Below are 288,358 nucleotides of genomic sequence, written 5' to 3' on the forward strand. Positions count from 1 at the left end.
GGTAAAACCACTGGCTTAGAGCACTAGGGATAAAAAGCCAAGCTCCTTGGAAAGGTAGAACTAGTCTTAGTTACTGGCAGCAGAGTTTCCTAATGGCAAACTGCCCAGGAAAGGGAAGGATGTCCAGAAAGGCTTCATCTGCAGCTGTGTTGGGGTGGGAGAAGGAACACTGGGAAGGAGGGTCAGGCTCTTTCCCAGGATCCGCCTCAGCCCTGAAGCACAGAACCTTTAGTAGAGCCACTCCACCAGTTTGGAGGGTCATGCCATCACTTGTCTGAATAAATCAGCTACATTCACAATCAAGCCAAGATACCAACTATGTACATATATACACACGCCTAACAAATATGCATGATGGGCTGTTTCTTACTTTGGCTATCGTCCTGAGAAGGTGTGAGAAAATATATATGTTAAAGCCTCAGAGGGATGGATGGGAGTCTATTCCCAGAGAGATAGAAGTATGACAAAACCTCAAAATAAGTTTTTGAACACATTTCTCTCCCTGCCTCCCAAATGAGCTCATTGTGGCAACATTAGGAATGTCTAACAGAAGTCACAGCAATAGCAACAGCTGTCGCAGAAGTGTCCACAGCCCAGGCTGCCTCCAGCCCTTCACAGAAATAGCAATCTTCACTCACTCCACCACCACCGCCGCCGCCGCCACCACCACCACCACACATGCACGGAGCCCCTTGTTATCTGTGGATGCTGCTCTCACAATTCCTCTTCCTGCCCTGATGATGTACACCATCCCAGCATTGGATGAAACTGGAGTCCTATCTGGGCTATCCCTGGTCCAAAGTCTATAGCTAAGAGCTCAGGGTTCCAAGGAAGGAGAAAGAGAAGGCAAACACCAGGAAATTGTTTCATTTATTTAGCAGCCTCTCTGGCTGTCTCACATTTCTTCAGTGATTTCAGAAAAGGAATTTTTTTTTTCTGGAGTTTTTCATTGCCTTTATTTTTCTCATTCTGAAAAGACATATGCTTTAATTGTATCATTAGAATCTTCTATTTTGTTAATTATGCAATCTTATTAATATTCATATAAAAGTCTTTATTATTTAGGAGAGGAATAGCTGGATCATAGTGTAGGTCTATGCTTAACTTTATGAATGACTGTTCTGGAAACACCAGTTAAGCCATGTTGATTATGTTGTTCAGATCTTCTATATCATCACTGTGATAGACAGAATTCTAAGATGGGCCTTATGATCCCCACTCCCTGATGTTACTCTCATGATTATATTGTGTTATATGGCAAAATAGGATTATATTATGTTATATGGCAAAATAGGATTTTGCAGATACAATTAAGATTACTAAGTTGACCTTAAGATAAGTAGATTGTCTGAGTAGACTTGCTACATTCGTATGAGCCCTTTAAAAGCAAATAGTTTTCTCTGACTAGTAGCTGAAGAAGTCAGAGGGACCCTGAGCGTGAGGAGGGTATAATGTACAGTTGCAGACTTTGATGAGGTGTTAAGGAATGCAGGTAGCTTCTAAGAGCTGAGAGCAGCCCTGGCTGACAACCAGCAAGGAACTGGGGACCTCAGTTCTATAACTGCAAGGAACTGCATTCTGCCAACAACCTGAATGACGTCGTAAGCAAATTCTTCCCTGGGACTACAGATAAAACCCCAGGCCAGCTGACACCTTGATTTTGGCCTCCAGAAACATTCAGCAGAGAACCCAGCTGAGACTGCCCAGACTTCTGACATTCAAAACTGTGTTGTTTTAAGCCACCAACTGTGTGATGATTTGTTAGTCAGCAATAGGAAACTAATAAATACACTTACTAACTTTTTGTTATATTTTTTCGTTTGTTATTCTCGCCACAATTGTAGATATGTATATTTAACTTTAGTTCTGTCAGTTTTTGCTTCATGTATTTTGATGATCTGTTACGTGGTTGTTGACTGAAATGAGGGCTGTTGAGACAGAAATTATTTTATTTATTTTATTTTTTATTTTTAATAGAGATGGGGTCTCACTGTGTCGTCCAGGCTGATCTCAAACCCATGGGCTCAAGCAATCTTCTTGCCCCAGCCTCCCGAAGTGCTGGGATTACAGGCATGGGCCACTGTACCTAGCCAGCAGAAATAATTTGATAAAGGTTTATTGGAAGCCAAATGTAAGGACTGACTTGGGAAAACACACCAACAAAGTTGCTCATGTTCTGGAGTCTGTTACAAATTGGAAGGCTTTTATAGAAAAGTTTAGGAGCAGGGAGGGGGACTCCTTATACCAAACTTGTCCTTTTTCATTGGAGGGTTCAATACAAAGGTTACAATCATTGAATACACATTACAACATACAGGTTAAAATGTCTACATGCAAGACCATCCTTAAAACTTCATGATTCAGCAATAAATCAGCATTCTTTTCAATGCCAGTAGGTTATGTATCAATCATTGCATCAATAATTTGAGGAACTCATGGTAAGATTTCTTTATTCAAGGACAGATTGTCACCATAAGACCTTCTCAAGGTGGGTTACTTTGAAAGACTGTTGGCCGAGCATGGTGGCTCACGCCTGTAATCCCAGCACTTTGGGAGGCTGAGGAGGGCAGATCATGAGGTCAGGAGTTCGAGACCAGCCTGGCCAACATGGTGAAACCCCGTCTCTACTAAGAATACAAAAATTAGCTGGGCGTGGTGGTGTGCACCTGTAGTCCCAGCTACTTGGGAGGCTGAGGCAGAAGAATCACTTGAACCCAGGAGGCGGAGGTTGCAGTGAGCTGATTGTGCCATTGCACTCCAGCCTGGGTGACAGGGGAAGATTCCATCTGAAAAAAAAAACAAAAAAAGAGACTCTTTTAAGTAAATTGTCAAAGGTGGCCTGAAGGTTATCAAGGTATGTATACATTTAAGATTTTTATGTCCTGTTGACTAATTGGTCCTTTTATTATTATAAAAATTACTTCTTTATCTTTGATAATACTCCTTGTTTGAAGTCTTTCTTATCTGATATTAATATAACCACACCAATTTTCTTATCCTTAGTGGGTTTTTTTTTGGTATTTCTTTTTCAAATCTTTTACTTTTGACACACTTGTGTCTTATATTTAAGATGAGTCTCTTGGTGAGGATCAAAGAACTACCTATTGGGTACCATGCGTATTATCTGGGTGACAAAATAATCTGCACACCAAACCCCTATGACATGCAATCTACTGATATTACAAACCTGCACATGCACCCTTGAACCTAAAATGAAAGTTGGAAAGAAAAGATAAAATTTAAAAAAGTCTATTGTAAGCAGAATATAGTTGAGCCTTGCCTTTTTATCTAATGTAGCCCAGGGGTGAGCAAACGTTTTCTGTGGCGGACCAGATAGTAAATATTTTTGGCTTTGTGGGTCAGAAGGACTCTGTCACAACTACTCATTCATTTATGTATTCCAACAAAATTTTATTTTCCAAAATAGATTGGATGTGTAATTTCTGGTTCAACATGTAAGAAGCTTAAGGGTCATCACCCTATCCTAACAATCAGTAAAAAGCCGAACAGGCTGGGCGCAGTGGCTCACGCCTGTAATCCCAGCACTTTGGGAGGCCGAGGTGGGTGGATCACGAGGTCAGGAGTTCGAGACCAGCCTGGGCAACATGGCAAAACCCCATCTCTACTAAAAATACAAAAATTAGCCTGGTGTGGTGGTAGGCACCTGTAATCCCAGCTACTTGGGAGGCTGAGGCAGGAGAAGCACTTGAACCTGGGAGGCAGAGGTTGCAGTGAGCCAAGATCGTGCCACTGCACTCCAGCATGGGCGATATGAGCAAGACTCCATCTCAAAAAAAAAAAAAAAAAAAAAGGTGAACAAACTGAAAACTGAAAATCAACAGCTCTTCTTGGATCTCTCAGAAATTTGAGGCCATAGGGCAAACCACTGCCACCAAAATGGAAGAGACAGACAGGCAGGTACAGAGGATCACAACTCATCAGAATAGAAACCCACAAGCAGAAAACTATGAGGGGCCTGTGCTGGGATAGGAAAACCTAAACTGCAGTGGATGAATTGCTAGAGACTCAGTGTGGACAAGTCTGAGAGTTAAAATCTCCAGGGTTGTCAGGTATTAGGGGGCCACTTACACTTTTATGAGTTTTACCTCCAGGAGCTGAACAATGTTCTCACAGTGAAACTCAAACATCCCCTTATGCTCTGGCCGGAGTGGGAGAAAAGTAGACATTTTGAAGTAAGCTAGACCACTCTATTCTTCTTAACAAGCCTGAGCCTAACCTGACCCGGGAGTTTTCTCAGACCTTGGGGGAGAGAGATATCCAACTCCAGCCACTAAGTCATCCTGTCCCACCTATGGGGTAAAATAAAATTAAATTTAAAAAGGCAAAAAACAAAGTTTGAGGTGAGAAGGCAAACATTAGCACCAGACTGAGATATGGCAAGGATGTTGAAATTTTCAGACTAGGAATTTAAAATAACTATGATTAATATGGTAATTTCACTAATGATCAAAGTAGACAGCATGAAAAAATAGATGACTAATATATAAACAGAGAGATCAAAATTCTAAGAAAGAATAAAAAGATATGCTATAGATCAAAAACACTGTTACATACATGAATAATGCCTTTGAGGGGGTTATTAGTAGACTGGACTTGGATGAGAAAAAAACCTGAGCTTCAGGATATATCAATAGAAACTTCTATAACTAAAAGACAAAGAGAAAAAGATTTAAAAAAAGAACAGGATATTCAAAAACTGTGAGACAATTATAAAAGGTGTAATGTATGCATAATGAACATACCAGAATAAGAATAAAGAGAGAATGGAATAGAAGAAATGCCTGAAGCAATAATAACTTGGAATATCCCCAAATTAATGTCAGACACCAAACCACAGATTCAGTATACTCAGAGAGTACAAAGCAGGAGAAGTGCCAAAATCTACACCTAGGTATTTCATACTTAATCTCCAGAAAATCAAAGATAAAGAAAAAATATTGAAACAAGCCAGGAGGATTAAAAAAGACCTTATTTATAGAAGGGCAAACATAAGAATTACATTTGACTTCACCTCAGAGGCCATGGAGGCAAGAAGAGAGTGAAGTGAAATATTTAATGTGTTGAGAGAAAAAAAAAACCCATCTGCCTAGAATTCTGTATTTTGTGAAACTGTCCTTCAAAAGTAAAGGAGAAATAAATACTTTCTCAGACAAACAAAAATTGAGGGAGTATTTTGATAACGGGGGCATGATAAAGAGGTCGATACTTTAAGAAGATGTAACAATGCTTACTATATATGCACCTACTAACACAGCATCAAATATGTGAGACAAAAACTGAAAGAACTGAAAGAGGACACAGATGAATTCACTGTTATAGTTGGAGACTTCCGCATCACTCTATCAGTAATAGATTCAGCAGGCAATCAGTCAGGACATAAGTTGAACTCAATAATACCATCAATCAACTGAATGTAATTGACATGTATAGAACACTTCATCCAAGAACAGAAGATACAGATTCTTTTCAAGCTCACATGGAACATTCACCAAGGTAGACCACATTCTGGACAATAAAACCCACCTTAACAAGTTTGAAAGAATAGAAATCATAAAATATGCGCTCTCAGATCACAATAAAATTAAGCTAGAATGGTATCTGCAAAATCTAAAAACGTGGAGATTAAACAAAACACTTCCAAATAAAGCACAGGTCAAAAAAGAGATCTCAAGATAAATTTTAAAATGCTTTGAACTAAATGAAAATGAAAATACAACATGTCAACATTTATGAAATGCAGTGAAAGCAATATTTAAAGGAAAATTTATAGTATAGAATGTGTATACTAAAAAAGAAGATCTAAAATCAGTAATCTGAGCTTAACTAGAAAAAGAAGAGCAAATTAAGTCCAAAGCAAGCAGAAGACATTATAGAAATTAGAAGAGAAATCAATGAAATTGAAAACAAGATATCAAGAGAAAAGACAGTGAACCCAAAGCTGATTCTTTGAAAAGATCGATTAAGTCAATAAGTCTCTAGCGAGAAACAAACAAACAAAAAAAAAAGAGAGACAGGATACAAATTACTAAAATCAGAAATGAAAGAAGGGACATCCTTTACAGATCCATGGACATTAAAAAAGAAAGAAAGAAAGAAATACTTTATTTCTAGGAATAACTAGAAATTTGACAATCTAGATAAAATGGACCAAAGTTTTTGATTATTTGTTTTGTTTTGTTTTGTTTTTTTAATACAAACAACAATGAGCTTTCAATGACCAAGTTTTTGAAAAACACAATCTGCCAAAACATACAAGAAGAAATCGACAATCTGAATAAGCCTGTATCTATTTAAGAAATGGAATCCATAATCAATATTCTTCCAAAATAGAAAGCACAAGGCTCAGATCAATTTGCTGGTGAATTCTACCAAAAATTAAAGGAAGAAATTATGCTAATTCTCCATAGTCTCTTTCAGAAGACAGAAGCAGACGAAATACTTCCTAACTCATTATTTGCAGCTAGCATTACCTTAATACCAAAACCAGACAAAGACTTTACAAGAAAAGTACAGACCAATATCTCTCATGAACATAAATGCAAAAATTCTCAGCAAAATATTAGGATATTGAAGCCAACAATGTAAGAAGAGAATTAAACACTACAACCAAATGGGATTTATTCCAGGTATGCAAGGCTGGCTCAACGTTTGGAAATCAGTAACATAATCCATCACATCAACTGGTTAAAGCACAAAAATCACATGATCATATTGATAGATACAGAAAGAGCATTTGACAAAATTCCAACACTCATTCATGATAAAAACACTTACCAAACTGTGATTAGAGGGGAACTTCCTCAACTTGATAAAGAACGTCTCCAAAAAACTATAGCTAATGTTATACCTACTGGTGAGCAACTAGGTTTTCAATTGAGATCAGAAACAAGAAAAGGATGTCTCCTCTCACCACTTCTTTTTAACATTGTACTGGAAGTAAAGCAATAAAAAAGAGCAAGAAATAAAAGGAGCACAGGGAAGGAGAAATAAAATTGTCTTTGCTCACAGATGATATAGCTGTCTTTGTAGAAAAATCCCAAAGAACCAACAGAAACCTCTTGGAACTAAGAAGTGATTACGGCAAGTATGTAGGATACAAGATTAATATACAACACTCAACCACTTTCCTATATATCAACAATGAACAATTGGAATTTGAAATCATAACACCATTTATGTTATCACACCCCAAGAAAGAAATACTTAGGTATAAATCCAATGAAATACATACAAGATCTATGTGAGGGAAACTACAACCTCTGAGGAAACAAATCAAAGAACAACTAAATAAATGGAGAGATATTTTAAGTTAATGGATAGGAAGATTCAGTACTGTCAAGATTTGCATTCTTTCCAACTTGATCTATAGATTTAATGCAATCCCAATAAAAATCCCAGCAATTTATTTTGTGGATATCGAGAAATTAATTCCAAAGTTTATATGGAGAAGCAAAAGATCCAGACTAGCTAACATAATACTTAAGGAGAAAAAAAAAATGGAAGGGCCCAGACTACCTGAACTCCAGACTTTCTTTCTTTTTTTTTTTTTTTGAGATGGAGTCTTGCCCTGTTGCCCAGGCTGGAGTGCAATGGTGCAATCTCGGCTCACTGCAGCCTCCACCCCACAAGTTCAAGTGATTCTCCTGCATCAGCCTCCCCAGTAACTGGGATTACAAGTGTGTGCAACCACACCCAGCTAAATTTTTTTGTATTTTTTTAAGCAGAGACAGGGTTTCGCCATGTTGGCCAGGCTGGGCTTGAACTCCTGACCTTAAGTGATCCGCCCGCCTCAGCCTCCCAAAGTGCTGGGATTATAGGCATGAGCCACCATGCCTGGCCTTCAGACTTCTTATAAAGCTACAATGATCAAGGCAGTGTGGTACTGACAAAAGAAGAGACAAATAGGTAAATGAAACAGAATAGAAACACTTTTCCTTTACTTGCCTGAAATTCCAAAGTATCTTTCCCTAAGTGCTTCTTCCAATTTTTGTATAAACTGATTAGTTCTACCTTGAATTATTTAAAGTCTCACTAGAATGCCTAAATGAAATGGAAACTGGGCTGTTGGCTGGCAGGTGGCAGCTGGTAGGTAAGGCAGTGCTTCAAATCATTATCCATCAGATAACATGCGAAGAACTGAGGCTTATGAAAGTGAATTACATGGACACGTATAGGCTGTATAAAAATTGTATCTACTCTAAAGTAGTTCTGATGCTAGTGGCCAAGTCTTCCTTGCTAGGTCATTAATGAAACCCATAACCAGGCATGGTAAACAACAATGCAACAACAACAGCAACAGCAAGACAAATAATCCAGACCCCATATTTTAGTTCTGGTCCCAGTTCTCTTCTGTTGCCTTGTTCTGCAATCTATATTGGCCTGTTTTCCAGGATAATCTTTTTCCTTGGGTCAATTCCCTTTTTCAAAAGTCGGTACTGTGGGATGATTAATTAATGACAAAGAATTCTGTCACTCTGCCATTGCTCAAAGTTAAATATTTAGCAACAATATTGACTACACCATTGGTTCTTCCTCTTTACACTTTACGTGCAACTGCATTACGTATTATCATGCTGTCCAATTCTGCATTGGCGTGTCCAATTTCCTCTGTTGGCATGGTTGGAGAGATTTGTCAAAGCCTCTTGATTTTTGTGGAAAAGACCATGTTTAAACTGAGTTATGCCTGAAAGCTTTTTTACTCAGGAAACTTATGATTTCTTCCTGGGTCATATTATTTCTTTTTCCCCTCCTGGATGAGCAGTTGGGGTCAAAACACTTAACATCTGTGTCATATATAGAGCAGCACAATGATAAATATATAGGCAACTAACCCAGGTGATCAGGAAGGACAGTCGGAAGTGGATTTATATGAAAAAGAAAAACGACATGCAGGCTGTCTGTACTAAGCCCCAAGAAATATGACCTAAAACACTAAAAAGAAGAGGATGCAACCGATCTAGAGTGAATATTATTGAACCTTCTTGTCCTCAGTTTCCTTACCTATGGAATGAAATAATAATTCCTGCATCACAGGCTGAGCGTGAAGATCAAATGAAATCACATGTACAATATACGTAACACTGGATGGCCCTTGGAAGATGCTTACAAAATATTTATTTCTTTTTTTTCCCTCCATCACATACTCACAATCTATAAATAAGCTTTTTTTAGCCATCATTATCAATCTTACTCTTTGTAAAATGAATGAATCTTCTGACGTTGCACAAATACTTGTCTTTTTTAAATTTTTATTTTTTAGAAATTGGGTCTTGCTATTTTGCCTAGGTTGGTCTTGAACTCCTTCTACCTCAGCTTCCTAAGTAGGTGGGACTGTGGGTGACTGCCATCACACCCAGCTCTGTACAGATATTTATAACTGATTTAGTAAGAATACAGCTTAATCTCTTGAGAACATATTATCCCCAAATAGAATAGAATGTGCAGAAATTTTAGTGATGAAATATGAAGGAGGAGTTTCTCTCACAAAAGGTCAGAATAATGATCAACAAAAGTAATCCTTTCTGAAACATCTCCTGTCTGACTAGAGGCTTTTGTGGCAAGGGAGAGCAAAGAAAGACATTATTAATTGTCGAATCACCATTTTTTCCCTAATAGGATTTAAGACAACATAAACATAAAATTTTCCATTGTTATTGAATGTTCCATTGTTATGTTTAATTCCAGTACACTTCTACTCTCACAACTATGTTCATTTCCTCTGAGGAAATTTTCTACCCTATCCTTGATGTCTTTCCAGTGCTTGAGACTCAAATTTCCATTTGCTTACAGGACACATCTGATCTTCAGAGGCCTTCCGATGAAACATGTGCCTAGTTGACCTAGGTGTTTCCTCTCGTCTCTCTTCTTCCCCTTTGTTCTCTTCCTCTGTTATGGGCACTACCAAGCACAAAGGTGCAGAAGCTGGACCTTCGGTTCCTCCTTCATCACTTCTTTCCCCTATGTCTGTTTTCAAATGGCTACCATGAATAGTGATTCTACTTTAAAATATCACTAATTTATAAATGGTTTCCATTATAAAGCTGATAGGGCCATGTCAGAATAATAAAAAATAGAAAAAGAAAATTAATTGCCTATAGTCTAACGACCATAAGATGACCATTCTTACAATTTCAACTTATTTCCTTCTAGTCTTTTTAAAAATTGTATTTCTGTTTGGTTTTCTTGTTTTAGTTTTCTTTCCTTTTTCATCTCTCTTCCCCCAACACCACCTCTTAGCTTTTTGAGCCTTTTCTTACTTTCTGGTACTATGAAATGCTTTGGGTTCATCTTGTATTTTGCCTGCTTCAGATTTTAGAATCAATCATGTTTCCAAAGTTACACTGGTTCCTTGTATTGAAGAATCTGGGCATTGGGTTTTCTTTTACACATGGCTGTAATCACAGTCTTGCATTGAAGTGGGAGTGAGGTTTCCATCTGGTTTCTAAGCTATGCTTATTGCTTGGGCTTAGTCATCTATGGGCACAACTGGCAGGGTGGTAGTGTAGGCAACCGGGAGTCTGCTAAGACCTAGGGAGCCTCCTGGGAAAGAACCCAAGCTAAGGAAAGGAATCAGGCAGACAAGTGTGGTCAAATACAATGTCCTCATCCCCTGAGCGAAAAGTGATTCTGACTAGGTGTGGCAGGTGACATTTGGATGATCTCTGACTTAACATTTCTGCCATTCTCTGTTGGGTTTGTGTCCTAGGGGGCAAAATGGCTGTCTGTGGGTAAACACTCAAAGTCATTTTCACTACATACTGTAAGATAATGGACTGTAAGATACATTGACTTTGCCGCTCATCACCCTTAACTGCGTGGAGCATGAAAAGTAGGGTAAGTTTTTCCAGCTTTGTCATAGACAGTCTCATGGTTTTGAGCACTTCTAAGATGCCCGTTCTCTGAGGCAGTAGGGGCCTGGGTATTCCACAGAGGAATGGGCTGTGAGAGGCTGCAGGGTTTGGTGGAGAGACAACTTAGGCAAGACTGCTGAGGAACTTGAGAAAGAAAGCTGTAAGATGCTACCTGGATCCTTGCTGGACCCCTTCAGAGACCCCTCTGAGGACCTTGAGAAATACTTGAGGAGACTTTGCAGAAGCCTGGAATCCTATGTCAGCAGATGTGGTAAGGGTACAATAAATTTGGGCTGTTAGTGGCACTGTGACACTATTTAGGACTCCTGTAAGTCCCCATTTGGAAAGCTCAACAATTTTCTAGCCTTTTTTTGTTCACTTAGCATTTTATTATAAGCTGTTTTCCATGTTGCAACATGGCCTTCAAAATTTTAAAACAAAAACCACAGCAATGATTGCACAGTGAAAATCAGTGATATTGCATAGTGAAAATTAGTCTCCTCCTACCTCTATCTCTCAGTTCTCCAATCCCCGCCAACTCTAGAGGTAACCACTGTTTGCGTGTGTGCGTGTGTGTGTGTGTTTTGAGACAAGGTCTGGCTCCAGGCTGGAGTGCAGTGGCTTAATCTCAGCTCACCGCAACGTCTGCCTCCTGGGCTCAAGCCATCCTCCCACCTCAGCCTACCGAGCAGCTGGGACTACAGGTGCCCTCCACCTCCCCCAGCCCGGCTCATTTTTGTATTTTTTTTTAGAGATGGGGTTTTGTCATGTTGTCTAGGCTGGTCTCGAACTTGTGAGCTCAAGGGATCCACCTATCTCAGCCTCTCAAAGTGTGGGGATTACAGGCATGAACCATCTTGCCTGACTTCGTGTGTGTTTTTAATAAAGAGTTTGTAATTTTAGAAAATTACCTAATGTTTATTGAATATGCCAGACAAGTTACAAAGGTTATCCCATATCCCATAACAGCTCTGTAAAGAAGAGTATTATATATCCCCATATTGCACATAAGGTAAATTATGTTCAGAGAGGTGAAATAACTTGCCTTAGTTTACCTGGCTAGTAAGTAATAGAATTATTACCTTGCTCTAAAATCTATACTATTTCCAACAGTATCTCCTTGTTGTCCATAATATTCTAATATTCTGTGCAGTGGAGATGGCATAATTTACTTAACTATTATGCACAGTTAATTATTTAACTATTCGCTTGTGGTTGGAAACTTTAGGTCAGCTTATTATTATTTGCTATTATAAACAAAAATGAGGTAGACAACTCTTATCATCTTATCGCAGTCCCCGCCTCCGCCTCCACGTTCTGACTGCTTTTATCCATTTGATCTTCATTAAAATAATTTGTGGCCAGGAGCGGTAGCTCATGCCTCTAATCCCAGCTATTTGGGAGGTTTAGGCAGGCAGATTGCTTGAGCTCAGGAGTTTGAGACCAGCCTGGGCAACAAAGTGAGATCCCAGCCCTATTTTCTGGTTTTTTTTTTTTTTTTTTTTTTTTTTTTTTTTTTGTGAGACAGAGTCTCACTCTGTTGCCCAGGCTGGAGTGCAATGGTGCGATCTCGGCTCACTGCAACCTCTGCCTCCCGGGTCCAAGCAATTCTCCTGCCTCAGCCTTCTGAGTAGCTGGGACAACAGGCGTGTGCCCCTATGCCTGGCTAATTTTTTGTATTTTTAGTAGAAATGGGATATCACCGTGTTAGCTAGGATGGTCTCAGTCTCCTGACCTTGTGATCCGCCTGCCTCGGCCTCCCAAAGTGCTGGGATTACAGGAGTGAAGCACCGTGCCCGGCCCCTATTATTTTTAAAATAATAAAAAAAAAAATTGTACTTTCTTGTCCCCATAACCTTCCTTACACATGCTCCCTTTGCTGGAGGAACTGACACACACACATATACACACACACGCACACGCTCAATCTTTCAAGATGCCACATCCCTAGGCAGATTGGTCACTTGCCCTTTCGTGACCCTTGGTGCAAGTTGGGGCCTCCTACAGGGTAGTAAGCACATTGACTCTAACTGTAAATCAGCCCCTCTCCCATGGATTTGTGGGCTCCCTCGGGGCAGAGGTGTAAACCTATTCATATAAGGGATTTGTTAAAAGTGCAGGTGTCCGGGTCTCCTAATGACCTACAGAATAGGATCTTCTGGCTTAGAACCTGGACGTGTGCATTTTTACCAAGCTACCCAGGTGAATTTTATGAAGTAAACATTGGAAGAACACTGCCCCAGTGTTCTGGTCAGTGATTGGATGCATGAGAGGGCACCTGGTGTTCCTAGAAAGAGGGGTCTCGTCAGCGTCTTAGTGGAGAAGGACAAGTGCACGCGAGACTGCAGAGGAGTATTTGCTGGTCTCTCTAGCTGAGTGAACTTTGACCTATTCTAGACAGCAGTAAAATGGCACCGATTATGGTGCAATGTTTGATCAAATTATTTTATTTATTTTTAATGGATAATTCATGTAATATGAAACAAAATGTAGAATATATTAAAAAAAATTATGCAGTGGAAATCAGTTTCCTCCCACCTCTAGCCCTCAGTCCTCCAATCCCCGCCAACTCTAGAGGTAGCCACGATTTTTGTGTGGGTTTTTAATAAAGACTTTGTAATTTTAGAAAGTGATCTACTTCAGCAGTCAGTTTCTGCAGGGTAGGAATCTTTTTGTTTTAAAAGAAAACAATTTTGAAGTAATTACAGATTCACAAAATTTGCAAGAATTGTACAGAGCAGTTCTGTACACCTCTTACACCCAGTTTTTCCCAATGACTATAACTATATTATATTTATATAACTGTATATATAACTATATAACTGAGCAGTGATTGGATGCATGAGAGGGCACCTAGTATTCCCAGAAAGAAGATATATAACTGCATATATAACTATAGTGCAATAGCAAAGAAGCTGATGACATTTCTATATTATATATGTAGTTATATAACTATAGTGCGATAGCAAAAGCAGAAAATTGACATTGATACTGTGTGTATATAGTTCTATGCTATTTTATCACATGTAGATATTACATGTAGACATGCAAACACTGTCACTCAAGATACTTTAGAACTATTTAATCACCATTGTATATACATAACTTAACACAGTCTACTGGTGTTGCCATCTTACCAGTCCACGTGAGATGAAGAAACATTACCTTATTTAAGTCCCTAATTTACCCTCCCCCATATATAGTATAATTGTCTTAAATATCTCTTCCATATATTTTCAGACCACAGCAGACAATGTTATGATTTTTGGTTGCCAAACACAATTTAGAAAACTCAAGAGGAAAAGGAAAGTCTTTTGTATTTACTCAGATTTTAACACTGTTCTTTTGTTTTTCTTGTTCCAAGATTCCTTCTTTCGTCATTTCTTTACTTAGAACAATTTCTGTAGTCATCCTTTTGAAGTAAGTCTGCTGGAAACAAATTCTATTAGTTTTCTTATCTGAAGATGTCTTGATTTCTTCTCCATTCCTGACGGGTATTTTTGTTGGATATAGGATTCAGGATTGACCATTCTTTTCTTCCAGCGCTTGAAAAGTTGTGCTACTTTCTTCAGGTCATCTTGATTTCTGATGAGAACTCTATCATTTGAATTGTTTTTCCCCTATAAGTGTCATTTTTCTCTTGCTACTTTTAAGAATTTTTATTTGTCTTTAGTTTTTAGAAGTTTGATTATAATGCATCTGGGCATCAGATGATCATGAATTTCTTTGAGTTTGTCCTATTTGGGGTTTGCTCAGCATTTTGAATCTGTAGGTTTGTGTCTTTTGCCAACCTTCGGAAATTTCTCTTTCTTTCTTTCTTTCTTTCTTCCCTTTCTTCCTTTCTTTCTGACTTTCGATCTTTTTGCCCAGGCTACAGTGCAGTGGTGGGATCTCGGCTCACTGCAACCTCTGCCTCCTGGGTTCAAGTGATTCTCCTGCCTCAGCCTCCCAAGTAGCTGGAATTACAGGTGTGCACCACCATGGCCAGCTAACTTTTTGTATTTTTAGTAGAGACGGGGTTTCACCGTGTTGGTCAGGCTGGTCTTGAACTCCTGACTTCAGGTGATCCACCTACCTCGGCCTCCCAAAGTGTTGGGATCACAGGTGTGAGCCACCGTGCCCAGCCAGCACTTATTTCTTTGCATTCTTATTTAGCCCCACATTTTGTCTTTTCCTTCTAAGGCTCCGATGACATGAATGTTAGATCTGTTGTAATCTCTCACCAGTCTTTGAGGTTTAATATTTTTTTTAGTCTACTTTCTGTTTTTCAGATTGAACATTTTCTATTGTTCTGTCTTCAAGTTCACCGATTCTTTTCTCTGTCCTTGTCATTCTACAGTTGAGGCTCACCCAGTGATTTTTAAATTTTTTTTATTGTGTTTTTCACTTATAAAATTTCCATTTGGTTCTTTTTTATGTCTTCAATTTCTTTCCTGAGGTTTCTATATCTTTGCTGAAACTTTTGATTTCCTTACTGTTTCTTCATTTGTTTCAAGCATGTTCATAATCACTCACTGAAGCAGTTACTATGGCTGCTTTTAAATCCTTGTCAGACAGTTCCAGCATCTGTGTCATCTTGGTGTTGGTATCTGCTTTAATTTTTTTTTTTTTGAGACAGGGTCTCACTCTGTTACCCAGGCTGGAGTGCAATGGCATGATCATGGCTTACTGCACCTTCAGCCTCCTGGGCTCAGGTGATCCTCCCACCTCAGCATCCTGGGTAGTTGGGGCCAGAGGCATGTGCCATCATGCCTGGCGATTTTTTTAAATTTTTTTAGAGATGGGGTTTTACCATGTTGCTCAGGCTGGTCTTGAACTCCTGGGCTCAAGTGATCTGCTTGCTTCAGCCTCCCAAAGTGCTGGGATTACAGATGTGAGCCACCATGCCATGCCAGTTTAAAAAAAAAGTTTATTTTTTAGTAGAAACAGGGTCTCACTATGTTGCCCAAGCTGGTCTCAAACTCCTGGGAATCAAGCCATCCTCCTCCTGCCTCAGCCTCCCAAAGTGCTGTGATTGCAGACATGAGCCACCATGCCCGGCTGGTGTTGGTGTCTGTTGATAGGTTCTTCCAAGTTGAGATTTTCCTGGTTGTTGATATGACAAGTGATTTTCTATTGCATCTTGGCCATTCTGAATATAACTTTATGAGACTCTGGATCCTTTGTAAATCTGTTTTAGCAGGGCTTTCATACACTGTTCTGGTGGGAAAGGGAGATTTCATCTCATCGCTGCCAGGTGGGAGAGGAAGCCCAGGTTCCATGCTTGGCCTCCACTGACACCTGGTGGGGAGGGCTGCCTCATTACTGATGGGTGAGGGAGGGAGTTCAGGTTCCCCACTAGCCCTCTGCTGACACCACACTGGCTGAAAAGGGGAGGGCCACTGTTCCTTTACTGATATCATGTGGGGACAATGACAAAAATGCCAGCTCCCCAAGAGACCTTCACTGACACACCCTGGAGGGGAAGGTGGGGGATGCAGGGGCACACCCTCACAGCTGGGGTGAGGTTGGAAGTCTAGGCTCCCCACGAGGCCTCTGTGGATGGGGTGGGCATGGCACTGCAAGGTTTTCAGTGGCATTTGGCTGGAGTAGGGCAGTTGTTGTCTAAACATTTTCTGTCTTGCTAGGCTTCCCATTTCCTGTTTTTTTTTGGTTAGAGAAAGCAGCTTTTTCTTGGGGCTTCTATTGTTTCTGCCCATTGGCATTTCCAAGTTGTTGACTGCTCCAGCATCCAGCAACTTGGAATCTATTTCCTAATATAGCTAGGATATCTGGAGATCTCTAGTCAGCCTGCCCTGTTCTCTCTACCTTTCAGAGTCTTCTTACGTTTGTTTTACATATCATGTGTACTTTTTACTTGCCCTGGTGGGAAGGAATAGAGAAGATAAATGTAGGTATTTCATCTTGTCCCAGAAGCAGAAGCGTCATGCGTTTTTGTTTGTTTGTTTGTTTTTTGTAGTTGTTGTTTTTGTTGTTGTTTGAGGTGGAGTTTTGTTCTTGTTGCCCAGGCTGGAGTGCAGTGGTGCAATCTCGACTCACTGCAACCTCCGTCTCCTGGGTTCAAGCGATTTTCCTGCCTCTGCCTCCCAAGTCGCTGGGATTACAGGTGCCTGCCACCATGCCCAGCTAATTTTGTTATTTTTAGTAGAGATGGCATTTCGCCATGTTGGCCAGGCTGGTCTTGAACTCCTGACTTCAGGTGATCCACCTGCCTCAGCCTCCCAAAGTGCTGGGATTACAGGCGTGAGCCACTGCGCCTGGCTGGATCATGGGTTTTTTATGTTTTGAGTCTAATTTGTAAGTGGGAGGCTGGGAGACATTTTCTATCCCTGCAAAACAGAAGAAGTGATTCCTTTTCATTTTGTTCATTTTCATCCTGTTTTTCCTAAAGCCACATTTCTTTCCTTTAATCCACATGTCCGCCTCAGCACATGTCACAATGTGCTGTGTTTGGGACCTAGTAAATAGTCCAAAGAGCCAGGCTGGGGTGGAAGCTGTGATTTTGACGGGATTGACAGTAGACTGAGAACTTTAAACTTTTAGCCTTGGGGAACAATTTTAAGTGTTTATTCTACAATGATGATCACTGGTGATTTGTCCAAAACATATTATAAGTGTGAGGTGTGGAGGCAAAGGAGTTACTGGAAGCTGGGGCAGGGCAGAAGCCCAGTGTATGAAGTTGTGCAGAGGACAAGCAAAGGACAGAGACCAGTGAATCGGGGTCATCCCCTGAGGCTCAACCCTGGGTGCCGCCTCCAGCTCATCTCCACCTTCTTCTAGGCAGTGAAGTCCTAGGAACTAGCAAGAAATTCTCTCCTTAAGTTTGTGGGACAAGCATTTGTTGCACACCTACTATGTCCAAAACCCTGTAGAGTTAGGTAAAAAGACGTCTTAGATCCTGGCTCTCCAAAAAAGCAAGGATCTAAGTGTACAGAGACTTCTTGCTTCGTGATTTCTTTTTCATCCTATTTATCCCCTTCTTATACCCACAGGACTGGACCTCACATGCCCTATCAGAGTCTCCCAGGTGGTTTTTCCAGGGAGAGAGAACATTAAACATCAAACAAACATATATAGAGAAAAGCCTCTCACCCAGGCAGCCTGAGCTAGCTGCAGGAGCAAGCATTCTTCTGACTTCTGAGACAGTACAAGGTGTGTCCAGGTGACTTACCCGTCGCTGGGCAGCTGCCATGCACACTCCTCACACCTGACGCTGCTCAGGGAGAAGCCAGGCAGCTATAATAGTGTTCTTGGCCAGAGAACATCTGGCCTAGCAGGCAGGGTGTCATCTATGAAGTTGGGCTTGGAGACAAAGCTGTTGGGGAAAACAGCCCCACACCACCCAGCAGGTACCTCGAGTCCGGCGGAGACAAAGGAGTTAGAAAGAGACAGAATAAGCGTTTAAAAGGCAGGTCCAGGGGACCAAAGCATCAGAGGCTTGCTCATGGCCCAGAGCTCTCGGGCTCCACCCAGTTTATTGGTTTACAAGCTCTTTGTTCTTAGGGCAGATGGGAAGGGGAGGGAGGGATGAGGAAAAGGATTAATCAGTGAGTCATTGGATAAGATGTGTAACAGTGGCGGTTTCTGTGAATTTCCTTGAGCAAAGGCGTGTGTCTAAACTACTTAAGATCTTTAACGACTGAAATGGGTGGGAGTGGGTTTCAGGAGGAGCCAAGATGTTTGATTATACTCCTCTGCTTCAAGGGAGTGTTATCTCCCTGAGCAACCTGTGGAAAGCAGCAGAGTGGTTATCCTCTCGGGGCATAAAGACAAAGAAGGCAATAAGGAGACTTTTCTCCTCAGAGGCTGCCTGTGGCTTCCCATGGGTGTCTCACACAGGGGAGACCAACTCAACTGGCACCTAGAACTCTCTTTCCCACAAAAGTTGGGCTGGTTCTGATCCTTAACCTGCTCCGGCAGTGACACACTCAGCCTCACAGGGAGTGGACGAGCTCCAGGAAGATGATGTTTTGGAGAAAACTCCCCAAAGCCCTCTGCATTGGGCTGACTCTGGCCATTGCTGTCAATCTCCTTCTGGTATTTTCTAGCAAGGGGACTTTACAAAACCTGTTTACCGGTGGTCTCCACAGGGAGCTTCCTTTACATCTGAATAAGCGCGACGGGGCAGTGATAAAGAGACTCTCCCACTTGGAGGTGGAATTGCAGGATCTGAGTGAGTTTACAGCGCTAACCTGGAAGGTGTGTGTGTGGGGGTGTGTGTGTGTGTTTGGGGCACTTAGGAAAAAATGGATGTGGAGGGAAAAATGGGTGAGAGGTCACATTTTCATCTCAGTCGCTCATTGAAGCATCTGACACTGAATTCTGTGTCTTCAAATGGGAGATGGGTATTGAGAATGAAGTGAGTAGAAGTGGAAATTAGAGCAAGCAGTATGGGGGAGGTGAGCATGTGTGTGTGTATGCGTGTGTGGGCTTGTGCACATGCATTATTGTTATATCTACATATATGCAGGCAACGAGAAGAATAAGAATCCCAAGGGCCTTAGGAATGTCTAGCATAGCCCTGTCCTTAGGCCTATGTGTGGTAGGACCTGTTCAAGAGAGGTGGCAACCTCTGGGGCAAAGGCCTCACTTCCGTTTTGCTGTGTGCTCCTATCATGAACTAATGAGGGCTTTGTTAGAGGACCTAAGATCGAATCCTGATGTGCCATTGTGGTTGTGTGACTTTGAGCAAGTGCTTCTCTCCCTCAGCCTCAGGTTCCTGGTCTGTAAATGGAGATGATGATAACAATAATGAAAGTTATCTACTTGACCTAATAGGGTTGTGAATAGATGCAGAAGGTGATCTATAAACTGCTCTGTGCCAAATTTTAACCTCCTCATTTAAACTTAAGGGTAAGATTTCAACAAATTCTGGGGTTTGTTTGTGATTCCGGCTCATGGAACTCTAATGCCTCTGAATTTTATGTGCCTGCACATCCAACTTCAGCAAGGGAAGCAGCAATTTCCCCCTGCTCCCCAGGTAACAGGGATCAAATGCTGGAACCCCATAGGGAGGTCTTTTATGTGTGGGCAGGGATGTGACTGCCCAGGTGTGTGCACATGGGGCTGGAGTCGGGGAAAGTGTCTTTTAAAATGAGAACTGAGCATTGTCAGGGTTCAGGGTGAGGCTGGGAGATGGGTGGAAGGAAAGGCAGGAAGAGAAAAAGGAAGGGAGAGAAGAAATCAGGGAAAGAGCGAGGAGAGTGAGAAGGGAGATGAGAGAGGAGAAAAGAGCTGGGACAGGAAAGGAGCAGAGAAGTGAGGGAGTCCAGAGAGAGAGAGTGAAAGAGTTTGTATGGAGACAAGAAGAAAAGAAGGGAAAGTGTGATGGGAGAGAAGGAGAGAATAAAAGGAGAGAGGAGGAGGCCTAAGGCACCCATAGCACCTTCTACGTCCTCCTTCATAAGACTCATCATATCTTATTATGGTACAGTTTTATGGAAAGTAAGTTTCATAAGTGCTGTTTCCATGAACGTCTCATTCACTACTCATTTCTATTCATACATTGAAATTCCATAGATGAATAAATGAGTGGGTGTGTCTAGGAAAGAAAGAGAAAAAGACAGGCAGACAGGGATGAAGGGAAGAGTGATACAGGGTAAGAGAGTGGATGAAACAGAGGGAAGATCATCAGCTCCACAAGCCCTGGCTTACCTGGGTGGGTCGGACATTGCCCATGCAAATATGCTTGGTGCAGCTTCACCAGGAGGATGCCTGTGTACCTAGGGTGGTGACCCCAGCACCACCCTCACTATTTGGCAGAGCACCCAGACCACACCAGGACTGTCTCACCCATCCCCAAGGCTCATCAGACTGGCTCAGCCTCCTCAAGCCGTAAAATGGCAGGAGTTCTACCCAAAGCCCTGCTATTCTTTCCATCAGCTAGGACAGAATGTGCCATGAGGAGCCAGCCAGAGCCATCTGGTTTACTCCTCTTTCCTTCTTTGCAAAGATCTTTCTTGTTATTCTTGGTGCTCCCACATTTTATTCGCTCTGAAATGTGATGTCAGAGACTCACTACCACCTGAGTTGAACCTCAGAAAGTCTTCTGGGCCCTGTTTCTAGATCACCAATGCTTTTGTTTTTTTTTCCACAGGGCTTCCTGTAACTAAAAGCCTGTTTAATTACCCTTCATCCTGTTTGCTCATTGCCTCCAGGATTCCAGGAAGATTTAAAAAAAATCAGAAGTCGGCCGGGCGCGGTGGCTCACGCCTGTAATCCTAGCACTTTGGAAGGCCGAGGCGGGCGGATCACAAGGTCAGGAGATCGAGACCATCCTGGCTAACACGGTGAAACCCCGTCTCTAGTAAAAATACAAAAAATTAGCTGGGCGTGGTGGCGGGCGCCTGTAGTCCCAGCTACTCGGGAAGCTGAGGCAGGAGAATGGCGTGAATCCAGGAGGTGGAGGTTGCAGTGAGCCGAGATCGCACCACTGCACTCCAGCCCGGGTGACAAAGCGAGACTCCGTCTCAAAAAAAAAAAAAAAAAAAAAAATTCAGAAGTCAATAAGGATACTTAGTTGAATCATGTAAGCTACCAAGAGCAAAAGGAAACAATAACAATTATATCCCTATTGAGGGAGGGATCAATGACTCTAAGCCAGTTTTTTGGAACCTCCCCCAGGGTTCATAAAAGCCCCACCAGGGGGATGTCAATGGATGTGTCTGTTTTGGGGCTTGGAAGATTTCGTATAAGTTATGGGGATAACCTAGTGACACTGTATTCATACTACCAGATTATGCATTTCCTCAAATTGACTTTAGGATGGCCAGGCCTAAACCAGCTCCCACTGACAGCTATGAGTGAAAGAGAAAATCAGATATCCCCCCAAGGAAGAACGCAGAGGAGCTCAGACGTAGGAAGAACGCAGCACCACCCTGTGGCTCCTGTATGCTTAGGACAGAAAAGTAGGAATAACCATAGTGTTCCATCTGGGACACTGTAAACAGTATGCTCTCACTTCTTTTTTCTACCTGAACAAATATGCATGGTGTTCACATGAGCCTCCTTCGAGAGACCTACCATTGACTTTTTGCCCAAGTTTTTTCGACTATCCTCTTTTTGTCTTAACCACTTCAAGAGGTGATTTTCTTTCTCCTTTTCCTTATTTTTGGGCCGGTCTTACATCACTTTACAAACATGTTCTCCTCCCAGTCACAGGACTCCCCTGCTTCCCTCTTGGGGGCTGTATATGGATCTGAAATCCAGCACATGTTCTGCTTGCCAAGTCACGTGCTGTGGCACGAGATGCATCTACCCGGAGAAAATTCACACGATGGGGCTGTCCCCTCACCAAGCTGGTGACCCTGAGTTGCAATCATCCAGAAAAAAAGGATGCCTTCTTCTAACTTGCAGAAAGATGCTGGACAGGCTACACGTGATCCTGTCAGTCTGGTTGAAGTTTAGTGTGGGCTTAAGGGAGGATTAGTAGGAACAAAGTGGATCCTATGTCAGAGTGCCTTGATCACCATGGTGGGATTTAGTGCTGAAGAATGTCGTAATCACTAAATACTAAAATGGTTACTTTTTCTCTCTTTTTGCTGAGTTCACAGATTGAGCTTGAGGGAGTTCAGGGTGCATATGCTAAGATACTCCAGCACAAATCTTACTGGGTGGAAAGGTGAGGTAAATAATAGATGACGTCATGGATCCTGGAGGGCGGCTTCTGCATAAAACATCCTCTGCCTGGGTCTATCACTATCTGTTCATTCTTTTGAGTTAAGGCAGTGTTTCCCGAATTAATGTGACAATTAGATTTATCTAGACCAATTGTTTAAAATATAGATTCTCAGGCTCTACCCCAGAACTGAGTCAGAATCTTCAGGGGAGGCCTGGGATTCTGTATTTTTAACAAGCTTTTGAAGACATTCTTATGATCACGCAAGTTGGAAATTGCAAGACTAGGACATCTCCAATTTTAAAGTTCCTCGTAAATCAAGCACATGAGAAGCAAGGGCATAGGTGGATGATGGTGAGTGGTTAGAGCAGATTTGTCTTTGTTAGGCATCAATGGTGTAGTAAGTGTTTCTTAAGTTTTACTGTAAAAAGAATTACTCCTTGGTTTTATTAAAAAGCAGGTTCTTGTAATTTCTCCTGTCTGTATTTCCACCCAACTCTCAGATCCTGATTTATGGGATTTGGAGATTAGCCTGAGTATCTACATTAAAAAAAGTCACAACTGATGATTCTGATGTAAGTGGTTCTCAGGCCTCATTCTGAAAAACACTAGCTTATTTTCCATCTATTTCTCAGATCATAGTCAGTTCTTCGAGGAGCTTTGAAGATGTGGGATGGAGGAGTTTTGATGGGGCTAAAGGGAGAGACGTATCTAGTACATACTTTGCTGGGACAGCCTTGCATGGCTGGACAAGTTCCCTGACATACTACATCCTCTGAGACAAGAGCTTATAAGTTTTAAGATGTAGTGGGTAAACCATTAGAGGAAATTAGAATGGAAAGAAATACCCAGGTAACTAAGGAGGGGCTGAAATGTTTTCTCTCCCACCCTGTCCTCTTCATTTGTAGAAGAAAGTATGAAATTGGCTCTGAGGCAACAAGAAAATGTGAACAACACACGGAAGAGGGCGAAAGATGAAGTACGCCCTGTTCTAAAGGCAATGGAAACCAAGGTGAATGAGGCAAAGAAGCACAAAACCCAAATGAAACTCTTCCCACACTCACAGCTTTTCAGGCAGTGGGGCGAGGATCTTTCTGAGGCCCAGCAGAAGGCGGCCCAGGACCTCTTCCGGAAGTTTGGTTACAACGCGTACCTCAGCAACCAGCTGCCTCTCAATCGCACCATCCCCGACACGCGAGACTACAGGTGGGATGAACCAGGCTTGGGCTTCTAGGTTCCTCAGTTTGATTTGAGGATGAGCTTTGGGAGCAGTGAAAATTGAAGGTTGGGGGAGGGGGGATTGGTGGGGAAGGGGTTCAGGCTGAGCAAATTTGTTGTTTTTAATTTATTTTATAATGACAGCTCAGAGAAGGTAACCAACTGATTCAAATATTTACGGACCCTTGGGAAAGAACAGAAATGTCAGAGGAGCAGAGGTCGTTTGCAACTCTGGTCCAGAAAACAGAGATATGGTGGGTCTAACTGATAATTTTACAGGTGAGGAAACTCAAGCTGAGAAGGGACTTGTGCAAGTCACGCCAAAGCCAGCAGGTCTACCTCCTTCCCTAGGACTTTGCTCAGATTCTCTACTTGGATTCCTCTTTGCTGGTAAATCTAATTTGAAGAGCAATCCCTCTCCCTCTCCTTCTGTTTCCCTTTCCTATTGTTTTTTTTTTTTCTCATTCTGTGTCTCCCACCCTCCTTCATAATACTTTTTTAGAAACAGCTTTGTTGAGATATAATTCACATACCATGCAATTTATTCATTTAAAGTGTACAATTTAATGTTTTTCAGTATATTCACGGAGTTATTTATCATTCCCACAATCAATTTTAAAGCATTTTCATCACTTTAAAAAGAAACGGCATTAGCAGGCCGTCCGCATTTTCCTACAACTTCCTCATCCATAGGCAACCACCGCTAATCTACTTTTTATCCTTATGGATTTGTCTGTTCCGGACCTTTTGTATTAATGGAATCATGTTATATGGGGTCTTTTGTGACTAACATTTTTCACTTATCACAGTGTTTTCAAGTATCATTCACATTATAACACATATCAATACTTCATTCCTTTTTATTGTCAAATAATATTTCATTGTCTGGATTATACCGCATTTCCTTTATCCATTCAGCAGGTGATGAACATTTGGATTGTTCCCACTTTTTGACCATTATGAATAATACTGCTATTATTCATAAGTATAAGTTTTCGTGTGAACAAATGTCTTCTTTTCTTGTAGGTGTACCCTATCGGTAGAATTGCTGGGCCATATGATAATTCTGTATTTAGCCTTTCAAAGAACTGCCAGGTGGTTTTCCAAAGTGACTCCATCATTTAACATTCCCTCAAGCAGTATATGAGAGTTCTGATTTTTCCACATACTCACTAACATTTGTTATTATTTTTCTTTTTAACTATAGCCATCCTAGTGGGTCTGAAGTGGTATCTCATTGTGATTTTGTTTTAAATTTCCCTGAGGCCTAATAATGTGGGACATCTTTTCATGTACTATTGGCCATATGTATGTCTTCTTTGGAGAAATGTCTATTTGGAGACATTCTTTTTTAAAAAAATTGGCTTATTTATCTTTTTATTATTGAGTTGCAAAGTACTTTATATATTCTAGATACAAATTCCTATCGGAAATATGACTTGTTAATGTTTTCTTTCATTGTGTAGATTGTCTGTTCACTTTCTTGATGGTCGTCTTTGAAACACAAGAGTTTTAAATCTTAATGATGTCCAATTTATCTATTTTCTCCTTGGTTGCTTGTACTTTTGGTGTTACATCTAAGAGACCATTGCTTGGTACAAGGTCGCAAAGGTTTACACCCATGTTTTCTTCTAAGAATTTTATAGTTTCCTTCGTAAATTTAGGTGTTTGGTCCATTTTAAATTAGTTTTTGTACATAATGTGACAAGGAGGGTCCAACTTCATTATTTTGTGTGTGGCTAGTCAGCTATCTTACTACCTTGGTTGAATAGACGACTCTTTCCACATCAGATTGTCCTGCCACCCTTCTTGAGATCAATTGGTGATAAATGTAAGGGTTTATTTCTGGATATCAATACTCTTTCGTTGCTGTACAGGCCTATCCTTATGCCAGGAACACATTGTCTTAACAATTGTAATTTTGTAGTACATTTTGAAATTGAAAATGTGAATCTTCCAACTTTCTTCTTCTTTCTCAAGACTGTTTTGTCTATTCTAGGACCTTGAATTTCCATATGAGTTTTAGGATTAGTTTGTCAATTTCTGCAAAGAAACCAGCAGGATTTTGACAGGGATTTCATTAACTCTGTAGATTTGCAGATCTGTAGATTTGTGGAGGACTTCATTTAAAAATTAGATCTTCCAATCCACGAATGTGAGAAATCTTTCCATTTTTTTAGGTCTTTAATTTCTTTCAACAATGTTTTGAGTTTTCACAGTTTAAGTTTTTTCACGTCTTTTGTTAAATTTATTCCTGGGTATTTGTCTTTTTGATGCTATTGGAAATGGAAATGTGACTGTTTTTAAAAATATTTTATTTTATTTAAATTGGCAAAATTGTCTGTCTTATCATGTGCCATATGATGTTTTGAAATGTATACACATCGTGGAATGGCTAATATATATCTAAATTAACATATGCATTACCTCACAGTTATGTTCAGTGAGAATACTTAACATCTAGTCTCTTAGCAATTTTCAAGAATACCACATATTGCTACTGACAATAGTCACCATGTCGTACAATACATCTCTTGAACTTATTGCTCCTATTTAACTGAAATTTGTATCCTTCAACCAACATCTCTCTAACCCCTCTTCGCCCAGCCCCCACCCTGGCTCCTGGTAACCACCTTTCATTCTACTCTCTTTCTGTGAGTTCAACTTTTTTAGATTCCACCTGTAAGTGAGATCATGTAGTATTTGTATTTCTGTTTCTTGCTTATTTTACTTAACATAATGTCCTCCACATTTATCCATGCTGTCACAAAAGACAGAATTTCCTTCTTTTTTGTGGCTGAATAGTATTCCATCTATTATGGAATAGTATTCCACTATTATGAATAATGCTCCAATGAAAATGGGAGTGCAGTCTCTCTTCAATATACTAATTCATTTCCTGTGGAGATATACCCAGTATAGGATTGCTAGATCATACAGTAGTTCCATTTTTAGTATTTGAGGAATCTCTATACTGTTTTCTTTATTGGGTATACTAATTTACATTCCCACTAACTGTGCAATGGTTCTATTTTTTCCACATTATCGTCAATACTTGTTATCTTTTATTTTTTGATAGTAGCCATTCTAACAGGGTGAGATGATAGTGCAATATGAGTTTAATTTGCATTTTCCCTGATGGTTAATGATATTGAACATTTTTTTCATAAAGCTCTTGGCCATTTATAGTCTTCTTTTGAGAAATGTTTGCTTAGGTCGTTTGCTGATTTTTATTTTTCTTGTTATTGAGTTGTTTCTGTTCCTTATATATTTTGGATATTAACTTCTTATTAAATATGTGGTTTGCAAATATTTTCTCTCATTCTGTAGGTTGTCTCTTCATTCTTTTGATTTTTTTCTTTGCTGTGTAGAAGCTTTTTAGTTTGATGTAATGCTATTTGTCTATTTTTGTTTTTGTTGCCTGTAGCTTTGGGGTCTTATCCAAAAAGTCATTGCCTAAACCAATGTCCTGGAAAATTTTCTCTATTTTCTTTATAGGAGTTTTACAGTTTCGGGTTTTATGTTTAAGTCTTTAATCTAGTTTCAGTTGATTTTGTATATGGTGTGAGATAGGGTTCAGTATTATTCTTTTTAAACGTGGGTATTCCATTTTCCCAACACCGTTTATTGAAGAGGCAGTCCTTTTTCCATTGCGTTTTCTTGACATCTTTGTTGAAAATCAGTTGCTTATAAATGTGTGGATTTATATCTATGTTCTATATTCTGTTCCACTACTCTATGTCTGTTTTTATGGCAGTATCATGCTGTTTTGATTACCATAGCTTAATATAGTATATTTTGAAGTCATGTAGTATAATGTCTCCAGCTTTCTTCTTTTGGCTAAAGATTGCTTTGGCTATTCAGGATAATTTATGGTTCCATTTAGAACTTTTAGAGTTGTTTTTTCTATCTGTAAAAAGTCTTTAGAATTTTGATAGGGATTGAATTCAATCTGTAGATCACTTTGGGAAGTATGAACATTTTAACAGTATTAATTCTTCCAACCCATGAACCTGAGATGATTAGATGATTTTTCTTTTTTTTTTTTTTTTTTTTTGAGACGGAGTCTCACTCTGTCGCCCAGGCCGGAGTGCAGTGGCGCGATCTCAGCTCACTGCAAGCTGGACTACAGGCGCCTGCCACCACGCCCGGCTAATTTTTTGTATTTTTAGTAGAGACGGGGTTTCACCGTTGTCTCGATCTCCTGACCTTGTGATCCGCCCGCCTCGGCCTCCCAAAGTGCTGGGATTACAAGCGTGAGCCACCGCCCCCAGCTTGAGATGATTTTTCATTTATTTGTGTTTCTTTAATTTCATTCACCAGTATTTTATAGTTTTCAATGTAGATCTCTTTCACCTCCTTGGTTAAATGTATTCATAAGTATTAAGTGTTTGTATAGCTATCATATATAGAATCGTTTGCTTGATTTCCTTTTTTGACAGTTTGCTGTTGGTGTATAGTAAGGCTACTGATTTTTGTATGTTGATTTTGCAGCTTTACTGAATTTGTTTATTAGTTTTAACCATTTTTAGTGGGTCCTTTAGGGCTTTATATATATAGATCATGTCATCTGCAAACAGGGGCAATCTACACTTCTTTTCCAATTTTGATGCCTTTTATTTCTTTCTCTTGCCCGATTGCTCTTGCTAGGACTTCTAATAGCATGTTGAATACGAATGTGAGAGTGAGCATTCTTGTCTTGTTCCTGACCTTAGAGGAAAAGCTCTCAATTTTTCCTCATTGAGTATGATGTTAGCTGTGGGTTTGTCATATGACCTTTATTGTGTTGAAGGTACAATTCCTCTGTACCTAATTAGTTGAGAGTTTTTATCATGAAAAAATGTTGAGTTTTTGTTAAGTGATTTTTCACATCTATTGAGATGATCATATGGTTTTTGTCCTTCATTCTGTTAATGTGGTTTATTACGTATACAGATTTGTGTATGTCGGACTATCTTTGCATCGCATCCCTGAAATAAATCTCACTTCATCATGGTAAGTAATCTTTTAAATGTGTATTCAGTTCAGTTTGCTAGTATTTTGTGTTTTGATGAGGATTTTTGCGTCAGCATTCATCAGGGATATTGGCCTGTAGTTTTCTCTCTTTTTTTTTTTTTTTTTTTTTTTTAGTCTTCTTCTCTGGTTTTGTTATCAGGGTAATATTGGGCTTATAAAATCAGTTTGAAAGTATTACCTACACTTCGATTTTTTGGAAGAGTTAGAGAAGGATTGGTATTATTAGTTCTTCTTTAAATGTTTGGTAGAATTCAGCAGTGAAGTCATCAGGTCCTGGGCTTGTCTTTTTTTTTTTTTTTGGAGACCGAGTCTCACACTGTCACCCAGGCTGGAGTGCAGTGGCACAGTCTTGGCTCACTGCAACCTTCACCCCTCAGGTTCAAGCGATTCTCGTGCCTCAGCCTGCTGAGTAGCTGGGCTTACAGGCACCTGCCACCACATCCAGCTAACTAATGTTTGTATTTTTAGTAGAGACAGGGTTTTACCATGTTGGCCAGGCTAATTTCGAACTCCTGACCTCAAGTGATCCACCCGTCTCAGCCTCCCAAAGTGTTGGAATTACAAGCATGAGCCACCACACAGCCCCTAGGCTTGTCTTTGATAGGAAATGTTTTATTGCTAATTCAATCTCCTTACTCATTATTGGTCTGTTCAGATTTTCTGTTTTTCATGATTTAATCTTGGTATGTTGTATGTGTCCATGATTTATCTATTTCTTATGGGTTGTACAATTTGTTGATGTATAATTGTTCATAAGCCTCTTATGACCCTTTATATTTCTGTTGTATCCGTTGTAATTTCTCCTTCTCATTTCTGATTTTACTTATTTGATTCTTCTTTTTTTCTTAGTCTAGATAAAGATTTGTCAATTTTGTTTGTCTTCTCAAAAAAGCAAGTCTTAGTTTTATGAATATTTTCTATTTTTTTTAGTCTCCATTGTATTTATTTTTGCTCTGATCTTTATTATTTACTCCTTCTACTAACTTTGAACTTAGTTTGTTCTTAGTTGTCTAGTTCCTTAAGGTCAAATTGTTTGTTCCATATATTTTTTTCTTTTTTTCATGTAGGCATTTATTCTGTAAGCTTGATTCTTAGAACTGCTTTTGCTGCATCCCATCAGTTTTGATAGGTTTCATTTTTATTTGTTCAATATTCTTTTAAATTTCCTTTTTATTTTCTTCATTGACCCACTGGTTGTTCAGGAGCATGTTATTTAATTTTTATATATTTGTAAATTATTCCAAATTCCTCCTGTTATTGATTTTTAGCTTTATACCATTGTGGTCAGAAAAGATACGTGATATGGTTTCAGTCTTCTTAAATTTGTTATGACTTGTTTTGTGGCCTAACATGTGATCTATCCTGGAGGATGTTCCTTGTGCACATGAGAAGAATGTGTATTCTGTTGTGGTTATTGGAATGCTCTGTGTGTTTGTTAGTCTATTTGGTCTAGAGTGTAGTTTAAGTCTGATGTTTCCTTATTGATTTTCTGCCTGGATAATATTCCCATTGCTGAAAGTAGGGTATTAAAGTTCCCTACTATTATTGTATATTTTAAATATATTAACATTTGCTTTTTATATATTAGGTGCTCCAATGTTGATTGTCTGTATATTTACAACGGTTGTATTCTCTTGCCAAATTAATCCCTGTATCATTATTAATGATATTCTTCGTCATGTTTTACAGTTTTTGGCGTAAAGTCTACTTTATCTAAATATGGCTATTCCTAATTGCTTTTGGTTTCCATTTACATGGAATATCATTTTCTAGTCCTTCACTTTCAATCTAGATGTGTCTTTAATGGTGATGTGAGTTTCTTATAAGCAGCATATAGTTGGGTCTTGTTTTCTTACCCATTTCGCCACTCTATGACTTTTGATTAAATAAAACCCACTTACATTCAAAGAAATTATTGATAGGTAAGGACTTTGTACTGCTATTTTGTTAATTGTTTTTCTGGTTTCTTTATTAGAACATTTGTTCCTTTCTTTCTTGCCATCATTCTTTGCGATTAAGTTGTTTTCTCTAGTGGCATGCTTTGATTCTTTACCTTTTATTTTTGTGTATCAATGATAAGTTTTTGCTTTGTGCTTACCATGAAGCTTACAAAAAGCATATTATTACAAAAAGTATATATAACAAACTATTTTAAGCTGATAGCAACTTAACTTTGATTGCAAAGAATCTCTACACTTTTACTCCACTCTCCCAATTTTTAATTTTTAATGTCATCATTTACATCTTACCAAATTATTAGAGCTATTGTTTTAATAGTTTTGTCTTTTAATCTTTATATTAAAGATGTAAGTAACTTATATACCATCATTACAATATTATTCTGAATTTGTGTATTTACTTGTATGAGCAAGTTTTATAGGTTCACATGTTTTCACATTACTAATCAAATGCCTTTTCTCTCAGCTTGAAGAACTCTCTTCAGCATTTGTTGTGAGACAAATCTGGTGGTAATTAACCCCCTTGGGTTTCATTTGTCTTTATCTATCCTTCATTGCTTAAGGATAGCTTTTCTGGGTACATGTAGTATTCTTGGTTGGCAGATGTGTTTTCCCCTTCATCACGTTTTGCTATTATTTATTTAAATAGGCTTTCTACCACTTTGTCTTTTTCTTCTCCTTTTTGAACTTTTATACTTCAAATATTTGCTCTTTTGATGCTATCCCATAAATTCAATGAGCTTTGTTTATTTTATACCTTTTATCATTATAACATTTTCTCCTTTAGTGCTAGTAACATTTTTGTCTTTATATCTATTTTGTTTGATATTAGCATAGCCAGTCTAGTTTTCTTACAGTTGCTGTTTACACAATGTATCATTTTCTATCCTTTTACTTTCAACCTATTTGTCTCTTTCAACCTAAAGTATGGTTCCTATAGACAGCATATAGTTGGATCTTTTAAAAAATGCAATCTGTCATTCTCTACCTTTTTTTTTTTTTTTTTTTGAGATGAAGTCTCACTCTGTTGCCCAGGCTGGAGTGCAGTGGTGCGATCTCAGCTCACTGCAAGCTCCGCTTCCTGGGTTCACGCCATTCTCCTGGCTCAGCCTCCCGAGTAGCTGGGACTACAGGCACCCACCACTGCGCCTGGCTAATTTTTTGTGTTTTTTAGTAGAGATGGGGTTTCACCGTGTTAGCCAGGATGGTTTCGATCTCCTGACCTCGTGATCCGCCCGCCTTGGCCTCCCAAAGTGCTGGGATTACAGGCATGAGCCACCGCGCCCAGCCTCTACCTTTTGATTGGATTGTTTAATTTGTTCACATTTAATGTTTTATTCATACAGTTGAATTTATTTCTGCTGTTCTATTTTTGTTTTTTAGTGTCTCATGCATTTTCCCTCTATCCATCTTTTACTTTTTCTTTTTTCCCATTAAGTGAATATTTTCTAATATAACTGTATAATTCTTTTAATGATTTTTCACTATATTTTTTGAACTTTTTTTAGTGGTTGTTTTAGGGCTTGTCACATACATTTTAACTTATCAGAATCTACTTAGAATTATAGTAACTTAATTTCAATGAGATATAAAAAGGTTATTAATATATTGCTCTACTTGCCCTTCCTCCTTTTTTACTGTTATTGTTACATGTTACATATATGTGTGGTAAAACTCCAGACTACATTATTATTATATAATTTTATGTCTATTAAAGAAAATGAGAAAAAGGAGAGGAAGTACTAATTATAGGCTTTATTATATTCACCTTCTTATTTTACATGTCTGATTCTGTACATTCGTTCCTGTGGATTCATTTTATTCTCTGGTGTCATTTCCTTAACACAGCTTTGTTCCCATTCACCGTTGTGTGCTGCTATTACCAAATATATTACATTATGATGTTATAGATTGAATTATACAATTATATAGAAATTGCTTTATGCAATTGCTTTTTACTTTTTAAATTAAGAGAGGAAAAGAGAAAGATATATATCTATACTGTCTTTTATAATTACATAATTACCTTTGCTGATATTTGTGTGTGTGTGTGTGTGTGTATGTGTGTATTTGAATTACTGTCTAAGGTCACTTGCTTTCAGCCTGAAGAGATTAGTATTTCTTGTAAGGTGGGTCTGCTAGCAACAAATAAATTATCTCAGCATTTGTTTATCTGTCAATGCCTTTATTTGAAAACTATAAGATAAAAAATGCTTGGTTGACAGTTTCATTTTTCTTCTGGCATTTTCAATATGCCATCTCATTGCTTTCTGACCTCTATTGTTTCTGATGAGATATCAACTGTTAATCTTATTGGCGTTCCCTTGTATGTGATAAGTCACTCTTTTTGTTTCTTTCAAGATTTTCTTTCTGTCTTTGGCTCTCAGCATTTGGATTACGTTGGGCCTGGGTGTGTATCTCTGCATTTGTTCTACTTGGAATTCATTGAGTTTCTTGGGTGTGCCTCAAAAATTTTTGAGAATGAATATATTTCTTTTGGGGATTATAAAGTGTATCATAGATTGCAGGCTCTTAGTACTAAGATCTTACAGCTGAATTGAGCAGACATCAAGTGAAAAAGAAACTGTGACCAGGAAATTACTTTCTCTTTATACTTTTAACCATCAGAACAAAATAATCCACATTCAAGATTCGACCTGTGATTCATGTAGTGCATGACAGTGGCTCAGTGTATGGTTTGATTGATGAATTGGTACTTTCCATCACATCACCCTAAAAATGATTCTCTGGCATCCCTGATTCTCTGAGTTAGAAGGAGGTAGGAGAGCCTTAAATGAAGAAGAGAAAACTACCTCTTTACCAAGGCCCATGTAGATTGCTTTACCTTGGATGTTTCGCCGTAAGGTATTTAGAGGAAACTTTAACCTAATTAGCTTGTGAAAGAAATGGTGAAACATTTCATCTTTCATGCCAACTCCAACTAACTGTTAGTGACTACCTGGAGTATTGTAGTGGGAAGACTTTTGAGTCTATATGGTCAAAGACATAAGTGCTATGATCTATTAGCAATGCCTGCCATTCACAAGGAAGTGGAAATGGTGGCAATTGTGTCAGTATTTGCCACTTGTGACCCGGGAAGCAAGTAGGACCTAATATATTTTCTCCAGGATCCACTGTATGATTTAGGTCTTGAGGCATGAGGATAATATGCAGGGATCAATTGGTAACCGAAGCTGCTTTGTTCTTAATTTTGGAGCATTTATGTTTAATTCCATAGAGATTAATTCATAAAACTGCTTCTTAAAAAGTTTTACTGTGGTGAAAACTCTGTATGAATCAAGTGCCCATGTATACCTTAATAATGTCTGAGTCACATCTGATACTTATAAACGAAGAGAGAACCTGTCTTCCCTGATGCCCATAAAAAGATCCATGTGGCTCAGACACATAAATTTCAGAGCTAAAGCATTCTGGAAACCTTTATGGTTGGAGTACTACAGATAGTTAACTCCATTGACTTTATTGAGAAATAAATCGTTTAGTGAATGAAAGCTGTCATGTAGAATCTTGAGTTTAGCATAGGCATTGTATGCTATTTAGTCCAGCTTCCTGCCAAGTGAGATGCCAAAGCAATTGTAGTTCCTAGGTTTCCTCAGCTTTGTGGATAGCTGTTTGATAACAGAAAGGTGCCAGCCCTGGCAGTTCTCGTGTTGTCATGTCCTCTCTCTACCTTTCGGAGACCAGAGAAAGGCTTCTCAGGAGAGTGTGCTATGTAATTGGAGAATGAGCCAGTCACTTAATTGAATTTGGATAGATATAAAATACCAACAAATGATTAAACAATTGAACACACAAAAAGGCACGGCTTCAATAATTAATCTCTAATAGGGAGCCCACCTGCTGTGAACAGGACCACCTACACAATTTGCAGAGCCCAGTGCAAAATGAAAATGAGGGACCTTCATTAAAAAATAATTAAGAATTTCAAGATGATAAAAGTAATGAATGAAATCAATAGGGGAGACCTACATGTGGGGTCCTGTGTGACTGTACAGGTTGCATACCATAAAGCTGGCCCTCCCAATGTAAAATATATTCTCACATTGGGATTTTCTAAGGGAAATTATGTGGCTGGCATAATTTGCCTTAGAAAATCCCAATGTAAGAATACATATTTTGCGATTGGTTAAAGCCTGTTTGCATGTATACAAATTAGTTTATGTGTTCCACACAGCAGTAGTTTCAGGCAAAATTGTGATATGAATAAAGTTTATCTTTCCAGCTGTAGCACATAGAACTTACCTTATCTGCTTATGCCATTGTTCTCTCCCATTGCTTGAGATGGTACACTGTGATTCTCTACTGGGAGGAGTGCTAGAGATCAGTTCCTCTAGATGTCATCCAACCAACAAATACTTTTTCAGTATCTTCTGCTGCACTGTTCAATATGATAGCTACTAGTCACATATGGCTACTGAAATGTAAATTAATTAAAATTATTTGCTTGAGGTGGTACACTGTGATTCTCTGCTGGGAGGAGTGGCTAGAGATCTGTTCCTCTAGATGTCATCCAACCAACAAATACTTCTTCAGTATCTTCTGCTGCACTGTTCAGTATGACAGCTACTAGTCACATATGGCTACTTAAATGTAAATTAATTAAAATTAAATTAAGCATTTAGGTTTTGGTTACATTAGCCATATTATAAGTGCTTGATAGGCACATGTGGCTAGTAGCTATTGTTATGTGTAGGATAGATATAAAACATTTCGTCATTGCAGAAAATTCTACTGGACAGTGCTGGTCTACACGTTCCAGGCCAGGTACTGGTGATGCAGGGAGGAGGGAGAGATTATTCTTTTGGAACCACGGGAGGCACATTTCCTACCTCTTTTGATTGATATACGGTGGATAAGAACATGTGGGTATGGATAAGAGAAGTGTTGTGAAAGCATTTAGAATGTAGCCAAGAATATGCAAAAGATGCACAGGAAACAGGGTAGAGGAAAGAAAATCTGAAGTCACTGATGTGATTATGTGGATTAGAGGAAAGAGAAGTTCAGCAGAATTTTAATCAGTCTTCAATTTAACATAATCACCTATTCTTACTCGAAATTAAATACAGATTTATTGTATAACCATCCCGTACCAGACATTAAACTGCCACTAGGCTTTAAAGAATTTAAAGTTCATCTCTGCCAGGCTCCTCTGCCTGTGCTTTAAATATTCATCATCCTCAGGCTTTAGTCCAAGGCTCCTTTCTACTGGTAGTTAAGGTGATTTTATCCACTTATGAATTCACCGCTTACATGGCAATGACTCCCAAATCCACAGGATTGTAATCCAGACTGTTCTTCTGAGGCTCCAGGGCCATATATGCAGTGACCTGCCAGGAAATTCCATGGTGTGACTCAGAGGCATCTCAGACTCCACATGGCCAAACCTAAGCTGATCCACTTCTTTTTCTCCCCTTATTGCTCCTAGCTCAGTGGATGTTGCCATTGTCCAAGTAATAATGACAACAAGAGCAAAAATAACCAGCAAAGTGGTAAGAATAGCAGATAACCTTTATGGAGCTTCTTTTATTCTGAGCACTTATGCACATTACCACATTTGAACCTCATAATAATACTATGATGTGAGGATTACTCCTTCTCCTACTATTACTACTAATACTACCGCTACTAACCACCACCACCCTCACCATCTTATAAATAAGGAAAGGAAGAGAAGCACAAAAAGATCATACAGATAGAAAGTGACAGCTGTGACTCGAGTGAACACAGGTCTTTCTGGAGACTCTGCTCCCACTCTTACTGTACCACCCTCTTACAGCATTGGTATCACTTGGGAGCCTGGAAGAAATTCAGGATTTCAGACCCCGCTCAGACCTACTGATGAGAGTTTGCACTTTAACAAGATCTCCAAGTGATTTGTGTGCGGGTATTGTTAGAATCTGAGAATTTTTTTGTGATCTAGTATTGCCCCTTCAACTTCTATCTGCCCGCCACATTTGAATAATGAATGAGATGAGGAAATCAGATTGAAAGCATCTTCCTTTTGCTCCTTTCTTTCTCCAGGGTTGGCCTTAGGTGAGGTCTTCACACCTTCCCACCTGTATTATGGCATCCACATGTGGCTGATTACCTTCTGTTGTCCTCATGGCAGCCAGAATGGTTTCTTTAAAATGTTAATTTGATCATACCAATCCTTTGCTTAAAATCCTTTAGTCCCTCTAGGATGAAGTCCAATCTTCCTAGCTTTGAATGTCCAGTCCCTCTGGTCTGTCCATCCTCATATCTCTTGGCACTACTACTAAGCAGGGCAGTTCTCCAAGGAGCGTGTGCTTTTTTGTGTCCCTGGCATTCACCTGCATTTTGGCTTTTGCCTAAAATTCCCTTGCAATTTCAGAGGCTGCAATTTAAATGCCTGCCAACATACATGTTGTGAGCATTTTGGGTGAGGGCGATGGTGAACGGGTGAACAGCGAGCTACACTGTGAGTAACTGCAGCAACCCTGGCTCTGGACAGAGCAGGGGCTATCTCCTGGAAAAGTGGTTGCAGTGAGATAAATATTTGCTTTGTCAGAGAGACAAGAAATCTGGATTTGTATGTTGGCAACTACTTGAAGTTTTTAAAAAATGTGTGGATTGAGGCTTCCTTCCAGAATGGCAAAGTGTTGAGTGCAACATTTTCTTTCCCTAGCAAAACAACTATTTGACTGGAGAAAATTATAATTATTTAAATTTTTTTACAAACTGTCCTAAGGAAATATGCAAATGGAAAAACATTCTTTCAAGAAAATCTACTAAATATCCTTCAGAACAGCAGGAGTCTGTGGCATTGGAGCCATGACTTGTTCCCCCCACCCACCGTCAGCACTGTCTTATGGAAACTTCTCAAGGTTATCTGCTCTGGTGGCTGTGGTCAAGAAGGGGGCTCCCTGTCGCTGCAGGTCCTAGCATACATAGGTCCTTGGTATCACCCCAGGAAGGGCAGGCCACCCACATTTCACGCCTTCTCCTTCCTCCGCTAGGAATGCAAAAGCTCTATACCTAGTGGAGGTGATTGAGAGAGACAATTGTGACTCCCTTCTTCTACTTTGCCTCTACTCATAGGGTGAAATTTCAACTCCAGGTGCATGAGTCCAAGAACACGGGGCTCCAGTTGCCCCTTCTCCAACTTGCTGTCAGAGTGGAAGTTCCATACCAGAATGCACAAGCTAGGAAGACCAGGAGCTCCAGGGGGCCACCTCCTTCCCCCCAGCCCACGTCTACCTGTAGAGCAGGGTGTCATTCTAGAAGTGGGCTTCTGTCTCCTCCTCCCGCTTCTGTGCAGTGGTGCACAAGTTCTGTTCAGGAGGAAAGACAGGATGAAAACCTCCCCAGCTGTATTTAAGGGACTGACCTCATTTAGAAGAGAGGGTAAAGAATTCCAGCTCAATGATGTTGTCTGAAACAATAGAGATCTTGGTGGAGAAAATTAAGGAGTATGCTCATAGCTCCATAATACTAGTAGCAACAAGCAAAATGGCAGAACAACCAGAAATTTAACAGGAAGAATCAGGGAAAAAGATTGCCAAGAAGAGCCCTCCTTGGATCACACTTATCTCTGGGTCGTCTAGAAGTTTGTGTGCCAGCCCCAGGCTGAACCTGCTCAGGAACAGCAAGAGTAGAATGAGGGGAAGACTGAAAATCATTTGCCAACCAGAACACAGATCCATCAGAAAACAGCTGAAGCCCCACCAGCACTAGGGGCTTAAGCCCAACCTCTGAACAAATACTGCTTGAACAATAAACTACTCTGACTCAGAGGCAACTACTAGGAAGCCAGGATTAAAAATAAAATCATGCACGTCCCTGGTAATCTGGAAGACTATGTGCATACCTAAGGCTGTGCTCTCTCAGGAGTTATCACAGAGAAAAAAATCCAAGCTACCGGTATGTGGGTCAAAATGTAAACTCCTTGAACTGTGATCGCAGCCCCCATATATCCAGGAATCTAATGCCACATATATCCAGGAATCTAATCAACCAAGGAGTTTTAACCCAATCTTTGATGAATAAGTGGCTTATGATGACCCAGAAGCAACCCCTAGATAGCCAGGCTAAAAGAGAAAAACAAGAAAAGAAAAAAAAAAATCAAGATCATGAGCATTAAAGGCTGAACACTGCAAGAGAAATAGATTTTGTAGACTTTGCAAATTAGTTTAACTAAGTTACCAATTGAATAAATAAACAACCGAGCAAATTGCAATGACATCTACTCCTCGGTTACATACAGAGTTACTAGATGCTTTGTCTAAAATGATAAGTTTTTAATAAGAAATTATGAGACATACAAAGATACAGGAAAGAGTAATAACTCGTGCACAAGAGAAAACAAAGCAACAGACTTTAGAAGGGGCCCAGATATTGGACTTATCTGATAATGACTTCAAAGACATCATTATAAATATATTCAAAGCACTAAAGTTAGCCATGTCTAAAGCATTAAAGGAAGGTTATAATGACAATGTCTCATCAAATAGAAACTATCAATAAAGACTTATACATTATAAAAAGGTGCCGTATGATCCTTCTAAAACTGAAAAGTACAATAATAAAAATGAAGAGTTTGACTTTCATTTTCTGGTCTTGGCTTTTAAGGAGCTTAGAAGTCCCCACTATATCTTAACAACAAGTAAAAAGCTGAAAAAATGGAAAAATAAACTCTTCTCAGCTCTTTTAGAGAAGTGACATGGCAGGGCAAACTGCTCCCCACAAAATTGGAGAGACAGACAGGTGGATACAGAGAATCACAACTTTACCGGAGCAGAAACCCTGGGAACCAGTGCTAGGATAGGAAAACCTGAATTGTAAATTGGTGAATTGTGGACAAGTCTGAGAATTAAACACTCCAGGGAGACCCAGTCATAGGGCTTCTACACCTGTGTACATTTTACCCCCAGGACCTCTACCAGATCCTCACAGTAAATATCAGAGAAAAATCTCCTCCTGCCTCTGGGAGGGAAAAGGGAAGAGGTGAAAAGGAATCATTTTGAATCACTTTGGCATATTTTGAAATTTGCCAGATTATTCTGTTTTTCTTAACAAGGTCCGCCCGAAAGAGAAACTATTTTACCAGAGCCTAACCTGCTGGAGTTTTATGATAGCCTAACTGCTGTGGTTTGAATGTTTGTCTTCTCTGAAACTCATGTTAAAATGTATTTGCCATTGCAACAGTATTGGGAGGTGGGACATTGAAGAGGTGTTTAGGTCATGAAGGCTCTGCTCTGGTGAATAGGCAAATGGCTCTTACCACATCATTATCATGAGAGGGGGTTTGTTATCATGGGACTGGGCTCTTGTTCTTTTCATCCTCTCTTTGTTCATTCTGCCATGTGATACCTTCTACCATGTTATAATGCAGCATGAAGCCCCTCACCAGAGGCCAGCACCTTGATGTTAGACTTACTAGCCTCCAGAACCAGGAGCCAATAAATTTCTGTTCATTATAAGTTACCCAGTCTCAGGTATACTGTTACAACTGCACAAAATGGACTAAGACACTAACCTACCTGGGAGAAGGGGAACATTCAACTCCAGCTTGCTTTAGCTTTCTACATGGTGGAATGAAAATACCCAACTTTAGCTCCCTCTATCCTTTTACATGGGGAAAAAATATACACTTAAATTTATGATCAACTGATTCTTGACAAGGGTGCCAAGACAATGCAATGGGAGAGAGAATAGTCTCTTCAACAAATGGGTGCTGAGACAAGTGGATATCTAGATGCAAAATAATAAAGTTGGATCCCTCATCACACCATACACGAATATTAACACAAAATGGTCATAGATGTAAATATAAGAGGTAAAACTATAAAACTCTTAGAAAAAAATGACAGCAAATCTTGGGAGATAGGGGTTGGCAAGAGTTTCTTAGGTATGACACCAAAAGCATAGGTGAAACAAGATTGAAAGTTGAACTTTATCAAAACTAACTTTGTTTTTCCTGAAATAATACCATCAAGAAAGTGCAAAGACTGCCCATGGAGTGGGAGAAAATATTTGCAAACCATATATCTGATAAGAAGTCTAGAATATATAAAGAATGCTTATAAAACTCAATAATAAAGAAATTAAAAATGGGCAAACATATAGAAAAAACTTTTGGAGCTGATAGATAACGTTTATTACCTTGATTATGATATTGTGGGTGCATGCATATGTGCAGTTTTTATATATCAATTAAACCCCAAAAAAGCTATAAAAAGGGTAAACCAGTGCCTACCATATGGTAAGTATTTAGTAAATATAGGCTAGTTTGCCACCTGTCTCTGGTGGTGAAGTACAGGGTGTGTTAAAGGTGACTGGGGTCTGAGAACATGGGAAAAGGGCTGTGGCAATGACAAAAAGAAGGCTGCCAGCAAGGAAACTAATCCGGGTGTAGAAGAGGAAGGGGAATTCCTTTTGAAGTATGTTGAATGTTCAAATGGAAACATCTAGCAAAGATTAATAAAAAAAGATTTTATCCCCATAACAGGAGAATTTTGGATAAATGAATATAAAATCTTGCTACTGTGATAAGCCACTAAGAGTTTTGCTTTCCAGTGAGTTTGAGGGGTCGAAGAATTGGTCGATATAACATCATACAGAGTGAAAGGAAAGATTGGATAGCAGTGTTTAAGTAATTTAAAAAAAATGTTATAAAAATGGTCTCTCATAGATGTCTTCGGAAGACATACCCTTCCCAACTCCCATCCCTCAGTGTCATTCTCATATTTGTGAATGAAGCTCTGTCCATTATACAACGGGCCATCACCAATATCATCAACCGGACACCCTCTCGATTGCTGAAGGAAATCATCTTGGTGGATGATTTCAGCTCAAATGGTGAGCAATGTGATCAAAGAATAATTGTAAAAATGACCACTTATCATCTGTGCTTGGCTGGAAAGAGGTTTTGGCTTAGAGTTTAGGACACCTTGGGTTTCTCATGTAGGGAAAATAAAAAGATCATTTGTTGAGGGTCTATTTGTGCTAGCCACATTTAATCTTCACAAAGTCAAGACAGAGGATAATTATCTCTACATGGATGAGGAAACTGAGACACAAAGAGATCACACAGTGTGCTTAAATTGGACTGCAAGCCAGTGGCAGAGGTAGGAGTTAGGCCAGGAGCGTGTACCTCCAAATCTACCTGTGCTTCTCTCTTTTTTTTTTTTTTTTTGAGATGGAGTCTTGGTCTGTCGCTCAGGCTGGAGTGCAGTGGTGGGATCTCGGCTCACTGCAAGCTCTGCCTACCGGGTCCACGTCATTCTCCTGCCTCAGCCTCCAGAGTAGCTGGGACTACAGGCACCCACCACCTCGCCCGGCTTCTTTTTTTGTATTTTTAGTAGAGACGGGGTTTCACCATGTTAACCAGGATGGTCTCGATCTCCTGACTTCGTGATCCGCCTGCCTCGGCCTCTGAAAGTGCTGAGATTACCGGCGTGAGCCACTGTGCCCGGCCACCTGTGCCCCTCTTACGTGCCATGAAGAAGCCTGGGGGGTGAAGCGGAGTCTAGAGAAGGACTCCAGATACCAGGAAGGGACTTAGAGTTGCTCCTTATGAGGAACAGACCACTCGCCGGGTCATTAAGCCTGGAGAAAAGAGAGATTTGGGTGCTGACTCTTCACAGTGGCAACAGCTCTTGCCCACAGGGTACCTGTGTCCCAAGTCTAGCCCACCCAAGGAAGAGATGTGGAAGATAACAGACTTGAGTCCTTACTTTCTGAGTTCATAATCCCGGCTTCTCCTTTGTAAGTGTTATGTCCTTGGGTAACTAAACGTCTTCATATTCTGATTTTCTTATACACAAAATATGGATGTTGATAATAATAACCATTTTATGAACTATAGTGAGAATTAAATGAGATCATAATGGCAGCTAACATTGCTTGTTCTAAGCACCTTACATGTGTTAACTTTTTTTTTTTGAGACGGAGTTTCGCTCTTGTCGCCCAGGCTGGAGTGCAGTGGCGGGATCTCAGCGCACTGCAACCTCCACCTCCCGGGTTCAAGCGATTCTTCTGCCTCAGCCTCTTGAGTACCTGGGATTATAGGAGTGTGCCACCACACCCAGCTAATTTTTGTATTTTTAGTAGAGATGGAGTTTCACCATGTTGGCTAAGCTGGCCTTGAACTCCTGACCTCAGATGGTTTTCCCGCCTCGGCCTCTCAAAGTGCTGGGATTACAGGCGTGAGCCACAGCGCCCAGTCATGTTAACTATTTTAATCATTACAACAACCCTATGAGGAAGGAATCACTTTTTGACGCATTGCGTAGATGTGCAAAACTAAGGCATAGACTGATCAAGGAACTTGTTCAACATCCTACAGCTGGTAAGTGACAGAATTGAGATTTGACCATAAACTTCAGAGTCCAGAGCCCTGGTTCTAACCACTGTGTTCTCTTTATAATACATGAATTATGTAAAGCATTTTGCACATGGTAGCCTCTCAGCAATTGTTGGCTCTTAGTTTTATTAATTTTGTGCAACAAATAAAAGAGAGTAGAATTAAGTTACAAAAACTTAGAGGTTTGGTCTAGCAGTAAGGAAGAATTTCTTGACTATAAGGGCTATGAAGTGGAAGCTCATTGGAGGCAGAATATGTTCCTTCTCTGAGGATCTTTAAGTACCAGATAGGTTATTGTACCTTCAACCTGTCTCTCAGGAGAGAGAGCAAACAAAATGACTGCTTAAACCTTCTTTTTTAGACTTCCACACAAAATACTTATATTCATCCTTTGCATACCTTCCTTTTTTTTTATTTCCAATGTAACTAAACAAAAAATAAGGTACAATTTTTAGAGCAAAATTCCACTGAAAACCAAAGAAACGAGACTGGTTTCATTCATTTCTGGGCATGGAGACTGGTACTGAGTTGCACACCTGGTTTTCCGAGCCAAAAATAGGAGCATGATTAGGAAGACCTCTGCCTTGGACTTCTGAAAACACTCTGGCTCTGCTCCCTGCCTGAGACAACCTCAGGCAAGTCCCCTCACCTCTTTGGGACTCAGGGTCTTCATGAGGCAAACACAAGAGTTGAGCTGGAATACTGTGAAAGATATCTTTTTCTGTGAAAAAAAAAAAGTCAATACTATACTCTGTGGCCTATATGCTATGTTCCATGGGTTGTAGATAAGACTTAATTCAGGATTTTTTCCTGTGGAACAATAAAATAAAAAAATACAAGGTTACAAACACAGGGTAGACACATAAAGAAAAACCAAAGCTTTCTTATTGTTCTAAGCTGCACTCCAATATAACACATTCCTCTCATTTAGGTCTGAAACCTACATTTGTTTTCCACAGAGATGATTTGTTTGGATGGTCACAGAAAAGGGGACTGTCAGCCAATCTTTGGTGTTACAGGGACAGGAATTAGAGAGTCTCTGTCATTAACCATGAAAACACCAGCCAAATTGAGCCTACACTGAGCATAACTCAAATACCTGTTTTATGTTAAACAGGAGGATAAATGGAAGTCTCTACCATGCCTAGCAAAAGAGAAACTCACTATCCATGTGAATCTGGGGGCAAGTGACTCAACCACTTCTCACCTCAGTTTCTGCATCTGTAACATCAGGAAATAATGGTGCCTACCTGATAGGATCACTTTTGGGATTAAATAATATGTGTAAAGGCCTCAGGAGAGAGCCTGTTCCCATTACATGCTAGCTAGTGTTCTGCTCCTTGCCTGTCTCAGTATTATTTGTAGTACTTTTGAAATGCCACAACCTGGTGCCAGAGGTTTGCCTCCTTTCTGTCTTTCCCTAGATGTTAAGCTTTATTCACATCACTCAAATATTATGAGCTTAAATGTTAAATGTCACTCAAATGTTAGATGAGGTGTAAGCTTTTTAAAAATTATATCAAGGTAGGTGGAATGCTGTATTTTCTCCCTAATTTTAGGAAAATTTCACAATCAACAACTACATGTTGAATTTCTACCCGTGTGCCAGGCACTGGACAGGAAAGAGGATATCAGAGAGTTCAAGTTTCCGTCTTAATTAATGAGGCAAGACACATCTGTGGAAAGATACCTCAATGTGTGAAGAATAATGTGACAAACCGAGTGAACTGTCAGTGAGCGAAAGAAAGCACGGTGTGGGGGTGGGGGGTGTGATGATCTAAGGAGGGTTCCTGATGGAGGCAGGCTTGGATTGGGACTTGAAGGCTTCATAGGATTTGAGACAGCAGAGAAAACGAGGGAAGACTGGGAAACTGGGTTGGGGTGGAGAACTAGGGAGTGCCGAAAGAATGGTGTGAACAAAAATGAGGAATCCAGAAGCACCCTGAGCTGACCAGCTTGGGATGACAGGTTTTGGGGAGGAGACCAGTAGGAGGGCAAAGCTGGGAAGGGAGCATAGGTTGTCTCAGAGAACCGGCTGAGGAGTCCTTAATTTTTGTGCTATATGATAGGCATTATTTTTCAGGAAGTGACTCAGAATCTATGGCTCATAAAAATTTGGAGTTGGAAGGGTCCTGACTATTTGGTACTTTTCTTGAATTTTTTTAATTTTTTTTTTTTTTCTAAAAAAGAGACAGAGTCTCACTCTGTTGCCCAGGCTGGTCTCAATCTCTTGGGCTTAAGCACTCCTCTGCCTCGGGCTCCCAAAGTGCTGGGATTACAGGCATGAGCCACCATGCCCACTATGGTACTTTTCTTTAAGTTGAGGAAACAGACATATCCAATGGGAAGTGATGCAGAATGATGTAGTGACTGAATTAGAATCTAGATATTCAGGTTCAATGGTACCTCCTGTGGATTACTGACTAAAAGTAGTGCCTGGGTAAGTGTACAGACTGGCAACTTTGGCTACCCCAGCTTACTCCCAGAGGAAGCAAACAGCCTTAGACGTACTGGCCCTGCTTAGCACCTTCAATAATTGAGACAATTACTCTTGAGGGCAGCAGATCTAAAATGGGGTAAATTTTACTGCCATAGTCACTTAGGTGTTGATTCCAGGTCTTGATCACTCTAGGTCTCACAAATATGCTCTTCTTTTGAGAGAGGAACCAGCAAGAATCTCGTTCCTTGGCTATGGGGAGAGAGGAGAGGGAGGGAGGACTTGATAAACCCAACCAGGTACTCACAGAGTTCTTGAGACACTGTGTTCTGGTGGCTAAACACAGCACAGGTTCACATCCAGGGCATCCCACTTACTAGATATGTGACTTGGAAAAGTTTTTAAAACTCTTTGTGCCTCAGTTTCTTTATCTGTAAAGTGGGGATATTGTAGTGCCTACCGCATGAGATACTTTCAGAATTAACTGAATTAATTTTATCAACGAGTAACTCAGAGTCATTTGGTTAGATATTTTGCATACTGCTCAGTGATTTGCATGGAGGTTGTTTACTTGCATGTGAGGAAGTCAGCAGTAGGCTGACTGAGGCCAAGAACAAAGCCATAGACAAGCTTTATTAAAAGAGAGGGAAGAAAACTACCTGTAAACAATCTGGGAATAGTGAATCTTGTTTGCATGATTTTTGGGCTAAATTTACTAGCTAGAAGCTGGCAAAGAGATTAATCTGTGCATTCTGTCCCAGTTGGTCCTTAAGTAGGTCAACTGGGAATATCTAAAACAAAATAATTTTAGTCATTTATGGATTCTCCAGTCTTGAGAGTTTAGCTCTGAAGATGTTCGAGGCCTTCCTGCAGTGTTTTCCATCAACCTGTGCACCTTAGGCTAGATCTGTCCTACTCATTCTCTCAAGAACTTCTCAATGTGAAAAAGCACTTATAACAGTGCCTGACACGTAGTAAGCAGTATTATCATTTTAAGATAGTTTAACTGTGAGGGAAAGGAAATTAGGAGTGATCACAGTACACCTCAGGTGCAAGGGAGAAGAGAGGCAGGTGTAGGGGAAATACTACTTATTTTCTAGCTGACTCTTAGAATTGCCTATTTTATGCTGGAGGTAGTCCAGCCACTAATATATGATAGTATAAAACTTTTGTATCACGTTGATTGTTGCACTCAGAATTTCTATAGGTGTGCCCTTGATTAACAGGAGAACTAAAGGTACACTTGGATGAGAAGATTAAGCTTTACAACCAGAAGTATCCAGGACTACTGAAAATAATACGGCATCCTGAGAGGAAAGGTCTTGCTGAAGCCCGCAACACTGGCTGGGAAGCTGCCACAGCAGACGTGGTCGCCATCTTGGATGCTCACATTGAAGTCAATGTTGGGTGGTAAGGCTCAAAGAGGCTAATTCTTCTGGAAAGGGCAGAGAGGAGATATTGTGCATGTACTGAACACAAGACAGGATACTGTGGACATAGGGAAAGTCAGCACCAGGTCTTAAATAAAGGGAATCTCCAAAAGAGCATGCTTTTATGCAGGGATTTTGCTTGGCTAAGAGAAGTAGCATGGTGGAGAGTATTGACAGTTGGATCATAACGCTGACTTTTCCAAATACTTTGTGAATTTGAGTAAGTCACTTCACTTAACTAGACATTGTGTCTTTACCTGTAAAGATGAGATTAGCCTTTGGTTATTTTAAAGATTTTTCCCCAGCCCTGAAATTACATAATAAAATAAAGAGAACTGTGTTCTTTAGAGAAAGTGAAGAATCAGCAGGAAAGAAGCATCATTTTGGAAACAGGGAGAACCAAGAGGTAACATAAATTCAAGGAGTAATATACATACTGATAATGCTGTTTCACAACGGCCTGGGGGTGTTACTTGGGTACTAATTTCAAGCCTGTTCTTGATGCGGGTTGGCTGCTAGCAACTTCAGCTATCCCGAAAGGTACAGAGATTCTCTGGACTCTGGAGAGTTCTACTCACAACCCAGTACAGCCTAAATGGAGGAGGTACTCAGTGTCAGGGCAAGGTGCTTGGAACAGCTTTATCTGCTCTCCCCTACTGCTTGTCCTCATATCCAAGCTGGACTTGCTGCACACTCTTCTTCTAGGGCAGAGCCAATCTTGGCTCGGATTCAGGAAGACCGCACTGTGATTGTGTCTCCTGTGTTTGACAACATTCGTTTTGACACCTTCAAACTGGATAAGTATGAACTGGCAGTTGATGGGTTTAACTGGGAACTCTGGTGCCGCTACGATGCACTGCCACAAGCCTGGATTGATGTGCATGATGTCACTGCCCCAGTGAAGTAAGTCCGAGGAGGTTCAGGGAACTTGAGTAGCATGTGGGAAGGCAGGAATGAACTGAATGGATTTTGTTTATCTTTGGTGGTAGTAATTGGGGTGATGTGGAAGGAGGGGAGGGGATGAGGTGAAGGACAAGGGATAGAGGGAAAAAAACCCAATAAGTTATCCCAGTTAAGAAATCACAGACACTTTGGGATATTTAGGGACTTTCAGGCAAAAATCAAGCAAAATATTTAAAATTTTGGAAAACATTTGGGCCATTTCAAGCTTTGGCAGGCTATGAAGTAAGGATACCTAGAAGAAAAAGATGTAATTTCAATATATTTTGAGAAGGGTTGTGATAACACAGTGGGCCAGGGAAAGCTACATGCACTTAGTCCTGCCTGAGAGTTTAGGGAAGGCCTTCATGATACGAACAGACTTAGGTAGAGTTCTGAAGCCCAAATAATCATTGAGCATCCCACCCCTCGCCTCCGCTCCTTATGGAGAGATTAGTGACTCTTGCTGTGTGCTCTGTAGGAGTCCTTCAATCATGGGCATCCTGGCTGCTAACAGGCACTTCCTGGGAGAGATCGGGTCTCTGGATGGCGGAATGCTCATCTATGGAGGAGAGAACGTGGAGCTTAGCCTAAGGGTGGGTACATTTCCATTCTCTTTATGGGACAAAGCAGAAAGGGGAATAATAGAAAGGTGGTAGGACCCTTGGAATCCTAGAACAAGGCTGAATGTCATTGGCTCAAAGGTGGATACATTCTCATGTTTCCAGGCAACTGGGCCAAGGACAGGGGGCAATAGGACTTCTGGAGTGGACACTCCTGGTATAGCCCATATAATCTGGGAGGTGGGGTGGGAAGGGGTCAAGTTGGGATTGAATAGATAGATGTCCCTATTTCACTTGAGGACTCGGCATTTTTCAAGCATCTCCTGGGATAAACCTAACCTTGGAGCAGACAATTCTCTAGAAGGCCAAAGACAGCAAAAACACGCGTGGGCAGCGTGACCAGGGAATGCAGACGTGTGGGCAGCCAGCCTGCTTCTGTACTCACAGCCAGAGCAGCTGACGTGATAGCCTGAGTTTGTGCTGAGTTATAGTCTAATCTAAGACAAATAGCCAGGTTTTTATCATTATATAATTGAAATCCTCAAACCCAGCCAGTCACGGTGGCTCACACCTGTAATCCCAGCACTTTGGGAGGCCGAGGCAGGCAGATTGCTTGAGCTCAGGAGTTCAAGGCCAGCCTGGGCAACATGGTGAAACCTCGTATCTATTAAAAAAGAAAGAAAAAGAAAAAATAAATCCTCAAACCAGTGCTAGTTCTGACCAACTTCTGTGTGTCTGGAAAAATACTGGCTTCACACTTCAGCAGTGATGCCTCTTATCTGCCCCTGACAGCTTCCCATGCTTGTTTAGGTTAAATGAACAACCTAAATTAAAAAAAAATTTAAATTTTAAATTTTCATGGGTACATTGTAGGTGTATATATTTAGGGCGTGCATGTGATGTTTTGATATAGGCGTGCAATGAATAATAATCACGTCATAGAGAATGGGGTATCCATCCCCTCAAGCATTTATCCTTTGTGTTACAAATAATCCAATTATATTCTTTTAGTTATTTTAAAATTCAAAATTAAATTATTGTTAACTATAGTCATCCTATTGTGCCATCAAATAGTAGGTCTTATTTGTCTTATTCATTATTTGTAACTATTATTTTTGTACCCATTAACCATCCCCATTTCCCCCAGCTACCCTTCCCAGCCTCTGATAACCATCCTTCTACTCTCTATGCCCATGAATTCAATTGTTTTGATTTTTAAATTTCACATCTAAGTGAGAAATACAGTGTTTGTCCTTCTGTGCCTGGCTTATTTCACTTAACATAATGATCTCCAGTTCCATCCATGTTGTTGCAAGTGACGGCCTCATTCTTTTTTTTATGGCTGAATAGTACTCTATTGCATACTACATTTTCTTTATCCATTCATCTGTTGATGGACACTTAGATTGCTTCCATATCTTGGCTGTTGTGAGCAGTGCTGCAACAAACAAAAGAGTGCAGATATCTCTTTGATTTACTGATTTCCTTTCTTTTGGGTGTATACCCAGCAGTGGGATTGCTGGATCATATGGTAGCTCTATTTTTTTTTTTTTTCTGAGGAACCTACAAACTGTTCTCCATAGTGGTTTTACTAATCTACATTGCCACCAACAGTGGATGAGGGTTCCCTTTTCTCCACATCCTCTCTAGCATTTTTATTGCCTGTCTTTTGGATATAAGCCATTTTAACTGGAGTAAGATGATATCTTACTGTAGTTTTGATTTGTATTTCTCTGATGATCAGTGATGTTGGGTATCTTTTCACATGCTTGTTTGCCATTTGTATGTCTTCTTTTGAGAAATGTCTATTCAAATCTTTTGCCCATTTTTGGATTGGGTTATTAAATTTTTACCTATAGAGTTGTTTAAGCTCCTTACATATTCTGATTATTAATCCCTAGTCAGATGGGTAGTTTGTAAATATTTTCTCCCATTTTGTGGGCTGTATTTTCACTTTGTTGATTGTATCTTTTGCTGTGCAGAAGCTTTTTAACTTGATGTTATTCCATTTGTCAATGTTTGCATTGGTTGCCTGTGCTTGTGGGGTACTGCTGAAGAAATCTTTGCCCAGACCAGTGTCCTAGAGATTTTCCCCATTTTTTTTCTTGTAGTAGTTTCATAATTTGAGGTCTTAGATTTAAGTCTTTAATCTATTTTCATTTTATTTTTGTATATGGTGAGAGATACAGACCTACTTTCATTCTTCTGCATATGGATATCAAGTTTTCCCAGAACCATTTATTGAAGAGACTGTCTTTTTCCCCACTGTATGTTCTTGGCACCTTTGTCAAAAATGAGCTCACTATAGATGTGTGGATTTGTTTCTGGGTCCTTTATTGTGGTTCATTGGTCTATGTGTCTGTTTTTATGCTAGTACCGTGCTGTTTTAATTACTATAGCTCTGTATTATAATTTGAAGTCAGGTAATGTGATTCCTCCAGTTTTGTTCTTTTTGCTAGGCATGGCTTTGGTTATTCTGGGTCTGTTGCAGTTCCACATAAATTTTAGAATTGTTTTTTCTATTTCTGTGAAGAATGGCATTTTGATAGGGATTGCATTGAATCCGTATATTGCTTTGGGCAGTATGGACATTTTAATAATATTGATTCTTCCAATCCATGAACATGGAATATCTTTCCATTTTTTGGTGTCCTCTTCAATGTTTTCCATCAGTGTTTTATAGTTTTCATTTTAGAGGTGTTTTTTACTTCTTCACTTAATTCCTAGGTATTTAATTTTATTTGTGGTGATTGTAAATGGAATTACTTTTAAAAATTTCTTTTCAAATTGTTCACTATTGACATAGAAATGCTACTGATTTTTGTATGTTGATTTTCCATCCTGCAACTTTACTCAATTTATCAGTTTTAATAGTTTTTTGGTGGAGTCTTTAGGTTTTCCCAATATAAGATTATGTCATCTGCAAACAAGGATAACTTGAACTTCATCCATTCCAATTTGGATGCCTGTATTTATTTCCCTTGTCTAATTGCTCTAGCTAGGACTTCCAGTAGTACACTGAACAACAGTGGTGAAAATGGGCACCTTTGTCATGTTCCAGATTTTAGAGGAAAGGCTTTCAGTTTTTCCCTGTTCAGTATGACATTAGCTGAGGGTCTGTTGTATATGGCTTTTATTATGTTAAGGTATGTCTCTTCTATACCTAGTTTTTTGAGGGGTTTTAAATGATGAGTAGATGTTGGATTTTATCAAATGCCTTTTCAGTGTCAATTGAAATGATGACATGGTTTTTGTCTTTCATCCTGTTAATATGGTGTTTCACATTGATTGATCTGTGTATGTTGAACAATCCTTGCATCCCAGGGATAAATCCCACTTGGTCATAATGAATGACCTTTCTAATGTATTGTCAAATTCAGTTTGCTAACATTTTGCTGAGGATTTTTGTGCCAATATTCATCAGAGATATTGGCCTGTAGTTTTCTTTCTTTTTTTTTTTTTTTTTAATGCGTCTTTGTCTTGTTTTGGTATCAGGGTAATACTGGCCTCATAGAATGAGTTTGGAAATGTTCCCTCCTCTATTTTTTGGAAAAATTTAAGTAGGATTGGTATTAGTTTTTCTTTAAATGTTCGGTAGAAATCAACAGTGAAACCAGTGAGTCCCAGGTTTTCCTTTACTGGGAGACTTTTTATTACAGCTTTGATCTCATTACTTGTTATTGTTCTGTTCATGTTTGGGATATTTTTCCTGGTTCAATCTTGAACCAGGTTCAATGTGTCTAGCAATTTGTCCATTTCTTCTAGATTTTCCAACTTATTGGCATACAGTTGCTTATAGGAGCCGTTAATCTTCCTTTAAATTTATGCGATATCAGTTGTAATGTCTTTTTCAATTCTTTTTATTTAGATATTCTCTCTTTTTTTCTTAGTCTGGATAAAGGTTTGTCAATTTTGTTTAACTTTTCAAAAAACCAACTTTTTGTTTCATTGATTTTTTGTATTTTTTATTTCAATTTCATTTATTTCTACTCTGATCTTTGTTATTTCTTTTTTATTTTTTAACTTTCGTTTTAAGTTTAAGGGTACTAGTGCAGGTTTGTTATATCAGTAAACTTGTGTCATGGCAGCCTATTGTACAGATTATTTAATCATCTAGGTATTAAGCCGAGTCTCCATTAATTATTTGTCCTGATCTTCTCCCTCCTCCCACCCCCCACCCTCCGAAAGGCCTCAGCGTGAGTTGTTCCCCTCTTTGTGTCCATGTGTTCTCATCATTTAACTTTCACTTAAAAGTGAGAACGTGTGGTATTTGGTTTTCTGTTCCTGTGTTAGTTTGCTAAGCATAATGGCCTCCAGCTCCGTCCACGTCCTTGTAAAGGACATGATGCATTTTTTATGGCTGCATAGTATTTCTTGGTGTATATGTGCCACATTTTCTCTATCCAGTCTATCATTGATGGGCATTTAGGTTGATTTCATGTCCTTGCTATTATGAATAGTTCTACAATGAACATACATGTGTATGATTTATAATCCTTTGGGTATATACCCAGTAAAGGGATTGCTGGGTTGAATGGTATCTCTGTCTTTATATCTTTGAGGAATCATCACACTGCGTTCTACAATGGCTGAACTAATTTACACTCCCGTCAACAGTGTACAAGCATTCCTTTTTTTTCACAACCTTGCCAGCATCTGTTATTTTTTTTCTTTTTAATAATAACTACCTGACTTCAAACTATACTACAGGGCTACCACAACCAAAGCATCATGGCACTAGTGCAAAAACAGACACATAGACCAATGGGACAGAATAGAGAACCCAGAAAAAAGACCACACACCTATACCTATCTGATCTTCAACAAACCTGACAAAAACAAGCAATGGGGAAAGGATTCCCTATTCAATAAATGGTGCTGGGATAACTGGCTAGCCATATGCAGAAGATTGAAACTGGACCTCTTCCTTACACCATATACAAAAATTAACTCAAGATGGATTAAAAACTTAAGTGTAAAACCCAAAACTATAAAAACCCTGGAAGACAACCTAGGCAGTACCATTCAGGACATAGGGACGGGCAAAGATTTCATGACAAAGATGCCAAAAGCAATAGCAACAAAAGGAAAAATTGACAAATGGGATCTATTAGTTATTTTCTATTACAATTTTGGGTTTGGTTTCCTCTTGCTTTTCTAGTTCTTTAAGATTCATCATTAGATTGTTTGTTTGAAGTTTTTACTCTTCTTGATGTAGGCAATTAGAGCTATAAACATCCCTCTTAGTACTGTTTTTGTTACATTCCATAGGTTTTGGTGTGTTGTGTTTCCATTATCATTTGTTTCAAGAAACTTTCCGATTTCCTTCTCAATTTCTTCATTGACTCACTGGTCATTCAGGAGCATATTGTTTAATTTCCATTTGTCTGTATAGTTTCCCAAATTTCTCTTGTTATTGATTTCTAGTTTTATTCCACTGTGGTCAGAGAAGATGCATGCTATTATTTTTATTTTTTGAATGTTTTAAGACTTGTTTTGTGACCTAACATATGGTCTGTCCTTGAGAATGATCTATGTGCTGAGGAGAAGAATGTGTATTCTGCAACCACTGGATGAAATGTCTGTAAATATCTATTAGGTACACTTCGTCTGTAGTACAGATTAAGTCTGATGTTTCTTTGTTGATTTTCTGTCTGGAAGATCTGTCCAGTGCTGAAAATAGGATGTTAAAGTCTTCAGCTATTATTGTATTGGGGCCTATCTCTCTATTTAGCTCTAATAATATTTGCTTTATATATCTGGATGCTCCAGTGTTGGGTGCATATATATTTAAAATTGTTATAGCCTCTTGCTAAATTGACCCCTTTATTATTATATAGTGACCTTCTTTGTCTTTTCTTATAGTTTTTGTCTTGAAATCTATTTTGCCTGATATAAATACAGCTACTCTGCTTTGTTTTGGTTTCCATTGGAATGGAATATCTTTTTCCATACCTTTATTTTCAGTTTATGTGTGTTTTTATAGGTGAAGTATGTTTCTTATAGGCAACAGATCAGTGGGTCTTGTTTTTTCATTCATTCAGCCACTCTATATCTTGATTGGAGCGTTAAGTCCATTTACATTCAGTGTTATTATTGATAAGAAAGGACTTCTGCTATTTTGTTATCTGTTTTCTGATTGTTTTGTGGTCTTTTCTTTCTTGTTTCTTTTTTTTCCTGTCTTCCTCTAGTGAAGGTGATTTTCTCTGTTGATATGATTTAGTTTCTTGCTTTTTATTTTTTTGTGTATCTGTTGTATGTTTTTTGGTTTGGGGTTTTCATGAGGCTTGCAATACTATCTTATCACCCATTATTTTAAGATGATGACAGCTTAACACTATTTGCATTAACAGACAACCAAACAATTGAAAAAAAAACTAATAAAAACTCTACACCTTGACTTTGTCCCCCTGCTTTTTAACTTTTTGTTGTTTCTATTTATATCTTACTGTACTATGTCTTGAAAAGGTTTTGTAGTTATTATTGTTGATTGATTCATTATTTAGACTTTCTATTTAGAATAAGAGTAGTTTATACACCACAGTTACAGTGTTATAATATTCTGTGTTTTTCTGTGTACTGACTATTACCAGTGAATTTTATCCCTATAGATGATTACTTATGGCTCATTAACATCCTTTTCTTTCTGATTGAAGTACTCCCTTTAGCATTTCTTGTGGGATAGGTCTGGTGTGGATGAAGTCTTTCAGCTTTTGTTTTTGTGGGAAAGTCTTTATTTCTCCTTCATGTCTGAAGGATATTTTCACGGTATATGTTGTTCTAGGGTAAAAGTTTTTTCCTTCAACACTTAAATATGTCATATCACTCTCTCCTGGCCTGTAAGGTTTCCACGGAAAAGTCTGCTGCCAGAAAATATAGGAGCTGCATTGTATGTTGTTCTCTTGCTGCTTTTAGAATACTTTCTTTATCCTTGATCCTTGGGAGTTTGATTATTCAATGCCTTGAGGTAGTTTTCTTTGGGTTAAATCTGCTTAGCATTCTGTAACATTCTTGTACTTGGACATTGATATCTTTCTCTAGGTTTGGGAAGTTCTGTGTTGTTATCCCTTTGAATAAACTTCCTACCCCTATCTCTTTCTCTACCTCCTCTTTCAGGCCTATAACTCTTACATTTGTCCTTTTGAGGCTATTTTCTAGATGCTGTAGGCGTGCTTCATTGTTTTGTATTCTTTTTTCTTTTGTCTCCTCTGACTATGTATTTTACAAATAGCCTGTCCTCAAGCTTACTGATTCTTCCTTCTGTTTGACCAATTCTGCTATTAAAAGACACTGATGCATTCTTCAGTATGCCAATTGCATTTATCAGCTCCAGAATTTCTGCTTGATTGTTTTTTATCATTTCCATCTCATTGTTAAATTTATCTGATAGAATTCTGAATTCCTTCTCTAATTATCTTGAACTTCTTTGAGTTTCCTCAAAACAGCTATTTTGAATTTTCCACCTGAAAGGTCCCTTGTCTCTGTTTCTCTAGGATTGGTCCCTTAGTTCATTTGGTGAGATCATGTTTTCCTGAATTATCTTGATACTTGTAGATGTTCTTCTGTGTCTGAGCATTGAAGAGTTAGTCTACTTATTCTAAGTAAAGACTACTTATTGTAGTCTTTACTGTCTAGGCTTGTTTGTACCCATCCTTCTTGGGAAGGCTTTCCAGATATTCAAAAAGACATGGGTGTTATGATCTAAGCTGTACCTGCTTTAGGGGGCACCCCAAGCCCAGTAATGCTGTGGTTCTTCCAGACTCATAGAAGTACCACCTTGATGGTCTTGGACAAGATCTGGGAGAATCCTGTGGATTACCAGGCAGAGACCCTTGTTCTCTTCCCTTACTTTCTCCCAAACAAATGGAATCTCTCTCTTTTTCTGTTCTGAGTTACCTAAAGCTGGGGGTGGAGTGACACAAGCAACCCCATGACCACCACCACTATGACTGCTCTGGGTCAGACCTGAAGCTAGCACAGAACTGGGTCTCACTCAAGGCCTGCCGTAACCACTCACTGTATGCTTCCTATGTTCCCTTGAGACCCTGGTGCTCTACAATCAGTAGGTAGCAAAGCCAGGACGCAGGACAGAAGCCTGTGTCCTTCCTTTCAGGGCCGTGTGTTCCTCCAGGTCCCAAGTGGATCCAGAGGTGCTGTCTGGCAGTCAGACACTAAAGTAAAATACCTTAAAAGTCTACCTTATGTTTTATTATATTGTGCCTGAGCGTGACTGAGCTGGCACTCAAACCACAAGACACACTCCTTCCCACTCTTCCCTCTTCTTTCCAAAGTTAGAGACCAGTGCCACCACAGACCCACAGGGAGTACTGCCAGACTACCACTCATGTTCCCTTAGGGCCCAAGGACTCTCAAGTTAGCGTATGATGAATGCTGCCTGGCTTAGAACTCACCCATCAAGGAAGTGGGCTCCCTTCTGGCCCAGAGCAGGTCCAGAAATGCCATCTAAGAGTCAAGTCCTGGAATCAGGGACCCTCAAGAGACTGGTGCTCTCCCCACCTGTGGCCGAGCTGGTACCTAAAGTCAGCAAGTCTCAGAGACTCACCCGAGGCCCTCAATGTAATATTGGGTATTGCTGCTAGTTGTTCAGGGTCCCAGGGCTCTTCACCAGCAGGTAATAAATGCTGCCAGGACTGGGTCTTTCCCTTCAAGGAAGTGAGCTCCCTTCTGGCCCAGGGTGTGTTTAGAAATGTCATCTGGGAGCTAGGGCCTGGACCAGGGACCACACAACTCTCACTGATTCCCTAGCCTGCTGTAGCTGAGCTGGTATCCAAGATGCAGTCAAAGTCCTCCTCACTTCTCCCTCCCCTCTCCTCAAGTGGAAGGAAGGGGTCTGTTATGGAGCTGCAAGTTGTGCATCCTGGGGTTAGGGACGGGTAATGCCAGTACTGCCTTAGTGGCCCCAGTTGATGTTCCAGTAGGTTGTGTGACCTGCCTCCCCACCCCCAATCCACTGTCTCTGGGCCCAGTTCAGCACTAGGATTCCCGTAATAGTTGCCTAGACTGCCTTTCAGGCTTACTTAGAGACTCAGAGCACTTTAACCTGGTGGCAAGGTTTGTGGGAACTCAAGGTCCTACTTCTGGGATCAGTGATTTCCCTCTGGCTGGGGCTGGTTTAAATGCTCCCTCTTTGGGTGGGCATCAGCTGAGTTTGGTTCAGTTTTCCTTTCTGCTCTAACAGGACAGCACTGAGTTCAGTGCCTCACAATTGCTGTGCTCTTCCTCCCCCAACACACAGAAATGCTGTCTACACCATGCTGCAGCCACTGGGGATGGGAGAAAGGTAGCATCAGTGATTCTCTACTGTCCTTTCTAGCTCTTCAGTGCCTCTTTCAGCAATATGAAGTTAAAATATGAGTACTGTGAGTGCTCACCTGATTTTTGGTTCTTATGAAGGTGCTTTGCTTGTGTAGATAGTTGTTAAATTTATATCCTTGTCAGGGGGATGATTGGTGGAGCCTTCTATTCCACCATCTTGCTCCACCATCTCTCCCAACCTGAATTTTTGTGCTCTATAAGGGAATTCAGGATGCAAACCAAGAAAAATAGAGAAATTACAAGTGCAGATTCAAAATATGTCAGCGTATTGGTTAACTCTTGCCAAAAAATGTCGCGCAATAAATCAACCCAAACTCAGTGCCTTAAAGCAGCAATAATCAATTCTCACAGATTTGCAGATCCAGCCAGCTTGGATGGAGTGGCTCTGTTCCACAAGTGTTCACCCTGGGGCTCAGGCAAATGTGGGATAGCAGCTACCTAGGACAGAAAGCTCTTCTTATGGTGTGTAAGAGGGCAAATGGGACCATGTGAAGTCTCGTAAGGCCTAGGTTTAGAAGTAGCAAACTATTTCAGAGTAAGTCACATGGCCAACCCTAAAATGGTGTGAAGAATTAGGGCCAATAAATTTCATGCATCAGAATCAATTTAGAAGTGGTTTTGTGGATAAAATATCATTTCCACAGTATCTCTTTTACCTTTTTGGTATAATCTACAGGGCCTCATTAGAAGGGGCTGGCCCGGGGGTTTGTGATTGTTCTTGGTAGTTCATCTTCTTTCGTCTTCCAGCCTAAGGCTGAACTCTTAAAAGAGGCAATGGAAAGAAGTCGAAATTACACAGGTGTTGGAGACAGACAGACTTAAGTCAAAATCCTGCTTTGCCTCTTAACAGTTTTTGTGCAACATATAAGCCCTCCAAGCCATACTTGCTGCATTAAGCACCAAGTATGGTGAGTGACACACGGTTTACACTCGATAAATGTTTAACGGTAAAAATGACAATAATAAGAATGTCAGGGTGGCATTGTAACAAACACTGACCATGAGTTGTAATGCTGTCTCTGCTAACTCACTGTGGACTAAGCTTTTATAAGATTACCGTTTTTCCCCCTCCAAGCCCTGAAATTCTGTGCTTGTGAGAAGGTGATCTCTGATCCACTGTGGTGTCTGGAGGAACAAAGTAATTTCCCATCTAGAGTTTATTTCATTCCACTCTCTTTAATTTCTTTCTAACTGAAACTGATGACCCCATAGCCATGTACTGTACCCAGTAAGGACCCACTCAGGACTCCACATTTAATGTTAACAAATGAATTTTGAGTCTCGTCTGGGTTGTACCTTAAGCCATAATCATTCTTTGGCAGAGAAAACTAACCTTTTTTGGATGGTGGTTGATATGGTTATAGGCTTTGTGTCCCCACTCAAATCTCATCCTAAATCTTAATCCCCATAATCCTCACGTGTCAAAGGAGAGACCAGGTGGAGGTCATTGGCTTATGTCGGGGGGGTTTCCCCCAGGTTGTTCTCCTGATAGTGAGTGAGTTTTCACAAGATCTGATGGTTTTATACGTGTTTGGTAGTTCCTCCTGCGTTCACTCTCCTTCCTGCCGCCTTGTGAAGAAGGTGCCTTGCTTCCCCTTTGCCTTCTGCCGTGATTGTAATTTTCCTGAGGCTTCCCTAGCCATGCTGAATTGCGAGTCAATGAAACCTCTTTCCTATAAGTTACCCAGTCTCAGGCAGTTCTCTATAGCAGTGTGAAAACAGACAAATACAGTGGTCTGATCAGTTTTCCCATTTGTGAAATGAAGAGAAGCATTTTGTTTAACGTACCTCATAAGAATGATGGTACAGTCACAATGTAATAATGAATTTGATATACTTTTATAAAGATATTAGAATGCTCATTCAGCTTCTCTGACAGAGGCTAAAATAACAGAAGCTTCAACATGATAGAAATTAATTTCTCTTTCCTATAACAGTTTGAACATAAGCAGTTCAGGATTGATATGGCAGCTCTAGGGTGATAGGGACCAAGACTTTTATTTGGTGGTCCTGCCACACTCAACACCATATTTATATTCTAGCCAGTAGGAAGAGAAAAGGGGGAAAGAGAGAGAGAAATCTCTTTCTTTTTAAGAGCACTACCTGAAAGTTGTGTATATTGTTTCTTTTCACATTCTGTTGGCCATTACCTAGTTACATGGCCACACCCGTGTGCAAAGGAGTCTGGGAAATATAGACTTTAGTTACTGGGTTATGTGCCCAGATGTTTCTTCTATCACTGTAGATGTAGAGCAGAATAGACACTGGGAGTACAGGTACTCTCTAACACAAAAAATATAAATGCAAAAATAATAAATTTATTTATGGTACTTAGCAAAGTCTTGAGGATGACCCTAGTTACACTCTGGCTGGGTTTTCCTACCTACCAGAGCTTTAGGTGAATTCCCCAATTCTTTAGCTTAAGACTCAAAGCCCTCATTATTTCTGAGTTCCTGATGCTTTGTTCTCTCCTTCTGCACCTAGGCTGAGTCTCTCTGTTTTCATTCTCCCAAACACACATAGAATACTGCCATTTCAGTTTCTACAAGACATTCTTTCTTTTAATATTTTGTGATTTTAAAAATGGATTTTGCTTAAAATATAGGGTCATCCTTTTCCTTTTTTTTGGATCAAGCAGTTCTGCCCATATCCAGCTTCTTGGTTTGTGTGTGACTATTTGCCTTTTAAATCTTCTAAGCACTTATTAGGATCTTTCTCCAGTAGCAGATATTGAACGTCAGAGCTGCCTGGAGTGCTTTATTCTGACATCTAGTGGCCATGACAGGGATGGTGCTCATCAATGTGTGTAAATGGAGATGATGGGTAGGAAAGGTTAAGAAGGGAGATGATGGATAGGAAAGAAAAAACAGCATTTGTTGAGCACCTTGTATATTTCACGCACTATGCCAGAACTGAACATGTAACTTCCTGGGTTCACAATGCAGCTCTGTCATTTACTAGCTGGTAAACATGGGCAGGTTACTTAAAGGGAGATACCTGTATGGTGAGGATTAAACTTATGGAAAGTATTAGGGCAGTATATGACACAAAGTAATATATTATTATTGGCAGAAGCTTAATGTCTGTGTGTGTATGTGTGTGTGTGTGTGTGTGTGTGTGTAAGAGAGAGAGAGAGATGATGGAAGGAGTTTGGCAAGTGGGAATAAATTTGGAGAGCAGAGTTTGGAAACTTTTGGGCAAAGCTAATTATGGGCATTACTTCATAAATGGCAATCTTTATTTTTCTTTTGAGACAGAGTCTCGCTCTGTTGCCCAGGCTGGAGTGCAGTGGCACAATCTAGGTTCATTGCAACCTCCACCTCCCAGGTTCAAGTGATTCTCCTGCCTCAGCCTCCTGAGTAGCTGGAATTACAGGTGCGCACGACCACACCCTGCTAATTTTTGTATTTTTAGTAGAGACAGCGTTTCACCATGTTGGCCAGGCTGGTCTCAAATTCCTGACCTCAAGTGATCTGCCTGCCTTGGCCTCCCAAATTGCTGAGATTACAGGCATGAACCACCACACCTGGCCTCAGCAATCTTGACTTTTAACTTGAATTTAAGATTTCTTATGATAACAGTTAATTTTTCTCCCCGAATTCATGTGAGTTGAAAACCTCCATCAGCTAGGAAAATTGGAGTAAGGTTATATTTGGATTTTTGAATGTTTGGCTAGAGAGAATAATAATATCTGAATGCAAGCTGGATGTAACCTCCACATGATTCTGGGGGCCAATGAGGAGAGCCAGAGAAGGATAATGAAAGAAAATGTGCACTTCAGGTTATCTCAGAGGCTGCCATAACTGATTCCTTATTATGTCACTTAATCCTGGTGACAACCCAAATAGTGGCTGTGCCCTTTTAGCAGATGAGTAAGTTGAGGGTCAACTTATTCCATCATTGCACACCTGGTAGCTACAGGCAGAACACTCTAGCTGCCAGGTGTGCAATGATGGAATAAGTTGACCCTTATGAGACTGACTACTGAGTTGGACACTCTTTTGGTAAGTTAACTGAACCAGTGGGGCCTAAGCTACACACTGTTATCTCAGGTGCTCCCATTGGCATGAGTGTGGTAGGTTGCTAGCCACTGCTGTGGGCTAATTACCTCCCAGAAACTGCAGCTCACTTAGGCAACTGTGAAGAGAAGACACAGGAGACATCACATTGATCCAATATGATTAAATAGTCCTATTAGCTACTGAGATGAACATCATATTTTCTAAGCTCAATATTAGAATGTGTGTTTTGACAAGTATGTTTTGTACCCATCAGGATGGTAAAAATGAATATTTGTAATTGGGTCATAAGCCATTTTGTCAAGTTACGCAAATTAGTTATCTATTGTTGTATAACAATGTTATCACCAGCTTAGTGTTTTAAAGCAAGATGCATTCATTATTTCACAGTTTCTGTGGGTCAGGGGTCCATGCACAGTCTAGCTGGGTCTTCTGTAAGGCTGCCATCAGGTGTCAGCCAGAGTTGGGTTCTCATCTGGGCTCCACTGGGGAAAGATCTCCTTTCAAGTTCACATTATTATTGGCAGCATTCAGTTCCTTAAAGTCTTCCAGGCTGAGGAAGCATTCAGTTTTATGCTGGGTATCAGTTGGAAGCCACTCTTAATGTCTTACCTTTTCATGTGTTAGCTGACAACATGGCAGCTTCCTTCTTCAAAGCCAACAAGAGAGAGCATCTCTTGGCAAAATGGACTCTACAATCTTATGCAGTGTATTCATGATCCATGTAATCAAACACATCCTGCTATCTTTGCCGTATTCTGTTGGTTAGAAGCAGGTCACAGGCCCACACTCAAGGGGAGGGGATCAGGCAAGGCTGTAGACACCAGGAGGAGGGATCATGGGGTCACTTTGGCGTCTGTCTGCCACATTGCCCTTTGTCTAGCATGCAGGCAGAGAAGGGGCATGAGGAACTTAGTGCAGTGAGAGTGGCTCAGGGCATGGAGCCTCTCAGGACATGGGCACTTTCCTTGGGGATAAGGGAGCAGAGGCAGCCCCTCCTTTGGTCCATGTAGGAGGACTTCCTGAAAGAAGTATGATTTCAGGAGTTGTTTGAATGACAGGAGAGAAGCAGTTTGGCAGACTTCTAAGGAAAGATGATTTAGATAAGAAGGTTAGGAGGCAATATAAAGATAGGAGTGGGAGGACTGAGCTTACATTCTTTAAAAACGGTTCTAAAATGTAGTATTCTTGTGTCAATAAGCTACGCAATTCATTGGCTGTGAAGCACAGGTGACTTTTTTGTCTTCTTCTGCAGGTGTGGCAGTGTGGAGGGAGGATCGAGATTTTGCCCTGCTCCCGGATTGCTCACCTAGAGAGACACCACAAGCCCTACGCCTTGGATCTGACCCCTGCCTTGAAGCGCAATGCTCTGCGAGTGGCCGAAATCTGGATGGATGAGCACAAACACATGGTCTACTTGGCCTGGAACATACCTCTCCAGGTGAGTCATGGAATTGAACAGCAGCACGAAAGAATGAGAGGAGGAGGTGGCAGTTGTGTAATGGGGAGGGATAAAGCAAAAGTGCCATCGCAGCCCTAAAGAATTAGGGTGAGGTCCTGATGGTGTGATAATAATGGCTCTTAACATTTATGTAACAGTACAGTACTGCATTCTGGACCCTTCTATATATTAACTTATTAGCCATCACAACATACGTAGGGGATAGGTTTTATTTTTATTATTCTAAATTTTACAGTTGAGGAAGCTGAGGCACAGAGAGTTGGAAGAAACTTGTTTAAGGTAATGCAGGGAGTAAGATTCAAACCAAGGAAATCTGGCTTCTAAGTTCCATGTTCTTCATCTCTCTTTTATAATGAGAGATATAAACAGCAGGTATGATGTGGGGTGGTGGGAGAAAGCACTGTAATCCTGTTGGATGCACAAAAATGAGGATAGCATTCTTTTTTAAGTTTTTTTTTTTTTTTTTTTTTTTGGTAGAGACAAAGTCTTGCTATTTTGCCCAGGCTGGTCTGGAACTCCTGGCCTCCCAAAGTGTTGAGTTTGAAAGTGTTAGCCCCTGTACCCAGCCAAGGATGGCCTTCTTAGCTAAGCCCACATCTTATACACTGGCTGCTTAAGGTCATGCTGTGCTGTCTCGTGTCCCTGAGCTCTGGCTCTGGGCTAGAGCATGTGGAGCTGTGCTGGCCCACAGGGAGGAGTCATCTCATTGACAAACTCATCCCTCCATCATAGTGAGTTCTAATGTAGCCCCCAGAAAGCCAGGGAGTCAGGATGGTGGGTAACTGTGGATGGACCTAGAAGAGAAAGTCTGGAAGGACTCCTAGGGTCAGGAGCCAGGTTAACACTGGGATCAGTAGGTCTGGAGACTGTAAAAATGTGCAGAAATTCCTGAGCCATCTTTATAATTTAGAGATACCAAAATGCTTCCTTTCATAATCCAAGCTGCCAATAACCTCTTACAGTTGGATCATTGTTTGAAGAGAGATGGATAAGAGTTGATTCTGATGTCCCAGTCTACCAAGGTATGATAGGAAAACAAGTACCCTCCAGGACATCCCTAACTTTTTTATTTCTACACAGTCATATTTTGACTGTCCCAAGCTGTACAAAGAGTTGTCTGTAAAATACTGAACCATCAAAGGATGATCTAAATTTTTACATGGGATGATCCGAAATGAGCCCCAAAGGAAAATTCTGGGAAGAAGGCAGATATACAAGTAGTTTCTGCTTTTTCTAATTTGCCTCTTTAGTATTATTTTACATTGATTCCCCACAAATATCACTTCTAAAAAAGTCTCTTTTAATCTCCAAATGTTGGTATTAGAGTCTTCCTTCCAAAAGCCTTTTCTGGCCATATCATGAGGAGTATCTTGGGTTTTATTGATGTAAATATCATCTCAAACAGGAGAAATCTGCGTAAGCTTATGAGGAGAAATAAACCTGAGCGGCCCCACTATGCAGGCCTTGAAAGAGCAGAATTTGAAAGAGCAGAATTTTCTAGGGTTTAAGGTTTTTCCACTTTCTCTGGAAATATAAAATATCAAGGTTACTTCACAGGCTATCAGAAAAATACTCAGTTCCATCATGCGTGGTCCATACCCACTGGTGGAGTGAAGGAGCTGTTAAAAGAAAAACTTCAGCCAAATTAAATTTAAAGGAGTTTAACTGAGCAATGAATGATTCGCAAATGGGGCAGCACCCAGAATCACAGCAGATTCAGAGATTCCAGCGCAGCCATGTGGTGGAAGAAGATTTATAGACCAAAAAAAGGGAAGTGACGTACAGTCATCGGAAGTGAGGTACAGAAACAGCTGGATTGGTTACAGCTCCGTGTTTGCTTTATTTGAACACAGTTTGAACACTGGGCAATGGATGAGTGGCTGCAATATGGTTGCCAGGATTGGCCAAGACCCAGCTATTGTTACAGGTGCATAGTCCTAAGTTAGGGTTTCAATCTTGTCTATCTATTAAGTTGGGTTGTAGTTCGTCCACAAGGACTCACATGTAGAAATATGGAGTCCTTCTCAGGCCATATTTAGTTCGCTTTAACAGAGCTTTCATGAATCAAAGCACAGAAACACTTGGCGTTTTATTTACAGGACTCTGGAATAGATTTTGGAGACATTTCTTCCAGAATGGCACTCCGGGAAAAACTGAAATGTAAAACTTTTGACTGGTACCTGAAAAATGTTTATCCACTCTTGAAGCCAATCCACACCATCGTGGGCTATGGAAGAGTATGTATTATGAAATTGCACTTTGGATTTTAAATGTTTGACTGTGAAAGACAGTGCAGCCTGAATCTTGTGATTGCCTGTCCTGCCCAAGACGCCCTTCCTACCTCTGCTTTTTCCTCAGCTCTTTGCCCTCAACCCTCTCAGTTTCCTTTTGCCCTTTGCTCCCCGATCCCCATCTCTTTTCCTTCTCTCTGCTTCTACTCCCCTTGAAAACTGTAGCTCTTGCCTGCAGCCCCCGCCCCCGTTTCTCCACCAGCTGCAGCGATTGGCCTTGCCCACCTGAACTCTGCAGAGGTGCCCCTCCCTGTGTGTGTGGTGATGGTCTGAGGTGATGGGTGTTTCCAGGATGTGGGCCGCACAGCAGCGCCTCCCTTCGGCATTGGTCTGTTTCCCAGTGCTTAGAAAATGCCTGCCAGGATCCCAGCCCTCTGCTCCTTGTGGCTGGTCGTTCCTGGTGTCCTCGGTGTGTTGGGGAAAATGTAGGCCCTGGGAAGGATGGGGCCTCATTCTCTGCCCTTTCTAACAGTGTTGCCGTGTGTTTTGTCCCTTCAGATGAAAAACCTATTGGATGAAAATGTCTGCTTGGATCAGGGACCCATTCCAGGCAACACCCCCATCATGTATTACTGCCATGAATTCAGTTCACAGGTATCTTCCACAATCCTCCTGGCCCTGCCTGGGCAAGTCTGTCGTGGCTCAGCCCCTGGTAACCTTTACTGGGTCTGGACTCCATGATACGTGATGGGGAGGCAGGAGCGGAGCATCCTGGGTAAGGGCGAAACCCAGACCTGCACTTGTAACTGAGCACGTCTTAGTTTCTTCAGAAAGCCATGGCAATGTAGTTCCATTTCAGTTACAGGGAGGATAGGTAGAAAGGCTATGCTCTGTCACATTCATTCTCCATGGTGATATTTGCATGGACAATCACCTCTGGTCCCTTCCTTTTCCCCTCCTCCCACTGCTCCCGCTATCTTCTCACTGCTACTGGAAAGCCTGGGAAAGTGGACAGGTGAAACCACCTGTGCATCTCCTATAGAGAAGGAAACAGAGCTAGAGAGGATAGAGGCTGAGCAGATGCTCCTCCAAGGGATGGAAGGGCCCTGGCACCATGTGGAAGGTGCAGTCAGGGGACTTTTTTTTTCTTTTTTTTTTTTTGTTTGAGACGGAGTCTCGATCTGTCGCCCAGGCTGGAGTGCAGTGGCGCGATCTCGGCTCACTGCAAGCTCCGCCTTCCGGGTTCACGGCATTCTCCTGCCTCAGCCTCCCTAGTAGCTGGGACTACAGGCACCTGCCACCATGCCTGGCTAATTTTTTGTATTTTTTTTTAGTAGAGACGGTTTCACCATGTTAGCCAGGATGGTCTCGATCTCCTGACCTCGTGATCCGCCCGCCTTGGCCTCCCAAAGTGCTGGGATTATAGGCAGGAGCCACCGCGCCTGGCCGGGACTTTTTTTTTTTTTTTTAAGAGACAATATTCACATCTATCTTCTTACTTTGCATGCTGCCCTCATAGCAACCTTTTGAGGCATGCTCAATAGATATCATTTCTACTTAGTTGAAAAAATGGAGACACATTAATAACCTACTTGTCCAAGCTCACTGAGCAAGATAGTGTTAGATCAGGAATTTGAAAGGTTTTCTGACAACAAACCCATAGCTGAGGGCTACAGTGACAGATTGTGGAGTTCAGTTTTGTTTTTTCTTCAAAGACAAGCTTCTTCATCCATGTAAGCTATGATTCTGTTGGAACCCTCGTAGGCCTGGCCTTCTCCCTGGATTCAAGGAGAGACTAAGGAGAAGGAAGCAGAGGTGGCTTCATGTTGTCCAGGAAGGTTCAGTGCTCCTGGTGTGACTGGGTGTCTAGGGGCCCCAAGATCATTCTTCCTGCTCTCCCTCGGGCTGGGGTCTCCTGCTGGCTGACAATGCCTATGGCGAGCCCTCTGCCCTTTTTTTTTTTTTTTTAGAATGTCTACTATCACCTAACTGGGGAGCTCTATGTGGGACAACTGATTGCAGAGGCCAGTGCTAGTGATCGCTGCCTGACAGACCCTGGCAAGGCGGAGAAGCCCACCTTAGAACCATGCTCCAAGGCAGCTAAGAATGGACTGCATATATATTGGGATTTTAAACCGGTGAGTTATGTGGGGTTTTTTTTGTTGGTTTTTTGTTTTTGTTTTTGTTTTTTGAGACTGAGTCTTGCTCTGTAGCCCAGGCTAGAGTGCAGTGGCTTCTCAGCTGACTGAGGCTACTGACAGAAAAGAGATTTGGGTTGGCTGTGAGATCTGGAAGGCAGGACATCCAGGGAAATTCTGCCAACCATTCTAACATACAGGCTGGGTCCATTTCTATGGCTACTATGTCAAGAACCACAAAAATTGCAAAGGGAGATGATCATGTAATTTCTGGTGTGTTACCTAATATTGCAGTCTCGGCTCACTGCAATCTCCGCCTCCCAGGTCCTGGTTCAAGCAATTCTCCTGCCTCAGCCTCCCGAGTAGCTGGGATTACAGGCATGTGCCATCATGCCCAGTTAATTTTTGTGTTGTTGGTAGAGACGGGATTTCACCATGTTGGTCAGGCTGGTCTTGAATTCCTGACTTCATGATCTGCCCAACTCAGCCTCCCAAAGCGCTGGGATTACAGGCGTGAGCCACTGCGCTCGGCAAGTTACATGTTTTTTAAAGGATAGGTATATGAAAGGTTCAGATTTGATTTGCTAATGTTTTAGGAGAATTACTTCTTGTGGCCCCATGTAGGGAAAAGATTGGAAACAGGGAACTGGGTATGAAACACTGAGTCTCTTGACTAAGGCAGGGGTGGTTAAGGAGAAGAAATATTGGAGTCTGTTGTAGCTGAACAGTTGAGAGTTTGGGCACAAGTCCTAGCTCAGTATAGCAATTTCCTTACCCTCTCTGAAGCTCAGTTTCCTCATTATAAAATGATGGAGATGATAATATCTTCTGTATGCGACTTTTGGGAGGATTCAATGAGGTAGTGTGTGTAAAGCATTTCACATGGTGCCTGGAGCAGAAGAGTGTTCAGTACGCATTAGCCATTGTGATCCATTTATTATTAATGATTATCAGAGGGTGTGGAATACTAGGCCAAAATCTGACAGAGGCTAATATAGAAGCTCTGCCTTTAACTTCAACATCAAATGACGAAGGACAGGGTGGAGGAATCTGGCAGAATTCATGTGACGACGACTTGAGGGTCTTGGCTGACAACAGTCTATGGGGAATTTATAATGGATGGGGTTACTCCAAACGCTTCTGCACTCTTGGACCAATTTGTTAGGAAGGGGCAGTGCCTCCTGGAGGGAGCTACTGCTCTGTCTGTGACTGTGTCTCTGAATGCGGTACTATGCTTGGTTCAGGTGCCACATGGACAATCTAGTTCAACAGTTTCTAACTTTTCAAAGTTTATGACCCCTTTGAGAATTCATTGATAGCTATGGAGTCTCTCTCCAGGAAAACATACATATGAACCTATGTGCAAGATTTGCTTCCAGTTTCAGAGGTTTTCTGCATCCTAGATTAAGCTTCCCTCAACTAGACAATATTGATTAGAAGGAGGAGGATAATGTCTTCTCAGTCTCTGATGTCTCACTTTAAGCTCCAATTCTATGGAACTACATGTAATTCAATGAAAATCCAGGTTCCTTCTGACCTTAGGCCTTTCTGCAGGTATTATTCCCTCCCCTCCTACTTCTTCACCAGGCCAACTACAAAGTGTTCCCCTGGACTTAGACATCATCTCACTTGGGAAGCTTTCCGTGACCCCAGAGGAGTCAGTTGGGTGGTTCCTCTAGGTGCTCTCAGGGGCACTTTTGTAGCCCTGGTCTCACCATCTCTTGCAATTGTCTGCTCACTTGCTTCTTTTTATCATTTGGCTGTGAGCTGGAGGGCAGGGCCTGGGGTTTGCTGTTTTTTCTCTAGCATCGGGCACAACCCCTAGAACATGGCAGGCACTCAACAAATGGTTGCAGAGAAAATGGAAGATTGGCAGGCCTGGAGATATTAACTTGAAAGGCTTGTTAGGCTTATGGATAGAGAAAAGTTGATGGCTGTCTTTGTGAGGAAGAGGGAGCAGATTTGTTTAATGTCGCAGGAGGGCAGAACTGAGACCCACAGATAAAGATTAAGGAGGCAGATTTTGACTTAATGTAGGAGCAAGGGGAGGACTTACTAAGGCCTTACAGCTTCAGGTTTCCTACAGAAGAATAGGCTGCTGAGCATAGTGGTGAGTTCTCCATCAATGGCAGTCACCAAGCACAGCATGTCTGAGCATCTGGCAAGCCTAGGGTGCTAAATATGAGTTATTGATGTCCTTAATCATACCTTTTTTGTTCGTGTGAAGAAAACTACAACAAGTTTACTTTGTTTTAAAAAATTAATATTCACTGTATTCAAGTTATAAATTAAAACATTTAATGAGATAGTGTGTGTAAAGCATTTAGCATGGTACTCGGTGCAAAGGAGTGTTCAAAGAATCATGGTTTTTCTTTAAGCTTTTAAGTTCGGCTTACAAATTTTATTATTTTATCTATAAGCCTAACAAGTTTTGACAATCCCCTTTAAAGAAGATTTTTTAATTTAATAAATTTAATTCCATTAAACATGATGAGCTGTATTTACAAATTTAATATGTTAAATTTCCTTTCTTAAGAACTTCAATTACCTGACTTTAAATTTTTCAATTCTTAAGTTCTCTTAAATGCTTCAGAAGTGTTTATAAAGTCAGTAAAATTTCACCATCGAGTCACCAGTTTAATTACTCAAATACACATTTTAAAATTACTATCACAAGATTAATCTGTAAGATGCCAATTTTCTTAGATACAAGCACTTAAAAATAGTAAATATACACAGAATCTTTGGCAAGTACTATGTATTTGATTCCCTTAATAGCTATAGTTTATCCTAAACCTCGTAAGAATTAAAGATACAATGTATTCTAAAGAAATAATATTTTTAGATAAAATTTTATTCTCATTTTTTCATATCTTTTTTTTTCTGTTTTTTCTTTTCATGATAACAGCCTACCGTTACTAAATAAATAATTATGCATTCCAAACATTTTCAAGGTTGCCTTGCCAAGAAAATTTTGGATGATCGCCTTCTCAGCTGACTGAGGCTACTGACAGAAAAGAGATTTGGGTTGGCTGTGAGATCTGGAAGGCAGAACAACCAGGGAAATTCTGCCAACCATTCTAACATACAGGCTGGGTCCATTTCTATGGCCACTATGTCAAGAACCACAGAAATTGCAAAGGGAGGTGATCATGTAATTTCTGGTGTGTTACCTAATATTAAGTTCGTGTTGAGTGGGTTCACTCCATCTAATCCTTTTCCATCCATCTTACCTCTTAGGTCTACAATTCTTTCGGATAGAAAAATGATACTTGATTGAATGTTGGGCTCTTCTGGTTCTCACTTTACTTTGTAGACACAACTTACAAATTAATTTACTAAAAAGTCACCAAAGAAATTTTCCAAAATTGAGAGGGAGATGAGACTAGATCATCCCTTCGTTTTCTTTGATTCCATGATTCTGTGCTTTGGGTGTACCAGAGGAGGCTATGACCCTTGTGACGCACAAGAGAGCCAGAGTTGGGGCGGGGACCCAGTTCAAGAAGAGAAGGGCTAGTCAGACACATGGACTTTGAGGAGCACAGCATTAAGATAGTGATGCCACTGAAATAAGGGGGCATTTGGAGAAGGTCATCCGTCTTCGGGGTGAAGCAACAGCTCACAATACAAAGAGGGTCTCTGTGAGGAGTAGTGAGGAATAGTGAGGAGGAGGAGAGCACTCGTGGTGAGGGGTTGGAAGTGTGGGGAAAGAGGAAGTGGGGACGGAGTGCTCCCACACACTGCTGGTGAGCATGGAGACTGGCACCGCTCCAGAAGCAACTTGCCCACGTGTAGGAAAACCAGACACTCCTCAGAACCCAAACTAACTACAATCCTTTTTAAGGCACTGATTCTTTTTTAGGACAATATCTTTACTTAAAGAATAGTACAGAACATAGGCCAGGATTAATGTAGAAAATATCTTAATACTTATCACAGTGAAACACAAGGAAAAATTAAATGTCCAACAGTAGGGTAGGTTTTGCTCATCTCTTGAACTGAATATTATATAGCCATTCAAATGATGTTCTGAAGAAATCTATTTCAAAAAGTTAATAAAATTGGAAAAGATGTATATAGAATGTTAAATTTATATAAAGAAGCAAGATGTAAAGACCACATATACAATGTTATCTTGTTATGAGTGCTTTTATATACTTTATATATAAAATATTTTAAAATATATTTTTTATAAATACACTTCTAGTCAATCATCCCCTTCCCTGAAAGCCATCAGCGATCCTGAGGATATGACCTCATGGATGATCTCAGAGGAGCTGCTGCATGCCCGCCTCACCTGCCAGCAGCCCATGTGCCCTGAGCCCTGACCATTTATTTTAAAGTATTTTATGTATTTTTAAAATATATTTTCCAAGTTAAAAAAGAAGCATCTATTACTTTTGTAAAAGTGAAAAAGAAAAACAAAAATCCTTTTAAAAACTCTGACAGGCAGCACCCCAAAATAAAAACCAAAATGGCCAGGCGCGGTGGCTCATGCCTATAACCCCAGCACTTTGGGAGGCCGAGGTGGGCAGACCACGAACTGAGGTCAGGAGTTTGAGACCAGCCTGGCCAACATGGTGAAATCCTGTCTCTACTAAAAATACAAAAATTAGCTGGTCGTGGTGGTGGGCGCCTGTAATCCCAACCACCTGGGAGGCTGAGGCAGGAGAATTACCTGAACCTGGGAGGCGGAGGTTGCAATGAGCCAAGATCATGCCACTGCACTCTATCCTGGGCAACAGAGCGAGACTCTTGTCTCAGAAGGAAAAAAAAAAGCAAAAACAAAACCAACAAACAACAACAAAAAAAACCCAAAACAAAAATGTGTTAAGATCCAGATGAACACAATTTGAAAGAAACTAGAGGATGTGTGGAACACTGTCAAAGCTCATGTCACGTGGAAGTTGAGTGGAAATAGAAAACAGACCACTGACTTTGTCTAAAAGGTCCCAGTAAATTATAATAACCAAGAGTTATTGAATACATTTTTGCACCATGCATTGGGTTAAACATTATCTCATTTAGTTCTTATAAAACGTAAGTCTCATAACAGAAGTATGCTCACTAGCTCTATCTCACCCATGAAGTAACTGGGGCACTGAGGAGTCCAATTATTTGCTGAGGGCTACACAGTGAAGTAAATGCCCAGCACTCAAACACGGAATCTTAAACACTGTGTGCTATTGCCTCGTTGCTTGGGAATTTGATTCTGAAAGGGAGAGAAAAACTGAATGTTTGTTGAAAGGGATAGTAGAGTTAAGATCTGGGTTTATTTTGTCCTTCTAATATTGTGACATTTGGACATGTTTAAAGGCAGTAGAAAAGGAATCTGCAAAGAGGGAGAAATAAAAGATGGATGTTAGGAGGGGTGTTTCTCTAGCGTCGAGGATGGCCGGGGCTCAGGGAACAGAGTGGGGCTGCTGGCGGGTGAGGCGGGCATGGGGCTGCTCCTTTGAGATCATCTGTGAGGCCGTGTCCTCAGGATTGCTGATGGCTTGCAGGGGACGGGAAGGTTGAATAGAAGTGTGGTGTTCTTGACATTTAGTTAAAGTGAGTGCCAGGTGGGGGCTGACAGACAAAGCATGCTGAGGAGGCCTGGAAGAGGAACCCTGAGGAGTAAGCCGAGCTCTGGGGCCAGCCTGCTGTGGGCAGGTTTTTGAGCCAGGCCTGCTCAGTTGGCAGACCCTGTCCACAAGCGCTCTGTGGTCTGGAAGCAAAGAGAGAGGAGTGGTGGCGGTGGTGGAGGAGAAGTTCTAGAATCTGAAGAGTTGCCCTGAATGGCCAATGCTGGCTGGGTGCCCAGAGGAGGAAAGGGTGGTTGGGGCTGGGGGGAGTCCAGCGACAGGCAAATTTTGGGGGAGCAAGGGCTGTTGGAGGCAGTTTTTGATTGGAAGAGATGAGAGGCAGGGAGGTGATGGTGAGAGAGGAAGCAGAAATTTGGAGATATTACAGCTGCAGTCAGTCCCACTTGGTGTTCAAGAACTTGGTGGCAGTTTGTCTGAAGGGGAACAGTGAGGTCAGGGTTTCTCACTAGCCATCAGGATGAATGTTATGCACCCTGAGGATGATAGCAGAGTGCAGGGCATAAAAAGGAAAGAGCCTGACCCAGGAAGTAATGTAGATCATGTGAGTCCTGCAAAGGGTGGAGAGGGACGTGGGAGAGAGAGTGCCGGGAGCAGAGGGCAGGGCCAGGAGCAGAGGGCAGGACCAGGAGAGATAGTAGTTTGGACAGATGGCAGGAGTGTCAGTTGCTGAGATATGAAGATAAGGGGGAAGAAGCTCAGGGAGGTTGTGGGAATCACATAGGATCAAAGAGAAGGATGGCCCTTCCTTTCTCTTCTCCTATTAGAATGGGGGAGTGGCAGAGATGAACTAAGATTTGTTGCATGTTTCATGTGACAGGCCCAAGATGGTCCATCAATATTAACCCTAATTTTAACCTCAATATTAACTCTAAACCCATTTTATAGATGAGACTGCCATTGAGACTTGGAGAGATTAGGTAATTTGCCCAAGCCCACACGGTTCGTATGTGGTAGAGCAAGGATTCAACCCTGACTTTGTAGCACTAAAGCCTATCATGTTCCCAGTTATAAACCTTGGCGAAGTCTCCTCAACAGGAGAGGCAGGAAGCTGCCTCAGAGGCTGAGATTCCTGAATGTAGCTCCTGCTCCAGGCCCACAACACAGTTTCCCTGAAGAGGGAGAGAAGCACAAGGTGAAGGTGACCCTGATGGGTCTCATGGGGTCAGGGGTGAGGACGTGGAGAGGAGGGCCAAGTTGAGAAGGCCCACGGTTCTCACAGATGCCTTCGTTCCATGGTAGTCAGTACTGACCCAACGCTTCCATCTCAGGAGAGGCTGAGGGCATCACACGAAGCCAGCACAACATTGGCTGGTTGGTCATGGGGCTGGTTGGTCAGTTGGCCATGGGGCTGGTAGAGGAAGCACGGGGTGATTTCATCCTACATTCTGCTTCCCTTTCTCCCCTGGATGACTTGTGGAGCATTGAGGGGTCCCTCAAGAATGTGGCTGAGCACAGCAGGGAGAGCAGGGCTAGAAGAGATGATGAATTACTGAGGCATTTCAGGCACCGTGGCTCTGTCTCTCTTCCCCTCCAGGGAGGAGCTGTCATAAACAGGGATACCAAGCGGTGTCTGGAGATGAAGAAGGATCTTTCGGGTAGCCACGTGCTTGTGCTCCAGACCTGTACCACGCAAGTGTGGGAAATCCAGCACACCGTCAGAGACTGGGGTCAAACCAACAGCCAGTGATCCTCAGACGGCACTGGATCTGGGTCATCAATTCCTGCAAGTGGAGTGGCTTCTACCCCTAACACTCCCAGCTTCTTTCTCAATGAGAAAGAAAGCATGTGTATGTCTGTTTATGGCGACTTCAGGTGGGGCCTATGCGTGTGCCGGGGTGTCTCTGTTGGAGAGAGGAGAGGAAACTCTGATGCCTCGTCCCCAGCTTCCCTGGGAAGGTCGTGATATATATCAAATGCCATTCTTGGAAACTCCTTGAAATAACCAGCATCTTTTGGCTGTTACGTGGGGAGAGAAGGAGGAGGATGGAAGTTTATCTTTGACTTCTGCCCACGATGTTTAGCCTTCCTTCCCGACAGCTACTGTCGCCATCTGCCCCACACCTCCTCCCCAGCTCATCTGCTTGGGGACTCCCCAGGCTGCCAGGGGCCATTCCACGTGAGACGCTGGGCCCTTCTCAGGCCGGCAGCGTGACAGCTCTTCAGGTAGCACTAATTCTCCCTCCTGCCTGGACTGTCCCGAGAGATGCAGAAAATAGATAAGTGACTTTTAAACATTCCTCCATTCAACCTCCCATGGCAGTTTTATTTGGATTATCAATCTCTCCCACACCAAAGAGATTCTGGAGGCTGAGGGGAGGAGAGAAGGCACCTCGACTCATCACAGCTGTCCAAGGGACAGTGTGTTGAGAAGGGTAAGAAAATCCAGGGCCATCGGAGCCTTTCTCTTAGTAGGTCATAACATTTAATGACTTAATTACCTATTCCCTCCTCCTACTCTTGCAAATTATGGAGAAGATGAGGCTTGAATCAGAGGGGCACTGCTTGTTGGAGGCAAAGAAGAGATTGCAGGCAAAATCTTAAAACCAGGGATTCTATGGCTGTCCACTGGATAAATATTTTCTGCTAGTTGGTGAGTTGGGAAGATACATCTCAGCCTGCCAATTTTTGGCAAGGTCTTGGAGGTTGGTGGGACGGGGCACGTGGTGGGAGAGTAGGTAGGATGGTTCTGTGTGTGTGGTGTGTTGTGGAATTACCCTTCAAGCACGTGCTCCCAAAACCCCTTCTTCAGAGGGCCGCTTTTCTCTCTTAGTCCCATGTCAGGGCTGCCTGGAAGTGATTTGGAGAATCATTAGGTTTTCTTTAGGCATTAGGCAAGCAGGACAGTGATAATTTGGTACAGGATTTAATCAGTTGAAACTTATAAAAATGAACTTTTAAAAGTGTACAGGTTATAAATAGACAGCTTGATTAAAATTTCACTATGAACGCTGCCATATCAAGAACTAAAACTACTGCAGATACGATTTTATTACGAAAAAATAAAGGGACAAGATGAATGTTAAGCAAATGCATAACTTCTAGCTTCTGCCTGGCAAATTGAAGGGAAAATGCAATTCATAGCAAAGTTTTGAAAAAGTATGTACCCAATAGAAAGTTGGATAAAAGACACAATACCCTTAAACATATGAAAAGATGTTTAACCTCATTCGTAGTTAGAGAAATGCAAATTAAAACTGTATTGAGATACTTTTCACTTAAATTGGTAAAAATTAAAAAGTAGGACAGCACATTCTTTTGGAAGGGCTGTGGGAAACAGGCAATCTTATACATAAGGCAAACTGGGGATATTTAGCAATATCTAAAGAAACTGTATGTACATTTTCTATTTGTGCCAGTAATTCCACCTCTAGAGATTTACCTTAAAAATAAGAAAATACTTACTCACAAAGTGACTCTTTGCAGTATTCATTGTAACTGAGAAATGTTGAAAAAAGAAAAGATGTGGCTGAACATCAGAGAATAATTGAATACCTCCATATAATGGAGTACTATGCAGCTATGATAAAGAACAAGGACTCTTTCTCTGAACTGATATGGGGTGATTTCCAGTACCTTTTGTTAAGTGGGAAAAGAAAAATAGTATCTATACTATATACCTTTTAGGTAAGAAATAAGGGGAAAATATACCTGCATCTGTTCATTTCTGCAAAGTAAAACATAAGAAGAATAAATAAGAAAATAATGAGATTGGTTACAATAGGTGGTGGTGGTTGGAAATAGGGCAGAAAAAATTGGGAATAGGAATGGGATAGAAGGGATGTAGGGAGAGTGACATTTCTCTAACTGTATATTTTCTATAGTTTTGACTTCTAGAACCGTGTTATGTTTCAAATGCTTAAAATATAAATATATAAAATCAATAAAGATAGAAACCCAAAATGGAGTATAAACAAAAATAAGTGAACCTAACTATATCTCCATATTGTAAATGAACACATACACACTCACTCATGCACACACACATTGATCACACCTAACATGCAGCATGCAGATCTTGTTTCTAAATATTTTCCAGTGAAAGGAATTACAAGCCTTTGGAGAAATAGCTAATTTTAGGGCTGGGGCTGGGATATCTTTCTATTTTAGAAAGTTATAAACTGCTCAAAAAATTATGGGGACCTGTCACAAACCACAATGGTCAGGTTGAAGGGGCTTCCACTGGCCAAATCTGGGACAATTTGAGTATTAAAATAAATAACGGTAATTTTAACTGAGTGATTGGCGTTAACATCATCAGTTGTCGGACAAACGGATATCATGGGCCTCCTGATATAATGCAAGAAGAACACAATATCACTTCTATGGTTTTCCTGCCAAAATACAGAACCTGAACCTATAATCTTGAGGAAACATCAATCAAACCCAAATTGAGGGAAGTTCTTCAAAAGAAATGGTCTGTATGCTTCAAAAATGTCAACTCATGGAAGACAAAGACTGAGGAAGTGTTCCAGATTCAAGGAGACTAATGAGATAACTAAATGTAATGTGTGATCCTGGATTAGATCCTAGACCTGAGGGCTTTTTCCCCCTTTGATTGTAAAGGACAGCAGTAGACAATAGGTGAAAGTTGAAGAAGGTTTGTTGATTAGATAATAGTATTGTATCCTGATTTTGATCATTGTACTCTGGCTATATAATAGAATGTTCTTTATTTTACAAAATAGTAACTGGATGGAGTTGAGGTGAAGGGACATTATCTCTGAGATTTTATATAGATAGATGATGGATGGATGAATGGATGGAGCAGTAGACAGATTCGATGGAGGAGTGGATGGATGGAGATTGATAGATAGATAGATAGATAGATAGACAGACAGATGGAACTGGGAATGATCAAGCAAATGTGGAAAAGTGAATCTGGATGAACAGTAAAAGGTTTGTTTACAAGAATTCTTCGTACTATGTTTGCAACTTTTCTGTACATCTGGAATTGTTTAAAAATAAAAAAAAAATTAAACAAACTCAATGCCTATCTAGATAGACACTAAAAATCTCTTCCCTTTTAACTGCAATGATAAGCAATAGCAGCTTAATTCAAGTTTGGTGTACTTTATTCTTTGAGGGAAATCTGTGATTCTCTCACACTTACAGTGAGGATACAAAAGGCCGCTTAGGCTCCCCAGCTTCCCAGAGGTCCTGAGCTTCCGCCAGCAGCTCTGTTCTCGAGGGTAGCCTGCTAGTTATGACAAAGAAAGTATTGGTTTGCTTCCTTGGCCCTAAAACCACCTATTCATTCCTTGTCCTAAGATGTACATGGAATTATGCGTATCTGGTCACTGTCTACTTCCAGCCTTCATTGGCAAGGACATGTGAAGGTTGTCTCAGCGGCTGTCTTCAGTCCACTCAGGAAGCTGTTCCCTTGGCAACCAAGTTAATTATTTATTGACCCTCTCTCTCTGATTTTTGGGAACATTGGAGCTCTACTATAAGTCAGTATTACCTTGTAAATAACAGTTAATATGACAAGTAAACTAGTCGATGACCCTGGAGTATGGAAGGTCACCAAAACTCCAACAGAGAAGTCTGTGTTTGATTCTAGGAGTTGGATATCTGGAACTGTGGACCCATCATTCATTCCCTTTCTTTGGCTCAGAAAGTGAAAATCCCTGGGGCATCTTGCAAATGGCCATTTTCTCCCCATCCCACATTACCTCTCAATTTCCAGATGGCCATACCCAATTTATCCCCTTATGGGAATAAGCCACGCTAGGGCAGCCTTGAAGAACCACAGTTTACTGTTACAAAATGCTCTTCTCTTGTTGACCTTAAAGTAACAGGCTTGTTCCTCTTGTCATTCCACCTATCCAAAAGTAAAATTACAAGGCAGCTTTGCTTGTTCTTCTCCCTACAACGCCAAACTTCAAACAGAAATCCCAGGAATGCAGCTTAGATCTGTCCCGCTCTTTATTGCAGCCTCTACTTCCCTAGGATTCTGGCACTTTTCCAAAGGGAGCAGGGCCTGGAGACTCAGGGGTCGCTGCCATCATGTGCCTGGTTGTTTCTCTTCTCCAGGCCCTAAGCGTCACCTACACGAGGCTTGAGCATCCCAATTCTCTCTTCAGAGGGAGCAACTTCCTCATCTGTGTAAGACCTAAAGGGTACAGAGCTGTGAGCCATGCCATAATGCATTGACATTCTAGAATTTTAAAGTTAATCTCTTACAGAGTTCCCTCATTTTACATGTAATACATTTTAACAATAGGAAATGTCCTTTTAGCTAATTTTCCAAATTTAAAGAAATATGTGAAGTCCTTTTATAAAGATTAAATGAAATAGAGTGGGGTCTGTAATGTCAGGTTGAGTTAATTATCACTAGGATTAAAGGATAAAATCGACTGCTCATGACTTAAAGTTATAATTTTAACAAACACAATTTTTTCCCACAAACATTTTATGTCTGAAGATTCCAAATCTACCATCTCGTTGGAACTATAAAAACCAAATCTGTCAATATCACCAGAAAGCTCTTTGGCTTCCGTAGCAAAAAACAAAACAAAACAAAACAAAACAAAAAAACTAGGAAGAAAATCAACTTTATATAACAAAATAAGAAGTAGGTATAGTTTTAACTTTAACTAATGAAACCAGATATGTCAACATTCCCTAATGTTAGTATTTTCCTTCTCTGTCTTACAAGTCACAAAGACTAAGTCAGGACTTGTCCTTTCAAAGTAAGTTGTCAACCTTCTTTCACTCTTTGAAGGTTCTTCATTAACTGCTGAGTGAGGCTGGTTGTTCTGCTTCCAGGGCATTTTCTAGCTGAGACTAAATTGATGAAAACGGGCTTGTGCTTTACTGTTGTCACAAGGACTTTGTCCTGGAGCCCCTGAGTCCCAGCTATTCCCCCCTCATCAAGCTCTCTACTCTGCTTTCCAGAGAGCCTGCTTGTGGGCCTTCCTGATGGGTCTGCAGCGGATCTTGACCAGGTTTTCCATATGGGAATCCTTTCCTAGCATTGCTCAGGAAATTCTGGTTTTTCCAAATCCCAAATTCATAGAAAAATCAGTTGAAAAATAGGAAAAACAGAAAAGAGCTTTATAATTCTCCTGTGAGAATTAAAGTTTTGCAAGTGACATAGAGCTGTTACTGGTTTGATGAAACCATTGGTGTCCAATGGAACGCAAGAGCAGAAAACAGACACAGTCCAAGACTAAGGTTGATATTTTCGAAAACCAGGACAGGAGTGCAAAGAAAAAAAAAAAGCAATCATGATCTAATCAGTTTAACATCCTTATATGTAGCAATAGCCATGTTATAAATGTATTTGTGATTTGTCTGCTTGTAATTTTGAGTAATTGTTGCAAATAAAATACATATTAGTATTTTTTATGCATGGTATATTTTATGCAAATATTCATACAAATCTTATGAAGGATATTTAAGAAATATCAAGTTTTGGAAGCAAAATATGTTCTTAAACTGGCAGTTTCAACCTGTGATTCTATCTATGCTGCTAGCCTTACTAGGGTACCTGAATGTTACATTATCTGAATATACACAATAATGTTTGCTGGAAAGTCCCAGAGTTTGAATATTTGCTACAGACCATAGTTTTTATAAATGTTATTGAACTTAATATTTCTTATTTATGAAATAACTTTTAGATATCTAAAACAATGAGTAAAGAGTATAATTAATTTTAGAAATACTTAAAGAGTAACTTATGATTTGGAAAATTCCTGAAAGTTTTGACTTTTTTACTCCTGAGCCCCAAAGATACTATCTGTTGGGAATTGTTGAAAATCCTACCCTAACATTTCTTAAACCTACCAGGCGGTCTCCTTCAATTTACTGCTCTGGGTTCACCATTAAACAATCAGACATGAATCTTCCAGGTATTTTTTAAATAAAAATATGGTGCTTTTAGGTATTTTAATAAAAAATGGAAAACATTTCTTAATAAACCAAGTGTTTCAAAATGCTTTTGAAACAATTAGTTTCCCCACAGCCTTTGTGACCTTCTCATGCCTGTGTGTGTATGTGCGGTGCTTGGCTGTGAGAGGCAGGGCTGGGTAGACAGCAGCCCAGGCGCAGTGTGTGTATGTGCGGTGCTTGGCTGTGAGAGGCAGGGCTGGGTAGACAGCAGCCCAGGCGCAGTGTGTGTATGTGCGGTGCTTGGCTGTGAGAGGCAGGGCTGGGTAGACAGCAGCCCAGGCGCAGTGTCTAGTGGGCCCTCACTGGGTCACAGTCACCACAGTGACAATCTCCAACAATCAGTCCAGTGACTTTATAATCTTCAAGAGCTTCTCTCCAGGGCAGGAGAGTTCTGTTAAAGATGGAGTTCACTCAAGATGGAGTGGAGCAACATGTACCTCCCAGCTTCCTCTGATCCCTGGGGAAAGGGGAAAATCTAAGAATGCAGATTGCAGCAACAATGACAACAAAAGGAATCCAAGAGTAGCTCCAACTCTAGCATCATAACCTGTGGAACCCCTTTCTTCCTGGAGCCCCCAACCCCAACCTTTATCATGGGGTCCCTTCCCTGTCCACTGGAACTCTTTGCCTAGAGTTTGGTCCCAGATACGGGATAGGTGCCATGTATCCTGTGGTGCAGATTTTGTCGGCACAAATGCTCTGTTGTGCTCTGCTTTTAAAACCTGGGGCTCTGTCAGTTTCATATGGGCTGCTCTTGTCCAGCTGGAGCCAGACACTAGGTCACACACAAAAGAGAGGGCTGGAACTCTGGTCCTGGGCAGACTGCTGTCCTGGGGACTGGCTACCTGCCTGGCCTTGTTTGCCTTCCTGGCCTAGAACGCTCACTCCTGAGTTCCCCAGCATGGCATAGGGAACAGTGGAGGTGGACTGAGGGGGCAGGAAAGCACTGGCTTGGGGCCACAGGGGTGGCAACTGCAAAGACAGTTCGGGGGATGAAGGACACTATGGGATGGATGTGGCTGGAGGTGCAGCTGCCACAGGGTCAGTGGACAGCAGGGCTTACGAGCGAGGAAAGGGATGGGGTAGGCGGGAGCCACACTTGCCTCCAGTAGCCGCTGCAGTGGGCTCAGGGGCCCTGGACAGCCATGGGAACCTCTGGCGATGGAAGGATCAGTGTAAACATGTCTGTAGCTAAGCCTGGGGATTGGCAGGGCAGCGGTGGCTGAGTGAGGCAGGAAAAGAGCCTGTGGCTGCTGCTACTCTCATTCTCCTCCCTGCAGCAGGGTTCCGGAGGCTCTCCTTGCCTCTGCTCACTCTCACAGGGGAGGGCTTTTGTGTGCAGGATGCACCTAACTCCTGCGGAGCCGGCCCTGGCTGCCCACTGATCTGTGGGCTGATCTGCTTGTGTGCATCTTTCTGTTCAGTCAGAGGGAAGCAACAGGGGGTCTTTACTCAGAAATACTTTGCCCAGGGGACCTTTATTCATGGACAGACAATTTTCCATATAGGGTTCTTCTTTGGAGCCTACCCCAGCTCTTAGGATCTTGAGAAGAGCTCTGTCAGGAGAGTCAGATTCCCACCTATGGGATTCCCCCTCTCTTCCTTGAACCCTTTGGGAACAGGGAGGATTCCTTACAACTCTGATAAGAAACACCCTAAAAATTACTGACGGCATCTCATCTACCTCACCCCTACTAGTCTGAACTCCCTGTAGCCAAGTTCTCTTAAAAAGAGAGGGAGAGGTGGTGGGGTGGAGGTAGGGGTGGGATTTGGTGATTGAGGCAAGGTCTAGAGCCGGGCAGAAGCACATCCGCTGATGCTGTCCAGTGCTGCCCTGCAAGTGACAGTCGGTGGCAAACACAGCAGATCCGTGGCCATCTGAGGTTTTCCAAACATCTTGTTTGTGCACAGAGGAGTTTGGAAAAATAACAGCAATTCAGGGCCACTTCCACCCAAAAGGCAAGGAAGGGAGGTTCTTCAGAGAGCAGCCAAAATGCCTGTGGCAGGGTGGCTGAGGTTGGGCAAATAGACCTGCTGGCCAGTTGCTCCCTGAAAGCAATGTGGTACAACAAACAGGTCCCTGTTCTGCAATCCAGCTCGCCTTTGGCCCTGGTGTGGAGTGGTCTGGCAAATCCAGGGACAGACAGACTTTACCTCAGACGTGCTTTGGGAAAGCACACCCAGCCGAGTTCTTGGCAGCATTCTGCCTGTCTCCACTCCATCCTTAGGGTCTCTTGGCTCCAGACAGGATCAAAGGTCCCCATGTCTCCTGGCCAGAGGCCTCAGAGAGAGACGTTTGTGGGTGTCTTTTCATTACGGACTCCTGGTTACTGGAATTTGAAAATCTGGCTGTGAACGCTGATTCCAGGCCAACTGTTGGCACTCATGTTATAAGAAGGACGAGCTTCTACCCCCCCACACCCCTTTTTAAGTCAAAGATGGAAAAACTCCATTTGGCAGTTCTTTTCCCTGAAATAGCAACAAGAAGAGAGACAAACATCCCAAGTTTAAAAAAAGAAAACTTTATAGAGAAACAGAGATTCTCTTATAACGTTATTCTAATCAGTAATACCTTTAACTCTGTCATCAGACCCCTGATATTTGTGTTTATAAATGAGCCTCTAGACTGGGTGTGCAAGTCAGTTCTAAAGCCACAGCTGGGATTTTTTTTTTTCAAGTGTGGTAAAAGACACATAGCCAGATAGAAAGTTTAATTAAACCCACAAGTCAGACAATACGAAAGACCAAGGTAAATACGCTCTCCACAGATGTGGCTTTGGAGACAGGAAAGAGGCATCTTTGCTTGCCTGGAGGCTAGGTGTTCTCCCTCCTGTCTGGAGGGGACCTTGTGGTGGTGTTTGTCCTTGGAAAGTAGGCGTCCTCACACAAGGAGCATCCTGTTTACTCTCTTTCAGACACGGAGTCACCTGCCTCCTACTACCAGGGTCAAAGAAAAGAGAAAAAAAAAGACGCTGTGAACTCCTTTCTGTTGTCTTTCGAGACTTTATAGCTGCAGGATGCCTGGCTTAAATATACCAAAGTTCTGCCGATTTAGTCGTGCTTCCTTTGAATTTTATGGGTTTCTTTCTTTTTTTCCCTTCTTCCCACCTACAGTCCTAATTTTCATTCTTTCTCATCTCACACTTGGCAGAATCAAGTTGAACGATACATAAAAGAAAGCAGGACCCCTGGGAATCAAGGATGGGGCTGGAAGGGGTGGCAGGAGATGTGGAGAAGGCTCCCATTGAGGGGGTTTAAGGAGGTGAGTGAAAAGTGGACACTGCCTGTTCGAGAGGCCTGAGCTGTTCCAGGGATGTGGCTATGAGCAAATAGAGATGTGGAACTGGGAGCAAAGGGAGCCCAAAATGAATTTGCCTGGATGGAATGAAAGAGCAAAGAAGACAGAGGGTGAATCCTGGGACAGAGACCCTGTGGGGCATACAGGTAAACACAGCAGCCAGTGGAAGTGTTTTCTATTCTGCCTTCTCCCTAAGGAGTGCGTAGAGAAATGAATGAATATTACTTGTTTTATTTCTCACTGTAAAAGTAACCCCACATTCATTGTATTGTAGAAATTTCCAAAACACATAAACACAAAATAAATAAGTAAAACCATGTGTAATCTTACTGTTTGGATGTAATAATACTAAATTTTGTTCACTTTCATATTTTGTATTTGAACCTATGTGTCTGAACATATTTATATATTTCATGAAATTAGGACCATCCTTTATATATGCAGTTATAGCTTTTTTTTTTCTTTTTTGAGAAGGAGTCTCGCTCTGTGGCCCAGGCTGGAGTGCAGTGGCGTGATCTCAGCTCATTGCAAGCTCTGCCTCCCAGGTTCACGCCATTCTCCTGCCTCAGCCTCCGGAATAGCTGGGACTACAGGCGCCAGCCACCACGCCCGGCTAATTTTTTGTATTTTTTTGGTAGAGACGGGGTTTCACCATGTTAGCCAGGATAGTCTTGATCTCCTGACCTCGTGATCTGCCCGCCTCAGCCTCCCAAAGTGCTGGGACCATAGGCGTGAGCGACCGCGCCCGGCCTTTTTTTTTTTTTTTTTGAGACAAGGTCTCAGTCTGCCACCCTGGGTGGAGTGCAGTGACACAATCGTAGCTCACTGGCTCACTGTAACCTCAAACTCCTGCCTCAGCCTCCTGAGTAGCTGGGACTGCAGACATGTGCCGCCACATTCAGCTAATTTTTTTATTTTTTTAATTTTTGTAGAGGCAGGGTCTTGCTGTGTTGCCCAGGCTGATCTCAAACTTCTGGCCTCAAGCAATTTTCCCACCCTGGCCTTCCAAAGTGCTGGGATTACAGGCATGACTCATGCCCAGTCTGATTTTTCAATTTAGTATTTTCTTTTTTAGAAATCCAGCGTTATTCACTAGTCCATATTTATGGATATAGACAAGTTACCTGCCGAAAGATAAAAGTTTCTAGTACGGAATTTAGAGGATAACTCTGCAGAGCAATGGTGTGGGTGAATATCTTTTAGGCCGGGTTCTGTGTGGAGCAGAGCTTGCCCTCAGCTTCTCAGCACAGCAGAGGGATCAGCTGATCTGATAAAGAAGGTAGATGGAAGCATAATATGCTTTGAAAGAAACAGAAAAACATACCTTTCAATCACTTTCATTAAAACATATCTTTCTTTGCTGGGCATGGTGGCTCACGCCTGTAGTCCCAGCACTTTGGGAGGCTGAAGCCAGTGGATTGCTTGAGCCCAGCAGTTCAAGACCAACCTGGGCAACATGATAAGACCCTGCCTTTAAAAAAATAAAAAATAAACATAACTTTATCTTAGATGATAAAGTAATAAATATTTATTGAAGAAAAATCACTACTAATCCCTTTTTCCTATGTTACTGGATGGAAAGTCTTGATTGTGAGTTTTTCAGGTTCTTGGTACATTGAGCAAAGAATTGAACAAAATGCACAAACAAAGCACCAAAAGAACGAAGCAATGAAAGAAGCAACAAAAGCACAGATTTATTGAAGTGAAAGTACACTCCACAGAGTGGGAGCAGTCTCAAGAAAGTGGCTCAAGAGCCCCGATTACAATGTTGTTTAGGGTTTTTATTAAGTTAAAGGATTTGGGTAACACCCCAGGTACCCTTAGAGGCTTCCAATTGGTTACACCCTATGAAAGATTGGCCCCTGACCAATCAGAGGCTGAAGTGGAGACTTCTGCCTTGATATCACAGGAGTGAGGATGTGGCCTGTATGTTGCCTAATCTTGCTTAGAACTGGCTGCACCTGCTGTTCTTTTGCTTATGCCTTAACCCTTGGTTACCCTAATTCCCTATTCTCCGGCCTCACCTGGTACCATGATGTGAAAATTCTCTTGTTATTTGATTTTCCCTCTCTGGATCTTACATTGATTTATTCAACAAATATTTATTTTTTAATTACCATGTATTAATCACTGTTCAGGAGAATTTTAAAAAATAGGTGAGATTATCCCCTGCCTCAAGAAATAGGCAGTACAATGGGAATCAGGTGGCCACACACACTAGCTATGACACCTGTAATGACTACTACCGTAGAGATTGCATCAAGGGCTGAGGATGTGCGGTTGTGTGAAGACTATGGCTTCAAAACAAAGGTAGTTTCCTCTCTCCGTGTGTTGATTCTTTCATCTGTGTAATGACATCTGTGTAATGACAAGAGTGACTTCTGGATTTAGCATGCTCTAAGTCTCATTCCCTTGTCTTCTGTAGATTTGTCACTGGGAAGCTCTTTTCCATATGTAGTGAGTTCTGGTTTCCTGGGACAGCCTGATCTGGAGCCCACACAGGATGGTTGCCTTCAGAGGCCCCTGTTGCTGTCACGTGGAAAGTGGCCTACTTCAGCATTTCCCTATGCTTGTGTTTGTCAAGAGACACACCTGCTCAGCCACCTGTTCAAGTTACAGTTCTTTCCTACATTTCCCTGCCTCCCTCTTTCAATGCTTTCTAATATCTTTTAGTTTCAGGTCATTACCTGCTGCACCCCTCTAGACTCCAGATTTCCTGGAAGGATAGACCTCAAGGTCAGGATTTGTTCTGATACAGCTCTGTATCCCTCCAGGCCCTAGCACAGCTGTCTGCACATAGATGTCCAATTAATGTGGATGAATGACTAGTGGTTTTCTCTTCTGAAACTTCTTGGCATGCAGGGCTGACATCTTTCTGGAAGGCCTAGGAGAGAATTTGTGTTGTTTTATTTTGTTTGCTCTTGCCTTTTCCTGCCTATAGAGGCTGCCTGCCTTTCTGTGCTTGCGGCCTTCTTCCATCTTTAAAGTCAGTAGTGGCTTGTCAAATCTTTCTTACATGTCATCATTCTGACACTGACTGTTTGGCCTCCCTTTTCCATCTTTTATGAATTACTGTGAGTACATTGCAGCCATCTGGATAATCCAGGGTCATCTCCCTGTCTTAAGATCAGCAGGTCAGCAACCTTAATTCCCTTTTTACATTTAACACAATCTAGTTCCAGGGAGTAATATATGGACATTTTTGGGAGAGCCTATTACCTATCACATTGCCAAGTAATTTTTCTTCAGGATTCTGTTTATTCAACCATCTAGCCACAAACCCATATAGCATTTATTGAGCTCCTACTGTGTTCCATGTGCTTTTGAAGTGCTGGGATATGAAGGATGCACAGTACCTAGTCCGGTAGGAGGCGAGAATGAACAATTGCAATGCGTTTGACCAGCAATATAATGTAGATGTGCAGAGGAGACCATGGGGTTACTGAGGAGGGGCATCAATTCCAGACCAGAGAATGGGATGGCACCTGACCTCATCTTTATGGAGGCTGGGACTGGGGATGGAGGGCTATGCAGAGGGAGCAGTATTTGCAAAGACCTGGATAGCATGGTGTGCTGTGGGACTTAAGATAGTTCAAATTGCTGCAGCATAATGTACTCTTTTCACACTCTACCTCTGCCCTCCTTAAGAAGGAGTTGAAACTCGATAGGTAAGAGTAGAAGATCATGATTAACCTTGTTTGCAAGTTAAGGAGGTGGATTTTATGCTATAGCCACTGGGAAATGACAAGGATTTCTAACAGAGGAGTGATGGTGGGCTAGTGTGCTGGCTGCGCATAATGGCTTTCCAAAGATTCTTTATTGCATTTTCATGACTTTCTTCCTGCCAGAAGAGATACTCAGTCTACCTTTTTCTAATGTGAACACACTATACCCATTTTTTACCCTTGCTGCCAATCTCCCTAAGCCTGTATTGCCCCTGTTGGCTAAGGCTGCTTTGAGGTCCTTCAGGGTGACTTTGCAGCATCTCTTCCCATATTATGTCCAGGATCTGGCCCTGATTACCTCCCTGCTTTAGGTCTCTTTTCCCCCAGGGCCATCTTCATTAAGGTACTAATTAGGACAGCCTCAATGAACTGCAAATGCATTTGTATAAAATGACTGCGTGTCTCAGCAGATTTTTTGCTTCCTTGAAAGCAATAGCAGAAGCAGTTATGAAACAGCTGTGGTATGGTGACAAAAGCAATGGTTTTAGCCAGAAAATCTGGCTGTGAATCCCAGCTCTGCCATTTAATAGCTATTTGACCTTAGGGGCAGTCATAGAAATTCTTTGAGTCTCAATTTCATAGTCTATAGAATGGGGGTTGTAATAGTCAGGGTACGCTGACTATTGCAACCAAAATTTTAAGAGTTTAACAAAATAAAAATGCATGTCTTGCTGATGTGACAATACAAGGTGAGTGCCCCTGGTCAGGTGGCTCTTCTGCATAGCTCTTCTCCAACTATGGCTCAGGGACTTGGGGTCCCTCCACCTGTGACTCTCTCAACCCCTCACCCGACACAGTCCCCAGAGCCCTCCTCATTTGGCCAAACAATGAGGAATGGAGACAGAATATTAAAGTTTGTGTAGTTTTATGGGCCAGCTCAAGAATGACCCACATCCCTTTTGCTCTCAATCCACTGTGCAGAACTCACTCACATGACTGCACCTAATTAATTGCAAGGGCAGCTGGGAAATGTAGTTCAGCTATGTGTCCAGGAAGAAAAGGAAATTGTTTACAGAAAAACTGGTCAGTCTGGCCAACTCTCCAACTATAAAAATAAAATTGTTTTTAGAATTAAATTAGATAAGTAGGTGCTAACTTAGAGCAGCACCTAGTATGCCATAAGTATTCCATGTGTTGTGTGTGTACGTGTGTGTGTGTTTGTGTGTGTGCGCCTTGCAAAGAGTGCCTCAGAGAACAACAAATGCTTCAGGGAGGAAATGGAAATTGTGGGTTGTGAGGGCAGTTCTCTTCAATGTTTTCTTTTAGAGTGTATCAGGAAAAAGTACTCAGTAAGAAATAGCCCATTAGTATCAGTAAAAAATACTTCAGAAGAAAATATAGTCCATTAGCCCTTGGCACCCTTTGAAAAAGCTCTGTCTGACAGATGCATCGCGGCCTCCCAGCTCTGCCGGTGGGTCCTCTGCCTTGCTTATCCTCCTCTGCTGCTGCTTTTCCTAATTGCTTCCCTCCTCCCTCTGCCATCCCCAACTTGTGCACACTAATTCCCCCTTGCATTGAGGATTATAATGGGAGTGGAATCAGGACTGATAAAAGGGGAAGAGGGGTGAATTAAATCAGACAAGATAATTTAGAGAAATAAGTAGGGCAAGATAGGTCCCCTAAAAGAGCATTAAGTAGAATTTGGCCTTAGAGAAAGGCCCAGACTAATTCACGTGCTTGTGCAACTGAGTATGCAAATCAATAGAACACAGAGTAGGGGGACTGCTAATGCCTATGTTTTATAATCACGTAAGTTTTTGCCTACCCCAAATGTTTGGGTCCTCAGGCTTCTCAATCTACTTGGCGTTCCCTGTCCCTCTCCATACCCCAGGTGATGAGATCATAAATAGGAATGGAGGAAATTCTGCCTCCCTTCCTGTATGTTCCAGGGATGATGATTTTATTTGAACAAGTATTTACTTTCCAAAGACATATTAAGGAGATTATTTCTTTTCCCTTTCACCAGTTCAATCCCTGCCTTGGAAAAAACAGCAGGAAGAAACTATTAACTGATGTGTGCTGCTTTTAGAGCCATCCCGGGGGACAGATCCATCTCCATTAAGCGCCCAGTTGTTGAGAGCTGCAATAGGCTTTGTAATGAACTCTGCGATTAGAAGGCTGGGGGCTGGTGGGGAGGGGGCTCCAATGGTGGCCTAGGAGGCAGGTCCTTCTCTGAAGATGTCCAAGAATGGTTTAGAGGAGAGCCGCTGCCACATGTGTGCAGGCTGAGGGGCAGGCTGCAGAGAGTGATGAATAGGGATCATTCGGAAGAAGGGACATGACAAGTTAAAGTAAAATAATGACTGCGGCTCACGACTCAGAGCTTTTTTCCAGCCACAGGCTAGTCTTGCTCTACTTGGGGGAGGGAAGGCTGCAGATTTTCTCTGATTCAGAAAGAGAATATAAAAACAAAAAGGGGCCTGGTCTAGGGGTGGGTGGGAGGGAGGGGAAGGGGAGGTTGGAGATTGGGGCCTGGTGCAGGAACTAGAGGAAAGTGGGAGGAGGAACAGGTTGAAGAAGGGAGGCATGCAGGTGAGTGCAGAAGACTCAGGACTCAGGACTCAGTACCTGGAGCTGCTTAGGGTCCCTGTTTCAGAAAGGAGGAGGATAAGGAACAGTGCAGAGTCATCTTCACCATTAGGGCAAAGAAGAACTCGGTAGATGTTTTTTTCTTTTAACTAGTTTTGCTTTTCCTTGTGTAAAATGGAACCTATTAAGGTGAATCTCCTTATGGGAGAGAGTTGTAATGTTTGGTTGTTAAAAACCTGGGCTTGAATTCCAACTCTGCCATTTGCTAGCTGCATGATTTTTTAGAAGTTCATTAGCTTCTCCGAACTTCGGAGATCAGTGAGAATTAGAAGAATAATGTATGTAAAACAGCACAGGATCCGGCACACAGCAATCATTTGTTAAAAGTTAACTGATGTTGTAAAAAAAATGCTTATTTCGACCAAGGAGATGACTAGAAATTTGGGAAGGCATTTCAGAGAATCTGGTAGGGTCATTGTCCTCATGCAAGCAAAAATCCGTTTGTTCACAGGAGTTGTCCTGACCTGGAGTCAGAAGACCTGGGTCCTAGGCATAATGCCACCTCTAACAAACTGTGGGACCTGCAAGTAGCCTGAGCAAGCCCTTCAGGACTCAGGCTCTCATTTGTAAGATAGGGAGAACACTGAGTGCTTGATTTGCCTCACAGGGGTCTCATGGGGATCTCTAAGGCAAACCTGAGAGCACCCTGTGGAAGTGAGACTCTAGGCAAACACTAAGGGCTTACTAAGAAGGGTGACTGTTCATTGAGCAGGATGGGTGGTCCCTGGAGGGCAGAGGCTAGAGTGGCTAGGGGGTGAGAAGCTCCAGAAAGAGAAGAGGAGAGAAGAGGAAACTGGGAGGGCACAGAGAGCTTGGAAGGCTCACATAGGAGGTGGGAGGACTGAGTGGACCTTTTGGTTGGTTGGAGGATCAGAGTTAGAACCAGAAAGAACCAAATGCCAGGACCAAGGGTGGCAGTAGGAGGCATTGGAGAGACTGGTTAGTCCTAGGATTTTTTTTTTTTTTTGAGATGGAGTCTCGCTCTGTTGCCCAGGCTGCAATGCAGTGGCATGATCTTGGCTCACTGCAACCTCCGCCTCCTGGGTTCAAGCAATTCTCCTGCCTCAGCCTCCCGAGTAGCTGGGACTACAGGCATGTGCCACCACACTTGGCTAATTTATTTGTATTTTTAGTAGAGATGGGGTTTCACCATGTTGACCAGGCTACTCTTGAACTCCTGACCTCAGGTGATCCGCCTGCCTCTGCCTCCCAAAGTGCTGGGATTATAGGCATGATCCGCCGCACCAGGCCTAGTCATAGGAATTTTAAGCTGCAGGGTTGAAGCCCAGAGGGATTGAAAGTGTAAAATAATGAGCTGGGCATGGTGGCTCACGCCTATAATAATCCGAGCATTTTGGGAGGCTGAGGTGGGAGAATCACTTGAGCCCAGAGTGCAAGACCAGCCTGGGCAACACAGCAAAACTCCGTCTCTACAAAAAAATGCAAAAATTAGCCAGATGTGTTGTGCACGCCTGTAGTCACAGCTACTCAGGAGGATTGCCTGAGCCTGGGAGGCTGAGGCTGCAGTGAGCTGAGATTGCACCACTGCACTTCAGCCTGGACAACAGATAGAGACCCTGTCTCAAAAAAATTAAAGAAAGAAAGAAAGAAAAGAAAAGAAAGCAAGGGTAAACTAATGATAATCATAATAAATAACATTTATCGAGTTAATTATTCCTCATTTATTCAACAAATATGCAGTGCCCCCATGTGCCAGTGTTTTAGGTGCTAATGATAGACACGTCAGTGAATAAAACAGAAAAGAATTTCTGTTCTCATGGAGCTTATGGCCTAAGCAGGAAAATATGTACATTAAAAAATAAATACATATGCTGGGGCAACTGGATAGCCACAGTTAGACCCCTACATCATACCATATATAAAAATAAACTCAAGCTAAACCAAGACCTAGGTGTAAAGGCTGAAACTATAAAACTCTTAAAAGAAACATAGGTATGACTGGGTGAGGTGGCTCATGCCTGTAATCCCAGCACTTTGGGAGGCTGAGGCAGGTGGATCACTTGAGGTCAGGAGTTCAACAGCAGCCTGGCCAACATGATGAAACCCCATCTCTACTGAAAAAATACAAAAATTAGCCAGGTGTAGTGGCACATGCCTGTAGTCCCAGCTACTTGGGAGGCTGAGGCAGGAGAATCGCTTGAATCTAGGAGGTGGAGATTGCAGTGAGATGAGATTGCGCCACTGCACTCCAGCATGGGCAACAGAGTGAGACTCCATCTCAAAAACAAAACAAAACAAACAAACAAACAAAAACAAACAAAAGAAACATAGGCATTAACTTTGGGAACTTGGGCTTGACAATGGCTTCTTATCTATGACACCAGAAAAAATGGAGAAATTAGACTTCATCAAATTAAAAACTTTTGTGCTTCAAATGACACTATCAAGAAAGTAAAAAGAACTCACAATTTTTCTGTAAACCCAAAATTGCTCTAAAACAATAAAGTCTATTAATTAAAAAAAACCCCACAAATGGGAGAAAATACAGCAAATCGTATACCTGATTAGGGACTCGTATCTAGAATATATAAATAACTCTTTAAAAATGAGCAAAGGATCTCAATAGACATTTTTCAAAAGAAGATATCCAAATGGCCAACAGACATATGAAAAAATGCTCAACATTCATTAATCATCAGGGAAATGCAAATCAAAACACAGTAGAATACCACTTCATACTCACTAGGATGGCTATGTAGTAATTTTTTTGAAAAGTAAAATAACAATTATTGGTGAGGATTTACAGAAATTAGAACCCTAATACATTGCTGGTGGGAATGTAAAACAGTTCTTCAGAAAGTTAAAGACAGGGTTACCATACGACCGAGAAATTCCACTCCTAGGTAGATACCCAAGAGATATAAGAACATGTCCACACAAAAACTTGTACGTGAATGCTCATAGCGACATTATTCATAAAGGCCAAATGGTAGAAACAATTCAACTTTCTATCAAGTGATGAATGGGTAAATAAAATGTGGTATATCCATACAATGGAATATTATTTGACAATGAAAAGGAATGAAATATTGATACATGCTATAGTAGGCACGACACTTGAAAATATCATAGTAAGTGAAAAAAAGCCAGTCACAAAAGACCGCATATGGTATGATTCCATTTATATGAAACATCCAGAATAAGCAAATCTATAGAGACAGAAACTAGTTATTGCTTAGGGCTGGTGGGAAATGGGGAGGGTGGCTTGGGGGAGCTTTTGGGGGTGAGGGCAAAAGGGATTTCTTTTGGAGGTGATGAAAGTGTTCTAAGACTGTGGTGATGGTTGCACAACTCTTCACATACATTGAAAAACATTGAACTTCATACTTTAAATGGGCAAATTGTATGGTATGTGAATTGCATCTCAATAAAGCTGTTAGCAAATAAATATACATTATAGCAGGGTGATAAGTGCTGTGAGGAAGAATAAAACAGCAGCAGAGGATAGGTGGGATATGCTATTTAGATAGAGTGATGAGGGAGGGCTTCTCCAAAGATATGACATTTGAGTGGAGACCAGAAAGAAGTGAGGGAGCAAGTGATGCAAGCATATTGGGGGAAGAGTGCTCCAGGCTGAAGACACAAGTCTAAAAGGGGTTGAAGCCACAGAGAGCTTTCCACGTCCAGGAACTCCCCAAAAGCCAGCATGACTGAAGCTGAAGAGGGGAGAGAAGTGTCAGCCAATGAGGACTCAGAGGGAGGTACTAGCCCAATTCCATGGGGCTGGTATGGACCCAGGCTGGGAGTTTAGACTTGATGCTTAGTGCAGTGAGGTGTCTTTGAGGCAGGCAAATGACACACGTGGATTTATGTGGTTTTTTTGTTTGTTCGTTTGTTTAAATCACTCTGCCTGTGTATGGAGAATTGTCTGCTGGGGGCGAAGTGAGTGGTATGCAGGTAAACCAGCTCTCTAGGTGGGGTAAAAAGCCTTGGGTTGTAATGCCTGCTAATTCCTGTGATGTAAATGCTCCCGCCATGGCCAATTTCAAATGACCAACAATTCGACAATGGACTCTTCAAAGCCCTGAAAATATAAGCAGTCAGCTCTTGTGAGCCATCATGAGTCAGCTGCAGCACGCTGCTGGCAGGAGACTAATCAAGAGACTTCCAGTGCGGCAGTAACGTGGTGAGAAAAAGTAATCAGATTTGGGGTATATTTTTAAAGCTTCCTCCTATTATGCATGAGGGTAAGTGATGTTCTTGCTTTATCCCACTTCATTCTCATACTAGTCCAGAGCCACCTTTTGCCTATAGAATACCTTCATGCAAATCAGAACAAAGCACCCCTTCCTCTGGGAGCAAAGAGCCTTGAACTGGGACACAATGGTATAGGGTATGCAGCGTGGGCCCCATTGCAGCCTCATGCTTACGAGCTGCCCTGTGCAGGGCACAGCCTGGCAGATCCTAAGGTGGCAACCCTGTAATAATGCTGGTGAGGATGCCACTGTAACTCCCTTTTTTAATGGATGAGAAATTGGAAGCCCATATTAGTTAACTAACTTGTCTATAGCGAAGGAGATATGATTTAAACCCAAGCTGCTCTATCTCAAAGTCTTTGATAGTTTTTCTTAAAACCCCTTTGAGATATTTCTGGTCAGTACCTCAGATGAACTCCAGTGGAGGCTCAGGTCCCAAAGTATATCTGCAAGCCTGAGCTGTCAGGTATGCCAGACTGCAAGGGCAAGAGGGTGGAAAGGAAGAGAAGGAACGGAGAGATGTAGAGTCAAAGATTTTTATACCTAGAGAGGCGGCAAGCCAAGATGAAGAGAAAGGAACAAAACACTTTTGAAGTACATGCTTAGTGAGAAATATTTCAAATATTTTCCTGTTAACTTGGAAAAAAATCAACTTCATTTTAAAATGAGGCTCAGAGAGGTTAAGGAGCATGCTCAGGGTAACGTGCTGATAGGTGGCATCTGGGGCAATAGCCTATGCTCTTTCCACATAATCTTCCAGCAGCTTGAGCTTTACTGATTGGCAAGGGAGCCCCACTCTTTTAGTGTCCACTCTTCCTCAGAAGATGATGGTTATGATTCTGGGAGCAATCCGGCCACTTCCTGAAATATTTCAGGAACTTGACATCAAGGTGGTTGTACGGGGGTCATTTTTTTCATTAATTCAACAAACATAGATCATCTATTATCTTCCTGGCACCCCAGTTAGGTAATGGGGCTGTTGTGATGAATATGACATTGTCTCTGACCTTATAAATTACTCAACATTCCTCTTTATGTTTCCTTTTACAATCTGGGGCTCAAGTCCCCTTTGTTCACTCCCAGTCTATCCATGGCTTGAAGGGAATCCAGGATGCTCACGTAGTTTGACCTTTCCCTAAGCAGCTGTGGGAAATGGAATCTGGACACACAGAAGGGGTTAAAAATGGCAACTTCCCTTTCCTGTGCCCAAAATGTGACTTTGCTCCTTCCTCTGCCTATCTCTGAGCTGACAAATTTGGGACTGCCAACTGCAGAATTTCTGGACAGCATTGGGTCAGCCCTCCACTTGCACTCACTTATCCATTCCTGGTCTCCCTGTTTCTGATCAGGGAGTAAGAACCTGTCTTGTGGGGATGTGGGGTACTTCCCTAGAGCAGGGCCCCTTCTTGGCTTTGGGAAGGACCAGAGGATTAGGCTGGAAGTTTTTTTCATGGAAATGGAATTCAAATTGGAACTTTATGTTGGATTCTCTGGGCTTCAGAGCACAGCTATAGCATGGCCTACATGCGCCACACCTGTCCTCCTGAAGGTCTGCTGACCCTTTGAGTTGACAAGCACATGCTTTCTCCCCCAAGGTAGAGGCTGCATGCACATCCTTTTCCTGTAAGAACGCCCATCAGGTGAGGAGATAGTGTAATACAATGCCCATGCACATCTGCATGAATATGTGTGTGTATATGCATGCTCATGTGTGTGTGTGCGCATGTATGTGTGTGTGCATTTGTGTGTGTGCATTTGTGAGTGTGTGTGTGTGTGTGTGTTTAAAGAAAAAGGAAGCCACAGAAAGTTAGTTCTGCATTCAGGAAAGCAGATGGATAGGATGAGCATTGGGCTGCTCTGAGCTCTCACATTGTATTCACTCCCTGGAAGGCTGCTCATTATTGCTGCTCAGCTGGGTTTGAATCTTCACTCCATAACTTATTATTTGAGTGACTTTCTGCAAGTTCTCGACTTCTCTGAGGGAACCAGTTATCTATTGCCGCATAACGAGATACCCAACACATAGTGGCTTAAAATAACAATTTATTATTATATTCACAAATCTGTGATTCAGGAATTAAGTCATAGTGGGAACGTTCTGTATCGCTTTATGATGTCTGAAGCCTCAGCTGGGATGGCTTGAATGGCTGAACACTGAAACAGCTGGGGGCTGTTTGGGGACTCTCTCTCTCTCTCTTTCTTCCCATATATATATGTACCTATATATCAGTTAGAGTTCAGCCTTGCATGGCTGAACGCTGAAACAGCTGGGGGCTGTTTGGGGACTCTCTCTCTCTCTCTCTCTCTCTCCCCATATATATATGTACCTCTATATCAGTTAGAGTTCTCTACAGGGACAGAAATAATAGGAAATATATATATATATATATATATATATATATATATATATATATATATGGGAGTTTATTAAGTAGTATTAACTCACATGATCACAAGGTCCCACAATAGGCTGTCTGCAAGCTGAGGAATAAGGAAGGCAGTCTGAGTCCCAAAGCTAAAGAACTTGGAGTCCAATATTCGAGGGCAGGAAGCACCCAGCATGGAAGAAAGATGTAGGCTGGGAGGCTAAGCCACTCTAGTCTTTTCACATTTTTTTTCTGCCTGCTTTATAGTCTAGCTGTGCTGGCAGCTGATTGGATGGTGCCCACCCAGATTGAGGGTGGGTCTGCCTTTCCTAGTCCACTGACTCAAATGTTAATCTCCTTTGGCAACATCCTCACACACACACCCAGGATCAATACTTTGCATCCTTCAGTCCAATCAAGTTGACACTTGGTATTAACCATCACAACGTGGAAGGGGTGATATGAATGTGTGTGTGTGTGTGTGTGTGTGTGTGTGTGTGTGTGTGTGTGTGTGTGTGTGTACCTATGACTAGATAGACAATCCTTGAGGGCAGATACCATGACTCTTTTGTTCCCCACTCTATACCCAGTGCCTAACACTGTACCTTGTACACAGAAGGTGCTGAATACATATTTATCAAATAAATGAACAGATTGTTCTCAAGTCTACCCTATGTATGGTCAAAAGAAAGAAGGCAATTATGACAAGAAAGAGTGAGGGTAGGAGAGGCAGTCCTCTCAAGGAGCCTTCTTTTTATTCTCTCCACATGCATAAATATTGCTCAAGTCATCTCTGAAATGGGTGGAGAATTCTGTGTATTTTGCAGTTAATAAAGCCTGAGGTGCTCAGGGCTCACAGATTCTTACCTGCATACTAGGATAATATAAAAGGCCTGCATGAATTGATACAGGCTTTTCTGATTAATGGGTTCTGGGAATAAATAGTAGATACAGAGTACTTTGAGATTTTTCGATGACAAATCAGTTGGAAATGTCCTCCACTGTAATTTTTACCTCTCCATATTTTGGCTGTTAGTATAAGATCCTTCAGCTTCTGCCATCCTTCATCTTATCCTCAGAAATGGCACTTCCCAATATAGAATGGTACAGGAATACTTTAGAATAGAGGGAAATGAAGGGAAATAGCACCGAAATGATGAGTGTGTTTGCGTCCTCCCTCTCTATGCCTCTGTGCTGTGTAGAACGCAGCTGGTAGCACTTTTCCTCCCCCGCGTCCCCTCTGAGAATCAGGCCCGGCTCAGCGGGGAGGGGTGCATAAAGCCCACTCCTGCCCAGAGGAAGAGCCTGGTTGTGATGTCTGCTGTTGCAGTATCAGGCCAGACAGGAATTAGGGGAAAACTGCTGTCATTAGGGAGTTTCTGCCACTGTTGTTCTTCGTAAAATGTGGTTCTTTCTACCAATCAGTAGGCAGATGCCCAGAGACCCTCAGAAATGGTATAAGCCTAGAATTTGCAGCACTCATCCAGGGTCTGAGGCTTATAGAACTAGGATTAAAACTTACATTGGACCTCAGTCCTCTGGTCTAAGCCCGTCTCTGTGCAAGAGGGGAAACTGAGGCCCAGGAAAACGAAGTGACACAGGTGAATCAGCAGCCCGGCCAGGCCCGCAAGTCAGGCTTTTGACTCCAATGTTAGTGTTCAAGGCTCCAGATGTGGACATTCCTTGTAAACTGTAAAACACCCAAAAAGGAAGATCATTATTCATGTTGTTACATTCCTGTGTCCCTTGGTCATTTGGATGGGAAATGTAAAAGAACAGGAAGTAGGAGTACATTTGAGAATCTCCCTTCTCTTCAGAACAGCCATCACCTCATCCTCTTCTCCCTGAAACCCCTCCCACCCCACCCTTCACAAAATGATCCTCCCCTTCCCTGGACTCTGGCTACTGCGCTGTTTCCTAAACCTGGGTTTGGCTGGAAACAACACCCAAATATCAGAGAGGAGGATGCATGGGAGAAGGTGGACTGTGAAGGGCTTGGGCCAGGCTTTCACTTATAAGAAGAAATGGATGAAATGGACATGCTCCAAAAAAGGGCAAGACAGGTCCCCTTCACTTGCTCACTTGCCTCACATTGCTCCTGGCCCCAATCCCCAAACGTCCCGGGAGGTCTATGCGGAGTCCTTGCTCTCAACCCATTGCAGCAGCATCACCCCTCTCTGTTATCAGGAGCCTGGCAGCCTCTGTAAATTGTGTCTGGGAGGAAATGAGATCCTCCTTACACAGGGCCATTTCCAGGCTTCCTGAAACACTGAGAGTGCTGGAGGAGGAGGGGATGAATATTTTATAAAAGGCCATAAAACATAATTTGTTCCTTTGAGTGAATTAGAGACTGTAGTTAAAAAAAGAGAGAAGTTACCATCAGTGGACCAGGAGTTTTGCATTATTTAGCCCCAGCTATTTCATTACATCTGTAAAGCAGGAGAACCAGAACATTAAAATCACACCCTTTGCTCCTCAGGAAGGGAAGCAGAATCTTAGAGGCCCAAATACATACAACATAGACTCACTAGGCAAGGAGCAGCGGCTCCCTGCCTGGAATGTGCTCACAGGGGTGACATGAATGTTTTGGAAGGAAACAGGCAACCAGCTTGTCCAGCTCACCACACTGCTCCCATCTAATTGCATCAAAGGGGGAAAGGTGAGCCAGTGGACCTAGCGGGGTCTTCTTTTTCTGTTAGGATCTTCCCTAACCTCCCCTTTCCTCCTTTCCTGAAGCAACTTCCTTTCCTTCTTCCAGACTGGAAGAGGAATTTGAGTCCAGAATAGAGAACAGCCTAAAAGTGGACATCAGACATCCCTGTTCCAGTCTCTGCATCCCACCAGCAATAGTGCCTTACAAGTAATGTCTTTGAGACCTTGCCTTCCCATCTTCTTTTGGGGACCTGTCCTATTCAACAGATATTTAGTCTTCTCTAATTTCTTCTCTTTTCCAACCATAGGCTTTTCCAAATTTCTGACTGTGGGAGAAAACTGAAAATCATTTTTTTTGTTGCAAAGCAATTTAACTTCCTTTGCCTTAAGGTCTCCATCATGAACCATATCCTAGTCTTGACCATTCTTAACCATAAAGTCCTTTAGTTTGTTTTCAGAACTAAAAATACCTTTTTACCCCATGGATTCCACATCTACCAAAATAAGCAATAGATATGAATTTTAAAACTACAATTTCGTTAACTGTGCCAAAGGCTTAAGATCAATCTCTTGGGGATCATATTCAAAGAACTTATGCTTCCTTCTAGTGGTAGAAGAGGCAGGAAAATATTTTCCCCATTTTTACAGAACATGCCCTGAAAGTCATGGCTTTTTTATTCTTCCATGGACTGGCATTTGGTATTCCTTCCCTTCGTGCCTGCTATTTGGGGCAATTCCTGCAATTGAACGTGGCTTTGTGTGTCTTGTCCAGCTCTCCTTCCATCAACCCACTCCTCCCCTCTACACACATACACATACACATTCTCTCTCTCTCTCTTTCTCCCTCTCTTTCTCTCTCTCTCTTTCTCTCCCCCCTCTCTCTCTCATGCACACATGCGCAGCTGCATAGAATTTGCTTTTATTCCATCAGTGCCTTGAGAGGGATGGTGTTGCAGCTGAAGAGAGATCCTTTTGGACCTGTGTCATTCCTTATATCACCTGCTTAGTAACAAGTGCTCTCTGCACATAAGCCACCTGGTCCTTTGCCTCTTCTTCTTGGTTGCTTGATCCTCCTTCTGTCCCTCATTGTTACTCATTAACTGACATTTATCGAGCACCTGCTTTGTGAAGGACATTGTGCTAGGCCAGGGGGAGAAGGCATAATAACAGGGTCTTTGTCCTCAGGATCCTTGGAGTCGATGAGAAACTTGTGATTCTCTCTGACCTGCCACTTTGTCCTTGGAGAATTTGCTATTTATAACCTTTTGGGGTAGAGTAATCCTGCTGAACAGGGAATTAAGAGATCTAGATTTCAGTCATTGTAGCCATTAAGACTATGGAAAAGTCATTTGCTCACCTTATGCTCTGATTCTGGCATCAGCAAAATCATGCGGTTTTTTGAGATGAGGTTCACCATCCCTCCTAGTGCTTGATTTCTATGATCTTATGTTCTTATGTTCTATAATACACAAGTGCCTCCGAATGTGAGGCTTGGTGAGAAATAGGGTTTTGTGGTTAAATACATCTGGGAAACATTGGGTTAAATAATTTTAAGAGATGTATCAGAGGCTTTACTATTCTAATGTCTATTGTGAGGCTCTCTGAGACAAAGTGTAAGATTCCTAAACTCCTTTAACTGGGGTGGGTGTTTATAAATATCGAATCAATTTTTTATCAAACTAATTTCTTTTTCTTCTGAGTTAAAGAATTTACATCTCTAGGTGGCTGGTTCTTTGATCGGGAGTGGAACCCAGATCGTGTCAGTTTGGAATCCTAACCACAAGGCTACAGGGTGGAGTGCCTTGTCTGTGTAAATATCTATTGACATGGTGAGAACTAGAATTGTGTAGAACACAGTTTGGGAATATGAAGAAAGAGAGCTCCCCACATGGGCTCTGGACTCAAGACTGAGCTCATTTTTTGAAGGGTCTTACTGTATCACCCAGGCTAGAGTATAGTGGCATGATCATAGCCCCACTGCAGCCTCCAACTCCTCGGTTCAAGTCATCCTCCTGCCTCAGTTTCCCAGGGTGGGACTACAGAAATGTGCCACCATGCCTGGATAACTTAAAACAAATTTTTTTTTTTTTTTTTTTTTTTTGTAGAATGGCTGCATTTGAAGCCTGCTCAGGTACCCACTGGCTCTGTGAGCTGGTAAATTAAACTTCCTGTCCTTCTGTTTTCTCATTTTTAAAAGGAGGCTAGGAAAAGCTTCTACCTCATACCTCTTAGCAAAGTGCTTGGAATGCAGCATGCATTCACAAAATGCTTATCATTAGCTATTACTATCTTTAGTCAATATTTATTGAAAAGTTAGTAAACAGAAGAAAGTTACAACATTTTATCATAAAGACTTAGCTACTGTCCATGACCCCATTGGAGATGCAGATAGGACACCAGAGTTAGACAACAGGTTGCTATCATTTCAGTGGTAGAGTTAGGTCAGAAAATGGACAAGGAAGAACAAAAATTCAGACCAGGTTTAGTATAAACAAAGTGAAGATCTCTATAGAAAGCTGTGGTAGGAGGAGAAGTAAGCAAGAGTAAGAATGAAAAAGTTGGCCAAAGTTAGGCTTTTGAAATTAATTTCATGATCCATGTTCAATTCTCTTCTTATAGGCATAGAAAATAGAATATTAATGATCTCTGTATTGTATTTATCTTCCAAGCAGGAATGCAAGTAGGCATATTGGTCAGGAGAGACAGGGTTATGCTGCAGTAACAAACAGCCCACAAAGCTTAGTGGGTTATAGCAAAGGACTATTTATTGCTCAGACTACATAGCCATCCCTGGCATTCCTAGGGTTCTGCTCTATGTCTTTCAATCTGGGTTGTAGGCTGATGGGCTTGCTACCTTCTCAAGTGCTATGGATCATTATGGCAGAGGAAGAGAGCATTGGCAATTAAGTGCTGCAGGCCAGATATGACACATGGCACAACTTATCAGCTAGAACTAGTCACATGACTCTCACCCAACCACATGAAAACCAAGAAAGACACAATCTTACCATGTACCCAGGAGGTGAACAGGCTGGAAATGTTTGTCAAATAGCAGCAATGACTACCATTACCTGCTGTTAGGGTCACAAAATGTTTGTCTCCCCCAGGCAAAATACACTTATTTACTACCTAAGGAAGACAGCCTAAAAGTCCTACCCAGTCCTGGTATCAAGCTGAAATGCTAGGGTGTCTTGTGGCGTGTAACAGGGCAGTTGTCACCTTAGGGAGCAGCATGTTCTAGTGTCCACATCAGTTGTGAATGTGGATCCTTTCCTTTCTGAGACTTAGGCTCCAAAAAGATAAGTAATCCTTTCTCTCCCACAAGACAAGAAACGATTCATTTGAAGTAGGATAACTGCAATCAATATTCCCTTTCAGAAAGGGGGAAGATTGGGGAAGCACAGCAGTCACTGGTCCATAACAACTCTGAAATCCTGTGAAACAGAATTTGACCCTCACTAAGCTGCCTGGGAGGAGATCCCAGCTCACTGTTCTCTGCCTATGGATTCTCCCTCTGGGGGGTCTTCTTTCTGTTGCCCTCCTTGCTCCTATCAGAGATGGGAATTGCAGATGATATTGAGCAGCTTTCTTGGCCAGCTTCTTGTCCATGATAATTTGGGGGCCCAACGGTACTTTACATTTTGAAAAGTCATGAATGGTTTCGTTAGGTCATGGTTCCTTTGGCAGGATGACTGTCTGAAAATCTTCTTAGGCTTTTTCCTATGTGTTTCAGGCAGATCTATGGACCGATAGCCAATAACCACACCTATGGTTACAGTTGTTATCCTATTCTAAATGAGCCATTGTATGTCGTGATATGGGATAGAGGCAGATAATTTGTCTTTTGGGTTTCTAAGTCTCCGAATTGCAGAAATCCATATTCAAAACTGACGTAGAGACTAGCACATGTCACTCCTTAATATAAAAACTACTACACACTGCTAGAGAACATCAAGCATTTCAGCTTGATACCAGGACTGGGTAGGACTTTGGGGTTATCTTCCTTAGGGAATAGGTAAGTGTATTTTGCCTGGGGGAGCCATGGTTCTTCTCAGCGTGAACCTAACAGCAATAATTTGGGTCTATACATTATTTGTGGAATGTTACAGCTTTAGTCTTGTTTTTTCTCTTGCTCTTACTTGAGCCAGTTTGCCCAGTTTGAATGATTTTTTGAAGCCATAACTTCAATTAAACTTTTGCCCTAAAATGACTTATTCCATTCAGAGGAACTGACAATGGACATGACTGCCCTGTGCTTGATTTGTTCCATGGCATGAGCGGAAGTACTCATCAGTCTTTCTTGTATAAAGGTCTTTTAAGTTTTGTTTACTTCTTTGGGGAATGAGAAGCAGCTATCTCTGTCTACACTGAAAATCCCCACATTTCTGGACTCTCTCCTGTCCATTTTATCTCTGCTCGCTAACTGGCCAAATCTTTTCTGAACTCATCAATATCTTGCACTACATTGTCAGATGCAGCCAACAGTGGCCACCATACAATATAACAAGCTGTTTTTCAACCATCTTCCTAGATATGCAGGATTTTAGGGATATAATCTGCTTTATAAGTTATCACAGGTGACAGTTCTCGGAATATTTTTCCATTTGTAATATGGATTGCCTGCAATGGCTTCCTGTAAAATTTCTTCAATACCTGCCATCCAGCCACAGAACAAATGTCACAAGTTTTTTTTAAATTTTTAAAATTTTATTTATTTATTTTTTTGAGACGGAGTCTCGCTCTGTCACCAGGCTGGAGTGCAGTGGCGCAATCTCAGCTCACTGCAACCTCCGCCTCCCAAGTTCAAGCAATTCTCCTGCCTCAGCCTCCCAAGTAGCTGGGACTACAAGTGCATACCACCACACCCAGCTAACTTTTGTATTTTTAGAAATGGGGTTTCACCATGTTGGTTGGGATGATCTCGATCTCTTGACCTTGTGATCTGCCCACCACAGCCTCCCAAAGTGCTGGGAGTACAGGTGTGAGCCACCACACCTGGCCATGTCACAGGTTTTAACTTTTTACTTTTGGCAGCTTCTTACTTCAGTTTGGATAGACTTGATTCTGCTATGGGAACAAACCAATCCCTGAATACCAGAGGATTAGAGCAATAAAGGTTTGTTTCTCACTCATGCTACTATTGCTTCAGCTGGGGGCCAAGCTTCCTGCCACCTCACCCTGTAAAGCAGCTCACTCTAACAGAGAAGCCACCATCTTGAACAAAGCTGGTCATTGTGGCTAGCATGCAGAAAGCTCTGGGGGCTTTCCCATGAGGAATTAAATATTTTGGTTCAGAAGTGACACATATCACTTCTGCTTATAACTCACTGTCCGGAACTACTTGCCTGGTACCACACAGCCACAAGTGAGTGAGACAGTAAAATTCTCCATGTTCCTGAAAAGTAGAAAGCTGGAGACATTTGGAAAACAGCATTAATAACTATCACAGGAGAAGAATTGGATGAAGATGCAGGCTGCAAACTTAGGATACTAACAAGCTCTCTTGGGATCCTCCCCGAAGGATAAGGAGTTCATTATAGATTTATTTCTTGGCATGGATAGTAATTTCCTGAGGCTGTTGATTGGTGTGGCACAGATGTCTAATGCATTTCTTTTCTAATATACAGCTTCACTCAAGTGGAAGCTGTTAGATTCTTCTCTACTGAATTATGGAACATCATCATCACCATCACTACTTTGTAATTGACATCATCATCCTCATTAAAAATTGGACTAAGCAGCTAATTATAAATAGTGCTTTTGTATAGCACATGTGTTTTCATTTGTCCCCCTGAATCCATCCACTTGACCACAGGGGAAGCCCACGAGGAGGGAAATGGCCACAGTGCATCCAGAGACTAAATCAATAGAAGGGAACTTCAGGTCAAAGCGTTGTGCTATCAAGTGTTGGCAGGGCACATCAATTAGTTTGTGGAACCAGTGGGTGCTACTGCAGGAAATTAACCCTCGAAGTTCAGGATATCTGACTTCTTTTTAATGTAACTCTCAGATGACCAAATTTTTGGTGTGTGTGTGTGTGTGTGTGTGTGTGTGTATGTGTGTGTGTAGAAGGAGGGGAACAAAAGGAAAATAGCAAAAATTGACTGCAAAGTATAGAATTACCCAGTCATCCATTTTTCTCCCTTTCTTCCCCAGGATTCAATGCTGTCTTCTCTCTCCAGCAGAAAAAGTAGGAGAAGGTTAAGAGAAGGAGTAAACATGACCCAGGCCCTGGGGAAAGGGGTGAACGAGGGAACCAGAAGAAGGGGGTTGGGCCAGGCAGAACGCTGTGTTTGGACAGAGGAGCTTCCACTTGGAACACCCTGAAGAACCGAAGCTCAAGGGCAGAGCCTTGCCCAGAGTGAGATGGTGAGAGGAGGGACACGGGCTCAGACTCATCATCCCTGCTTCTCGCTGGCTCTGAGTGGTTTGGATTCCACAGTGGAAAGCTCAAGAGTGGGGTGGGTCATTCTAGGGAGGGTGTGTCTGTGCTTGTGCACAAGTGTTGTGTTCTCTCAGTAAGAGGTAAGGGAGCTGACGACTCGCCACCCTGTCCTCACAGCAGGGGCCTGTGGGTGACAGGACCATGAGGAGAACCATTCTCAGAGGTTACACAGAGAAAGAGGAAAACTTCAGGGATCCTATTACCAGAGTGATGACAAATAAACACACACACACACACACACACACACACACACACAGCAAAATAAAAATGTAAAGAAGCCTGGAAGACAGATCATTTATGTCATTTATATACCTGGAATAGGTACATTTTAGAACCTAGGGCAGAGGTCAGAATATAAATGGTTATCACACGGTGCTTCACATTATCTGTGCTCATCTTGTGGGCACATACATCCATTCTTAGGTGGTTCTTCCCATGGATGCCCCCCACATACTCCTGACCTGTTGCAGATCATGTGTTCCACTGGAAGGCCAGTGTGGGCCCAGGAGGACGGGGCCCCTGGGGTCTAGTCTTGGTTGTTGGTTTCCCGGACCTCTCCATCTCTTGACTTTTCTTTGACCTCACTGACAACCCCTCAGCCTCCTTTGCTGGCTGCCCTTCCTCCTGACCTTGATGGGTAGATTGAAGACTGCTGTGAAGGACTTGGTCTTGGTCATTTCTCTTCATTGTCCATATTCTGTTTTTGCGGAAGACCTTAGTGCCATGAATTTATATATTTCTAGATGTTTTAAATTCATAAATCGTAAATTTCTTTTTCATATTCCAGACCTAAATAAATAACCGCCTCCTTGATATCTTCATTTGCATGTATAATTTCCCTCTCCAATTTAATACATCTAAAGGTGAGGTCTTGACGCATCCCAATTTGTTTAACCCCTTGTCTTCTCTTTCTCAGTAAAGGGCGACACCTACCTGCCTAGTTGCTTGAGCTTGGCATTGGCTGCTTATTTCTCATGTTCTATTGATGACCAATTCCTGCTGATTACATCATCTAAACATACCTCCTCAGTTCCCCTCACCTCCTCTCCACTCTATCTCTACTGACTCTACCTTTCTCTGGCCCAAGTCACCATCATCTTTTCCCCAGATGACTGCAATTTCCTGGTCTTTCTATTTCTTCTTCTACCTCTTCACAATTCATTCCCCTCACAGCCTCTAAGTAAATCACATCACGTCTCTCCTCTGCTTGAAAACCATCATTGGCTTCATACCGCCCTTAAGATAAAACCTGAACACCTCACCCTACAAGATGGTACCCTTGCTAATTCTTCAATCTTATCTTGCACCTCCCTTTCCCTTGCCCATTCTCCTCCCAACACACAGCCTTCTTTTTGATCTTGAACACCCATGACCTTTCTAGCTCAGGGCTTTTGCACTTGTCAGTCCAGAATGCTCTTCCCTACTTTTGGCACTGTGGCCCCATTCTCTTATTTATTTATTTTTGAGACAGAGTCTCAGTCTGTCACCTAGGCTGGAGTGCAGTGGTACAATCTTGGCTCACTGCAACCTCCACCTCCCAGGTTAAAGCGATTCTCCTGCCTCAACCTCCCAAGTAGCTGGGACTATAGGCACCTTCCACCATGCCCAGATAATTTTTGCATTTTTAGTAGAGACAGAGTTTTGCCATGTTGGTCAGGCTGGTCTTGAACTCCTAACCTCAGGTGATCCACCTGCCTCAGCCTCCCAAAGTGCTGGGATTACAGGTGTGAGCCACCGTGCCAGTCTCCATTCTCCTCTTTGGATTGTCAGTTGAAATACCACCTCTTCAGAGGGAACTTTTCCAGCTACCCTTGCAAAGTCGAGTCCCCAAGTTCATTTCTGACATAGCATCCCATTTATCCTCCTCAAGGCATTTACTGCAATATGGAATTATCTTCCTTATTGTCTACTGTTAAAATTTTCTGTCAAAATGTAATTTATTTATTACATGAAAATGTATGCTTATCAAAGCAGATATTTTGTATAGATCACTGCTAAATCCTCAGCACCTGGCACCATGCTGGCACTCAGTAGCTGCTCAATAAATACTTTTTAAATAAATGAATGATCGCTAGGACCATGGCAAACAACTGAATCTGGATACAACAACAAAAAATAACAACAAAATCTATGCTGGCATGAAATTGGTGCTTGGTGAATGCTGGGGAAAAATCACCTGCCATTGGAAGCCACTTGGCAGTGTCTATGGATGGAGCTGTGTCTTCCTTCACCTGGGAACTGGCACTTTTGAAGGTGTGATTGTACTCATCCTTAACATACGCTTGGGGGGAATGATCTAGGCATAGGGTTTTTCTTAAGCTAAGAAATGAGTCTATTTCACAAAAGAACTAAAAACAGAACTCTGATTCAGGAATTTGCCAATGGCTTGTCCTTCTCAGGGGAACCTCCCCGGGCACAGTGAAACCCCTCCTGGGGCACAACCTCATGCTTGATGTGAAGGTAATCACGGAACATCAGCTCCGCCTGTAGGGTGGCCAGCAGCCCAGCCAGGCTTAACCCGAGGGGTACTCAAATGGAGGTTCTTGACACCTTATCAGGGTGTGTACGCTTCTGCAGAATGAAGGGTCCTTCCCATGCTTTGCCAGGATTGGTTTTGAAGAATTACTGACCTAGTTGACAGTCTCGTGAATAAAAATGGCAATGATGAAAACAAACCTGCAAATGAATCATTCATTATAAATGTGAAAACAAAAAGAATCATGCGTTAGTCAATTTATGACTCAGAATATAATGACAGATAACTGGATGAGGGTAAAGTGACAGATAACTGGATGAGGGTAAAGAGTATCTTCTATGTTGTATTTGCCGTTGGTTTCTTTTTCTCTTCTTTCAAAAATTTTTTTAAACAGAGCACTTTTGTGTGGAGTCTAAATGGCTTAATTACATAGTCTGTAAGTGAGAAAACTCCGCTGGATGACTCCGTGTACTTGCTTTCTCTCCCTTCACTGAAACATGCAAGGCGAGAGAAGGGAGTGGAAATGAGACAGGAAAGCATGAGATGGGCAAGCTGGCTGCTTTCCTGTTGTGATGTGATTTGGAGAAAAAAGAACAAAAGCCCCTTACTCAAGCTGTAACTCCCAGCCAGTCAGCATCAAAGGCCCAAGAAGCTATTAATCACAAATTAATTAACCCCTTGCTTTAGAGAACTAAGGACCTTTCTGAGGCCCTACGTGCCTAGCTAGGCTTAACTTTCACCTCCTCGTGAACTTTTCCTTATTTTAGTACTAAAAATCATGCCCACAGGTGGAGATTTAAGATGCTAATGAGACATATGTTGTATGAAGCAGCATCTTAAGCCACCGTACATGCGCCAGAAAAACCTCACCTCTACATGCCCTGACTTCCCTTTACTGCAGTCCCCCACAAAGGGAACCCACACCTTGACTTTGGAGAGCAACCCACTTCCTTTCTTGGTGTTTGGTCCCTTATATCCATAAGCTTTCATAAAAATCTTTCTCTTTGCTACTGTATGCTGTGATCTCTTTTGATTTCCATCCTGGGGGATCAAAAAAGCCCACAGGGCGTTAGTGCCAGAAATCAGCTGTGCAAGCACAGAAAGGGAGCAGAGGCTGTTGCCTGGCTCAACTGGTAAGGAGCAGGATTGGAGAATGATCATGCAGTGAGTTCTAACACTAGCACCTTTCTTACCCACTCAACACCTGACCCCTTCCCGTCACATCCAGGAGCCTTGGTTCTCTCCTTCCTCCAACCCTCTGAGAGTGAATGCTGCTGAGAACCACTGTGGTTTTAAAATACTCCGTGCAATACAAAGAACTCTCAGATGCATCCTGTGGTTTGAGAGCACCTTTATATGTCATTCTCGTCATTAACCTCAATGAATGCATACTAATGATCTAATATGCACCAGAAGCTACACAAAAACACTTTGTAGTTGTTAGCCAATTCATTTTGGCTACAGCCAGCCAGAAAAGAGGAAACTGAGGCATAGAGAAACAAATGTCAACCGTACCTGGAAGTGTCAGTCTGGAAAGATCAGTTGAGTCTTCCTCTACCAGACCCCAACTTGTCTGGTCTCATGAAGAAAGACAGAAATGGATGGAAAACCATTCTTATCAAAGTTTGTTACAACAAACTTTGCCCTACTCAAATACTGCCAAAGGGGTCTTTGTTGTAACATGGCCTACAAGGAGAGGACATCTTTCTGGGAAAGCACCTAGAATGTGGCTGGCACATATTCAATGCCCAGTAAATGTAGCTATTATTTTTTCAATCAACACTCTTACATACCCCTTTTCCACTCACCCTCTTCTCCCTTTTTTTGGTCACCCAATAAGCAGAAATTCCAGATGCATCCTTCGGGGTGGCTGGGAGCAATTGATCCCCAGGGTGCAGTGTGCCCTGGGCTGAGGTATCTCGGAGGTGCTTCCATCTTCTGGGTCCTTCCTCACTGGGGCTGTTGCCTCAGGCTCTCAGGACTCCCCTGGAAATCTTCTGATGGGAAAGGCATTGATCGACTTGCCACCCTTTCTCTACCATCCCTTTGCAATTCTAGGAGAGTTGCAGCCTCGCCCTCCCAGGCTTGCAAAGGTAGACGGAGAATTATATTGGAATTTAAATTGGAAGCTCTCAAGGCATCTCAAAAATACTTTCTCTATTTTTTTTTTCCTGTAGATATTGGAGAGGTTGGCAAACGGGTCTTCTTAAAGACAGAAGAATGTATGATTTAATGTTTTCTTTAGATTTCTGTATGAGTGGATGCACAGTGCTCCGTATTGTGTGGTGGGGCGGGGTGTGTCTTCTTATTGATGAAATACACTGCGCAGGTCAACTCGGTAAATCAAAATGAGAAAAGCCGATTGCGGGGGTGGAGGGGGTGTGGTAATAGGGTGCCGGCGCTTGTGGAGGGGGGCGCGAATGTGAACGTGTGAAAGCGAGAGGCGTGCCAGGAGAGCGCGGGAAAGCTTACTGGTGAGGCAAGTGTGCGTCTATTTCCATGGCGCCCTGGCTCGCGGCAGCCCCTGGCTGGGCGAGGGGTGTGATGTGGGAGTGGGGTGGGAGGGGGCAGCAGGCGGGGCCTGCCACGTCACTTGGAGAGTGTGTGTTGGGAAGGAAGGGCAGAGCGGAGAGCCGAGCCGCTGCAGCTGCGGCGGCGGCAGCAGCGAAGCCTTGAGCCGTGGGGAGGTGGGTCCCCGCGCTCGGGCGCCGGGGCAGCCCAGGGCCCTCTGCGAGGCCTGCGGCGCGGCTCCTAGGGAGGAGGTGGCGGCCGTGGCGGCCGGAACCGCGACCTTGGCCGGACCCAGCCCCGCGGTGGACGCAGGGCGGAGGCCGAGCCCCGCCAGGAGTCTTTGCCGAGCCGGAGGGAGGCGCATCTGGCGCTTCGGTACCAGCGGCAGCCGGGGGTCCGGAGCGGCTGGAGGAGCGCAGTGGGAACTGGGAAGAGCTAGCCCGGCTGGAGGGCGGACCTCTGCGTCCGGGAGCCGGGTCTCAGGCACCGCTGGGGGCGAAGCCACGCGTCTTTTCGGGCAGCCAGTTTCACACGCGCCTGTGTGCGGTTCCGGGCATCCCAGTAAGCTCTAGCACCGGGGCGCGGGTAACGGGAAGCGCAGAACCAAATCCCTAGCGCCCAGTCACCTCTCCAGACCCCGCCTTGCAGGGACCAGGGCTTTAGGGCTCACGGACCCAACCGCCAGGTCAGACCGCGAACCGGGAGGAGCGCGAGCCCCACCCTAAAGAGGGCGCAGCCGGGAGCTGGGGAGCGGGTGCCGCGCTCCAGAGATTGTGTCGTGGGCGCCGTCCTAGTGGCGGGGAGCGCACCTCCGAGGGGGCATGAGATCGGAGAAATCCCTTACGCTGGCGGCGCCGGGGGAGGTCCGTGGGCCGGAGGGGGAGCAACAGGATGCGGGAGACTTCCCGGAGGCCGGCGGGGGCGGGGGCTGCTGTAGTAGCGAGCGGCTGGTGATCAATATCTCCGGGCTGCGCTTTGAGACACAATTGCGCACCCTGTCGCTGTTTCCGGACACGCTGCTCGGAGACCCTGGCCGGCGAGTCCGCTTCTTCGACCCCCTGAGGAACGAGTACTTCTTCGACCGCAACCGGCCCAGCTTCGACGCCATCCTCTACTACTACCAGTCTGGGGGCCGCCTGCGGAGGCCGGTCAACGTGCCCCTGGACATTTTCCTGGAGGAGATCCGCTTCTACCAGCTGGGGGACGAGGCCCTGGCGGCCTTCCGGGAGGACGAGGGCTGCCTGCCCGAAGGTGGCGAGGACGAGAAGCCGCTGCCCTCCCAGCCCTTCCAGCGCCAGGTGTGGCTGCTCTTCGAGTACCCAGAGAGCTCTGGGCCGGCCAGGGGCATCGCCATCGTCTCCGTGTTGGTCATTCTCATCTCCATAGTCATCTTTTGCCTGGAGACCTTACCCCAGTTCCGTGTAGATGGTCGAGGTGGAAACAATGGTGGTGTGAGTCGAGTCTCCCCAGTTTCCAGGGGGAGTCAGGAGGAAGAGGAGGATGAAGACGATTCCTACACATTTCATCATGGCATCACCCCTGGGGAAATGGGGACTGGCGGCTCGTCCTCACTCAGTACTCTTGGGGGCTCCTTCTTTACAGACCCCTTCTTTCTGGTGGAGACGCTGTGCATTGTCTGGTTCACTTTTGAGCTCCTGGTGCGCTTCTCCGCCTGCCCTAGCAAGCCGGCCTTCTTCCGGAACATCATGAACATCATTGACTTGGTGGCTATCTTCCCCTACTTCATCACCCTGGGCACTGAGCTGGTGCAGCAGCAGGAGCAGCAACCAGCCAGTGGAGGAGGCAGCCAGAATGGGCAGCAGGCCATGTCCCTGGCCATCCTCCGAGTCATCCGCCTGGTCCGGGTGTTCCGCATCTTCAAGCTCTCCCGCCACTCCAAGGGGCTGCAGATCCTGGGCAAGACCTTGCAGGCTTCCATGAGGGAGCTGGGGCTGCTCATCTTCTTCCTCTTCATCGGGGTCATCCTCTTCTCCAGTGCCGTCTACTTCGCAGAGGCTGACGATGACGATTCGCTTTTTCCCAGCATCCCGGATGCCTTCTGGTGGGCAGTGGTTACAATGACCACGGTAGGTTACGGGGACATGTACCCCATGACTGTGGGGGGCAAGATTGTGGGCTCGCTGTGTGCCATCGCCGGGGTCCTCACCATTGCCCTGCCTGTGCCTGTCATCGTCTCCAACTTCAACTACTTCTACCACCGGGAGACGGAGCAGGAGGAGCAAGGCCAGTATACCCACGTCACTTGTGGGCAGCCAGCACCGGACCTGAGGGCAACTGACAACGGACTTGGCAAGCCTGACTTCGCCGAGGCTAACCGGGAACGGAGACCCAGCTACCTTCCTACGCCACATCGGGCCTATGCAGAGAAAAGAATGCTCACGGAGGTCTGACCCATGCAGGCAGGGCCTGCAGGAGGGGAGCACTGAGCTAACAGTCTCTTAGGCTTCCTTCTCATTTCCACTACTCACTCTAGCTTCAGTTGACTTCTTGACTGTCTCCCCTACACCCACTACCTGGCATCCAGGACCAAATACCTGGACTATCAACCTTGTTGCTTAATCCCTGCAGCATTCAAGGTTAATCCATCTAAGTGACATTTTTAAATTCCAGCGGTGCCACCCAATCATGCCCAGCTTCTGTCATATGGATGAGATATACATTTATGTCTGACCTTCCCTCAAGACTGATTTTTCATGTCTGGGACTCATAATATCTCAAGGAACAGCAATGTCAACAGGATGGAAACCAGCCATATCTGAGTCTTCGCTCCCTCCTTAGTGTTCTTTGCTTTGGGTCATGTGTGTTTCCTAGCTTCAGGCCACTTGGTAACTGGAAGAAGCTGGAGGACAGAAGCAGTACTCAACTTGCTGTTATTCCAGTGCCCTGTAACACCCACTGGTCCTCCTGCAGATGACCCTTGGTAGAGTCTTTATTTGCACAGCCTCAAAATAGGTTATTCGTTTCTAAACTTGGATGGAATTAGAGAAAATACAATCAAACTTTACCACTTGGAGGACATGGGGGTTAGTCCAGGACCAAAGGGGCCAATGGATTTATCAAAGTGTGCCCCAGCACAAGAGGCACTGGTGTTTGGTCTACATTTAGTCCTCCCCACTCTGATGCCCTGACTCTCCAGCTTCCAGGAAGGTTCCTTCTCAGAGCCAAATACTCTTTGTGCAAGTGCCTTCCTGAGCAGAAGAACTGGAGAAAGGGAATCACAGAGCCAGGAGGAATGTCTGAGTAGAGTCAAGCAACTGGCTTGACCACAGTCTGAAGCAAGGTGCCACTTAAACAGATACCGTTTTCTCAAAGGGGCAGGGGAATCGTGTTGCAGATGGCAGCCTTTTCTCCTTCATTTTCCCCAAATTTTCTCTACCCTCTACCTTGCTTCCTGGGAATTTGATTTAGGATTGCTGTTGAAGGCTTCCTCGAGCAAACTCCAGCCTAAAGCCCTAGAGAGGTAAAAGCACACATTGGATGGCAGCATGGGTTTCTTCCCATTTTATGGGCATGAAATATGTGGTTTAGAATAAGGAACAAGCATTATTCCTTTGCCAACAGCCTCACTCTAAGAGGCTTTTTTGCTGAGTCAAGCAAACACTTGCCTGCTCTGCCCCCTTGGAGCTGCATTTGACCTGCTCTCACTGGTAAGGTGACGTGGTGGCATTCCCACTTGATCTAAGCCATTTTCTTCCATTGTGAGACCACTGCCGTCTATCCACCTGCCCACCTCCCCTCTTTTCTCTCTCAGTAACATTGCCATTTGTTTTTTGCCTTTGATAAACTGTGATGTACTGTTCTGAGATCTTTTGGGTGCAGTTCTGAAACTGAAAGGACTGTTAACATGTTTTTAATTTTGTATCTGTGCTTTCAGACTCTTTGATGATAATTTTTTTTTTTTTTAATTATTCTCTCGAAGAGCAACTTACAAGAGGACAGCCTTATGAGGGTTTGCTTGAGAGGCAGTGTGGCTTCTGTGACTGCCAGATCTAAATCTCGATCTTGCCATAACTTTACAGGGTAACTTGGGTCCACAGTCCCTCTTTGTGCCTCAGTTTACCCACCCATTAAATGGGAACATTACTGTCTTCCCCTCCCTACCTCATGGGGAATGTCTGGGAAGCTGGGGACATTGCTATGCAAATGTGTGAATCTTAGTCATGGATTTGATTTTTAGTTCTCCCCATACCCCCATAGGAAAGGCCTTCCCCCCGAGTTCCTGCTTTGGATCCAAAGCCTAAGAATAGGCCATTATGGACCATTGGCTCCCTAAATCCCTCCTTGGCCTCTTGGACTGAGCCCCTCAGCCTTTCTTCTTACCCTTCAGAAAGGAGGGTTCTCTTTAGATATGTTCAGGGGGATCCTTCCATGGCTGGAGGTCACCTTGTCTGGGAGCTTGGCTTCTCCAAACCTGAAACACAGTAGAAGATAGAGATGTTTATGATGCAAAAACCTGCTCTGAGGTCAGAAAGTGCTAGTTTTCCAAATCTCTCCCATTGCTGCTGGCTATTTGGTGAAAGAAGAGAAAAGCCCATTCCAGAGGCAGAAGGGAAGCTCCCAGCCGAGGGTAAAAGTTGAGACCTATATGCATGTATCTCTGTATATGTGTATGTAATCACCCTCATCACCATCCCTGAGAAAACATTTCATTTTCAAGTCAGAGCACGCCTGAAAGGGTTTGTGGAGAGCCCAGCTCACCAGGGACTCTGGTTGCCGTAGCAACCTTCCAGACTGTTCTCTCTATCTTCTGCTTTGGGCATCAGGGGAGACCAGGGGACTACATCTTCCCAGCTTCTCAAATGGGAGCACCTCCCACATCGTGGCTTAGGGGCTGGGAGTGCCAGGACACGGATGTGGGACTTTTGGAAAATGTGGAGGAAGCAGGGCCTCAAAGCTTCCTGTCTGGACTTTTCTTCCTAGTTTCCCCACCCAGTCATTGAAGCTGCCTCCTCTTACTCCTGATTCTTCAGAAATTTGAATGTTAAGCAACCAGTTAAACCAACGTCAGTATTAATTTTTTCAAGCTGTCGAGGGGAGCCCTTAGAGGGAACAACTTCTCCTTGGAGTGGCGGCCAGGCTGGGCCTCACCAGGTGTGATCATAGTCTTAGATACCATGGAGTTCCCGTCTCCGCAGAGGCAGGCTCTTCCCAGCTTCATGAGAGGTGGAGAATTGCAACTTCTTCCTCCCCGGGAACAGTCTATCTAGCTCCTGAGAGGAATCTCAAAGATCTTTCTTCTTAAGACATCGAAGAAAAACTGAGAGGCTGTAGCTCGACCTAGTTTCTGTGAAGAATTTTGTCAAGTGATCCCTCTCTGACCCTGAGCCTCTTTATTTGGATTTTGTGCCTTGAGCACCAAGAGAAATTGCACTCTGTGTTGCCTGGACAGCTGGGGTGGTGATTCACAGGAAGGGTCCAAGCCATCACTACACCTGACTCAAGCCGGAAAGAGCTCCCAGAGGACTTCCTGGAACTGCCAGCCTCAGCCTGAGATGCGGGATATTCGTCCCCAAGGAGCGAGGAGGGACAGCTCGCCGTCTTTGCAGGTGAGGTAGGTTCTACTGGAGGGGAATTTCTTTTTTGGCTCAGTCCTGCAGGCAAAATTAGAATGGAGTGGGGAGAGAGAGAAGGTGGGGAAGCGTGTGCATCTGGAGAGATGCAGAGTTTTCATTCCCCTTCCCTCAGGGGCTACCTCGCTTTTTCTGTGTTTTTCTCTTTGACTCCGTTGACTTCAGTTTCTTTTTTCTCTGTTTCTGTCCCCTTGATGCTGCTGGTCCCTTTAAAAAATTATCTCTTTTTCTGTGCATTTTTCCCTTTCCTTCTTTTCATTCTTACTGTTTCTGCCTTTTCTTCCCCTTTCTCCAGTTTTCTTCCTTTTGGTTTTCCCCGTCTGCTGTTTTACCATCTTCTTCCTTCTATGTGTGTCTTCCTGCCTGTCTTTCTCCCTCTCTCCACCTTTTCAGTGGCCAGGAGCACCTAGAGTGTTGACGTCGAGGTCGCACATTGAACTCTAGGACAGCTGTGCTTGCTAAAGTCTGTCTGCAGCAGGAGTATTCCACTTTTTCCTGACTTCTCACTCTGCCATTCTTTCCTACCATGCTCACCTCTGTGGGGGCAAGTCCTGAACCTACCAAGCAAGATGAGACTGCCATGGGCTCAGAAAAATGTCTCCCAGAAATTTCCTGAACCTGCAAGCATAAATGAGAGAAGGCAGGCTGGGAGGGAGAGAATGACCCTGAGAAGTCTCAGACAAATCCTCTGCTGAGTAGCCCTGGACCACCTCAGGGTCTCCAAGCTTAGGAGGCTGGCAGAGAGGTCAAAGACAGAGGAACAGTGGAAATGTCAAATAAACAGAAAAAAGAGGGCTTAGGAGGCAGGCATAAGGTTGGAGTTAGCCTGGAAAAAGCCTTAAATCGGGGATGGCCTTAGAACTGCCTTTAATTCACTTGAAGGTTTTGTTAGTATCTGGCTGTCTCTCTCGGGTACTGAAGGCAGAACAAAAGGAAAGGACATAAATCTCAGTGGTGCAAGGTGCAGGGAACACTCCTTGACAAGGAGGATTAAGATTCACTAGGCAGTCTGCAAGGAGAATTGATGGACTCCTTGCTAGAAGTCTTAGAGCATGGGCTGAGTCCCACCTGCAGCGGGACATTAGGACAACCTGAGGGGCCCCCAGGGGGTTGAAGGTTGTGCTATTACAATTGACCGCAGATAAGTTTTGGGGGGTAATACAAATGCTCTAAAGCAGGATTGTAGTAATAATCATACAACTCTAAAAATCGCACCCCAAAATCATTGAATTGTGAAGAAAAAAAAGAGAAAGAAAGCAACGAGTCTAATAATCTGGGAGTTTTCCATCTGGGCTGGGAGAACGGTTTGGTCCTATAAATCTAGAAGCTTAGCATGTCTAAAAATGGACCAGACAATATCTAGAATAGAATGACAGTTTTTTTCTTCTGCCACATGGGGACACTTTAGAGCTTATATGCAGTTGATCGTTGCTATTCATGCACAATACCACGAACTGGTGTGTGTGTGTGTGTGTGTGTGTGTGTGTGTGTGTGTCTGTGTGTGCTTTGTTTTGATATCAAATTGTTACGAGAGTTACATGCTTTTTTCTTTTTTTTTCCTCTAAAGATATGTCATGCCATTTTTTGGGTAAGTGCAGGGCATAATTAGCATGCATTGAACTATGATATATGTGTTGAACATTATTCTTTATATAGGACTATGGCCTTGAGCTTGCCCAGGGAACTTACACTTTGCTGGCAAAAAGAAAAAACCTCCAAGAAAAGTTCCTACAAACCAAAAACCCCACCAAATCCCTGCACCTGTAAACTCAGAATTCCTTAAGAGATTGCACAGGGCCCAAGGTTTTATTTATTTATCTACTATGGTTATTATTTTATTTTTGAATTTTTTGAAATTCTTTTTTTGTGGGTACATAAAGGTTTTATTTTCCCTGGCCCCTTCCCTACAGTCCCTCTACAGTCGTTATTGATGCTTAACAGCCCTATGACGAGGTCCCAGCCGTCTTTGGTGCTTCGGGTAAACAAAAGAAGTGGGCAGTAACGGCCTTCATTTGTCTTACTGAGCCTTGCGATGATTCTCTCCCAGACTCTGATCTCCTCTTGGCCTGCTTTGCCTTGTGCCCACCGGACCCTCCCTTGCCTCCCCTTGGTGCTTTCCTCAGATGCACCAGCCAGTCCTGTGGCTTGTCATTTCTCCTCTCCGCTGGCTGAGCCCTTGCTTGCAGCGGCATTTCTATCTGCCTGCAACTCAACATACATTCCAAGATAGATTCCCAGAGAGCGTGGTCCTTCCAGGACAATCTGGCTGGAGCTGCCATCCTGGCTCACATGGGTTTTGACTGTGTGTTATTGCCATGGGAAGGAAGTGGGGAGGAAAGTGTGCTCCAGTCCTACCTTGTCACAGTCACTTAGGGGAGGAAAAGAGTTCCATTTACTAGGTGGTAGGAATTCCTCTCTCCATCCCACTTCATATTTTGCCTCGGGTTGCACAGATAGCTCATGGCAGAACAAGGTCTGGAGCTTGGCAGTTGGCAGGGAGAGGGATCTTCCCAGACATAGGCCGCGGGGAAGAAAGACAGATGGGCTCTTAGCCTCTCATCTTGCCAGGTCTCCTGATGAACCACTTTTCTGAGCTGGGCTTGAGGTCTCTGTGGGGTAGGGGATGGTCATGTTTTTCACGTCCCTTTGTTCTGAACTTGAGAAAGTATTTCACCCTGCCTCTTGGTCTTCTTGGTCCTCATCCCCTGGCTTCACCTGGTACCCTAAAGGGGGAGTGGAAATCGATCAGCCACTGCCTTTGAAGGGTTATCAAAGCAGCTGCTGTGTTTGAAGGTGCACAGTAACAACAGGAGAGTGACTCCCTAGTTTTCAGAACAAAAGAGGAAAGGTTCCTACCCTACAGGAAGTATCATTCACACTGGTCTAACCTTGGCTATCACTTGACCTGTTTGGGGACTGGCCCTGATGAGATTTATTACAATTTTTTTTTTTTTAAATCCAACTCCAACCTCTTCATTGTTACTCTAAAGAGAATTCCTCATTCCTCGGTCACGAGCCACAGCAGATACACTTTACCTCCTCCTAGAAAACATTTTGGAATCTTAAGCAGCTTCTGCTGCAGGCTGCAAGGAGCGCAGACAGACCCTGGCTCTTTGGTGAGAGCAAAGCCGACATTTCAAAAGGAAATTGCAGCCACGCAGTCTGCTGGCGCTGCTATTTTTGACATGCTTGCTGTTCTCTCAGGGCTTGACAACCGCTGTCTCCAGGAGACAGACAAACCTGCTCTTGGCAGCAGAGACACTGCTTTGAAAAAGAACCTAGGAAGACAGTCCTGCAACTGGGAGGGGCGGGGAGGACTTGCCACTGGAAGCGTGGTACCTGGCTAGTGGGGCTGCAGATCTGAGGCTGCAGGATTTATCCTCACCCAGGGAATCCTGACCTTGCGTTGCATCCTTCCCAGTGGGAATAGTCCTAGCAAGAATAAGAATGGTGCCATTCATTTACAGAACATTTTCAAACACGTTCAGTGCTTTCAGACATCGTGCTGTTTAACAAAGGAGTGAAGAACATAGTTGCTGGAGCCAGATCGTCGCGGCTCAAATCCCTCCTTTGCTGGGTAACATTGAGCAAGTTATAAAACAGTTCTGTGGCCTCAGTTTCTTTTTCTGTCAAATGGAGGATAATAGTACCAATCTGATAGGGTTGTTTTGAGGATTAAATGGATTAATGTATGTACAGTGTTTAAATGTACAATGTCAGCTGTTATTATCATCCTTCAGCAATGAAATGAGGCAGGTAGGCTAGGCTTTGTTTTTTTCTTTGGCAGATAAGAAAACTGAAGCTCAGAGGAGTTGTGATGTATTTAAGGGCACACAGTAATGTGTGTTTCATCCTCTCCAGGGGAGTTGGAACAGAATGGAATGCAGTGAGGGTCTAACTGTTATTGGACAAGAAGAATGAAGCCATAGCTCCTAAATGTGTATATAGACTTCTGTTTACATGCCAGCTTGTCTCTGATGGAGCAGCAGCGGGTGTCCTGTGCTTTTGTTCCCTATGAGTCTCTGAAAGTGCGCACACACACACACACACACACACACATGCGTATACATACATACATATATACACACATAAATATATATACATACATACACATATATACACATACATACATACACAAATACACACACATACACATATATACACATATACACACACAAAACCACATATACACACACATATATATACACAAACATAAATATACACATGCACATGTATACACACGCACATGTATACACACATATATGCACACACAAACATATATACACACATGTAGGCACAGGCACATACATACATGCTTATACATATACCCATATATATACACACACACATATGGTGCTATATTTTCTATATGTGTGTAGCATATATACATGGAACATCTTTCTATGGAGCCCTTCCTCAGTACTGCCACTGATCTCCCTCTCCCATTTTAACATTCTCAGTTGTTGACACTCCACTCGAGTTTTCCTCACACAGCTGCTCATGCCTTCTTCCTTGGGACGAATGCAGGGTCTTAGAGTTAGCAGAAGGGACAGAACCCACAAGCCAGACCCTGGCTCAGAGTTTTCCCACACTGTTCCAGTGGCTTTCAAACTTCCACCGTCCTGGTCCTCATCCTCAGCATGCATTCTGTTCCCCAGTCACCTTCATGGACCCCTTTGCAGGTGGGGGTAGCCTTTAATCTCTTGTGGGTATGTTTCTGCTTTCCTGTCCTTCTTTGAGGTGGAGGAGACAGGAGGCCTTGTAGTTGGAAGAAGCCAGCTCCCCTGCCCTTGTGGGTCTCCATTGGCCTTCACTCCGCCTAAAGAGCATTTATGACAACTCTTGTTAGGGGTCTTGGCACGGGCCAGATTGCAGTCTTCACCCTCAGCTCGCTGCCATAGCCACTACAGCTTCTTACAAAGGTCCCATCCCAGGGCAAGGTGACGTGGCTGCCCTCATGTTTGAGGATTCTGAGCTTGCTGGCTTGCCTGCCATGGGAGTTGGAGAACTGGTCTGAATCACTGTTTATTAGCTGTACCTCATTTAACCTCACCAAGCTTCAGTTTCGTCATCTGCAAAATAAGGAAGCTAACATTACTTGCTTTACACAGTTGCTGTGAGATTCAGAAGAGGCAGCCAGTTAAAGAGTTTAGCAGGAAATAAACTCTTAGCAAAGTGTGGCTCTTCCCACTGCCAATCAGCAGAGAGACCCTTAGAGGCACCAAACACCCATCTGAGAGTGGGGCCGAAACTACCTGCACGTCAGAGAAAGGCAGGGTCCCTGCCGACTGCAGTTTTGTTCTCTGAAATAAACATTTAAATGAAATATGACATAAAAAATAGACTCAGGATAGCTAGCTATTTTTACCAGAAGGCTCTTTGCCTAGAGGATTCACAGCAGAATTTCTTTAAATAATTGCACTTACGGTGTGATTTAATATACAGAAATATAATCTGAATATATCTTGGAAGAATAGGATGGATATACTGGTAATATGTATATACTTTAACAAAGTTTGTTTCCAGCCAAACTAGAATGAGAATTCTCACTTAACCCTTCCCTCAAGCCCTGGAGCATTGCAGAGGGTGGTGCTGAGGGCCACAGATGGAGGGGGCAGTGAATGCCTCTTTATGAAGAAGGAGACTGATGCAGAAAAGTGAAGTGAAGAGAAGAGAAGTGAAATAATTTGCCCAAGATCACACAGGAAATTAGGGGCAGAACTGTGCCTGGGACCCAAATTTTCTAACTCCAACTCCAGCATATTTTCCCATGGGAAATGGAACTGTAAGGATTACCTAAACACACTAAACACACACACACACACACACACACACACACTTAAAAATAACTATTCATTTTCTACCCAACCAAACTCCTTAGCAGAGCTGCCCATAGAAAATGGAATTAAGTGATTTTAAATTTTATCTTTCCCTCCCCTGAGTTTCCAGGGCACAGAGGCAGTGAGCCTAGCTAGAGAAGCCCAGAACCAGATGACCAGCTTCTGGATTTTTAAGGAAGGACTAATGACTGAGGACTAGTGCAGGCCCAAGGTATTTAGCACTGGACAAAGAGAGGCTCATGTACAGGCTCTGGGCTTCTAATCTCACTGATTAAGGGATTCTTTAACCTCTTAAGGCTTTATTTTTTCTGTTAAATTTAGTGACTAGACAGAAGGAAACTGTCATAGATTGGAAATCAGGAAGTCAAGGGGTTATCTGAGTCTTCTGAATTTTATAGCGGAAGGAAGGGATGCAGAAGGTCAGCATCTTACCCAGGAGCGCTGACTTCTGATGCCTTGGGAGGCAGAAACCAGCTTCTAGACTCTTCCCTGCGCTTTGTTGCCCAGATAGAGAAAGAGAAGTTACTGTCAGTTACAGAGCTCTTTTACAAATCACAGGACCAGGGTCAGGAGGAAGAACGTGTCCAGAAGACCTGGTAGTTGAGCCATAAATCAGCCAGGCACTCCCCAGCTGCTTTAAGGCAATTTGGCATCGGTGGAAAGAGAAAAAAGGTCCGGTATGGTGGGGAAAATAGCTGTGTTCCCTGCAGAAGACTGCTTTCTGTGCTTCAGGGGAAGGATCGCGTTCACCCAGGAGAGCATACGTGTGCACACGCAGGTGCTCAGGCACACCCTCCCCAACCAGACCCTCTACTCACTTGGACATGTGTGTGTATGTGTGTGTGTTTTGTTTTTCTTTTTTCTGCATCTGCAGTCTCCTGGTTTATGGTTTTACATGCCTCCAGCAATTCCAAATTGCAATCACAGAGCACCTTCCCTAAAACTGGGCAGATTACCTTCTAAGAGGTCCTCAACTGTCACTTGTGGCTTGTGAGTCACATGGAACACAACACTAAGAAATACTGGAATATTTCACACACACACATCTGAAGTTTTGGTTTCTCTTAAAAGCAAAGGTCTGGGCTTCTTGATCCTGCACGTTTGCTTTCCACCCACCATCAGCAAAAGCTGAGGGACAGCGGCCCCCTGCAGAAGGACGTGGGTTCTCTTTGCCCAGTGCCCATCACTTCTTAGTCCCTGCCGCTGAGGCTGGGCCGTCTGTCATTTTTTTTTTTTTTTAGATGGAGTTTCGCTCTTGTTTCCCAGGCTGGAGTGCAGTGGCACGGTCTCAGCTCACTGCAACCTCCGCCTCGCAGGTTCAAGCGATTCTCCTGCCTTAGTCTCCTGAGTAGCTGGAATTAGTGCCCGCCACCAGGCCTGACTAATTTTTTGCATTTTTATTAGAGAGGGGGTTTTACCATGTTGGCCAGGCTGGTCTCAGACTCCTGACCTCAAGTGATCCGCCCGCCTTGGCCTCCCAAAGTGTTGGGATTACAGGTGTGAGCCACCGCGCCCGGCCCGTCTGTCAGTTTTAATTACGCCCCTAGCCATGTTTTTTCATAGGTGGGAGATATTTCTCTCTATGTACATTTCCACCAAAGTTTAGAAAAAGGAAAGATGGAAAGAGGGAAAACGATACCTGGCTTATGTCACCTGCTAACCCCTGGGGACACTGGTGCTTGCGGCCATACTCAGAGCCTTCCTGTGTGATTTCATCTAAGTGGCTCAGAATCAACTATCTGACTTCGAAGTAGCAGGTCAGATGGAGATGGGAGTATGTGTGTTTGCTGGAAAAAACAGAAATGAGAGCAGAAATGAAGGCTGCTTGCCGGGAGGAGCCGGTTCCAGCTACCCACGAGAGATGGAACTGTGAGGCTGCACAGAGAAGAAGGCACTGGAGAGTAACAAGAGCACGCCATGTTCTGTGTCCAGTTAAGCAGGCAGGGGCATGTGTGATGTAATTCAGAACTCCCAACCAAAATGACAAAAATGAGAAATCAGGCAAACTTCTGCGTTCAGAGATGTATCCAATTAGAGAACCGCCTCCCGTTTCTGTGATGTCAGACTGTGGAGCACTACTCCACTCCTGCTGGCTAGGACTGAGTGGGCGTCAGAGTGGGGATTCATGAGTGGCATCGTGCGGCTTTCCTGATAACGACTGGCCACCCAGCCATGGGCTATGCATCTGTCTGGTTGCTTCTGCGATGTCATGAGGCCCATGGCCATCCCCGGATTCGATCTTGCCTCTCCTGGGTTATTCCCATTTGGTTTCAGCTCTCAGGTGGAATCTTCTGTCTTTGAAGCCTATTGGCTGAAAGCTAAATGACCATAGATTTGGAACCATGTCCAACATTATTTCCTTGGGAGGGAGATAAGAAACGTTTTCCTTTTTTTAAGCTTTATATTTGCCCTTTCCAGGAGGGCAGGAAATGTTCAATCAGGTTGGGATTAAATAAAATCCATCATGAGCCTTACATTTGAATGCTTGTAGGCCTCACTTTTTCCAACAGATGCATTTCCAAAAAGTTGTTGTTGTTTTGTGTATGTATAATATAATTATTTTCCTCTCAGAGGCGCTTTTTAATAGAAGTGAGCAGTTTCATATTTAAAAAACTACATAATATAGTTAAAAGAGAGCATGTAGTCAGTAGAAAAATTAATTTACACTAGCTTATAGTGCACTTCATGCAATCATAATTCCTTCCTCCAGTGGAAGGAAGAGGAATGCTGTGGCATTGGAAATGATGGAAATGATGAGGATTGCTGATCAGACTTGAAAGGAAAAAAAAAGCTTTTTTTTCATTGTAGGAGCTAGGAGATATTTTTCAAAATGTATGTTCAAAAACGGGAACTCCGGCTGGGTGCAGTGGCTCATGTCTGTAATCCCAGCACTTTGAGAGGCCGAGGCGGGCGAATCACTTGACGTCAGGAGTTCGAGATGAGCCTGGCCAACATGGTGAAACTCCATCTCTACTAAAAATACAAAAATTAGCCTGGTGTGGTGGCGGATTTCTGTAATCTCGGCTACCCGGGAGGTAGAGGCATGCGAATTGCTTGAATCAGGGAGGTGGAGGTTGCAGTGAGCTGAGACTGCGCCACTGCACTCCTGCCTGGGCGACAGAGCAAGACTCTGTCTCAAAAAGATAAATAAATAAATAAAAAATAAAATAAAATGGGGAATTCCAAGAAAATCTATCATAATCTCTCTTTTTCTTACTGCATGCAGACTGTAAGTGCATGCAGACTGTAAGTGATGCATTTGCAGGTGGGCAGCACTGCCTTTCCCACACCTGTAGCTGTGTCAGGTGAGGCAGGACAGGAGACATGAGGACATGGTTCTGACCCTCTTGGTCTATCGGTGAACAATGTAGGCAGAGGGTGATATCTGTCCACCCTGAGGAAGTCAGCTCCCAGTGCTGTTCCCCACTGGTGTCTACCTGTGTGACCCAGGGAGAGTTCAGAACCTCACTGAGCCTTGGTTTTCTCCTCTTGACGTTAAAATGGGGCCATTAATAGACATCCCTCATGGTGGCCAGTGAATGGGTGGAATTAAAGCAGGTAATGCTAGCAGGCCTGGTATGTGGCGAGCATTCAGTAAAAGTTATTATTTCGTGGTCTGTTTCTTATTTGCCCACTTTGACAGAGTACTGAGGCATAAGCAAGGCCTCTTGTCCAAACGTTAGGTACAGTTAAAACCACTCAAAGCTCTCATAAATCAGTCTTTTGGGAAATATGTCCATCTATGTAATAGTTTCTCTTGTTTTGTAGATTTGGACTTTCTGATCAAATAGTGACCATGATTCAGCTATGAAATCATCAAACACTTGGTCATACCAGAGGCGACTCATGTAAAGGGGCTTACTACCTTCTTAGAGTGAAACTGTTTCCTTGCTAAAAAAGTCAGCAGCAGAGAATATCCAGGGATTTTGTTAAATTCCTAGAGAAAGAACATAAGCAGTGAGGTGACTTACCCATTGAGAATCCCTGAGATCAGCGAGAACTTCCAGAAAACTTGGGAATCCACAGAGTGGTTGAATGACTGAGTGTGGAAGGATCGCATGACTCAGCTATTCACTTGGCTGACCTGTGGGCTGCCGTATGCGGGAGAATGAGCGGGAAGAAATGCACAAGGGTGCAGGTAGGATGCTTCCTCCCCGATGCGTAAGGTCAACACTTTTCTTTGCAATTATAATACAAATCTGTGGAAAACAGACTCAACTTACAGAGGATGTATTGGCTTTACCTTCAACATTTCAGGGATGTATTTAATTTGCAAGCCAGTCAGCTGAACTCACTTAATATATCAATAGAGAATAAGGACAGATGACAGGGAATAATTGAGCAGGAAGAGAATTCTAAAAGTCATGGAATTAATTGCCTTGCTGTGTGTTAGAAAAATGTCTAGATTATTCCGGGCTTATTCTGAAAAATGCCCAGAGAAAGAGAATATAGACTCCTTCAAGCTACTTGTGTTTGAGCACCCTTTGTCAGGATGTTTTCCTCATTTCTCAGTTACACATCTCCTGCTACACTTTAAACTTCCTTCCTCCTGTTTTGTCTTCTGCTGAAATGGATACTCAAGTGACCTTATTACCTAGAATAACTCATGCCAGAATTCCTCAAATGTGATCTGCAGAACATCAATCCTACGCAACTTTCCATGAAGAAAGAATCCCCAGGCACTACGTTTCAGAAATGCTGCCTCTTGGAGATGCACAATGCATATGAACATAAAATTAAAGGCTCTGAGAAGTCCTGCAACAGTAAAGCTATTTCACTTCTTTAACCCAGTGTTTTTCAACTTCTTACATTTCTTTAAAATTTTTACCACAGAATCTCCATCCCCATTTTATAGCAATGTCTGCTCACATACCCCCAAAACTCATCCAACAAATACATTTTGAAAAACTCGAAGAGATCTGAAGCTTGTTGCAATGGATTTGAGTGCATGGACCCTCAGCTATGAAAGGTTTTTTCAGTTGGACCATTCTGTGGGTTCTTATGAACCTTCTTAAAGTTCTTCACACCCCTCTTGAGTTGTGCAGAAACAGAAATGGTGTTTTGATAAGGCTCTGAATAATGTGATAAAAGACATCCTCTTCCCTATAGTCCTTATAAGTCTTCTTAGATAGAAGTCTTTGAGAAAATAGCAGTAAGAGTTGGACTTATTCATTAGGTTTAGCGCTACCTTGCTAGGAAATGTCCACAGATCTGATGCACTCTGCCAGGCAAATGAGGTCGTCTGCATGGCTTTTGCCTTACAGTGTAACAGCCAATTCCTAGGCACGTTGTTAACCAAATCAAAAATTGTAACATGGATTTTTTTTACAATCACTTTTCTAACTAAAACCTTTTGATGAAAACATTCATGATAACCTTTACTAACTATCCTATTTATGAAATCTTACTCACAATCTGAGAAAGATGCAAATACCAGCAGTGAGTTGTATGTAACCAGGTTTTCTCAGTATTCTTTTCCATCTTCCTAAACACTGTTTTCAAGTGCGACATTTGTCCTTTCTCCCAAAGCATTTCTGGTGCTGACACACCACAGTTGGACCTGGTTCCTCTGGTGCTTGGATTTCAGTCCCCTGGAAAGCTGTTTTCTGCTAGGTGTTTTTTGTTTGTTTGTTTTGTTTTGTTTTGTTTTTTTGGTGCTGCTGAGGGCTCTTACCTCTGACCCTCCTCTGCTCATCCAGCAAGGCCTGAGGCTTGCTGTCTGCTCCTCACCAACTGGCCCAGGCTGAAATTCCTTCTTCCGTGGTGTCCCTTCTGTGCTCAGAGGCAAAAGCAGAAAGGATGTAGTTGCTCTTGTCCTGTTGTTGCCTTTGTACCAATTCCTTTTCTGTACATCTTGAGCCATGAGGAAAAGTTTCTGGTATTAAAGCCACTAAAAGTCAGAAGAAGTGGACTGTGGGGTGGATGAGGATTGCATCCAGTTCTGGGTCTGTCACTAACCTGCTGTGTGACCCTACGCATGTCACCTGCCTGGCCCTCAGCAAATGGTAGCCATTAGTATTGTTCTCCCACCAGAGTCTTCACTGTAAAGTGAGGTCATTGGATTCGACGACTGGGTTTCTGCTTGAAAATTCTGCAGATACCCAAGCGTATTAATCAGATGTGCAGCTGGCTTCCTGAAAACTTGACAGACTTTATTGCTTGGCTTTTGCCACTGGAGTGATGTTTGAAAAAGAGTGTTGGAGTTACTAGGTTTTCAACTTTATGTAGAATCACTGAATTTCAGAGCTCATATACTCCAGTCTATTATTTTACAAAGATCAGAACTTACATTTAAAAATATACTGAGCAGGTTGTAGCAAAGTTTTGAAAGAGATACAATAATTTTTGTCTACTGTCAAGCAATGATAAACGTCTTCCTTCTCCTTCCTTTCTGCTTCTATTCCTTCCTCCCTCCTTCCTTTCCTCCTCTCCTCCATCCTCCCTCTTGCTTTCCTTCCTTCCCTACCTCTTTTCCTCCTTCCTCCCCTCCATCCTCCCCTCTTTCCTCCTTCCTCCTTCTTTCCTTGCTTCCTTCTTTCCCTCCCTCCCTCCTTCCTTCCTTCCCTCCTTCCCTCCTTCCTTCTTTCCTTTCTCTCGCCCTTCCCTCCTCCTTCCCTCCCTCCTTTCTTTCTATTTTTCTTAGATGAAGTCTATCCTAGTTATTAAGTGATTCCAGATCCTTCTTTATTTCGGTGTTGCAAAATAAACATTCCTTGGTTTTGGCCGTTTCAAGCACCTTGGCATTATGATGGGAAAAATGCTGGGCAAGAAAAGACATTTCTATATTAAGGAGAAGCAGGGGAGTGCGGCCCAGCAGGGATGCGAACCAGTATTCCCTGGGTCTCAGACTCCACACTAGAGGAAGAAGTCTGTAGAAAGGACAAAGGAAAGCAAGGTTGGTGTTACTCTCTGGTATCCTTAGACAAAATAGAAGCTGGCTTTTTCCATTTCTGGGAGAGAGCAGTGAGCAGCCCCAAGGGCAGGCATTGGATTGTAGTGCCTGGGTCACCTCACTGTGCCACAGGGTGGCTCTGGGATAGAAAAGTCCCTGGAAAAGTGTCTAGCTCTGACCTCACAGCTCTGCCCTGGGAAGCTTCCGAGCTGGGGCCTAGCCCTGCACGGCTCCACCAAGGTCCTGCTGCTTTTTGACGTGTGTTCATCATTCTCATCCCTCTCAGCTTCCTTCCTACTCTTAGTGCAGCCTCATGAAGCCTCACAATTCCTGGACGGGGATAGGAAGCCCGTGTGGGCTCCTAATGTGCTGTTTGACCTTGAGCAAGTTGCTTCAATTGAACACTTTATTTTCAGACTCTAAAAGGAATATCTGCTCATCATAGAAAATTACCCCAATTTAGAAAACTATAAGGGAGAAAATAAAAATCCCATATCCCCACCACCAGAGACACTCAGTGATGGGACTTGGTTGTATTTTTTCCCCAGACTAACTTTGTCTTTGTCTGTATGTGTATCTCTATAGAGACACTCAGTGTTGGAACTCGGTTGTATTTTTCCCGCAGACTAACTTTGTCTATGTCTGTATGTGTATCTCTATAGAGACACTCAGTGTTGGAACTCGGTTGTATTTTTCCCCCAGACTAACTTTGTCTATGTCTGTATGTGTATCTCTGTAGAGACACTCAGTGTTGGAACTCGGTTGTATTTTTCCCCCAGACTAACTTTGTCTATGTCTGTATGTGTATCTCTGTAGAGACACTCAATGTTGGAACTCGGTTGTATTTTTCCCCCAGACTAACTTTCTCTATGTCTGTATGTGTATCTCTGTAGAGACACTCAGTGTTGGAACTCGGTTGTATTTTTCCCCCAGACTAACTTTGTCTATGTCTGTATGTGTATCTCTGTAGAGACACTCAGTGTTGGAACTCGGTTGTATTTTTCCCCCAGACTAACTTTGTCTATGTCTGTATGTGTATCTCTGTAGAGACACTCAGTGTTGGAACTCGGTTGTATTTTTCCCCCAGACTAACTTTGTCTATGTCTGTATGTGTATCTCTGTAGAGACACTCAGTGTTGGAACTCGGTTGTATTTTTCCCCCAGACTAACTTTGTCTGTGTCTGTATGTGTATCTCTGTAGAGACACTCAGTGTTGGAACTCGGTTGTATTTTTCCCCCAGACTAACTTTGTCTGTGTCTGTATGTGTATCTCTGTAGAGACACTCAGTGTTGGAACTCGGTTGTATTTTTCCCCCAGACTAACTTTGTCTATGTCTGTATGTGTATCTCTGTAGAGACACTCAGTGTTGGAACTCGGTTGTATTTTTCCCCCAGACTAACTTTGTCTATGTCTGTATGTGTATCTCTGTAGAGACACTCAGTGTTGGAACTCGGTTGTATTTTTCCCCCAGACTAACTTTGTCTATGTCTGTATGTGTATCTCTGTAGAGACACTCAGTGTTGGAACTCGTTGTATTTTTCCCCCAGACTAACTTTGTCTATGTCTGTATGTGTATCTCTGTAGAGACACTCAGTGTTGGAACTCGGTTGTATTTTTCCCCCAGACTAACTTTGTCTATGTCTGTATGTGTATCTCTGTAGAGACACTCAGTGTTGGAACTCGGTTGTATTTTTCCCCCAGACTAACTTTGTCTATGTCTGTATGTGTATCTCTGTAGAGACACTCAGTGTTGGAACTCGTTGTATTTTTCCCCCAGACTAACTTTGTCTATGTCTGTATGTGTATCTCTGTAGAGACACTCAGTGTTGGAACTCGGTTGTATTTTTCCCCCAGAGTAACTTTGTCTATGTCTGTATGTGTATCTCTGTAGAGACACTCAGTGTTGGAACTCGGTTGTATTTTTCCCCCAGACTAACTTTGTCTATGTCTGTATGTGTATCTCTGTAGAGACACTCAGTGTTGGAACTCGTTGTATTTTTCCCCCAGACTAACTTTGTCTATGTCTGTATGTGTATCTCTGTAGAGACACTCAGTGTTGGAACTCGGTTGTATTTTTCCCCCAGACTAACTTTGTCTATGTCTGTATGTGTATCTCTGTAGAGACACTCAGTGTTGGAACTCGGTTGTATTTTTCCCCCAGACTAACTTTGTCTATGTCTGTATGTGTATCTCTGTAGAGACACTCAGTGTTGGAACTCGTTGTATTTTTTCCCCAGACTAACTTTGTCTATGTCTGTATGTGTATCTCTGTAGAGACACTCAGTGTTGGAACTCGGTTGTATTTTTCCCCCAGACTAACTTTGTCTATGTCTGTATGTGTATCTCTGTAGAGACACTCAGTGTTGGAACTCGGTTGTATTTTTCCCCCAGACTAACTTTGTCTATGTCTGTATGTGTATCTCTGTAGAGACACTCAGTGTTGGAACTCGGTTGTATTTTTCCCCCAGACTAACTTTGTCTATGTCTGTATGTGTATCTCTGTAGAGACACTCAGTGTTGGAACTCGGTTGTATTTTTCCCCCAGACTAACTTTGTCTATGTCTGTATGTGTATCTCTGTAGAGACACTCAGTGTTGGAACTCGGTTGTATTTTTCCCCCAGACTAACTTTGTCTATGTCTGTATGTGTATCTCTGTAGAGACACTCAGTGTTGGAACTCGGTTGTATTTTTCCCCAGACTAACTTTGTCTATGTCTGTATGTGTATCTCTGTAGAGACACTCAGTGTTGGAACTCGGTTGTATTTTTCCCCCAGACTAACTTTGTCTATGTCTGTATGTGTATCTCTGTAGAGACACTCAGTGTTGGAACTCGGTTGTATTTTTCCCCCAGACTAACTTTGTCTATGTCTGTATGTGTATCTCTGTAGAGACACTCAGTGTTGGAACTCGGTTGTATTTTTCCCCCAGACTAACTTTGTCTATGTCTGTATGTGTATCTCTGTAGAGACACTCAGTGTTGGAACTCGGTTGTATTTTTCCCCCAGACTAACTTTGTCTATGTCTGTATGTGTATCTCTGTAGAGACACTCAGTGTTGGAACTCGTTGTATTTTTCCCCCAGACTAACTTTGTCTATGTCTGTATGTGTATCTCTGTAGAGACACTCAGTGTTGGAACTCGTTGTATTTTTCCCCCAGACTAACTTTGTCTATGTCTGTATGTGTATCTCTGTAGAGACACTCAGTGTTGGAACTCGTTGTATTTTTCCCCCAGACTAACTTTGTCTATGTCTGTATGTGTATCTCTGTAGAGACACTCAGTGTTGGAACTCGGTTGTATTTTTCCCCCAGACTAACTTTGTCTATGTCTGTATGTGTATCTCTGTAGAGACACTCAGTGTTGGAACTCGGTTGTATTTTTCCCCCAGACTAACTTTGTCTATGTCTGTATGTGTATCTCTGTAGAGACACTCAGTGTTGGAACTCGGTTGTATTTTTCCCCCAGACTAACTTTGTCTATGTCTGTATGTGTATCTCTGTAGAGACACTCAGTGTTGGAACTCGGTTGTATTTTTCCCCCAGACTAACTTTGTCTATGTCTGTATGTGTATCTCTGTAGAGACACTCAGTGTTGGAACTCGGTTGTATTTTCCCCCAGACTAACTTTGTCTATGTCTGTATGTGTATCTCTGTAGAGACACTCAGTGTTGGAACTCGGTTGTATTTTTCCCCCAGACTAACTTTGTCTATGTCTGTATGTGTATCTCTGTAGAGACACTCAGTGTTGGAACTCGGTTGTATTTTTCCCCCAGACTAACTTTGTCTATGTCTGTATGTGTATCTCTGTAGAGACACTCAGTGTTGGAACTCGGTTGTATTTTTCCCCCAGACTAACTTTGTCTATGTCTGTATGTGTATCTCTGTAGAGACACTCAGTGTTGGAACTCGTTGTATTTTTCCCCCAGACTAACTTTGTCTATGTCTGTATGTGTATCTCTGTAGAGACACTCAGTGTTGGAACTCGTTGTATTTTTCCCCCAGACTAACTTTGTCTATGTCTGTATGTGTATCTCTGTAGAGACACTCAGTGTTGGAACTCGTTGTATTTTTCCCCCAGACTAACTTTGTCTATGTCTGTATGTGTATCTCTGTAGAGACACTCAGTGTTGGAACTCGGTTGTATTTTTCCCCCAGACTAACTTTGTCTATGTCTGTATGTGTATCTCTGTAGAGACACTCAATGTTGGAACTCGGTTGTATTTTTCCCCCAGACTAACTTTGTCTATGTCTGTATGTGTATCTCTGTAGAGACACTCAGTGTTGGAACTCGGTTGTATTTTTCCTCCAGACTAACTTTGTCTATGTCTGTATGTGTATCTCTGTAGAGACACTCAGTGTTGGAACTCGGTTGTATTTTTCCCCCAGACTAACTTTGTCTATGTCTGTATGTGTATCTCTGTAGAGACACTCAGTGTTGGAACTCATTGTATTTTTCCCCCAGACTAACTTTGTCTATGTCTGTATGTGTATCTCTGTAGAGACACTCAGTGTTGGAACTCGGTTGTATTTTTCCCCCAGAGTAACTTTGTCTATGTCTGTATGTGTATCTCTGTAGAGACACTCAGTGTTGGAACTCGGTTGTATTTTTCCCCCAGACTAACTTTGTCTATGTCTGTATGTGTATCTCTGTAGAGACACTCAGTGTTGGAACTCGGTTGTATTTTTCCCCCAGACTAACTTTGTCTATGTCTGTATGTGTATCTCTGTAGAGACACTCAGTGTTGGAACTCGGTTGTATTTTTCCCCCAGACTAACTTTGTCTATGTCTGTATGTGTATCTCCATAGACACACTCAGTGTTGGAACTCAGTTGTATTTTTCCCCCAGACTAACTTTGTCTATGTCTGTATCTGTATCTCTATAGAGATCATTCAGCATTTCATTTGAAAAGCTTCCTATTATATCTCTAGTTTTCTCAGGCAATTACTACATAGCCGTCATAGAGATGCAGCATTCTTTTGGTAACCCACTTCCTATTGGACATTCAGGTTGCTTCTAATGAATGATGCTACAACGAACACTTGTAGTGTAGCTATTTGTTCACATTTATGACTCCTTTCTTGGCTGTACTCCTAAAAGAGTCAAGAGATGTGAACCAAGTGAGCAATTAATTTTCTAGGTATCACCTTTCTCACCTATGGTAAAGCAACAACAGAAACAACAATCACTGATAGCAGCGGACACTCACGTAGCATCTTGTGTGCCAGGCATGTCTCTGAGGTCTTATGTGTACCAACGCATTTAATCGTCCCAGTTGCCCCGTTATTATCTCCATTTCACAGAAGTAGCTTGCCCAGAGTCACACACAACCAATAAGTGGGGTGCTAGGATTTCAGCCTAGGCAGTCTGGCTCCAGAGTCGTGCTCTTATCTGCTAAGCTAGTATTGCCCCTGTGGGATGAAAGAGCTAAAATGAAGAATCCCTGGGGTCCTGTTACCTGGGAACATCGCTGATGTAGCATGGAATCCTGCAAATAATGCTAGAATGGAGTAATGCAGTTGCCTGATGAGAGTTCACCGGCTCCTGTCATCCTCTTCGTCCTCCCATTTGTGTGTTTGACGAGCTTGGGGTCTCTGTGTTTTTGAGTGCATGTGCGATATGCATGTGTTTGTATAGTTTTATGAATGGAACAGACTTAGCAGAGTGTGAAGCAAGAAAGCCTGAAAATCTATTGACACAACAATAAAGCACTCATAATTGATGCTGTTAGTTATAGATAACTCATCATTGTTTCCTTTTTATCTTAAGGTTCCCAGGCACTTTGGCTGGGAAATGTGTCATTTTGTAATTGGAGTTTCACTCCGGTGGAGCAGGAATAGGATGGGATTTGGCCATCTATTATAACCCCATCCCCCCAAAGCATGTCTGTACTTATCGTCTGAGGAGGGTGCTTCCCCTCCTTGAGCTGATTTGCCTGTGCTGTCCAGAAGCATTGCTGGATATGATTATCCAGTAGAAAAGGAGCTAATTGAAAACTTTTCACTGGCATAATGTGTCCACATTGCTCTTATTGCTTGCTAAATATAGAGGTTGCCAGGACCCCTTGAAATTTTGATTCAGAAGATCTGGGAGAAACCTGAGAATATGCTTTTTTAAAAAACGTGCTCTGAGTGATCATCTTCAGGGAGTTTGGGGAAGTCTTAGGTAGCAGGTCTCAACCTTCATAGGATATCAGCATCACCAGATTCTTTTGAAAAGAGTACCACTTCCTGTCCTTCTGCTGACTGCCTGCCCTAATTTGAATAACTGATCTAGGGTGGTTTCCAAGTGCAGGATTAAAAAAAAAAAATGTCTCTAGAAGTTCTTGTGTGCAGCCATAGTTGGGTACCCCCAGCCTAAGAAGTTCTGGTGATAATATCGCACCTATACATTTAATTGCACTTCACATTTTACAACTCTCTTTCACCATTGAACATCGTAACAATTCACTAAGGTCAGTAAAGCAGGCATTATTATATTGACCTTGGCCGAGAGAGGTTGATTGAATTGCCTAAGGCTGCACAGCTTCTCTCTCAGTCAGCAGCAGCTGTTCTCTACTTGGCTCATGGCCAGTCCTGCCAGTTCTTTTAGGAAGGGGCAGCCTCCACTCCCCTGAGACTCTCAGGATGAAGTCAGTTGCCTCTCCTAGTGCTGATGCTCGCGAGGCTCTTTCTGCCCCTTCTCAGCCACATCTTTTCTACTGCAGCCACTCTTCCTGCTCAGAGGGCCTCTCTCTGAAAGGTGCAGTTGCGTTTCCCTCCCATGCTCCATCCCACTTAACAGTTAGGTCATGGCACTGAGGGATGTACAGCTTGGAGCCTGGACAGTCCACATCCTCCACCGTGGTCTGAGGACAGAGACATGCTGTCCCCAAGCTCCAGCCCCTTCGATGCCATCTTGCAGAAAGCACCGTGCACGGTGCATGGCAGGAGCCGGGAAAGTCTCATCCCAAACACCGCTGCCCCCGGCTACAGCCTCACACCCCCATCCCAAATTCTCACATCCACCACCAAAGCTTCCTTCACCCCTGCATCCCACGCCGGATAACCTGAAAGCCCACCTGAGTCCTTCCTGGGAGACGGCTGTGTGGGGCTGGAGCCCCCTGCAGTGGTGAGTCCCACTCCGGACACCTGGCCAATGGGAGCTTAACAAGGTGGCCAGCGAAAGAGAACAAGGGGCAGATGGCAGCTGCCCCTTCCGCCATCCTCCACCCCGCAACCAACTGCGGGCTCAAAATCTCTCCCGATTCAAACCGAGGACTTTTGTTTCTCTTTACTGTTCCTCTTCTTGTCCAAACCTTTTCCTTCACACAGGCTGTATCTTGGAGAGACTCCCAGTGACTGCAGACTTCCTGTGTCAGAATCCTGCAGCCTCTGTCCCTGGGCTGCTTGGCTGGAGTGGGAGGCTGCGGGAGAAGGCGGGGTTTGCCTTGCAGGCAATGCAGGCAGTGGCGCTGCACCCAGGGAAGAGTTCCAAACGCTGATTCTCCCCATTCCCTTTACCTACCTACCTATTCAGCAGCCTTGCAACTGAGACGAAGCCACCGGCTAGCAGACTCTTGCAGGATATCGTTCACTTTCCTCTCTCTGGCCCTGCCCACCACGGGTTGTTGGTTTTGTGAGTTGGTGTGGGGGAGTCAGCAGGGTCCTCAGTGACTTCTGATCGTTCAGCACTGACTTTCAGGAAAGGTAAGCTCTCTGCCAACAAAGCTGGTCCCCACTGTGCCTCCTCCTCTTATACAACAACCTTAGGTGGCTTTCCTGCCAGGTGAGAGGATTTGCAAGGACTGCGGAGGAATATGGGACCGACGAGCTCTCCTTTCTCGAAACAGAGGGAGCCTTGGTGCAGATGCACAAAGTGGTCCTTGGTGCAGATGCACAAAGTGGTCCTTGAAGTTGCATGCGGCCCAGAGCGGCTGGCTTGGTGGATCTTTACTGTTCTGGCTGGACATTGTCAGGCAGCTACCAGAGGGTCCAAGAGTCCTTCACGATATCCCCTTATCACCCACAAGCAGCCAGCCAAGTTGGTACTGCTTGATCCCGTCCTGCTGACGGTGGATTGGACCAGGGTTGAGCCTGAGAGCCAGCCAGCATGAGCCTCTTTCCTAGAAACCATTAGTCAGGAAAAAAAGGTTCTGGTTCAGTCTGGGCTAGCCTCTCTATGGAAGAGATGGAAAACCTCCCGGCCATGGGAGCTAGAAGGGATCGGATCCATCCTCCAGCTCCTCTTTCTCTTTTTATAAATGCCAAAAAGAATTGGGGTCCTGAGTGATGACTTGATTGGCCCAAGGCCACATGGCTACTATGACTACTTTATAACAGAGCTGGATTTTGGAGTCCAATGTGTTAATTCACTTACTCCCTTGGCTAAGACACAAAGCTTCTGAAAATAATCTTTTATGAGAGCTTCCATTCAGCTCAGACTTTGAAGAAATGATAGTTGTTACGTACTATATACGGAGAGGGTGCAGGTCTCAGTATCAGACTGATCTGGGCTCAAACCCTGGCTCTCCTAGTCACTAGTGTTGAGATCTTGGGCACATTTCTCATACACCTTGTGTTCCTCCAGTATAAAATGGGGATCACTCTGGTCTCCTCGCAGAAACATGGCGAGGGTGTTCTATTGAGTAGAAGATATGCTTAGCAAATACTCATTGCTAAATCAAACAAGGCTTCCTAGTCAAAATGAGTAATAGCTCCCTCCTTCCTAGTGCTCTGATTCTGAAGCTGGTGTAGTTGTGGAATTATTTAGTGCCCTCATGTTTGTGGTTGGGACCAGAGAACAGGGGCCTTTCTTTGCTTTTCTTCAGACCCCAGGGGAATGCTCTGCACAGAGCCTGGGTGTCATCAGTCAGCCCACGACCATGCCTTGTAGGCTTGGGAAAACTCAGACAGAGAGGGAAATGTGAGACTCTGGCAATGTGAAAAACCAAGTACCTCTCTATTACTTTTTTTCTAGCCTTGTGAAGTTTGTTCAGCCTACAACCCAGCATTGATTAAAGGCCTGCTCTGTTACCCCACCCCAGTGGCAGTGCACCCACTGGGTAAGATAAAGTGAGGGGTGCAGGGACGCACAGGTAGAAGGAGATCCTTCAGGCCTGGTCACATCTGAGGTTATGGGGCGGTGGCCTGATACCCCTGAGACAATACGCTTTTTGATACTCTTTTGAGGGTGGCTGCAGAGGACATTGGCTTGTACCTCTGGCCTCTCTGTTCATTCTTCACCTCATAGAATGAACATTTGTGGGCCTGCATTGGGGCACTGTTTTGTCCTTGTTATGTGCTTCATGCCCTAAATCACCACATCTGAATTCAATTCCTAGTCACTCACCTGTCTCTAGAACAAATCCCTATGGAATATCCATCTTTCTAGACCCAGAGAGGGTCCTGCCTCTCTCAATCTTCCCTCTGTCCTCATTGCTCTAAATCCTAAATCTCCTTCAAAGACCACCTAGCTCATATCCAGCTTTCTTCATGAAGTCTATATGTGGACTGGACCATTCCTTTTGCACTCAGCAGAGGTTACCCTGTGTTGCTGTACATTTTTAGACTGTAAGAGTCCTTTCTAGACATACATGTACAACCAAACCCTCACCTCAAGGGGTCAACAACCTAGTTGAAAATATGTCTTAGGTACAATTGGGCTGCCATTTTCTTGAAGGCAGGGCCCTGTCTCATCGTTTTTATTCCTCAGAGCACAATATCAGGGAACTATAGGCTGCATATAACAGTGGCATTAAAAAAAAGAGAACATTTTTTATCTCATAAGAAATGGAGTCTTGAGGAAGGACAGCTTCAGGATTGGTAATGCATCAGTTAGCTATGGCTACGTAGCTAATCAATTCAAAACTGAAGAGTTTGGAACACCACTATTACTTTATAGCTCCCAATTCAAGCAAGTCAGCAATTTTGGCTGAGCTCAGCTAGGCAGCTCTTCTGGTCTCACCTGTGCTTCCTCATGCATCTGTGGTCACCTCTAGGTTGATCAGGTGGTGCTGCTGGGGGTTGTGTGTCTGTTGGTCAGGGAGTCTCAGTATCTTGCCCATGTTGCTCCCATGTCTCTAGCAGGGCAGCCTGGAGTATCCCTCTTGAGATGAGATTTGGAGTTGGTGCAGTCACTTCTGCTGCAATGCTGTTGACTAAAACTCAGTGATGGGGAAATGGACGCTGCCTCTTCATGGGAGGAGCTTCAAGGTCACATTGCCAAGGGCAGATGGAGCATTGGAAGCATTTTTTGTAGTGGGTCTGCCATAGCCAATGATGTTAGGGCTTGAAGAAGTTTGTTCTTAGGACTTGCTTGGCTTTTTGCCTCATGCTCACAGATGGCAGCAGCAGTTCCAAGCATCATGTCCTCACACAACAGTGTGTGAAGGCAGGAAGGGTTGAGCCTAAGGATGAGGAAAACTTCCCCAGCTGTCTCCTATGAGCCTTTCCTTAGGCTGTGGTTAGGGCGGGGCTGTCCTAACCAGAATAGACCAACGGCTAGGGTTACCATGATTAACTTAGAGTCATCCCCAGGCTGGGAGGGACTTGTCTTCTTCTTGTTCTGCTTCTCCTTCTTCATCTCCTTCTTCTTTAAATTATTTTTTTTTTTTTTTTTTTTTTTTAGACAAGGTCTTTCTCTGTCACCCAGGCTGGAGTGCAGTGGCATGATCATGACTCTCTGTAGCCTTGATGTCTCAGGTCCAAGTGATCCTCTCACCTCGGCCTCCTGAATGGCTGGGACTACAGGCACACCCACCATGTCTGGCTAATAAATTTTTATTTTTATTTTTTGTAGAGACAGGGTCTTGCTATGTTTCCCAGGTTGGTCTGAAACTTCTGGGCTCAAGTAATCTTCCCACTTTGGCCTCCCAAAGTGCTGAGATTACAGGCGTGAGCCACCATGCCCAGCCAGCCTGTCTTCTTTGAAATGTTGGCTTCCAGAAACCTGAACAAAATTGGGGTTCTGAGAGCACAAAGATGGTAGTGGGGGCTGTCAGCTGGTGAGATGGAGTTTTGCTCTTGTTGCCCAGGCTGGAACCAGTAGGGTGTGGAAGAAGAAATTTACGTGGTGCCTTGTACCCACTTTTTTTTTAAATAGACATTGATATTAAGCCTATATGTGTGAGGCACTAGAGAATTAAAGGGGAGCAAAACTTTAATCTTCTAAGAAGGTCACGTCTAGATGGCAGATACGAGTAAACAGCTGACTGTAGTACAATGGTGGTAAATGGTAGAATCGGGGGCTTGGGGATTTAGGGCAGACTTTCAGGGCTTATGTGAGGGCCCAGATCCTGCCCTGCTGTTCAGGCCTTATCACCAGTGGGTTCTGACAGTAAAGACCAATGCAGGCAGCAAGGTACCACTTTATTAGTATCCAAAGCAGGACCCAGCTACCTGCAATTCAGGGCTCTCCAGTAAAAGACTGAGTTGAAACCCACAACTGGGACTACAGGCCAAAGTGGGGTCTCTTACTCTCATCTACCTTGGAGTCAAAATCTGTGACAAGCTCTTTTAGAGGTGACTTTCAGGAGGGTGAGAGAACAAGACCCAAAAGTGGTTCTAAGCCCTCTTACCCAGCTGATTTCATGGAGTGAGAATCATACGGACAGAAAGAAAAGGCGCCTGGTCCCACCCAAGGGGCCAGGGACTGAAAAGCAAGCTGGTTATGAGGACTGACTTAAGGCACAATAACTCTGTTAACTAGTAAAATGTAGCCTAACCAATGTATTGGATTCAACTATTGGGATTAGGAATTTAGCATTCTTGGAGTCTATATAGGAGGGAAGCTAATACATGCAAAACGTAACTGAGTACTCCCATTTTTCTAAGAAACAGAGAATGATTTTTTTTTTTTTTTTTTTTTTTTTTTGAGATGGAGTCTTGCTCTGTCGCCCAGGCTGGAGTGCAGTTGGCTCACTGCAAGCTCTGCCTCCCGGGTTCATGCCATTCTCCTGCCTCAGCCTCCCAAGTAGCTGGGACTACAGACACCCACCACCACGCCCGGCTAATTTTTTGTATTTTTAGTAAAGATGGGGTTTCACCATGTTAGCCAGGATGGTCTTGATCTCCTGACCTCATGATCCATCTGCCTCAACCTCCCAAAGTGCTGGGATTACAGGCGTGAGCCACCACACCCGGCCAAGAATGATTTTTTTAAAATTATTTTTTTCTTTCCTTTTTTTTCTCCATTTCCCCCTGTTCCCACTTCCTACTTAGCCCTTTATAAATGTAATTCTAACCTTTACCTTCCCTTCAGCAGACACTCCCTACAGGGCAATTTCATCTAACTATGTGCTTAGAAGCTACAGAGTGGAACTCTCCCACCAGGAGACTTCCTCATGGGACAACAGTCAATCTCCAACCCAAGTTGCTTGTTATGAAACTGTCTCCCACCTGGAGAGTTTTGGCTACCTTTGACAACCTAGTTCTGCCCGCAAAGACATCAACTCAGCTGCCTGATAGATAAGGCACCGAAGCCAATATGTGTACCCCGACCTGCTGGCTTCCTTTCCTGCATGTCATTCATGCTAGGCCCCCTTTAAAAAGAACCTTCTTTCTGTTCCAAAAGCAAAGTGGTGCCCTTAAGGCAGGAAGCCTGTACTTCTTCCCCTAAGGTAGCTATGGAATAAAAAGTCACTTTTTTTTTTTTTTTGATGGAGTTTTGCTCTTGTTGCCCAGGCTGGAGTGCAATGGCACAACCTTGGCTCACTGCAACCTCCACCTCCTTGGTTCAAGTGATTCTCCTGCCTCAGCCTCACAAGTAGCTGGGATTACAGGTGCCTGCCACCATGCCTGGCTATTTTTTTTTGTATTTTTAGTAGAGACGGGGTTTCACCATGTTGGCCAGGCTGGTCATGATGAACTCTGACCTCGGGTGATCCACCTGCCTTGGCCTCCCAAAGTGCTGGGATTACAGGCACAAGCCAGCACGCCTGGCCAAAAGTCACTGTCTTTATACCAGACCTCACTCTTGTTAATTGGACTCTGCCAGCAGCGAGTAGATCAGGTGGACTCTGCAGTAAGTAATACTGGGAAGGCAGGTAACGGGTGGTCTGGGTAAGTGAGGAAGAACAACAAATTCTTCCTTGGCACTGGAGGGGGTCAGGGAAGGTTTCCCAGGGGAATTAACACTTCAGCAGGGCCTTGGAAGATGACTTGGAATTTTCATTGTTGAAAATAAAATTCTTAATAAAATAAATGGCTTGAACAAAAGCACGGGGCTCGAGAATGGGATGCTGTGTTCAAGGACCTAGGAGCTTGGGATATATGGGGTGAGAGAAAGGGTGCAGGAAAGGCTAGAAAAATAATAATAAAGACTCAAGATTGTGAAGAGTCATGAAGCTGCTTAGAAGTGGGATTCATTCTGAATGCCATGGGAGCAAGCAGGAGTTTTAGATCAAAGTGACATCCTCAGGTCACATTTAGGAATGATGCCTCTGGCTGAAGCAAGATGGGAGTGGGACAGACTAGCATTGAGGGCACCCAGTGGGAGTGTCTGATACAGCCAGTTGCAGGGAGACACGCCCCGGCGGCTCACCCAGGAGAAATACTTTATCATTGATATTGCTTATAATTGCTAACTGTGATATTGTGGAATATATATTTGATCTTCATCCTGTTTCCTGGCATAGGGATCTCCAAAGTGATGTCTTCTTGTATGTCAATGAGTTTACTGATGGCTGGCAGCCCCTGGATAGCTTCAGGACAGTGGCTGGTCACTGAAAAGACCAAGGCAGGATTATAGGGCTGGAACTTTCAATCCTGCCCCCCACAAGGGGTGAGGGGCTGAAGGTCAAGGCAATCATCAATGGCCAGTGGTTAAATCAATCATGCCTATGTAATGAAGCCTCCATAAAAACTCCAAAAAGGCCAGTTTCAAAGAGCTTCTGGATAGCTGAACACATTGAGGTTCCTAGAAGGTGGCACACCCTGAGAGGGCATAGAAGCTCTGTGCCTCTTATCCATACCTTGCCCTGTGCATCTCTTCATCACTATCCTTTGTAATAAACCCATAAATGGAAGTAAGTATTCTGAGTTCTGTGAGCCACTCTAGCAAATTAAGCAAACCCAAGGAGGGGGTCATGGCAACTCCAGTGTATAAAACCAGTCCCTCAGAAGCACAGGCAAAACAACGTGGGGCTGTGACTGGCACTGGAAGTTGGGGGCAGTCTTGTGGGGCTGAGCCCTCAACCTGTGGGATCTGATGCTGTCTCCAGGTAGACAGCATCAGAATGGAATTGGAGGACACTGGCTGGTATCTGCTGCAATTGTTTGCATGTTGATGGGGAGGAATCCCCAAAGATTTTATCACAGAAATCTGTGCTGATTGTGGTGTGAGAGCAGAGGAAGAAGTTTGTGTTTTTTTCTACTTACAGACACATATGGAAATAAAAAGCTATGAACTTTTGGCCAGTATTATTGTTTTAATATCCTCTGTGGACAATGCAACCCTTTATTGCCTGTGTGGGTAGACTGCTCTCCACGCACTCCTCGTTGCTCCACCTATGGGAGGCTTTTATGGAAACCCAAGCAGAAGAGGCTACAGTCACTTACTGAGCATTTGTTGGGAGTGCATGGATAGACTGCGTGAGTGCGGGCTCTGCAGCTCGGAGGTGGTTTGAAGAGAGCCTTTGTATTTGGGTGCTGCTGCGCTAGGCTGCAGAGACTGCTCTCCAAGTGTTCCACTCTGAGAGAGTAGAAAATTAAGCACACCCACTAAGAGGGTTTAAGGTGGGGTGGTTATCGTCATCTGACTGTCCTCAGCTGCAGGGTCTCATAAGTTCCACCTCCTGTGGCCATGGCCACAGTGGCATCCCCTTGACCCTCTCCCGGAGCCTAAGAACCCCTTCCTCAGACTGCTTGGAGGGGGTGGTAAGGAACAGTGTCTCTTTTGTTCTTGGGATGTCCTCCATAAAAATTTCAGAGCTGCCTGGGAATCAAGTTGAGTGGAGATGTTTGATGAATAGGTTTATTCAGAAACAAACCTAAAGCTTTGCCTGCAGCCTCTGTGGCTCCTGGCTTGTCTAGGAGCCCTGCTCCCTGACTTTGATACTGGGAGGTGGCACCTTACACACACTGGGGGCTACCAGTGAGTTTACAGGGTGATACTATTTGCAGAGCAGTGACTGAAGACAGCTGCTTTTCTTGACCTCTTATTGCTTTTCAAGTGTAGCCTAGTTGAAATGGGATATGATGGTCCAGTTTACTCAGTCGCCTCTGAAAAATGAGAAACTTTGTTATATCTATTTGCTGTTTACCTGCTACCTGATTTTGAACAGAGCATATAACCTATCTGCCATAACTAAATACCATACACTTGGAGGCTTCAATAACAGAGACTTATTTTTTAACTGCTGTGGTGGCTAGAAATCCGTCATCAAGATGTCAGCAAATTGGTTTCTGGTGAGGGCTCTCTTCCTGGCTTGCAGATGGCTGCCTTCTCGCTGAGGATGCACATGGCCTTTCGTCTGTGCACAGAGTGAGAAAGAGCTCCAGTGTCTCTCCCCTTTTTATGAGGTCACCAATCCCATGGGACTAGGGCCCCACCCTTATGACCTCATGTAACCTTAACTACTTCCTTAGAGGTCCATCCTCAAATACAGGCATCCTGAGGTGTAGGGCTTCAGCATGTGAGTTTTGGGGAAACACAAACATTGGTGCATAAGATATTCTCCTGCTCTGATTGCTTTCAAAGGCTCTCAGGAGTTCAGGCATAATATGCATAAAAAAGCAGGCAAACTCTGCTTATGCATAGAATAATAAAGTTTGTGCATTGAACTCAAAAACTTAAGGAAGACTTGGTTTAAAGATTTATAATCTTAATAAATTGAATGTAGTTGACCTGTAAACAACATGGGTTTAAACTGCATGAGTCACTTATGCATGGATTTTCTTCTGCTTCTGCCACCCCTGGAACAGCAAGACCAACCCTTCGTCTTCCTCCTTCTCCTCAGCCTACTTGGTGTGAAGACAATGAGGATGAAGACCTTTACGATGATACACTTCCACTTAATAACCAGTAACTATATTTTCTCTTCCTTATTATTTTCCTAACATTTTCTTTTCTCTAGCTTACTTTATTGTAAGAATATACTACATAATACATATAACATACAAAATATGTGTTAAATGACTTTTTATGTCATCAGCAAGGCTTCTGGTCGACAGTAGGTTATTAGTAGTTAAGTTTTGGGGGAGTCAAACGTTCTATGCAAATTTTCAACTGCTCAGGGGTCGGCACCCCTAATCCCAAGTTGTTCAAAGTCAACTGTATTTATTTATCAAAGCAATGTATTTTCTAAATAACTATTCAGGAAACAAAAGCCACCCTGTGGAAACATAAAAAGTGCCCATTGACATGTATGTATACATGTATAGAAAAAAGACTGGAAGTTATGTTAATAATAATAGTCATAGCTAGCAGTTACAGAACACTGTGCCTTATACCAACATTATCTTAAATCCTCCCATTGTGGAGTAGCTTCAATTATAATTCCCATTTATCAGAGGAGGCCACCAAGCAATTGGCTTAAGACCAAGTTTGTGTGACTCCAAAGGCAAAGTGCTTTTTTTTCTGGGTAGAAGGGACATTCACAATTTTTTGTTTCTTTTTTATGGTTTTCTGAAGTCAGTGAATTATTTATAATGACTGTGTACTTTTTCTTTTGGAAGAGAAAAAACTTCCATCATGAAAATTTATAATGGATGGCTATGGTAAGAGGCAAACAGGGAAAAGAAATCATAAGCTCTGTATGAAAGGGTTTATATCACTCCTGAATATTCTAGTTGGAGAAAGAAGCAGTTGATGTGGGCATAAAATGGTATTTTGTTTGCATTTCACTGATGATTATTATATATATATATATATATATATATATATATATATATATATAAAATGTATACATCCTTTTAAAGATAAAGTGACACTTGAGAGTGTCTGGTCTATTTTCCTGTAAGTAACAACCTCAATAAAAAGTGGGCAAAAGACCTGAACAGACACTTTTCCAAAGAAGGCATGCACGTGGTCAATAAGCACATGAAAAAAGCTCAATATCACTCATCATTAGAGAAATGCAAATCAAACCCACAATGAGATAACATCTCACACCAGCCAGAATGGCTATTACTAAAAAGCATAAACTGTAGCCCTAACTTGTTGCATGCCACTTCTTTACCTCCTGGGAATGAATGCACAGGGCTCTAGTGACAAATCTGAGGGAAGTAGAAAATTTTACCAAGCTCAAGGTTTTAAGGGATGACACGTTTCACATCAATCACAGAAATGGCAGAATGCTTGGGGAACATCTGTTGAGCCTAACTCCAATGAGACTGAGATGATCAGTGGTACACACTGGGTCAGCAAGAAGGATGGTTCAGATTCTGGTCCCAGAATTCCCTGCTGATGTGGCATAGCCCAAGCTCTGGGGAGTGGAGCTCATTTAGGGATGTGTCCCCCAATAGCTAGCTATTGCCGGAGACTGATTGGAGGCAGAGGATAGGGTGTTTTTAAAGTGCACACAAGGAAGATTCTCAATTGTATTATATTGTGAACACAAAAATTTAGGACTCCCCATGTTGATTGCAGCTTGTGTCTGAGGGGAGCTTACTTAAGGAAGACAACCTGATGGTCTTACTCCTTAGAAGGAACTTTAAAGAATATTTGGTTGATCATATAGTCCTGATAAGCAGGAAGAAAAAGAAAGGATGAATTTAAACTCATTTTATTCAGCAAAGGGTGACATTAATATTGGATTATCAGGCAGTACCTAATTGCACAAGGAGTATAAACAAGTGGTGCTCAACATTCGATGTTCAAATTTAGAATCCCCTAATGCTCTCATCTTATGCTGAATTTGGAATCGTGTGCGTTAGCTGACAGATGAGCATTCTTATGGTGGCCCCATCAGCCAGCCAGTATCACCATCTTTTCTGTATAATAATGCTGTATGTATAATAATTTGGCAATTTATTAAGATTATAAAATAAATAATAAAGATTTAATAAGATTGATTTAATCTTATTTTTGGCATTTTTTTGGTCCTTATTTTATAAAAGTGAGAAGAAAATAGAGACATCTACAGCACAAAGCATAGGTGTTAAAACTTAATGGACTTGAGGCAAGATGAAAATCATTAGATTTGCCCAAAGTGGTCTATCAGATGTTCAGTGGAATTCAGCCAGTTGAATATGTATTAAAGTGCAGAGGAAGGTAACATATTTAAAGATCATGTGTGAAGTGCTGGAAATGTACCATCGATGATTATGTCTAAAAGGCAAACTGTGAAGGAGGGTTTTGTACCATGTTAGCTTGCCGGCATAGAAACTCACAACACATGATCTTTTGCACGCTTTCTGTCAGTCAATTTCCATTTCCAGAAATTTAAATTTTATATCTAAAAATGGGGACTGGTAATATAGAGAGGAGAGAGGGAAACAGGGCATTCAAAGAAAAAACATGCGATCTCCAAGTTGTAGAATTTTAGGGTAGAGATGAGACAGATGAATAAAATGTTATTTAAACCAAAGCAATACATACTGGTTATTGCCATAGTAAAGAATAATGTTTCATACCAATTTTTCAGCATGTATGTATTGAGGTCCTCCTGTCTTCTAGGCACTGGGGATATAGTGATAAATGAAACAAAAGATTTCTTCCTTTTATGGAGCTTACGTGTGTGTGTGTGTGTGTGTGTGTGTGTGTGCTGATGAGGAGGAGGAGTGGAAGGAGATGTTAATCCATTAAGCCCAAATGTAAAATTGCAACTGTGCACATGTTACTAGGAACTGATACCCACAAAACTGCTATGAAAGTCCAAATTAGGGACATTTAACTCAATGACATTTTAGCTGATATTTGAATGACTAACAGGAGTTAAATAGTCAAAGGAGGTAGAAACCACATTCCAGGGAGAGGGGACAGTATATCCAAAGGCCCCATGATTAGAGAAACATGGTAAGTATGAGCACGGTGAGCTTGGAGCTAGCTCCACAGGTTGAGTTTTATCTTCAGCCTTGGAGCCACGGGATGAATGCCTTAGGTAGGTTTTAAGTGGTGGGGTGGTGAAATGGTTTGTTAGTTCTCACTCTGCTATAAAAAGCTACCTGAGACTTGGTAATTTATGAAGAAAAGAGGTTTAATAGACTCACAGTTCCACAGGCTATACAGGAAACATGACTGGAGAGGCTTCAGGAAACTTACAGTCATGGTGGAAGGGTGAATGAGAAGCAACCATGTCTTCATGTGGCGGCAGGAGAGAGAGAGAGCAAAAGGGGAAGTGTTACACACTTTCAAACAATCAGATCTCATGAGAACTCACTCACTATCATGAGAACAGCAAGGGGGAAATCCACCCCCATGATCCAATCACCTCCCACCAGGTCCCACCCCCAACATTGGGGATTACAATTCAACATGAGATTTGAGTGGGGACACAGCCTAACCATATCAGATGGGGTAATATGATTGGATTTGTGAGTGAAAGTATCAGTCTGGCCACAGTGTAATGGATTGGAGGGACTGGATGGATGCAGGTGGACCAATTATAAAACTTGTGTCCATGGCCAGGTGAAAGGTGGGACTAGGGCAATGGTGATGGAGATGGAAAGAGGTGAATGGGGTTGAGAGCTTTGAGAGGGTGAAAGCTTTGGTACTTGGGAATCAACTGGAGGTGGTGGGATAGACAGAAAGGGAGGAAGAGGATGACTTCTAGGCATTAATAATACAAAATAGTAGATAATTCAATAGTCACTTCATTTTGGTATTAGAATGAAATATGATTTGGGTGGAGGGCAAAACAATGATCATGTTTTTAAAAATTCTTTACTTTTTATTAAAATAATATATGCACACAGTTTGAAAAGCGAAACAATAGTTATATTAGGCCATTCTTGCATCGCTATAAGGAAATACCAGAGAGTGGATAATTTATAAGAAAAGAGGTTTAATTGGCTCACAGTTCTGTAGGTTGTACAGGAAGCATGGAGGCATCTGCTTCCGGGAAGGCTTTGGGGAGCTTTTACTCATGGTAGAAGTCAAAGTGGGAGCAGGCAGTTCACATGGCGAAACCAGAAGCAAGAGAGCGAGGTGGGCAGTGCCACATACTTTTAAACAACCAGATATCATGAGAACTCACTCGCTATCTCAAGGACAGCACCAAGGACATGGTGCTAAACCATTCATGAGAACTCCACCCCCATTACCCAGTCACCTCCCACCAGGACCTACCTCTAATATTGGAGATTACATTTGACATAAAGTTTGGGTGGAGACACAGATCCAAAACCATATCAATAGTATAAGGTTTCCAAGGAAAACCAGCTTGCCCATGTCTCTCTCTTGCCCATGTCTTCCTTACCATGAAGCCAATCCATAGGGGGACCACTTCATTTATCTTAAGTTCGTTTTCTGCGATTGACCTTTAATTTTTCCCAGTAAATGCAGATGTTGCTATTTCTTGATTTACTTTTTCTTTCTAAAGCACCTAGTATGTGCCAGTCACTCTGTTCTAACCATAGATGCATCAGCAAACAAATTATGGATACATGTAGCAAACAGAATTCCCTGTCCTCATGGTGCTTTAATTACAGTAGGGAGAATAAGCAAATATTTAAATAAAATATTACTATAATCATCTCATTATAATGAGGTGGTGCCCTTCATAGAGATTATAAATAATATGGAGAAAAGTAAACAACAGCAGAGGTAATGTAGGGAATGTCAGGGAAGAAGTACAGTGTTAAATAATGGAGTGGGAGAAGGGGATGACCTTACTGAGAAGATGGCATCTGAGTACAGAACCTGAAGGATGGGAGGACTGGACCCTGTGGATATTAGGGGAAGGGCATGCTCAGCAAAGGGAACAGCATGTGCAAAGGCCCTGAGGTGGGAGGACATGGGGTAACAGAACAGCAAAGGGGCCTTTACTGCTGGAGGAAAGTGAATGAGGAGGAGAGTAATTTGGGTGGGGTAAGCCAGGGTGACACAGATTGCATAGGGCCTTTGGGCTACCATAAGGACTGTGACTCTGCGTGATGGGCATTACCTCTTGCCTTTGTACATGAAGCCGTATGTCGTCTACCACTTTCTCTGCCTCCTCCATAATTTTTTGGTTAAATCAGTATTCAGTGTATCTGTCATTATTACTATCAAAGACTATTTTCTGCATTGCCAAGCAGTATGTTATAATGTTCATTTAATCTCTTATAAACATTTTGTTAATAATTGCCTCATTTTCTTCACCTGCTTAATTTTCAGTGTTCCTATTTATAATTCTTTCCAGATTTGCCAATGAAGTTGTAAAAAACCCTCTAAACATGGTTTTCCATGGGATCAGATGCATGAGGCTCTGGACCATTTGGTTCCTTTCCCCCTGGTGTCTTCCATTCCGGAGGCTTCCCTCCCCCACTGTCTTGCCTGCTTTCTCTCTGCCCTGTACGGCTGGTGTCCTGGGAATTCTTTTCCTTCCCTTCTACATTGGGTCTTCGTTTTCCTGGGCTATATGTTTCTTCTTTCTTGGTTTATTTCTTCTCTGGATGGGACAAACCCTACAGTAGGGTAAGAAAGGGTAAATGGAAAGTACAGCTTTGAGCTTTCATGCCTAAAAATGCCTTTATCCAGTTCTCAAACTTTATTAATTATTGGATGGATGTTAAATTCCAGAATGGGTATCATGGTTTCTTAGAATTTTGAAAGCATTGCTTTGCTGCTTCCTAACTTCCACCCTCGCTGCAATAAGTCAACGCTTTTCTGATTTCTTTGTACATGAACTTCTCTCCCTCTGCAGGTTGTTAAGCTTTTCTCTTTATGGATGCTTTGCAATCATGGTTATGTGCATTGTTGTGGATGTGTTGGACATGAGGCATAGGGTTCCTAGAAAAAACAGAAGATGCCTGTTAAATTTGAATTTTAGATAAACTAGGAGTAATTTGTGCAATGTTTGGGACATACTTGTACTAAAAGATTTAAATGTAAAATTTAAATGTACCTGGTGTCCTTTTTTGTTTGTTTTTGCTAAATCTGGCAACCTCAGAACTCAGGCTCTTCAGTCTAGAGACCCAGTTTGGGGCCATTTTCATGTGTCATTTCTTTTCTTTTCAATTAAAATATTAGTCTAAGGATAAAAAGGTAAAATATTTCAATAAGGCTTATAACAACAGTAACAATCCCCTGCCCTAGCCTTCCTCATCCCTATCTTGCATCCTTCAGAAACAATTTCTTGGAACTCTTTAGCTGTTTCTTCTACATTTGTCACTGGATTTCTCAGTACAGGTTGCAGATCCTTTATCTCACATTCCTGGACCAGACATGTTTCAAATTTTAGAGTTTTTTTTTTTTTTTTTTTGATTTTGGAATATTTGCATATACATAATGAGGTATCTTGGGGATGGTACCCAAGTCTAAACCAAAATTCATTTATGTTTCATATACATTTTGTACACATAGCCTGAAGGTAATTTTTAAATAACTCTGTGCATGAAACAAAGTTTGTGTACATCGAACCACCAGAAAGCAAAGGTGTCACTATTTCATGTTGTCACTCAGCAAGTTTCAGACTTTGGAGCATTTTGGATTTGGGATTTTGGGATTAGGGATGCTAGACCTGTAACATACTTACATTGCTTTTTAATTTTTATTTTTTAAGTCTTAGGAAAATTGACTTCCAACTATGGAAGATAAGGATTTAGCTTTCTTACACTACCCACCATTACTCTCCACAATATAGACACATACCCATCTCAACCCACTGTAATATAAATGACATATTTGTTAGTTCAGTGTTCATCCTACTTTATTAGATGGTGTCAATAGTATTCCTCCTCAAGCCACATCAAGTGTAGTGTTGTAATTCTGTTTCCTTTCTTGTACTACTTTTTGCTTTCTTCTGGAGTTACTGAACATCTTCTTTTTCCTTGTTTAGTTTTCTATATACCTATCACTGACACCCAAATGGAGAGTGGAGTTCAGTAAACTTCCCACCAGAAACGTAAATCTCCTGCTACATGCAAATGCACCAGGCTCTCTCTCACCTTCATCTTGACTTCCGGGACCACTCTGTCCCCCTGCTCCAGGATAGTCTAGGCCTGTTGCTTCACCACTGTCCTGGAACACCTCTTTTTTTTTTTTTTTTTTATTTGAGGCGGAGTCTCGCTCTGTCTCCCAGACTGGAGTGCCGTGGCGCGATCTCAGCTCACTGCAAGCTCTGCCTCCCGGGTTCACGTCGTTCTCCTGCCTCAGCCTCCCGAGTAGCTGGGACTACAGGTGCCCGCCACCACGCCCAGCTAATTTTTTTTTTTTTTTGTATTTTTAGTAGAGAGGGGGTTTCACCGTGTTAGCCAGGATGGTCTTGATCTCCTAACCTTGTGATCCACCTGCCTTGTCCTCTCAAAGTGCTGGGATTACAGACGTGAGCCACCGCGCCCAGCTGGAACACCTCTTTGCTATTGTCCAGAGATTTCCCTCTGCCTCTCTGCTGCAAGTAGTTGCTTTGATGAGGATAGCATTTGAGGTTGAAAACCACCCCTATTGTCTTCTAGTTTCTAATGAAGCTTTTGATAAAATCTGATATCCTAATTTTTAAATTTCATGATGCTATACCTTGATGTAGGTCTATTTTTATCCATTTTCTTGAGTGTTCATTGGGCACTCTGGGTCTGGAAATGCATGTTTTCAATTCTTGAACATTTAAAAAACGATTTCTTTAATAATGTTCTTTCATTCTTTTTGCCTGTTCTCTTTTTCTATAACTCTGGATCCCCTGGGCTGGTTCTCAAATTTCCTTATTTTTTCTCTATTCTTTTCCATTCTACTTTCTGGCAGAGTTCCTCAACTCTAGTTTCTGGCTCTCCTATTGAAGTTTTGATCTTGGCTGTCATATTTTTAATTTCCAAAGAATTATTTTCTTCTTCTTGGGTGGTTCCTTTTTTTTAATAGCAGCCTGTTCTTGTTTCATGGATAAAATAGTCCATCTTATTTATCTGAGGATTTTAAATATATCTGAAGTTTTTTTCTTGCTTCTGGAATTTTCTGTTTTCTCTGAGTTTCTGTCTTTGGTTTTGACCTTTCAGAGGCTTTCCTGAGATGTTTGTAATTTGATGATCTCTGTTCATTTGCATGAGTGAAGTACTAAGAAGCTTACTGGAATCTCTGTGTCTTTGGAGCTTGTGGAGTGGTGAGCTTACTGCAGAGTGATGAAGCTGGGATCAGGCTGTGTCACTGGGGGCCTCCAGTGTCTACAGGCCTTTTTGTCTTGGAATCCTTTGGTTTTTCCAGGAAAATATTCTCCAGCTGCCTGTTCGATATTACCTTGGGAGCAGAGCAGGGAAAATGGCCAGCTGTCTCACCGTTCAGCATGTGGATGTTCTCCTCAAACTTAACTCCTTGCTTTCAGTAGAGTTCCTCCAGAGCCTTATACGGTGCCAGCTTTCCTTGAGACCAGGCCTTTCTGGTCTAGTTTCTCCAGAATAAATTTTACATCTTTTGACAAGGTGGTGGGATGAGTAGGTGCTTGGCTTTGTGAGGTTGCAAAGGAGACCTGAAAAGGTGTGTCTACCTGCAACCAGTTTTTAGCTCTGCCCGTCAACCCTGCTTCTGTTGCAACTGACACCCTCAACTCCTGAGCCTTTATAGGTTCCTGGGGGTAAATCAGGTTGTATCTCATTGGCATCAGCAGGGACTCAGGCTTTAAATCTTGCCGCCTCCCAAGTAAAATGCTATTTCTCCAGGGGCTTTCCATCATCTGCAAATTGGCTTTTAATATTTTCATCCACTATTCTGATTTATTTGTCTGTGTAATTTACCTCCTCTCTCCTCTGTAAAATTTTCCTACACTGTTATTTTTGTAGGGTTTCAGGAGGGAGCAAAATAAAAAAAAAAAAATCCAACTTAAAAAAAATTTTTTTTGAGATGAAGTTTTGCTCTTGTTGCCCAGGCTGGAGTGCAATGGCTCGATCTCGGCTCACCGCAACCTCCGACTTCCGGGTTCAAACGATTCTCCTGCTTCGGCCTCCCGAGTAGCTGGGATTACAGGCATGCACCACCACGCCCGGCTAATTTTGTATTTTTAGTAGAGACGGGGTTTCTCCATGTTGGTCGAGCTGATCCCAACTTTTTAATCAGCCATTTTAAACTCTAGATCAGATGGACTTCCCCAGTAATGTTTTTTCTTTGGGCTCATATAAAAATTACAGTGCATTCAGGGGCTCACGCCTGTAATCCCAGCACTTTGGGAGGCGGAGGCGGGCAGATCACGAGGTCAGGAGATCGAGATTGAGACCATCCTGGCCAACACGGTGAAACCCCGTCTCTACTAAAAATACAAAAATTAGCCGGGCGTGGTGGCACGCGCCTGTAATCCCAGCTACTCGGGAGGCTGAGGCAGGAGAATCGTTTGAACCCGGGAGTCGGAGGTTGCAGTGAGCCAAGATCGCCACTGCATCTAGCCTGGCGACAGAACGAGACCCCGTCTCAAAAAATAAAAATAAAATAAAAATAAAAAAATAAAAAATAAAATAAAAAATTACGGTGCATTCCCTAAGAACATACTGTAGGTGGAGCCATAGAGCAGTCCAGGGAGAAAGCTTATGATGTTTAATTTACATTCACTGCAGGATAATTGAGTCTAATGACCCTTAGCGTTTGGAACTTGTGTTCAGGCACCTGACACAACTCCACATTTATGAACGCAGAAGTGCTTGTACAGTCTTTTCCTTAATCACATGTGTGTGGGAAGAGCAATGAGTTTTCTGTTCATTTCCCTTTGAAACAATCAAAGAAAACTTCGACCGTTTGCTAAGGTGTTACCTTTCACCTGATGGGCACTGGGATTTCACACAGAGATTTTTGCTCTTTTTTTTTTTTCACCACTTTGCAAGAGCTATTGCACCCTGACGAAGCCAGTAGGAAGCCCTGGGCAATGTCCTTGTGAGTCTGACGCCAGAGAGTCAGTGACAGTCACCAGGCAAACTGCTGTCGTGAACACCAGGCTTTACAGTTAAATTTGTGCTTGAGTAAGATTACAAGTTCCTCCATATTATGGACCTTTGGGCTTGCTCCCAAATGATTCAAATTACAAATATGAAGTCTTTTCCTTCTGCAGAAGCCTACTGCATGGGCACAATCATGATACCAACTGGAGTTTATGGAAACCTTATGTACCTTTTCCAAAGCAGTTTCACAAACACATTGTTGTTGTTGCTTCCGTTTCACGTGCAGAAACAGAAATGACAATGATTGCTGGTTTGTTTGGCTACGCTGGCTGGCCCTTGGAGTGCTTTGTAGTAGTCACAGAGACACATGCATTGTGTCAGGGATGACAAGCGAGGAGTTTAACTTTGCCCAGGCCACGGAGGCGGATGTTAAACACGGGACTTCGGGCAGCACATCTCACAGGCTTTGCAATACAGTGCGGGCCAGACGGTAAAGGCAGCAGAGAGATCAGTCATGCAGGGGACAGCCAAAGGGGCTCTTGGAGGTGGGGGGTTCAGCTGGGCCTAGAGGGACTGGACTCAGCATTGTGGGAAGGAGACTCGAGAACATTCCGGCAGGGTAGGGGCGGGGTAAGGAGGAGCCAGGTGGTGGCAGGAACTCTTTCAGGGAGAGAGGAACTCACCTGACGCTGGTGCAGGCTGAGGGTCCGAGAGGGGACCCTTCGACCATGTGGATGGTGGGAGGTGTTAGGGAGCAGCAAGAGCAGCTGGATAGATCAGATGAGACTGTGCTTTCTGGGGCCTGGAAGTCAGGCACATGGCTTGGACTTGACTCTAGAGGGACTCGGGGGCCATTAAAGGTGGAGTATTAATGACAGCAGCATTAAGGACAACACTGGCAGAAATGGCTTCAGGTTGCACAAGCTCACAGTCACTGATTAGTTGCTGGAGTTCATTGGGTGGCAGTGGGAGGTACAGTTTGAACAGACCAGAGCACCTAAGGATGGGGACCCGGTAGGAGACCACTAGACAAATGCCAGCGGGGTGAGGAAGGACACTGGTGTGTCCAGGTTTCTCAGGTCCATCCCTCATGCGACACAACCTCGTATCACTAACTACACGTCCTTTTGTTCTGGTTCCTCCCTGGCAGGAAAAATGCTGGCAGGTGGCGCAAGCAAGGACATCTACGCATAGAATTCTGACAGCAGCTGGACCCTCAGCTTCTTCAGAAGACGAGACCCCCTGCCTAGGTGATCTGGCCTGACACCCCTCTGGAGGCCTCCCACAAGCATGCTGCAACCAAGCCAGAAAGAGCTGAGACCAGACCTGCTGTCCCTAAAGATGGGCCCAGAATGTCGGGGTGAAGCTGTAGGAACAGGGTGAAAGCTGGTGGTGTGGGCAAAGAGACCAGCTATGGGGTGGTCAGGGGATTCCGGGAGGTGCATGGTTATGTTGCAGACCCACCCAGGACAAGGGTGGCTGTGGAAGAATGGCAAATAAACACATGGCAAAGTCTCAGAGGCTGTGCATTATGCCATGAGAAAACATCGACGGCCGAGTTAGGCAGACAAGCCAAGTGGTCTCCACAAGAGTAGGCGGGGATCCGAAATTCAGAGAACCTGCAGCTTTCTGGGCATCCTCACTACACAGGAGGATGTGATGGCCACACACAGATCACCAGGAAGAGGGCTTGATCACCCTCTGCCATTACCCGGCCCACAGATAGGGGACATTCTGCAAGAAAGTAAGATGTGTAACCCATGATCTAAGAGTTATCTGCCTCTGACAGACACATGACTGGGCAAATATCCAGGGCAGAGTTATTTTTTTACATGGACTTGCCAGAGGCCAGATGATGCTGTGTGCGGGGTCTCCCAGGTACAGTAAGGACGTTCTTTCTAGTCACCCACATTGTTTTTGCAACTGACAGCTGTTCTTTCTTGGCCTGTCCTCAGTGGAAGGGGATAACGTTACTTCTTAACAATCAAACAAGCCCTTGTACTCTTCTAGGATCTCTGGTGGGGGACATTCCCACTGCTAGTCATTCATTCACCTATATTTTCCTCTTCCTGATAAAATGAAGGATCAGGATGATTTTCTTGCATGGAATTTTCTTCCCTAATGAGGTGTTGCTGGGGCTCCAGGTTGCTTTAATGCCCACCCCCTCCCAGATTGTCCTGAGTGCTGGGGCTTTGTGACCGTGCTACAGAGGTCTGGACAGCAGGGACTGTAGCCTTCGCCATGTGTCTAGCAGAGCACCTGATACAGAATTGTCACTCATACAATGTGTGGTGAATGAATGAGTGAGGAAATAAATGAAGGAAGTATTGGATCTGGTTAATACATATGGTTAAAACACTTACATACAAATAATCAGGGGCCCACACATTGTTTACTACAAGTGAAGGTGGCTGTCAAACATCCCTGAAAGACACACACACACACACACACACACATATACACACTCCTTTTCTCTGCCAGCCTTCTCTAAATAAACCCAGTAACTCCACTAGATAAACTCTATCCAATTTCCTACTACCTAAACCCAACAATTCTGACATCTCCTGTGAGGGTCTGTTTCCCAAACCATGTCTAACATTGATTTGTTCATCATTCAGCAAGCGTTCATTGAGTGCCCACTATGTACTGAGCACTTTTCTAGGTGAATGAAATGAATAAAAGCAACAAGAGCCCATGCCCCTACGAAGGCTGGGTTCTGGTTGGGGAGAAAGGCACACAATACAATAAATAACTAAAATATGTTGTATGCTAGGTGAGTATAGGCAACAGAGGAAAATCAAGCAAGGGGGCTAGAGAATACAGCAGGAGTGTGTGTGTATGTGTGTGTGATCGCACGTGTGTGTGTGTGTGTGTGTGTTGGGTTGCGGGGTGGACAGCAGCTTAAAGCAGGGGAGACACAGAAAGTATGACTTACAAGGTAATGTTTACATAAAGAGCAGAATGAGGCCAAAGGGAGCCAGGTAGATGTGCGGTGCAAGGGAGGGTTAGAAACGTTCTCGGAGGAGGCGCAAGTGCGAAGGCCCAGAGGTGGGTGTGTGGCTGGCATGTTCCAGGAACAGCAAGGAGGACACTGTGGCATTTGGGGGGCAGTCAGCCAGCAGGAGAGCAGGAGGTGGGGCCAGGGACAGTTGAGTGGTGGAGAGTGGGGCCCATCAGCTGGGGCCTTGCAGGACTTTGCTTGTACTCTGAGTTGCAGGGGAAGCCATTTCTCCAGGGTTTTGAGCAGAGACGGGATATGACCGGACGTAAATTGTAACAGAATTACCAGTTAGGAGGCTGTTTGAATGGTCCAGCAGAGAGCTGAGGATGGTTTGGACGAGGCTGTCGCAATGAGACGCGGACAGATCCGGATCATTTTGCAGAGTGTGCCAACGGGAGGAACTGGATGTGGAGTGGGCGTGAGAGAAAGCCAAGGCCAGGAAGCCTCCAGGGTGGTGAACTTGAGTGACGGGTGGAAGAAGGGAAAGGCAGTTGAGCCAGCAACTGGGCCCTGGAGGCTGGACCCCTCTCCCTGGCTGCTGCTTGAGGCTGGTTGCCACCCCTCCCAGAAGCTCCCAGAGGCTGGCCTGCGGGGCCACCCTAGCCAGCGAAACAGGCTCAGATGCCGGCCGACCCTCCTCCATGTTTCACAGCAGGTCTAGCGGGGCCTGACTCCACGTCCCAGCCTCCACCTTTCTCTCGAGGAAGCCAGCGGGAGGAAGCACCGTCACTGCCCTCCCTGCCTGTGTTCCTGACTCCGTGTCGGGGCGGGAGGCATCTGAGCATCTGTGATTCATTCTTAGCCTCTCACCCTTCCTGCCCTTCATACACCCACCGCCCAATTTTATTCACTACCTTCTTCACATTCCCACTGTCCGCACTCACACTAGAGCAGGCCAGGGCTGCTTCTTGGCTGGCCATGTGACAAAGTACCCACAAGAAAGTAGCTAGAGAACCCTAAAGTGCCCTCAGGCCAGGGAAACGCCACCAAGTCTATGGCAACAGAGCTGTAGAGACAGACTATCTGGAAGGTGCTCCTTCCACCTAGCCACTCCTCGGAAAGTTGGGGATATGACTGGCACTGACTCCGGCTGGCAAGTGACATCTGCTGGAAGCAACTCCAAAATGGGAAGCAGGACACCAAATACTCTGGGGTAGAGGTGGTGGGGAAGGGAAAACTGGGTGTGTGGAGTGCCTCAGCAGAAGGACCTGAAACCATTCTGGAGAAAAGAGGAAAAACCAGTAGGAGGCTGAGAACACCTCCATCATAGCTCCTGAGGAGGGGCCAGGGTGATCTCGTCCAGAATGGACAGATAATGGAGGATGGCAACTCACCATGATGCGAGCAGGAGGGCTGATGGCCCAGGCCGCCCTCCAACTGTCCCTGCTCTCTGCTGTCTGCTTGTCTTTGGAATGTGTCTCTCCAGGGGTGACTCTTGTCTTTATTTTCAGGGTGAGGTAACAGAGAACCAATTTGCCAGGACACTCTTGGGTGCTGTAGGCTGATATTCGAAAGATTCTGCTTCCAGAGCTCAGTTGGGCTGGCTGATGACCACGGAGCTTCCTGGGCCGTTGAAAGGGAGACCTCGGGACTGTTCATTCCCTCGAGTACATGGCGGCCACAGCACGGGAGAGTGGAAAAGCTTTGGGCTGAAGCGTAGAGACCTGGGGGCCAGCCGCAGCCCTGCCACTACCTCACTGTGGGATTCACATCAGCACTCCACATCTTCATTCCCTAGTGAGCTCACCTGGGAAATGGGGAAATGGACCAGATCATCTCCAGTGTCTCTTCCCACTTAGTAATTCTGAGATGAGTAACTGTCACGAGAATAACCAAGGGTGAACCGATTTGTAAGTCCATGCTGGAAAATGGAAGCCCTCTCCTCTTCGCTAGGGAGATCCGTGTAAATTCCACACCTGTTAAGCATCCATACTCTGTGGCAGGAAGTTATAATAACCAGGTGACTCTGGCTCTTATTACAGTGATTCTGGGTCCAGGCAAGAGTGGCAGGTTTTGGGATGACCTGTGACATAGGGTTGCTGTGATGATTAAACGAGTTGCTGTAAGCATAGCACTTCCTGTGCCTGCCCGGCAGGAAGCATGCATAAGTGTTAACCATCATCATTATTATCATCACTGTTACGGGATGGGTCACATAGACTTTCTCTTTCTGCTAAGGAAGCCTGGAATTCCTCAGCTTCATTTTCATGGGGCTCCTAGGCCAAGCCAACAGCCCTGATTGAACCCTAGGCCTGCTTTGGCTTTGTGGGCTGCAGAGAAGGACCTATCTCTCTTAGCTCAATCTCAGAACACAAAGCCAACCTGGTGGCTGGGGCGAAGTGGGAGAGGTGAGGATAAGGTGAATCTGATGGTCATCGCGACAGCAAAGTGCAGTGATGTTCATGAAAGTGCGTGTAGCTGCCGGGCTCCCTTCAAGTGTAGAAGGCCGTGAACAGTTCTCCTAGCTGCCTCTTAGATGAACAATGAACCATGAACTCATTCAGTCATCTCTATGGAGTCCTCGTGTGTCAGAGCATTTTAGAGACGGGAGGTCAGCTGGTGGACCTGCACACCACACTCCCTAGCAAATGGAGGAAAGCAAGCTTCAGGGAAGGGAGAGTGGTTGGTTCACGGCGAGGCAGGGCTGAAAGAGGCTTCCAAGGTAGGGGAGCAGCACTCCGGGAGCTCTGGCTTCAAGCCTGCCTGTGGCTGACCGTGAGGCTACAGTCAGAGATGAAGAGTGATTGTCTTTGTGGCCAAGGCCTCCACGTGCTGGACATGATGAAACAAACAAACAAACAAACGACTTCCTCTAGAAGCTGTGTGTGTGACCTGAGGGCCATGCATGAGAATCTTTGAGCCGCACACATCAGCCCTGTAGCTTCCAGCAGAGCCCTTCCTGCCTCCCTTGAAGATTCAGAGCCACATTCGCATTCTGACGACTCTCCACTAGAGGGAGACATCACCACTTGTATTTACTATTTCTCCCTAGACCCTCAGTGCTGCCCTCAGGTAAGCCATGCTTGTTGGAAGAGCTCTCAGGGAAGGACCAACCCAGCCTGCGGTGTGAATCCACTCAGGGGCTGCCGGATTCTCTTCCCCTTTGACAGAGGCGCGGCCAGCCGTCCAGATGTGGCTGGATGACCAGTTAAGAGGCAATCACCTGCCCTTCTGCCCCACTCCGCGCGAGGTATTGGGTGCACAAGTAAACGTGGCTGCTCGGGGATTCCAAGTAGATGTAGGGGAGCCGAGGCCTCAAAGGCTCCCGATCTCCTGGCCTGTGAAAACAAGTGGGCATCTTAGGGAGTCCTTGCTTACGGGTGCCTGCAACTTCCAGGAAGAGGTCGTAGAGGAAGCAGCAGGAAGCAGCAGGAAGTGATCCTGGAAACTCCACGCAGAGGCTGGACGCCCTGGGAACTTTGGCTCAGTTTGCTCAGTGGAGGGAAATTATCTGTAGGGACCAGGATATAACACAGCAAAGGGATCAGGTGTCTTTTGGAAAAAATGATTTTCCAGGTCAAATTAAATACCACTTTGCTTACAGATTTTCTGGAATCTCACCAGGCTAAGAATCAGGCTGAATTATTTTGAACGCCTACCCGATCACTGGACCTGGAGTGAGGAGGGGAGACATGGAAAGGTGACCTCGTATGCAACCCTTTTTCCTCTGGTGTCAGTCTTCCACTCAGGGCCTTGGTTTCCCCCTCTGGCAAGCGAGAAGTTGATTTAGGTGATCTCCAAGTTTCCTCCTGCAACAGACAGTGGTATGTTCAGTTTTTCCTCCTGTGTTATGGGTCATTTGTCACCAACTTGCTACTTTCCGCAGTTTGAAGCATATTAAAAGTGGCCCCCATCTCCCACATAAGCAAGCATTTTAAAAAAAAATACCAGTTAAAATAAAATGAGATTGGCCTCTTAGAACCAGTCAACTCATCAAAATGATGCTGAGCCCTTCTGAGCTCAACAATGTTGACAGTAATTGATGCATTTCACAGCACTAGGCTGGAAAAGTGCAAGCGCAGGGCTAAGGCTTACATTTCCTGTGTCAACAGTCACTTGCCTGCTGTCTGGTTTCGTTTTTGGTCCTGCTTACTTTGTGCCGGCCGGTGCCAGCTCAGGGGGCTCTGTGAGACCACCTCCCCTGCTGGTGACAGAGTCCTCGCTGCTCTTAATTTCCAAGTACTGCTTCATCTCTTGGAGATGCTTCAGTGACTCCATTCCAAGGTGGGTTTAGATGACAAAGTGGATGACAATGGGAGGAGTAGGGGAATCTCCTTAGAGACAAACCTGGGAGAAGGCATTTCTCATTCCAATCAATACATAAATGTTATTGATTGGAATCATATTGGATACATATTGCTTGGAACAAGGAAGAAGTATCTTTCCATTTCTTTTTGTTTAGCTCTTTAATAGGAAAAGTCTCTGTCTTTTTTTTTTTTTTTTTTCAGTTTCCCTCTTGTCGCCCAGGCTGGAGTGCAATGGCGTGATCTTGGCTCACTGCAACCTCCGCCACCCGGGTTCAAGCGATTCTCCTGCCTCAGCCTCCTGAGTAGCTGGGATTACAGGCGTGCACCACCATGCCCAGCTAATTTTGTATTTTTAGTAGAGATGGGGTTTCTCCATGTTGGTCAGGCTGGTCTTGAACTCTCGACTTCAGGTGATCCGCCTGCCTCGGCCTCCCAAAGTGCTGGGATTACAGGTGTGAGCCACCGTGCCCAGCTGTTTCTGGTTATTAATAGGAACAAAATACCAGGGCATGCTTTGTCTAGGTCAGTCCTCATTCTTCATTGTGGATCAGAATCAGCTGGAGAACTTGTCAAAATGCAGATTTCTGGGCTCTGAACCCCCGAGTTATGGACTCAGTAGGCCTCAGAGGCCTGAGAATTTGCATTTCTATCAAGCTCCCAGGTGATGCTGATGCATAGGTCAAGGACCACACTTTGAGAAGCACCGGCCTGGAACACAGTGTTACCAGGTCTTGGTCTCCATCCAATGCAGTAAACACTATGCGATAACAACCTGGGGGCTTTTGAGCTTATAGGAACAGTCAATGCAATAGAAGCACGCGCTGCTATGTCTCCAAGGAAACAGGGACAGTCTCTTCTCCCGCTGTTAGTTAATGAGAGTGTGGTTGTAACTAAACTACTGGCTAATTACCATGATCGTGGGAAGCGTCCCAGGTCGGCGCTATGAGCTTCTGCCACTAGGGGGAACCAGGGCTATTTCTCTGCAGGCTCCAGGGTGTGAGAAGAGGAAAAGTACTGAAGAGAGCGAGCAAAGCCTTTCAGAAAATACTGCAACACTGCGTGCCCGAGGCCCCCGCACATCGCTGCAATCTTGATGTGCACAGACACCGTCGAGAACCAAGGCTTGGCAGGGAGGGGGGGATGGTTGATTTTCTACGTCGTTTGGTTTTCCTCCCTTTCCTTAAAGTACATCCACATTAAGCCCTTTATGCCACGGGTGACCTGTGGTATGAGAAGAAACACAGGTCGCTATCCTGGCTTTGCAGATAGAGTAAGCTCAGGAGAGAGGGAAAGGAGCTGGGCAAGATGCCAGCAAGGGAGGGCTGGGCTGGTGGGACCCAGATGTTCCCTGCCCAGGAGCATCGTGGAGAGAAGGGGAGGCAGGCCTGGGGTTTGGACTGGCCAGCTTGCAGGTGGCTGTCAACACTGGATGTTGTGACACAGGTCAGGATGAGATCCTTTGGGGTGGGGAAGGCAGAGGAATTCCTAAGGGAGAAAAAGACAGGAAAGCAGGTTTTGAGGCTAAGAAGACAAAATGACTGAGAGGGTATTTTACCTGCCTTGAACTTGCAAACAAGTATGGGTCATGACCTCTTGTGAGTGCTGCCGCAAGCCCTGCCAGCTGCTGTCTTCTGGGGACACACATATTCTGACCGCCACAGAGGGCAGCATAGCAGCCACAGTGCCTGCTGAGCAGGAACATGCCGCCTAACCGGTCCCTCGCGTCCCTGCCTCTTTCTCTCTCATTAAGCCCCCTTTCCCAGAACCACAGCTTTGGAAACAGCTTAATCTCTAACAAGTGATCCGGCAGGGACTTGCATTTCAGTCCCTAAAAACCACTTTGTTCCCTTTCTTGGCATGACAGTGGCCTTCTAATGGTTTTGGAGATAAGATATGAGCCCAGGTGATGTTGGGACGTGCAGAATCCATGGTGGGCTGCATAGGTATTAATTCGAGGAATAAATTTCCACAACGTGTGTGTTTGTGGGCATGAGGGTGTACACCTCAGTGGCAAATTATGATAACAAAACATTAGCTATAAACATTCAGTTTGAGGACTTGGTATATAGTTCCGTCCCCAATGATCTCATTAGCTTACTAACATTCAATTGTCCCTGTGACCAACACATGCAACTCACTGTTCAGAGGGAGCCCCCACCACAGCTAAACAGAGGGAGCAGGAGTCTTCCTTCTCAAGCTGCAGCCTGACTTTTCTCTAGCTTACTGTGATAGTTTTTTGGCATGAGCAAAATAAGCAGACCCTGCCTCTCATAATTGAAAAGTGTGTGTGTGTGTGTGTGTTTGTGTGTATGTATGCATCCTTTTCATATTCCTTAAAACATTTTTAGCAGGTAAAATCATGTCTCTATGCTATTCTTTCACTGCCAGCCACAGAAAGGATCTTACACAAAGAAGTCCATGGGGTTCCCCTTCTCCTGCACTCAAGTCCTGGATAGGAATTCTGACTTTCTGAGTGACAGTTTCCAAAAGGGTTCCTTTTCACCTTTGTTGAGTGCAGAAGCAGTGGCTCTTCAAGAGAGAGCATCTCCCTCACCCCTTAGTCATTCCGAGCTGTTTGGCTCACAGGTACTTTCAGCATCAGATCTGGTCCTGACTCCAGCTTCCACTGAGTACACATCTTTAGGGTTTCTGCAGGGCAGTGCACCCATGCCTGGGAGGCCTCTCCATCCCTGGATCCCTGTGGCCACTCCTCAAGGTTCCTATTGCCAACCCAGGGATCTGCTACTCCATGCTGCTATCTTGAGCACTGCCTGGCTGCTTGGACCAGGCAGGGTCCAATTACCACGAGTCAGGGAATGGAGAGAGGCGTTTGCTGCAGATTGAGATTCTGATCCTTCCTCTGTCCTTGAAGGACCCCCTCCTCCCCTATCTCCCTCACAGCCTTCTCCAGTGCTGGAGCTGACCCGGAACATCAGAGACAGGAAAGTCACTGCTCCAGTTGAATTTTGCTGCAGTTTCTTTTTTTCTCCCCTAGATGCTGAGAGCTATTTTTAGACAGGGACTTTTTTTTTTTTTTTTTTTTTTTTTTTGCAGGGGATCCACAGTCTATTTTTAAAGGACTTACGGAGGCCACATCATTCAGTGTTTCTCACAGGGACTTCAGAGAGAGTTAGGTGGGACAGGCCAGGGCAGTGGGGGTGGTGGCACCTTCCTGAGGATGAGAGGGTATCAGGAGAGCCCTGGGGAAGGTTGGGAGAAGCATGGTGCCCAGGCAGGGCAGAGTGGGCTGCTTTCTCATGCTGGAGAGCATACGAGGGACTCACCATGCTCCTCCCTCCAGTCACCCAGGCCTTCAGGGCCAGAGCCGCCTGACTATCTTCCCATCCCAGCGGCCACAATGACATTGCCCTCCAACGTGGCAGTGGGTTTAATTGACTGTACTTTCCTTCCTTTTTCCTGAACTTCTATGTTCAGATTTCTTCCGCATCTCCTCTTTGCATGGCACTCCCTTGTCTCTGCAAACTGAGCTGTGGAAAGTTTTGGATCATGCCTTGGGCCTGAAGCCAGCCCCAAGAGGGCAAAGCTGAAGTCCTGGGTGAAGACGGGACCTCGTGTGTCGCAAGATGGGGACCAGGGTGGATAGGCTCCTGCTGCAACAGGGAGGATACAACCAGACGCTGATCTTGTCCTGGGCTCCCCAGGAGGGAAAGAAGAAGGAGGAAAAGGAGGAATCAGAGGAGAGCCGCTCAGAGTGACTTGGGCAGAGGCAGTAACAGGCTGCAGTGTCCTCAGAGACTCCCCTAGACCCGCTCGTGCTTCCACTCCTGAGTCCAGCCCTCAGTGTGTAACTCCAAGGTCTGTGGATTTGGGGTCTGGATTCACAAGACTAGGATGGAGTAGTTAGGGAGAAGGGCCTGGGTGGAAAATTCCAGACAGAGTTGGTGAAAATGCTTCCAAACAGAGCTAAAGAGCTTTCCTCTCAGTGAATAGACAGAGGGCTGTCCTCGCAGAAGTCCCGTGGCCACCGCATTGCGTGAGCCTCTCCCGCTTCTCCTTGCTGTCTCCTTGCAGAACTCAGGCCGCAGGGCCAGGGCCTGGAACTGCTCTGAAAATAACTGGGGATTCCTGGTGCTCTCTGAATCCTCCTGCCAATCTTCAGTTGTACCAAGAAGTGAGAAGGAAGGAGGCAGTGAGTGAGGAAGTCTAATTCCAGCTCGTTAGCCAACACCTGCACTGCCCTTCAGAGAAGGGCAGGCTGGGAATGCTGTCGTGTGGCCCCCCTTGGGGTGCCGGCGCCCCTGGGTAAGGCTGCCTGCCTTGGGTGGGAGCTGAGACACAGCCCGGGCACCTTCTGCACCGTGGATGGGCCAGGACAGCCTGGCCTCCCTGGCTCTGTCGGCAGGCGAGGAAGGGGTGAGAGCGCAGTGTGCTCCTAGAAAGATTCTTATGCTCCCCACATCAAAGCCTCCCAGCATCATCTTCCTGAGAGCCTCAGGCAAAGCTGCAGGACCCTCTTTCCCTGTTCACATCAATCTTCGCAACAATCCCAGGATGCCAGCTCTGTCCTCATTCTGAACTCTCCAGAGGCCCCTAACTTTATCAATGGTCACTGGATCAGTGAGGCCCTTCCTGACTACTCTATTTAAAATGGTCACTCCCCTCGCTAGCACCCACCCCCCACACCCTCCTTACCTAAGCTGCGATTTCTCCCACCTGCCATAGATCTCCCCACCTGTGGTTTATTATCTGTCTCCTGACAGGATCTCCACAAAGACGGGGTTTTGTCTATTTTCTTTATGGCTAAATCCCTCAGTGCCAACAAACATGAAGCACCAAATATATATTTGCTGAATGAATTAAGAAAAAGAGCAAAATGTGCCATGGCATAAGCATTCCCGGGGAAACTTTCTCTCTGACCTTCTCTCACTCCAGCCCAGCAGAGAATTTAGGGAAAAGAGTGACCTCTCACCCCTTCCGCAGCAGATTCGTTCAAGCCCTAGAATAATCAGCAGTTCAGAACCTCAGCATATCAAAGCAGGAAGGGGCCAAAGAGATAATCAGATTTAAGCCCCACATTTTTGTGGAAGAGAGAACTAAAGCCCAGAGAGGTGAAGAAACTTTTCCAGAGTCACACAGCCAATTGGTGGCAGCAAGTGGAACCCAAGTTCCCTGCTCCCAGGCTAGGATTCCTTCAATAAGCTCAAGTGGCCACAAACCCCTCTGCTTAGAAATGTGGAATTAGCCAGGTATGGTGGTGTGCACATGCAGTCTCAGCTGTTTGGGAGGCTGAGGCAGGAGGATCACTTGAGCCCAGGAGTTTGAGGCTGCAGTCAGCTATGATCATGCCACTGCACTCCAGCCTGGACAACAGAACAAGACCCTGTCTCAAAAACAAAACAAAACAAAAAACAAAACAAAACAAAACAAGAACAGAAAACAATCAAACAAAAAGCCCAGAAATGAGGGAAAGCATTACATTCCCTCCCAGGCCAAGGAAGCCAAGGACCTCTTGACAAGCAGGATAGGATTGTCCTCGAACTCTTTACAGCCTCTCAGTTCATTCCCTTTCCCTACGCAGCACCAAGCAGGAGTCAGGCTCAGGTCCACGGGGCTGGCAATCTGAGTGACGTGCCATATCCCTCTGTTTTCCACTCATGTGGCACCATTGCTCCTAGACGGAGAGTGCGTTCAGTCTCCAGAATTAGTTCATTCTCGGGGATATCAGTGCCTCATACGAATCACCTGCTGTGTTAGATTCTCCCCACTGGGGCTTCAGATATGTGCAGATGAGTCTGAATTTATGTTGAACCCAGTTTTACATCTCAAGCTGATGTTTTGAGATGAGTCAGATTGGGGAGGGAGCTGGCAAGCTAGGGAGTTCAAACACCATGTGGACCCATGAAGGGTGTTAAAGGTTGCAATAGAACTGCATTAGAATGTGGATAGCATTTTCCAATTTTCACATCACGTTTGTTTACACTGGGTCATCCTCTCCCTTTTAAGTGTCTATGATGATCCACCAGCTCTCCAGGGCGCTTCTGCTGCCTTGACAAGCTCTGGAGTGGATTGGCCCTGGAATGGGATGGCTTAGACCTGAGCTTCCAGGTCTGAAGGTTTGCAGCTTCCAGGAGGAGGTGGTTTCAGAAAAGAACTAGGGCTGAGCTAATAGTAACCTGTGCAGGGTGGAAAAGCCCTGGATTAAGTCTCATCAGTAGAAAATTCCTTTTGTCTCTTTATGTCTCAAATGCAAGTGTCTTACTTGGCTACTAGTTTATTTATCTGATCGTAGTGTGGGGGACTTGCAAAGTCAGAGCTGTTAACTGGGCTCTAGAAGCCTTCAAAACCTGTCTTTACCAGTGTTGGAGGATGAGGGTGGATGGCACTGAATTATTTCCTGAGACTTTTCTGGTCTGAAGAAATTTCCAAAAAGGGCTGAAGAATTCAGAAAGATGCGTGGGCAGATGCTTACTTACAGCCCAAGACATTTATGTGGATAATAATGATGATGATGATCTGAGGTTGATAATAATAAAGATACGATGATGAAACTAATATCAGCAAATGTTTTTTATATGCTAACTCTGTACTGGGCATTGGGCTGGGTCCTTGACATGCAATAACTCATTTAATCCTTACAGTAACTCCAGGAGGTAGGTTCTTCTAGTATTTCCATTTCACAGATAAGAAAACTGAGGTTCAGAGAAGTTAAGTAGCTTGCCTGAGGTCACATAGCAGGTAAGTGCTGAAGCTGAGCCTCATATGCAGGAAGTCTGCTTCCAGAGCCCCAGGGATGAAGCGATACCTTCTACCATGTTTTTAGTTTCTGGTTACCCCTCATGCATTCCGGATCTGTAACCCAGGTAATGGCCTCAACTCTCCCGGAAGAAAAAGTTAACGTGCTCTTACCCAATAAAGGGGACACAAATAGTGTGCAGGCAATAATTAGAGTTGCCTAGATAGCATACATGGAAAACAGCCACAAGAGGAGATGGTGCAAAAAAGAGTGGAAGGAAAGAAACTAGAGAGGTGGGTTGGCTGAGGAAATGAAGGAGGTTGGGGTTTAACTGCATTCTGGGGGCATTAGGGAGCCATGAGAGGTTTTGGAGCAGGGAAATGATGAGATCAAGCTTGTGTTTTGGGAAAGTTAACTTCAGTGACTAAGATCTGGAAGGTGTGATTTTATGATTCTATCTGTATTCCTTCATGTCATAGCAGCAGGGAGGCCCTCTCTTCCACGCACTTCTGAGGCTGTGCAGCCTGTGAGATGGAAAGCAATGGAGCATCCTCCCATTTTATAGAGAAGGAAGTTGAGACTCGCTTATGGGTTCCGTGCCATTCTGGCTTCCTAGAGCACTTGGAGATAAGGAAATACACCTGTGCAAGCAGTGGTGTGTTGGTGAATGCTTAGCAACTGACCCTCTAGTGGAAAAAAGCCCTGACTAGAAGCATTGGCAAATTCCTCTGGTAAATACTCTCACTGAGGCTAATTTCAAGCTACAATATGATGTCCACTGGGTTGCAGAACTCCTGAAAATTTAACAATGAGTTCTAGCAAATCAGCATGAGCTGGCTCCAATGCCTCTGCGTGCAGTCTAGTGGCATCACCGGGCGTGTATTCATGCAGACCTGGAGGGAGCTTGCAGACAGCTGATGAGAAAGGCAAGGTAACTTGCCCAGGCCAGAACTGACTTGGAGATGCAGGAATTGAATGAGGGGTAGGAACCGGCATCTTCGTGTTTATGCAGGCTCTGTTTAGGAAGGCAAAATTTGATCTTTGCCTGGTCCGCCTTCAGAAGAGAAGGGACAGCAACATTTTTCCTCTGGCTCCTAAGAAATATGTGTCAGCCACAACCTCCCACCCGAACTAGAAAAACAATGTCATGGAATATTTTTAATAGTGAGTACAAATCCCATACAGTGATGGATGAAGTGTGAAGATTCAAGTCCAGAGTGTCTGCTAGAAGATTACAAATCATTTTTCAGTTTGCATCTTGCTTCTATTCGTTGGCTCATTCACTCAGCCATTTATTCAATCATTCAACTGACATAAATTGGGAGCCCCGACATGGAGATGATTAGCAACAGAAGAGAAGGACCGCCAGTCAGGTACTGATGAGAGAGGAAGGCCAGTTGGTGGAGGGAGAGTGTCAGAGATCAGAGGTCAGAGGCAGGAGCAGACAGTTGATGATGAGTCTTCACATGCAAGAAAAAAGTTACAAAGTCAGCAGTAACCGGAGTTTCAAGAACCAACAGGTGAGAAGCTCAGGACCACCTAGCAGGTGGCTGGGGAGTACTGAGCACCAGTGAGGAGAGAACGTTGCTCTAAGCAGACTTGTTCCAGTCACTGGGCACTTACACCCTTAAAAAAATAAAATACATTTATTTATTTTTTTCGAGACAGGATCTCACTCTGTCACCCAGGCTGGAGTGCAGTGGGGTACCATCTCGGCTCAGTGCAGCCTTTGTTTCCCAGGCTCCAGTGATCCTCCCACCTCAGCCTCCTAAGTAGCCTGCAATCCCAGCACTTTGGAAGGCCAAAGTGGTTGGATCACTTGAGGTCAGTTGTGTACCACCACAGCTGGCTAATTTTTGTATTTTTGGTAGAGACAGGGTTTCACCATGTTGGCCAGTCTGGTCTCGAACTCCTGAGCTCAAGAGATCCACCAGTATCGGCCTCCCAAAGTGCTGGGATTACAGGTATGAGCCACTGTGCCCAGCCTACACACTTTTTATTGGTACAAGAGATAGCATCAGGTAGGGGATTGCACAAAGGTGGAACAGGTAAAAGGAAAGGAATGAACACTTGTAGAGAGACCCTGGCATCCACAGGCACTGTATGAGACTTGTTTTTTCAAGTCTTATCAGCAAAGGGAGACTTTTGTGAGCTAGGTGGTATATTATTTACTTGAGAAAACTGATGCTCAGAAAGTTTAAGTGACTTGCCTATGGTCACACAGCTAGTAAGTGGCAGAACCAAGGGGAATGAAATAAGCAGCAGAATACACATTCAGCCAAATTGGCAGCTGAGCCAGTTAGGTGTCTCCCCGCACATGAGGGCTCTTTGGCTATTGGTGGGCTGGAGTGACCAGGGGCAGACAGGGTTGGAAGAAGGACAGTGGTATTTTCATTCTCTCCAGGCCACTAGGAGCAAGGTGTTCACTGTCCCGTCCATGTGTCCTCCCTGGAGGAAAGGATCTGAGTGTTTACACAAGGGCACATTTCTGGTACGCTGAGGAGGGCCAAACTGTAAACAGAGATCATGCCCCCAGCTCGGCAGATGCCTGAGAGTGAGGCGCTTGCTGACATGCTGATGGAGAACAGGGACTTCTTGTTTACCCGGCTCACCATCTGGAGTCGTGAAGCAATGTCCAAGGAAGTGGCTGTAACTAAAAGCTCAGAGCTACTTCCCTGGCTCCCTCCGTGCTTGCGCTACTGCCTGTCCAGGTGCAGTGTGGCTGGTAAGGGAGGGAGGGCAGGGGCTCAGAACAGGGGCAGTGTGGGGACACTGCCATGGGGTCTAGGCAGGGTGGATGGTAACTGCGAATGTCTGGAGGTGAGCAGTTGAGCACATTCTCTCCGAGGACTTTTATGAGTGAATGGACTTCTTTCAGAAGGGAAATTTAGATCAAACAAGTGGGAGCATTTTCTCATTAAAGAGTTGGAAAACAGAACAATGTGTTAAGCAGACCATTCAGTGAAGTGCTTTTCTTAAAAAATTTTTATTTTAGGTTGGCGGGTACATGTGCATGTGTGTTACATGGATATATCACTTAATGATGAGGTTTGGGCTTCTAGTATGTATACCCTTCACCCAAATAGCGAACGTTGTACCTAGTAGGTAATTTTTCAACCTTCACCCCCATCCCAACCTCCCCATTTTGATAGTCCCCAGTGTCTCTTATTTCCATCTTAATTTCCATATGTACCCAATTGTTTAGCTTCCACTTATAAGTAAGGACATGAAGTATTTGATTTTCTGTTTCTGAGTTATTTCCCTTAGGATAATGGCCTCTAGCTACATCTATGTTGTTGCAAAGGATATGATTGTATTCTTTTTATGGCTGCATAGTATTCCACAGTGTATATCTTTATCTAATCCACCATCGATGGACATTTAGGTGGATTCCATGACTTTGGTATTGTGAATAGTGCTGAGATAAACATACAAGTGCAGATGTCTTTTTGATAAAATGTGTCTTTTTTATTTCTTTTCCTTTGGGATTGCTGTGTCAAATGGGTTTCTATTTTTGGTTCTTTGAGAAATCTCCATACTGTTTTCCATAGGGTTTGAACTAATCTACATTCCCATCAACAGTGTATAAGTTCCTGGTTTGCTTTTGGGATTGGTGGAGAGAGACGGCTGGGAGCAGCGCCTCTGCATGGTTGGGAGGAGTAACTGATGAGGGTGACTCTCTCCCAGCCTAGACCATGCTGTTTGGGAGACATCAACTCATTCCACTTGAAAGAGCTGAGGAAACTTGGGGAGGGTTTGAATCGTTGCATCCTTTGTGGGGACGTGGGTGTGAAAGTAGGTCACTCGTTCTCTTGCCCTATACCATTCCTGCCCTTTAAAGAGCACAGTGATCTGGAGAATCCAGAATTGTGAGCAATCCTCAGATTGTTTCTGTTTGGCATTAGGATGCCCTCCTTAGTTGCTTTGGTTCAGGCTAATTTGAAAAATTGCTTTCATTTTGTATTGGTCAGGATGGAGTTGCACCAAATGATCCCAAAATCTCAATGGCTTCACTTGATAAATTGTACTTCTCACTCACATCACAGCTGTACGTGAGTTGGTAAAAGAAGGAGGGCATGGGGGAGGCTGTGTTCTAGTAGTCATTCAGAGATCCAGGCCCTACCATTCCCCAGCCCTATGGTTCTCCACTGCTTGTTGCTGGGAGGTGGGGGAGGGAGAAAGAGAGTAGGATTTCTCAGAAGATTTTTAGGGACTAGTTCTAGAAGTGACATAAATTATTCATGACTATATTCCACTGACCAGAATCAGTTATATGGCCCCATCTACAGCAAGAAAGATTAGAAATGAAGTGCCCAGGAGGAAAAGAACCCTGGGTTTGGTGAACTTATAGCAGTGTCTCTGGCCCAAATGTCCTGAGGTTTCTGGGATTACAATGCATATTAGTATTAGGGGAATGGGTTGTAAGGTCCTCTATGATTTCCCTCACAGACACAGGCTGAAATAAGCACTGTGTGGATAAGTCATAGCTGTTTTAAAAGGGCCATGGTGCATTCTCCTGGGGAAGCAGGACTCTCCACTCTGCGTTGTGGAGACACCTGGTACTGGTGTCAGCTCTGTCTTTGTTATTGGGAAAAGGTGGTGAATCTGGGACCTCATATGAATTGAGCCTTTGCAGGGTAGCCCCACTGTGGTTCATTTATAGTTCATTCATCTGAATGACTCAGGCATCAGATCTGGAGACTTTTAGGACCTGAGCTGAAGAACTTTAAGAGGTTTTGCTGGCTTCCTGGGACCATTGCATTGGATTGTATTTGTAAGATAATAGGTCTAAGATCCCTGTAGACTCTAGGTTCCAATCCCCTCATACAGGGGTGTCCTCATACAGGACAGGATGTCCTCATACAGGACATCCAGGCCTATCCAACATGGATTTTCTAGCATTTCTACCTAACTCTACGTAGGGAAGCTCATAGATGTGAAGGAAAAATCCGTTTGAATATCTGCAACTGATGGATGGGACGATCACTGTCTTGGTTCACCAGGACAGCCCTGGTTTATGCTTATTGTCCAGGCATAATGATTTACAGTGCCTGCTTTTGCTATTGAAAGTGTACCGGTTTGGACAATAAGTTATGCAGTCACCCTTCTGAGAAGACACTCATGACCTAGGCTGCATCCTGACTCTGTGATCAGATGCATCCTTGCAAGCAGCCTGCACACAAAGCCTGATGTTGCCACCATGATGCTGGAGTTGGGCCTGCATTCCCAATATCCTTGTCATTGTCACCCTGTGACTTCTAGTTGCTACAGGATCTTGGTCTCCTTTCTTTCAGGCCTCAGAATCACAGGCCTGTGCTCAAACAGTATTCACTAAGCAGACAATAAAAAGCCCAACATGCTTAGGAGTTTACTAAAGCATGGATTATTAGTTCTAGTTTACAGGACTGTAAATATTTAGGACCCTGAAGATAAGTGATATTTCCAAAGTCAGACGAAGCCCAGACTCTAGTTCTAACCCAGACATCCTGATTCTAGGTGGCTTTTTTTTCCCCTATGCCAGATATAATGTCTCAGATGCCCCTGGGAGGTCCAAGTTCATACCAGGCAAAATTCTACAGGAGGACCAAAAACCAAACGAATAACTAAAAAGGATCTGTGGTATGGTTAATTTATATATATTATTGTAACTTTCTCGATCCTCTCTCTGAGTAATTCATCTTTGTCTCCAAAAAGCCTTGTTTGCTTGGAGAAATATACATAGGCCCTAAGCCACATGTGTTCCTGGCTCTGTAAGTGAAAGGCCCATAGAGCACTTCTCTGAAGGTAAGGATGACATTTCTGCTCCACGAAGGAAGTGTAAAATATAAACTCTTAATTTGTTAAATATCAACATCAAATAGAGTCCAGGATTAGTACCATTTGGAGTGGGAAGAACACGCAGTAGTGTGTAATCTGGTAGTGATGAATGTTGCCACCAAACCCACATATTAACCAAATTGAACTCTCCAAATTTCTGCACCTGTTTTGGTTATGGTTTTATGTTTAGTTTGGATGGACCATTTATAAACCTGGTTTGGAATTGCAAGTGTGATCTTTGGATCTCTTAGACTGTGCTTTCAGCAACCTGGAGCCTTCTCTGCACAGAGTTTCTAGGAAACAAACAAAAAGGATGGACCAGAGAAGCAAAGAACATCTATTATAGATCTTGGAGTCCATCGCTCGATGTTCCTCTAGTCCTCCTTCCTGATTTCTTTGGGGCCTTGGGGATATCATTCAAAGCTTATTTCATGAAAACACAGACTCTTTGGAACTGGAAGGGACTTTGGAGACTATTCAACAATTACCAAACATGATATATTGTATCGCTGATGGTATGCTAGGAGATTCCAGGAGCTACATAAACTTCAAACATGTGTACAGTAAGTCCTCACTTACCATCATCTTCATCGGTAGGTTCCTGGAAACTGCACCTTTAAGGATAATTGATATAAACAAGACTGAAGTTCCTACAGTATATTTCTGGTTTCAAAAGAATCAACAAATTTCTAAGTAAAGACCCAAACACTTCTAATATTAAACGTTGAAATAAATGTGAGCTAGTCATATAATTGACAAAGATTAATAAAAACAAGTAAGATAATTATTTACCCAGTTATTCCAGCTATGTATCACAGGTGGCCAGAGCTTTCAAGAACTCAGGGTGCCAGGCAGGACTGGCCCAGCGCAGGGCACATTCGCACATGCGGTCATGCTGGGACCATGTGGACACACCCGCTCTCCTAACAGGTACGGCTTTGGGATGTGGGAGGAAACCAGAGTGTCCAGAGAAAACCCATGCAGATATGGGGAGAACATTCAGACTCCACACAGACTTCCTTTCAGGGAAGTATTTTTTTTTCTCATCAACTTTATAGGGAAGCAACATAGAATGAAACGACATTATTTGAGGACCTGCTGTATTACTTGGGTGTTTAATTAAATGTAGTTTAGAAAGAATATACAACTACAACATCAAAGCCATTAGTCTACAAATGGTATTGATTAAGACAAGGCAAGTAGTAAGTAAAACAAAGTCAATCTGAAGAGAAATGATGATGACATTAAGGTTGGCACATGGGTATGTAAAAAAATGTCAAAGTGTTGCCAAATGAATGCATTTTGGAAAATTCTGATTTCGTGTACTTCTCTTGTTTACAGACGAAGAAATTGAGGACCGAATAGAAAAAAGTAGATCCAGGGCTCGAACCATGGTGCCCACCCCTCCCTACATACACACCACCTTCCTAGGCATGCTTTCTGGGGACCATTGCCCCCTAGGACCCACAGCTAGAAACCAATGTCCAGTCAGCATTCCCCGACCCTCACTGGTAGGGCTCCTTCCGGAGACTTGAGTCACTGCTCCCTCCTACCATTGAAGGCACTCCCCATCTTCATTCCACCAGACACACATTTCCTATCCTATGGAATATGGTTTATTTTTTTCTTTTGTGGATCCAAGGCAGGAAGGTAGGACCTTGCCTGTAGACTCAGGACCCTTAATGTTGTCTGGATGTTTTAGAAAAAGCAAAGCAAAGATTTCTGTCTGTTCATTGAATGAAGAGCAATGTGCAGAGGCCAAATACACAAGCAGATTATCAGCTTCAGCAGGGGTTGGGGTCAGGCCCCTCATTGCTAGAGAGCCTCTGCTTCAATCTCCAGCACTGTGATCAGCAATTGAGACCTGGGAGAAAATCTCTCAAGCATCTTCTGGAAGAAGGCACTCGATCAACCACACAGTGGTTTACATTGGTTCCCTGGGGCTGAGACCTTTTCTCTCTGTTCCGAGGAGCACCCTCCCCACCTACATGAAACTATAAATATCAGTAGGCAGAAGCACTGCATGTGCTTAAGCTTTAGAGCCAGGATCTCTCTTGGCCGTCAAACACCAGCTGTGCATGGACTTGCAGGCTGGCGGGTGTCTGCAACACTCATGCTGTAAAATCCCCTATCTCCAGATGCAGACTGGGGGCTCTAACAGCTTTCATGAACATCGAAACTTCTCTTAAAGCTTCCAGTTTCAATCTGGATATTTGGATATATGTGTGATGTGGCCACACTAGCATTAGAGAACCCAAGACCTTGGTGGAGGAGAATGAACGAGAAAAAGAACAGCCTAATGTGATGGAAAGAAGAGTAACTACAACAGAGCAAGGCTGAAAATGAAGGGGTGGAAAATGCATGCCGAGCAAATACTAACTAAGAGAAATCCAGGTTGGCCATATGAATACTAGTCAGAAAAGATCTGAGAGGAAGACAGTTTTGGAGATAAAGAGTCATTCTTTAATTACTGAAGGAGTAATTCATGAATAACATATAATAATTCTGGGCTGAACTATACCTAACAATTCAAACTAAAACTGTATAATGCAACTATTGCCAGCATTATAAGGAGGAGTTGGCAAATACATTTAAACATACCTTTCTAAAAACTAATAGATCAAGAAGGCAAAAAATAATAACATAGAGAAGATTTGAACAACATGGTTAGCAACCTTTGCCCAATGTAAGTGTGTAGAATCTGGCACTCCAAAATTAGAGAGTTCGGTCTTTTCAATCAAACATGGAACAATAGCCAAATTTACTATAATTTTTAGTTTCTTTAAATTGATTGACTTTTTTCAAAAAAGTTCCAGATGTTTTAAATCACAACTTTCTTTCAGGTAGCAGGTGCAAATTGATTGACTTTTGTCTTTTAATTGACTACTTGTCATTTTATAAGGAATACCACCCATGAACCATTAAGTTTGATGTGATAGTTATTATATTTATATCCAAGACATATTTTATTATGTAATAAGTAGTACACATTTAAAAGAAGTGCTCCTCAGAATTTCCTTTTATTCTACCTGTCATATATATAAGAAATATGTAAAAATGCTGAAATTAATGAAATAAGAGTCCAACTCAAGAAGTTATAAAAGAACAATGAGTAATCTAATGGAAGTAGAAAGAGAAAATAATAAAGATAAGAGTAAAATGAACAAAACAAGAAAATATAGAAAGAAATGACTAAAAAAGTTGGTTATTTGAAATAAGCAACAAAATAGGCAATCCTTAGGCAATATTGATGAAATAAAAGAGCACATAAATACAAAATCATAGAAATGAAAACTGAGAATTAATTCCACGTACAGCATAGATTCCATGTACAGTTATGAGATAACTGTAATTAAATGTACGACAATACATTTGAAAATCTAGGCAAAATATTAATATCACTTATCAAGACTGAGTAAATAAAACAATAGATCACACGAGTAGATCTAAAACTATTAAAGTGCATCAGTAGTTAAAAAGTTACTTATGAAACAAGTAAACAGCAAAACACCATACTCAGATAGTTGTACATTGAATTCTACCAAAGCTGCAATGAAGAAATAATTCACATCCTAAATAAATCTCCTCAGAGAACAAACAGGGAGAACTGTGCACTGTTGATATAAAAATCAGCTAAGTTATAAGATGGGCAAATTATAGACTAATTTCACTTATAAATAGATGCAAATGGCCTGAATAAAATATTCTCAGGCCAAATCCATCAATGTATTAAAAAACACATTGTGACTGAGTTGAATTTGTCCTAGGAATTTGGTTTTTTTTTTTGAGATGGAGTCTCACTCTGTCACCCAGGCTGGAGTGCAGTGACACGATCTTGGTTCACTGCAAGCTCCGCCTCCCGAGTTCACGCCATTCTCCTGCCTCAGCCTCAGCCTCCCGAGTAGCTGGGACTACAGGCACCCACCACCACGCCCGGCTAATTTTTTGTATTTTTAGTAGAGATGGGGTTTCACCATGGTCTTGATCTCCTGACCTCGTGATCCGCCCGCCTCGGCCTCCCAAAATGCTGGGATTACATATCCTAGGAATTTAAGAATAGTTTATTGAAAGCATTACTAATGTAATTGACAACATTTGAGTAATAAGCTATTAGCATCTCAGAGATATAGAAACAGTATTTTAAAAATTCAACACTCATTCTTGACTAAATAAAAAAAAACCTTAGCAAACTAAGAGTTGAACAGAATTTCTTTAACTTGATAGAGAGTGGCCACCAAAAATTCACAGCAAAATCTTACTTAAAGGTCTGATCTAATAAGCACTATCTCGAAAGTTAGAAACAAGACAAGGTTGCCTGCTATTGCCGCTTCTATTAAAAGTGATGTTTACACAAGGAAAAGAAAGAAAGAAAGAAAGAAAGAAAGAAAGAAAGACAGAAAGAGAAAGAAAGAAAGAAAGAGAAAGAAAGAAGAAAGAAAGGAAGGAAGGAAGGAAATAAGGAAGGAGGGAAGAAGGATTGGAAGGGAAGAACAAGTTTCTCATTATTACGGGTGAGATAACTGCCAGTATAGAAGATAAAAATAATCTGTAGACCAACAATTATAAATAACAAGTATTCATCAAGGTTATTGGATATAAGAGCAGTACAGAAACCAACAGTATTTATATCTAATCAACAACAACAAATGGTGAATGTGGTTTAGTAAATGAAATACGATAGAGCAGATGAAAGAAATGAATGAGATCAGCCTGTATCAACAGTGATACATCTCAATTACCAAAACACACTGAGTTTAGAAAAGCAAGTTGCAAACTGATATGTACAGCATGATACCATAAATACAGCAAATGCATAAAGACATACTTAGGAATGATAGAAACCTTTCATGGTAGTGGTATGTCTGGGGACAGAGGGAAAGACATGGAAGGCAGAGATTCTGCAGAACTCTTAATGTTCTTTGGAGAGGAGGTTTGAAGTGAATATCATAAAATGTTTGATTTTAGTGTCTATTATATTATTTCATTACATTTTAACATATTTTTAACATTCCATTATTAAATCTTAAAAAGGAAAAAAATCTCTAGTGGCAAAACTTAAGGCATGGCTCCAAGCAGGTGTTGGGAACCTTCACCGGCAGGCCTGGGGCAGCTCACTTCCTGGAAGGAGTAGTGCTATATGGAAGACATCACTTGGACTTCCTGGGCACATCTGCCACATGATATGAGCAGAATGAGCTTACCTGCATTGCAGCAGAATGCTTCCCCATACCATCCCCCATTCCAAACTCCCACCCCACTGGGGCTCCTGTCTAACAGGGGAAGCTACTGCACTCTGTATTCTGTAGCCAGAGGATATTGTGAATCTGTTTTAGACTAAGGTAGGTGCTGTAAAACATAGCCCAAGGCAACCAATTATGGGATTGAGTCCACTAAGAAAAGAGAGCAGAAAAATTTTACAGAGGGAAAATTGGGGTAAAACACAAAGAATGGTATTTTATATCCATGGTTTCATTTTCGTGTTATCAGTCTCGGATTGAAAGGGATAATGTTGTAAAACCTGGCTTAGCAGGTGGGGAGGAAGGAGTGATTTGAAGCTATGTATTCTCTTACTTGTAAATATCCCTTGAAACGTCCTTCCCATAATAAAATACAACCACAGGAAGATAAATGAGCTGGTGTCTTGTGGGCGGTGCACCACGTCTCCTAGAAGGAAGAACAATGTAAAGAAAATGCGAAGTGTTGCAGTCTCGGCAGTCTAAGCCGGGAGCACACGTTCCTCCTTCTCCAGATTCTTGATATGTTTTGTTCATTTGGGGAGCTTTTTCTTTTTTCTTGCGAGGTGATTAATTTTACTCTTTTTTTGCTTTGTTGGAATATCATGCTGTAAATGATGATAGTTTGATGCTATCTTAGTCTTTCTTATGAGTGGAGGAAAGGTCCACAAGTCATCTGATCCAGCCACATGTCCCCATGGCCATCCCCAACACTAGGGCATGGAGATAGATCCATTTTCTTTGTAACAACCAGATGAAGAAAGAACATCACTAACTAAACACCCATTCCAGGTATGAAAAATCTTTCCTCTCTGAAACATTTTTCCTTCGGTCTAACCTGATTTCTTTACATTGCAGGCTTGTGGGTTCCAAAATGAAATTGAATGGAAGGGAAAATCTACGGACAGTCAGTCTATAATGCACAAGCCTGATATCATGAAGAAGAATTGCTTTGAAGCCTGAAATAACTTGATTATGGAAATAGAGGAAAGCACCAATACTAAATAGACTACCTCCAGAGTATTATGTATGTGTGGATCTGTGCAAGACGAAATGGGTACTCAAAATGAAAGTGTGCAGAGGATAGCAACCACAAAAGACAGACATTGATGGAAACCATGCAACAAGATGTATTGGTGATGAATTGGAATGATTTGACCCAGAGAACAGGAGACTCAAAGAGATATGAAACTTATTAATAGGATTGATGGTTGGCTTGCCCAGATGGCAGGTAGGACTGCCAAGTGTACTAGTAGAGTGGCTGAAGAGGAAGGAGAAGGATCAGCAGGATATAAACACCCTCTCATATTTAGTTCCCTGGAGTCTGGCCTTGAGGGTGACCCTGGGCCATGCAATTGGCAAACCTGCTCTGTGTATCAATCAGTGGAGCTTCTCATTTGCTGAGTACAATTCTTCTTCTTGCCTCTACTGGTGATCTTTTCTGAATGTCTTCTAATACATTGTCCTGGGAGAGGATGGAATGGGGTGGAGGTCAGAACAGTGCACTATAATGGGTAAGAAACTGAGGTCCAGTTGGAGACATGCTCGGATTTCATCCTTGCTTCTGCCTGTGCACCTGAGTCTGAATGATTCTGGGCACTGCCTGAGCATCAAAAGATGGATATAATACCAGTGTAGGACCTAGTGACTTTGAAACCTTATCTAGCTCTAGGTTTTATTTTGTCTTTTTCCACTATTCTACCCTGGGACTTTTTGCACTCTGAGTTCCTACAACTCCAGATAGATCCTTCACTTTGAAAATTCTCTGATCCATCCTTCAGATGGGCAATAGCAATGCCTCACTAGTCTGGATCAAAGCATAGATTTTTCTCCTGAGTATTTCCACAAAACAGTGAGCACTAGTACACACTTTTAGAGTGCTATAGGCCCATGGGACTGTGAGCCCCTTTAGGACACAGCAGACATCCTGAATGTCTTTATCCCCAAAGCTAAGTACTTGGTCTAGCACATAAGTGTTCAGTAAATGTCTTATAATAGTGAATGAAGAAGTAGACGTTATTGATTTAAAATGCTCTATGTTGTGCCCAAAAGACATTTTTTTTCTGGGGATATTTCCAGCACAGTAACTTGTGTATAGACAAGATAACTACTTTAGTGCTAGGAGCTTTCAATATGTGTTCATGGATTCATCATTGGCCCTTAATTGTGTGTTCGAATTTTAAGTCCTCTTTACTTTGGCATAGAGACAATTCCTAGGGAAGCAGGTAAATAAATACTCAGTAATAAGCAGTAATGCTAGGGGCTTTCATAGTGGTTTCATGGTATATTAACCACATCTTTTATTTTCTGTATCCTGATGCTTTGACATCTGGGGCCTTGCGGACCCTGGAGGGACTGTCCCTTCCAAGGTCAGCCAATTTCTTGAGATAATAAAGAATTCACCCACAAGCATGCCTGTCAAATGCAAACCAGAGAAGTCAGAGTCCACATCCCCAGCCACCTCTTTACTGGGCTCTCACACTCCAGGCTACTATCCATCTGCCCTAGTCACCCCACGGCCATGACCAGGCAAATACGGACAGCCATTGCACCCAGAGCCCTCTGAAATTATTCAAACTAGCCAGTTCTAAACCTTCTCACCCTCCTACGCCCGTTCTTTCTTTCAGAAACCATAGTCATGGCTACTGCCACGGTTACTTCCTCTCCCTCTACCTGCTGACCAGTGCCGGGGCTCCTCAGTTGGCCCCTTGTGACCTGGTGTGCCCAATTCTCTTGGGCTCTGTCAAGATGGCAAACCACCTTTTCAGTGGTAGTTGTCTCTTGATCTGTTGGCTTTACCATATCCAAATTATAATAAAAACCCATGAACTTATCACAACACCCTGGGAAGCAAGATTTCACAAATCAACAGCTCAGGCAAGTGAAGTGGCAAAAATGAGATAGGAAGTAAGTGGTGGAGCTTTGATTGGAACCCAGGCCTAGAAGCCCTACATCCAATGTTCTTTCCACCACAACATGTGATAACTGGGTCTTTTGATGGAAAAGTACTTGACAATAAACATTTTTAAACATATACAAGGGAATGTGGACATATACACATATTCCTATTTGTATACAGAGGTCATATGCTTTATATGGTGCTTTCCATTTTTCTTTATTTTCTTGAAACGATACATCTTAGGTTTCTTTGTTTTTAACCAAACTTTTTTCTGTTTTAAAGTGGAGAGGAATATATTCGTAGTGTGCATTTTTCCCAGTTTTAATACTGACCAAATAGAGCCTGCTGAGGCCAAGATCAGTGTAATTTGGAGTATAACATTTCCCTAGCTGCAACTGTCATGTAAAAATCATAATCATAATCATAATCATTTCACCCATAGAGGCTAACTATGCGCCAGTCACCATTGTAAGCATGCATTTGCTCATATACTTCCTCAAGAGTGCTGAAGGAGAAGCAATTATTATTCCCATTTTGAAGTTGTGGAAACTGAGGAACCTGCTGGTATTAGTCCGTTTTCATGCTGCTGATAAAGACATATCCGAGATTGGGCAGTTTACAAAAGAAAGAGGTTTAACTGGACTTGCAGTTCCACGTGGCTGGGGAGTCCTCCCAATCATGGTGGAAGGAAAGGAGGAGGAAATCACATTTTATGTGGATAGCATGCAAAGAGAGAGCTCGTGCAGAGAAACTCCCCTTTTAAAACCATCAGATCTTGTGAGACTCATTAATTATCAGAACAGCATGGGAAAGACCCATCCCCATGATTCAATCATCTCCCACCAGGTCCCTCTCACAACACGTGGAAATTATGGGAGCTAGAAGATTAGATTTGGGTGGGGACACAAAGCCACACCATACCATTCCATACCTGTCCCCTCTCAAATCTCATATCGTCACATTTCAAAACCAATCGTGCCTTCCCAACAGTCCCCCCAAATCTCAACTCGTTTCAGCATTAACTCAAAAGTCCACAGTCCAAAGTCTCATCCAAGACAAGGCAAGTCTCTTCCCCCTATAAGCCTGTAAAATCAAAAGCAGTTAGTTACTTCCTAGATACAGTGGGGGTACAGATATTGGGTAAATACAGCCATTCCAAGTGGGAGAAATTGGCCAAAACAAAGGGACTAAAGGCCCCATGCAAGTCTGAAATCCAGCAGGGCAGTCAAATCTTAAAGCTCCAAAATGATCTCTTTTGACTCCATGTCTCACATACAGGTCACGCTGATGCAAGAGATAGGTTTTCATAGTCTTGGACAGCTCTGCCCCTGTGGCTTTGCAGGGTACAACCTTCCTTCTGGCTGCCTTCACAAGCTGGCATTGAGTGTCTGTGGCTTTTCCAGGTGCACAGTGCAAGCTGTCAGTGGATCTACCATTCTGGGGTCTGGAGGACTGTGGCCCTCTTCTCATAGCTCCACTAGGTGGTGCCCCAGTAGGGATTCTGTGTGGGGGCTCCAACCCCACATTTCTGTTCTGCACTGCCCTAGCAGAGGTTTTCCATGAGGGACCTGCCCCTACAGCAAACTTCTGCCTGGACATCCAGGCATTTCCGTACATCTTCTGAAATCTAGGTGGAGGTTCCCAAACCTCAGTTCTTGATTTCTGTGCACTTACAGGCTCAACACCAAGTAGAGGCTGCCAAGGCTTGATACTTGCACCCTCTGAAGCCATGACCTGAATCCTACATTGGCCCCTTTCAGCCACAGCTGGAGCAGCTGGGACACAGGGCACCAAGTCCCTAGGCTGCACACAGCATGGGGATCCTGGGCTCAGCCCATGACATCAGTTTTTCTTCCTAAGCTTCCGGGCCTGGGGTGGGAGGGGCTGCCTTAAAGACCTCTGACATGCCCTGGAGACATTTTCCCCATTATCTTGGGGATTAACATTTGGGTCCTTGTTACTTAAGCAAATTTTGGCAGCTGGCTTGAATTTCTCCTCAGAAAATGGGATTTTCTTTTTTATCACATTGTCAAGCTGCACATTTTCTGAACTTTTATGCTCTGTTTCTCTTATAAAACTCAATGCCTTTAACAGCATCAAAGTCACATCTTGAATGCTTTGCTGCTTATAAATTTATTTTGCTAGATACCCTAAATCATCTCTCTCAAGGTCAAAGTTTCACAAATCTCTGGGGCAGAGGCAAAATTCCACCAGTCTCTTTGCTAAAACATAACAATAGTCACCTTTACTCCAGTTCCCAAGAAATTCCTCATCTTCATCTGAGACCACCTCAGCCTGAAGTGATCTCATTGTCCATATCATTATCAGCATTTTGGACAAAGTCATTCAACAAGTCTCTAGGGAGTTCCAAACTTTCCCACATTTTCCTGCCTTCTTCTGAGCCCTCCAAACTACTCCAGCCTCTGCCTGTTACCCAGTTCCAAAGTTGCTTCCACATTTTCAGGTATCTTTTCAGCAATGCCCCACTCTCAGTACCAATTTACTGTATTAGTTCATTTTCACACTGCTGATAAAGACATACCCGAGACTGGGCACTTTACAAAAGAAAGAGGTTTAATTGGACTTGCAGTTCCATGTGGCTGGGGAGGACTCACAATCATGGTGGAAGGCAAGGAGGAGCAAATCACATCTTACATGGATGGTGGCAGGCAAAGAGAGAGCTTGTGCAGAGAAGCTCCCATTTTAAAACCATCAGATCTCATGATACCCATTCACTATCACAAGAACAGCGTGGGAAAGACCTGCCCCCATGATTCAGTCATCTCCTACTGGATGCCTCTCACAACACGTGGAAATTATGGAAGCTACAAGATGAGATTTGGGTGGGGACGCAGAACCAAACCGTATCACCGCCTAAGGTCGCACAGTGAGAAAGTGGTGGAGTCCAGGACTCCACCCCCAGCTGTGTGATTCTAAAGTTCATGCACCAGGTCAGTGTTCCTCTAACTGATCTACATATGACTCATGGAGGGATCTTTCTAAAATGCAGATTCTGATGTGAAAGGCCTGGAGTGGGGCTCCCAGGGAATACTGGTGCTGCTTGTCTGCAGACCACACTTTACACAACAAGGTTCTCCACTATTGTGGAGAGCCTGTTGGCATTGCCTATGAGCTGCAGTCCTTTACTCTGCCTTTCAAAGAATGTGCCATTTGGGTTTCCTTCACTGCTTATTTCCAAACCAGCAATTCTCCAGCTGTTGTGTGAAAGGACAGTAGCCTCTGGGGATGATATTGGGTGGGGAGGAGAAATGAATCTCATCTTTGCTCATGTAATTGGCAGTGATGGGGGAAAGAGGAGAAGAAATGAAGGAGGAAAATGTTTGAACAAAGAAAGTAGAGGGTAGAGGATCCTTTATTCCAATAGAGACTGAACTGTTTCTCTATTTTGGCAGATGAAGCTTCAGTAAAATGAATTTCCACCAGAGCATATTTGAGCCCCATTTGTTTTGATGGAAGATCTAATTAAAGACCATTAGCAGGAAAACATGGAGAAAAAAAACTATCCTCAAAACAAATTCACTGCTGATCTGTAGAGAGAGAAGACACTTCTCTGCTCTCTTGCAATGGACAAGGTGCTTTGTCAACAGGCAAAGAATTCTTAATGTGGATCAATGATTTGCAACGTATCTTTTCCCTTGTGCATCATTCTGTGCTACTTCACAAGTAATTAGAAGTACAGGTTATATTTTATTTCCTCTCCTAAAAGAAATTTTAAAAAGTGGGTATAACAAATGGGAAATCCATGGCTTCCATTGCAAGGCAAAAGATATATAGCTTTGTGTTTCAGTGCTATGAGGTAATTCATAGCTATACTTCAACTTCCTTAAGGAAACCACTATGACATGAAAATGGCTGGAGTGATCACAAAAGTTGTATTGCTGAAGTGCCCATCTTGATAACTCTGGGATGGCAATATCATCAGGACCCCCTTGGCCCCCTTGACAGAGCAAATGACCACAGCTCCTTCTTCCCGTTTCAGCTGGGGAAAACTATTCACAGCAAACTTAGGAGACTTTTCTCTTTCTCTCTTTTCTAAGGGTCTGGAGAAATTTGTTTATTTATTCAATAAAAATTAATGAGTACCACCTTTTATGTACCAAGCATCAAGGTATGTTTATTTTACCTTATATCTAATGATATTCATGTAATAATTACTACTACATACCTACTCTGAAAATAAATTAAAAATATATCAAATGCTCAGGCTTTTTGTTTGTTTTTGTTATTTATTGACATTTTCCTGCTAAAACTGAGTGATAGCATAATATTCCAGCCTTCAATTTACATTCAACTTTCTTAGCAAAGTCATAAAAATATGTTTTACAAAAATAATAAAAGGTTTTATTAATTTTCCCAACAGCTTCTCTTAAGTTTTTGACAATTATTTCATTCTGCTTTTAATTATCATCCTTTTAGCATCCTTGTAGAATTAGTTTTTCTACTGTTAGCTGGTCTTATACCGCATTTATCGATGGTCAGTGTGTTTTTCTGAAGGTCAGGTCTTTTCACTTCAGTTTAATCATAGGCTTTACTTTAAAAAAAAACCCTCAACTATGATCAAAATCTCTGGCTCTTTCCGCTTTTCCTGACTCCTTGCTGTACCCATGTCCCCGCTAGGCCACATTCAAGGGCTCCTTACTGCCACTTGGAAGGGCTCCCATCTGCCACTACTTCTGCCACATCCTCGAGGGTCTACAAGAATATTTCACTCTAACAACCTGGAAATATGGATGTTGAACTCAGCAACTCTTTTGAGCAAAATAGTATGTTCTAAATAAATACTTGGTTGATGTGTAAAACCACAATACTTAGCAACTCATTGCAATGAAGAGGGTGTCTCTCCCATCTCTGGCCCAATCTATCTCACCTCTAATTAAATTCAATATTAATTTTCATCCTGACTCTGTCACTATGAACTGTAAGTGTTGCTTAGGTTACTTAACTCTACCAAGCTTGAGCTCATTCATTCCCCTGCAAAGCAGAGGCAATAACATCCAGAAATTAGACAAGATAGTACATGTGCCTGGCACATGGAAATTTCTTAGCACATCCTAATTCTCCTGTGATCTAATTTCCTAGTTCTTCTCTTTTTTTTTTTCTCCTGGGAATATGATTTATTGCATGTGAAATAGCTTTGCAAATAAAATATTGCAGAAACGTTGTTGCTCCTATTATGTGATGTTTATGGTATAATTTCTCCCTTTAACATACATTTTCTAATATAATATTAAATAGAATGATGGCCAAGTTCCCTGAGCCTCTGTTTGTCTGTCTTTAAAATGGAATGTTATAGATATGGAATGTTATAAATATTCAGGGAAGTCGCACTTGTTAATTGTCCTACACAGTATTTGATACATAAAAGGGGCTCAATAAATGGTAGCTGTTACTCTTATTTTATAATCACTCCCATATCTTTGTGCGCTTCACCAGTTAGTCTCTCCAGTTCGTGGTTTCCTGTACTCCTCACCCTCCCCTTTCAGTAAAAAATTTGATCAAGGAGTGAGGAAACCCGTAATGTTGAGATGCACTGAATATACTTGGGATCCTCATGAGTCGTAACACAAGGGCTGAAAAAAGTCTATAGTTTGCTGGGTCCAGCAAGTAAAGTGGATGGTTATTTTATGTAACTAGTCATTGATTCGCGGTCCTCTGTTTATAGGTACCATTTCCTATCCCAGTATAACAAACTAGCAAACAGTAAACTTGTTGATCTGTGAATGCTCCTATTCTCTGAGATCTCCCATTGAGAAAGAAGATTTGTAACTAAGCCTCCATGCTATTCGTTCCTTGCCGGTGGAATGCTGTAACACTCACAACCTTATATGGTCTTATGTGTAAATAGGGCAGTTTTTATTATGTCCAATTTGCAATAAGCCCAGCAGGTCCTGTTATAAAAGAACAGGAGAGAAGTTTCAGCATTGAAGCTCAGATGCCAGTCAGCATCTTGGGCTTTGCATCCCAGTGGTTAGAACATGTGCTCAGGGCCCTGCCAGATGTGCTCTCTGGCAGCTGTCTTTGCCATCTCTGTTTGTGAGTGAAGCTGCAAGCCTCTGAGAGTCAAACCCGAGCAGAAAAGGTGGAGGGAGGAGAAAAGCACCTTTAGCTTAAATGTGGTTGGCCTCTCCTTTCAATCCTTAGCTGACACCTTAGACAGCTGCTGCACTGGGCTTCAGTGCATACACACAGAACTGGAACTCAGCCATCAACCAGTAAGGACCAGCAGATCCTCACCATGTGCCAAGGCAAGCCCCGAGACTTGTGAAATGGTGCAGAGAAAGGAGACCTATCACAAGAAGTTACAGATATTGATACAGCTTATTTGGAGCAAATGACTGTCACAGCACTTTATAACTTGCACCTGTGTAATGTCATCTCTAGCCCATTCTTATTTTGCTGCTTAAGGACTCTTCCAAAAGTGCATTCTTGTATTTGAACACTCCATATTCAAATAGCTTCCATGGCTCTAGATGGCTTCTTAAATAGTCTAAATTCTGAAGCCCAGCATTTGACAATCCGTTGCAAATCCGCATGTCTAGGTTTATCTTGGATTACTCTCCATGATGAACCCTTACACTTCAGCCAAACTAAACTACATGGCACTCAGGGGCTTGCACGACACCCCCTTCCCTAAACCCAGACATTTGTTCACAGTGTTCCTTCTGCACACATTGTCTTTTCGTCTCCTCCCTCCAAACTGCGTGTCTCAGATGCATTTGCCTTTCATTGACCAGCTCACAGGCCACCCTCTTCATGACACAGTCTCTGAGCTCCCCAGTCGGAATTTATTTCTTCCTCCCCTAAACTTCCCTAGCACCTTTCATGGCATTGTACTCTTGTAATTGGTGAAATCTTTCTTCCCAAACTATATTATTAATCTTTGAGAGCATAGTTTTATATCCCATCTTGTGCCTACATTAGTGAATTACATTTAATAAAACACCATAAATATTAAACCAGTGACTCTACTCTGTATTTTTCAATTGGCTTTAACTCAATGATTATTTACATATAAATCGGGCAGTTTTTATCATCTCCATTTTACAATGGGTGAAACTGAGATTCAGAAAGTTTAAGGAACTCGCCTAAGGCTACACAGATCAATGATCCTGGAGTTAGGAAAACAACATGAAAGAACTCCTTGTCTTAGTCCTTTTACTCAACCCCAAGGTGAAAAGTTTCACCTGTCATCCTCAGTGCAGGGCTCTGCTGGGGAATGGAGTGGTCTAAATTGTTCGGTGAAGCAAGCAGTGGATTCACAGGGAAGAGAGAAGTGGATGTTCCAGGAAGGAGATAGTGACAAAGGTGGACATGAATATATTGTGGTTCACAGGTGAAAAATATTTTCAATATGCCCATGGCCCAGCCTAGTGCCTAGTGCCTGGTAGAAAGCAGGTACTGAATATGTGTTAACTAAAGACATAAAGGAAGGGAAGAAGAAAGGGAAGTGGGGAGGAAAGTTTGGAGGAGGAACATTGTATCCAGATTAATGAAGAAGCACAGAAATTACCAGCCCAGTGCTGGAAAACATGCTGGGTTGTCAGTGAAGCTTTATTGCACGGGAGAAGTGCTGTCTGGCTGAGAGGAAGGTGTGTGCTCCATTCAGCACTGCAGAGGGACAGAGTTCCCTAGGCCATCGCCATTACTGTTGGCATCTTTGTCCCATATGAGTATCAGTGGTAAATGTCTGATTTTAATAGGTGAGAGATCCCAGTGGTGGGGCCCACTAGAACCTACTTTGCATGTTACCAAGCCACTCTTCCAACCCATTTCCTTGAAGATCCTGATGGCTCTTGAACATAATAACGCACGTTAAAGTGGGGAAGAAAAACATAGACTAGAAAGCAACAGACTTGTGTGGCTTTAGGCAAGTCATTTCTCGTCATGTCTCTCGGCCTTAGTTGTTCCCCAAGTGTCAGATAGGGATAATAAAATCTGCCTTAACCTCACGGATCATGAGGCTGCAATGAGACAGACCGGAAGTACTTTGAAAGTACGAAGCGACGCATAGCATTGGAAACAAGGGTGGATTTCTGCCTTAGAAAAAATAATTGGAATGCTCATTCTCCAAGTCTGACATTTTGATTTTACCTTGCAACCCTACCTGAGAAGTAAACCACAGCCCAGTGGGAGGGGCTTTGCGCATAACCCACCCTCTAGATCTAGGACAGCACAGAAGACTCCCACAGCCTCAAAGGTCTTTCCTAGAGCACTACCTGGGAACCACCCAGTGAGGTCTCAGATCCAGCCCTCCATGCAGACATGGCCTGACCTACCTTGCTGACCATTTTTTGTTTGTTCCTTATGAAATAACCAAGACGGCAATAACTCAGCTCTTTATCTTTTTATTTCAATGAAACTGGAGTTGCTATATGCATTTAACCTAAAGAGTCCATATGGTGTGACAAACGGCAGAGCAAAGAAACCCCATGTGTTCTTCCTCTTTGCTTTCTTTCCCTTGCTCATGCCAGCTTCCCAGTAAAATGCAGTCCCTAAAATTGTTTATTTGCATCAGCATTGCAATTAATAATCACTAATATTAGTATATCTTCTAGCCCAGTGGCTCTTCATCCCTCAGGAACACCCTGGCCACAAGTCTAAAAGTACGCACTGCAGTCTGTGAAATTCTTACCCGGCTGTTATTTCGGAGCTCTTGGAAGCAGCATGCTCAGATGGCTGACGGCATCGGAATGGGAAATACCTGCTCCAGAGGGGGCCAGTCAAACAATCTCGGTTGGTTTTATTGCTGCCACATCCAGGAATCAGGTGCCTGGAAAAAATATGCTGACAGGATCAGACTGGGGAAGCTGCAATGCCATCTGGGGTCAGGAAAAGATTTTTGTCCAAGCGCCAACTGCGGGGGCTGAGGCAGTGTGGTGCTCCGCTGGCACGAAGTCTGAAATAGCCCAGGAGGTGCTGGGGAAGCAAGGAGGAAAGCTGCCCAGAATGTTACCAGGGGAGGACTGGGGACTTCGGTGAGGGTGGGGGAAGATACCGAAGGCTTGAGCCTTCTAGGCTGGACATTTTAGAAAACGTTCCGTTTGGGAAATTTTGAAACATACGCAGAAGTAGAGATGTAGCATAAGAAGTCCTCAGGCACCCACTGCTCAACTTCAACACCTACCAACTCAAAGCCAATCTCATTTCGTTCTCATCCATATTGTCTTTTGTTTCCCGACCCCCAACCTCACTGGGTTTCATGGAGGCAAATCCTAGACATCATATTATTGCGTCCATGAACATTTCTTTCTTCTTCTTCTTATTTTTTGAGACGGAGGCTCGCTCTGTCGCCCAGGCTGGAGTGCAGTGGCGCGATCTCGGCTCACTGCAAGCTCCGCCTCCTGGGTTCCCGCCATTCTCTTGCCTCAGCCTCCCCAGTAGCTGGGACTACAGGCGCCCGCCACCACGCCCTGCTAATTTTTTTTTTTTTTTGTATTTTTAGTAGAGATGGGGTTTCACCGTGTTAGCCAGGATGGTCTGGATCTCGTGACCTCGTGATCTGCCCGCCTTGGCCTCCCAAAGTGCTGGGATTACAGGCGTGAGCCACCGCGCCCGGCTGCATTCATGAATATTTCTGCAAGCATCTCTAAAAATAAAAATCTTAGCTATCATACCATTATCATATGTTAAAATTTACAATCATTCTACTCTATTAAAAAATTCAGTATTCAAATTTCCCAAATTGTTCCCTAATAGCACTTGATATTTTGATCATCCTGAGCTAGAATTAAAGCTAATAATTAAAAAGAGAAAATGAGAGACAGAAGGCAAAAATAATAAGGGAAAGAAAGAGGGGGAAATTAATGAACATGTATTTGTTGGATGTCTATAATATACCAGGCCTTGTACTGGGTTCTAGGGCACTGTGACCTCATTTTAGGAGATAAGAAAACCAAAAGGCAGACAGGTTAAGTCATTTGTCAAAAGCCAGTTCACTTGTAAGTCTTGAAGATGTAATTCCAATTCAGGTCTATACAGTTCCAAAGCCTACCTTTTTCTTCTATACCATGTTTCATCTGAAATAACTAAATCATCTACTAGGAGTTCTTGGAAAGAAGGAGAAGAGAAAGGATAGGGGGAGTAAAATTCTATTATCATCAAAAAGTAGTAAAGTAGAATTGTTTTGGAGCCAGATATTCCTGGATTTGAATCTCAGCTCTGCAACTGAGTGGAGAAGTTTCTTTACTTTCCTGAATCTTACTTTCTTCATAAGTGAAATGGGATGTAGCAAGGATTAAAATAAAGAATTCAAACATTTAATAGTGGTTGTTGGATGTGAGTGGGGATGGGAAAAGAGAAGACAAGAAGTGGTCAGTATTTACCTCATTCTTCTGCAGACTAGTGCTTCCCAGGCACTGATAAGAATAATAACTAAGAACTAGACAAGGCAATCCAGTAGCAATAACGAGAACAACAGGGATCTGTGTAGGAGGTGGAGAGGTGCAGAGGAAGGATGGATCAAGGAAGTCCTCAGCCAGTGCCTGTCCCTTTCTGAGCACAGGAGCAAAGGAGGGGAGTGGAGGTGAAGATGGTGTGAGAGTGGGAGAGTCAGGGGACCCACCTGAATGATGGAGTGCGTGGAGGTGGCTCAGCAGAAGGGGGAATAAGACTGGATAGACGGAACCTCAAAAAGTGGGAGATGACAGAAATACTCCTTCAAATACTGTTATCGTGTATATTTAAGGTGTACAGCATGACGTTATGAGTTACATATAGATAGTAAAATGGTTACTATAGTGAAGCAAATTAGCATATCTGTCATCTCACTGAGTTACTCCAACCCGTTTTTTGTGTCAAGAGCAGCTAAAATCTACTCATGTAGCAGAAATCCCTCATACAGCACAATTTTATTACCTACGGTCCTCGTGTAATTAGACCTCTATACTTGTCCATCCTACATGCTGCTACTTTGTGTTCTCAGACACACATCTCTTTATTTTTCTCCCTCCCACTCCCACAGCTGGTAACCACTGTTTTATTCTCTACCCAGAGATATTCTTAATCAAGCAAAAGGTTTGCTCAGAACTTCAGGAACATGAATCCAACTCTGATATGCCAGCCAGATTGGGTAAGAGAGAGAGGGGGCAGGGACACTAATATAGTAGGTGTTGTAAATTCTAAAGTGGGTCTCAATGTGTTGGGATGAATGCTGATTTTATAGGTCTGTGCAAAGTTCCCTATGCCCAAAGATTTTTGAATCCTATTCACAGAATTTTTTTTTTTTTTAAGACAAGGTATTGCTCTGTTGCCCAGAGTGGAGTGCAGTGGTACCAACGTGGCTCACTGCAGCCTTGAATTCTTGGGCTCAAGCGATCCTCCCACCTCAGCCTCCAAAGTAGCTAGCACTACAGGCCTGCATCACTATGCCCAGCTACTTAATTTTTTTTTTTTTTTTTTTGTAGAGATGGGGTCCTGCTATTTGCCCAGGCAGGTCTTCAACTCCTGGCCTCAAGTGCTCTCCCACTGTGGCCTCCCAAAGTGCAGAGATTACAGGTGTGAGCCACTGCTTCCACCTGATGATATTAGTCTAATGTTCTGATGGTAAAGTCTTCTGGTCTCAAGAAAAAAAAAAGATATGCTCCAGATATCCAAAGACACCTTGACCAACCACGCCCCCTTTGCAGAAAGAACACATTGATCAAAGCCAAAACCCTATCCACCAGCAACTGCAGACACAAGTCATGATGAATGACGATGTTGCCAAAGATTATGCCAGCAAAAATATGCAATGGAGACACTACGTTATTATCATAAAATAAACTCAGATACCCAACAAGCTCTGAGAATCTTGCTGATTTTGGATACTTCTTCAAATGGACACTTATTTTAAGACTCTTAAAATGCCATTTTGGAGCAGCAGCCTTAGTGACAGGAAAATTTGAGTTGATGACAATGTCAAGGGTTTCCTCCACTACCTATAGCTATTAAAAACAATCTCATAGTCTCTTAGGAAGATTTCCTTTTGACCCAAATTGAGGTTCAGCTATTGATTTCCAAAGAGTTAGATTACTAGAATGATTAGGTTGGAATGAAATACCAGGGACGTCTTGCCCGTTCTCATTTTCCTGCAGAAGAACCCATGTGTGTGTGTGCATGTATGTGTGTGTGTGTGATTTTGTAATATATATATATACACTCTCTCTATATATACATAGATATATATCTAGATATATATATATAGATATATATATCTAGATATATATCTATATATAGATATATATACATAGATATATATCTATATGTAGATATATATACATAGATATATATCTATATATATCTAGATATATATACATAGATATATAGCTATATATATCTAGATATATACATAGATATATATCTATATATCTAGATATATATACATAGATATATATCTATGTATATATCTAGATATATATCTATATACATAGATATATATCTAGATATATATCTATATACATAGATATATATCTAGATATATATCTAGATATATGTACATAGATATCTAGATATATATCTAGATATGTGTACATAGATATCTATCTAGATATATATCTAGATATATGTACATAGATATATATCTAGATATATGTACATAGATATATATCTAGATATATGTACATAGATATATATCTAGATAAATATCTAGATATATGTACATAGATATATATCTAGATATATGTACATAGATATATATCTAGATAAATATCTAGATATATGTACATAGATATATATCTAGATATATGTACATAGATATATATCTAGATATATGTACATAGATATATATCTAGATAAATATCTAGATATATGTACATAGATATATAGCTAGATAAATATCTAGATATATGTACATAGATATATATCTAGATATATATCTATGTATATATATATATATATATAGAGAGAGAGAGAGACAGAGACAGAGAGAATCATAAAATCATGGTAAAGCTTAAATACTGTATGTGAAGGATATTCCACCAAATATTTTTATTTGCTGGTTTAACAATAGTCACTTTCAGAAAATTCTTCCATCTATCTGGCTTGCATTCCATTGTTGTAATTCAGGTCAATATTCTAGATTTGCAAGCACATTTAATAAGCTTTACATAAGCACTTTAAAAACATTTAGTCAGAGTACCAGGAGAGAATTGTGGTATGATAGGGCCCATTTATTGAGACATGAGGATTCACTTTCAGCACTAAATGATGGCTTAAGGTCACTGATAGCTTTTGGTTCAAGCCTACAATCTTGATTAGACTTTAAAGTGGTAGAGAAATATATCTAGTCAGACCTCGTTTCTTCATTTATTTCTTTGTTCATTTCTTCATTCTTTCTTTCCTCTCTCCCCTTCTATTGATATCTATCAACCACACAGATATTATAAGTCAATTTTCAAAACAGTGACTTTCTAATCTATCTCTTGTTCCTTTGTCTTGATTCCTCTTTTGAGAAATATCTTCTTTAAAGAATCAGTTTTTGGAGCAATAATTTTCCTGAAGGGACAGCTAAGAATTCATGTACTCTGTTCTTTGAGCAGTAGTGAGAAAAGAAATAGTGATTAACTTCAGTTCCTGTGTCATGCTAGGTATGTGAACCAATCCTTCTCTTAAATACAATTAAAAATTTGGCTGCGATTTTTTAAAAAAGTATCTTCAAAGCCAGAATTGCTGATGTGAGAGTAAGAAAGATCAGGAAAACTATCAGAGAGATAATCAGAGCTCCAAAGTTGCCTCAAATATTCTTGATTCTAACAAACCTGAGCTTCAGTTTTGGGAGACATGAGGGGTAAAAGGGAATTATTTCAAGGATTTAGTCTTACTCAAGGTGGGAAGTCTGATAGAAAATATTCCCTCCATTAAGTAAGGACCCAAAGTGATTCACCATCAGAATAAGAGGAATAAGAACTAGCCCCAAGTCCAAAGCTCCGGGAAAGTCGCCCTGATGCTGAAGGGGGCAGAGGAACAAAGGCAAAAGAAACATCCTCAGGAGGTTGTGGAAATAAGACGGGCCTATAGAGATTTGCAAGTGTGACTGGTGTTGTCTAGGGGGTCCAGGGAAGCTGAAGCAATGAACTTGGTTAACATTACCTAGAATAGTAGTACTTCCAGGAGCCTAGAATAAACAAACAAAAATTCTTACTGAATGAAGATACTTTTTATCCTAGACCTCAAAAAATCTCCCATAAATGCCTTTTGCAAGGATAGTAAACAGTACACAGTAAAACACAATTAAGAATAAAAAGGGAAACAAGGCAATATGAGTGAGAAGCAGCAGAAATGGCAAACAGCAGGAACCAAGCCATAAAGATTTTAGATATGAAAATTATCAGACACAGGCTATAAAAGAACTATGCCTTATTTCTAGATTAAAAATATGAAAGCATGAAATTGTAAGATGTGAAATTTTTTTTAAAAGGCACATTGGAGAGAATTTCTAGAATTGAAAAACGTAATAACTAGAAATAAACCTAAATGGATTGAATTAACAGCCCATTAGATGCAGGGGGAATTTGTGAACCAAAAGATAGATTAAAAATTAACATAGTGAAAAGATGAAAATGGTGGAAGAGAGGTAAAGAAATCTAGAGGATATAGGCCGGGCGTGGTGGCTCACGCCTGTAATCCCCGCACTTTGGGAGGCCGAGGCGGGCGGATCACGAGGTAAGGAGATCGAGACCATCCTGGCTAACATGGTGAAAACCCGTCTCTACTAAAAACACAAAAAATTAGCCGGGCGTGGTGGCGGGTACCTGTAGTCGTAGCTACTCGGGAGGCTGAGGCAGGAGAACGGCGTGAACCCCGGGGGGCGGAGCCTGCACTGAGCCGAGATGGCCCCACTGCACTCCAGCCTGGGCGACAGCGAGACTCCATCTCAAAAAAAAAAAAAAAAAAAAAAAGAAATCTAGAGGATATAGTTCCAGAAGGAGCAGGGAGAGAATGAGGACAATATTTGAAGAGAAAATAGCTCATGAAGGATGTAAGTCCACATATTCGAAATACCAAATAAGTTACACAAGATGAATAAATGAAAGTAAACCACACCTGGATTTATTAGAGGAAAACTTCAGAGACCTAAAGACAAACATAGCACATCAAAAGGAAAAAAGACAAATTACCTTCAAAGAAGCAACAATAAGACTAAAATTAGACTTCCCAGCAGACACAGTGGAAGCCAAAGAAAATAACTGTTAACCTAGAGTTCTATATATAGCAAGAATACATTCAAGAACAAGGAGTGAAGATATTTGCAAACAAAATGGTAAGTTCAATGCCAGAAGACCTGCACTAAAGAATGTACTTCAGGAAGAAAAATTACCTCTAATGGGAAGTATAAGATGCAAGAAGGATTGGAGAGCAGAAATTAATTAAATAGAAAAGATACATATAGTAGAATAGATGGACAAATGTAAAACTGATTCTTTGAAAAGTCCAATGAAATTGACAAATCTGATGGACAATTGATCATAAAAAGAAAAGGAAGGTGCAAATAAATATTTGGAATAATAAGGGGAAGTAACTGTAAGTGTGCATAATTAAATATATGGTAAGAAGATACCAATAGCAACTTCAATGCAGCAAACCTTAAAATCTGATTTCTTTGAGAATATATAGTAGCAGTCTAAAACAAATCCAAAAATAGCCACCTTATTAATCTTATTACCTTAAGTTGTTAATCAAATTCACAGGTAAAAATCTTCTCATAAAGAAATAATCAGGCTTAGTTGACTTTGCTAATGAATTCTACCAAAATTTAATAAAAAATTTCCAATGTTACAAAACTATTTATAGTATATCTTATGAAAGACTAACAATTTGCTAACTCTTATTATGAAACTAGCATAACCTTGATACCTCTCTTAAGGAAGGAAAATCACAAGCCAATTTCACTCATGTATCTCCTAAAGATAAAAAAATTCTAAACCAAATAATAGTACAACAAAACCTGCAAAGGTGGGTTTCACTGAAGAATGCATGGGTTGCTTAATAATAGAGAAAAATAAATTCACCACATTAACAGATTCAAAGAGAGATGCTATGGACTGAATGTTTGTGTCTCCCCTTCTCAACTCATCTGTTGAAATCCTAGTCTCTGATGTAAGGGTATTTGGAGATGGAGCCTTTAGGAGATAATTAGGTCGTGCGGGTTGTATCTTCCTGATAAGATTAGTGCCCCTATAAGAAGAGACACAAGAGAGCTTGCCTCCTCTGTCTCTGTCCCTCCTCTATGTGAGGATACAGCAAGAAGGGGGACATTCAGAAAGAGGGCCCTCACCAGACACCAGTTCTATCAGTGCCTTGAACTTGGACTTCCAGTCTCCAGAACTGTGAGAAATAAATGTTCGTTGTTTAAACCACCTATTCTATCTCATTCTGTCACAGCAGCCCAAACTGACTAAGATGAGGGAAATACTATAATTATTTTAAAAGATGCAAAAAGTGATACAATTTAACATCTATTAATGCTAGTAGCTATTAGGAAAATAATGTTAGAAGGGAGCTTCCTTTATCTAATAAGGAATATTGAAATAAATACAAAAATAATAAAAATTTCCTAAGGCAAAAATTGTATTTTATAGAGGAATGTCAATCCTGCTCACTACTTCTAGTCATTCTGCTAGACAGCACAGTAAGTCAAGAGAAAGAAATACGAGGTGTAAAGATTTCAAAGGAAGGAATAAATCTATTATCAGTTGCAGATGCCATATTTCTGACCTAGAAAACTCAAATGAGACTACAAACAAATTATTAGAATTAATTAGATAATGCAATGAGTTTGCTGAGTGCAAGTCAACATAAAAAATTAATTGCATTTCTGTATCCTAGCAATAGTTAGAAGTTGCATATTTAAAATTCATGTCATTTGCAATAGCATAAAAATAAGGTAGATACAAATAAATCTAATAAAATTATAGAAGACTTTTATGATAATATTATAAAACTTTTATTGGAAGACATTAATGAAGACCCTTTCTCAAAATTGATCTTTACATTCAGTGCAAACAATAGCCTCAGTTTTGTTTTTATTTTGATGGAATTTGGCACAATATATATGAACCAGCAAAAGGCCAAATAAAGCCAGAATATTCCTGAAGAAGAAAAGATTCAGAATGACTGTGAAGCTATGGTAATTAAGAAATTATAGTATAGGATTGGTGAAGATATACAAAAATATAAATCACTAATACAGAAAAAAGAACACATAAACAAACCCACACATATATTTATACTGCAGCACAACAGTGTAGATCAATAAGGAAAATAAGGTCTTTCAATAAAATAATCATTTGGATAATATGAATTATTTTCCCTATTTGCATTAAAAATGAAACTGGGTCCCCATGTCATGTCAAAAACAAAATTCATTGCAGATGAATTTTCACATTTCAAATGTTAAAGTGAAAACTATAAAAGAGTTAGAAGACAATTTAAGATGCTTATTTTTTGCCTTGGGTAGGGAAGGATTCTTAAATAATTCAGAAGAAATGCAAATTGTAAGGAAAAATATTTAATTGTTTATTTTAAAATTGAGAATTTCTCTTCATAAAAAATAGTATAAAGAAAGTGAAATTAAGCCACAAGCTGGAAGAAAAAAATCATAGGAATAGAACAGATAGAGAATTAATATCCAGCATATGTTAGGTTGGTGCAAAAGTAACTGCGGTTTTTGCCGTTACTTTTGCCATTAAAAGTAACGGCAAAAACCACAATAGATTTTGCACTAAGCTAATATAAAGGACTGTTACAAATTAATATATAAGAGACAACTCAAGATAAAAATAGGAAAAGACTTTCAGGTATTCAACAAAAAAAATGGTCATTATGAAAATATTTTCAATTTCAGAAAGTTAGGGAAATAAAAATTAAAATACAATGAGATATTTCTCTTAATTCCCGTTAGGAAGCCTAGTATCAAGAAACAAATAAACAAAACTACAAAATAACAAATGTTGACAAGGATGTGGATAAACTGGAATCCTTGTGCACTGATTGTGAGAATGTAAAATGATATGAGCACTGTGCAAAACAATATGGCATTTCCTCAGAAAAATTTAAACAGAATTACCTTATGATCCAGCAATTCCACTTCTGGATATGTACCCAAAAGAACTGAAAGTAGGATCTCAAACAGATATTTGTACACGCATGTTAGAGCAGCATTATTCACAATAGCCTTAGGATGGAAGCAACACCAGTGTCCCTCAATGGATGAATGGATTAGCAAAATATGGTATATTTATACAATGGAATTTTATTTACTCTTAAAGAAGAAGGAAATTCTGACACATGTTGCAACAAGGGTGAACCTTGAGGACAGTAAGTTAAGGGAAATAAGCCTATCACAAAATGAAACATACTGTGAGTCCAGTTCTGTGAGGTACTTAGAGTAGTCAAATTCATTGAGACAGAAAGTAGAATGAATGAATGGTGGTTGCCAGGGGCTGGAGGGAAGAGAGGAAGGGGGAGGTATAATGGGTACAGAGTTTCAGTTTGGCAAGTTGAAAAGCATTCTAGAGATGAGTGGTTGTGATGGTTGCATATCAGTGTGAATGTGCTCGATGTCCTTGAACTGTACACCTAAAATGGTTATGATAGCAAATTTTATGAGATGTATATTTTGCCACAACTCCTAAAAAATGAGATAGTTCATATCGATCAGAATGGCAAATTTTTAAAAGTTTGGACAATAGCTAGTGATAGTGAATATGTGGAACAACTCTAAGTCTTATATACTGCTTGTGGGAGCATAAGATTCAATAACTTTGGGAAAACCATTTGCCATCATCTTATAAACTAAATGTCTCTATACCTAATGGCTCAGATCTTCCATTCTAGGTATTGATCTTAAAGCAACTCTTGCTGTGTACATATACACAAGGAGATGCTAGCCCTGTTGATAATGGCAACACAAACACACTGAAAATTACCCATATATGCCTCAACAGTGGAATGAATAAATACATTATATATATTCATAAGCTGAATTATTACATAACAATAATACATGACTGAATTCCAGGAACATAAAATTGACTAGAAAAAACACATGACAAAACAATACATATTCTGTTTGGGATATGCTGTTACAGGTTGAATATCCCTTATCTAAAATGTTTGGGACCAGCACTGTTTCAGATTTTGGATTTTTTTGAATTTTGGAATATTTGCATATACATAATGAGATATCTTGCAGTTGAGACCCAAGTCTAAAACAAAATTTCTTTATGATTCATATATACTGTATACACATAGTCTGAAAGTATCTCTATACAATATTTTAAATAATTTTGTGCATAAAACAAAGTTTGCGTTACTTATGTGGGGAATTTTCCATTTATGATGTCATGTTGGTGTTGAAAAAGTCTTGGATTTTGGAGCATTTTGGATTTGGGATTTCAGATTTTTGGACTAGGGATGTTCAATCTGTGCATTCAAAAGTACACAAAATATGCTCTGTGAGGCTATAAAACAAATGTTATAAAACTATACTGATAAGGAAGGGAATGAAATGAGAAACTCTGGGCAGGGAGCAGGGAGGGAGTCGAGACACAGAGAGAACATTGGGGGTTTAAAAGGTAGTGGTAATGTTTTATTTATTAAACCTGAAGGTTAGTACATTGTTGTTTATTGGATTTTCTATACCTCAAACCTGTTTTATAAATATTAATTTATATATTTTCAATATTTAACAAAGTTTCTTCAACACTGGCCCACGGGTGTGTTGGAAGATATATCAGGAAGTAACCAGCTATAGGCACAAGTATGTGTTTACATTATCCACAGCTATGTCTACATATGTGTAATGTAGATACATGTCCTTTCCTTTTCAAGATAGGCATTTTTACAAAACGGTAGGGAAAAAACCTTCCAGAAGCGTCCACTTAAGAGGGAATTTGAAAGTACAAGGGAGAGAATTTGCTGGTAATCCATGGTGAAGCTTCCTGAGAAGGTGTGTGGGCAGAGGATCCAAGCTCAGGTGGAGGCACAGGCCTTAGAGAAGGGAAGAACAGGCTCAGGTATAGCCTGGGCGGGGGTGGGGGGCGGGGGCAGGTGTTTGCTGGATAGAAATGAAGTGTGGGAATTGCCTTCCAGTGGATTCTGGTTTTCTCTGTAAAGCAGAAGGCAAGGGTGTTTTCCGAGAATGAGGGATTGGATACAAAATTTTTCAGAAATGATTAAAACTTTGGAAATGAGAACAGGTTCATCGGTCCTTGTTCTTGGGAAGGAGAGACTGGGAAAGCTATAGAGCATGAAGATTCCAAGTCAAGGTGGTCTGTCTTAACTTCCTGGTAGTTCCTGGTCTGAGACCCTTCTGACATCAGAGATCTGAGAGCACAATGGGTCAGAGTCTACAGGGAGGGCTGGAAAATGAACCCTAAGAGATAAGTGTTGGTATTGGTCACAGGGAGAGACTTTTGGGTCTTGTAGTCAAGTGGGTCATGGCTCTAGGTTGAATAAGTAGCTGGACACTGCTGAGAGAGTCAAGGCAGGGTGGAGGCTTAACAGCTCAGAAGAAACAAACACATATGGCTGAATCAATTAATTGCTGAAATAGATGAGTTGTATGTTCTGTCAGGCTGCCAAGAGAGGAGATTTCTTCCTAATGACAATAGGTAAAGCTGTTTCCAACAGTGCTGAGAAGGTGCTAAGATTTTAGAGAAATGCAGTTTTGGAGGAAGTACAAAGTGTTCTATTTGCAAAATTATTGTGTCTGATACATAAGCTTCTTTGCAGTGGCTTTGAAGATAGAATTCATTTGTCCAAGCAAAAGTATTTAATTCTGTTGTGCTGCAGTTGATAAAATATTTACATTGTTATTCTACACATACACATCGCTTACAATCCAGTTGCATTTCTCTCTGATGCACTTTCAATAAGATTTGGACTCCTGACAATGTCATCCAAGCCAATTGTTAGGGGAAAGAATCACAGAATCACTGCCGCTCACAAAGGCCTCAGGATGTCAAACCATCCATCCATCCTGCTGTCTTCAGGCAGAATACAACCCAAACTAGCCCAAATAAAGAGACTTGTCTCCTAAGCATGAAAAATCAAGAAAGACAAGTTGACCAATCTTTCTTAATTCTCAGCTATCCTCCTCGAAATCAGAATGTTCTGAATAACCCACTTTCCTCCTACTGTAATTACCGTGTTTCTTAGAATGTGGTATTTAAACAGAAAATCCCAAAGTCGCTGACAAAGGACTCTGAGTTCCAAATGTGTGAAAGTGAATTAGAAGCAATTTAAGGCAGTGTGGTATAAAGGAAAAATAATGAACTAGGAGTCGGGGCAGTGTATGCTGTCTCTGTCCACATTGCCTATAAAAACTTGGAGAGGTCAAGGGCTTATCATCCTTTCCTACTCAATGTCCTTACCATGTTAGGATAATAAATGCTTTCTTCCCCTACCTCCAAGGGTTTATCTGAGGATGAAGCAATAATGCATAAGAGTTTTTGAAAAGTAGGAAGCATGGTATGTAGATAAAGATTTAAAACAATCCATTACCATGGGCTGGGTGATGACTGCCGTCAGAAACCCACCTTCTTTTACTATAGCACTGAAAACTGTCTGCAAATTGGCTTTTATTTTTCCTTCTGAGACTAAAGCAGTTGGTATCCTATTGATAATGCTTGGCTGCTCGACGGTGGATTGCTGAGTGTGCAGGGTTTTCACAGTTCCTTGCTTGGTCTTCCATCTCCCTCCCACCTGGTTTTGTCATTTCACTGCTCATTTACATGTCCACTTGAGTGCGCTTCCAAGACTGACCTACTCTGTCCCCGGAAAGGACTTGTGCTTCCCACGTCTGCATCTTTGCTCTTGCCTTCCCTCCCTCGTAAATTGCACCCTTCTCTTCCCCTCTGCCGGCCTTTAGGAGACACTGCTCCTGCAGAGCAGCTCCAGCTGCCCATGCTATGAGACACCACCTGTCTCCCCTCCCAAAAGCCTTCTTAAACACATTCGATAGCACTAATCACTTGCCTTGTTTTGGAAGCTGTCGTTTTCCATTCATATGTCTTGTCTCCTCAACAAAGATAATAAATTTATTGAGGGTACGGACAATGCATTTTTTTTTTGCCTTTTCCTCAGCAAAAGACATGTGACTTGTAAATATTCAGTACTGTAAAGAGTTAATTGGCAGGGTGCGGTGGCTCACACCTGTAATCCCAGCACTTTGGGAGGCCGAGGCAGGTGGATCATGAGGTTAAGAGATCAAGATCATCCTGGCTAACATGGTGGAACTCCATCTCTACTAAAAATACAAAAATTAGGAGGGCATGCTGGCACACACACACGTAGTCCCCGCTACTCGGGAGGCTGAGGCAGGAGAATTGCTTGAACCCGGGAGGCGGAGGTTGCAGTGAGCCAAGATTGTGCCACTGCACTCCAGCCTGGCGACAAAGTGAGATTCCATCTCAGAAAAAAAAAAAAAGAGTTAATTGATATGAATAAAAAGAAAAGTGCAAGACATTCAGAGTGGGGTATTTTTTGGGTGAGGTGTGAAAAGAAAGAAGGAACAAATTGGTTTGGAAATTCTGAATTCAATTTTTCTATGGCATACCTATCTTTAATTATGTTGGATAATTCATCATAGTATTTATTTGTGGCTTAATTTATTGTGTGAATAAAGTGTGTGCTGCATAATCAGTGAGAGGTGAGGGGGGCATGTTAGGTTTCAGTAGTCTGAAACCAGAGCAATAGCATTTTGCTTCTAAATGACTAGGATTTTAAAAAATATATGGTACTCATAAAACCACACTGCAACCACTCTGGAAACCATTAAAATACCCACAATGCAGGACAGACATTGCTCTGCCTGTTACCTGCCAGCAGCAATTACATGTTGGATTCGTCAAGCCTCTAAAAGCCTAGCACTTTAATACAGGGTTGCATATTTGTCACATGACACCGGCACCTTGGTTATGGTGAATCTGTTATGCAGCAAAGCAATGGTTTAGGGTACTGTCCTAGGTGGCTGAGAAGGATAGTGGAAGTGATGAATTAGAGCATTTAAGGGCTGTGTTTTAAGGATATGGGTTTTTACTAATGATCTCATCCTAGGAACACAGATCTGGGTTTGAATGAAAGATAATTGTATGCATACAAGTATGTATGTATGCATGTAACAGTTTGCTCTGTTTACTTACATTTTACCTCTATGTCAGGAAGGACTTAGGAAGTTAAAAAATACATGCAGGCTGAAAGCATAAAATAAATTTTGGAGGGCAAGAAACACACACACACACACACACACACACACACACACATACCCTACACACAGAAATGCATACTGTGGTGCCCTATTTGGTTGCGAGAAGAAGGCTGAAAATGCGGTTTTAAGAGTTTACCTGAAGATAAAAAGGCAAATGCAGTCAGCTTCAAGAATCACAGTAACCACAAGACACAATCGATGTTTAAGAGAACCACAGCTATCTTGGACATTGAGACGAAGATTTCTTCCAGGGATCCTCATAGCGGAAGACACTGTGTAACATGGTGGATGATGTCCTCCACAAAGTCCAGATGATACTTACCATCATGCGTTTATAGGGCTTTTTCTTATAATGTTCCTCTTTGCAAGCTAAATCAATAAAAACAATTCTATAAGGGACCCAAACGGTGCTGCCCTTGTGTAGAGCTCACTGTGAGCCAGGATTGACCCAAGGGTAGAATCTCTAAGCAGCATTATCTAATAAAAATTTCTGTGGGCCGGGCACGGTGGCTCACGCCTGTAATCCCACCACTTTGGGAGGCCAAGGCAGGCGGATCACAAGGTCAGAAGATCAAGACCATCCTGACCAACACGGTGAAACCCCGTCTCTACTAAAAATACAAAAAATTAGCTGGGCGAGGTGGCGGGCACCTGTAGTCTCAGCTACTCGGGAGGCTGAGGCAGGAGAATGGTGTGAACCTGGGAGGTGGAGCTTGCAGTGAGCCAAGATTGTGCCACTGCACTCCAGCCTGGGCGACAGAGCGAGACTCCATCTGAAAAAAAAAAAAAAAAAAAATTCCGTGATGGTGAAACTGTTCCCTACCTGCACCATCCAATATGGTAATCACAAGCTACACACGGTTGTTCAGCCCTTGACATGTGGCCAGGGGACGGAGGAACAGAAGTTCAATTCTTATTTGAATTCATTTAAATGTAAATAGCCACATGTTGCTAGTGGCTATTGTGCTGGACAGAGCAGCTCTAGGAAATGTCTGTATCGCATGCCTTTCAACAATCATGGATGTTATTTCTTGCAACTGAGATTTGACAAGTTATAGGGCTAAGGGAACACTTATGGCAAGGGCAAAATTTACCTCTGAAAACATTTCTAGGTCTGCTGCAGCACAGAGAAGATTAGGCAATAGAGGTCTCAAAGCTCCATGCCATCAGGTAGATGTAGTTATTATAGAGCATTTTGAGATGTAAGCACTCCCAGCATATGTATTGTTAGTTAGAAGTTATAATCTATGTTCTGGTGTTCTAATCTGTTTTGTACCTTATAGACACACGCATCATTTTAGCAACTGTTTTTAAACCAATACTGTCAACCTCTTTTTCTATTCGACACCAGAGATGCTGAATTTTTTGGAGAAAGATCACACACAAATAGGCATTTCTCCAAATTCCTGGTTTCTGATCTCAACTGGGCCTTTGATGCTTTCTTGTGAGCCTTTTATGTGTGTCCTTCTTAAGGCTTCATTCCTCCCACTCTCACCTCTGGCGGAGAGGGGATCTTTTCCAAAATAACACATTTTGGGTGCATGAGTGGTTCTGTGGTAGAATTCTCGCTGCCAAAATAGCACAGTTTGATTATCACTGTGAGAGGTGATCAACATTAGCAAGAAGAAAAGTAGCTTTTCTTTCTGTGATCCTTTCCGAGGCACCACTGCCCTGCTAGGATAAGCATAAGCACAGGTCTCTCCAGCTCAGATATGAGGGACAAAAAGGTTTCTCCAATCTGCCGTAGAAGAAGGGCATGATGGAGTGGGGACCCTGAGAGCAAGGCAGAGGAGTGAACACAGAATAAAAGGGATGACAAGGGGAGGAAAGACTTCTGGGCTTCCATCTGACATGGAGCTTGAGTGGATTGGAAGGTGATCCACTTAGAATAATCACCTTAGAAGGAAGGTAACAGTTAAATATATTCATGAGATGGAAATATGTTCTGAGAAATGCATCATTGGGTAATTTCATCATTGTACAAACATCATAGAGTGTAGTTATATAAACCTAGATTCTACAGCCTACTGCACACCTAGGCTATATAGTACAGCCCATTGCTCCTAGGCTACAGACCTGCACAGCATGCGACTGTACTGAATACTGTAGGCAATTGTAACACAATGGTAAGTACCTGTGTATCTAAGCATATCTACGCATAGAGAAGGTACAGTAGCACTGACATGGTGGCTCATGCCTTTAATCCCAGCACTTTGGGAGCCCGAGGCAGGAGGATTGCTTGAGCCCAGGGGTTCAAGACCAGCCTGGGAAACATGGCAAAACCTCATCTCTACACAATTACAAAAAATTAGCCGAGTGTGGTGGCGTGTACCTGTAGTACCAGCTACTTGGGAGGCTGAGGTGGGAGGATGGCTTGAGCCCAGGAGGTCAAGGCTGCAGTGAGCTGTGAACACACCACTGCGCTCCAGCCTGGGCAACACAGTGAGACCCTGTCTCAATTTAAGAAAAAAAGAAAAGAAAAAGATACAGTAAAAATATGGCATAAAACCTGTCTAGAGCACTTACCATGAATGGAGCTTGCAGGACTGGAAGTTGCTCTGGGTGAGTCAGCGAGTGAGTGGTGAGTGAATGTGAAGGCCTCGGACACTACTGTACACTACTATAGACTTTATAAACACTGCACACTTAGGCTACACTCAATCTATTAAAATACATTTCTTTCTTCAATAATAAATTAACCTTAGCTTACTGTCACATTTTTACTTAATACACTTTATTTTTTTAACTTTTTGACTCTTTCATAACACAATTTAAAACATAAACACGTTGTACAGCTATGCAAAAGTATTTTTTCTTTGTACCCCTATTTCATAAGCTTTTATCTATTTTTAATTTTTAAAAAATCTTTTAAACTTTATTGTTCAAAACTAAGACACAGACAAACATATTAACCCAGGCCTTCATGGCATCAGGATCATCAATATCACTGTCTTCCACCTGCTCATCTTGTCTCACTGGAAGCCTTTCAAGGGCAGTAACACTCACAGAGCTGTCATTTCCTATTATTACAATGCCTTCTTCTAGAATGCCTCCTAAAGGACCTGCCTGAGGCTATTTTACAGTTAACTTTTTTTTTAAATAAGTAGGAGTACATGATAAAATAATAATAAAAATTATAGTATAGTAAATACATAAACCAGTAACAGTTGTTTTATTATTACCAGGTATTATGTACTGTACATAATTGTATGTTCCGTAGTTTTATATGATCAACAGCAAAGTAGGTTTGTTTACACCTGCATCACCACGGGCAAGGGAGTAATATGTTACATCACTATGTCACTAGGCGATCGGAAGCTTTCAGCTCCATTACAACCTTATGGGACTACCATCTTATACATAGTCTGTTGTTGACCAAAATGTTGTTATCTGATGCATGACCGTACATTATCCCGGACATTGAACTCTGATTGATTTGTGATTTACTGTGAGTAAGACTGGGTCTTTACGGTAATGGACTACACACCTTCCAGATGATGTGGGGCAAAAAGGCAAGGTTCCACGTGTTTTCCTAATCCACTCTCTCTTCTATTCTTCTTTGGGACTCTCTTCAACGTTTCATGGTCTCCTTTTCTATACCCATCAGTAGATAACATCTACTTCACTCAGAAACTAGAAACCTTCAGATGAAATCTCCCTCTAGTTTCTGAATTCACTCTCGGCTAACAGGTGCAGAAATATGTTCCCATCAGTCCTTGCCTCTTTCCAGTTGATTACAGTGAATAGGTCCCTTACTCTATAAAATGAATTATTCTAGCTGTACTCTTGATCCCTCTTCTCTTTATTCCTAGGAATCTCCATTAATTTTTCACATTTCTCTGCTATAGCTTCAACCTTGTTCTCATATTTTCTTCAGTTATCATTCTTAGCATTTAAGCATGCTCAAATTTTGAAAAAAAATCCCTTGACCTCAGGGACCCCTTTAACTATTACCTCTATCTTTCTCCTGCCCTCTAGTTTTAAATCTCTTCAAAGAATGCTGAGTTTCCCTAACATTACCTGCTCCCTTAATTGATTCCTTTCTTACTGCAACCTAGTATCTGTTCCCACTACTTCACTGAAACTGCTCCTTCAGTGCAAGACAATCAATGGCCAGTTGGTGGCTACGTCTCACTATATTTCTTATTCTAACTGATCTTCCTGAAGTGCTCCCTTCTCTTTGTACGTTTCTCTCTAAGATGCTCAGGCCAAAGACCTGGGAGCCACTCCTAACTCTCTCTGTCCCCTGCTTTTCTGGAGACTTATTAATCAACTCCCTACTGTGCAGTCCTCCCTTGTCCTTTTTAACAGTGCTCCGAAATCTCCAACCTCACAGTTTGGGTGAGACTGACCACATTCCATCTCCAGGAAGGGGTCCTGATTTCTTTAATCCAATCAGCACATCCCATCTTCCTGGCTGCAGTGATTGGCTCAAGGATGAGTAAATAATACAAGGCAGGGCAATCAGAGTCACTGAGACTCAATTCTGAAACTCTTTTTTGAGCTGTCAGAGAAGTGGACTTATTTCCTGCTAGACATGAGGGATATAGCCTCAGGAGTGCTGCAGCCATCTTGGGAACTCACACAAGAGGTCTGCTGGAGAGTAGAGTCAGTCTGGAGGCCTGGAGGGATGGAGAAATGCAGAGGGAAAAAAAATAGGTCATGGTCTTATGTGCTGGCGAAAGCCTTTCCTGAAGCTCCAAACCTATTCTAAAAATGCTCAGTTTTCTTAACCAGTAAGTCCTTTTTTCCTGTGTAAGCCATTTTGGGTCACATTTTTCATGTCTATAATCAGAAAAAAGTTCTGACATAAGGCCCTACATCTGAATCCTTTATCCATAATGTGTTGGAAGTCTGTTTAAAATTTTTAATGAGAAGTTCTTTAATGAAATTTAATGAGCAAACTCAACTCTAACTTGAGAATGAGGGAAGTTATTGAATTTTGTAACAGGAAGTTCCATGAGAAGAAGGCTTCATGACTGGTTGATTCAGAAGCCTAACGCTGTTGCCAGATTCCAGGGTTTTTGTCTCCCTCTGCTATGACATCTTCACTGTTGGCTTAATCATTTGGCCTGGTAACAGCATGGATATAGCAATGACTCATACAGACATGGCATTTAGATGATGAAAGGAAAACAGTCTTTCTACAGTGTTTTCCTATCACTGAGGAAGCCTCTCCCTGAAGACGTCCAGAAGAAATCCTCTCGCATCTCCTAAGCTAGAACTGCATCTCAGGCCAGTTCCTGAGTGAGATACACTGGAGCAGTGGGCTTCTCTTCTGGCACATGGCTAGGTAGAAGGCAGTTCTCAGGGAGATAACAGGGAAGATTGGAAGGTCAGGAGGAAGCCAACAGGATCCACTATAGCGACAAACAAGAGGCTTCATGACCTGGCTCCTGCCACTTCTCTGACCTTATCTTTTGCCACTCACCTCTTTGTACTTGACCTTGCAGCTCTACTGACCTAAGTTCTGTTTTTCTGAGCATTTTATTCACTCACTTGTGCATCTAAGACCTTAAAGTGTGCTGCTGCCTTTGTTCTAGAAGACACTCCCACGTCCATACAGCATTGTCTACTCATCTTTTGGGATTCATCTTATGTGTTACCTTGTTGCTTACCCTGAGAATTGCTCCCTCACTACCAAGGCTTGTTTAGGGGCCACTCTTCCATAGTCCCAACACACCTTTGCCTGTCCCAGTAAAGTGTTTGTCATGTTGCCTTGTAATTACCTGTTTATTTCCTTGTCTTCACAACTAGAATATGACCTTGAGGATATGATTTCTATCTTGGCCTCTGACGTATTACACAATAATTGAGGCATAGCAGGTGTTCCATAATTTTTTTTTTAGTGAATTTCTAAGTGCATACTCCTCCAAGATCTGAGCCTGTCCAAGTACTCCTACTAAGGCAAAATATTCTGCCAGTCCTTCCTACTACATATACTCCTCTTTTGAAGGGCAACCCAGAGCAGTTTCTTTGAGAAATCACAGGTCAAACTCTTGAAAAATTCTTTTTTTAAAAATTTTATTTTATTATTATTATACTTTAAGTTTTAGGGCACATGTGCACAATGTGCAGGTTAGTTTCATATGTATACATCAGAGTGAACAGGCAACCTACAAAATGGGAGAAAATTTTCGCAACCTACTCATCTGACAAAGGGCTAATATCCAGAATCTACAATGAACTCAAACAAATTTACAAGAAAAAAACAAACAACCCCATCAAAAAGTGGGCGAAGAACATGAACAGACACTTCTCAAAAGAAGACATTTATGCAGCCAAAAAACACATGAAAAAATGCTCACCATCACTGGCCATCAGAGAAATGCAAATCAAAACCACAATGAGATACCATCTCACACCAGTTAGAATGGCAATCATTAAAAAGTCAGGAAACAACAGGTGCTGGAGAGGATGTGGAGAAACAGGTACACATTTACACTGTTGGTGGGACTGTAAACTAGTTCAACCATTGTGGAAGTCAGTGTGGTGATTCCTCAGGGATCTAGAACTAGAAACATCATTTGACCCAGCCATCCCATTACTGGGTATATACCCAAAGGACTATAAATCATGCTGCTATAAAGACACATGCACACGTATGTTTATTGCAGCACTATTCACAATAACAAAGACTTGGAACCAACCCAAATGTCCAACAGTGATAGACTGGATTAAGAAAATGTGGCACATATACACCATGGAATGCTATGTAGCCAAAAAAAGTGATGAGTTCATGTCCTTTGTAGGGACATGGATGAAATTGGAAATCATCATTCTCCATAAACTATCGCAAGAACAAAAAACCAAACACCGCATATTCTCACTCATTGGTGGGAATTGAACAATGAGAACACATGGACACAGGAAGGGGAACATCACACTCTGGGGACTGTTGTGGGGTGGGGGGAGGGGGGAGGGATAGCAGTAGGAGATATACCTAATGTTAAATGACGAGTTAATGGGTGCAGCACACCAGCATGGCACATGTATACATATGAAAAATTCTTATTTCTAAACTTCTTCTGTCAGCTATATACACTTCAATAGTATTTATTTGACAAGGCATAATTTTAAAAAATGTTACTTAGGTATAATTTACACACAACAAAATGTAACCACCTTAAGTGTACAATTATATGAGTTTTGGCTAAATTAGACGTCCATGTAACTACTAACACAATCAAGATATGAAACCCCTACAATTCCCTCATGCCCTTTTCCAGTCAATTCCCTCATCCCTGATACCCACAAACCACTGATCTGTGTTTGCTTCGTCTAGAATCTCATATAAATAGAATCATACAGTATGTGTTCTTTTGTATCAATTCAAATCTTTCGCTCATTTTTTATTGTGTCATCTGTCTTCTGCTTGTTTAGTTGTAAGAGCTACTTATTTGTCTCAATATGAGTTCTTTGTCCGACATATGTATTATGAATATTTTCTCCCAGTCTATGGGAGGCTTGTCTTTTCATCTTCTTAACACTGTCTTTTGAAGTACATAAGTTTTAAGTTTTTATAAAGTTCATTGTCTCAACTTTTTATTTTATGGTGCGTTTGTGTTCTAAATTATAAAAATTTTCTCTTGTGTTTTCTTCTAAAAGTCACATAGCTTTAGCTTTTATATTTAGGTGGCAATCCATTTTGAGTAATTTTTATATAGAGTGTGAGATGGATGTGAAGTTTTATGAATGTCCAGTTGTTCTAGGTCCATTTGTTGAGAAGACTGTCTTTTCTCCATTACCTTGACATCTTTTTTGAAAATCAACTGACCATATATGAATGGGTCTATTTCTAGAGTATTCTGTTCTATGGATCTATATGTCTCTCCTTATACCAATACTACACTGTCTGGATTATTGTAGCTTTAAAGTAAGACTTAAAATGAGGTAGAGTAAGTCCTATAACCTAGTTCCTTTTAAAACTTCTTTTAGCTATTGTAGGTCCCCTGTAGTTTTTGAAATACGTTTTAGAATCAGTTTGATTTTAGAATCAATTTCTGTGAATAAGTCTGATGGTATTTTGATTATCTTGAATCTTTAGATATTTGGGGAAAATTGATATCATCTTAGTATTGAGTCTTCCAATCCATGATCATGGTATATCTTTCCATTTATTCATGTCTTCTTTAATTTATCTCAGCAGTATTTTGTAGTTTCCCATGCATAGGTCTCACATATAACATATTTTATTATATTAATCTAAGTATTTTATGTTTTTTATTATTTTAAATGCTAGATATTGACTGATTTTTAAATACTCAACTGGTATCCTTCATAAATTCACTTGTATTCTAGTGGCTTTTTTGTAGATTCCCTAGGATTTTCCATATATACAATCATCATGCTGTCTATAAATAACGACAGCTTTTCTTCTTTATTTCCAATATATTTTTTTATTTCCTGGTATTGCTTTATTGCATTGGCTAGGTCTCTAATATGATGTTGAGTATAAATGATAAGAGTGCATATCCTTGCCTTGTTCTCAGTCCTAGGAGGAAAGTATTCAGCTTTTTTACAATTAAATATGATGTTTGCTGTAGGTTTTTTTGTTTGTGTGTGTGTGTGTACATCATTTATCAGATTAAAGAAATTCCCTCTACTCTGTGTGCCAAAAGGCTTGTTTTGTTTTAATTATAAATGGGTGTTGAATTTTGTCAAATAGCTCTTCTGAATCAATTTTGAATCTCCTATGATTCTCTGAATTGAGTGAATTGCATTGACTAATTTTTTAATATTAAACAAACTCAGCTTCATAGAGTTGTGTAGAGTTAACCTCACCCACGCACAGTTTAGTGTTCAGCAACAGACTCAAGGAGGACTCCATGCAGATTTCTGGTGCTTTTTCTCTATGTATCTCCTTCTTCTCCAGTGCTTTGTCTCATGACTTTCAGTCATCTCACCCTTCTGAATTTAAAATTCTGTCTGAGTGAGAACATCAGACTCTGCTTGGATCTCATCCTTCTGCATAGCTTCTGAAAAGTACCTCCAGGCAAAGAGCCAAGGTGATCACAGGGGTCACCTCATTTGTTTCCCTTTTCTAAAAGGTCACCATCCTGTCCTGCCTATTGCTCAGTGCTGCCCCACATATGTATTTTAGTTTATGGTGGGAAAGTCCAGTACTCATTATACTGATATGGCTGAATGTTGAAGTTAGCTGTAAGGATTCTTGATGGTAGAGGTAGCATTTGTTCTTTTCTCTGATTCTTTAGTATTTATTGACTGTTTTCTCTCAGTAAATATTTATTAAAGACCTGTCTAATGTAATGTTTCCTGACCTTTTTGGTGCCTTTTTCTTTTGAAGCTGATACTTCGTTGACCATCAACTCTATGTTGGGCACTGATCAGTATTTGATTGTGTTATACCTTCACAGGAGCCTATGATATAGGGATTATATTTTACAAATAAAGAGATGAACATGTAAAGTGACAGAGTGACTTATCCAAGATCATAGTGATTGAATTAGAATTCATCTCTGATTTAAGAACTTAGGCTTTTGGCTGGGGGCGGTGGCTCACGCCTGTAATCCCAGCACTCTGGGAGGCTGAGGTGGGCGGATCACGAGGTTAGGAGATCGAGACCATCCTGGCTAACACGGTGAAACCCCATCTCTACTATAAAATACAAAAAATTAGCCCAGCATGGTGGTGGGCACCTGTAGTCCCAGCTACTCAGGAGGCTGAGGCAGGAGAATGGCGTGAACCCGGAAGGTGGAGTTTGCAGTGAGCTGAGATTGCGCCACTGCACTCCAGCCTGGGTGACAGAGAGAGACTCCGACTCAAAAACAACAACAACAACAACAACTTAGGCTTTTAACTATAACAGTGTAATCTCCCATTGAGATTTTGATAAAATTATGTTTGAATCTTGTCCTTCCACAGATGAGCCTAATCATAATGCCACCAAGAGGACCCCATGTTACTCATTGTCATCTTAAATCCTTGGTGACTTCTGAGCTTTCCCTTTCAAGTCCTACTGGTTCTATATTACTTTTTACAATTATACTTCAAATCTTGTAAGACCCCCATTCCTCTGCTTGTGACACTGCCCTCAACAGGGTCTATAGTGAGTCCGTGGGCACATTCCTGCCTAGTATGACCACCTTCCTTCATGCTATTTCTTGCCTTACCACTGCATAACACTTAAGAAACTGATCTTAAGAAGGACACTACATGTAGAACTAGTGCACATTTTTTCATAAACGATCATCAGGACGAATTCTATCCTGACTCGCTTCCAGGTTTATCTCAGACACCCAGTGCCCAGTTACTTAAATGCATGGTTCCTCACCACAAGTGAGCCCTTGCTGCTGCCAGGCAACCTTGCTACATTCCCCAACCCATTCACTTTCCAATTCTCCTAAGTGGTTATTTTGCAGTTTTCCCCTCCCATTTCTTTTCTTTTCTTTTTTTTTCCTTTTTTCGGAGATGGAGTCTTGCTCTGTTGCTCAGGCTGGAGTGCAGTGGCTCAATCTTGGCTCACTGCAACCTCCGCCTCCTGGGTTAAAGTGATTCTCTTGCCTCAGACTCCCAAGTAGCTGGGACTACAGGTGCACGCTACCATACCCGGCTAATTTTTGTATTTTTAGTTGAGACAGGTTTCACCATGTTGGCCAGGCTGGTCTTGAACTCCTGACCTCAAGTGATCCACCCACTCTGGCCTTCCAAAGTGCTGGGATTGCAGGCATGAGCCACCACGTCTGGCCACCCCTCCTATTTCTAAGGCCTCCTTCCCCATCCTCACTTTCAGCTGATGACCTTGCTTTCCTTTTTACTGAGAAAATTTCTTCTGATTGCATAGGTGAATGTCCACTAACTCCCACAACTTCTACTCAACTACTTGCAGCTGACTTCTGCTCTCTGTCTCTCTCCCATTTCTATAGAGAAATTGCCCTTTTCCAAGGCCAATCCCTTATTTTGGGTCTTAGATTCCATTCTCCTTTTGCTTTCTCAGGAATACTGCTCTGATTTTTCTCTTTCTACCACATCACTATTTATTTCCTTTCTACTGAATCATTGCCCTCAGCATACAAACATATTGTAATAGATTTCATCATTTTTTTAAAAAAAGTCTTATCACTCATCATCTTCCTTCAGTCTACTACTCCATTCTTCTGTTCCCCTGGGTGCCAAAACTCCAAGAGCTGCTTTATACCTACTGTCCTCAGTTCTCTCTCAATCTCTTTTCAACTCAATTTTTCTAAATCTGATAGTCATTTCTATGTTCCTCATTCTACTCATCCTACTGGCAGTAAGCAACAATGTTGATGTCTCCCTTCTTCTTAACATACTGTTCTCATTTGGTTTTGCAGACCCCACATTCTCCTGTTTTGTTCACCTTCATCACTCCTTCTCAGTTTCCTTGGGTGGCTCTTTCTTCTTTTATCGACCTCTAAGCGTTAGAGCGTCCCAAGGCACAATCTCTGCAAATTTCCTCTTCCTTTTCTACCCTCAGGTTCAAGGGCTCTAATCTGCTACTCTGGCTTTAATTACTATCCACCCCAGTGGTTCTCAGCTGAGGGTGATTTTTGCATTGTCTGGAAACACCTTTGGTTGTCACAACTAGGGGAAGGTGCTACTGGCATCTAATGGCAGGAGGCAAGGGAAGATGCTGAAGGTACTAAAATCCACAGGACCACACCCCACAACGATAAAAGTATTCAGCCCAAATGTGCTAAAGTTGAGAAACCTTGATCTACCCAGACCTCTTCTCTGAACTCTAACCTTGTATGTTTAACTTTCTACTCAACATCCTCATTTGCATATTTATAGGTATCTCAAAGGTAACGTGTCCCAAACCAAAGTTGTGATTCCCCATGCCTCAGCTCAGCTTCCCTAGAAAGCATAACCCAAGACAGGATTACATGAAAATGCTTTAATGGGAGGTGTGAACCCAGAACCATGAGAGGAAGAGAAAAGGAGAGTGAGACAGGGAAGGACAGGGTGCAGATCCAAGGAGAAGAGTTACCAAACTGGTTACTGCTTCATGAGTCACAAAGAGATACAGCCTTTTCATTAGACCATGTGGTTGCTTGGCCATGAAAATAATAAAGGTAGAGGGGATTTACTGATGAGCTCCATCCTAGCTTGCATCTCCCACTGGGCAAGCTCCTCTTGGTCCATTGAGCTAATGCCCCACTAGGTTTGTGTTGCTCACCTAAGCCTTTTTGCAGTCTTGAGGAATCCAGATTCCACTCCTTGCAGTGCTGTCCACTTCAGGAGGCAGAACTCTGCCACCCATAGAGTTGACTTTTCCAGCAGCACCTGCAGTGGGGCAAGTGGCCATAGGACAAGACAATGGTGAGCTGGAGAGAATCTGAGGAGATGGCCTAAGCTGCCCAATACAGTGACAACTAAGACACACAAGGTCTCAGACTTCAAGGATCTCCTAAGCTGCCCAACACAGTGACAACTAAGACACAGAAGATCTCAGACTTCAAGGAACTCACATCTAGGTAGGAGCGAAACTGTTTGGGACACTCCTGCAGTAAATGATATTACCATTTATCTGGTTATTAAGGCCACAAGCCTAGGAGACAGTCCTAAAACTTTTCTTTCCTCACACCCCAAATTCTGCCATCTCTATTTCAAAATGTAATTCTCTTCCAAAAACTCCTTACAAGCCCACTACTGTCTCCCTCATCTAAGCCATCATTGCTTATGCTACTTAGTAACCTCCAACCTTGTGTCTTGTTTCTAGTAGCCAGAATAATCTTCAAGAAATGCAAATCATATTACTATATTGATGCGTATCCTCCAGTAGGTTCCCATTGTACTCAGAATGAAATGAACTATTCTTACCATAGCCTGAGAGGCCCTGCATGATCTGGGTTCTGCCTGCCTTTCTGACCTACCTTTGATGACATTCTTTCTCAGTCACTTCTTTCTGGCCACACTGGCCCTGTTGTTTCCTGAATATGCTGAGTCCGTCCTTGCCTGGGGACCTTTGCTCTTACACCTGTCCTCATCTTCGTGTTCCTCGCTCTCTCTTCTTGATGTTTTTTGTTCAAATGTTACTTCTGCAGAGATGCCCTTCTTATCTGCAAACCTATATTTGTCACTTGCTGTGACTGATTAATTTTCTTTATCTAACACTATAATGTATGATGTATGTGTTTATTGTCTGTATCTCCCACCAGAATATGAGTTCCATGAGACCTGGGACCTTATATGTCTCCATTCCAGTGCAAGGGCACTGTCTGGCCCATTGCTGGGGCTGGGCAAATATTTGTTGAGTTAATAAATATCTTCAGACCCTTACCAAGGGAGGACTTCCATCAAGAATGCTGAGTTCCAGTTAGCCAGGCGTGATGGCTTGTGCCTGTTGTCCTCCCAGTTACTCCAGAGGCTAAGATGGGAGGATTGTTTGAGCCCAATACTTCAAGGTTGCAGTGAGCTATGATTACACCACTACACTCTGTCTCAAAGAAGAAGAAGAGGAAGAAGAGGAAGAGGAAGAAGGAGGAGGAGGAGAATGCTGAGTTCCTAGCTCACAATTTTCTTCCAGTCCCTTGGAGGTCCAGTCCTGCTGTAAACACATCTATCAGAGATGTCGTAGATTTCCTAATATGCCCCCCCAATAAAACCCGGGATTTAGGAACCTGGGATCTCATCCAATCTGTGAATCTCTTCTAGTAAGGCAATCTCCTAATGCTGAGTCAGGGCACATGCATTCACATGAAGCTAGGAAGACGACAGTCTTAGGGACATTTAAAGGAAGGCAATGGGTTATAGGAAGAGGGAGGTACAAGATAAGGACAGATAAAGTGGAGAATAGGGAAGCTCAGTAGTGCTAGGATATGGTCAGAAAACCCTTGTCTAGTAGGGTTATCCCCAGTAGGGTTCTAGCAGTGGCAGCAGCAACAAAACCAAAAGACTTGACAGTACTTCAGCCGGGAGCTTCATATTTATATCTTTGTTTTTATTTTTAAAATTTTGTTAAAAATATATTTATTTGCATTAGAGCAGCAGTGCGGAAAGGTAGGGATCCCTGGAGCTATTGTGATTGAGGGATATGCGTGTGGAAGGTGGGAAAAGGGCAGAGTTTAATATGGGAAGGAGGAGTATAAGAGAACTCATTGTTCATGAAAGAAAAGCTGGGGTATGGATCTGAAGAAGGGGAGGGAACATACACTTTTGTTTTTCTGGAAGGAATGCTGGCGTCTGAATGTGGAGGAAGGATTTAACTAGTTCCAGACAGGGACTGTTGCACTGCCTGGGCAATCCCGCAGAGGCCCCTGCTTTCCACTAGCCACAATAGAGCGGGGAGGATGCAATCATTGGCTTTGATTAAGGAGGTGGGTGGTGTAGGCGGGAGGCAACGGTGGTGAGAAGGGTGGTCCCAAGGCCGCGGGAGGAGCCAATCAGCGGCGACTCTGGGCTCTTGCAGCCTCCTTAGAGACTCCGCAGCCCTGGAAGTACCAAGCTGCCTGCTGCCTTTTCTCGCGCTGCAGGCGCGGAGATGCAGCGCCTCTGGGGGCGCAGCTCCAGCCGCACTCGCAGGGCAAGGCACACGCCCCCGGCTCCCGCTGCCATGCGCCTCTGCGGGGGACCCTTTCCGAATAAATTGCAAGCTTTGAAAGTGGCCCTGTGGAGGCACTAGGCTGGGGAAAAAGGCTGAGGGAGGAGGGACATCGGGTGGGAGGTGAGTAGGCGACTTGCTTCTCAGATTATTCCCAATTAGCACCAAGTTGGCAGACAACCCCACAAACCCACGAAGCCTTCGGTCCCCCACAAGTCACATTCCCTGTATTTCAGAATAATCGGATCGTAAGAAAACTTCAAGTCCCATCGTAGGTTAAAGAGGGACAGGCTCTTAGCACCGCCGCCGCCCGGTAAAACTACATGGAACAAACCCAGGGATCCTCAACTGCACAGCTCTGCCTAAAGTCTGCAGCTCTGCGAGTCCAGCCGGCGGGGGGAGCTGGGTGGGCCCCGCAGAGAGCAAGGGCCTTCTTGGGGGAGGAGCGGGATGGGGCGCAGAGCAGTGCGATCGAAGAGGGTTACTGTGGGACTGCACAAAAGCAAACCCATCGGAGGAGTTTTGCCAGAAACACCACCGCCTGCATTGCGTCGGACCTGACCATTTCCAATGTGAAATTCCCGGGGAAGGTCGCGAGCAGCTAGGGGCCGTGCGTGGGCGGGGCGGTGGGCCACAAGGGAAGAGTTAGTGGTCGGTTTTTCTGGTAGGAGAGGAAAAAGCTGTGCTGGCAAGGGTGGGAACTGAATGACAACCCCGCTCTCTTCCAAACCACCCCCTCATATTTTCCATCCACCTCCTCGCTCCTGCCCTCCCCCGCCCTCCCCAACCCACGCCCGGGTGGGCCAATCGCTGCTCGGTATTCCAGGCGCTCTCTCAGGTTTCTGCTGATCTTGCAGCGCCCAGAAATGGACAGAGCGGACCCGCCGCCGCACGCACCCTGCTCCACTCCAAGCTCCTAAAGGCTCCCGGCGCGCCGCGTAGCCTTGGCGAGGTCCGCGCTGGGGTGCGGAGAGCGAAGGGAACTGGAGAGCCATGTAGATCCAGGCTCTTGCCCGCCCGCCTCCTTCGGGATCGAATCAAGGGCTCCCATAGTGTTAGGAGGGGGCGAGAGTGCTGTTTATCGTCATTTGCCTCGGAGCTTCGGGAGAGGGTGGTATTTTGCTTTTCCGCCCCGCATCCTCCGGAACTCCCTGCACCGGAGAGAGGACGGCGTCTCCAGGTTGCTGGCAACCGGTGAGAATGGGGGTAGGGAATGAACATTTTCGCCGTAGCTGCTCGGTAAAGCGATTGTCCAACTGAGAGGGGCGTCGGACGAGTGGACCAGGGCGGCGAGTTTGCCCGGCGCGTCTCGGACGCTGCTGCGGTGGCCGCCGCGGCTCCCGCCAGGGCACTGCAAAGGCGACCTGCCGCATTCCCACGCGGGCTCTCCGCCGACTCAGCACCGCCCCTGCGCCAAGCCAGCCGGCCAGGTAGGGGGTTCCCCAGCTTGGGGCTGCAGAAGCGGGGGTTGGGGCTACCGGGTGGGGGAGGCCGGGGGTGTGGGGATGCTGCCCGGGACCCGGAGCTTCCCCCGGCGTCTCTCGGCGCTTTTCCGATCTCTAGTTTAACGAAGTTGTAAACAGATCGGCTGTCGGGCATTGGGGAAAGTGGGATGGAAGAGCCCCAAACTTGGATTTCCGGGTGTCTGCGTGTCGTCTGTCCGTGTGTGTGTGATAGCCCTAGCAAACGTCCAGTGCTTTCTCAAGCTAGAGGTCTGTGTTCTTCGGTGTCTGTAGGTCCGTCCCATCTGAATGCTTCTGATTTTCTACCCCCGTATCACTTTCTATTTCTCTGCAGCGTGCATCGATCGCCCTGGTGGGAGCTTAGAAGGCGGCAGGCGAAGAGGGTTAGGAGGGGGGAGAGCCGAGGAGAAGCAGAGAGGGTGGCAGGCGTGGGGATCTGCTGAGCCGGCACTGCACCGGGTCCTAGGAAGGCTCTCGGAGGGGAGGGGAGGCCAGGGCGACCCCCGAAGCGATGGCCCAGTCCGCTAGAACGGCACTGCGTTAAGGCACCCGGGATCAGGAAGAAATATCTAAACAACAACAACAACAACAAAAAACCAACAAACCCCCAAACCCAAACCCAACCCTCTGCAAAAAGCTGCACCCGGCCCGCAGGCAAGGGGGATTCCAAATCGAGTAAAAGGCAGGGTGGAGGGGAAGGCAGCGAGAGGCAAAGTCGCAGATCTCCCGACCTGCTCGTTTTGAAGCACCTCCCCCTGGGCGTGAAAGAGCCGCGCACTCCGGTGGGGGGGGCGCTCGGGTCCCCCCCACCCCTGGTCCCTGGCTGTTTCCCACCACCCCGGGCTCTCTCCTGGCCTCCCACCCCCGCGCCCGGCTTCCACCATGACGGTGATGTCTGGGGAGAACGTGGACGAGGCTTCGGCCGCCCCGGGCCACCCCCAGGATGGCAGCTACCCCCGGCAGGCCGACCACGACGACCACGAGTGCTGCGAGCGCGTGGTGATCAACATCTCCGGGCTGCGCTTCGAGACGCAGCTCAAGACCCTGGCGCAGTTCCCCAACACGCTGCTGGGCAACCCTAAGAAACGCATGCGCTACTTCGACCCCCTGAGGAACGAGTACTTCTTCGACCGCAACCGGCCCAGCTTCGACGCCATCCTCTACTACTACCAGTCCGGCGGCCGCCTGCGGAGGCCGGTCAACGTGCCCCTGGACATGTTCTCCGAGGAGATCAAGTTTTACGAGTTGGGCGAGGAGGCCATGGAGAAGTTCCGGGAGGACGAGGGCTTCATCAAGGAGGAGGAACGCCCTCTACCCGAGAAGGAGTACCAGCGCCAGGTGTGGCTGCTCTTCGAGTACCCCGAAAGCTCGGGGCCCGCCAGGGTCATCGCCATCGTCTCCGTCATGGTCATCCTCATCTCCATCGTCATCTTTTGCCTGGAGACGCTCCCTGAGCTGAAGGATGACAAGGACTTCACGGGCACCGTCCGCCGCATCGACAACACCACGGTCATCTACAATTCCAACATCTTCACAGACCCCTTCTTCATCGTGGAAACGCTGTGTATCATCTGGTTCTCCTTCGAGCTGGTGGTGCGCTTCTTCGCCTGCCCCAGCAAGACGGACTTCTTCAAAAACATCATGAACTTCATCGACATCGTGGCCATCATTCCTTATTTCATCACCCTGGGCACCGAGATAGCTGAGCAGGAAGGAAACCAGAAGGGCGAGCAGGCCACCTCGCTGGCCATCCTCAGGGTCATCCGCTTGGTAAGGGTTTTTAGAATCTTCAAGCTCTCCCGCCACTCTAAGGGCCTCCAGATCCTGGGCCAGACCCTCAAAGCTAGTATGAGAGAGCTAGGGCTGCTCATCTTTTTCCTCTTCATCGGGGTCATCCTGTTTTCTAGTGCAGTGTACTTTGCCGAGGCGGAAGAAGCTGAGTCGCACTTCTCCAGTATCCCCGATGCTTTCTGGTGGGCGGTGGTATCCATGACCACTGTAGGATACGGTGACATGTACCCTGTGACAATTGGAGGCAAGATCGTGGGCTCCTTGTGTGCCATCGCTGGTGTGCTAACAATTGCCCTGCCCGTACCTGTCATTGTGTCCAATTTCAACTATTTCTACCACCGAGAAACTGAGGGGGAAGAGCAGGCTCAGTTGCTCCACGTCAGTTCCCCTAACTTAGCCTCTGACAGTGACCTCAGTCGCCGCAGTTCCTCTACTATGAGCAAGTCTGAGTACATGGAGATCGAAGAGGATATGAATAATAGCATAGCCCATTATAGACAGGTCAATATCAGAACTGGCAATTGCACCACAGCTAACCAAAACTGCGTTAATAAGAGCAAGCTACTGACCGATGTTTAAAAAACAAAAGCAAGCAAACAAAAGAGCCCCACTTAGCAGCTCAAAAGACTTAAAAAACAAAACAGAAAACCTAGTGACTCATGTCACGCTTTGTAGATACTTTACTAAGTAGACTTGGAATGCTCTATTTAACTGTCAATGCATTGTTGCATTGAGGATTTTGGGGGTGGTGAACCCGAAGCTTTCAAGATCCATGACAAAATAAACTATTTTCCTTTTATTAAAAAATGGGAAAAGAGAGAGTATTTTCTAAAACTGGCTTAAAAAGATTCAGTCCATGAACGAGTCTAGGTAAAATAATAATCACATGCTTCCCCAAACTGAAACATTTTTAATGCTTTGGTTTCTTTAACTTTTTTAAAAACTCAAAACAAGATGATCACTTAGAAATATAAAATTGAAATTTGCATGGGACTCCAGTAAAAAATCTTTGCAAACCGCATAGCACATTGAAGACAGTGCATCAGATGTATTATATGTAACATGATAGACCAGCCAAAATGGACAATGAATAGATATTTTTATTTCGATCAACTGAACTGCATATTACAAGGTGAAAAAAGAAAACTCCGATTACTTAAGACTGGTTCACAAAGCACCTTATAAATTGGATACTGGTCCTGATCTGTAGGGATTTCCCCCTGGGCCCATTCTCTTTCTAATCCAGATTATTCTCTAAGAAAAAGATAACTGAATTAAATTAATTGATTCATCTGCAGTGCTGCTAAATTTTCTCAACTGCAGATGAGCCAAATACAGGTCTTTTCTCACCAGGCCTGCACTCCGACCCCTGGCTTTCAGAACTGGATGTAAAACCTTAGCCTCCTTATTGCAAGAGAGCACAAATGAAGTTAAATGTAAGCATGTTTGAATCTGATACAATTTATTTTATAATCGCATGCTGAGAAGTTAACCCAGACAATAGGGGATAAGCTTAAGTTGAAATCGATTCTTCTAAAAATAGATCCTTTTTCATTTGCATTCACCAAAAGTGCACTCCTCCATTTATTAACTATTTTATTAGTAAATAAAGTACTGTATTTAAGTGCATATGTTAGTCAGATGGGAACAATAACTTTTTGGAGCTCAAAGCATGTTCTCTTATTCAGCATTATGGCCTATTTGACTAAGATGTACCTTGAATTAATTAATGCATGATTTCAGTAATAAAAATTTTAAAAGTAATAAAAATCACAAGTCTGTGGGATGAAAGGCCCAATAGAAATTATGGGGGGTGGGGGTGGGGGCACTCAGTCAATTTTCCTGCCTTTGCTCAGGGAAATACCAGGTTTTTGTGCAGGTATAGGCGGAGAGAGGACCAATATGCCCATCCCTTAAAGGGAAGCCATGTGAAAAACTAAATAAGTCATCAAAGTATATATATAGCAACACCTAAGAACAAGTATTCTTTCTAGCTGAAGACAAACACAAGCAACACAAACAAGCAAACAAACAAACAAAAAGGTGCAATACTGCATGTTTTTTGGTGCATTCTTAGGATGTAAATGAAAATGTTTCTCTATTGTATGCATCCGAAGCAGGCAGAGCTGATTTTTTTTTCTTTGCAGTCATTCTTTGAAGTCTGTAGAGACTTCAGCCCTCCCCTTGAGGCTCCCTGAAGAAACTAAACCAATTGATTTAATAGTTGCTTAGTGCCTTTATCCTGTACCCACAGTGAACTGCAGAAAGTGCCTCCTTAACACAGCTGAGAAGTTAGGTAACAAAAGTGGGGAAGGGTTGGGGCACAGACCTTTTGCTTTTTCTTTTTCCATTCTCACTCTCTCATTTCACCACTGTGAGAAGACCACACCACCCTAAACCCTGGAGAGGAGAGACCCAGGAGGGTGCTGTCTGTCTGGCCATCTACTAGCGTTGGTCCCTTTGACAGCCTGACGCTGGATGTGAACTGAGACCCATCTTTCAACTGGACATGAACTGTGAACTTGTTTTTTCCTCTCTCCACCAGAAGCCAAGATAAACTTTTTGGGAATTTGTTTCCTATCGAGGGCCACTTTGGACACACAAGGCTTCCTCAGGTCCAGTGTAGTGCTCCTGGCACCTTTCCTTATTTTTTCTTTGTCGGTAACAGCAAATCTCTCTGACGGTCCAATCTTTTCAGGCATTGTTGTGGTTGTGGGAACACTCAGTTCATAATGACCTTTCCTAGGTCTTTCCTCCTGGTCTACCCCTTTCAGATATTTCCTGATGCCCCTATGATCTTCCCACCTGGCAGTCACTTCACAGGTTGAACATCTACCTTCTGCTGCCCCAGTTACCCAGCCCAGAGAATGGTGGGGACCCTGTTCCTGGCTGAAAGAGAGCCATGGAACACAGGCCTCTGGAGCTCGGCAGCTGCCCACCCGTGCAGAGGTACTCACAGCCTTTTTAAGGACCCTGAGGTGGGGAATCTTCATTCTGCACTTAGCATGTGGCTGCCTGTTACCTGACATTCTGGCCCAGCTTCTTCTGAAAATCTGTTCTGTTTCTCCCACCCCTTTCCCCCATCCTGTCCTAGAACTAGCAGTGAGCTAATCACCCTAGAAACTCGAGTTACACCCATTCTGGCTAACTCGATTAAAAGAAAGAACATGGATATCTTATTTTCCTATGTGACTTCTGTGAATCTGTGAGATGAACACAGCACACATCGTGGAAGATGAGGGGCCAAGAACTGCACAGCATCTGACTACAGGGCATTAAACCCTCCCATGTGATGTCTCCTTCTCGTCTGAACCTTAACTCATTCTGGTGATTCCTTTCCTACTTGCTTAAAAATCCCCAATTAGGAAAAAAATGCCAACCTCCTCCCAGTCTTGGGGTTATCTTGATCTTTCATTTCAACGTTGAGGTCTAGTGTACACAGAACTTGAAACACCGCACTCTGTCAACAGCAATAATCCACTCAGTACTGTGGGATGGATGGGTTAATGGATGAGAAAATGGCACCAAGACTGACTTTGGGTATTTGGTATATTTACCGTGGTTACACCCTGGACTGGTTGATTCTTCTGCATTTGATACAGAAAAAAGTGCTGCATGCGGTGAACCTGTCAGCCTGGGACTGGGGATGAGTTGTTGTTATGAGTTTGGGGTGGTGTGAGGAAAATGAATGCGGCTTAGCTCATCTGTAGCTTACTGCAGTGAATTCAGTAAGAATGGAGTACAGGGATTATCTGTGTAGCATAGGCATGCCATGTTTGACCAAGCTCTTACCCTCGCACTGTAATGTGTTGAAATGTCTTTGTAGACCTGAAGGTGCACTTAACAAAACTGCCTATTAAGGGATGACTATTTTTTGGTTTACTTATTCATATTTATTTTAGCAGGCTTTTGACCTTTTCTTCCCCTTCCTAGGCATGGAGCTCTAACAGCTCATGTCCTGACTACGTGTTTTCTCCAGAAGGAGAAGACTTCTGATGTGCTGATAGCCATAATTCCTCTCTTCCAGTCTATTGGGGCCCTAGTTCAATAGGGTGGCAATAGAAGAGTTGGTCACACCAGGGCTGTTAGCCATCCCAGAATCTCTGAAGTGGTTAACTCACCTGAAGTGATCTGAATCAGAGAGACCAAAGACATTCATTTCCTCTGTCCTCAGATTTCTAGAAGACAAATTCTAGCCAGGAAAACTTTCTGTTTTTGCATCTCCCTTTTCCCATTTGTGCACAACTCCCCTTGCACTCCCTGGAGACTTGAGTTCTGATTTTCAGTTATATCAGTTCATTGGGAGTGTTTTCGTGGGTGAGCCTTGCAGAATCAGATAAACCAATAGCAAGTCCTTCTCCAGGATTCTGGCCAGTGGGCAGTCATTTCCCTGAAATGGAATTGTAGGGCAGGTTTAGATTCCACTATGGCGGACCTGAAGCACAGGTGGTGTCACAATCTTGATTTGCTTGAGAATTAAAAAAAATACATGTAAATGGTAAATGAGGAATACTTTTTTTTAAGTAGAAATTTGGTTTAGCCTACAAAGGGCCTTCTTCCCATTGTGTATAGTTACACATTTTTCAAATTAGCTACCATCTAAAAGCCAATAAAAATAGTTTCCTAGCCCTCTCATTTAATATAGGAGACCTCAAAACACATGCTTTTTAACAATTTTACATTTTAATTCTTAGTTTGGTAGATTGGATTGAAAGAAAGGAGAAAGAACATTAGCAGAAGGCACTTTCCCATTTTCTTCCAGGAATGACTTATTCCTGGGGTGGTGAGAATTGGTGGGTGGTAACCATCCATAGTATAAAATTGTTAGAAAGAATATAAACTGCCAAACAAGCATGTTATCTTCAGGCTTTTCCAAGCAAGAATGAAGTCTTTTGATGTTTATGTTCATTTTAAGAAGACAAACAAACTAAAATTTTAAGACCAGACACAACCCAAGTTGAATTGTGATCTCAGGAGGTGACCTCTCATTCACCATGTGGCATATTACTACTTGTATTTATATCATGGAATTTCAGGGTATATGTGAACATGTCTAGTATGACTCAGGTAAACCTTAAAAGAATGTATGTTACTTACCATTTTTGTAAAGAAGCAAACAGGAGCTGAATTGTTAACCAAAACTGTTCCATTACCTTGGGTCACTGTGCAAACTAATTCAGGGTATAGACATAAAGTTTAGAAGCCTTGGGATTAAATGCCAGCCTCTTTGCTCAGGCGAAATGACCCTGGGCTTTCCTGGGAAGTCCAGCATGTATGTAAGGGGTGAGGCCCTGCTGACCTCAGGGCTATTCGCTCTAAGGAGATTAACCCTAGTCACAGTGATTTTCATTTAGGAGCTAACTAGGAGTTTACTTTTTATGATGTGAAACTTCAAAGAGTATAGAAAACTTTTGTACCACAATCAAAGAAGAAGAAGAAATGGTGTATGGAAAGAAAACAAAACAAAACAAGAAATCTCTTGTAAAATATTCCAGGTCAAAGTTGTCTCCTCTCCAAATCTTGCAGAAGCACCTTTCTTCTCTTCAGCGCACTGTTTTGGGACTGTTTATGCAGCAGACGTAAGTAGACAGCATGGACTCCATGTGACATGCCTCTGATAGTAAAGATAAAGTATTACTGAGGTTAAAAATAAAAATTGAGTGGTATTAATTTAAAGTGCACCGTCAGGACAACAAACCATTGAAGCTGAAAAAACGCTATTTTAGTTCTTGAGTTTGCCAGTTGCTTCCACCTTGAGTTAAGGACATGTCTCATCTTCACCTACTGTGCATTTTCCCTTCTCTAACTGTGTAATATGTCAGGTCAAGGACATTGAATGTTATGAATTGAGAACCTAATTGATGCGCATAGTTTTCATCTATGCAATTTTACTTGCTTCTGTCACTTTATGATCTGTTCATATTTGGCATCAATTAAAGATAATTTTTAAGGATCTTATCAAGGAATATCTTGACTGGTTATTTGTCTCTTGTTTAACTGGTCTTTTGGGGGCCCTTTTCTTCCCTTCTTCTGTGGGGTCTCTTTGAATAGTGGGGTGAATCCAAGATCAGATCATGAAACAGACTTGTTTCCTTTGGCCCACATGGTCTGTTTCTGCTGTCCAAGGACATGTCCGGGGGTTATATTTTGAGGATAAATTCAGTTTGGTCTCAGGTAAGATCCCAAGTGAAGGCCATTGGAATTTGGCCTGTGGAAGTTAGAGTGGAAGGAGGATCAAGCTTTTAAAATAAAACAAGAAATGAGGCTCAGGGGAGCAAAGAAATTGGTTATATCCACTTAAGTTGTTTTGATTTGAAACTAGTTTTTATGCACAGTCTGAGAAGCTTTGCAGGAAGGATAATTGCGTGTGTGTGTGTGTGTGTGTGTGTGTGTGTGTGAGAGAGAGAGAGAGGGAGAGAGACACAGACAGACACGACTGTGTGTGTGAGTGTAACAGTGTTGTGGTCTGGAATCAACTGACTTGATAGTTGCAGTGTGGTGTTAGGAGTGATTTTGATGTGGAAAAACAACGTGGTTCCTATCCATTCTTTACACAGGCTTTTTCCATGGACTTCTACATGTGGTTCACATTTCTTTCTTCCTGTTTTTTTTTTTTTTTAATGACTCGTCGTTGCATTTCCTTTTGATTCTTCCTGAGATTTAGATCTTCTATTTTCCTCCTTGTGAATATCACATTTTCTACACACTCTTTTATGTCAGAGCAAACAGGGGGAGGTGCTCTTGACAGGGGTCTGTTACATGCTAAATGCACTGGGTGGCTGGTGCATCATTGTAGAAGAGTATTGCACTGTGATAGGTTCATGTTACAAGATTTGCAGATGAATCTTGCTTTTGCTGTATAAGCTGACACTGAAAGTAGACTACAAAGCTAGGCAGGCTGCCCATGATTTTTCTCTTGTGGTCAGGAAACAGGCCAGGCTAAGCTCTGACAGAGAAGGTAAGAGACAGCCCAAGACACCCCAACAGCAGTGGATGTTTCTCAAAGTTCAGCCTTAGAATGGTCTTCTTAAAGCAGAAAGAGATAGAACCAGGTAGCTGCTAGGAATGGGGCTATAACTGGGAGCTTTGTTGTTTACAAAGCTTTAAAAAGAAGTCAAGTCAGTTTAAAGGGGGGAGAACAGAGAGCAGATGTGATCTGAAGTCAGCTACTCTGCCACTGGGTGGGAAGCTGCCTGCCGCAGTCAGTCCTGATTTCTGGATTCTGACCAGGCTTGAGTGTGGAGGGAGGGCCAGCCCTAAGGCTGAGCAGAGGTGCCTGGTGGCAAAGTACTGAGTGGATAAGACACAGCATGGTAGGCAGTATACCTGGAAAGCAGCCCTTTGAACCAGCTTGAAAACAGACAATTTACGACATCTTATTTAATTAATTAAATCTAAGATAGCATTAATTGTAAGATGCAGTGTTATCTGACATATTTGTAAGAAAGAGAGAACACTGACAACTACGACCTGCCATTGCATTGATTCATCCCAATTTTACAGATGTAAAAAGGTAAAAAGAGGAATCTTAGAATTGATACACTATAGTGATTCTAATATTTCCCTCCCCCGCTTTTGTTTCCTGGTGTGATTAAATGTTTGAATTCTGATCCCTTAAATTTGGCAGTTTTGTGCAGATGTGAACCTTGGCTAGAACCTTTAGATCTTCTTTTAACTGTATTTTTATCCCTCAGTATTTTTCTTGGCCCTGCCCCTGACTTAGGCTTCGTGCTAGGCATTGGAGGTGTGTTAGTTGACAAAGCAGTGGGCTCTACAGATCCTTTGCCCAGCGAAGCACTTAGACTTAATTGTGATATATGGAAGGAGGCTGGTCTTGTGTTACTCCCTCTCTCGCCCTATAAAAGCACTCCCTCTATCATCAGATGTTCAGAATCATCAGCAGCCCTTTGCTTTTAAAGTTCAAAGCAACCCGGCACGTTCATTCCCAGTAAGGTGCTAACAGCAACACTTCCAGTTTGGATAGCTCTCCTTGCAGTTTTCAAACCCTTTCCACGTTAGTTATATTGCTTTATTCTACTTGATGAATTAGGTTGGGCTGATATTGCTATCTTTATTTTATAGGCACAGGGATCTGCCCCCAAGATTGCTGGGCAGGTGAAGTCGGCCTGGGTTTATTGACGATTTTATGGGCCAGTGTCTGGCACACAGTAGGGGCTCTGAATGTTTATTGAGCTGATCAAATGTTGGAAAGTGTAATGTTACATGGTAAAAAGAAACCAGTGGATTTTGTGTAGGCATTTAGCCTTTCTGAGCTTTTAAATTGCTTTTTTTTTTTTTTTTTTTTGAGATGGAATCTCACTCTGTTGCCCAGGCTAGACTGCAGTGGCATGATCTTGGTTCGCTGCAACCTCTGCCTCCCAGGTTCAAGTGATTCTCCTGCCTCAGCCTCCTGAGCAGCTGGGGTTACAGGTGCGTGCCACCACACCCCGCTAGTTTTTGTATTTTTGTAGAGGCAAGCTTTCACCATGTTTACCAGTCTGGTCTCGAACTCCTGGCCTCAAGCAATCTGCCCGCCTCGGCCTCCTGGAGTGCTAGGATTACAGGCGTGAGCCACCGTGCCTGGCCTAAATTGCTCATTTCTAAAATACAAATATAATAGCTTATAAGGTTGTGTGGATTAAATGAGATAATATAGGTCCACATGTTTGGCAAATTCTAAAGAGTTTCATCAATGTGAGATATTAATAGATATGTTATCAATTACAAGGACAAAGGAAAGAGCAGGAGGAGGCCACGGCGTCATTTCTTCCCAGAGGGGGAGCCACATTTTAAAGAAAGACTCCAGGGAGATCAGGTGCCTAATTCAAAGGACGTCTTGTATGATGGCGGATCTGAAGACTTGGGGCTGAGTTTTTTTCAGTAGGAACTTCAGTTCATCCTGCACATAGTACCAGGCATACAGCAGCCTCCCAGAACCCTCAGCCACTATGTCTAGTCTTGTTCCTCCCTTGCCCTGTGGCATTAATACTATTTCACATCTTCAGACCCCCAATGTGAAGGTTAAGCTGTGCCATGCAGTAAGCTGAGGAACAAGAAGGGATCTTCAATAATTATATCACTTCTGATCACCTCATTTCTCCTATGTGCAAAATATTGTCTGATCTGATATGTTTTCTTCCACTTATGAATATTGAAAAATCAAGCAAGATGCTTGGGTAGGGTTCTCATATGCTTGTCTGAGAGTCATTTTATAAATACAAAAATTTATTATAAACTGTCCTTGCTAAAAATAAAACAATGCTCACAAGCATATATGAATCTGTATGGTCTTTTCTTGAATAGCACATACTACACAGATGCTTATAATATGAATCTGTATAGTCTTTTCTTGAATAGCACACACTACACAGATGCTTATAATATGAATCTGTATAGTCTTTTCTTGAATAGCACACACTACACAGATGCTTATAATATGAATCTGTATAGTCTTTTCTTGAATAGCACACACTACACAGATGCTTACAATATGAATCTGTATAGTCTTTTCTTGAATAGCACACACTACACAGATGCTTATAATATGAATCTGTATAGTCTTTTCTTGAATAGCACACACTACACAGATGCTTATAATATGAATCTGTATAGTCTTTTCTTGAATAGCACATACTACACAGATGCTTATAAAAATTTACAATTATCTCTGCAGTGGTCTAGCTCTTCCTTCTTAAACTGGTTGGATTTAAACATCAGTTAACTTTTGCCTGCATTTCTTTAGGAACTTCATTGGAATTAAAGTAAGGAGTTAGAATCAATCTGTTAGAATCTTGGGTTCACAAAACATTTTTCTAGAGGATAATATTCAGGGGCTACATTGAATTCTTTAAATCTTAATCATTTTTTAAAATAGATTTTATGCAGTTTGTCCATGTGCGCTAACATATTCTCAATGTTTCAAGTGTTGAGCATTAAATGCACTGTAGGAATGTTTCCAGATAAACTAATTCCAGTTGGAATTTATTTTTTTCAGAATTGAAATCAGAGGATGATCAATGAGTAAGGACTAAGTTTAGAATAATTACGTTTTTGGGCCCAAGGCCAAATTCAACTTTTGTTAAAAATGTTTATTCCTCAGTATAATGAATTAAGAGTGTTTGGAAACCCCAAATGCTTTAATTATCTCTATAGTGATGACACTTTTTTTTGCATTCCACTCAGCATCATTATTTCACTGCTTCAGAAAGGAACCAATTTTGTTTTATGTGAGTTTCAAAGGGAATCTTTCTGAGACGAAGATTCACTATACATTGCATTCCTCTTTCATTAACAGGCAAAATATTTTTTAGTATTAAGGAGAAAGTAGTGCATGTGTCAGCCTTAAAAGATGGAATGCCCACCTCAGTTTTTGAAAGATCAAAGGATATTAGCTTATTGTCAAAGGAAGTTTCTAGTGAAGATGGAATAGCTGTCTTAAGTTTACACAGGGTGAAGATCACTTTTTTTGGCATTTACAAAATAATGCTCACCCCTAATGGATAAAAACGAGTACTCAAAACATAATTTAATCATGGCGTTGGTGATACAAAAAAGAAAATTGTTTAACTTTATCCCATACAAAGTAATTAGTGTGCTGGAAGAAGACTGTTTGCCCACTGCAAGAATTTCCAAGCAGTGCATTAGAACAGAATGTTCTAAGCCAAAGACACCCACCAGACATAAAACAAGGGCAAAAGAAGGTTGCTTAGCATGTGAAAGTCAAATACTTTACTTTAGTTATAATGCCCAAGAATTTGCAGCAAGAGTATGAAGCGTAAAATGAGGATGATGACATTTACCTGACCGAAGGTGGTAAGTTTGGCCAGGGCAACTTTCCAGTCTCTGGTTTTCAGATAGAGGATTAGGAAGTGGAATGATACTGGGAAGATTTGACATCCTTCTTACCTGTTGAGCAATATGCAGTGTATCTAGTCACTCAATAAGTACCCGAGGCTAAAATGGTGACTAAAACAATGACTCGTCAGTTAATGCTATTTAATGTTGAGGGATGGACTCTGATGCTGTTTCTAAAAAGCCATGTAAATCATCCAACATGTTAATTTTGCGTGCTTAGTGGTCAGCCAAATATGACAGAAAAGGTTATTGGACTCTGGACTAAATTATCCAGGAATTTTGCTGGTGTTCAGTAGCATAGACTCTTAGTTATCACAGATTTTGTAGACATAGTCTTGCAGAGAGGAAGAGGAATACATTAGATGACTTTAAGATGTGATCTTGGGAAGCCTTAAAATTCTAGTGTTTGATACTAAAGGGCAACATTTCATGAGTCCCAAAGCTACATACTGACCTAAGTGGCAAATGATTAAAGATGATTGTTAAAAAGCAGAGTCTTATAATGGCTATAGAGTAGGGATGATTGTTTTTCATTTAAGTACATTTTCTTTATACCTGATTAATATATTAGGCAAAATCTTTACCATTCACATAAATTATACAATTACTCTGTGAATGAAAATTCTGAACTTCTCGGCCTGTTACAGCAATTCCCAACTTCTCTGGCTGGGCTGACATTGAACTTTTATTATATTGAGTTCAGTTCCCCAATTCAGAAAACATAGTAATTGAGATTCTCAACAAAAAACGTTGTTCTTGGTGTCCTTTCCTTTGGGGAGGAATCTTTATTTTGGGTCACTTTGACAGAGTTTGTTGTTTTAATCAAAATAGTTCATTATTAATTGAATTCCCTCTCAAAACCTGCAGCCTGAATGTTTCCAGAGAATATATTTCTTCTTCATTCTGCTTAAGACTGGATTGGTGCATTCTCCACATATATCCCTGCTTTCTTCAGAGGTCAGAGGTTGGCAGTTTATTTTGCTAAAAAATGATTTATGTTCGAAGACCATCTGGGATTTGATTTGTTAGAGCATCATCTTTTGGACTGATGAGTGTAGACATTCTAATATTTCTTGAGAGTCTTAAAAGTTGTTTTATTGTCACTTTAGTGAAAGTGGGAAAGGAGAACTCGGCACTTAACTTGAAGATAGAGAAATGGGACTCTAAAAATAAGTGTTGGTAGAGAAGTCTCTGGAATTTGAATTATAGTCCAGATATATTTCATCTCTTGCATAGGCTTTAAACACCCATACATCACTTATTTGGGGCCCCTGATACTTGTGTCTCCAGGAAAATACCTATTCCCATCCCTGGTTCATGCATACATGGGTGAACATTGTCATACATACACAACCACATGCATGCACACATACCCATACGCCTGTCCATGAACCTGTTGGTATCACCCGTGCTATAGGGCAGGTATGTGTTAGCCCCAGTGAGATAGCACTTTCAACTGATACTAAAGATTTGTCTGCTGGACACAGTGGCTCATGCCTGAAATCCCAGCGCTTTGGGAGGCCAAGACGGGTGAATCTCCTGAGCCCAGGTGTTTGAAACCAGCTGGGGCAACATGGCAAAACCCCATCTCTACAAAAAAATACAAAAATTACGTGGGTGTAGTGGTGCATGCATGTAGTCTTGGCTGCTTGGGAGGCTGAGGTCGGAGGATCAACTGAACCTGGAAGATGGAGGCTGCAGTGAGCTGTGATAGCACCACTGTACTCCAGCCTAGGCAACAGAGTGAGACCCCATCTCAAGAAGAAGAAGAAAAAAAGATTTGTCACCACCCCCTTACAATTAAGCAGAACACATTTTCATAAAGAGATCATAATAAAATTTTCCATTTTGTAATTAGAGAAATTGCCACTCAAATGAAGGAAAAAGCAAAACCAAAGAGCAGAAGTTGAAGATCCCAGGATATTTTCCTTTGGGCCCAGGGCGCACATCACAGTGAATGTGGTGAGGAGCACTCTGATTCTTTCCTGTCTGGTCTATGCTCCATCTACTCCCCAGACAGCTCAAGTGCACAGGGACAAGCAGTGGGCCTGGAGCGACAAGATGTACGTGGAGCTCTGACACGGCTGGAGATGTGGCCATCTCTGAATGCTGGTCTATTCCCGCCTGGGCCAATGCCTTCTACTTTGTTAAATTCAAAAAGTGTGTATTTTCTGTCCTATGATCTGCTGAGAAAGTGACATTTCTAAGTGGAACACTAGGCTTTAAATTTTTAAGCTTTAATTTATCACCTTAAATTTGCAGAATTTGGGTTTGTGGACCAATTCCATGTCTCTTTGCTACCCCAAGACTTTGTTTGCTGGTTTAGAAATATATGTGATAACAAGAATATCTGTCTCAGCAGTGCTATCTGGCTGAATTACTAATGCTACACTATTTTGATTCTTTTTGAAGAAAAGTGCTTTTCCCCTACAAATCCCGGTGACACTCTTCAAATTTGGATTCGTGTAAGACTTGTCATAAATGAATAAAAATGTAAGTGATATAATATGCTAAAGGCATGCCGTTTTAGTATTATTTAAATTCATGCCTCGGCAAGCTTGGGCCTTCTGGCTTTATTTAAATTCTAACACTGCAGAACATAGAAAAGGTGTACATTTGTCTACTCCATGTACAAATATCACATAATTTAATGGCATCTTAGTTAAAGAGGAAATAAGTGTTTCTTTTATATTTTTTACAATTCATGAAGAACTTTCTCATACATCATCCTATTTGACCATCACACTAGACTCTTGAGGTGGTGGGTAAGCTATATGTATTTCTTTCTGCATGAAAATTGTAGTGACATGGATGAAGCTGGGAACTCAATTTTCATGCAGAAAGAAATACATATAGCTGACCCACCACCTCAAGAGTCTAGTGTGATGGTCAAATAGGATGATGTATGAGAAAGTTCTTCATGAATTTCACTCACAGGTGGGAACTGAACAATGAGAACACATGGACACAGGAAGCGGAACATCACACACCAGGGCCTGTTGTGGGGTGGGGGGAGGGGGGAGGGATAGCATTAGTAGATATACCTAATGTTAAATGATGAGTTAATGGGTGCAACACACCAACATGGCACATGTATACATATGTAACTAACCTGCACGTTGTGCACATGTACCCTAAAACTTAAAGTATAATTAAAAAAAAAAAAAGAAAAAAGAAAATTACTTCCCTGGGAAACAGACTGGGAGATGAAGATTATGTGCGGGAAGATTATTAGGGAGTGCTCTTGGTATGATACTTGAGGGGAGAAAGGAAATGCTGAACAGAAGGAGAAGCAGAGCTGCAACGCAGTCAACACAGAGGCCAAGTCCTCTGGGAGCGAGCTCTGCAGAAGCTAAGATGGCCCTTCAGAGTTGTCCTTAGTTGGCACAGGGAGGTGAGGACTTCACACTTCTCTCATTGACCTGTCCATGGGTGCAGCTGCCCTGGGAAGGAACATGACCTTGGGCAAGGCAACTCTGTTGTCAGAGGCAATTCCCCAAGAGAGCTGATGGCTGAAGGTACTTCTAGAAGCTGGGGGATAAGTTCTCCAGTAGTGAAGGGGATCAGGGTATGACATCAGAGCACTGACTATGGCAGTATAATACATTTGTCTGTGGCCAGAAGGAAGGCACCAAGAAAGAAAAAGATGAACAGTGAAGCACAAGGAACACTCATGCAAGGGATCATCAGTTTCTAATAATCAAGAGTGGACTGTAGTTTAGAAATTGACTTGTTAAATGTACAAAGTGCTCTGCAGCCCCTGGGGATGACCCTTTCTAATGCATACCAGAAGGCAGCCTCCAGACTAGCCTGAGCTGTCTTGTATGGATCGAGTTCAATTACTAATCAGAAGCGATGGGTGATGCTGGCTAATGCTGCCTAATGGCACAGACTGGGTAATTGTGCTCCTCTGTAATGCGTGTTCAGAACATAGGTTTGAATGGAACTGATACAGCCTGCTCCTCCCTTGTCTGGACCCCTCAGTGGTGTAATGCTTTGAGGTCCCAGTGAAATGCACCAAACCACTTGTGTGACTTAATGCATCTGTATAACATTAGCACTTCCTCTTAATGTGTCATATGGATGATAAAGAAGTGCCTGGAAGGGAGCTGGTGGGAAGAGGGCTTTTAAAAGCAAACCCTCAGCCCATGTGGTACTATCACCATGCCCCTAAGTGTTTTTGTGGCCAGTTTAGAAGTACTCAGCATGGAATTAATACACCTGGATCTTCATTAAGACAGTCAACTTGGCATTTGGTCCAGAAATGACAGAGTTATTTAGATTTTTCATCGGAAAACAGATCTCAGGGGAACTAATTGTTTGGGCAGCTTTGCACTTGGATCTGAAAAAACCTGTAAGCTACATGATTACTGGTGATTCCTCTGTTACTCTGTGCCTTCAAACTGTTAGCAAGAACTTTGCATTTTGCTAAAATGTCCAACTTGTTTCACCAGAAACAGAGCAGATTTGAAACTATTCAGAAAACAAATATGATTCCCCAAACTTCTGCCATTGTGTAGTATTAAATCACAGTTGTGTTGGAAATCTAGATTTCATATTTTAAATCCCGAACCTTAGCATTTTAATACTTGAACTTTAGAATAAAATGCCAACTTCTTTTAGCTTAGGTATCAAATCATAGATGCTCATGGATCCCTGCAGTTTACAAATAAACCATTTAAGGAGTAAAACTGGATTAGCCATATTTATGGCAAGCCAGTTTCAGAGGTGTTGAAGACCCTATGATACTTGGATATTGCCAGAATCACTGGGGCCATGAGACTACCAGAAGCAGGCAGGTCTCTGAACAAAGGAAGAGAGAAGATAGGGGAGCCTCCACCTCAAACGTTTGGCTCTCTGACCTCCACACTGGAAATACTATCCATGTGTGCTGCTTTGCAGAGCCTTTACTTTCTTACTTACCTTTCTTTCTGATTTTCATTAAATTTTTTCCAAGCACCAGTAAAAAATAGCTAGTTATGACCTTATTTCCAAATCAGGCTCTTCTAGAAAAGTGACCTGTTGGGAAGAGCTGAGTTGGAACAGAAAGTCCATTTCTTTCTGGCACCCTAGCAACATCATAGAAGTTCTCTCGTTCTTCCTAGAAAAATGAGCAAGTCTCCCCAAATGGATTCCTTTCTCTCTTCAGAGCTGGACAACAAGACGAGAAGGTCTCTAAACAAATGAGATCACTAACACTGAAGTGCCCTCTGGTGAAGGAAGGCATTATTTCTGCAACGTAAACTGAATAGACATACAAAACTGATAGATTCACTTTTGCGAGTAAAAATATTTGGTCCTACCTAAGACTCTACTGATCCACTCTTGCAGGGGACAGGGTACGGTGGCACAAGCCTGTAATCCCAGCACTTTTGGAGGCCAAGACAGGTGGATTGCTTGAGCCCAGGTATTCAAGACCCACCTGGGCAACATAATGAAACCCCATCTCTACTAAAAATACAGAAATTACCTGGCTGTAGTGGTGCACACCTGTAGTCCCAGCTACTTGGGAGGCTGAGGAGGGAGGATTGATTGGGCCTGGGAGGTATAGACTGCAATGACCCAAGATTGCGCGACTGCACTCCAGCCTGAGTGACAGAATGAGACCCTGACTCAAAAAAAAAAAAAAAAAAAAAAAAAAGAAAAAAAGAGAAAGAAAAAGAAAAGAAAGAAATTTGCAGGGGTGTGAAGTTCTGAGTTACCTACCCTCTTGCTGAATTTAACTGTGATGAATGCCACGTGTATACATGTGTGTAAGGCACCTTTAGAGGCACAGTCCACATCATTTTCCTTCAAGCAAAGTGTACCAATGGCTGTTGGCAGCACACCTGATCCTGGCCTTTGTCATTACCAAGCCTTCCTCTTCAAAGTGACTATCTCAAACAGCACAGCTTCTATTTAAACAGAATTTTAATTCATCCACATTTAAAGGTGGAACAATAGAAGACTATTATCGGTCTTTGGGCCTCAGGTCACACAAAAACTGGAATCTTGAACACAAGCTGCCAAGTGACATCCTGAATATTACAGAAGATCTAGGAATCAGCTGGAATTTCGTTACATTTTGTTGGGAAATAGTGGGTAATGGTATGAGATATGTTACAGGTTAAGACTAATTGTTAGAACTGTATTGGTCAAGGCAGTCCGGTGAGCACAAATGCCAGTCCAGGGCTGTAATAGACAGAAGAATCTAGACAATATGCAAGACCGGGAATATTTTTAGTTACTATGAAATGAATAATTCTTGTCTGCCAGCTCCTTAAGAGAGAGGATTAAGGAAGTACATCCTTGCCTTAGAAATTTTCTCTCTGGGTCTTTGCAACTGCCATGCAGTGGCAGCATTGGGGCCTCTAGTAACATCTTGGGCAGTATTTCGGTGAGAGTATTCTTAACTCAGTCGCAGCCTCACAAAGGCGCTCACTGTAACGTAGAAGGGTTTTTGAGGGATTTTTTTTTTTTTTACTCACTCAGAAGCAAAATCTGAACTCAGAACCCCCCCATTTATTAAGTTGCTGTGTTTGAGTGTCCTGTAGTTTTCATAGCTGATCTTTTGTGTGTGTGTCAAGTGTTAAGAGACAACTCCTTATTTCCATCGTAGCACTGAGATCTTTACATCGAGAGAAGCTACAATTGTTATTTGGACCTTGCCTGTAAGCCAATGACAACAAGATCTGATACTAACAATGACTTGGATACGTGTCATAGAGTTATAGAATCTCAGAGTTGACCTGAACTTTAAAAGTAATCTCTGTCTTTCACCTGTTTCATATTTGAACCACCTTAATACTATCCTTGCCAGGTTCACATCTTTTCTGGGTGCGTTACTCAAAGAACTTGACAGTTACTTGTTTACAAATCCAGCTTTTTATTATTATATCAATGTATCATAAGCTTGATTTCATAGATGACCAAGGGCAGAACAATAGAAAATGTCTAACTGCCGAAGGTCATAAAGCCAAATGCTAAAAGAGATAAAAGTCAGGAATCCTGATTCTCCAACTGGGATTTAGTTTATGTGGTCTCATACTGATATGAAAATAAGTGATCTGATGCAAGCTTAGAAAGATGGTGAAAATAGCAATTACTGTATTTTATCCATGTGCCCATGTTAAGTCAGCCTATCTTGACACAATGGTTACTTAGTATGATGTTAGGAACACTCATTTAAGCCAAATCTAAAATGCATTTGTTTTTACAGACAGAAATAAACTTGAAATTTGCAAAAGCCCATTTTAAAAATAAATTTGTTGAGGTCTTCCTACTGCAAGTTTGTACATGATTGCATATTTTACCAGTGCTGTATATTGTAATATTAAATGTTAGATTTTTTTTTAGCATGCCAGACTTCATTTTATCAGCCTAAGCACTTGCACTTAAAATAAATAAAATCAGGCTTTGGTTAAATAAAAATTTTAGCAGAAATAGAAGATTGACCCACTTTTTTGGGTGTCATTATTCTCTGCTTTAAAAATATTAATGCTTCCCTATTATACAGAGGATAAAGCTCAATCTCCTTAGCATGGTAAAGAAGGACCCTACAAATCTAACACAGCAAAACTAACCTTGTGGCAGGGATGCACTTCCTTCTCTGCTCTCTGAGGTAGCTAGCACTCAAGTAATTTTCATTTCACAATATCATCTTCTGCAACTTCACTTTGTGCATCTTGTATTTATTTCAAACTCACAGACCCACCCAGCATTTCTAAACATTATAGTAACGTCATATGTATTGTTATTATACCTTTGCATGCATTGACCTTTGCCGGACCTTGTTTTGCCCTCCCACTTTTATTCTTACTGGATCCATAAAGACCCAGCTCAGACATCACCACCACTGTATCCCACAAAGATTTGAAAAATATATTTGAATGTGAATTCTTATTTGTCTCTGTCACCCCCACTACCCTGAATTCCACCAGAGTAGGACTTATATTTGTCACACAGTAGGTGTTCAGTGAGTCCTGAATGAAGAAAGAATATTTTGCTATGTTGGATGCTGTGGGGAAGACCCAAGGAAATTTTTGCAAGCAGGTAAGAATTTTAAGTGCTTATAATATATTATTTATACAACAGCTTTCTTCAAGGAGCTTAATGTTCTAAAGTCTTGAGCTTTTTTATCCTTCCAGATTTACCATTTGACTTTTGCAAATAAGGTAAATAGTTCTCCATCTGTTATTCCTGTGGGCAGGAAACAGATTTCTCTCCTTCACACTACTCATAGAGGTCTTCCTAGTAAATTTCATGCCTTTATACATTAAATTAAAAATTACATAATGGGATGAATAACTACACTTCTTTAAGCATTCCATGGAGAGGGAGACATTTCTGGAAGACCGGAAGACCTTTCTGGAAAAGATAATGAAACAAGCCCAGAAAAGGAAGAGAACCTTCAAACATGACATTAAATTCATGGCAGACCTGATACTAGAAACCAGAAGTCCTAGCAGGGTTGAAATATTCTCACTTAGACACCAGACTATGACTGTTCAGAGTGCAGCAGAGACTGCTTTTCGTCCTTCTGTTCTCACTCAGGTCCAGGAATTATGTGGGGTTTTCCATTTAGGCCTTCTGCTTTTCAAGGCTCATAAAAGCAGATTAACTCTTTTAATGTTTCCAGGATTAAACTAGCACAACCTCCCCTCACCCCCACCAAAAAAAAAAAAAAAAGCATTATATCATCGTATTATAGAAACATTGGAGTTTTTTGAAAAAAAATTATTTTCTCTACATGAATGACTACTGATGCAAACTATGTCCTGTGTTGAGGACCCAATGGCTTCTGCGGGTGAATTGGGTCCCTTCACCAGTTGAATCCTCTCCTGTTCTCCTTTGCTGAGATTGTCTCCACCATCCCAATCTTGTGCTTCTTCTTTGTCCTTTGTGTGTTTGCAACACCTCCCAATTTAGCATCCTCCTGCCTTTAATGAATGTGCTGTTAGTGTTTTCCCCTCCTACCTCATCATTAATAAAGATGTTAAGGGAAACTGGGCCCATCACCAATCCATGGAGCACCCCACTAAACACCTCCCACCCACTTGCCACATAACCATTTATCATTACCCTTTGTTTACAATCCTTTCAACGGTTTCTAATCCATGTGGCAGTGCTTACATCCAAGCCAAATTGCAATTGTTTTACAAGACAGACAGAGAATCCTGTACTTTTCAGCGATCTTGTAATCCATAGGAGAGCTTTCGTTCAGTGGGAGAGTACTTTCATGAGATGTAAGGAATTTGGGAAAGAAGGAATACAAATGCTGGAGGACGGATTTTTTTTTTCAGTTATTTCCAGGGAAAAAATAGACGGTACCCTGAGAGTCGATATAGGACCCAGACGCCAAGAAAGTGGCAAGTGTAGCCTGTTAATCTGCCAGAGAGATGCCAGCAGCTTTCATCAAGCCCAGAATGGATGTGGAGCCACTTGCAGAGGCACACACACTCACTCATTTTCTTGTGGCTTAAAAATAGGCTCACAGTAACCTGACCCCCAAACGTTGGGTGAGGAATACATTCTCTTGGTCCGTTCTCAGGACGAATTGTATTTGACTGGTATTCTAAACTCTGGCAATGGAAGAACAGATAAGGTGCATTCCCGAGGTCCACAAGGAGCTTGGTGCAGTGAGACAGACAGACATGACCGTGGACAGTGGGATAAGCCAAGAACACTAGGAGCAGAGAAAGCCAAGAACAAGCTAGGGGAGCCCAGAAGAGGAAGTCCTGGTTCTGAAAGGAACGTCTAGAGAACTTTTGAGAGGAGGAAATGTTTACATTGGGCCTTAGAGCATTCTTACTTCTTCTTCTTCTTCTTTTTTTTTTTTTTCTTAAAACAATATAAATTTATTTCCTCACAATTCTGGGGGTTTGAAGTCTGAAATCAAGGAGTCAGCAAAGCCATGCTCTCCCAGCAGACGGAGGAGTCATCCCTGCCTCTTCCAGTTTCTGGCAGCTGCCAGCAATCCTTGGCGCTCCGTGGCTTATGGCTGCATAGCTCCAATCTCTTTGTCTTCACATGGCAGTCTTCCCCGTGTGCGTTTGTGTCCAAATTTCCCATGTCCTGAAAGGATATCAGTCACTGGACTGGGACCCACCCTAACCCAGTAAGCATCGAGACATGTTATTGTTACAGATCATTCTGCTTCCTACCTGTGGGCACTGATCATTTCAGCATGACCATCCATTTTCTGCCTCTCTTAAGTTTCAGTCACCCAAACTGCATATTGTAGTTCAGGCACAGATATCCCATAAAAGGAAAGGAAGCTTTTTCTTTGTTCTTCCTTTATAATGCCTGTTTGGTTGAAACAAATCTTCAAACTAATTTCAGCCAAGTATCTTTTCTCTATTCTCTGAACTCCCAAACCACTATATTCACCTCTTTTTGTGGTACTCAACACATAATAATTATTTGTGTATATCTTTCTCCCTTACAACATTGTAATGTCCTTCTTGGAAAGAGCCACATTGTATACACATGTGTGACCCCCTGCAAATGGCTTGATACTGCATGAATAAATGAATAGATGAACACATGAATGAATGAATGAAAGAATGAGTGGTTATCCTAATATTTTCTGAACTAAATATCAAATGATTTCTCCTTCTGAAATCTTTCTGTCCCACTTTTCTACTTTAAAATTGTAGCAGATACATTTAATCAAAGGTAATGGTATTAAAAAGTGTCAATCACTGTCATTGAAAAAATAGAATGTGTTTTGTCCTTCTCACTTTGCATTGACATTGTTTATCTGACCTCTGCACACTTCCTTTCATAACCCTCAGCACTCCTGTGGGCCGGCAGCTCCTGTGCCTCTGATGGGAGGGTTGCCAGAGTTAGAATGGGGCTTTGATGTAATTTTTCCTACAGTCTTATACAGCACTAAAACCTCTCATCTAAAGCTTGAAAGGAAAGGAAAGTGTAAATGTACATAAACTTTTTAATCTTTCTTCAGATCACCATGTCCAAGAATTCTCTCCACTCCTTTCAGGCATTCTGACATGTAGGACATTTACATCGCTTATATGTGGTATATACATTGTTTCAATCCCATTTTGGTGTTCTAAACTGAGAGTGATGGTTGACAGGGGTATAAATATGATTATCATTCTATCCCTTCTTTTTGCTTGGGAATGAATATAGTAGGGGAAAGGTAGAAAATTAAGTTCGTAAGTATGATATTGGTGGAATGAGTAGGTTCAGTAGAACAAAGTCTGGTGGGACTGTGCATACCTGGGATCTACTACTGTTTGTCACTAATAGGCAGTGTGATCCTGGGAAAGTTACTTCCCCTCTCTGGGCCTCAGTTTCCCTTTTATTTCCAGTCCTGATCTCTAGGTATCCTTCCAGCTCTGAAGACAAAGTAGACCAAGAGAATTCTTGTCACCATTTGCATTTCTCAGCTCAGTCTTACAATTCCAAATCATGGTTGGATTTGTATTACTTATCATGGTCAATCCAATTCTTCACTTTGTGAAGAATTATTCAGACCCCTTGCTTCTCATATTCTGCCATGCTTTTTTATGATTGAGTGAGGGGGAGGAAAGTGGGGAGATTGAATCAAATGTTACTTCCAGGCACTTCTTGCAACGTTTGAGGGAGGAAGACTGAAATTGGTTTCTTAGCCAAACCTTTTCAATTCTTTGTGAATTTGATTTTAAGGTTTTACGCTCATTTTTCCATTGTCTGAAGAAGTCAAAATAGAGTTTCTTTTGATGATAATGATATGGACATTTCGTGCGCCAATAGAATGATTTTTGCTGGCACTTACATAGACATAGTGATGATGTAGTGCAAGCTGACTAAGCCAAACCTTCTGAGCCACGTTTATTCATTTATTAATTATTCATTTTTGGACTTCTTCCAAAAATAATATGGAGGAGTACACAATAAAAGCTACTTTTTCAATAGAACTTTAAAACCAAAGATGAAATGACCATGTAATGATGCAGGCAGAGATCATCATACAAGAAAGCCAGAGTTAAAGGTCTTCCTTTCAGTTGAGCACATGCTTTACCTTTGAGATTACTGGCAGCCCAGGAGAGAGAGGAAACATGAGTCACACAGCTCTCATCATCTAGTAAAATAAGCATGCTATGCATTTAGGTGAGACGATACAATATTTTTTCTTATACCAAGCTCTAAGAGCAATTTAATATACGATTTTTATGACAGTATAATTTATTTTCATGTTTTAATAGTGCTTTTACAACAGATGTAGAATTTTTATCTCACAAAACTATATTTTATATAAATGTTGAAATAAAGCTGATCGCACGTTAAATTGTAATTATGAAAGCATTTCTACTTGGGTAAAACAAAGCAATTCAGGTACATAGGTGTTTGTTTTTGTTTCATGATTTTGATAATTTAAGTGCATACAGTGATGGGGCTTAGAAAATTAGATCAAATTGTTATCGTGTTCCCCCTATTGTCTGTCTCAAAGGTTAATGATCCCCTGCAGATTTTCAACTGCACTGGGATTGTATACCGAGTGCCAAACATCCAGAAGCCCAGCTGTTGATAGAAAAGGTAGCCATATGCTTAAGCTACAGGGCAGGTTGGTGACAAAGTAAGCATTTTGCTATACAATTAAAAAGTTTCTCTTGGATTCTCACCCTATGGAAATCCATTCTGTGTGAGAGGGAAGTGGGCTGCTGAATATTTCAGACAAGGTTAGCTTTCAGTATTTAGAGTAAGGCCAACAATAAAGGTTGAAAAACCCCAATATAGCATAATTTTCTCATTTGGGGAGACAGCCTTGAGTAGAAAAGATAATTTTTTTTGACGGAGTCTCACTCTGTCCTCCAGCCTGGAGTGCAGTGGTGCAATCTCGGCTTACTGCAACCTCCACTTCCTGAGTTCAAGCAATTCTCTTCCTCAGCCTTCCCAGTAGATGGGATTACAGGTGCCTGCCACCACACCCGGCTAATTTTTTTTTCTGTATTTTTAGCAGAGATAGGGTTTCACCATCTTGGCCAGACTGATCTTGAACTCTTCACCTTGTGATCCACCCGCCTCGGCCTCCCAAAGTGCTGGGATTACAGGCGTGAGTCACCACGCCCAGCCAGAAAAGATAATTCTTAAAGTCTATGGAGATAACTATGATGTAGCGATGTCATCATAGATAACTATGATGCAGCATTTCCCAGACCCATTGAACTATGAAACTCTCTTTTACTTACAGTGTATTGATAGACCTTCAATAGAAGCTTCTGAGATATAATTCTTGCTGAAAAATGTGATATCACAGATGCATAAATCATTGTAAGAAATGATCAAAACTTGATTCATATGTTTCATATATAATAAACATTGACTAATATCATAAAGATATGTGAAAATAAGACATGATACATAACATAGACCAGCAGTCTTCAAAGAGATGAGGTACTATTTGATGCTAGTTTGCAATTGTTAGGGCCAAGGTTTGAGTTTCGTCACCCCTTTTCTTCTCCAGAGTGCTTGTGGCAGGTAAGGCATAAACAAAGAGCACTGGGCCAAATACGGGTGACAATATCAGCTTATTACCCAAGGCCTTGCCGAATGTTATTATAGAGCATGACTTAGACTCCAAACCCAAGTGGACCATACTCTTCCTCCTCATCTCTGCGAGAACCTGCCCACTCAGGCATGGGTTGAGGAGCAGAATTTTGAGCAATGTCTCATCTTCACCACACACACCCCACCCAGTGCTGTGCTGGAGCTTGATATTGTCAACTTGAGAGATTCAATTGTTAAATTTTCAGGAATTTTGCAAGCCTGTTGTAAAACATAGCCATTATAAAAAAATAAATTTAATAAACTTCAAATAAAATAAATTATATTAAAAATGAGGCAATATTTATAGCTTCTCAGCTCCCAATTATTTATTCCATTTTATCATTATCTATAGTCTTGAGATTCTTTACATCTATTTTATCCATATGGTAGAAAAACTCCATGATCAGTGATGTCAAGCTGGTAGCTTAAAATTGACAATGGTGGGAGTGTTTACACCACGGGAAATTGGCTACCACTCCAGACCCTTTTTTATTTCTTCAAGAGTTAGTTGTTAAACACATAGCAGCACTACTAGCCCATTCCTAACCATGACACTAGAGTCATCCCCATTTTGTTAAGAGGAAGTGCAGACAAACAAAACTTAAATAACACACATAGCTAGTTAGCCAGGTGGACTGGCCTAGATCTTCCACTCAGGTACTTTCCTCTATTATCTTTTTACGTGTTGAGTGCAAGGTTTCTACATGTGGGACCCCTGCTTCATGTACAAACAGGATATTAGGCAGTGGTAGACTATGGTTATTGGCTAATGGGAGGCATGAAAATAATTAACTAATTTATTCAGAAACACTGAGATCTCTACTGTGCTAGACCCTTAGCTTGGAGCTCCTTGCGCCTAAGGAGATCATAGACTGTAACAAGACCCAGAGAAGTCATCCTGGATTTCAGTATTGTAGGGTAAATGCTATGGTAGGACAAATACAAGGTCTCCTGACAGTACATAATGGGGGAACCTAGCCAGGACTCAAGATCCAGGAAGTCCTCTAAACTGCAAGAAGTGACTTCTAAACTGAGATCTGAAGGATAAATGAGCCTTAGCCAGGCAAAGATCAGGAAGGACATTGCAAGCAGTGGGAACAGCATGTGGTGGGGTCCTGTACAGAGACAGAGTGCTGGGGAGTTCCAGTGCCACAGGAGGCCCGTGAGCATGGAGCACAGAGACCAGCAAAGGGGGCAGGAAGCAGACCGCGGCCAACTGTGTGGAGCTTTGCCAGGCACACTCCAGACATTAGACTTGACTCCACAGAAATGCGGGAGGGAAGATTTTAAACAGGGGAGTGATCGCTTCAGCTTCACATTTTACAATTCCTCTGATAGCTATTTGGAAAACAGACTGCAAAGGGCCAAGACTAAAAGTAAAAATACTATCCAGGGTACTGAAATATGGAAATACAGCAGGCAAGGGGGCAGCTTGCAAGATTAAGACTCCATTCCTGGCCGGACTAGTGGCTCACACCTGTAATTCCAGCACTTTGGGTGGGATTACAGGTGGGTGGATCATGAGGTCAGGAGTTCAAGACCAGCCTGGCCAACATGGTGAAACCCCGTCTCTACTAAAAAATACAAAAATTAGCCAGGCATGGTGGCATGCGCCTGTAATTCCAGCTACTTGGGAGGCTGAGGCAGGAGAATCGCTTGAACCCAGGAGACAGAAGTTGCCATGAGCCAAGATTATGCCACTGCACTCCAGCCTGGGTGACCGAGCAAGACTCTGTCTCAAAAGAAAAAAAAAAGAAGAAGAAGAAAGAAAAGACTACATTCCTTCCCACGGATTTTTCACCTGGAAGATTAATAGTGATGTTGTTGGGAGCAGTATTGGGAGAATGGTTGAGAAGACCAATTGCATTGAATTGAGGATTGAATAGGACATGAGGAGGTGTTGACAGTGTTTAGAAGAATCTTGGTAGAGAGGGAGGGATAGAGAAAGAGTGAAGGTCACACGAGGTTGGAGGAAGGCGTCTGCCCTCGCCACCCCCTCGAAAGTGCCTTTGTTCTTTTCCTTCTGGCTTAAGATGTTCTTCCTGTCCTCCTGCGGACTACTTGATGTCCTAGTCCCAGGCTGCGACATTTAAATTACTTGTAGCAGCCACCCATAGTGTTCCCCCCCCCACACCAGACCTGGGCTTCAGAGCATTCTGTCCTTCCTCAGGCCTCCTTTGACAAAGTGTTAATTTCCTCCACTCTCAATTTTATTCAGAGTAGATATTTACCAATCTTTGCGGAGTGATTGATTAAGTCACAATTAGATGAGAATGACTTTTAGTACTTTCACATTAAAGAGGCATTTGTTAACTCAAATGAATCTAATTTGAGAATGTGAGGAGAAAAGCTATTTGGAGAGTGGAAGCATTTATGATTTCTTTTTAGTCACTCTTGCCCACTCAGCCCAGTCTCTTCAGTTTTCCCAGAACTGGATGTGGAGGTGGGAAGGGGACGTTTCTATCCACCCCTCTCCTCAGGCCCCTGTTTCCACAGGGAGGAATGCATAGTGCCACTCACCACATTGCCCTCAAACCGGCTCCTCTTCCATTTCTGAAGTGGCGGACAGTTAATCAAACTCCTCAACTAAAACTTCCCTGTGGTCCTCAGCAACTCTCAATTGCTGCATCTTTGCAGCTCTGAGCTCTTGCCACACTGAGCTTCTCACACTTGCCGAGACACCGCCTCTGGCATCACGCAGGCCCTCTCATGCCACACGCCTTTGCCTCGACGCCCATCTCTTCCTAGACAATTCTTAGCTCTCCTTCAAGACACTGCTCACATGTCACTTCCCTGATGGAAGCTTTTTGACTCACACAGGCAGACTGAGTTGCTTCACATATTTCTCCAGTAACACTTTCATGTTGTCAGGTAATTTGTCTGTTTACAAGCCTGTCTCTTCTAAATCATGAGCTATTTCTGTATAGACTCACATCTATAGGATGAAGACATGACTACATGACTAAGGAGGACCAGGTTCCTGGTTGGTCCCTGGAAAATGTCTCTGTATTTTAGGAAGACATTCTCCATGCCCTTCTCTAGACTGACGTGGTTTGATTGACTCCTCAGTTCCATTTAGTGATGCTCAGTTGAAACCCAACTGTCTCGTGCATATCCTGTGACATCCCCAGTCTGCCATATACGTTTGACTGCCTCTCAGGAGGGCACACGTGAATGCTATTTCAACATGAAGCTGCTTTTGTTACACTCCCCTATAATTAGCCTCTCTATATAATGGCACTTGCTAAATCGGGAGCAGTTAGAGCAGGTGTGGGGGTGGGAAATAAGACTGATAGATTATATTCAGCTCAAACTCTCAATCACTCGCATAATCTGTTGCAGACACGGCAGATGGTGGAATGTTCGAAAGGGACTCCTAGGAAGGATGCACAGGAGGCTGTGGAAGCAAAAGGCAAAACAGTCAAACGTGACGTGCAGTGGTCAGGCATGGACACGAGAGGGCATTCGTTCATTCACTCCCCCAATATTTTCTCACTCTGGCTGTTCCAAATGTCAGGGATACTGCAGTGAATGATACAGGCAAGCAGTCTCTGCTGTTAGGGAGCTTATATTCTGGTAGGAGGAGGCAGACAATGAACAGTAAATAAGTAAAACATATAGGGTTTTAGTCAGTGCTAAGTGCTGTGAAGCACAATAAGGCAGAGAAGGACAAAAAGGAATATCAGGGGATTCTAATTTTAAATAGAGACTCCAGGAAAAGCAACACTAAGATGGTGATATTTAGAAGAAGGCCAACAATAGTAAGGCAGCGAGCCCTACAGATATATGGAGGTGCACATTCCACGCAGAGGGCACAGCAAGTGCAAGGGACCTGAGATGGCCATGGGCCTCACTTGTTCCAACAACAGTCTAATGGGGGGGATAGGTTATGTTGGATCTGAAGGTTGTTTTAAGGACTTTGGCTTTTACTTTAAGACAGGAAACCAATGGAAAACTATGAGTCAAGGAGTAGCATTTGACTTTATTTTACAAAGATAGGATGGACCTACTCTATTTGGTAACACTGAAATAACTAGATTTCCTAGATGAGGATAAGACTGAGCAAGACACAGTAGGTAGCTCAGATTCTATGTTACTTCTCCTGCTAGTCTACTGGGGTACTACCTTCCCCTTTTCATTCATTCAGCAAATCTTTACTGAGAGCCTTTTTTTGTGCCAGTCACTGAGGATACAGTGATGAGCAAGAGGGATGGAGTTCTTGCTTTTTCTGAACTTGCAGATAATGGGAAAAACTGACATGAAACAAATGTAGATAAGGCCATTGTGTGGTATACAGGAGAATACACCAGGAGCACACAGTAGGTGTACCTAACTTCTTCTGGGAGCACAAAGGCATCTCTCCCGGGGAAAGGGCCTCTAAGCTGGAATCTGATGGCCTACTAGACACAGCCAGGCGAGGCAATGTAGGAGAGCATTTCAGGCTGAAGAAGCTGCAGTTGTGGAGGTTCTGGGTCCAAGGCAAGCACTACACCTTCTCCACCCTAACATATGCTGGGCAGCTGGTATGGCCTGGGTAAAAAGAGCAAGGAGCTTGAGGGGTGGGCATCTGGTGTGCGTGGAAGCTGGAGGGGAAGGTGGGAACCACATCATGAAGGGCTCTAGAGGTGTTTATTCTAAGGGCAACAAGAGGCTACCAGATAATACCATGATAAAGTTTAGCACTTCATTGTGCTGCAGTGTGGTGGATGGATTGTCAGGTGGAGACTGGAAGGACATTGTTGTGTAGTCAGGTGAGAGTGACGGAGGTTTTGGCCAGCCTTGTGGCAGGCGCATGAGGAGAAGTGGATGGATCTGGAGTCTATTAGGAGGTGAAATGAACAGGAGTTGGTGATGGATTCAATAAGTTGGGGACAAGGGAGTGGGAAATATCACGAAGAGCTCCCAGGCTCCTGGCTTGGGTGGCTGGAAGGAAATAGTGCTGAATTCTGACAGGTAGCACACAGGAGGATGAACATGTCTGATGAGGAGAAGCAAGGCTGGCTTTTGGAAGTTGTGGTGTACCCATGAGAGATGAGTGACTAGCAGTTACAAAAGTGGATAGAAAGTGAGAATGGTGCACACTGGACACACAGATTTGGAAATCCTCAGCACATAGGTGACATGCAAAGCCTTAGGGGTGGATGTGATCACTGAGGAGAGAGGCAAGTGATAAGGGCCCTGGTGGGGATCCAAGGGATGCCGCAGGTAATGGCCAAACTGAGCTGGAGCTCAGAGCTGCCCATTGAAGTCCAGGAGAATGTGGTGTCTTTGGAACCTAGGGTAGCGGGGGCTGGCTCTGATTTGTTGCTGTTGCTCCCGGTTCTGAGTCTTGTCTTTGTGAGGTTGCTGTGGTTGCTGTATCAGCCAGATGTGACCCTGCAGGCCTCCCCTTCGGGTCTAGAAAAGACATATTTGTTGCTTCATTACTGAGGCAGTAAGAAGACAAGCTTCCTTGTGTGCTTCCGCCTCTCTTGACTCACTAAAATCAGGCTGACTTTAGTCCTGTCTTTCTAGATGAATGCAGCCTAGAGAAGGTTTCTGACCCACTTCGGACACTACATACAGTGGATAATGAATACTTTTCCTTGAAAAGGATTAAATAACATGTTCAGATTTGGCAAGTATTTTTTTAATCCGATGTTCTTATCTGGCCATCTACATTGGATCATGATTTTGCAGATGTGAAAACTGAAACTCAGAGATGGCTTTCTCAAGGACACACAGTGAGCAGGTGTCAGCCAGGACTAGATCTTGAACTCCTAGTCTAGTGCTTTCCTAGTTCTTCCTTGCCCACACACATGCAAACAAAGCATCCCCACAGACACACCTACCTATTCAGTGCAGGCACCTACCTATGGAGCAACCGCAAGTGTATTTCCCCCAAATAATACTAACAGATGATGTTGGAGGAACTTAAAATTTTCTAACAGTAAAGGCACTTAAAAACTTTTCTAAAGATAGGTAGTTTTGGGGAGAATGTTAGATGCCGTTTGTCTACACTTGCCTCTCATGTCCTGGTTCTCTACTGATAGGCTGAGCAGAAACATAAAGGCAGACAGGATATCAACATGGACTTGGAAAAGTCATCTGAAGGACCTCAGCAGAGCCAGTAAGTCACACTTGGCAAATATTACACTTTATTCTCAAAATCCAAAGGATCAAAACCTATGGCACCTGGCTTCCGAAGCTGTATTGCTTTCATTACTGTATAAGTAACAATAGGCAGGCTTGGTTATGGGGAAAGCGTAAGACGAAAATGATCTTATGCTGAGTTAAAAGACTAACAGACCACTGACAAGACATAGGGATGCTATTTTCAGCGTCTAAAATCATTGAGGGAATTCTTCCACAGAACATTAAGAAGTCAGTAGAAAGAAGTGGAATGAGGTCAGGCCCGGTGGCTCATGCCTGTAATCACAGCACTTTGGGAGGCCGAGGTGGGTGGATCACCTGAGGTCAGGAGTTCTAGACCAGCCTGACCAACATGGTGAAACCCCTCTCTACTAAAAATATAAAAATTAGCTGGGTGTGGTAGCGGGTGCTTGTAATTCCAGCTACTTGGGAGGCTGAGGCAGGAGAATCCCTTGAATCCAGGAGGCAGAGGTTGTGCCATTGCACAGAGATTGTGCCATTGCACTCCAGCCTGGGGAATGCTAATTTTTTTTAAATGAGAGGTTGCTTTGGCCTGATCATTATTAGAAAACTTTTAAAATGGGACAATATTTTTTATATATGAGGATGTAGGAAAACAGAAGCTCACTTGGTGGAACTGAAGATCAGTGTAGGCCATGTGAGCAGTAATTGGCTTAAGCACACACTCATGACCTCACAGCCCCACTCCTATGGGCTGACCTCAGAACAGCTCTTGCACAGGTCTGTCTGGAGACAGGATGAGGACGCCCATCACAGCATTGTTTGTGGAAGCTGGCAGCTGGACGCAGTTTGGGTGTCATTGCCATGGGAATGGACAAGCCACCTGTGGTGCATGAGCATTGTAGAATACTGTACATGAAGCCATAGATGGATCTGTAAAGGCATTGGCCTGAGTTAAGCGTGAGCTCTATAATACACATTTACTAGTGGAAAGTGAAAATGCACAGACCGCCATTAGAACACTGTCTCTTCTTTGATAATTCCTATTTATCCAAGAACACATGCCTATCACATTAGAATGGGTTCTATCAGGAGGCTAAGGAGAGGGAAATAGGGGTCAGGATCAGGGATGAAGGGGAAAAAAATAAAAAATAACAGCACAAAAGAAGTGCCTTGCAATGCTTCTTAACTGAAGCATACGGTGAACTGAGGGGTGTGTTGTACTCTACTCTGAGGCCCTGAGATCTGAAAACAAAACAACAAAAAAAGCGAAGGCATGGGAACTGGAGTCAGAGGTTTCCAGTTTCCGTGTGAGCCTGGTTCCTCATCATAGAATTAGCTGTTCGTTCTCAGCTTTCTCATCTGTAAAATGAAAATAATAAATAACTTCCTAGAGAGAATGTGGTTAGTACTGACTGAGAAAAGGGAAGCATCTTGCTTGGCACTTAGTAGTTGAGTAGTAAATGTTAGGTTCCTTTCTCCTGTCCTGGGGTTTTGCCCCCCATACCTCTCCCCTTGGCTGGACATTAAGACTTACCAGTTGCTATTCTGTTACCATTCCCTTCAGTGGGCACTGCTGCTCACCACACAGTATGACTGTTGAGAGGACACAGGGTGTCCCAGAAGAGCCACCTTGCAAGGTCAGTCTTCTGCAGCCTGTCAGCTCACAGTGGGTAAAGCAGTGCGGGTGTTCCCAGGTTCATGGGAAATGACCTGGCTTTTCTGCAGCCTGATGTTCTGGGCTTCCGTGCCCTTCTTCCTGCTCTAGTGAAGGGCTGGCCTGCTCCTCTTGGAGGCCTTAATTTTGTCTGCCTCACTTTATCCAGCCGGTCTGGGATTACTTCCAAACTCACATAGACTTGCCAAAGGGGTTTTGCTTTCTCTTCTTTGATTATATCTAGTCTTACAGAAAGCCCTTACCAGAGTTAGCAGCTGAAACTCTTCCATGGCTGCCCATAGTCCTTGGGATGAAACCCACACTCCTCCCAACACAGTTACGTCCTCATTTCACCTGAATAACCTCCTCTCTCTCCACTCACCTAAGACCTTAACATTTTAGGATTCAGCCACTGAGAGTTTATTTTGGCTCCTCTCATGTGTTCTGCTCTTCCTTTAGGGTGTTTGCCCAAGCTGTGCATTCATTCCCTCAACACATAACGTTAAGCACCCACTTGGTGCTAGGTACATGATAGACTACTCCTTCTGCAAGGAATGCCCAGCTAGCTCCTATTCACCCTTCAAGACTCAGGTAAAATATCACTTCCTCTTGAGACCTTTCTTGATCCCCTTCCCTGTGGGGATTAGACACCTGTGTTTGCATGTTTATGGCACCTCATGCATCTCTTATTATTGCACTTTTGTATAGTTTCTTTTGCCTTTATTCCTGGACTACGAGTGCTGAAAGTTTTGAGACCACATCTGCCTCGATCGCTTAGTATTTCCAGATGCTAGCTGAATACATAGCGGCACTCATTGAAATGAATAAAAGAATGATCTCATAGCACCTTATAGTGCTGTGTGACATTGCTTTTTTAGGTTAGAAGGGACCCTAGAGATAACTCAAATCTGAGCACTTTTTTTCTCACTCTTCTATTAAAATGTTTATATATATATATTTCACATACCATAAAATTCACCTTTTAAAGTGTGTAATCTGTGGTTGTTAGCAGAGTAACAACGTTGTGCAACCATCACCACTACCTAATTCTGCATTTTCATCACCTTCTGTGAAAACCCTGTACCCACTAGCAGTCACCAGTCTACCCCTGTCCTCAGACCTAAGCAACCACTAATCTACTGTCTGTCTTTGTGGATTTGCCTATTCTGGACATTTCATGTAAATAGAATTGTATCATATGTGGCCCTTTGTCTCAAGGTTCATCCTTGTAGCAAGTATCTCAGTATTTCATTCCTTTTTACTTCATTTCATTTATCTATTCATCAGTTGACGACTGCACATTTGGGTTGTTTCTACCTTTTGGTTACATGAATAACAATGCTGTGTGTGTGCACAAATTTCCATGTGACCATATGTTTTTAGTTGTAATGTTCTTAGGAGTGGAATTGCTGGGTCATATGATAACTCTCTATGCCTAATTTGTTGGAGAACAGCCAAACTGACTCCAAAGTGGCTGCCTCATTGGTGATATAAAACAGTTCAAATTTCTGCCCGCCTTCACCAATGCTTATTTTCATTTTTTTAATTAAAAAAAATTAAGCTATCCTAGTGGGTCATGCCCTTATTTCTTATAGTGCTCCTTTATGGGAAAGGAATTTGGTGTTTTTTTGTTTGTTTGTTTTTGCATTTGACCATCAGCACATTACTTAATTTTTGTTACTTTTTAAAATTTTATTTATTTAATTTTTTGAGATGGAGTCTCGCTCTGTCACCCAGGCTGGAGTGCAGTGGTGCGATCTTGGCTCACTGCAACCTCCGCCTCCCAGTTCAAGCAATTCTCCTTCCTCAGCCTCCCGAGTAGCTGGGATTACAGGCATGCACCACCACGCCTGGCTAATTTTTGTATTTTTAGTAGAGAGGGGTTTCACCACGTTGGTCAGGCTAGTCTTAAACTGCTGACCTTGTGATCCACCCGCCTTGGCCTCCTAAAGTGCTGGGATTACAGGCGTGAGCCACCACACCCAGCAGTACCTTTTTTTATTCACTAGGGCTATTAACTTCTACCTCACAGGTCACTGTGAGATAGAATGATGTGAAGGATATTGTGTTAGTCCATTTTGTGTGGGTGTAAAGAAATACCTGAGACTGGGTAATCTATAAAGAAAAGAGGTTTATTTGGCTCACAGTTCTGCAGGCTATACAAGCATGGCACTTGGATCTGCTTGGCTTCTGGGGAGACCTCAGGAAGCTTTTAGTGATGGCAGAAGGTGAACAGGGAGCAGGTGTGTCACATGGTGAGAAAGGGAGCGAGAGAGAAGAAAAGGTGCCAGGCTCCTTTAAACATCCAACTCTTGCATAAGCTAACAGTGATAAGGCACTCATGACCATAGGGAGGACACCATGCTAATCATGAGGGATCCACCCCATGACCGAAACACCTCCCACTAGGCCCCATCTTCAACACTGGAGATCACATTTCAACGTGAGATTTGGAGGGGACACACCTCCAAGCCGTATCAGATATGAAGCACCTAACATGTTGCAGGCCCACGGCCAGTATTCAGAGGATGGGAGTCACGATTCCATGGCTTCTGATAAACTTTCCCTATGCATCCTGGGATTCCACAGAGAGCGAAGATGAGGATTGTTTGGCTCAGGACTTGGTTTGGTGGTGGCTTCTTCAGAGGGAACAGTTGCCCATGGCGGTGACCTGAGGGGGCTGGGGAACACAGCAGTTGGAAAAGGCCAAAAAGGCCTGGAAATTGAGGTCTCTCCAGCACCCTTCTTCCCATTACTAGTGCAGGGTTCAATGTGCTCTGCCCTTGCCTGGGGAATGCTTTGTGTCATATCACAGACTGGCTGCCACACAGGCCTTCCGTGCAGGTGTGAAACCTCAGTAAAAGCAGGCCTGGCCTGAAAATGGGAATTCCAGCAGAGCTGCAAAACAGAGAGCCAGGGCTTTGGCTGTCCCCATCTCAGGGGCTTCATTGGTATGGGAACACTTAGCAAGCTGAGAGGAGGTTTTGTCCTCAACTGATTCTTTTCAGTATCTCTCTGCCAGGCCGAGTTACTCAGCTTCTAGTTTTTCCTCCTCACTTTATAATCAGAGCTCCTTCTCCCTTTTACTCCTTCCAATTGGGCCTTTGGGAAAAGCACCTGGCCGTACTGAATGCAAAGGCAGCAGGAAGGAAGGTGGTGATGCGACCCTCTGCAGCTCCACTGTCATTCCTCTGGACTGCAGAGTTGCCTTTTTTATTAGAGATCAATAACTCTGAAGACCGGCCTGAGAAGTGATGCTCCGTTCCCACAGGATCCTGGGCTTCCCGGGGCTCTGAGCACAGAGAGTGACGGGGCACATTACTTCCATTTGACCTATGCTCCCGGCAGCCTGCTGATTCCGATTCCAGATTAAAAAACACCAAATGTGCCTGCTACGAGACTTTTAAAGTAGATTAACACAGGCTTCCTACTTACTGTGAGCCCTGGGCTCAAGTGACAGGCTTTGCAAATCTGCCCCAGTTGTCACTCACTGGACACTTTCCGGCTGGGGCCCTGGGATAAACAGGCTTGTTTGAGTGTGCCAGGCCAGAGAAGCCTCCTTGCTAGTGCCTCTGGGGACTTGATACAAGTACAGTCTAGCAATCTCAGCATTCCGTCTGTTGAGTTTGGATTAATTAAACCAAGTGAGTGTACATTGAGACTGTGGGGAGAATGCGAGTTACAAGGGTGAAACAGCAAGAATAGCAGAGTCCAGAAATGGGAGGTGTTGACGGAGACCATGGGTGGTTAGGGGGCTGCTCTGAAAAGTGTTTCCTCATCTGAAAAGTAGGATATTAGACTACAACTCCCAGTCCCTAAATTTGTGCCTGCTGCCTTGAGTAGCCACAAGACTAAAAGGATAGATAATAAAAGGTGGTATAGGCTGGCACGATGGCTCATGCCTGTAATCCCAGCACTTTTGGAGGCCATGGCGGGTGGATAACCTGAGGTCAGGAGTTCGAGACCAGCCTGGCCAACATAGTGAAACCCCATCTCTTCTAAAAATACAAAAGTTAGCTGGGTGTGGTGGCGCACGCCTGTAATCCTAGCTACTTGGGAGGCTGAGGCAGGAGAATTGCTTGAACCCAGGAGGTGGAGGTTGCAGTGAGCCTAGATCATGCCACTGCACTCCAGCCTGGGCGACAGAGTGAGACTCCACCTCAAAATAAATAAATAAATTAATTAATTAATTAAAAAAATAAAAATGGTATTATAAAAGTCTAGAAAGTTTTCAGGTGGGGGGAGAGGAGAAGAAGGGGGGTTCTTATCATTCCCTCTCTCTCTCCCTTTTCCCTCCCCTCCCCTCCCCCCTCTTCCTTTCCCTTCCCTTCCCTCCTTCCTTTCTTTCCTGCCTATGTGAAAAATATCGTGATTGAATGATTAGTCAGGAACCAGCAGAGACAACTTGTGGAGATCTCTGAGAACATAGGGTCTGTGATATTTTCAGAGAAGGAGCATACAGATAGAAGGGTTTGGAAAATATACTCAGAGATGCCAGTTGGCGACAAGGGGGCTATATCTGAGAACATTTTTTGAAGAAATAAAACCATGGAAACCTCAATCAAATGTGATATCTTTTTTCATCCTCAGATGAAATTAAGAGAGCTGAATTATAATATTTCATTTATTAAAATATCAGATTATTTGCTCCTTTAAGTCCACAAGTATTTTTAGGCATACATTGTATTTGCACATTGAGATTCCCACTGTTTTCAGAGTAAAAAAGTCAGATGGTATTTTGGTTAGAGAGAGAGAGAGAGATTGAGAGAGAGAAATATATTGGCTCTGTGTGGGCAACCAGCCTGAAGCAATCATCCCAAACCCCAATTTTGGGGATACTGACTTTGTTCCATAGCAGTGGTGGGAGCACTGGGTCTCTGCTTGTGTGTGGAACGACACACACCCATGGTTCTAAAATACATCCTCTGTGGATCTGATTATCAGCCCTCTTCCTGAAATTCTGATTGGATAAGCGTTCCTCAGCTACTGAATATCTCTCATTAAAAAATGCTCATCCATCCAGATATTTTGTTAGGGTGGTGGGACTATGGGTGTTTTTCTCTTTTTTCTAAACCTTATGTACTGTTGGTATATCAATTTAAGAAGAATTAACTATATTTTTAAAAAACCCCAAATTTAAGTTTTCTCAAAGCTTATTAAGGCTAAACCAGCTCATCATTACCAAATGATGATAGTTTAAGAAACGCTGTTTGGTAGTTAAATTGTAAATGAGGCAAAACCATGTGTATTATCCTTTTGAATTTGTGGAATGAAGCACAGTGGACAGAGGACCCTGGAAAGAAAGACAGGGGAAGAAGGAACAAAGTTCATATGTTTGAGATGGGACTTTTTGCTACCACTGACAATGGTTGGATGCTGGGGTATTTCTTTGCCTCTATCTAAGTTCAACTCAACCAGTCCACATATGTGTGCAGGACTGAAAAAAGACTCGGGAAACACCAGTCTTGATATTGTAGGGAAGGATGTTTTTGGATTAAAGCATCGGATCTCGTTATCTTTGTGGATTTAATGAAACGCAGGCCTCTCAACTCTTCCCTGTATCCTGTGCTCTAACTACAGATGATTCCATGATTCCTAATAGTTGTTTTTAATGCACTAGATAGCTAGATGGTGGCCACATCTCCATTCTGTGCTGTATAGAAGAGGTTTTTGCAAGGTACTACTTTGCAAGGTATTATTTTACAAAATAATAATAGAAGGGCTGTCCTGCAAAGAGGCCTGGGGACTCTGTGGTCCACTGCTGCGGTTTGTGCTGTCTCAGCCATGATGATGGCAAAAGCAGCAGGCAGAGGTGAAAGCTGGCTCCTGGGTGTGCCCCAATACCGATCCTGGGTGCGGTGGCAGGAGACAGCATTAAAGGGACCTTGGGGAGAAAATGGAGGAAAAACTGGGTGGGCGAAGAGAGAGGAGGCAGAGGCAGCTAGGGTCTGGAACAGAGGTGGTAGAAACTTCCTTACTGTGCTATATAGGCTAAACAGATGGGATGGCAGTGAATTTTTCCTAAACTCCCTCAAAATGCATCTTCCAAATTGGGCTATTGCATGCTTTTATTCTTTCAGGTGACCTAAGTACCCAGCCTTCCTCCTGAAATTCTGATTGGATAAGCATCTCTCAGCAGCTGAGCATCTAACATTTAAAACCTGTCATTCACTACAGAAGGAGTGTTTCCATGGGGTGGTGGGACTAGAGGTGTTTTTCTCTCTCTCTTTTCTAAACCTTGTGTACTGTTGGTGTACTACTTTAAAGTAAAATTACTATGTTTAAAAAAAAAAAAACTTAAGATTTCCCAAAGCTCATTAAGGCTAAACAGGCTCATCATCACCAAATGATAGTTTGCAAAACACTGTTTGGTGATTAAATTGTAAATGAAGCAAAAACACGGATTAATTTTCCCACTAGGGAAGTGATTGCAAATTTATTTTTTATTTTATTGAAAATATAAAATATATTTGTAAATATTATTTTAGATATATTTTAAAAGGCTTCTTCAAACCAATGCTGAAGGATCTAAGGCTGGAAGAAATTCACATGAAACTGGGATTTGCAGTTGGACTAGCCACCTGCTCAGACTTGGCAATTATTTTCCCCTGGTAATAACAAAAGTATGTTAATTTACAGTTCATGAACATGTGCATCAAGTGAGAGGTCCTCACTGAGGTAGCAAAATCTTTTAGGTCAAGAAACAAAATGTGAGACATCTAGACCACTGATTCACTCATCCTGAAGAGGGAATCACCCTTGTTCCTGAGAGCCTTAAACTGCAAAGTGGTAATTAACCCAGCTCTTCTCTACTCTATTTAGATGAATGACCTGGGAGGGAAATTCTTAATGGTTACTATAATATTTAGGGAAAAAAGCACTTTACTAATCAGAATTAATATTTGCTAATAGCAACAATAAAGTGTGTATTATCTTAGCATCAGATGGGGGAATAAGACTGGGCTCCATTTGATCTTTAAGTCTTGGGTTTCTGCTGAGATACAATGCTCTTAAATGGCCTTGTAGGTAACCCAGTGGGTGCAATGTGAAGGTCAGAATTCCCATCTCTCCACTCCTGTCATCGACGGACAGTGCAGTGACCCCAGCCATGGTATGGTTTTTGTATAGTGCACACTGATTTGTTGTTATTGTTTCTCTTGGGGGAACATCTACTAAGACTGCAAACATCTCCAGGGCAGGGACTTGATCCTTTGACTGCTCTGCAAAGCCACCAGCACCTGAGCTTTTGTAGTTTTATACTGTGCAGCTCATGGAGACTGACGGAAGGGAACTGATGGCACTGAAAATGCTCACAAAGACTCTTATGAACAGTTTGATTCTAGTAAATGCTGGACATGAAGCACTTTTAGAGCTAAAAGCTACACTAAGGTAGCATTTGTGGCATGGAGCTCCAGGCTGAGCCAAGCAGCAGGCAAAGCTGGAAGAGCTTGGCCCCTGCCTTTGACACATACATTCTTCCCAGGTGAGTTTGTGTTCCTTTTCTCTTGTTTCTAGAGAACATGAGCTCCCTGAAAGAGAATGATTATTCTAGCCCTGCACTCCTGCTGAGGCAGAAAAAAAAAAAATCTCCATTTGGTTCTCTTATTAGCACTTAGCACTGTGCTAGCCTGGCTGTGCTAGCCTGGCTGGTTTGTCTCTAGCCAGGCTTGTTGGAGGAAGGCAAGGATCCCGTGTGGCAGCCAAGTACTTTCTGGAGTGCACTGAGCTGGAATTGCAGGACACGCTCTGGGTAGATTCACCCTGGTAGCTCTGACCCTGTGGTGTACCTAGAGGATCCACAATCACGGGAAATACATGGATTGGACTAGATACAGTCTCAACTGGTCTGATTTTACACTCCAGGGGATATCTGACATTATATGGAGACATTTTTGGTTATAACAACTGGGGTGGTAGTACTCCTGCCATCTGGTGGGTAGAGACCAGAGATGCTGCTAAACATTCTACTATGTCAAGCACCCCTATCCCCAAAGAATTATCTGGTCCAAAATGCCAGTAGTGCAGAGGTTGAGAAACCTTGGCTTAGAAGGGTGTGGTGGCTCATTTGTTGGTCACATGGTTTATTCCTTAATGGCAGAGGTATGAACTAAATCATTTTAAAGTTCCTTCCTAGCTCTTTGATTTTTTTCCACCAAAAACAAAAATGAGTAGACAGCCAGAAAATGAAAATTATGGAAGAATGCTGAGAAGTAAGGATAGTTTAGTTTGAGAAAGTGAACACTGAATGGTCATTTGTTAGCCTTCAGGAGTGAAATTGTGTCTTACATGAAGGATTCTAAGAAATTATTATTCTTTTTTAGAAGCAGTAGAAAAAGAAATGGTTTAAGTTGAGGAGGAAGGATTTGGGTTCAATCCAAGAAGACATTTCTGTGTGTATATGAATGATAAGAAATTAGCCTAAGGTTCTGAGGAGAGGTTTAAATCACTTTCATGGAAAAGCTTTAAGGAAGTAAAACAGTACTCATCTGTTGGGGATGGCCTGGTTATGGCCTTGAGCCCAAAACAGGCAATGAGTGAATGGCATCTCAAGACCCTAGTGAGTCTTGGCAGCCTAAGGCTCTCTTGCCTTAGCCTCTACCTATCCCTCTGGATAAGCAATTTCACTATTGCTCTTTTTTCTTCAACATTCAGTCTCTGTTTTTCTTGCTCACCTCACCCACTATCTACCCATATCTGTTAGTAGCCATTTAAATGGTTGCTGACCCTCCCACGTACATCTCCTCCTCAGCCCCAGTCCCATCTCTTTTCCTCCCAGGATCATTGACTGTTGGTTAAGAGCTTTCCAAAGCCAAGGCTCACGTTGCATGCTGCAGGGTGACTATGACACATCAGGGTTCTGAGCAAGGGGTTCATCACTTATCTAACCTCCAGTGTGATTGGTACCTTGGCTGAGGAAACTTTGCAAGTCACATTAGCAATGAATTTTGCTGCCTTGTTGGATTGCAATGCTGTGTTTAATTTGCTGACCAATATCATCATCCTTAGATCTTTCTTGATGTTCCTCCAAATCTCTCCTGCCTGCCAAAGTTCTGTGACTGAGATTATTTCCCTTGGAAAAGATCTTCTGGATGGGTTTGATTTTTTGTGGTCTCTGCCCCATGTTTGTGACAGGGAAGGGAGGAAATGATTGGATATACTTTCTCTGCAAAGTGTTAATGAAAAAGAAAGGAGGATGAAGATGTTTTTCTCTTTCCTATCCACCTTCTCTCCAACCTTATGTCTTCTACTTCCAGCCAAGGGTTTATTCTCAAAAATCCTGGGCATACTACTTGCATCCTGTGCTGGCCAGTTTTCTTCATTTAGGGAAAAGTTCTGTTCCATGACCACAGTCTGTACCCTTCCCCAGGCCAACCTTTCTGTAAATGTTTTTGATTGGCGAAAGTAGAAAATTTGGCAAATTTTGTACACACTTGCTCCTGGAGTGCATGTCTTCCTGCTGGTAGCTCATTAGTATCGCCTTTCCTGATGGGCTACTTTTTTTTTTTTTTTTTCTCACCCCTACTGATTAAGAGTGCAGGCTTTGAAGTCGGTCCAGCCTGGGTTCTAATCTTTGCTCTAACACTTTTTATGTGACCGTAGGGTTGTCATGAGGATCAAATGAGATAAAGATAAATTACTTAACACAGTGCTTGGCACAAGTAATCACTTGGTAAATGTTAACTATGCATAATAGTTACCCAAAGAGGCTTGGAGCAAGGAAAGACATGTTGGAAGTGGAGATGCCATGAAACCTCCAGCATTCTCAGGTGTTGTTACTACGACAGAGCTGAGATCTCAGCCTCTCACCTATTTTTCCATCCTAACAGGCCCAATCGTGATCATAAGCGGAGCCCATCGTGAACCCTGGAGGGGACCCTGGATTCTGGGGTGAGGGCCTGCTGCAGGGAGAAATGTGTTCTGCCTGCCCACTCTGTGTGACATTCCTTATCATTCTTTGCCTCACTTGTCGTTGCTGGCTAGAGACGATGGCCAGTTTTCTGCCTGCCTGGCATTCTTTCCTCCAAGTCACAACTGATTTATCAAGTCCATTTTAGTGAGCTCTGGCTTCAGATGCTCTATTCATCCTCCTTTAGACCAAGGCAGTGGCCTCTCACACTTTAGGAGAAACCCACTTCTCTTGCTATCAGCCTCCTGCAAGGCAGGGGAATAGAGACTTTTGCCCGTTGGCTTCCCTTGGCTTTAGGATGCTGCAGTTTAACATTTGCTGGGTCGTTGGGAGCCAGCACTAGAAGCAGCATCAGCAGTTTCTTAGAATTTCGTTGTGCAGGTTTTCTGAGACTTTAGCACCTTTTTTACTTCCCAAGCCTTTTTCATGTCCAGATGATTTATGGGATGGGACTCTTTCAGTCACATATCCAGGGAAATTTGCATACTTTGGGAACATTTACTGTGTGTTTTTTGTTTCTGAAATGTTTAGATGTGTTTGTGTGTGTGTGTTTGTGCGCCTGCCTGACTTTGTCTGTATGAGGTTCTTGATATCCTAACATACTCATTTGACTGACATCCACTGGCATCTGGTCGTCCTTTTTGGTAGGGGGATTTTGGTGTATCAGGGACCCAAAGGAATAACTAGGACACAGAAGGAAGCACGTAGAGACTTCAGTAGCCCCAGTTATGGCATCTGGCCAGGAAGCAAAAGCCAAATAAAGATGAAGAAGTGGAGAAACAAAGAGCCATGGGTGGCGGGGGGTAGTTTGCAGAGACTCAGCAGAATCACAGACCCTCTAAGGCTGCCTAGCATCCCAAACTCCTCATCTTAACTCAGACTTGCAGAGAAGCCTAGACCTTCTACTGGCCCACAGAAGCTTACACCAGGCTAATAATATCTAGGATACGTCAAATATGAATTGAGATTGGCATTTTATTTTCTCCTTAACTATATTTATTCATGCCTATCCCTAAGCAGGGAGCTCTTAGCAATGGTAGAGCCTACTCAGTCTCAGCATCTGCAGCTCCCTAAGCCACCAGGGAGCAAAGAAGCGGAATGGCACGGTAGATAGTCAGGTGTTGTACGTTCCCGTCAGGGCCTGCTGACTCCCATTTCTTGGAGGTTTGCTTTGCCTAAGATGTTTTTCTATTAGTTCTTAGGCCAGAAGAAAAATCCAGCTCTGTTTGTATTTGTTCAACTCAGTTCCATTTTGACTCACCTCAGGAAATTCTTCATTGCGTATCAGTGACTGTGGCAGACCCTGATACTTTAGAGATGGAAAAGACATCCTTTGCCCTCAGAAAGTTCTACCTGGAACAGAGAATACAAGGAGAACAACCCCAATTTACTGTGATATGGAGAACAGGGGTGCACACAGGCGCCAGGGGAAAGCAGGGGAGAGCTGCCCACCTGGGCTGCTGTGAGGTGGGGTGGGTGGGCAGGATGAAGGGGACCAAGACGGCCTCTCAGAGGATGTGCAAAACCAAAACACAATCTGGAGTGCCTCTGGCAGATGTCCTGGGAAGAGGGGAGAGCTTGTATTAAGGCTATAAGTGGAAGAGACCCTGCTACTTGTGCAGAGCTGCCTAAGTTGGAGACGTCCATATGGGTAAGATGTAGAGGGTTGGGGAAGCAGGACTGGAAGAGAAAGGAGGGAAAACAGAAGGGGATGAGTCAAGAGAGGCCATCACCAGGCAGATCTTGAAGGACCACATGAGCCAGAGGAGTTTCAACATGCAGGTGATAGGAGGTCTTCTGTGAATTTACAAATCTCCTCTGCCCACCATGTGAAGGAGGGATTAGAAGCTGGAAGAGAGGCCAGGTCCATCACCATCGCCAGTCTTCACCCTAAGGTGGTTAAAATAATTTAGTAAGAGGACTCAAGGGTCTCCATTTCCACAGGAACATATATACTCTGCAGTGTCAACAAGGGTAGTCAATAATGGCCTGGGATGCCAAGCCAAGCTCACTCAGAACCCATAGCTGGGAGCTGGCTGCCATTCTCCTCTTTTCTAGGATGGATCCCTGGAAGGGTTAACAAAATGTAAAAGGAAGCAGAGCTTCAGCTATGTGGTATGTGAAAAGATCTTGTGAAAGAAAGCAGCCAGAAAATCTCAGGCAGAGAGCAGAGGGAGGAAAAATATGCAGAGGAACAATGGATTATAGCAAAAATGTGAACCCTTGTTAGAGAAGACATGTATGACTCACTCTTCCACCGGGAATTAAGCAGAGGAGAGCATGGTGGCTGCCTGCTGACAAGAAAGGTACAGGGGAATTTCAGTGATCTGCATTTAATTCATGTCAGCTTGTTTATGGAGTTAGGCTAAAGTTTAAGGTCAATGCAAGGAATCTGAGCACAGAAGAGAGGAGAAGTTGAGGTGTCAGTTATCACGATCCATGGTGATTCAAGTGGTCTTGGCTTATGATACAAAGAGGAGGCTGGGAATAGTATCTTTGGTGGTGTTGCCTTGCGATACAAAGGGTGTCAGAATGAAGTCTTCAGGGCAGCCTTTTATTAATCACTTAGCATATGACAGACACCGTCCTTAAGCTTTACAGGCCAGTCCCTTGATCTTCACAGTGGCCGGGGAAGGTAGGTCTAATTATTAACATCCCCATTTTACAGATGAAAAAGAAAGCGGAGACACAGAGCTTCTGTAATTAGCTCAAGGTTACACAACTAGTGAACTGATGAGCAAGGATTCAAATCCAGGCAGTCTGGCTCCAGAGTCATTCGTAATTATCATACAGCGCCTTCTCTAGGAATGATCTGGGTAAGCAAGGTCAACCAGTTACATAGTATGAAAATGGCTGTGCGTGCTGGTCAGAACTGTTCATGGGCAGCATCTGAGCATTTTGATTGCATTTAGGATAGCGGAGTAGTAGGGAAAAGCCACAAAGAGAAAAGCCAAAACAGGAGCTCTCAAAGCAACACACACAAACAACACAGTGCAGCCTTGCTGGAGGCAAGGAGACCTGGCATCTTCTAGAGGAAGCATGGGCAGGAGAGCCTGGGAGGGGAGGCAGAGGTCATCTGTCTGCCGAGAAGAGAACTCTCCGTGGACAGCATGTGTTGGCGCAGCAGGGGACACAAGGCAAGGACTGGCACAGGGACACTGCCGCCTAGTGTCCCCAAAGCCTGGTCTTTGGGACTCCGTCCTGACAGTAGGAGCCTGACTGTGGTCAGAACCAGTTCCATCCTGGCCCGGGAAAGCCGGGGCAAACTTGGCCACAGAAGCATCTCACAGTCTGTGGTTTCTTTAAAGGCCTGAGGTGTCTGATAGTTTCGTTTGTTCACAGCCTCTTAGATGGTGAGAATTGGAAAGAAGTGTCCACCTCTGCTAGTCTGACTCCTTTATTTTATAGACGTTTCAGAATGAGAGGTGCTCAGCTGGGCCACCTTGCCGGCTGGTAGCAGGGACGGAGGTGAGTCCCTGGTGTCCTGAATCTTGCCACAACCTTTAATGAGCTGGCTTTTCTGACGGTCTCCTTTTATAAAGTGCTCAATTCAGATAACCAATTAAGTGTCTGGTTACGGATTCGAAATCAATGAGTTCCTGTGTTAACAATTTATTTGTTTGTTTTTTTGCTTAGTTTCTTGGCTTTTTTCCCCCCTTTTCTCTCCCCACCCATTCCATGTCTGACTTCTCCATTGTTTGGCCTCCTTGTCCTCGTGATTCTTCTACTCTGTTCTGGGTGGTTACTGTTTCTTTTTTCTCCTTTCTGGGCCCTCCTTCCTCCTCCCTCCTTTCCTTCCTTCAGCTCTCTCCCCTTCTCTTTCTCCCTGTAGTTCTCACACACACACAGGCGGACATGCTCACGCTCACGCTGGCTCACGTTCTCTCTAGATTTAGAGAGAGACAGAGACAGACTGGCTCCATCCTCTCCCCCTCAGGAGTGCTAAAAACCAGTCCATCTGCTGTGGATCTGCTTATTATTTGAAAGTTTGCCTTATGGAGCAAGAAGGAAGCTAGGATTCCTGTATTTTCTCAGTCTCCTCTTTAAACACAGGGAAGTAGATATTTCTCACCTAATAAGCACATTAATAAAAACTTGGCAGGGCACAAGGAAGCCATATTGACATTCTCCTTTTAGGAGAATTAGTATAGTGCCTTTTGCAGATGGGCACTTAATGAATTTTTGATGACTGAAGCGATGATGCATGCTAGCCGTGGCTTCATCATAAGCTCACTGACTCCATGGACATCAGTCTTCTTTCTTTGTGTTATCTGTCCATGTTGAACTGCAGAGATTTTTGTCAAGAGGAAGAATGAGGATAGAGCAGGTCAGTCAATAATCTCGGGGCTAAAATTGGAGTCCGAGAGAGGTTCAGGGCTAGAACCCCAAACTTTCAGATCCGAGTGCCCATAACTATGGAGGCCCGGGGTAGGCTGGGGAGGCAATGGTGCTCAGGCTTTGAGAAGGAGGAGCTTCCACCTAGGGCTCCTCCTAAGAATTCATTCTTTCCTAATGGCCCCGGAATGGAATTCCACTGATGAGAGATTCTCAGTGATAGCTTCTATTCCTACCTGGACACACCAGAGATGACTAAATGCAATTCAAGTCCTGTTCTTCTTCCTTCCCAATCCTACCTCATGCAGATCTGATTTTGCACAGGGTCCCACACTTCTCCAGGGAGCCCCTCAAACAGGTTTAGGTAATCTTGCATCTCCATTACCACTCCCACGCCTGCCCACTCCTTCTTTTCAAGTCCAACTTTGCTGAGCCACTGGTCCTCTTGTGCTATGACGTGGCATGAGGTTGGCTGTCTGCAGTCCGCCCTTGTCCAGTCTAGTCTGTCCCCCTGCAGGCCAGAGCTATAAGGAGTATTCCATTTGAGTCCAATTTCAGTTACAAGTTACAAGGCCTGCTCCCCAGCTTCCCACCACGACTTGGCTGTTCTTCTCCTTTGTGTTTCTTCTCCTTGAAACCACGGGCAAGCCAAAAGCTGGGATTCACAAGGCTAAGGTTCTGGTAGGAACTTGGACACATGCCAACTTCCAAACAAGGCTGGCAAGAACAGCCCTCCCTGCTTCACAGCAGGGCTCCATTTGGAAAATGCATATGAAGTCATTTGAAAAAGTAGGAATGCTCTAGGGAGGAAATATCTTTTTAGTTCTAGTCTTTAGGTCTTCGAGTTAGTGTTTTTACAGTTGGATTGATTGATGAGTAATGTTCTACATCCACCCTCCTTGGGAACCACAGATCACATTTTGTTGACTGGTGTTAGTAATGTCTTTGGATGCTATGGAATCAAATTCTTTTTTCCTTGGGGATTAAATCCAAAATATAGACCTCACTACCCCACTCACTCCAACTTCCTGAGATAACCTGCCTGCGTAGGTACCTTAGTCTGTTCGGCTGCTATAATAAAATACCATGGCTTGTGAATTTATTTCTCACAGTTTTGGAGGCTGCGAAGTCCTAGATCAGGGTGCCAGCATGGTAGAGTTCTGGTACATGCCTGTTTCCTGATTCATAGATGGCCGTCTTTTCACTGTGTCCTCCCATGGAGGAAGGGGTGAGAGAGATCTCTGTGATCTCTTTTACAGCTGCTTTAATCTCCGTCATGGGGATTCATTCCACCCTTACGACCTAACCATTGCCCAGATGCCCGAGCTCCAAATACCATCACACAGGGGATAAGGTTTCAACATACAAATTTTTAGGGGGCATAAACATGCAACTTATACCAATAGAACTGAATTATTTGGGCATTTTCCTGGAGTGATGTAAAGGCATTCTTATTTTTCTCGAAGGAGTGGCCAAGGAGTTGCAGAGAAAAGTGACATTGCCTCCCAAACCTCTCTGCTCCTTCTGTGTGAGGTCTTTATCTAGGGCAGAGCTGCCCTCCTGGGGGGGGACTGAAAATGAGTAGAAAGGTTTGGGATTGTCACCGTGACATCGATGCCAGCCCAGGAATACAAAACGTTCTGCCATGTAGCTTTCAGTCTGCATTGGAAAGGACTGTCGTGCCCCAAATGCTGAGAAACACGGCTGGGATGTCGTAAAACCATAGCGAGATAGAGATGGAAGTCCTCTCAGAGGCTGGAATTCCAAGCCTTCCTTTTACAGAGGAGAAAATTTTGGCCCAGAAAAGGAAAGTGGGCTGCTCAAAGTCACGCAGCTAGCTAGTGGCAGAGCTGGACTGGAGCCCAGCCCTCGGGTTCCCAGCCCAGCATGCCTTCCGCAGTGTTGGTGCGGCAGAGAGCCGGGGAGGTGCGGCTGCAGGGGCACCTTGCTGAGTATGGACTGCAGGCCCGGGCTGGCAGGGCTGCTGGGCAGCTGCTGATTATATCCGTGATTCTGCCTTCTTAGAGGCAGAGGCCCTTGAGCCAACGTGTGCCCCCCTAGGCCCACTGCTGCCCAAGGCAGGCTTGGGATTGCAGCTTTCCTTTGGAGGAGTAGATTTGCTTGTTGTGCTCAGATTTTCCTTCTGCCTCTAAAAGACACCCCCAAATAACCCTGTGTTCAGGAACAACATTCATTAGCTTAAAGAAATGTAGTAGCTTCCCGTGGGATGGAAGAAGGGGTCTCTTAGTGAGAGTCCCCTGTTGTGTGCTCTCATGCACGAATGGAGGGGAGGCTCCGGTTGGGTGGGTGGCAGGAGGCCGGAGGTCTATTCTTAGCTCTGTTGCTATGTGATGTTGTGCAGGCCACTGAAGCTTCTTGTTCTTCCTGGTTCAATCAGCTCTCAGTATTCTGCCTCCTTTGCCCCGCCTTGGGCATCACCAGCCATGTCTCTTCAAAGTGAGGTGCCTCAGCTGGGTGGGCTGGGGAAGGAACCCCGGAATATCTAGAAGTATCAGTCAGAGTGCAGGTGGGAAACAAATACCACACTCAAATGAGGTAATTAAGGAGAGTTTAATAAAATAAATATCTTCGAAGGAGGTGATTGGGCCTGGGGTACCTAATGGTCTGAGAGTCCCTCTATCTCCCCTTTAGAGGCCTTCTTATCCCTTCTAGAGACGAGGCTCGGGGGCTGGGTATCTTCCCCTTCCTTCTCTAGATTCACTCTCCAGGCTTCTCCATCTACGGTGGTAAGGAATGCAGCCTTGGGCCACCTTGCCTCCAGACAGGCAGCAGGAGCATGGCACTGGGTCTGATTCCCTGGCCCTCCCCACGGGTCATTGCTGGTTGGCCATATTTCTCCCCTGAGGCTACAGCTCCTTTTGGGTGGCTCTTTCCACACAGCTGTCCCTCTGGTTCTGGTAGCTCTTCCTTCCTGTGCTCCATTTAGGACTAAGGATATGATGAACACAGTGCTGTCTCCCTTAGGGAGCACAGAGTCTAGGGGAGGAGGTATCTGCACTTGCTGGGGATCACTGCTCAGTGAGAAAGATCTGCAGTGATACAGCTTTCCAGCAGCCAGCAGAATGGCAGGGACAGAAGGCTTCTTAGAGGCAGAGGCCCTTGATTTGACTCTTGGCTAGATCTGGTGGACACAGTCAGTACAGACGCTACAGGCAGCAGGAACAGTGCATGCAGGGGCACCATTGAGAACGGGAATGACAAGGTACATTGAAGAACTAAAAATTCCTTTCTATTGCAAATAGTAGAAACTAAACTTAAAGGAGTTAAAGAGGAAAAAATGAAAAAAGAAATTTGTTGTCTCCAGTATTTAAAAGGTCCAGATGTGACTGGCTTCAGGCAGCCACATTTAACCCTCAGGTTTCTGTCTCTCTGACTGTCTGAGCTTGCTGTCTCCTAGGCATCTACTTCCTAGGCAGGCTTTCTCCATTATGGAAAGTGGGGTGATGGAGGTAGGGAAGAGGAGGAAGGGGAGTCGTTCCTGGAGTATTAGGCTCATGTGTTCAATTTAACTAGTGAATCTAGAGAAAGACAGATGCTTCCGTCCCAGTCCCCAGATGACAAATCTCATGAAAACATGATACTGCTGGGGTGACTGGCCCTCTTAGCCCTGGGGGGAGGAAGGACATGCTTTGGCAAGTTCTGAGCCCAGGCCTATCCTTGGGCAAGTGAAGGCACAGAGTCAGCACTCTTGTCCCACAGAGGGAAGATTCTCCCCAGGAAAAAAGGATTTTTATTCCCTGAGAAAGGGGGGAAGATAGGGCATTCTGGGAAGACCGAAAATCAAGCTCCAGTGGTACATTTTGCTGGGTACAGCTGGAGAGCAGAGGCCAGGTAATGACAGCTTCCCCTGTGGCAATGGGGAGCCCTTGCCTCGAAGAATTGTGAGCAGAGGAAAGACTCAGCCAGACTTGCGTTTTTGAGGTATAATCTGAAAAGTAAAGCTAATCTCCAATTAAAAAAAGAAAATAATGAAAAACCATATAATACTTCCTAATGCCAAAAAGAAATGTGCTTGGCATGATCTGCTCTTTAAGTTTCCCTGTTCTGCTCTCTTTCCCAAACTCATCCAGGAGACCGGCTGCGTCATCTAAGCACAGAGCAGGATCTGCTGGTGTGTATTTTCAAATTGCATTCGATTCTCACTTGCACAGGGCGTGTTTCAGTCTGGGGCTTGAGGGCCAGGACCCGTGTGCCTGACTGCTGGGCTGGGCTCAAGTTCAGCCATCTCTAAAGAGCTAGGAGTATTTGGAGGCATATCCTGGCTGGGACACGGACAGGCAGCCTCCCTGAGCTTCTGCTTTCAGGCCCCCTCCTCGTGCACCTGTGAGTCACACCATGGCTTTGTCATACTCAACGCAGGCCTAAGCCACACGATCTGCTCTCCTCACAGCAGGCAATTGGTCCTGACACTGTCTAATTGCAAAATCATTTTTCATTTGTCAAGACCCACCTGTCTCTGTGCAAAATAGAGACTGACAGTCGGGTGGGGGTGGATATGTATCAGTGCAGAGGCAGCAGAGACATTTTGCTGAGTGACTGCTGGGGCAGAGCCTTCTAGAAGGCGATGCTGGGAGGGAGGGGGGCTAAGGGCTTAGACTCTGAAACGGGACTGCCTGGGTTCAACTGCAGATACTGTCCCCGACTAACTGTGTGATCTTGGGCAGGTTGCTTAATTTCTCCAAGCTTCGACTTTCTTATCTGTAAGATGCAAGATAAGAGTACCTGCCTCATAGCGTGTGTGGATGATATGAGATGATTATACAGCACTCAGCACAGTGCCTGTGTCAATAAATGTCAACTCTTATCAGTGTTCCATTTTTCCCGCCTTTTGATGAGATAGATTCCTGTTTCGGATTAGATCTCTCCCTGCTGTTAGATGTTGTTCTCCTCAGGTACTGAACTGTCAGTGGGTGATTGGATTAGCTGGCCCAAGCCTGAAGAAAGGAGGTGAGAAGCTTTCTCTGTGGCTGTAGCCTCCAGGAAACATCCTCATGACCAGACTTCCTTCTTACCGTGAAATTCCCAGCCTGTTTGGAAGGAGTAGAGATAAATACAGAGCTGGAAGGGACATGTTGTTGATTTAATTTGCAGAAATACTTGGTATACAAATATTTTTACAGGTTCCTTATTTGTTAACTCAGGCTACAGGTTGCAAACCTCAATATTTTAATATATGTCCTGTCCTGGGGTTATATACAGTGAAAACATATGGCTTATGTATCTGACAGAGGGTATTTAGGACAATATATATATTTTTGGATTCTAGTTTTCTGGCCTCACAGAACTTAGAAATGATCTTTCCTTTCTAGTTTGGACCAATGGAGAAGTAGGACCTCATTGTTGGAAAGATGGGGATCAGATTATTAGCATTTTTTAGTGATAAAGTAGAACTGGAGAACAAGACTTGACCTGTGGCCACAATGAGGTGTTCTGCGGTTTTACCTCTGAATTAAATTTGGCCATGTGGTCCGAGGTGGGGGTGGATACACCTGGCCTCTTGCATAGGGTGGAGTCTCTTGCCACGTTGGGGCCTCTATGCCCTTGGCTCACACCAACAAGTCCAGAACCCAGTCTGCTCCTTCCCAGGGTCCCCACTGAAGGAAGTGGCACAACTGGGCACCCACCTGCTGGGGCTGACAGCCTTCCAACCTCTCTGTCCTGCCGTATCTATCTCACGTAAACCATTGCTCAGCCCTCTCCTACTCTGACCTGACCCTAGCTATCTTTGTTTTTCATTTGGCCAACTTCGACACCTTCCCAGCTGCTCTCTTTGCTCCCCTGCTCACCACCATAGTTTTCCACACAGCAGCCTGAGTGACGGTTTAAAACTACCCATCACCTTATTTTACTCTTCTGCTCCAAACTGCTCCTGGTTTGCTATTAGAAGCAAAATCTAAGCCCTTCACCTTTGCCTTGGAGGCTCTTCATGATGGCCACTGCCCACTTCCCTGACCTTATCTCCTCCTGTCCTCTCACCCCACCCTCATTCACACTGCTTCAGTCATTGTGCCCTTCTTGGGGTTGTGTGGGCACTCCAAGCTCACTCTTGCCTCAGGACCTTTGCACAGGCCATTCTCTCTTTGGTGCATTCTCCTCCAGGATCTTTGTCGCATCATTGTATCCAAGTCACTGCTCAACTGCTGCCTCCTCAGAGACACCTCCCCTGACCACTCTCTAAAGTAGCTATCCTCTCCATCACAATCTTTTCCTTTATCTCACTTATGTCACTTGTCACCGCTTGCCATTATAGTATGCATTTGTAAATGCATATTTGTTTAGAACTTTGATTTCCTGCTATTTCCCCAGAGCATAACACAGGGCAAGACATCAGGTAGGAGCTCAGCAGATGTGCACTGAGTGTATCACTTCTGTATCCAGGAAAGTCTGAAAGGGAAAACCCTGAAGGGGTCGAATCACACCTGCTCAGGTCCTTCTTCCAGGCTCCCCGCTCAGTTTGGCCTCTCTTCCCTTGTGTCACAAAGACAGGAGAGACATCATTCTCACGATGCTCCAGAGAGGCTGCTTAGCACTGTGGGCATTATCACTGGTGCCATTTTACAGATGAGAAAACCGAGGTTTGGATTAAATCACTTTCCCTAGGTTGTAGGGCTTGTATATAGCAAAGCCCTGATTCCAATTTATGTCTTCATGCTCTTTGCCTCTCCATTCTTTTGCCTTTTGGGTTCAGGTACTTCTAGATTTTCTTCTCTTTTAATCCTCACCACAACCTTATGAGATGCCCATTTTGCAGCTGAGAAAGCTGGAGTTCAGATGGTTTAAGTTTCTTTCCCAGAGTCACCCAGCCTGAAGGGGTACAGCAGAATTTGGAGTACAATAGCTTGGCTCAAAGCCTTTGCTTTCCATCATGCTCCACCCCACGGCCTCTCCTTTGGAGGCAGAGACCGCCAAAGGGTGCAATGATGCCCACTGTTATCATCGTGACGATCAGTGGGAGGAACAGTAGGGGCTCTGGAAATGTAATACAAGAGAAGGAGAAGAAGAAAAGGAACAACTGTGGAGGCACTTTGGATTTTTTTCTTGGCTGCAGTAGACTCTCTGAGTAAAGCATGAACAGGACATAATGTCTCTTTAGACTTTGTTTTATTTAATTATCTACCAGCAGGATTATGTGGATGAACGAATTAATGAGAGCAAACCCCTTAAAAATGCAGGTTTTAGTCTTCACAGGTGTGACAAGCTGCTGTTCGTTTTGCCTCAACTGAATTGAACCACTTAAAAATATTTTCTTTTTTAGGGTTATGATATAAAATATAATAATCTGGAAAAAAGCAACTCCCCAAATTTGGTTAATTTATGTCGTTCCTCAACTGAATAAGAGTGGACTTTTCTTAAAACGTGTGTGATAAAGCATCTATTGGGAAAGAAGTATGGGACACATAAAGCTGTGTCCTTCCTTCACCCCAACCCCTGACAACCTTAGGGAGGGCACCTTCTCCTTTTCCCACTATTTCCCCACTGCTGAAGGAAAAGCTGAAATGTAAATAAATATGGTTGCTCATTTCTTTTGAGAGCAAAAGTTCACTCTCCCCACTGCAAAGGCAGTCTTGGTTTCATCACTTTTTCTGCAGATGAGGCAACATATTGTATAGAAGTTGAATACCTGAGTTTGAGTCCCGGTTCCTTTGCTTTAGGCTCTCCCGCTACTTAATTTCTCTGGATCTCAGTTATCCATCTACAATAAGAGGATTGTAAGAATACCTATCTCAAAGTGTTATAAAAATGGAATAAAATAATGTGTATAAAACTATTCTACCTGGAACATATTACAGGCTTAAAATGCAATTCATAATAATAATTGTAGTAATAGTAATAATGATCGTAATAATACAATAAAGATAACGACATTTTTCTTTGAAGTTAAGTCATAAGTGGTTAGTTTCATTTTATACTTTAGAAAATTAAGACTTCTGGCCACAAGTCAGAGATGACTCCAAGATGAGAAACGGGACTCACATGTCCTGGGTAGGAAACACAAGCCCTCTCAGCTCCATGGGCTCATCTTCTCTTGCCTGGGCTCATTTCCATCACCAGGGCATCAAGGAAAGGTCTGTAGATTTATCCCTGGACAGGAGAGGCAGAGGACTTGGACACTCTCTAAATTGTAAATGAGAAGAACTCCATGAGTTTGTAACAAATACAGAAGGTATTGATTTCTCCAACTAGATATGTGGTTTCCGGAATCAACATGGAACAAAACAAGGTGGCATGTCCACTCCCCACTAGAGTCTCAGAGTCTGTCCTAGGCTGAGTAGAGTTTCAGGAAACTTTTTCAGCCCTTTTCACTTGTTGGAGGGCCCCTCTTCCACTAGTCATTGCCCTTCTGATCTGTATAAATGGCTGGCAGAGGAAGGAAATCCATGGGCCAAATCCTACAGGTTCAAGCTATGTACTGTATCTTCCCGCATTCCCTCCAACAAAAAACAAAAACAAAAACAAACCCCTATCAACTGGCTTAGTAAATGAGGATTCAGAAAGAAACACAATTTTCATATAACATGAATCCTGCCCTCACTGTTTCCATCTAATTCAAGAAGGAACTTGACAAATACAGCAGGAATTGAATGCCCATAGAACTACACTTATCACTGAATTAAGTAGACTTTTACAAAAGAATTTCTTGATTACAAAGTACTTGCATACATGTTTTCTTACTTGGCATTTTATAACAATTCTGTGAGATGAGCATGGTAGGTGTTATCACAGTTTTACAGACGAGGAGACAGAAACTCCAAGTGCTAAGGGATGTAGCCAGAATTTTACATTTGCAGAAAGAAAAACAGGGACCCAAGCCCTAGTCTTTTGACTCCGTGTCTAGTACCCTTTCCATGACGCCATGCGCAGAGCAAGTAGAAAAGCCTATTGCTCAAGGTCATGAGTAGCTGAGTTCTTGGTCCATTGCTCCTTCCAGCACTCAACTTCCACTCTTAATTCCTTTAGAGCCATTTTTCTGAAAAAGTCAACTGTTCTTTACCTTAGTTTAAAATTGTACTTCCTAAATCTCAGAGGAGAAAGGAACCTATGGAAATCCATCCCCTTGGCTATATGTGGTTTGACCTTCAGTGACCTTCAGATGGAAGCCAGTGGTTCAAAAACAGTTCTCAGTTCTCTATAACTGACTCTTCCATTTCACGACCCTGGGACACAAACACAATCCACTTGTGCTAAGTGTTACATCCACAGTCCTCTGCATGACCCTTGCAGAGATGAAAACTGTGACCACTGAATTCTTTATGAAATTTATTGGGGGTATGAGAATGTTCATTCGGGACCTCCATAACCATCTACTCCAGGCATCATAATCCCTCTTCCTTCTACTCATCCTCATAGAAAGTACTTCACAACTGCTTGCTCATTTTTTTTTTTTTCTCTTCTTCAGACATTGGGTCAGTCATGTGCAAGGGCTGGTGCACTTTTAGAGCAGCATAACCATTGTAAGATCTCTGGCCTAGAGCCTTGGTTCTTAAACATTAACATACCTGAGACTCACTAAGGGAACTTGTTAAAATGCAGATTACAGGCACCAGCTCTTGAGACTCTGGTTTGGGGTTTCTGGAGTTGATATCTGGAGGCTGCATTTTGGATGAGCTCCTTCAAGGATTCTGATGCAGGTATAACTTGCAAAACAGCTCATGAGCTGAGCAGTAATGTTAAATGACTGCAGAGATAGGCATGGATTCTGCCACATGGCAGAACCCAGTACATGCTAGGTGACCAGGTGACTATATTGTTCACTTCAGAATAGATTTTTCTTAAAGTGACTTTTCTATCACTACTAGGCATAGATGAGATTATTTTTTACAGTAGTCAGAGGGATTGTTCTGAAGATCCTCTGCTGGGAAAACAGATTTGATCACCAGCAATATGTTAAGTTCTGTAAAGAATGGCTTAGGACATGGTCCAATAAATAATAGGCTATGCAACTCACTCTAAAATGCAGTACCAAGATGTATAAAAAACAATTGCAACCCTCAGGGGATTCTGTCACTCACATTGAAAAGATCACTAGCCATATTGCTGTGACATTTCAGAGAAAGGAGCAATCATATTCAGCTGGGAGGTCTTGGAGCATTTTGCAGAGAGAGAGAATGTGGCTGAGACTTCTGGGCTGAGTCTAATTTGGGTAAGTGGGAAAGGGGAGGGCATTTCAGGTGATGGTATATATTGGAGCAGAGCATAACTGTGAGAAAGCAACTCTTCTAAGGATAGTAGTGAGTTGGTTGGCATGGTCAGCACTTATGAAAGCAAGGAAAGGGACAATAGCTAATATAGAGATGTTACATATATGTAATTTTATTTAATTCTCACAACAGCTCTACAGGGAAGGCAATACTGTTCATATTGTATGGAAAGAAGTTCAGAAGAAAATTAAATAGTTCAAGATCACAGAGCTAGCTCAAGGCAGACCTGGGGTTTGCACCCAACTCCTGTGAATGCCAGGCCTGAATGCTGGAGAGCTCACCCTGCCACCCCTTCCCCAATAAAACTGCTGGCCAGCCCTGAATGTCAAGCTTAGGGTTTCAGACTCAAGCTCCAGACAATGCATGTCTTGCAAGGAAGGGTCTGGAGGCCAGGTTCCATCCCAGAAGTCTATCCAGGTCTCTCTCTGTATCCTTGGTATTTCTTCTGGAACTGCTGCCCTAAAGAAAACTACAACCATACTATTTTGACCTGTCAGACCCTGTTGGCTTTTTGTTGTGTGCTAACAAGGTACCATGGGCAAGCAGGTGGAGAGTTTTGCAGATTCATTCTTCAGCGGCAATTTTCTAATTAATATTGTCACCACATGACCCAGTTATGTTGCAGGAGCAGGCAGGTGTCAGCAGTGTGTGCCTGAGTGTGTGTGTGTACAAGTGGTTGATAAATCAGCAGATTTTCCATGTGAACAAAGCTGGGATCTCCAGATGACATCTTAATTCTGGGACTCAGAAAACCCAGAGCAGGGATAATGAAATGTCCTGCTTATAAGTAGCAGGCTAAGGAACTCCTCAGCTCCATGTGGCAAGAGCGGCCATGCTGACATCTATGGTTATGGATTTTCAGCAGGAATTTTGTCACTCTTCTCCTGTGTAGGAAGTAGTAGTGATGGCACATTCTTTTTCAGTAAAGAATCTGGTCGGACAGTTCCCAGACAAGCAAACAGGATAGAAGTGGCATGAGGGTGACTCTCTAGTTTTCCAGTAATGCGTGTTCCTTATTGTGTAAATGAGATACCAATTTAGGAGAAATTTTTTCTTCCTAAATTACATAGCATTTTCCCATGTCATTTAATCCTTGCAAGGGTCCTTGGAATCAAGTCTTTATAATCATCTCCATGTTGCCAATGAGGAAACTAGGGCTCAGAGACATTGAATGTCTTGACTAAAAGCTAAATAAAAATTAATGAGTTTGAGAACCACTAGAACTCACATTTATGCTCTTATTTATGTTCACCGATTAGCCTATTCATTTATGCTTCCACTCATTCATTCATTCATTCAATGTTCATTGATCACCTACTACATTCCTAGCACTGAGTTTGGTTGTGGAGCTCCCAAGATAAAAATGGGGAGTACTCTGAGCTCCGTGAATAGAGGGCTAATAAAAGAGAGAGCAGGTCAATTATTTGGAACTCAAATTAGTGTGATTTCCACTCACATTAAAGCCAAATAAGCAATATTAGGAACCCATGAGTCTTCTGGTCAATTCTCCAGTCTCTAAAGCTATTTCACCCTTGCTTATTTATCTGCACACTTCTGGGTGTTCTATTACCTGCCATAGGTCAATGTTTGCCTCAGTTCAATATTAATTACTTCCTGGATGCATGCATTTCCTTTATCTTGGTTCCTAAAAAGAAAATTTAAAGATGTATTTATGCATTGAGTCGACATCAGATCATTTTTCAGCCTGAGTCATCTCCTCAAAGGTTGTCCCTCACTCCTATTTTCCTAACCTTCATGGAAAAGATGATTTAATTCCAGATTGTCAGAACTGCTTTTCCCTCCTCCATGCCCCCTCTGCAGTGAGGTTGTAGCATTCATATCACATAGTGCCTTGGATTGTAGGTATGGGCCTACGTGTTCTATCTTCTTTATGAGATGAGATGATGTTATCTAAGTGAGAGAATCATGGTGTATTCATCACTGCACCCCCTACAGAACCTAGCACATTCCATGATCTGTTAAAGGTGCTCAAGAAATGTTTATAAATGGAGGTCCCAGACTGGCAAAGCTCATCTCTTTAAAAGACTTGTTCTCAGGAGCACTGTGAGTGATGGCCTAAATGCCCTCCACTCTAAGGAGTGCTGTCTTAACAGTAACTCCAGCAACCACCTCCTGACTTGATGAACTTCTTTTCATTAATCCACAATCTTCCTGTTGCCAAGCGCTTCTCTTTCTCTCTCCCATTTTATTTAACCATTCTTGGGCTCTCCAGGCCCTTTGATGAATAGAAATGTTCCTACTTGGAATTAAGTTGGAATCTTTGATCAGAGCATCCTGGTAACTCATCAGGCCACATTTGAGGTTTACACTGGTTATGTGGTGGTTTTTCTCTTTCTCTCGGAGGCAGTTTGTGTGGGCATTGAGTGTATCCTTAAGAGAGCACTCAGAAACCTGGTCAAGATGAGGAAGGACACTGATGCCCCATAGCAGGGACAGAGACTCAGGGAGAGAGTGGAATGTGAACCTCTATGTTCAAATCAAAGATATGGATGGGGCTGGGGATCCAGGACAGCTGCTGCCTGGGGATGGAGTGGGGATATTAGACTTGGTTAGGCAGGATGAGGGTTTTTATCACTGAAGGCTCAGGCTTCTCTGAAGGCAAAATTACAAAGTTATTAGGAATTCTCTTAATGGTTTACTCTGATTTATGGATGTGTTTAGTCAGCCCGTCATCTTCCATGAGTATTCAAAAGTGGACAGTAGGTGTCTGTTTGGAAAAGCAGCCATTTGTTCTGTAAGTATGTCTCTTCTTTGGGAAAGGCTGCCACTGAGGTTATTGGAGTTTACCAGGAACTAAGAATTTACCTGCATCTTAGGCTGTGTAAGGGAAACTGGTCTAGAGAAAACAATTATGCTAAAACTTTGGAAAATATTGACCTGTAGCTGGGCCCCACAGAGCAGTTTTGTAGTGCTGAAGGAAAGGTGACCTGAACATGAGCTTCACTCTTCCAAGGTCCTCTGTTAGATTCGATCAAGCTACTTAAGCCTTGCATCCTTCTGTTTCCTCCTCTGTAGAGAGGACACACTGGTTTCTAAATATTTAGGTTGGTGCAAAAGTAGCTGCAGTTTTGGCCATCATTTTCAATGGAAAAACCGCAATTTCTTTTGCACCAACCTAATACTTATATACCTTGGGAACCAGATAGGCAATGCTATTAGAAGAAGTGTTATTGAGGTGTAGGCTAATAGTGAGGTGAAATGGAGGGTGCAGGACATGTACAGAACTCAAAATAATTCAATCCCTCAATTTGCAGTCTCTGTTCTAAAGTGTTGGATCTTCTCTTTGGGGAAAAAGTAATATACAAGTTCAGGTTATTGTTATCGTCAATACATACCCAGTCAATAGAATTATTTAAATGCTCCTGTGGATAGAGGCCCATACTGTATTATCCTGTTTTGTGCTGTTATAAAGGAATACCTGAGGCTGGGTAATTTATAAAGCAAAGGGATTTATTTGGCTTGCAGTTCTGCAGGCTGTGCAAGGAGCATGGCACCGGCATCTGCTTCTGGTGAGAGCTTCAAGAAGCTTCCATTCATGGCAGAAGGGGAAGGGAAACTGGCGTGTCACATGGTGAGAGAGGGAGCAAGAGAGAGAGAGAGAGGAGGAGAAGTACTATGCTTATTTAAACAACCAGCTCTCACATGAACTAATAGAGTGAGATCTTATATATTATATATGACCACAGGGAAGGCACCAAATCATTTATGAGGGATCTGCCACCATCACCCAAACACCTCCCACTAGGCCCCAACTCTAACACTGGGGATCAAATTTTAACATGAGATTTGGAGGGGTCAAATACCCAAATAATACACATACTATGTGCTGCTGAAGAATACAAAATAATTTTATGATATCATCTCTATTTCTGAAGATTTAAGTATTTGGTCTAACTGCATAGACAGATGTCCATCCATCCATCTGTCTACCCCTCCCTCCTTCCATCCATTCACCCATCCACACATTCAAGAAATATTTGTCAAACATCCAGTGTGTGCCTACTTCAGGATTGGAACCCCAATGTAGGTTTATAGTGGTGCACAAAAACACAGGGTCCCAGTCCTCATGGAGGTTATATTTATTAAATATATATTAAGCCCTGTAAGAGATCCTGGGGGACATAATAAAGGCCAAAATGTTGGCCCTGGCCTCAAGTTGTTCATCTGTTTGTGAGACCCCACTCCTGGCATGCAGTGGTAGTTGCTAGAGTAGAGGCGTGTGGCAGCAAAGAGAATGAGAGGTTATTCCCCTAGGAAAAGATCAAGCTGGACTTTGTAGATGAAGTAAGGCTTAATGAGTCTTTAGATTTTGATAAATAATGCAGTTTCTGGACTAGTGGATAAAGGTGAGTTTTAAGGGAAGAAGGCATGTGAGGGCACCAGGGGTGAAAGAGGAGGAGATGAGGTTGTAGCACCATGTGACCAAAGTCTGACATGAGACATGGAAAATGGGCTGGGAGATAGGACAGGTAGTGGACATTCGACATGTCCTATTAAGGAATTTGCTTTTTATTTCTTTTTATCAAGGAGTCATGAAACATTTTTGGCTGGAGTGACATGATCAGGCTCTGGCAACAGCTTCCCTCCTCTCCTACCTTAAAGGGGCTCTTCATTTCCCATTCTCCTCCGTTTTTTTTTTTCTCCTGCCTCCATGAACAAGTGTCCCTGCTTTTCTACCCCACAGCCTGAGGCCGGCTTCTCCATATAAGAACCTTTGACCTTCTTCCTTCAGGATTCTTCTGTTATGTTTCTTCATCAGAATCTTTCTCTCACCTGCATTTTCCAAATGTTCCTACGTGGCTGGACTCTTCTTCCATTTCTATAAACATATGTGCTCAGTTTCCCCTCCTAAAATCAAAATGAAACGCCTTCTCTAGTGAGGCCCAGAACAGGTACTTCAGTTAATGATCATGGTTATAATGATTGCTGTTCCTGCGAACCTCTGCCTTATCTTGTTCTTTGGCCTCACTTCATAGCCATCTGCTTACACTTTCTCCCCACTGACTGACTCTTAACCCCTTGCAATCTGGTGTCGGCCTCATTCCCCAGCAGGATCTGGCCTGTCCTCCTGATTGCCACATGCCTTGGCCCTTTCTCAGCAATCATGTCCCCACCCCTCCGCTCTTCTGATGTGCTTGAACCAGGAGATTTCCTGAGCTTCCTCGAGGTTAGGCTAATTTTGTCACCCTTTATGTGTGTCCCAGAGAGCCTGTGGGTACCACAGCCCACACTGCTTGCTATATTTGCCTGAGATTGCCTGTGTGCTTGCCCTTTGCTCCTCAAAGGCCAGGACCATACCTCCCTCATTTTGGATTCCCAGTTCCTGGAATAACCAGTACGTAGGGCTACCTGGTATGATAACCACTAGCCACCAGGGGCCATTAGCATCAGACATGTGGCTATTTTGAATTGAGATGTGCTGTAAGTGTGAAATATACATGAGTTTCAAATATTTAGTACAAAAATGTAAAATATCTCATTAACAATTTTCAGTAAATTACATTTAACATGATTATATTTTGGATATACAGGGTTAACTAGAATATGTTATTAAAATTAATTTTGCTTGTATCTTTTTACCTTTTTATTGTGACTATGAGAACACTTTAAATTACACATGTGGCTCCCATGATGGTTGTATTGGAATTGCTAGCCTAGAACATTGCTGGGAAAAGTAGGCTTAAAACCATGGTTGCTGAGCTGAGTGGAGTTGAGTTGGGTGGTTCCGTTTCTTTTGAGCCTCCGTTCCTGATGTTGGTGGTGAGCCCATTCCTGGTTCTCCTACCTCTCTCACCACTCTTTCTCCCCTTTCATCTCCTGCCTCTGATTACTGGTTACTCCCAGATCTGCACCTTTATGCAGCCCCTATGTATCCAGCATTTTAAGTTTGAGCTAAGAGGATGAATCAACTCACAAGACATTGATTTTTTAAAAGCAAAATGAATGAAATTAAAAAAAAACGAAAAGGAAGGCGTCGCTAACACATGGCAAGCGTTAGCCATTGAAGGCGTCTGTGGCGAGGTGACCTTTCGCAGGAGCTCCTGAAGGCGAGACACACAGACTGGCAGGCTGGCAGGCACAGCCCCTCAACCCACTTACATAAAGCCTCCTGTGAAATGGAGAGCAGTATTTAAAGTGCATGGAAGGTCATGGATTTAAAACTGAGAGACCTTGAAATCTAGAAGTGTTTGCTTTCGTAACTGCCTTGGTTGGCCTCTCCAGGATGGGAACAGCAGTGCTGCAGGGCTGGCAGGGAGGCCGAGGCCTGGCAGCACCAGGCTCCGGAAACAGCCTCTGTGCCTTGAGTTCCAAGACCCTTGAGTTCTGTTCCTGGAGAAAGCGGCTGCCAGCAGCCGGTGCGGCTCCAGGCTGGGCGGAGTCTTTTTCGGCCTGAGCGCCGTCTCTCTATTTTGAGTGCTGCGGCACACAGTGGTCAGAAGTAGGAAACTTGGGTTCTCTTACTGCTACCTCAGCTTGTCCTGAGACTCTGATGAAGTCCCCTAACTGCTCTGTGCTACGGCATAAAAACCATTTCCTCTGCGTTCTCAGAGCTTGGGAAGATGAGTGATAACATAATGAAAAGAAGTCTGAGATTCTCTAGGAACACGCAAGGCCCTAGGTAGAGTTTTTGTTGTGGTTTATTCTTTTAGAGATGGAATCTTCATCACCCGGGCTGGCGTGCAGTGGTATGATCACGCCTCACTGCAACCTTGAACCCCCACACTCAAGCAATTCTTTCGCTTCAGCCTCCTGAGTAGCTGGGACCACAGGTGTGCACCACTGCACCTGGCTAATTTTTAAATTTAAATTTTGACTTTTAACTAATTAATTAATTAATTTTGGAGATGAGGTCTTGCTATGTTGCCCAGGCTGGTCTCAAACTACTGGGCTTAAGTGATCCGCCTACTTCAGCCTCCTGAGTAGCTAGGATTACAGGTGCATGCCACTGTGCCCTGCACTAGATAGAGTTTTGTTATCAGGCAAGCTGGAAAGTATTTAACCCAGTTAGGGTAATCCCCAGCTCCGTTTGCTCCTAGTCAGCGGCAGGGCTTAGGTGAGTTAAATAATGGTATTAATAGCTAACACTTACAGGGTGCATCCCTTGTTCTGGTTCCCTTGCTGGCTAGATGCACCTGTGAGCTGGACATTAATGTTGGCACTATACTAATCAGGAGGCTGATGCTAAAAAGTTGCACAGGTAAGAAGCAGAACCGGAGCCTGTGTGTCTCATGCTCTTTTCGCTGTTACCATACAGAATTCTCTGGGAAGCCAGGAGCCCCAGAGATGTG

At 42.9% G+C, this 288,358-nt stretch overlaps 3 protein-coding genes across 7 annotated transcripts; all 3 read left to right on the forward strand.

Moving 5' to 3' along the window:
• Positions 1–18,587: 18,587 nt before the first annotated feature.
• Positions 18,588–106,574, forward strand: GALNT8 (polypeptide N-acetylgalactosaminyltransferase 8). Of its 4 annotated transcripts, none has more exons than XM_054444715.2 (11): positions 18,588–19,044; positions 23,397–23,694; positions 41,353–41,519; positions 46,690–46,873; positions 47,599–47,796; positions 48,314–48,428; positions 63,006–63,191; positions 65,312–65,449; positions 66,002–66,097; positions 67,414–67,581; positions 74,704–79,922. In XM_054444715.2, the coding sequence occupies exons 1-11, from the start codon at positions 18,834–18,836 to the stop codon at positions 74,854–74,856; spliced, it is 1,914 nt and encodes a 637-aa protein (XP_054300690.1). In that variant the 5' UTR covers positions 18,588–18,833; the 3' UTR covers positions 74,857–79,922. The 4 variants fall into 4 exon arrangements, with proteins under 4 accessions (XP_054300690.1, XP_054300689.1, XP_054300691.1 ...); XM_054444714.1 differs by lacking the exon at positions 74,704–79,922 and adding an exon at positions 106,069–106,574 and having other exon boundaries at positions 18,648–19,044; XM_054444716.1 differs by lacking the exon at positions 74,704–79,922 and adding an exon at positions 83,981–84,114 and having other exon boundaries at positions 18,648–19,044.
• A 4,881-nt stretch (positions 106,575–111,455) lies between these two features.
• KCNA6 (potassium voltage-gated channel subfamily A member 6) lies at positions 111,456–145,646 on the forward strand. Of its 2 annotated transcripts, none has more exons than XM_054444719.1 (2): positions 111,456–116,911; positions 145,569–145,646. In XM_054444719.1, exon 1 carries the CDS (start codon positions 112,166–112,168, stop codon positions 113,753–113,755), a length of 1,590 nt encoding a protein of 529 aa, XP_054300694.1. In that variant the 5' UTR covers positions 111,456–112,165; the 3' UTR covers positions 113,756–116,911; positions 145,569–145,646. The 2 variants fall into 2 exon arrangements, with proteins under 2 accessions (XP_054300694.1, XP_054300695.1); XM_054444720.1 differs by having other exon boundaries at positions 111,456–116,916; positions 145,569–145,639.
• A 76,895-nt stretch (positions 145,647–222,541) lies between these two features.
• On the forward strand, positions 222,542–230,434 carry KCNA1 (potassium voltage-gated channel subfamily A member 1). Its single transcript, XM_054444963.2, has 2 exons — positions 222,542–222,625; positions 222,993–230,434. The coding sequence occupies exon 2, from the start codon at positions 223,541–223,543 to the stop codon at positions 225,026–225,028; it is 1,488 nt and encodes a 495-aa protein (XP_054300938.1). The 5' UTR covers positions 222,542–222,625; positions 222,993–223,540; the 3' UTR covers positions 225,029–230,434.
• Positions 230,435–288,358: the final 57,924 nt, after the last annotated feature.

Source organism: Pongo pygmaeus, chromosome 10 (assembly GCF_028885625.2).
Source record: "Pongo pygmaeus isolate AG05252 chromosome 10, NHGRI_mPonPyg2-v2.0_pri, whole genome shotgun sequence".
Lineage (NCBI taxonomy): Eukaryota > Metazoa > Chordata > Mammalia > Primates > Hominidae > Pongo > Pongo pygmaeus.

What these genes read in the sequence shown, in the direction of transcription:
- KCNA6 (XM_054444719.1), top strand. Translation starts at nt 112,166, where the DNA reads ATGAGATCGGAGAAATCCCTTACGCTGGCGGCGCCGGGGGAGGTCCGT.
- KCNA1 (XM_054444963.2), top strand. Translation starts at nt 223,541, where the DNA reads ATGACGGTGATGTCTGGGGAGAACGTGGACGAGGCTTCGGCCGCCCCG.
- GALNT8 (XM_054444714.1), top strand. Translation starts at nt 18,834, where the DNA reads ATGATGTTTTGGAGAAAACTCCCCAAAGCCCTCTGCATTGGGCTGACT. An exon ending in GGTGGAATTGCAGGATCTGA is followed by an intron (nt 19,045 to 23,396) that starts GTGAGTTTACAG and finishes CTTCATTTGTAG; the next exon opens with AAGAAAGTATGAAATTGGCT. An exon ending in ATTGAAGTCAATGTTGGGTG is followed by an intron (nt 46,874 to 47,598) that starts GTAAGGCTCAAA and finishes CTCTTCTTCTAG; the next exon opens with GGCAGAGCCAATCTTGGCTC.